The sequence below is a fragment of the Mytilus edulis genome, chromosome 2 (genome assembly GCF_963676685.1).
Source record: "Mytilus edulis chromosome 2, xbMytEdul2.2, whole genome shotgun sequence".
In the NCBI taxonomy this organism is placed as follows: domain Eukaryota; kingdom Metazoa; phylum Mollusca; class Bivalvia; order Mytilida; family Mytilidae; genus Mytilus; species Mytilus edulis.
In genome coordinates, this window is record NC_092345.1 from 52,421,749 (window position 1) to 52,710,106 (window position 288,358).

Genomic DNA, 288,358 nt, shown 5'->3' on the forward strand with positions numbered 1-288,358 from the left:
AAAAGTTTTAAACACATGGAACGAGAATAATGTTGATGCTGACAAAAAGTTTTGAACACATGGAACGATAATATTGCTGAAGCTGACATAAGTTTGAAACACATGGATCGAGAATAATGTGGATGTTGACAAAAAGTTTTAAACACATGGAACGAGAATAAAGTGGATGTTGACAAAAAGTTTGAAACACATGGAAAGAAAATAAAGTTGAAGCTGACAAATAGTTTTAAACACATGGAACGAAAATAAGATGAAATCTGACAATAGTGTTGGCTACGCATATATATGATAAACACCGTTGAAAAAGGATGGCAGCTTAAATGTATGCACCAGAGGTAAATCAAACACGCTCTTACTGTGAGATCTTTATATATATACAGGAATGCTATTACAGAGTCATTCACCAAAAAATGATTTAAATTGCAAATAATAGCAGTCTGTTAGTAAACAAAGACTATATACCTTCATCCATGCCTCAGATCCATGCATACAACCATAACAAAATATAAATCATATCTTATCATTTGATAAAGTTGTGCATTTCTTTCAAAAATGACATATTTGAAAATGCACAATATGTTTAGTCTGTCTCGGGTTTATTATATAATAAGACTTTCTGGTTTTGTGTATTATTCGGGTCGACCCAATATCATTATTAATTGTTTTCATTTTTGCAAGTTAAGCCATTATATGACCCTTAACATTCTCCTTACTCCTACATTCATAATTTTGTTACATCATGTAATTGGTGTGCCGGTTTCTAGTGTCATTTCCGACAACAACAATTCAAAATTGATTATTCTGAAATTGTAAACAAACCTGTCGTCATCAATTTGTTATTGTTTTATATGAGCACGATAAAGTGCAAAACAAATTAACGAGCGGTAGTAAAGGTTTTTTTTAATGGAAGAAATTAAATAGCTAATTTTATACTATTTAGTTTCCTTTTGTGGTCCATGTAATCTTTAAACAACCTATCCTTGAACACGATAGCAGCAGGACAGGATCGGTTGTTTTATTACTTTTTTTTATGTTAAAACAATGTTTTATCAATCAAGATGAAATGAAAAAAATCTTTGAACGGTTCCTGGAAACGCTATCTTACTTTAATATCGAACAGGAAGTTTGCATGCGATATGTATATTTAAAAGTCAATTTTACCAGTCATATTCTTGATAAAGTCCGAATGATTTATTTACAAACGTGACAGAGGACCGTACACCTATTGATTTAAGAAAAAAACCGAAATCACTTGAATTCCGAAACAGATACGCGTAGTAGATAAAATACCGAACTCAAAGGAAAATTCAAAACGAACAGTCCCTCGATCATCAAATAGCAAAATCAAAAGCTCAAACACACCAAACGAATTGGAAATAAATGTCATATTCCTGACTTGGTACAGGTATTTCCTTATGTATAAAATGGTGGATTAAAAATTACGACCAGGATCATTACAAAACGGAAAATATCAGATAGACCTTGAAGCTGATTCATTTATGTGGGATCGGACATAAACAATGTGTGCACTTGCCTTCATAACACATATTTGAAGCAAGGATTAAAGTTCAAACATGCCATTAATTCAAATGCGACTTAAATGCTGTCCCTTACCATTGTCAATTTCAAAACTACGCGATTGCTCATTTTTAGCTGACCTTGCACATAGAGCAACATGAGCGGTTATCTCATCACTTGGCGTCATTGTCTGTTATCTTTTACAAAATCCTTCACCTTGAAACTACAAGACCACATTGAACACAATTTGGTTATGTATCTAGTTTTAAGATTGTTCGATAACCCCACCTGCCAACCAAAATGGCGGACATGGCTAACATTACAATAGAACATAACGGTATAATACAAGTCGAACATCTAATAATAGAGAAAATCAAATTTGAATTCTATATATTTTTTTGCTTATTATCATGATTATCTCCAAAATGATAAAGGATAGACGAAAACTTTAATTAGCACAACGGATTAGCAAGACAAGGTCTTCAAATAAGTTCATTTCATTTTGAAAACCGCTATAAATAGAGAAAATCTGACAAAAAAGTTTAGAATGCCGAGTTCTAACAATGGTGCGTTTCCGTCAAAACTGCCAGACGACTTCTTATATGAGATATTGCCCTTAAATGACAAAATTTGAATTCTATGTTTTTTTGCTTATTATCATGATAATCTCCAAAATAATAAAGGGTAGACGAAAACTTTAATCAGCAACACGGATTAGGAACACAAGGTCTTCAATAAGTCGTCATGACAAAAATCGTCAGACGACTTCTAATAAGACATGTGAGAGAAAAATTGAAAACAAAACGTTTTATAATTTCATGCGTCTGAAGCGCTTTTCTGGATTTACCTTCATCAGGAACTCTCAAAGCCAAACATTTGAAATACGAAGATGTATAAGTACCGAAATCGTTTAAGAGCTATATGTCGAAAATACGTATACAAAACTTGTATTGCCTTTATATCACGATGTTTACCAATTATTTGCATTATTGCCTAATATCTTAAAAACTTAGTTACATGATCTTCGAATAATTCAAAATAGCTGAAACCTTAAGTTGACTGTATGGTTATGGTCTAAAAATAAGCAAAAATGTCAACAAGTTTCAGCCGACTACTTATTGGAGTTGTTGCCCTTTAATGATGATTTTAAACATTTCTGTTGCGTTTTTTTGCCTATTATCTTATAATACATAAATAAAATCTCCAAAAGGAAAAAATATCAGCAGGATAAGATCTAAAAGTATATTAAAATAAATAACAGTTCACTCTTAATAGAGTTAAATAGTTATCAGAGGTACCAGGATTATTGAATTTGATACGCCAGACGCGCGTTTCGTCTTCATTAGACTCATCAGTGACGCTCAAATCTAAATAGTTATAAAGCCAAACAAGTACAAAGTTGAAGCGCATTGAGGACCAAATATATTCCATATCAATGGTGATATTATTAAAACGTGGTCAGTGTTAAAGAGAAGGTGAGCGAAACAGACTCTTTCGAGCCTCTTATTTATTTACACTATAATAACTGGATCCCCTTAACACAAACTTTGTTTCTTGTGTTAAATTTTCTGCTTTTTCAGACTCATTTATCTTAAAAGTGCAAAATGAATTATATTTTAATAGAACTTAAACACGTTATGTTTTAATATCCTTTTTTTCTGCAATTGCATATAACAATGCAGAGAGGATGTAGAGTTTAGTTTTAATGCCGTTGTGTTTTTTTTTTTTTATTATATTTGACGTTTTGTTTATCTGTTCCTGACAACGATAACTAACTAAATTTTTCAATTAAACGTGATACTATTTATACATATTCAGCTCCAACAATTTGATATGTACTCCCACAAGTGTACTCAAGTAGCAGGTCTATAACATAAATGTTTCTATTAATATTTATTAATGATTGTTCTTTAACATCGTTGAAATAAGTACAAACAACACAAATTCAATAATACGCATTCATATGAATTATATGAGAAACAGTTACAATCCTATTTAAGTTACAATATCAGAATTCAATTGCGTAAAAATTTATAAAAATTACAAACATAATTTTGAATCCGTGTTATCTACATAAGTTATATCCGGAGTGCCTTTAAAAGTACAAATGCCCATCGTTCTAATAATAGATTTTATGTCTGTTGATATACAGAACAGACCAAAATGTCAAATTAAAAGAACAAGCGAAACTCATTTTTATAATTTCGAGTGTCATTTCCGACAAAAACAATTCAAAATTGATTATAGTGAAATTGTAAACAAACCTGCCGTCATCGATTTGTTATCGTTTTAAATCTGTAGGGTGAAGTGCAAAACAAATTAACCAGCGGTAATAAAGTTTTTTTTAATGAAAAAAAAAATAAACAGCTAATTTTAAACTGTTTAATTAAGATCCATGTCTTCACTTAATAACATATCATTTTGCAGGACAAGAACAATGGTTTTATTACTTTTTTACGACAAAACAATGTTCATCAATCAAGATAATATGAACACAAATATTTGAACGGTTCCTGGAAACGTTATCTTACTTACAGGAAGTTTGCATGCGTTATGTAAAGTAGATTTTTCCAGTCACATATTTGATATAGTCCGAATGATCTAATTACAAACAGACCAAAGGATTGTACCGAACACCCAGTCATTTAAGGAAATTTTGAATCACTTGAATTCAGATTCAGGTACACGTTCACTGGCACTTCTGTCTATCCATGGGTAGACCCACTATCAACGTACATTTACGAGAAGGTACCCAACTACTTTTTTCACCTCTCTGCTTAAAACACTTATTTCTCTGTCAATTCAGTCTCAAATTTCTTGTCCCATACACCATTCGATTCATAAAAAGTTTTTCTTTCAGATGATATGCATTGTATTTACCCTTAGATTACTCCTTTAACCCCAATACACAAGATTTGTCAATAAATTTTCATGTAATCGTTTTTAGTCCTCCTACAAAATACAACAACTTCTGTTTTAGATAATTTGCATAAAACAGTGAAGGATAAGTCTAAAGAGTCACAAATGATTAATGTAAAATCTAGTGAGTGAATGACCTATGAACTATGAACCGATCAATCACAAGTGGTATTGATTTTTTTTGCTTCAAACCGGCTTCAAAATGGTGTATGAGACAAGAATTTTGAGACTGAATTGACAGAGAAATGAGGGTTTTAATCAGAGAGGTGAAAAAAGTAGTTGGGTACCCTCTCGTAAATGAACGATGATAGTGGGTTTTACCATGGATAGAAACAAGTGACTGTGTACACGTTGTAGATTAACAAAAATACCGAACTTCAATGAAAATTCAAAACCATCAACAAATGGCAAAATGAGAAGCTCAAATACATTAGGCGAATGGCAAACAAATGCTATATTCCTGACTTGGTGCAGGCATTTCCTGGTGTAGAAAATGTTGGATTAAATGTCAAAACTAGGATCTTAACAAAAGGGAAAATATCAGACACACCTTGAAGCTGATTCGTTCATGTGTGTTCGGACATAAACAGGGGGTGCAATTGTCTTCATAAAACATATTTAAACAAGGACGAAAGCTCGAACATGCAATTAATTCAAGTATGACTTAAGTGGCGACAGTTAAATTTTAAATATTTAAAATGCTCGGCGAGCTTCGCGTTTTAAATTTGACAATTTCATTGTCTCGAGTAGATAAATATCATATCACACTCGACGTATTTGTAGAATCTATATTAATCGATTATAACGAAAATTTTAAAAGATTTCATATCGAGTAAGAGTATGCGGGTTTAAACTTTACTAGAACGAACTAATTGAGAGAAAAAAAATATGCAATACAAAGACAAGATGCACACTGTTAACAGAATAATACAGAACAAAGAAATATGTTTTATCAAATGTCACTGATAAAGTGCAACACACACGAAGAGCACTGATTCTTTTTTTAAATCGTTTGCAAAGAAAATTTGTTTATTCTCAAAACCGTTTTCTTTTTACGTGCTTTAATAACATTTATTTAACGGTACCAATTTTCCTGCACCAGATGCGCATTTCGACAATACAGGTCTCTTCAGTGATGCTCGTGGCCAAAATATTTAAAATCCAAAGCTTATATAAAAGATGAAGAGCTATAATCCAAAAGATCTAAAAAAAGTATAGCCAAATCCGTGAAAGGAATCAGAGCTTTGCATGAGGGAGATACATTCCTTAATTTATGATAATTTCTAACATTTTGTTACAGCAAATTATTATAACAAAAAATCCGTATTTTCATGCCAGTACCGAAGTACTGGCTACTGAGCTGGTGATACCCTCAGGGACTTAGAGTCCACCAGCAGAGGCATCGACTGAGTGGTCGTTATAACATTAACGGTACCAATTTTCCTGCACCAGATACGCATTTCGACAATACATGTCTCTTCAGTGATGCTCGTGGCCAAAATATTTGAAATCCAAAGCTTATATAAAAGATGAAGAGCTATAATCCAAAAGGTCCCAAAAAGTATAGCCAAATCCGTGACAGGAATAGGAGCTTTGCACAAGGGAGATACATTCCTTAATTTATAATAATTTCTAACATTTTGTAACAGCAAATTTTAATAACAAAAAATCCGTAATTAATGTGCTTAAATATGTTACTGGTAAAGTAATTAAGTCAGGAGTTTCGTTCCCATACATTACTTATTACTTTTACTAAATTCGTCATATATACACTAGCTGAAGCACGCCTCCGGGTGCTGTAGTTTCTCATTTCATTGAAAACCCATTGGTGGCCCTTGGCTTTTGTATGCTGTTTGTCGGGTTGTTGACTCTTTAACATTTCCCCCATTTCTATTCTCAATTTTATAAAATTCTCATAAATGCAGATTTCAAATCCCAATTTGTTACAGTTGATAAAGCTTGTATATTTGATTAAGATCGATCACTTGAATAATATTATTCATAAAGGATATCCTTCTAGTACCGTAGTAAGATCTGTGAATATGATTAACATTATAATGATATTGATATTGATCTTGTTATTGGTGAACTAAAAAATAACTAAATATTTATTGCTGAACATTATGAACATTTGAAGTCCGACACACTGTCAATAGTATGTACTTTTATTTTAGCAATACGCAAGGTCATGTTTTTCTTAGTTGACGTCTTTGCACTAGATTATATTAACTACGAGTACTCTTATATCGATAATTTGTGTCTTCCGTCACTTTTGTTAATTTGTTTTTTACGGTTCGTGCCGAGTTGATGAGTTAATACATTTCCAACTAATTTTTACAGTTTGGTCTTATGTTGTGATGTTACACCATTGTTCTTGGCAAGAGAATGTCCTAAGCACTCACACACTTGTTTAACACCGCCACCACATTATGTGTGTGACGGTCCAACGTCAAGAATTTGTAATTCAGTGGTCGTTGTTGCAATTGGTTGTTGTTTGTTATATCTTTTTTGCGATATAACAAAATAATAATACATTATACAACTTAGATAATAGACAGCATTTTTAGTATTTAAAAAAAGTCATGCTTTGTCACACATGAGTGATTTGCTGTCTTCTATCGTGTATTTTTAAAAGCAGGTCCCCTTAATTTATTCTTTATGTCTTTTGATCCTTTATTTTAAGCAACCGATCTTTTTTTTTTCAATGGTTTACTTTTTACAAATTGGCACTCATCTTACATCTGGTTAAATCTATTTCCGCAGAAAAACAATATGAAACTTAAGTGACACTATTAATATTTGAGTGATATTTTAATTAATTAAGTTGAAAAATGCATGTTTTAAAACCCTTTTTTTTTATTGTAACATAACAATATACATTATTTTCTTTAAAATGCGATTTTTTAAAACTACATTATCTTATTCTTACAGGATATTATTCTAAAATCGTCATACTATCTATGAGTATGATTTAAAATTATCTGAATAACAATTTTGGTAGCCATAAAAGTTGTTAACAAATGTTCTTCCAAATTCCAAATAGAAAAAATTATCAATGTTCAGCTATTTTTTAATAAAACGTTCCTCAAGAACATTATATTTCTACATTATTTTTTTTTCAAATTCAGTAAACACTTGACCTAATTATCATTTGCGATTAAACAAAGTGAAATGCCCCCCCCCCCCCCTTCCCCATACATCCTCAATTTAGGTCACAACGATATGAAGGAACATGAACATAAATTAATTTAAACATTATGTAGTTCATTTTATTTTACCATTGCGCATATGCCTCTTAATTTACTTCTAAAAGATCATTGAAATTACGACAAGGTTAATACGTTTGTCTAATTAAATCATAAATACAGCTGTAACTTTGTAGTTTATTTCTGGAAAGAAACCTTGGTGCAAAAGTATAAAGCTGACAGTTTCTTGTATATAGTTAACATCATGATTTTATATTCACAGTGGCATACTGGATATGAAAAAAAAAATCTCATCAAAGATACCAAGCTTATAATTTGATATGAAGGACACTGATTGAATCATAGTCTTGTACCTGATGAGAATAGAGAGTGCATACCTACACTGCTTAAAATAAAGCCAAGAAATTATCTTTTTTCATTGTAACATACTGTGAGTAACATTAATTTCATTTAGTAAACGCCAAACTAAAACCTGTATTTGGCAAAACCTTTCGGGAGTTTGGGTTCGCAATACTCTAAACATTTGACGTTTATTTTACCTTTTAAACCTTTTTGATACAAGCTCCACCGTTGAGTCTTTTGTAGACAAAAAATGCGCCTGAGTTACAAAATTTGAATCCTTGAATCAATGATGAGTGTTTGATGGTGTTCTTAGTATTCGTGAAAAAAAGAAAGGTTTTATGATTTTTTTTTTATGTATTATATTTTTGTGACAATTGTATGTACACCCTGCGCTTTTACAAAACAATGTACAGAACAGTGATCATTGTATATGTGCCTGACTCGCTCAAAGACGTATACGTTACTATATATTTTTTTTGATTTTAACAATGATTGATGTCTCTACTGATATGTATATATCTTCAACTATGTGAAAAAAGTCAGCTAGTCTTTTTATATAATAATTGAATCTTATTCAATTTTAATTTTTGAAAGTGGAGCAAGCAAGATTTTGTTTTGAGTTATCTGTCTATTGCGTCGATAAAAAAACGAGGTTTACCATGTGAGACTACTTTATTTTTGTTTTACTTTTACATTGTCAGTTTTTGCCATAATTGTTATTTTTTGTGAACTTAGGATATGCAATGTCCTCGTGGCGAAGGTGCAACACATTGGACAGTTTAAATTATGAGTGTTTGCAAGGAAGATACATATTTGCCACTTTATTCTCTAGTGTGTGCTACAATAATCATTTACATAACATTTTCATTAATTATTGTTACAATGAAGAGACAACCTTTTACAGTCAAGTTAGCAACATGAATGATAAAGGAAACCACATGTTCGAATAAAGATTTTAATTTATCCATTGTAAGGGCATACAGATAAGTGTTAGATCGTCATGGTGGTCACAATATCTGCTGGCACCAACGTTACCTAGAATTGACCCTATCAAATTGTATCGTTCGTGTTCAATATATTGTATGCGTGGAAATTATCAACCCTAACAGGTTCATTCAAATTATTATCTGCTAAAAAAAAGTAACACATTTATTATCTTCTAAAAAAAAGTAACACATTTTTATTGCTTTCAAATTAAATACTGCGATGCATAAGTATATCCTGACGAAAGTTCACACACGAATGTCACAAAGGATACTGATAAAAAGAAAATGAAGAAGAACACACAAAAACAACAGATGATTAATACATGATAGCTAGAACTTCTTCTTACATTTAATTTGATGTATATTTACACTGTGCATTATCAGCAGTGTTGATCAAAACAAATAACATCTGTTGCCTCACCAAAATACAATAGTAAAGAATTTTTAGATGTCCAATTGTTGTTGATAATTTTTATGCCCCACCTACGATAGCAGAGGGGCATTATGTTTTCTGGTCAGTGCCTCCGTTCGTCCGTCCGGTTAAAGTTTTTGGTCGAGGTAGTTTTTGATGAAGCTGAAGTCCAATCAACTTGAAACTTAATTCACATGTTCCCCATGATATGATCTTTCTCATTTTAATGCCAAATTATAGTTTTGACCCCAATTTCATGGTCCACTGAACATAGAAAATGATAGTGCAAAGTTCAGGTTAAAGTTTTTGATCAAGGTAGTTTTTGATGAAGTTAAAGTTACATCAACTTGAAACTTAGTACACATGTTCCCTATAATATGATCTTTCTAATTTTAATTCCAAATTAAAGTTTTGACCCTAATTTCACGGTCCACTGAACATAGAAAATGATAGTGGGAGTGGGGCATCCGTGTACTATGGACACATTCTTGTTCTAGCCACAAAAAAATGTCTTAAGGTAAATTGTTATTTCATAGCATTTGTCTAGTCTGCCGTTATAATAAGGATTGCACCAGGATACATATTACCTTACCTTACTTATGCACGCCAGGCCATGTACTATAGGGAAAACGGTACTATTTATTCTGCCATAGGCGACAATAATTCTCTAGAAAATATTTCAAAAAATTTTCAAATTTATATTATAAATATACACACTGCAGTTATTCATAGATAAATAAAAAAATATATTGTACCCTTACATCCAATCACAGTGCTCCTAAGTTGACTTCCTTCACCTGTCTTGGGTACACAAAAGGCCAACCTAATGCAGGGAAAATGTAATACTACCGTTTTCCCTATATTGTGAGTCAGTGGCTTTATATACAATTTATATACATTTGTAAGTGTGATGTAATATCATATGGCGAACATTAAGTTAGAGCTGCAAATTTGTTTAAGGTCTTTAAAAGAGAGGGAAAAACCTCCATCAGAATAGACATAACACAAATCTAAAAATACTAGCGAAAATAGGAAATACATTTACCTCAATAAGATTGTACCTAACATTAAATATAATTCAACTTATCTACTGTAATATTGTGACTCGAATAAGGGAACGACCATTGGACTTGAAAAGAGGGAGGTTGGTTATGGTTTTTTTTGGTAAACAAGTATTCTGATCCCCAATTTGATAAAAAAAAATGTGGTAAAGCAGATGAAAACAAAATATTTTGATTTCCCTTTTCTTATAGTATTGAATTATCAAAAAATGATTGATAGCGTGACGTCAATAAACTAAAATTAAATCTGACTTAGACAAACACACTTTTTGAAGATAAATGGTTGCTCCTGTAACATCAAATATACTGTACTACAAGAATATTGTGACTGTAATTATTATTAACCAAATCTCAAATTAAACAGATTTGTTCGTTTCATGTTGTTACCGTTATGAATCGATGCAAATTAATCAAACACAGAAAAAGAAAAACCTATTAAAACCTAGTATTACTCATCAAAAATAAAAATAACATGAGCCGATGATCCTGCAATCTTATCACCATGATAACAAATTGTTAACTTGAAAGAAGATTAAATGAACCCCTCCCTCATTATAATCACCTGAAATTATCAGGTTTTATCTGTTGAAGCCAATTACTGATGATCTTCACAGCGTATAACGTACTGATTTGCAAATGAATTGAAACGAAGTGTATAATATTTTTTTCCATTTTCCCATGGATATCACAATAGGATGGTTTTAGATAACGTAAGCAAACGGTGATCGTGACTTTTCTATCAATCGAAGTAATGCACGAGGAAACAGCTGCAGCATTTCATTACACTTTGTCAAGATGTGTCTGATCAAGACCAAGTTATAGCTAAAACAATGTTTCTATACATAAAGATAGATACACTTCAAACAATATCGTGCAATTTTAAGTTAGTTCAGAATCTTTGTTAAAATACATGTTAAATTTAACATATATTTTGTAAATGGTATGACCCCAAGTATTTTATTTAGTACAGAAATAGATATGTATGTTTAAGATATTTGGAGATTATATGATTAATTTTAAATCTACACAGCTTTTCAAATGTCATGACATTATCAATACTACACGATTAAGTGTATATAGGTTTCAAAGTAAATAAATATGAAATGAAGCTGCAATAAAATAAGAATCTAGAAGTAAATATCTCCTTTATGTTGTTTTAACGATTTTGTCTATACTTGATCTTTCTTTTTTATGCATTTATTTTTGAACCAATGCTTGTCGAATGTTAATCTTTTTTTCAGATTTTAATCTTGAAAAATTATTCATTAAATGATTTGAGTTTTTCTTGGTTTAAACTAACAATTTAATTTACGACAATATATTTTTGAGGTGAAAATCAGTTTTTACTACAAATAAACCCTATTGTGCTTGGATAACTTAAGAGCACAGATGAACATACGTAAAAAATCTCTTCATTAAAAAGAATGATCATCACAAAATTGTAATTGTCATTTCATACCAAGTCAGGGATATACCAGTTATTATTCATTCGTTTGATGTGTTTTGAAACTTTGATTTTGCCATTCAATTATGGTATTTCCGTTTTGAAATTTTCCTAGAAGTTCCATATTTTGTTATCTTACTTGTTCCGATATTGGATATTTGAGGTTTTTCAGTCAGGTTGGCATGGGAAAAAACGAAGCAGAGACACGATTTGAATGTTTCTCTTGTATTCTGTGTCCCTCTTTTGTTAAATTTTCCCTTGATGAGAAAGTGTAGAAGACATCAATCTAAGAAATAAATTTCATTATCGCTTTTTTACGAAACTTTCCTTTGATCTTACTGATTGATAATTTCCTTTTCTCAGCACAGTAGGGTGACATGATAAATTATCGTTAGAAACTAAGGGCGCGCGTGCTCGTTGTCAATGAAATTAACAACGTCGTCATCGGTAAAATAGCGATAAACAGATTATCATTGGTTTATCCCAACTCGATTACTTTTTCTCAATTTCGCCGTACCGACTCAAGAGAGAAAAAACAATCTCGTTGAGATGATAAACGATAATCTATACTTATAAATCAGTCAAATCTAAGATATTGGACTTATAAGTTGTTCCAATCACCCTCTTTACCTATATAACTACAAATGCCTATTGATACTATAACTTCAAACTTGTGTTGCGGCCGGATCTCTTGTACTATGGTACTGGCCAAGTTATTATCTTACAATTATTATCAACACATCTTTAACAAACATATAAGCCAAAAGATCGAAACAACATCAGCTTAATTCTTTAACTGAAAACAAGTTTGAATACAAAATAATTCAGTCGCAGATTATTTGCAAGAATGGACACAACATGAAAAAGAAGACTTCATCTCATGAAGATATGATATTTCGATCAGTTCAATTGAGGTGTGGAACTCGCATGTCAGTAACTGCTAGTTTATTTATGTAGCATTGACATTTTTCTTAGTTCTTTCTGCAACCTATTCTGACATCAGACGACTTGGACTTCTTTTAAACTGAATTTTACTTTGTCTATTGCTGTGTGTTTGTATATTCTACATTAGCTACAAATATAGGAGTGTTATTCGACATTGGCTACAGATTGAGGGAGAGGGTTGTGAATTCACAAAACATGTTAAAAGGCGCTGCGTTTATTGGCATGTCCTAATTCGGGAGGTTCTGATCGTTGATACTCTCGTATATTTAAAAAAAAGTTGGATCACTTATATGGATCGGAGTTAAGTGTGACGTCCCTTTTCGATGAACTAGTACATATTTTGTTTAGGACCCGGCTAAAGCCCGCATCTGGGTAAGGGATTTTCTCGCTGGCTGTGTTAACTACCCTGTGGTGGACTTGGGCTGCTTTCTGTTCATTGTCGGATTGGTGTCTCTGACATATTCCCCATTTCTATTTCATTAGATAACAATTCCGAAAAGGTTAAAGCTGTGTGGTCGTTGAAATACATCAAAATAAAATAACTTTATGTGTTTTTCAAAACTCTTACTACATCAATTATTGGTGATCATTTGATCTGCCTCCACAACAATATGTTTTCCGCGCAAATAACCCCCACACAATTGCGTGTTTGTTTATAAAACACATTACAAAATATTTTTAAAAGGAAATAATTTACTCCGACAAGACTTATAACAGAGATAGAATGTCTGTTTTATGTTACGATTATTTAAGGATTTAATCAAATATATGAAGAACTTAAACTTCACTGCTTACGGGATATCCTTTTTGCACAAGTTTACAAACAGAGTTAAATGGCTGGATCTGCCAAATGCTCTTTCCAAATCATATACTTCTACTTTATCAGCAATCAAATATAAAAGAGAAGATGTGCCAATGTGACAACTCTTCACCATAGACTAAATGACACGGAAATTAATCACTATAGGTCACTGTACGGCTTTCAATAATGCACACAACCCATACCGCTTTTTAAGCTATGAAATGCCCGAACTGACAAATGTAAATCAATTTTTGAGAAAACTAACGATAACCTAGTTTCAAAATAACTGTGAAAACTCTTTCATCTTCGTTGTTTTTTTATGTGGTCAAAGTGATGCCTGTTTTTCTCATCTTTTCAATTCCCTATTTGTAAACGTTTTCCCCCTTAGCACAAGTGAAACTATACAATTTAATAGCGTGTCTAGTAATGCTCACACTTTAGTAATGTAACCTCAAAGTATTTAATCTGGTGATATAAAAACCATGATATTTTATTCTGATTTTGCATGGTTTATCGAAGTACATTTAAAATATCAGTTTTAAAGTACATACAACTTTCTTTGTCCAGACAGAATTTAAATTCATTTAAGATATTAAATGATACGTCTAAACATCAACCCAACAATGTTAGATCTGTAAATTTGCTTTCGCAAATTTTTGGTTCTTCCCTCGCCGGGATTCGAACCCATACTACTGTGATATCGTGACACCAAATCGCCTGCACTGCAGCCGTCCCGCCAGACCACGTCTTATTTTCTGTGACTGTATCTTACATTAATTTGTAGGATCCTTTACTATAGATAATTTAGCTGATCTGTAACAATAACATCTTCATGCCTTATATATCATGTACTGCAGTACGCCGCTAGATTAAAATTGACGTGGAAAGGTAACACACGGCCAGGGAAAGCTCTATTTTTAAGAGCCCAGGTGGTCGTGTGGTCTAACGGGACGGCTGCAGTGCAGGCGATTAGGTGTCACGATATCACAGTAGCATGGGTTCGAATCCCGGCGAGGGAAGAACCAAAAATTTGCGAAAGCAAATTTACAGATCTAACATTGTTGGGTTGATGTTTAGACGAGTTGTATATATATATATATATATATAAACGCCTAAAAAAGTCTACACAACAACTCCAAATACAAAAAAAGGTAACTATAAATGTAATTATTTAGAAATATTTCGGATAACAGATATCCTTCGTCAGTCAGATTCTGATGTTAAATGAATCTCAAGTCTTCTTAGATTAAACTTTTACTAAATCATATATATATATATACTTTTATCAATAATCCATCAAGGAAAAATGATGACTTGCAGTACAGATTTTATTTTTGCGCAATTAAAACATAATATAAATATTAAAATTGGTACTGAATACCACTCATGTCATAAAAGGAGTAGGTTCAGTAAGACGCCTTTTGGCCCAAAATGAAAGTGGTCGCATTTGTGTTCATTCTTAATATTGAAATGTAAGTTATTGTTGATGATAATACATAACATATATAAAGGTTTGGGATGAACACGGATGCGTCCACTATCATTTTTGACAAAAACCTTCTGAAAAGTGACAATTTTTGGCATATTTAATAGATTTTTCATATATAAGCTTGAATCAGAGGATGTTTAATGATTAAATCAGTTGAAATATTTCACATAAACTGTTTGAATCAACTGAAATAGACGCTTTAGTGTTTAAAAAGTGTCCAAAATTATTCTTCAGATGAACCTGAAATTTGAGGCCCTTACCGGACCTACTCCTTTCTGAAAGTTGAATCAGTTGTAGTAAAGGAATATAGTTTTTTGATACTAGTCAAAGACGTCAGACTTATACAATATTCCCACAGTACCCATATCGTCTACATAAAACATAAAGAGGGATGAAAGATGCCAGAGGGACAATGAAACTCATAGATACAAAATAAACTGACAACGCCATGGCTAAAAATGATAAAAGACAAACAGACAAATAATAGTACACATGACACAACATATAAAACTAATGACTTAGTAACACGAACCCCACCAAAAACTGGGGGTGTTCTCAGGTGCTCCGGAAGAGTAGGTATATTCTGCTCCACATGTGGCACCCGTTGTGTTGCTCATTTTATAACACAAGTCTTACCGGTTGCACCAGAATCACAACTGCTGTAAGGCCGAATCTAGAATGAAGTTTAACATCATTATGACATAACAAAGTTATCTTTACCAAGAGCTATAGGCTGTTATGTATTTCAAAATGGTTTGTTTTTGCAAAACATGAACTCAAAGATACATGATAAAGATTATTAAAGATACAAGTGTCATGAGCTCGAAACACTGGTATCATATTTTCTATAATCTACCGGTGGATTGTCATTACAGAAAAATACCTTCCGCAACTGTACCAATGCGTCAATATCAACATGATCTGAACGATGTACTTTGATGATAAATTTCTAGGCAAGGATATTTAAGGTACATTAATAGGTTTACCCCTGTTAGGCAAAGTGTCACACGAACGGAACAGTAGTATACCGGGGTTCAAAAGTCATCAGTCGATTGAGAAAAAACAAATTAACATACTTTTAATCGTGATAAGCTTGATAAATAATCTTTCTTTGAAAGCAACTTAGCAAGGAAAGAAGATTTGCTTAAATATTTTCTTAAATGTGGAACTGACGTTGATCAGTTTGAAACGAAATTATCAGGTTCATTGTGTCGTCTATTTTGTTTTTGTCTGTCTTTCTTCGACTTCCGGTTCTTTTAATTCTCTATGGTATTTTCTTTCTTTAAAACAATAACCTTTATTATCTCACCATAGATACCAGATTTCAAATTGTGTACGCCAGGCTCGAATTTAGTCTATACAAGATCCACACATGAGTGTTAGTCGACTTAAAAAAGTAAAAGGCCAAATAAAGTACAAAGTTGAAGACCATTGATATATAAGTTAAATATCACTATGTGACCTTATCTGAGTTTGTCCAAATATTGCTTGTCTAGATCTTTGGCGACATTTTGTACTATCACATACAACAGTTTCCAATAATCATACATGGATGTTTAGAAAAAAAAAAAGGTGTCAGACTATCATAATCTTTATAGCATTTTATACTATAGGGGTTTGACTGACATATTACGTAAAGCCGTACACTCAGATGTAGTGCAAACATGCACGTCATTTGCAATCTGATGGAAAGTTGTTTCATTTGTAATCATACGACATCTCTTTATTTCTATTTAAAATAAAGTTAGTTGTTTCTAACAAAAGTAAAATCACAAAAGTATTGAACTCCGAGGAAAATTCAAAACGGAAAGTCCATAATCAAAAAACAAAATCAAAAGACAAACACATCAAACGAATTCGAATCGATACCAATTATTATATTCCTGACTTTGTACAGACATGTTCTTATGTAGACCTCCTAAACCTAAATAATGCAAAAATATCGAGGCGACCGAGCCAAATTAGAATTCCAGAAAATGTTTATTATAAAAACCTACATAGAAATAATCTGTTCATAGATAATTCTAGATCTATGGTCTTCGTTTCATACATTAATGTAAAGGTATAGAACCAAGGCTCCAGATTTGTCTCAAGGGGGTACAGAAAACATAGTGAGTTTACTATTTAAAAATCAAGCTGAACGTTTTGAACCCGGATTTGTTTTTTCTCTATCGATTTATGAATTTTGAAAAGCGGTATACTACTTTTGCCTTTTTTAATCACATGATATTAGTAAGGAGAAATCAAGTTTCTAAATGATCAAAATTAGTGTAGGTCAGACAGATATATATGCAACCAGAATTAATCTTGTAAATTATGTAGTTAAAATTTCAAGAAGTTGTCATATTTTTGTCAACAGGTCATAGTTAATTAAATATTTTGTAAAAATAGTATGGAAATTAAACGAGCCAAATTTATTTAAATCAAGGTGTTGGGTATCCCCTTACTTTTGAAACGTCACTTATTTTTTAGTTACCCAAAAATGTCACAATGATACTGATATAAGTTTCTGAATAGTGTTCCCGTTTTGCAATATTCGGTGACTTTTATGTATTAGCTTATGCAGTGCGTTTTCAGAAACAAAAATATGAAAGTAAGAATATGTGGTTTGTTTGCCAATGAGGCAATTCTCCACAAGAGACAATATGACACAAACAATTTAACAATATAAACCATCGTGCGACCTTCAACAATGAATAAACCCATACCACTCAGTCAGCTATAAAAGGAATCGAAATGACCAATGTAAAACAATTCAAACAAAATAACTAACTACCTGATTCATGTACATTGTATGTTTACAATAATTAGTCTTCCTTTTTCTTTATTTCATCCATTTCAAATACTCATAAATTGCTCAAATGATTAATGCTTTTTGACTTCAAATACGTTGTAAGACCACGCCTTAATAACTTTGTCCCACAAAAATAATGATCAAGTTATACATAATTATATTCAATTGTTTCGGTTCTTGTGCATCATTGACTTTTAAATATTCTGTTCTTAGAGTTCATAATATGGGTAAATTTTGAAAAGAGCATCGATATTTAGTCTCACTGACGTTTGTAAGTTTTACAAACCAAATTATCAAGTCTTTTCCCGGTCGCTGAAGAAACAAATAAAAAAAATTGTATTATAAATAATGCTCATACTATTATTCCTCAGATTGTCATCCTGCGGATATTCTCAAAAATCAATTGTACGACACTGTATGATATTTTTTGAACTCTTTCTCGTAAAAAAACTTCGTATAGTAACTCGTAGCTTATGTCTTACAGTATCTATATTCGCGCTTTTTTTTCGGGCGGAGGTAGTTGATGATATTGTTTAGTTTTCTGTCTAAAAATTGTAAGGCTGTCCCTTTTGTTGTTTCGACTTCCGGTTTGTATCTTAAATTCCCTTAGATATCTCCTTTCTTTAAAAAAAACCTTAATTGCTATATGAGTTATATATCCAAATGTAACCTTATCTGAGTGTTTTTGGATGTGTTTTGTCTAGATCTGTAGGTATTGCAGACAGCTGTTTTCAATAACTTTCATAGATGTTTTAAAATAAAAGGTGTCAGACCGTGATAATCGTTTACAGCCTTTTATTATGATTTGATCTTTCCAACTTTTGAAGGCCGTATGCTGATATATTGTTTCTTACTTCCACGTGACACGGAATCTGATGGATAGTTGAATTGGTAATCATTCGACATCTTATTATTTTTTTTATGAACTTAAAATTATATTTTGTCAAGAGAAGAGCTCATGACAGTGAAATTGATAAGAATATAGAGGTGACATAGTCAAATTAAAATTGCAGAAATGATCAACATAAAAGACGTCATTGAACAGTCTATTCACAAATAATCGTATATTCAGGTTTTCATATATTACTGTTAAGGTATAGAGCCACATGTCACAAAAACATACAAGAAAGTTTAACATATTTAAACAAAATTGTTCCTTCGCATAGCTGTTGCTTTGTTAATAAGTAAAAAGTATAGTAACAAGAATACCAAACTCGAGAAGTCAAAATAGCAAAATCAAAAGCTCTAACAAATTGAACGAAAGGAAAACAATTAAATATCTGTGTTATTTTGTATCAAATGAAAGCGTAAGTGATTGCTGTTTGGAAAAAAAGGAAATAAAATTGGGATGACATATTTGGCATGTTGGTCAGTTGAGAAGTAACTGTGTTTGTACTACCAAACTCTGGAAGCTTAAAATTGCAGAATTTGATATCGAGGCTACGAATTAGTGGTTTTATTCCTAAAGAGCAGTTTTGACAATAAGATTTAAAAAAAAAATACTTTTCCATAGCGCAACGCTAACATCTAATAATGCATCAAATTAGTTGTAAGACCGCTTAACAATAAGAAAAGGATGAAATGCGTATCTGGCGTACAACAATATAAGCCTTATGGGGTTTATCTCCATAATTTTCTTCTGTGAAATTTTATAAATAATGTTCATCATTCATTCAAAAATGAATTAATCCGTACAGGTTAATTTTCTTTGAAGTTCGGTATTTTTATTATTTTACATTTTATAAAAATACGATTGATACCTCATCTTAATAACGTCCTACCTATACTTTTCCTATATACTCAGCAATGACTTTGGCACGACCCCATTTTCTCTGTTGCTTTAAAAAAAACAGTAAAATCACAAAATTACTGAACTTTGAGGAAAGTCCCTAATCAAATCGCAAAATTAAACAACTGTCATATTCCTGACTTGGAGCAGGTTTTTTCAAATGTAGAAAATGGTGGATTAAACCTGGTGTTGAAGCTAGCTAAACCTCTCACTTAAAAGGCGATATTTCGATTGTTGTCAGTATTTATTTATGCCAAATTTTTTGAATAAAAACGGTATTCTATGCAACAATCCCAATGTCTGAACTTCCCCAAACTTTGTTATGTAGCAAAAAACAATTTAAAATGCTAAACCGTATAAATAACATATAACAAAAATTTACTGCTAATTTTTAAGAAGATAACGTAATGATAACAAATCTGTATTACGTCTTAATTTACCTCCTGTATACAACCATTACTTTTTACCCTTATCCAGGTGACAATTTGCTTCCTTTTTGATATTTCAAAAGCATCATGAAAAGAATATGTTGATAATTGATGTTGCGTGTTTGTCAAACTGTCAACCGGAGTGCAGATGACATGGATTTAAGCAATTCAAGTTTAGCCCCTTGTATCTATATTTAATGATTGATTGATTGGGGTTTGCTAAACGTCGCATCAACACCATAAGGTAAATGATACAAATTGATACCATGTATCAAATTATGTGTATATCAACAAAAGAAAAGAAAAGGCAAAGCGCAAAGGTAGTATACCGCTGTTCGAAAGTCATAAATCGATTGAGAAAAAACAAATCCGGGTTACAAATTTAAATCAGGGAAACACATCAATTACTAGAGGAAAACAACGAAACAATAGAAACACTAAATTGCAACAAAAACAAAACGACAGTGCAACACACGCAGAAACGAACTATAAGACAACAATTGCTAAAAGTTACAAAGAAAAACCAGTTGACATGTCGTAGCTAAGAGGGACCCGTCATCTCGTTTTGCTTGGATAAAACAAATGTTCGTTTGCTACAATGGCATCGAAAATAAAACAACACATACCTCAATAGTGCCGATTTAATGTGATTCAAATTGAAGTTTTACGGAATTTATTTTTTTAAATTATAATTTTTTAAGCTCTATCGTGTTATTTCTATTTGTAATGCATTTTTAAAACAATCGAAATAACAGTACTGTAGTTGAAGGGTTGCCACTGCCAGTTTAATTTTGTCATATAACAGATCACAATGTAACCTAAGTTGTGTGTGTTTAAAAAGGTGTGTTTTTAGAGGGATGCCAACTTTTTGCATTATCTCATCAACTACTAGTAGTATTTAATAAATATACATAAATGTTAAGAAACAAAAGGTGTCAGACCTTGGCAATATTTTAAAAGGCTTGCAATTTTAAGTTATTTGTTTCAAGCGACAAGCTTATGTCAGCTAATTCTGGAATAATGGCGCGGAGACTTATATAAAAATAAGAAAACGAGGTATTTAAAAGACAAAAAAAAAAAAATAACATTAGAGTCTTTGTTGAGATGCCCGTTTACAACTGATCAATTAGTTTTTGAGTTATTCAGTTAAATATGAACAAGGCGTATGAAATAAAGTTATCAAACTCATTTCACTTTCGTACACAAATAATTACTCCATATAATTCCTCAAGTTGCAGCATTCATTGCATTTATCTGTGTTCAAATCCGTTACTTTGTTATATCTAATGATAAAGCGTAAGAACATATGGGCATATGATACATGGGTTAGTGACTTTTTATTGAAGGAAAATCGTCAAAGATGATCATTTATGATATAACCTCATCAGGCTTATAATTTTGTTCGCCTGACGCGACTTTCTTCTGCACAAGATTCATGAATACTGTCACACATAATGCTAAACAATAGACAATTAAGTGTCTTTACGATAGGTCATGCTTTTAATCCTCCCGAATCAAAGTTAATAGACTTAAACATCGATCGATTCACACTACTTATATTGTTTCATGTTTCAGGGAAATAAGTATACAATGTTTATAACATGCAACTCCTGTTCGAGATATTAGAGTTTTAGAAAATGGCGGGAAAAGGCTGACTCGGACTTTTACCTTAATATATTTGCACTGTTTTTTTTGGGGGGTCTCAAATCTAAAGAAAATAAATATCTAAAATATGCTTAAATTTTGGTATTTTTTTTAATGATCTACTGAAGTTTTCGATGAAAAGAAAAATGGGTGTTATGAGTCATAGTATTTTATCCTGTATCATTGGGGAAAAACAAGGAGTCCGAACATCTGCCACAAATCCGAAATCTCACCTTAGTACATCCTTAAATAGAACTGTTAAAATACTCTCTGTCTTTATTTTCTGAATGACGTAATGATCATGATGATAATATGTGTTATGTCTTATCTGGACTTTTCGTTACCATACCCACATTCATTTATTTTCCTAATAGAGACAACATTTAATTATTTTGGTATTTTAAACAATCAAAACAAATGAATATCTTGATTATTGACGTGAAGTGATGTGACTCAGAAATGAATATGCAATAACTCAGTTTATGCATTTTGCAAATTAATTCAATATTCAATTATCAACGAAAATTCTGAAAGCTCTTTTCACCTTTTTTTTATTAAGATTAAAATACAATTTGCAAAAAAAATGAAAAACCACTCGTTTAATAACTTTATGCGTCCGAAGTTCTTTTTTGGATTTACTTCCATCAAGATTATATCATTGATTGGATGCTACGTATGTAACACAACCATCTTATGAAAGCATTTTGATTAACTGTGTTTCTACATACAAGAAACTCGCAATACTTTATTTGAAAATCATAAGACATTTACAATTAACATTTGAATTTCCAAATATTATCTCGATTTAAATAACGCCATTCTACTAAATTTTAAATCTGTCATTGATAACCTCGTATTGAAATATGATTAAAATCTTTAAACTTATTGTATTAAATTTCATCTGTTGTAATCTGTTTCAAAAGTGTATTTCTTACAACTTCGTATAATGTCTCCCTGTTTTAGAAATGCTTATTACATTTTCTAACATTGTCTTATACACCAAATCACGAAAACCTCTTTATTTCTGAAAATTTATAACGATTTTTATGTTTAAACTTTGCTTTTATGAATTTCACTACACATAAACTTATTTTGTTCCATTCTTTTGAAGATTTAAAATTCCACTGAAAAGCATGGAAAAATCCTTGATTAGCGGTCAATTTATCATATGAAAAATTCTATTCAATAAAATATCATATTTAACACGTTATGTCAAACATTCTATTATTTGAATGTAACAACTCAGTTTGATGAAAATGATACTGTGTGTGGGATTCTTAGATATTAAAATTCGTTTTTTAAGGAATGAATCATTTTAAATTTGAAATGTGTCCATACTTGGTAACCATATTATATTTCACATTTGATAATATAAATGTCTTGGAATGAATTTTACCGGTTACAGATAATGCGTTTATTTGGTTGTTGTTGTTTTTTTTTATTGACAAATGCTTTCGTTCCAATGTTTTTGATACATCAAAAATATGACTCATCAACATACTAAGAGTAACGAACAGAATTATCACACATAACGAGTGCAATAAACTCATCTCAAAATGATATTATTAAAATAAAAAAATAATAATTTTGGAAAGTCTTTTGTAGAAGTAAAACGCGTTATAGGTAAACAGCAATCCTGGTATCTAAAATGAGTTTACCTACGCAATTTACACTGAATTCAAATCTAAAATGTACTTAGTCTCTGATTATAATTATTAATTGTTTTAGGCTTTTTAAAACTAGCTTTCAGTAACTGTGAGTACTTTCAAATCGTACTTTATAGTTAATTCTAATATGACGTGCTTCTTTCGCTTTGAGAATAAACCCATGCTCTACATCCAATAAAATTTGTTTGTACATGCGTATATTGACTAATGCAGAATAATTAAATTTAGCAAATTGACATGCATTTAATATATTTCATAAATTTAAAACACTTCCAAACTCTTAAATGATGCACATGTTGTTACTATTTCATTTATTATCACTGTAATGTGTTGCAATTCTAAATTGAAGTATTTGACCTAATTACGACGACCGTTCATGCTGTCTGTTCAAAACTCCTCCCTCTGAAAAATCACATTGTCGTTTGCTTGTTTAAAACAAAAACGGGATGTTTATGGAAGAGCCTACACAAACGCTCTACACGTATACAAATCGGTCATAGAAATTACATTAATTGTCCTAATCAGAATCGAAATAAGTGATGCAAGTTATACTCAATTGTAATTTTAAGATGGGTTTGCATAAAAATTCGTGTTAATTTAGGCCTCACTATCGCTCGGGCAAAAAAAATCACGAATATAATGCCAACCCATGTTAAAACTACAATAAAGTATAGCTTGCATCAATTATTTCTTAAATAGACCTTTTGATACAATTTGTTCTGCTTTTTTGTCATTTGATGTTTGGTTAATTTGGTTTATGTCTCGTCTGGTGTGACTATTAATTTTCACTTCTGTTCTATGAACTATGAACAACAAAATTATTTAGTTTTAATTTTTTTATCATTCTCCATTTAAACTGTATACTTTACAACAAAATTATTTCCATTAACCTGTGTACTTTATTCTATTTGGCGAACATATCACCGCTTATTCTATTGATTTTGTATTTACATTGTTTCATAGATCAAATCATTTATATTAATGTATTTTTTTTTTATTGATTTAAGCCATTTCAATTGATATTAATAGTGTGTCTTTTTTATGTTGTGATGTTACACAATTGTTTCAGATAAGGGCGAAGGTTAGTACCTATTAAACGTTTAAATCCGCTGCATTTGTTTGCACCCATCCTAAGTCAGGCATCTGATGTTCAGTAGTTGTCATTTGTTGATGTGGTTCATAAGTATTTTTCGTTTCTCGTTTTTTATATAGATTAGACCGTTGTCTTTCCCGCTTGAATGGTTTTAAACATATAATATTTGAAGGGCTCTTTATAGCCTGTGTTCGATGTAAGCCAAGGCTCCGTGGTAAAGACCGTACTTTGGTTTTCTTTTACAAATTGTGACTTGGATGAGAGAGTTGTCTCAATGGCACTCATATCACTTCTAATATCTATTAATTTTGGGTAATATCGAGATGCATTGCTTCTTAAATATTTTATACCCATTTGGTGATGAAATGATTAAAAACACCGTAATGATATAACGCTTATTTCATCGACGGTTATTAAACAACAAGAAAAAATAATTACAAAAATTGTGCAAACAGATTTTTATAGAACCATAAAGATGAATAAATAATTTAATTCTAAATTTCTATAAATGAAAAGAAATACAATAAGACAGATAGAAAGAATTCTTAAGAATATACTTTTTTCTAACTCCACTAATGGGAAGGAAGATTTCTTAGTTTTCATTTTTTCCAGTATTAGATAAATTGTGAAACTTTAATCGATGTTAATTCAATTAATAATTTCAAAAATATTGCTGATAATTTAGTAAAGATCAAGGACAGACATTTTTAATATGATGTATTCAATACACTTTAAATAAAACAGCAGTAGTTAAAAATGTGTGTAGTCTTTCCTATTAAGATTTCTATAAAAACTCTGAATTTAATTATATTTGTGATTTCTAAATATTACAAACAGTGACTGGCTTGGTTCAAGAGATGTCAATTTAGCTGATACATGATGGAAAACACGATCTCAAGAAAAAAATATATGTAATCAAATTGTATTCCTTGTCACCAACTCAATAAAATATTAAATTAATTCTTATTTCTGTAGCATGACATTTAGAAATTTGAACTACGATCTTATAAACCATATTTCAGAAACAATTTCCTTTTTGTTTGTTTTACTATATTTATTTTCTATTTTCAACAGGAAAATCCAATATAAAATAATTTACTCCCACACAACAAGAATTTGAAAAAGTTTATTAATCTTCAACGTCATTAGGAAAAGTTCACACCACAACTAATTTAGGGCTTGTATCCTCTAGCTGTCTATATGCCATTTATGTGTATATTAACATATAGAAAGGAAATGTGTAATACGTCAACGAGGCAGCAACCCGTTAACAAGACATTTCGGCACCCAAGTTAGCAGACATTTCGGCATCCATTTTGAACATTTCGAGATTCGGACATTTCGGAACCAAGACAATTCGGCACCTCATTTTAAAGAAATTATTTATCAGGATAAATTAAAATATTGTTGCAGTAATACCGGTATTATAATTCGAAGATAAAATATGCATTATATGCAGACGATTTGTCTGGGTATCGAACTGTCTTGAATTGCAGCAACCCACGAGGCAATCATAAATATTTTAATTAAGACATTCTAGGAGAAGAACGCATAAACAAAATGGTTGTGGATTCAGGTACATCGAATAGAAAATTACCAGTTGTGCTGTATCTAGTTACGCCAGTTGTGGTACTCTTATTAGCATTCAGTGTCATCATATAATTTGTCTATTAACATTTGCATTTCTAAAAATGGTCAGTATATTGTAAACCAATTTAAAAAACTTAGAAAAGATTCTTACTTCTGTTAAAATGCTGTTCCAGAAGTGTACAATTTCGTTTTAATGCAAATGATCACGTAGTTCGTGCAATGTAAAAATATAACACGAATGATATGATTTGTAAGAACTTTCTATCCAGACAATATATCTACATATGATGATAATTGAATGATTAATAACTTGCCAGCAGTATCTATAGACAATGGGTCACATTCAATTACTGTCAAATATTTCTCTAGAGTGCGATCAGAAATGCACGATTTGAAGGACGTATGGGTTCATATCACAAGTTTGGGCAGGACATGTAATTCGCAATTAAACAATGCTACATTTCAGATGAAGTTCAGAAAGAAAGTGTTTCATATTTGAAACTATAATATGCTATGATCTTTTTTATCTGTTGAACATTGCAATGCCTTGAAACTGTGAACATTTTTCATATATTGTTTATAGAAATTGTATTGTAGAATATAATAAGAAGCACTATAATGTGTGATCAGTACTCACCTGAACTCAAATATTATTGTTGTCTTAAAATTCTTAAATTTTCAATGTCATAATTCACAAATTGAAAAACAGTATGATTAAATTCTTAAGACTAACCTTGACTAAACAACAGTTACCTAGTACAAGTACAAGAAGATAACTCTGCTGAGAATCTATAGTTCAATGCCCTATCTTCTATTGGATAGGTGGTTTTGTTTGAGTTACCTTGATCAGAACATAATATGTAATGAATCTCTTTTAGTACTATTAGAACCTCATCAGATTGACGAAAGCACGAAAAAAATATAAATGATTTCCCAAAAACCTTGTATCATGCATATCAAAACAAGCTTAAACAAAAACACACATATAAGCTAATGTGCACACTCACAAAGTAGATGCTTTTGTATTTGATTAAGAAACGTTATTAGTCCATGGCGTACTCTAACTAAAAGTTATGTCAAGTAACACTGTATCTTTTAAGGTACGATTTCTCAAAGGTTATGTTAGCTCATAGTGTTAAATATTTTCAAACAAAAGATTAACCCTTGAAAACAATGCATTTCTTTTTCCAATTGGGTTCAATACTAAAAGGTATTATGATAAATGTTGCTAATTCAATATATCTAATATTAGGTTTGCTTTTGTATTGCATGGACCATACTCTAAGTTTCATTCCATTTATTTTCATTTGATGGACTTTTATGCGACTGTTATATAAGTGAGAGGTGTAACTAGATATGAAACCAGGTTTAATCCACCATTTTCTACATCAAATGTCTGTACCAAGTCAGCCATTCGTTTGATGTTATTGAGCTTTTGATTTTGCTATTTGATTACTGATTACGGATTTTCCGTTTTGGATTTTCCTATGAGTTCGGTATTTTAGTGTTTTTAGTTTTTTCATCAGTCTCAACTTTGAGATCCCTTGATTGTGTTTTGTAAACTCGAAATATTAGTGTTTTGTCTTTTATTAATTTGGCCATAGGTTATTCGTCTTTATCCGATTTGCTTTATTGATTTGTCTCTTTTATATTTTCCCATTTTCTTTTTTGATATTTCCCTTAATTTTCATTTTATAAAAAATATATTGGTTAATGGCTGATCTTGAATTAGCTACCAAAGGGCACAATATGTCATATCACTTGATATTACCAGTACCTCATTAGTGTGATAATGTTATGTCATTTGGTGCGATCTGAACCTCATCAGACTGACAAAAAGTACTGATTAGAAATAAATACTTAATTAAATCTTCCATATAATCCAAAAAACTTGTTTTTACATCATGCATTTCGAAATTGTTGTATTATTGATTTTGGAACAATTCACATTTATATACACCACACAAAGTGTGTGAGATCGTAAAGTCGCTCAAAAACTTGTTAATCTAAATAATCAAGATAACATGATTGACAATTGAATGCTTGACTTTCAACGGCAAATGCTAAATCTATTTTGGAGCAGATCATTTGGCACTTTTTTACGAAATTCTAAATCCGCCTAGACAAGTAACATTAAACAAAGATTTTGAAGATGCTCACACTTACAAAACGACTCTTTTCTGCATGATGGACTTATATATAATTTTGATATTTTGCTTAAGAATATATCTTTATTTAAAAAATTTGAAAGCAAATAAAAAGGCACAAAAAATCAAATTGACATAATTTGTGAGTAGAGAAAAGTTCACAAACATAAGGACTTTGTTTGTCAGCAAAGACCGTCACTGTTATGACACTTTCAATACACACCAACGTAAATTGAAACAAATATATGTTCTTTACATCATTCCAATTTGATAATCACATGTAGTCTAAAACACTTTCACTATACATTGAACACGGCTTTTACTGAACATTTTAAGATTAGTTTATTCTAATCTCCGAACAGCGCTCGATTCGATTCCGTATACTCATGTGACCTACCGAATTCAAATATCTACCTGGTTTGTAATAACATGAGCAACACAACGGGTGCTACATGTGGACCAGGATCTGATAACCCTTCTGGAGCACCTGCGATCAACCCTAGTTTTTGGTGGAATTAGTGTTGCATGGTTTATGGTTTTCTATGTTGTGTCTTTTGTACTATTGTTTGTCTGTTTTTTTTTTTTTTGTTTTTTTTTTTTGTTTTTTTAAGCCATGGCGTTTCATTTTGTCTACGATCTACGAGTTTTACTGTCTCTAAAGTAACTTTCACCCCTCTTTTAGTAAGTAAGTGTATAATTTTTTATACGATAACTATAATTGTAGTTTTTTTTTGCATTCGTAGAAATTGATAAGTTTGCTTCATGATTTGTGTTGTCGCTTAATCACAAAATACGTTAACTTTTGAAAGTTCTAATTTAACGAAAAAAAAAAACATATGTACTTATGTATTTGTGAGTTGCATCATTTACTGACAACGTTTGTGTTTACTGTCTAAGAAAGATAATCCATTTACACATAACTATACTAAACATCATACTACTATGCAATGCTTATTGTTCAGATGGATTTTATTTTGAAGCAGTAAAGTACAATATCGTTATTAAATATTAAAAAGAATAAAAAATCTAAATAATATTCTTCATATATTGAGATGCATATAGACGAAATATTTTATATGTGTTCGTAATAAAGCCTGCTTTAATTTGTGTGTTCAATACGATTCCTTTACAAATTTATAAACCCATTACCATTATAATTCTGACTAGCATTAATTTGTAGGAATTTGTATTATTACAATTTTATTTATAAGCATGTAGCCAGTGTTGAACAATTTTGTCTGATAACACATTATACAGGTGTACTAAAAGAACTTTAACCCATTCGAGCAGCACTATATTGCAGAAAACAAAACAGAAACAAAAATTGTATTCTTAATAAACAACAAAACATATATTCACTTTCATTTTAAAATTATTTGAAGAAAAAAAGTGTTCTATGTTTTGAAAAAAAAGTATTTTCTTCCTTTATTGTGTATGTTAAATCAGTGGTCGTCTTTGTAGATGACCCAATTTGTCCTGTAAATGCATTTAACGAGTTTATGAAAAGAAGGCCTGTTGATACATTGACACCAGAAAGTATGATGTATATGTCAACACTCCAAAATACTACCACTGACAGCACTCAACCACCTACGAGATCATTGTGGGTCAGTAACAACCACAAGGAAAAACAAGGTTGGTGACTTGGCGAAAACTTAAAGATGGTCTCACAGGCCGAATAGTTAAACACAGTTACTTCATAATCACATTCTAAAGTTGAAGCCACCTAGATAAAGCAGTAATGTTTAATCGATAAAAAATATAGCTATGCTTCTCTTGAACAGCAAGAAAAAAAAATTCAAACATTTTTTGAGTAACATCTATTCTGATAACCGATGATCTATAACAACTAAACATTAAAATGGTTCTAATCAGCGAGGTACATCCACTCAAAAAAAAAAAAAAATAACAATTTACATACATGTATGATGATTTACCAAATGTAATGTTGATGTAATGGTTGCCTGTATTGAAAGTTTTGTGGATAAATCTGCTATAATGGCAACTAGTAACCCTGTACAACTGATTGCTATCAATTAAGCCATAGATATGCCAAATTCTCGTGTTTGTGTTTTACCATATTAAAAACAAATGGAAATGTTTTTGAAATAAATGGTAAAAATCAAATTTGAAACTGTTATAAAACTTTTGTGATATAGTTTTGAGATCTTTCCGTTATGTAACATGATGTGTCATTAAATATATCTTCATTTGTAATTGAACTTTATTCTCCTTTCTGCAGAACTTACATATGTGATACAAAGATTACGCAGCAAACAAAATCATAAGATCTACATACAAGTCGAATTGGTATAAAATGACGACTAGCTTTTTGATGATGATTTTTATCTATTTTGGCATTTTGACATAAACTATTGTAGATCAAGAAAATAAAAATAATCCACCATAACAAGATCTCAAGAAATATCACGACAATGCAAAAATTGTCAGTTCAGATTGACTCGTTATAAAATATATTGCTCTTAAATCACGATGCTTACTCTTCATTGTGTTTGGAAAAAATATAGAAGGAATGAGAAACTGATAACAACTAAAACAATCAACAAGACAACAAATAGTTTATCAAAGCCTAAATTGTAAGTCCATTTTCTAAAAAGTTATTGTACTTGAATGACGATTTTTACCCACTTCTTTTTTTAAGTTTGGGCAAAATCATAGGATATAGAGAGCTTAAGCAGGGAAAAAATCATCAATATAACAAGATCGATAATATTAAGAGATTTAAAAAATAACCTTTTTTAAAACTTGGAAAAATATCGTCCTACTTTTAACAACGATTTAACCTGATATTGTAAAATTGATGTAAACGGGATAACTCTTGTTCAAAAATATCTTAGATTATTTATTGTTTAAATGTATGAATTTTGTGGATATTCGAATATCTTTTTTTGAATTCTTCTACAAAAAACTAAACGTTACATGATACGCAAACTCCTAGAAGACGATATTCAGCAAGACTACAAATTTCAAGTACTCGCAATACGGTTTGTATTTGTACTGGCCGACTTATAAGTCTACAATGTGGTAGATTTCATGCAGCATAGCCAGAACTAGCAGAGGAAGGCGCGACTCGGCAATATCCTTTACACAGACATGTACAGATCTTCAATGCAGTAAAACAAAAATCGAAGCGAGACCTATAAACTATTGAACCTTCAACTTATTGAAACAGATGCCACAGCAAAAATCAACAATACTATAAATAATTTATTTGCAAAAACAAATAATCCGTAAAGATGAAGGGTAAGCTAATAATGTATGCTGATTATAAACAAATTACGTCTTTTTTAAACCATATTAATTGAGTAAAAAGTACTATAAATAGTAACTGTACCTATAAAACGTATTAATCATGACAGCGTGTAGCTTAGTTCTTGGTTTATATTAAAATAAAATTGAGCTGTTTTACAATATAAAACTAAGTTTATTTATTGAATGATATCACTTCTAAAGGTAACCGTTAGGAGAGTAGTTCAGTAGTTCTTTAAAATGTAACAAATGGGGCAGATGATGATTATCCTTTTTGAGTATCTGAGCCTATACCTGGATGTTGGTAAGGTTTTGTTACTTAATGTTTGGTTACCGTGCATTTTTTGTTTTGCTGAACGTTTTTGTTTTCTTTTTCTCGATTTTTATTTGTTTATCTTCTTATCTTATATTGAAGACTGCCCAGAAACACAAAAAATGTACAGTAAATAAATAAATAAATAAAGGCATACTTGTTTAACTTTCGATTTCGAGTATACTTTATTTAGATTTTACCAGGAAAAAAAGAGTCGTAAACATTAAATGTATTCATAATCCTAATAAAATAACATATATATCACTGAAAAAAAATTGTTTCTATTTTCTTTACACGAAAACACATAATATAATGGCATGGATGCATTTACACTACAATGAATCTTAAAATAAATATCTTTAAAAAGCAAGTTTTTATTTTATAGAACTTTTCATTCAAATTGCTAGTTCTTTCAAATTGATTATTCAACATATCAGGTATTTTATATATCGTCAACAGTGTGTTAACATTGTAGATAACATACACGTATATCTGGACAAATAAAGTCTAACGATCCAATTATCGTCATAAAACTGATGAACAGTCCACTGAAAAATAAAAACACGTATCAATGAGTGATTTAACATGGTCTATACAAGCATTGTACACATCTATATGTTTGTAATCTGTCTTATCTAAATTAGCTCCATGCATAATACAATACAGTTAATTTATTCCATCCTACAAAAATCTACCCCAAAAATATATATATTAACTGTCACATGACCTACAATATTTTATATTTTTTCTATTAATCATTAATATAGTCACAATGGTTCCCCGATAGACTCATGATTTACATGTGTCATTATTTCATGGCCTGTTAAACCTGACTATGCAGTATAGGGTTTGATAATAATTGTTGTGGCTACATCTTATTATTTTCGTATCAAGGTAAAAAAAAAGTTAAATGAAAAAACAAATTACTTTAAAAAATGCTTCCTCTGTATTTGACATGTTTTGAAACTTAGCTTCCAGATTGTTTGCTCATCAAATGTAAATATTAGATGTTTTAATAAAACATTGAATGCTTCTTTTTGTGATTTGTTTTGGTGTAGAAACGTTGACTTAGACATATATGTATGAATCGTGATAATGGAAGTGCATTATAATCATAACGTGTGTACATTGCACGTTATTACATCCCTTCACAATTACAAAACAAAATATTCAATATTAATAAGACCGAAATATAATTTGGTAAACAATTAAATCTCCAGCTGTATCAAAGTTAGTACACATGTTCCCTATGATATGATCTTTTTAACTGTAATGCCAAATTGAGGATTGGACAACAATTGCACGGTCCACAAAACATAGAAAAAAAAGATAGTTCAAGTGGATCATCTGTGTACCATGGACACATTCCTGTTTAGTTTGTTGGCTTTTTTACTTTCAACAAGTGAAACTGCGAGCTACTGCTCATTGATGATACCCCGCCGCAAGTGGATAATTTTAATAGTGTAAAAATATGCAAGTGTTCGGTAAACAGGAAGTTGTTGAGTGATGAATCTGAAAAGGCATCACACGGTATAGCTGACATATATAAACCTTGAAACCAAATTTCAGAAATCCTTGTATTGTAGTTCCTGTGAAAAATGTGACGAAAAATATTCATCGGACGGACGGACTGACGGGCTGATGGAATGATGGACTGGTGGACTGATGAACTGAAGGACTGATGGACTGATGGACAGACTGATGGACAGACTGATGGACAGACAGAGGTCAAACAGTATACCCTCCCCCTTTTTGAAAGCGGAGGTATAAATATATTTGCAACATTTTTTCTGTTTCTTGGAATTCTTGTGCAAAGTGGACGTTGATTGTTTCAAATACAATATTCGACAAATGACAAAAATAATCTAGTCCTTAAAATTCATTGTACCATAGGACAGTATGTTTTTGTAATATGTTATACTGACCTTCGTGTTTTACTTCAATCATGACATTTCTGTCTACACATGCTAGGTCCACAAATCTTAAAACACTAGCTTTAGTCTCAGGTGTCATAGATTGAGTTCTTGATAGAATTGACAGACGTTTTCCTTTTTCACTACATTGGCCATCCTCTTCAATATCTGTACATATGTATGTTACCATGGTATTATCGTAGTCAGTAAACAGTATTTTAAATGGATCTAAAATATAATAATTTGTCTTGATTACGGACTATTATTATTTTTTTTCATTCCTTACCTTTATTCTAGTTACTCTTTGACATACTTGTCGCGATACAGGCTTTTTGAACTGACACCAGGTCAATCAATCAATCAACCAATCAATCAACCAATCAATCAATCAATCAATCAATCAATCAATAACTCTTTAACATTGCTAGTCCTTTCCTGCTAGAGTTCTTGTCTTGAAGTATAGTTATACTCAATTGTTTCTTGTTAGTTTTTTTTATATATATATATATATATATGTATTTACCCTACTGTTACTTAATAATAGCAATATTAAGTGGTATGACGCTAAAGACCGATATTTTACCTACTTTATTATTTTGAAAAAAACATACTTTTATCTAGAAATTTTGGACATGCGTAGAGGCAATGAAAATCGAAATATGAAAGAAACTGATAACGTCTGTATTTGGAATAATCGAGTCCATCTATAAATTATATCAGTATTTAAGGACATACGATAGATCAATGTGTATTTTCTTAAAAATTTTCACATAAAGTCGATTAAACATGCAATTTCCTATCGTTAATTATCCATTTTTAGATGGTGACGTTCCATTGTCACCATCTTACGGTGTTTATATATCTCAACTTGTACGATTCGCTCGTGTATGTAACAATGTTTTAGATTTTAACGAGAGAAATTTATGTATTACTGAAAAATTATTACACCAGGGTTTTCGATATCACAAACTAGTCAAAACATTTACTAAATTTTATCATCGGTATAAGGAGATCATTCGTAAATATAGCTCAACATGCAGCCTTCTTATGTCCCAAGTCAATAGCCTCTGGCATTTGTTAGTCTTGTATTATTTTAACTTTTAGTTTCTTGTGTACAATTTGGAGTTTAGTATGGTGTTCATTATCACTGAACTAGTATATATTTGTTTAGGGGCCAGCTAAAGGACGCCTCCTGGTGCGAGAATTTCTCGTTGCACTGAAGACCTGTTGGTGACCTTCTGCTGTTGTCTGCTCTATGGTCGGGTTGTTGTCTCTTTGACACATTCCCCATTTCCATTTTCAATTTCAACATTACAAAAAACCTTTCCCTTTGCAATTCCTATCACAAACATTACTGAATATATAATAATAAAAACTTACGGAATCCTGGTTTACTGAACTTAGAAAGCACTGTGGCTAAGAAATCACCATGACTATTTCGTCTCTTCATGTTAGTATAATATGGTGGCTGAACGCATGTTCCATCTGACCTTTTATTAATAATTGCTTGCAGTTAAGTATTGCAGTTCAAACTTTATACCATGCCCATATTGTCGAAAAGCTTTCTTATTTCTTTGAATGCAGGACAAATACAAATAACATATTAAAGAGCATTCCTGATTCTCAGCCTTGTGTCTTTTTTTTCTTTATCAAACCCATTTTGTAAAATAACATTATGTATTAAAACCTTAAAATTGTCACTAAGCAACCAAGAAATTTTCAACATTATACCCGAAGAATCTCTTTATTTAAAAGAAACAGTATACTAGTGATTGGATTACACTATGTTTCTGACTTTATATTTCCATTTGTTGTATTATAGTTATCAAAGGTACCAGGCTTATAATATGCACATTGTCTATTTGGGATGCTATTTTGTGAAGAGATATAACTTTACTCGAATAAAACTTACTGCAATTTAGTAATCCTAAGATTGATATGTCCATCTTCATCTAAGCTGAACTTTAATGTAGCGGAATCACTAGTATTAAACTTGTTCATATTCCTAATATCATACCATAAACCTAAAATCTAAAGAAGCAATTGTCCTCATTTAATCAGTACAATTTGTAAAATGATAAACCTTTGCTACTCAGAATAAACCACTCCTAAATCAAAAATAGTGTTATTTAAATCTATTAAATGTAACATGTTTAAAAGCACGTTAAAATTTTTTGTCTATATACACTAAAAAAAATGAAAAAGGGAGATTTCTCGACGTATGGCTACTTCAATAATGAGATGTTAGTTTTAAATGTATTCTATTTTTTTCATAAGATTTTCCAGTGAGATTAGCAAAACTTTTTCAAATATGATTATGGAACTTACGATGCACCTTTTAATAAGTATGATTTGTCGATTTCAAATTAACATTTCTATAAGGATATACTTAACGATGGTAAGGAACTTATGTTTATTCTTAATCCTAGGCAAAAACTAAATATACTGATCAGCTTTATTTCTACCTTTCGAATATCAATATTTTCCACTGCGGGTATGTCATCAATTAGACAACTTTGGTCCTTTTCACAATGATCTAAAATAAAGAATTACAAGTAAAATTCATAATATGTTTTAATATACCGGTATTCAAATACGTCTTTTAAACGTTTGAATGTGTCGGAGTGTTAATTTTATTTCATGATTGCATTATCCATTACTTTAAACCTGTACATGTACCAAGATGAGTAATCTATTCATAAGACAGACCTTATTATTGGGAAGCTATTCTTACATCTTTTATTCGTCAATTTAAAATCAAGTCTTCCTGAGGTAAATCGTGAATAAAAACAAAAAAGATATTATCGCCTTTTTTGTATCTTAATGTAAAGAAAAAGAACTGCATTCACTTTGAAGACATACATTTCAACTTTATCGACATCACACCATATGTTAATGTGCAACAAAGATATCAAGCTTCATTAATTAAATATAACATTATAAAAAACATTCAAAACGTTTTTAGGCGGACACTTTTCTATGGGGATGTAGAATTGAAAAAAGATTTTTTTATATATCATGAAAATACAGAATATTTTATACTAATCAAGGAATACTCCCGGTTACCAGCGGACTACCAACATCGGTATCGACATAATGCTAAATTACAAATAACAATTAATAAATTGGGTGCGTAATAAGGGCTTTTCTAGATTTATCTTTTTTTCAGGTACGTGTTCAGAAGTTATTAATCAGACATGACATGCACATACAGACAGAGAGACATACGGACTGATGGAAATACAGAGTTATTCCCGTAATGTTCAATTGTTTACTTTGTTTCCTTGTATCTTTTTTAAGAACACCTTTCCATGGGTGATTTATATAAACTACCTACAAATAAGATCGTATTGTTTTAACAATGTCTTTGAAACTGAGATGCTATGCTAATACGTTTGATAAAGTGATCTAGTGATGATAGATATCCCTGCTATCCCTGCTCGTGGCGTAGTTTTTGAACGACAAAATATCAATGTTAAAATCAAACTTAAACTCTATATTCAGGATATTATGATGAGAAGAATACAAGCTTATCCATCATGTCCATAGCAAGAATAGTTAATGATAATTTAGGTATTTTCAGATTATTTAAATCAATTAATAGAAACAGTAAAACATATTAATTACAATAATTAAAGGCTTGTCAATATGGTAATAATATTCGTACTTACCTGTAATTTGTGTTAGGTTCGTGGATAGATCTCCACATGGTAATTTGAGTTTTGCTTCTAATAACGAACGTCCCATTGAATCAAGAGTTTGTGTTCTACTGAGTATACTGACTCTGTACTGCAAACATTCACCCTGTATAGTCTCATCTGCACACAGGTATAACACTGCCACTTGGTAATCGGTGTAAATTATTTTACCTGTAACTGTAAAAAAACATGTTGTACTTAAACTATTTTTGAAAAAAAAACTCACTAGTGTTCGTAATGTTTTTCATGGTAGGCCAGCCGCGAATTCGATTACATAAAATTCATTTGTTAGAATTATAATCAAAACAGATTGAAGCCTTAATCAAACATTGTAATTTAAGAGCCTTGAAAAAATAAACAAAAAAAAAATAAAATTATTATCATCTATTACTGGAGGTAGAAAAACATTCGTGTACAGAAAATGACTGTTAATAATATTTCATGTCAACATGAGTGCTGACAATAAGACTCCCTGAAATGTGTAACTTTTGAAAAATTGTTTTCGTTTCCCCTTAATACATTGAAAAGAACTGTTTAACATCATATACGAGAAAAAAACAAAATGAATGCAATTAATCATCTACGTACCAATATATAATGCATATCGCGGACGTTTTTGCCTTGATGTTTAATTATAGTATATTCAACATCACATTTTACAAATATAGATTTTACATTTTTACGAGTAGCATACGAGTTTTTATTCTAGAAATATAAACGTATGTCATACTATCAGACTAATCTAAAATTCAAAAGAAAAAGTCAGAAATTATTTGGAGTTTTTTTTTAAATGCGAATGATAATTCACATTACCCCAACTGCATTTGGCAAAACATTTTGGAATTTTTGGTCCTTAATGCTCTTCAACTTCGTACTTTGTTTGGCCTCTTATTTTTTTTTATTCGGGCGTCACTGGTGAGTCATAAATCAGGAATATGACAGTTGTTGTCAAATGGTTTGATGTGTTCAATATTTTTGTGATTTTACTTTTTTGTAGACGAAATGCGCGTCTGACGCAATTACAAAATTTCTATCGTAGTATCTATGATGAGTTAATCGTCGTCAGAATTTGCTTTAAAAAATTCCTTAATTAATCACTATTTTACACGGTCTTTTTAAAAACAAACAATAATAAATGCCACCAATAAATTCTGAATTTACACTACTCTCAGTGTTTTTAAATTCAATCAATATATTTTGCATCTTCTTTAGATTTTAAAACAAGTACTTATTTAAACATAATACTTATCTTGAAACTTCTAGTTTCCAATCCTATATTCTATATATAAAAAAGAAGATGTGGTATGATTGCCAATGAGACAAATCTCAACAAGAGACATAATGACACAGACATGAACAACTATAAGTAGTATATATGTTATATATGTATTATTCTATAATAAGTGTTAAACAATGTAAATGTCTACTTACAGTATCCTCTATTGTTGTGGTTTTGAAATGAGATTAAAATCTCCCCATTATTGTTATGCAAAACACCAGTTCCAGTGTTTGTGAAAAGCGAGGTGCATAATCTGCCAAAAAAATAAACATTTATTTTATTACTTATGTTATGTTTGTAAACTGTTATCCATCGTAATAAACTATGAATATGAATTGTTTTATTAACAACCTTTTTAAACATATTTTATATATATTTGATCAATATGATATAATTTTTAACAAAACAATAATTTGCCAGTATTTACAGGTTCAAAAATCAAGATTGGACCGTGTTATTTGCAATATTGTTGACAAAACATATGAGTGTGGTCCGATTTGTTTGGATTTGATAAAGAAATATTCCATGCCTTCTGTACTGTCGGTTGATATATATTTGCACTATTAAGTTCCTCGAATAACATGGGTATTATGATAATTTACACAATGTGCTGTATTAAATGTTTGGTGTACTTAATGCTCAGATATATTAATCGAAACATTGCGCAAAAAAACTTAAAGATTGAAATGCTTCATTTACTGGATCATTTTCAACTCTTCACGTTTTATTCAGAGTTCGGAGTAAAAGTTTGAAGTGGTCCTATTATCATTTGAATGTATTTCGATTTTGATCAGAATGCAACTTCTGTAGTCTATGGTGTTTGTGCAAGAACCAAACAAATGCAAATTACACTTCAAGAATATGGCACGTTCGAAGCTTTTCTTGATTTACCTTAATCAAGAACGCTCAAACGTAATATTTTTCAAACCAGGAATGTATAAAACCTTTAAAATGTAGAAAGTCAATAGAGGCCTAGGTTAAATTTGACCTAGAGAGTTTGAACCTTAGTTTCTAATTATTCTGAATTCATCAAAGGAGAATTTTTAAAAACGTTACTTTATAAATAATGTTAGCATTGAAGCGATGATCAGATAATACCCCGAAAACTAGCAGTCATTCTAAAGGAGTATCAGATTAGTATTAATAAATAAAAACAAAACTTGATAAATTTGGTACGGCCTAAACGATTCTCTGTATTTATCTTCTTCGATGTCTTTTTAGAATGTAGTCAAAGCTATCTTAGATAAAATTGAATAATACATTTACAACAATGTCGATATATTAAATGTTAAATGTCACCGTATAATCCAAAGTATTTCGACATGTCTGTGTTCTCGAGAGATTTGCAAGAAACGTGACCATATGGAATTTTGACGACCACCCTAATCGTATGCTCTAGAAGTGTTTCTTTCAATTGATACCAAAATTAGCTGTGTGTTAAATAGGTGCATTAAGAGTTTTTTTCTCAAATCGGCGCTCGCCTAATAAGTATGTTTGAATACATTTTGATGTCAAAACAAGATTTTACCCGTCCTTTCGTCCAAAGCCTTCCGTTATGAGAATATCTTCATGTAGCCTCATATCAAATCGATGAAGCATAGGGTTTGTACCAGCAATCACATACCAGCTACCTGCCATCTTAAACACAATCATACAAAATAAATGTGGTTCAATCGTATTTTGTAAAATATATCGAATTGATGACAAACGAACTCTGTCATTACGTTATAACCAAATAGATTAAAATCAGCGCAGCTACTCATCACATGAATCTTAAGATGGGTTTTCAAGGTATATAAAAAAGTCTTTTTCTTTTTTATTACTTATTTTTTCTTTCAAAATTCCCAAATTCGCTTATTGATCGTGGCTACTTTCAGAGTCTATCAAAGAATGTGTTGAATGATTGAAATTGTTTTTCTGACAAGTTTTGGAATATCATTGTTATCAGGTCATTGTCTACAGCTTATTTTCTACTTCATTTAAACAATGTCAGGTTGTTGTCAATGATAGGTACAAATTATTCAAGATACCAGTTTTATAAATTTCTACTCAAGACGTGCGATTTGTCTGTACAATTTTCTCAGTGACGCTCAAAAACACAAACTCATAGAAAACCAATGTACAAGTAAATGCAGTAACAGTAGTATACCGCTCTTCAAAAGTCATAAATCGATTGAAAGAACACAAATCCGGGTTACAAACTAAAAACGAGGGAAAACATCAACTATAAGACTATAACAAGAAAATAACAGGACACAGAAGTGTAACAAAAAACAAACAACGATGCAACATGCATAGAAACGAACTATTAGCTAACAAATGTCATATTCCTGACTAGGTACAGTACACCTAAAGAAAAAAGGGTGGGTTGAACCTGATTTTGTGGTAAACACCATCTTACTGACTGTATAATTCAACCCTCACAAACAGACACTTAACACTCAACAAAATATTTCCTTTCATGTAAGTACTGATGCACTTTCCACTCACCTACAGGTATTGATATATGGCGTCAACCCATTAAATGAAACTAAACAATTGATAAATAACTGGTTTAAACACAATTCTGAGTTTTGACCAGAGTTTACATTATCCTTACCTGTTTAAAACTGACAACTTTCTGTGCAGGAATGTCCTTTACATTGCAGTACCCAGGATTTATTCCATGATCTAGACGTCACATTTAATATATAAATCATATATAAATAACTTCACAAAATTACTTTGATTACACACTTCTTTGTTACTTTGAATTCATAACTTACTATCTTGTTCGACGTTCATAAGAAACTAAATATCCAAGCTACTATCAAATATTTGCAACATAATATAAGCACATTCTTTCGTTTTATAAATGTTTCTTGATTTGTTTTTCGTTGGCGTTATAATGCCGTAACACTGACATTAGTAGTCTGTAATATTCACATACCCCTTAAAAAAAATACAAATGTCGAATTCAAATAGTTCTGCCAAATGAACCTCAGGACATACATGAATGACCATTATATCATAGTAATACAGGGATTTAACTACGGTAATTATTGTATTTGTGCGTCTCCTTAGAGTTATACTATTTGTATTATAAGTCAAATTTTAGTAATTTATTTTGTGTAGTCAATGAATGTATCTGTGTCGGTGTTAAAATGTCTTAACATGAAGCTTCATTTGTCATGTTTGTCATCTTATAACATTAATACAACTCAAATTTACCTGTCTGTGGTATAACCCAATCACTACAGTCAACTGTAAAAGATTAATAACAGTAGATTTAATTATAAGTAATTATTGCGTTTTATACAAATTACAGTTGCAAGTGACGTTAACGTATTAAACTGACATAAGGTTTAAACAATATAAGAAATTTTCTTATTTTTACCAATTGGATACTTATGTTCTTTTCCATAAAATGTACAAATTGTCTTCTCCTAAAATTAGGTTAAGCAATGTAATTGCAAATAAAATGGTAGTCTTCTTTTAAGCAATTAATACTTAATGAAATAAGTTCTTATGTTTACAATAGAAAACTTGAATGTGTTGTATTTGCAGAAATGTAAGAACTACAATGGTGTTTTTTTTAAAAAAAAAAGAAAGGTTGTCATCGATTATCAGTCGAAATAATCATTTACCATTGTGTACTGTGTCTTGTAGGAAGTCAGTTGATAAACACAAAGAGGGAAATAGTGACAAGATTCTCTCCCTTGTTGCTTCATCTATCGTACGCTTTCTACCATACAAACTTGCCTCTGCATGCTTACAGTTACCATTTTCATCAGCTCCAAAGCAACCATAGTGTACAGAGTATGTACCATCATAATATATTATTTTGTAATCCACTAAAGAATTTAAACAAAAAGTTTGTTAAAGGACATGTTTATCTTTACTGTCTCTAGTGTATCTTGTCCGTCTAATTCGTGTTAACATAATTGCATCAACATTCATTTTTTGTTTAGTATATTTTGATATTTTTTTTCAATTTTGTCAAATCGATTAAGTGTTTTATCAATTCGTTTGATGTGTTTGGGCTTTTGATTTTGCAATTTGATTAGGGATTTTCCGTTTTGAATTTTCCTCGGAGGTCAGTATTTTTTGTGATTTTACTTTTTAGTATGAGTGATTCTACTGTTACTTAATTAATAGTGTTTCAAATGGCAAGATCTATGTTTTTCAGATGTTTTTGTAGACTTGAATTTCAATAGTATAAGAACATATATATTGTGGATGAGGAAGACATACCAAAATAAAGAATACAAATTACTTGATTTCTTTTTTTTTTAATCTTGCAGTGAAGTTGCTATATAATTGACGTTAAATTAAAACCTCGTCTGCGGTTTATTCATTAACAAATATATTTTATGATAACGTATGATTTAAATAATTACTTACTCCAAATAAACACCTCGTCCGGTCCATGTAATTTTGCCATCATTTCTGCATCGTGTGAACTGCCTTTTAAATGCTTGGTATGGCTTGAAATTGCAGGACTGCATTTGTTGTTACTAAAATATTTTTGTTTTAAATGTTGATGCAAGAAACTTTACATCTATGCATTACTAATAGATTGCAGATTATCACAAACTTTCTTGTCGAAAACAGGACATTTAGTTTATCTTTTTTTATCGCAAAATACTTTAAGATACAATAATTGATTACTTTTTCATGTTTTTATCGATTTTATTTTGGTAACTTCCATATTTTGTGAAGAAAAAAAACATTAAAAGTGATGTTGAACTAACTGAAATGAGATGAAACTAAGCTTTTAGTTTTCATAAGTTATATGTTCGTGTTTTATTTGCACTATACCGAAGAAACAAAAACGTATTTAGTTTAACATTTCACTTACATTGCTCCTGAATATGCACTGTGTAATGTACCATCATCTTGATATTGGAAATAAACCACAGCAGACTCAAATTGGTTTGCAACATTCATTGGTCTCGCTAGTTCATACCAAAGTCCCGATAGCTACAATTCGTATATGAATTTAAACGATAATTAGTTTGAATAATTATTTTGTGTTCATTGTCATAGTGGTGTGTATAAAAATGACCAAACTTTTTTATTACTATTCTTTGTTAGATTCCATTTACATGTCCGTTTTTTGTATGTTGGCCTTTACTTATGTTGTTGGTCAGTGTTTCTGTTGTTCCGTCTTTTTCCTTTCATAGTTGATATTTTTTCGTCGGTTTTATTTTGTTATCCGGATTTGTTTTTGCTTATTTGAATTATGAAAATTGAACAGCGGTATACTACTGTTGTCTTTATTTACATACATTTCTATATAATTTAATTTTGGATGTAACGCGTCTTCTGATTGGCTGACGTTATTTTGTTATGAGCCCATAGACATAATTTAGTCATGTGACCGTGACGTCATCAACGTTTCTTCATGGTTTTCTACGGTTTAAAATGGAATTTAGAATTAAATTATAAGAAATGACTGTAATATTTTTTCTGTCTATTCGAAATAACATAAAAAATGTGGTGCACACTGTTAAATGACCCGCTACGCGCGTTATTCAGTGTGCACCAATTTTTTTATGTTATTTCTTCATAGACATAAAAAATATTACAGTCATTCCTTAAGTAACTTCGGACTATGATATTTTTTAGTTCTAGTTTTGAATCTAATACTAGTTATTATATCAACCACTGACCTCCGATATTGCCCAATTTGCAAACGTTCATTTGCATGAAAGTACGTCCAGAGTACCTTGAATCATGAGTAGAGTAAAACGTTTATTCTCTTTTAAAACTATTTTGTACTTCGTGTTTAAAATCGGATATGGATATTATTTTATTTTTGGAAAGCATTTCCTTGTTTTGGTGCATGTTTTGACTCGTATCTGATAAATTTGGATCGTCAAGGCTAGCATACGAAATCTCGAGAAAACGAAGTTGATATGTTGTCTTTCTATAACATGTTACATAAACGGTATCTCATAAACCCTATTTGTCTTCGAACGCTTTCCCAATAATAGATGACATAAAATGTAGATATAAGTACCTGTGATAATTGTAGAGACTCCTCAACCGGTATACTACTTAGTTGACATGATCCAATTTGCATTCTAGCTAGTCTTGATGTAATATGGTGAGGTATAGCTAAACAAATTAAAAAGGTTACATAGAAGAGGTGTAAATATTTATTGAGATACAGTATTCACGTGTAGAATGATTTTCCCATTTTTATTCCAACTTTCTGGTCCTATTTATTATTTGTTAATTTACTTCATATTTAATTACTATAAAAGTTTGTTTTTTTATGTCCTCTATTTCACATTTAAAATTATATCCCGAAGGGGGTCCGTAGGTGGCCTGTAGCAAGGCAAAATGTCTGTCTCTATCCAATATACATGTACCCTCATTTTCAAGTGGCAGTCCAAATTTTCCCGACCATCATCCTCTATTATAACAACCTACCTATTGTATTTATTGTAAATTTGTTCTCGTCCTGAATATGCATGAAATATTTGCCACTGGACGTTAAGCAACCAACAATCAATCAAAATATCCCGAAGATTTGTTTTCTTGATACAAAAGAAAATGGATGTATAAATTTGGAAGGAAACAAAATAAGAAGGTTATCATGATGTATAAAAATAAAGAAAAACATATATCACAATTATTTATGTGTGTGGTCTTTTTTTAGTAATGATTTTCTGATTTCTATGTTTTAATGACAAATTAACAAAAAAAACAAATCAAAAACGAATAACCTGACGCAGTTACATTTTATAATATAATTGAAAAAAGTTTAATTGTGCATACTTGCAGATAATTAAGGCATCACTATGGGTTATCTTAAAAAGCTTTTCCTTTTTGGTCTGTTATCAATCAAGAGCAACGTTTATATGAAGATTAGTTTGCTTTTTACTTAGAAAGGAGTGTTAGAATTAAAAATATACTCACATTCTTTGGTATAAAGCATGGTGTCACTGAACGAGATGATACTGTTGATAAGATCTGGAACTCTGCATAGCTCTAAAATATTTCAATATTTTATTTTTTTCATATATGAAAATTACACCTTTGTTTTAGACAAAATTGTATATTAAGAGGATCTTAAATTTCATGCCTGGGTATGTCCAATAGATTTCTTTTATCCAAATAAACTAAAAACCCTTATTTGATCTAAAATAACTGGTATGAGAAACCCGCCTGGGTTCTCTGTTTACGATTATGTGTCCATTATACAGATATACAGAGTACATGAATAAGAGAATGTGTATGTACAATTTAGAAGATGTGGTACGATTACCAAAGAGCCAATTATCAACCAGAACCAAATGACGTCTGTACATAGTGGACGTCACCATTGCAATTTGTTCTATACAGTATCATTACAAAAGGGATCATGTCATATTTGGTAGTCGAAAAATAATTCCAAAAACTTACAAAAACGTTTCTTTTTAGGTATAAAAGGTTTATTTATGAATCAATATATTGATACCTCCTGTCAAAAAAAATAATGATAAGTTTGTGTTAAACAGTAGCGTGACTTGAATAACTTGTATGACAGGCTCAACAATATTTGGGACCATGCGCACATTTTCATAGTTTCTCCGAATATGTTGTTTTGATAGATTTTTAATTATATTAGAAAAAAGCGCTGAAGAGCAATGAAAAATAACAGAAAAGGAAGAAAAATAAAAGAAAAAAATGAAAAAGAAAATAAAAAAGATGGAAAGAAAAACTTTTTCAATTTGAATTTCAAGTAAATTATAAACAGGATTTTAAAGAACGACTGTGGGTCGGTTGGTAATCCTTATAATTGATCAATTCATATATATTTTTCAACTGGAAGGTATCAATATCAAAGTAAAAATAGTTTATATATCTATTAAGAAAAGTAGACTATAACAATTCATTGTTTTTATTCTCTATAATGCTGTATACATCTCGGTTCCTTATATGAGGTGTTAACCATAACGAACGAAGTTTATATAACACTTTTAATTGTTGCACACTGACATATATATCATACAATTATAACAAATCAGTTCACAGTTATAATTATTAGATCGAAACCCTTTGAATAACTAATTAAAAAATGTTATACCTGCCGTTTGACCAACGCATATATCATATTTCGTGCAAAAGTGATCAGCAAGCCTGCCTTCTAATTTCTTTAGAACATCCAAAGTAAAAGGTTTGATGTCTTGAAAAAGACGTTGTACTCGACTTTTTGTACATTGTCCCCCTTTTCTCTCATAGCATATGAACAACCCAATGACATCTTTTTCGATTTCGGCTATCCAAATTTCCCCTATAAAATAAAGAAAAACAACAGCAGAAGGTCACCAACAGGTCTTCAATGTAGCGAGAAATTCCCGCACCCGGAGGCGTCATTCAGCTGGCCCCTAAACAAATATATACTAGTTCAGTGATAATGAACGCCATACTAATTTCCAAATTGTACACAAGACACTAAATTAAAATAATACAAGACTAACAAAGGCCAGAGACTCCTGACTTGGGACAGGCGCAAAAATGCGGAGGGGTTCAAAACTGTTTTGATTAAATCTTCCACCGTTTTTTATTTGACAAGTCGACGAGTAGTATGTAAATAGTTATCAAAGGTACCAGGGTTATAATTTAGAACGACGGACTCGCGTTTCGTCTACATAAGACTCATGAGTGCCGCTCAGATCAAAATAGTTATGAAGCCAAACAAATACAAAATTGAAGAGCATTGAGGACCCAATTCCAAAAAGTTGTTCCAAATACGGCTAATGTAATCTATTCCTGGGATAAGAAAATCCTTATTTGTCGAAACGAAACCTGCTTCTTACATCCTAAATTGTAAGCTTGGTAACTTTTATGAGTGTCTGTTTTCAGTTTGATGGAAACGAAACACGAGGATATTCCAGGATTTAAGTAATGACATTGACGGTATTTTTTTCTGAAGTAAAATCCAAATGCAATAAATTATTAAATTTCTGATTTTCGTCCTAAAGACGAGTTTTAATTGAATCACGTTTTTGTTTGTCTTTCTGTCTGGTCTTATAACCATCATTTAAAACTAATTTACTATTAATATTATCTTATTGATTCTGTAATAGTGACATTTTCAACGACACATTGGTTATTATCAGTCTTAAAAACATATTAATCGCAACTACACATTTTTATTTGTATACAGACACAGTTTAACCAGAGAATACACAAGAACAGAAAATTGACCAGAAAGCAAAAAACAGCCCGAAAACATCAATGGGTTTCCAAAACAGCAGGAAAATCCAGCACCCGGAGGCTTAGATTTTTTGGTATTTTTCAACAAAAATATTCTTGATTACGTATTTTGAAGGGTCTCAGTTTTACATTTTCCTTCAAATTCGGAGTTTTTGTTATTCTAATTTATACAAAACAAATTAAAAGGTATTTATATCATACGCAGATAATATGGAAAGACAACTTACTTGGAATAGAACTGCCTATCTGCAAAAAATGGCCTTCTGAAATTTTAAAATATTTCCCCAACTCTATTTCTGAGCAAACGTTATCCCTGAAAAATAATATTTCCATCTGTGTTAGATTGTATTACAAATGAATTATGTCATTGTTCGTATATAACATTTGCCATAAACATCTGACCATTTTTTCTAGTTTAACATTTAGGAGATAACTGTATTGTATTTTAAGCTCCAACAGCATCTGTTGGGATTTGATGGTTGCAAATTAAGTTTACTGGCGACGTTAGCGGAGACAGTAAACGGGTATTTGTGACCATCAAATCCCCAATTGATGGCGTCGGAGCTTAAAATACAATACAGTTATCTCTATTCTAATGACACTGACAGAAAACAACGTTAAAACATGTATTTAAAATCTGTCATATGCCGTCTGCACTTGCGCGAACGTCCCATAGCATCAATTGTCAATTGATGCCATGCAAATAAGTGACGTTATCCAATCAAAAGGAACGTTACAAACGTTGTTGCATTAGAATTCGAGGAGGTTGAACTGGCGGATAAAATTTAAGAGATGATTAAAATGATGAATATTTTTGTAAATGTTACCTGCATGTCGGTCACATAAAAGAAAGGTAATCAAAACTTATTATATATGAACATACCATGATTCGATTTGAATACGCAAGACGCGTGTTTTGTATTAAAACTCAAACCAACCACTTTAAAAAAAAGTCAAAACAAATACGTAAGAAAAAAAACAATCCTACACGTTTGGTAAAACACATTACAAGTAACTGATTCCATGGGTTCGAAAACCGTAAAACATTGTTGTATGCCCTAATGAGTAAGAGAGAGAACGAACAATATATTTAAATGAATTGAGACACTTACCTTCGAGTGGAGCTCGTTACATACAAGATATTATCGTTTTGGCTTTCAGTGAATTTATAAGCAGACATCATAGAATCTTCCCCTTCAGCTGCAGCAACATACATAGAGTAAAAGTCACCAGTTGGCTACCAATAGAAAACAAAATTTTTAAAACAGGGGTTTTAGTAATTATTTGGTCCTTGGGATCTAATATTTTTTTAGTATTCCTTTTAAAATTATGTTACATATATAATCAAAGGAGAGACAAAATATACCAAGGGCATGACAAGGCTCATAAGTCGGAAATGACAATGAAAAAAAAGTAAAAACGACTAAAAGACAAACAACCGTATACAAAAAAAAAGACACCACATACCTAACTAATGAATGAGCAAACTCCTGATACACCAGTTTTGTTGCTAAGTATATATCTTATCAAAGATCCTTTAAATGAAATGGTTGACTTCTTTATTTTACACAAAACAATTTGACGCCTTACTTTTTGGTTTGTAGGTCTTTAGCCAAGAGTTTACATGAATATTAAACAGAGTACTTTCGACCTCTACTTTGAAATGAGCTTAAATTGTTCATCGGTTATGCAGTTTGATGGAACAAATGCTCACTAACACTCCATAAAGTAATCCATTCTTTCGAATCATAAAAGGTAAAAATCAAATGCAGTGTCATGCATGCATTTTGTTACTTTTGCATTATTTTACAGGACAGTAGCAACTGTCAAAAGATTTCAGAACATTTATGGGTATATCGTTTTAAATTGCATTTTATAACTTATAAAACAAACTTATAAACAGTTAAACAACTTGTTGTACTAGCTCTAAAGTATTTGATTTTTTACCCGTTTCTTAGCCAGAGCAACGTGTTGTTCATTAGGAGCGAAATAACAACCACCTACAATGTGTAAAAAAAGAAACATAAATGATACAACACAAATAATGGTATTTTTATTTATCAAGCTGATTTTTGAACAATTTAGCTCTTTAAAATTTTTAAAGGATTCTCTTCCATATGTTATTGTAATTACAAAAGGTTAACTCGATATATGGAAAGGAAATTATAACAATAACATCACCTATTTTGATGCAGCAGACTTATACTATGTTCTATGTCTCCTAGTTAAACAAAAAACATTTTTTTTTTCATTTGTGATTAAAGAAATCTTTTTTTGTTCAATGCATATATAGTTTATTGTTATAAATATACCTCCTGGTTTAACTGGTTCCGACGATGAAGGAGTTTCACAGTGACCTGAAACGTATATAATTGACATTGATGAATTTATTTATCAATATCAGTTGAGGTTTTTTCTACTGGAGCTTTGCAAAAACACTACATGTCACATCAAGGGCAGATAACCACATCCTCAATATTAGTTTTTTAATATTTTATTACAATTTGGATGTTAGAAGTTGCTTGTACTTTTAATCTGTTTTACACTTTAGACTTTAATAATAATTATAAAAATTGCGTCTCCTGAAGGTATTAATAAAACATGAAAAAGTAAGCAAGAAATATTTTTTTCCATTCTCTACGTCACAATTTTATTATTAATTTCAATAAAAAAAAGTGTACGATTCATGGTATTGATTTTTCATGTCAAAATGCCATATTTTGATTGCTAAATACGAGGAAAATAATTTCTTATATCCCATGCAAATACTCTCTTAACCTTCAGAGAGACGTTTGCTCTAGTGTGTGTTTCAATACATACGGATGAATGTTATGAAGACTGAGATGTCATAGTGTTTGACTAAAACTGGAAATTTAATCTACAGTAATGAGAAAAAATTAAATAACACAACCTCTAAGATATGTGTTCTTTAAATAATGTGTGAAATTGATACGAACACAACATTTTCGTATACCTCTTCGTTTGTTGTTTTTGTGTTGATGGTGATACCGTTAATTCTATCTATGTGCTGTTTTTTTTTTTTTTTTTTTTTTTTTTTTAGAATAAAACAAAGTTCTAATATTTCCTAAATACGTCACTCGAGGAATCTTAGTATACCATTTTTCTCGAGAGAAAAAAATCAAAAAACGAATCCCCCCGCCGGCCTAATAAAGTCATTATATGTCAAAACCATTTGGGAACGGCCGTAACTTAGCTTTACCATTTACGACTGCCTCTACGAAAGGTAACGGGAAATTGAGATCCATGAAATATAAATTCGTGAAATAAAATTTCAGTCACGAGACCATGAACCCACTAATAAGCTTAGTCGACAGGGATTCGTGGAAATTCTTTAATTTCAAACGTGTTAAAATCAACTAAATATTATATTTTTATTTTATTTTTCGACACTGTCATCGGCTTTTGGAATATACAATTATGAGTGAGTATAATGGAAATTATTAATCGGTAAACTATTCACTAAATCGAATACACAATCAACAAACTAAGAGGTAAAACATTTTAGACGTTGCTGTAGATTCTTCTGCAATATTTCGACAACGATCCAATAAAGGCAATAGAGTAAACCACTGTCCACAGTTAAAACAAGTCAGTGACACGTACATTCAACGAGAACATTTAAATTTATTCAGGTATACTGAATACAATTGACTACACATTTGTTCACACAATAGTCTACTTCTAGAATCTAAAATTTTGGTAAATTGTTCTGTTTCTGAGCTCTTAAAAGAAATTTCTTCGACAACTAGAGTTACCTACCTTTTACCGTAACTTTGATGTCTTTCACGTCAGTACATTTAATTCCTCCAAAATATGAAATCAGATTGTTCATAATATCTGTTGTCATCTCATCTGTTGAGCGTGACCAAATTTCAATTTGTTCCTTTTCATGTGCACATGTGCCATCAGCTTGGACATCAAAACAGAAAAACATGGCTGCAGAACTGTAGTCAGTAAACATAATTTTATATTTCACTGTAATGAGATAAAGATATGTAAAGGTTTATATTACTGAATTATAATAATTTGATATATAATATTTAGAGACTGAGGTATTTAAGTTTTGATTGGAGTGAAAGTATGTGCCTGTCGTATTGGCAGTGCTGAAACATTTATTATACTTCAACAATATTGCTTTGGGTGCACCATATTAATGAAAAGCCGGTTTACTAACATTCAAACGTATTTCTAAATTAACAAATGCTATCATACGTCTGAAATTAAATGAAGAATTATCAATTTGGCATATTATAAATAGCACTAACCATAACGAATTCCTTACCAAATAATAATTTTGATATCGTTAGATTTCTTAAATAAACATCTACGTGTAGATTCATCCTATATAATTTATTTCCCAGTGTAAATTTGACGTTTACATATCACTAAATAGCAAATGATTTTTTTTTATAGAATCTCTTTGCAAGCATAGGTCATCATCTTCCAAATTTTGTAATCGTTGTTTAAGACTCTTAATCGACATAAGTCAGGTGAACGTTTGAATTAATTTAAAAAGGACAACAAAAACAACAAACAAAAACATCTGATTCTTAAAAAAACGGTGTTCTATTACAACGGCTTATAATTACATCACATGTATATTTCATTCTAATACGTTATTTTGGTAGGCTAACAGGATTCTCGCGTCATTCTGCAATTAACATTCATTTCAAAATGAATTGTAACATGAAGTGCACAGGTAAATACAAGAAAAACTGGATAAAAATCGTGTTTCTATGATCCTACCAAAAAATTGTAATTAGAAATATTAAATGCTTCTTTCAGTAATTTCATAGGGTTGTAAAAGCGTTCAAATAATTACAAAAAGAAGCACTCAATTGTTAAATTAAGTGATGAAAAATACAACTATCTTTTTTATAAAGTCCTTAATACAGAAGGCAAATATTAATCAGCCGAAATAAATAAATCATCAATATTGGTTGAAAATTAACTTTTCTTTTTTTTTAAAACAAAAATAAATATTCTTTATTCTTCAAATTGCTTGTTACAACTTTACTTCATTGTCCAAGCTTCAATAAAGTATCCCTGTGAAATACTTTCTGAGTATCCAGGAAAATACACAGAATATAAATTAACTTACTTGTCCCCTGCATCAAAACTCCGGAATATTCTGCTGTGTCATCTTTTGTCATAACGCCAGGATGTACGACACATTTGTCATAATTTTTTCTGTAAGAAACTTGCAAATTAGTTTGTTGAATATATCAATACAAATTTTTCGAATTAAATCTTCTATCAATATCGAAGATATGTATTGCATTGGAATTCTAGAGTATTCTTGTTAAACGACAGACAGGGTTTTCTTTATATATGAATAAGCACGATAGATAATGTACATACTTTTGAAACATCTATATGTAAATTAATATGACATCGAGTACAACAATGTGTAAAAAAGCTCATGTGTTGAAATATGAAATATCAAGAAGAAGCATCATGCTTTGAACTATCTTACGTTAGAAACACGGATTTGATAGTATGATGAAAAAAAAGATAATAAGATTTCTCGAATACATTATATACTACAAATAACACAATTGTAGAGTTTTAAAAAAAAGGCAGAATATTTCTAAGGGATAATTTTGAAATCGAAATATGAAGAAAAATTGTCAAAATCAGGGAAAAAGAAAAGAAAAGGACAACAATCAACAAAACCTTAAAAAAATCTAACGACTGAGGAACACAAACTCCAATAGATGCTGTGAGCTATATCAGGTGCTCCAGAAGAACTAGCAGATTCTATTTCACGTTTGACACTCTATCAGATTGCTCATGACAACTTCCCTTTCGCTGATAAGTAATTTTTGCAAGACTTGTTACGAAAAAGAATAATCTATTATAACTTTATATAACTTTTTAACATTATTCACCAAAAGGGATTTTATAATTTTAATTTGTCAATTGAGTTTATGCAGTGTCATATATGAGGTTGCTTAAAAAAACAATTTTTTAAAGAAGATACAAATCAAGCTATTAACATAATTTGAGGGAATTATATGAACTGAAAAATGAACAAGATCGATTGAGTCGTTAAGTAAGTAAACGACGGGTGCCACATGTGGAGTAAGATCTGCTTACCCTTCCGGAGCACCTGAGATCACCACTAATTTTTTTATGGGGTTCGTGTTGCTTATTCTTTGGTTTTCTATGTTGTGTGTGCTATCTGTTTTTTTTTCATGTTTGGCCATGGCGTTGTCTGTTTATTTTTTGATTTATGAGTTTGACTGTCCCTTTGGTATCTTTCGTCCCTCTTTTAATGTTATATATCATCGTTCATTGTGTATTGTTATTTCAGATTAAACAAAGTGGCAAAAATTTAAATTATTACACTGTATAAGTGTTCTTCTTCTCTTACATTCAATTGGCATACAATGATAAAACAAAGCCAAGGGTGTTAAATTGTCTAAACTCATGAGGAGCTATTCATCCTAGTTTTATAAAAAAAATATATATATACATACGAATGTCCTGAAATGACCCTTGTGATGGACCCATCTTCATGGGCATAGATGATATTTATCATGGAATCCCACGTGTTATCTCCATACACATACGTGGTACCTGAGTAGGTATACCATACTCCAGCGAACTGTAATGAGAAAATCATAAGCTCATATTCAGGTCGCAGTACCAACATAATATTATATAATGTCACCAATAAATAATATACGTATCAAATTATCATTTTTTTTTTTTTTATATAAAAGCAGCGATGAAGTATATATGTTCATGTTCCTTTGGAAAGTTTGCAATGAAGTAAACACATTTATTTAAAACCAGAAGATATCAAGATAAGATATGATGTTTGGGGCGTCTGCTTTGTGTAAGGAAACTTTAAAAATTGGTACATAGTATGGATATATGATGGACTATTCCTTACCTGACAGTACGTAAATAAGAAGGTGGTGAACGAGTGCCAATGAGACAACCCAAGCCATCTAGAACGCTTCAGAATTCATGACATGAAAAATGTTAAACAATTTAAAAGAAAAAAAAACTAACAGTCTGATTTATGTACAAAACAATCGATCTAAGACAAATATTACATACAAGAACACACCAACACCACCGAATAACAAGATCAAGGCTTGTTATAGGCACACACATAATGTGGCTGGGTTTATCATGTTTTAGGAGCGTTCGACCCTTCCCCTCACCTGCGACATTAGTACAACATCACAACACAATAACAAATCAAACAAAACAATAAACGAAAAATAAATAATATATATAGTAACCAACAATAACTATTTTACTACAAGAACATGCACTTATACAATATGGTTGGTATAAATAGCTTGTGCGAAGAAACAGTGGAGCCACATCATAACATATAAGAATAAACAATAAAAATCAGATGAAATAGAATTAACAAAAAAGATTAATTCAATGTACAAAGCACACAATATAATACAAATGACAAAAAGTGAAATAACAAAAATACCGAACTCCAAGTCTCAAATCAAATGACAAAAACAAAACCTCAAACACATTAAACAAACGAAAAACAACTGTCATATTCCTGATTAGGTACAGCAATTTCTTATCCTAAAAAATGGCGGATTGAACCTAGTTTTATAGCTAGATAAGCCTCTCACTTATCTGACAGTTGCATTGAATTCCATTATATTGTCAACAATATGTGAACAAAATAAACAAACATAATAGGTTAAAATATCAATCAATTCTGCAAACACAAAGTACTGAGCTGAAACTACGTGCAGTAATCGAAAACTAGTTTAAATGTCAATATCCTTTTAAAGTAAGTTTCTTAACTTTACAGGCTTCATTAACATAATTGCAACCAAACATTAACAAGCAAAGCAAACTATTTTCAATTGCATATTTGTTTAAATAAAATTAATCGTTCGTGTAAATATTTCATAGGCAATGACATATATTAATAATAGATGTTGAAAAATAGAATTGAAGGCATTTCCTTTACTTGTGGCATTTAAATGAATGTGTAGGAAAATTTTACTGCAGTATTTTAGTTATACAAAGATATAAAAAAAAGTTGATTTGTACACAATCTTTATGTTTAGCTTTATCAGATTGATACAAGGTTCAACTGGCAAATATACTTATGTTTATGTAATTTATACGTGTTTCTCGTTTCTCGTTTTTTAAATTTTATATAGATAAGACCGTTGGTTTTCCCTTTTGAAAGGTTTTACACTAGTTATTTTGGGGCCCTTTATAGCTTGTTGTTCGGTGTGAGCCAAGGCTCCGTGTTGAAGGCCGTACATTGGCCTATGATGGTTTACTTTTTTAAACGGTTATTTGGATGGAGAGTTGTCTCATTGGCACTCACACCACATCTTCCTATATCTATTAGCCTGTGGCAACTAAAATTTAGATTTCACCCATTGCAATAAGATTCTGCATTTGACGTACTTGACTTTATCATCATTCAGGTTTGTCGAAATTTAGTTTACCCACGCCATTGTCATGAGGTAATGTAGTTCTTTTTTAATTGGTAGACGGCGAAAAAATTGGTCCATCATAAAATATCGTCTACGATAATACAATCGACATTTGTCACATTCAATTCTGACTTATTTGTTTACGTAAATAATTGATAATGATTTTAAAACCTACACTTGTCCTCTTATCTTAAATGATGCAAAGAAGCCTGATGTTTTTAAAATTGATGCATTTATTTCTTTACGTGAGCATCGTTTAAATTTTTACTTACTATGTTACGGCCTGATAATAAAATTTCTGATAATAAAATTTAACAATATTTATTATACAAAAGTTTACAAGAAGTAATACACAAATATTACTGTCAACCTAACTGTCAAAATATGAGTCCAATCTTTTATCTTTATCTGTATCCGGATATCTTTCGGAATCCAATCTGAATATTACGGTCACAATCCAGTATGATGTTGTTTGTAGAATAAAAGTGTCAATCCAAATGCTATGAATACTAATGTCTATCGATGTCTAAGTCTAAGTCCAAGAGTGAGAGTTTAACTTTAGTGTCTGTATATATATAGTTGTCATGGAAGATTCTAGAACAGTCTATAATGGAACATCCTAGAAAGTTACAACAGAAGTGTCTAGTAAAATGTAGAAGTTTCTATAATGCATCTTTTATTAGGATCATTCTGGAAAGTTCCAATCATTCTGTAATTGTTCCAGTGATTTCTAAACTGCACAGTTCTAAGACTATTCTGTGAACAACGATCAGGCCACACAACACAAATCAGGCCAACAAAAATAATTACAATAATTACAATATCATTTATATAACATAATTACAATATCATAACACCTCCCCCCTTAAAAGAAGTTTTAGTGTAACAAAAACTTATCATAATTAATATGAACAAATATACATAGTATATACAAAGTGATTTAGTAAGCTCTAGATAAAGCATCAGCTATTACATTATCTTTACCCTTAATATGTTTTACAATTACATCATATTCCTGTAACAATAAACTCCACCTAGTCAACCTCTGATTCTTGTTTCTCATTTTATGTATGAAGGTGAGAGGATTATGATCAGTACAAACAAGAATATGATATACAGTGGGATTCAAATATACATCAAAATGTTGAAGTGCCGACAACATTGCAAAACACTCTTTTTCAATAGTTGAATAATTTTTCTGATGTTTATCTAATTTCTTGGAAAAATATGATATAGGTTTCTCAACATTATCATCTGTCTCTTGATATAAAACAGCTCCAATTCCTACATCGCTTGCATCAACAGCAATTTTAAATTGTTTTTCAAAGTCTGGAGTAATCAGAACCGGACTATTAATTAAAAGTGATTTGCTATTTTCAAAAGCGTTTTGACAATTTTCACTCCAGATAAATTTAGAATCTTTTCGTAAAAGATGAGTCAGTGGTTGAACCACAGTAGCAAAATTTGAACAAAATTTTCTATAAAATCCAATCATGCCTAAATATCTCATAAGTTGTTTTCTATTTGTAGGAGGAGGAAATTTGGAAATAGCTTCCACTTTAGCCATAATAGGTTTCACTTGACCTTGGCAAACTGTATGCCCTAAATAATCAACAGTGGCCTGACAAAATTCACTTTTACCAAGATTAACAGTCAAATTTGATTGTGACAATCTATCAAAAGTATCATACAAATGTGTTAAATGTTGTTCCCAGCTATCACTACATACAATTAGATCATCAATATAAGCATAACAACAGTTTAAATCTTTTATAACATTATTGATCATTCTTTGAAATGTAGCTGGTGCACTTTTCATGCCAAATGGCATTACAGTATATTGAAATAAGGCATCTGGTGTAACAAAAGCTGATATTTCACGAACTCTCTGTGTCAATGGAACTTGCCAATAACCTTTCAACAAATCAAATTTGCTCACAAATTTTGCTTGACCAATGTTGTCAATACAATCGTCTATCCTTGGAATCGAATAGGAATCAGATTTTGAGACTGAATTTACTTTTCTGAAATCAGTCACGAAACGAAAGGTTTTATCTGGTTTTGGCACAAGGAGACAAGGAGAGCTCCATTCACTGTTACTCGGCTCAATAATATTATTGTCAAGCATATATTTAATTTCTTTTCTCATAGCTTCAAGTTTGAGTGGATTGAGCCGGTAAGGATGTTGCCTTATTGGAGAAGCATCTCCTATATCAACATCATGACAAACAGCAGTGGTTTTGTTTGACACATCTGGAAAAATTTTTTTAAAAGAAAATACCAAAGTTTTATTTCTTCTTTACGATCAAAAGACAGATGTGCAAGTTTTGAGTCTAAATTGACAAAATTTCTGAATTTTTCAATCTAACTGTCTCTTCCATAGTTTTAGAACTAAAAGGTGGTTCAATTACATCTGGTTTGTCATGATTGTTCTCAAATTTAACCATGCCTAAAGTGGCAACTGGTTTACTCTCACATTCATTAGTACGCTCAAAATATGGTTTTAACATATTAGTATGACACACTCTGTTTTGTTTGCGCCGACCCTGAGTTTTTACAATATAATTCTAATCATTGATTTTACTGTCTATTGTATAAGGACCACAATATTTAGCCTGTAAAGGATGTCCAGGGACTGGCAAAAATACAAGTACCTTATCACCAGGCTCAAAAACTCTATCCCTGGCATCTTTATCATACCATATTTTCATCTTGTTCTGTACATTTTTTAAGTTTTTCTGAGCAATTTGACAAACAGTTGTAATTTTTCTTTAAATCTAGATACATAGTCTAAAAGATTCAAGTCAGTATGTTCAGTAAGCCACTTTTCCTTAATCAATTTTAACGGTCCCCTTACAGTATGGCCAAATACCAACTCAAAGGGACTAAATCCAAGGGATTCTTGAACAAAAAAAGTAGAAAGTGAACTCCATCATCCCAGTCTCTGTCAAATTGAAGACAAAAAGTTCTAATCATATTCTTCAATGTTTGATGAAAACGTTCTAAGGCACCTTGAGATTCTGGATGGTACGCACTTGATCTATACTGAGCAATCCCTAACTGGTACACGACTTGCTGAAATAAACCTGACATGAAATTTGATCCCTGGTCGGACTGTATAGACTTAGGAAGTCCTACTAATGTGAAAAATTTGATAAGTGCTTTGACAATAGTAGGTGTCTTGATATTTCTTAGCGGAATAGCCTCAGGAAAGCGAGTGGATGTACACATGATTGTCAATAAATACGCATTTCCAGTTTTGGTCTTTGGTAAAGGTCCAACGCAGTCAATTAGAACTCTGCTGAAAGGTTCGTCAAAGGCTGGAATAGGCAGAAGTGGTGCTGGTGGTATTTTCTGGTTAGACTTACCAACAACCTGGCATATATGACATGATTTGCAGTATTCTGCAACATCATTTCTAAGTCTTGGCCAGTAGAAATGCTGCAAGGTCTTAAGGCAAGTCTTCCTTATACCTAAGTGTCCAGCCAAGGGGGTGTCATGGGCAAGACCAATAATTTCTTGCCTATAAACTTTAGGCACCACCACTTGGTATACCACTCTCCATTCCTCCTCTGGGGTAGCATCAGGAGGCCTCCACTTCCTCATTAAAATGCCTTCCTGATGGAAATAGCATTCAACCACTTTGTCTGCTTCCTCCTGTGGTTGAGCCCTCTTGCGGAGCTGAAGAACTTCAGGGTCTTTATTTTGTTCGTCGAAAAGGTTCTTTCTGTTTAATGAATGGCTGTTTACGTCTGGCCATGGCATAATTACATTCTTGTTAACATTAGGTGGTCTAATTATGGCCTTTTCTGAGCTACCAGGACCTTCAATGTCGGCTAGGAAAGTGTCAGAAAGGTCCATGTAATCAAACTGGTTTTCTTGCAAATCCTCATCTTGTTGTTTTCTAGCCAACGCCCTAGTGACAACACAAGCTGGATACAATTCAGCATCATCATCAGGTAATTTAACATCCACCACCGGTTCACTGGTAACAATTGGTTCAGCAACCACTTTGTTCCTAGCTAGATCATTTTCTAGCAATAACGTAACACCCTCAACAGGGAGATTAGGACGAACACCCTCAATAACTGGTCCAGTTATCAAATCTGACTTCAGATAAATACGATGGAGAGGAACATCTATACAACCTAACTCTACACCTTAAACAAAACGGAGGCACCAACAGAAGTCTTCTCGGACAAAGGCAACACACCTTCTAACAATAAAGACTGAGAAGCTCCAGTGTCCCGTAAAATCTTAATAGGCTGAAGAGTGGTATCATCAACAATAGAAATAAACCCATCAGACATAAAGGGTTTATATTCCTCCATGTAATCACAAAAACTGGACTTAAAAGCCTGACTCGCAGGACATTCCAATGTACTGGTAACAACGGGTGTCGTACAAGCACTTGACTTTGGCTTATTATCTCGTTCATTCTTCTTCTGGAGTCTAAAACAATCAGCCATAAGGTGACCATTTTTCTTACAATAAGCACAAATCAGTGACTTCTTCTCAAAAGTATCAAATTTTGGACTAGACATATTATAACTGGACTGACTCTTATTCTGTGCAACAGGCTCACTATCAGTACGCTCAGTACTTTGATTTTTGTAATTTCCACTGGAAGTATTAACATTTTGACCCTTGAAATTTCTTTTATGTGAAAGGGTATAATTATCTGAAATTACAGCTGCATCATGTATTGTCCCAACAGTTTTGTCGTCTAAATGTGTTTTTAAGTCTAAATGAACACATTGTTTGAACTCTTCTATTAACATCAATTGTCTTAGGTTATCAAAATTGTTATCTGTTTTCTTTGAAGTAAGCCATTTGTCAAATAGATCTTCTTTTTCCCGAGCAAATTCCACATAGGTTTGCGAATCAAACTTTTTATAAGATCTAAATGTCTGTCTATATGCTTCTGGTACTAGCTCATAAGCTTTCAAAACTTCCTGTTTCACCGTGTCATAATCGGAACTTTTTTCTGATGGAAGTGCGGAGTATATTTCAGCGGCCTTACCCTCAAAAACACTTTGTAGCATTGTAGTCCAATATGGCTTTGGCCAATTCAAATTATGAGCAATTTTCTCAAACTGTGGAAAATATTTATCGACTGTTTTTTCACAAAATCTGGGAACCAAACGTATATTTTTTGCTGCATCAAAATATTCTGATTTCGACTGGACTTTAGTGTTGCTTTCTTCTTTGACCATTTCAAGTTTTAGTTTCTCCATCTCTAACCTTTCCCTCATTTCAAGTTCTTTTAATTTTAAATCATCTTCTTTTTCCTTTTTATCCATTTCCAACCTTTCCTTCATTTCCAGTTCTGCCTGTTTTAATTTAAGTTCATCTTGTTTAAATTTAAGTTCATCTTGTTTTAATTTAAGTTCATCTTCTTTTCTTATCTCCAGTTCTTTTAATTTGAGTTCTTGTTCTAATTCAAGCTGTTTTAATTTAAAGGCGTCAATTTGTTTTCTCATAGATACTTTAAAATCTAATTTCAGATGTTTAGCAAGCAACACTAATTCCTCTTTCTTTAAATTATCAAACCCTCCAGGTCTGGCGTTTTCAAAAATTTACCGGCATCAAATGCCATTTTGTAGAATTTTGTTGGCTAGTTATAATAAAAATATTGAATAAATTTTGAATAAGATATTTTCCGTCTCCCGGACGAGCCCCCAATTTCTGTTACGGCCTGATAATAAAATTTCTGATAATAAAATTTAACAATATTTATTATACAAACGTTTACAAGAAGTAATACATAAATATTACTGTCAACTTAACTGTCAAAATATGAGTCCAATCTTTTATCTTTATCTGTATCCCGATATCTTTCGGAATCCAATCTGAATATTACGGTCACAATCCAGTATGATGTTGTTTGTAGAATAAAAGTGTCAATCCAAATGCTATGAATACTAATGTCTATCGATGTCTAAGTCTAAGTCCAAGAGTGAGAGTTTAACTTTAGTGTCTGTATATATATAGTTGTCATGGAAGATTCTAGAACAGTCTATAATGGAACATCCTAGAAAGTTACAACAGAAGTTTCTCACTAGTAAAATGTAGAAGTTTATATAATGCATCTTTTATTAGGATCATTCTGGAAAGTTCCAATCATTCTGTAATTGTTCAAGTGATTTCTAAACTGCACAGTTCTAAGATTATTCTGTGAACAACGATCAGGCCACACAACACAAATCAGGCCAACATAAATAAATACAATAATTACAATATCATTTATATAACATAATTACAATATCATAACAACTAATTTAGGTTTTTTTTAACTACCTTGACTACACATTAAAGTCTTGCTCGGTCGGCTTTCTTTTGGGAGAAGGGAGGAGGGGGCGTCAGAAGTCCAAAAGTAAAAAGGGTTTTAATGAATTCAGTATATATTTTGCTGCATTCATACATCCAGAGCTTTGAATACAAAATGATCCTGAGTAAATGTAACATTGTTAAGTTACTTTAAGAATTATTAACAATAACCTAAATAAATTACCTGTTTAATGTCAAAATTTGTCTGTGGAATCACGTCATCCAAATGTGTTACGCATTGATTGACTTCCACCGAAGCAGAAAAACAATATCCAAACAGAGCAACAAACCCTAGTGCAAAGATGGCCATCCTTTGAGAGACCATGATTTCAATGAAGTTATCCGTTGTTTAAATAATAAGATACTCTTCAACAGTTGGCGTGATTTTTAAGTGTTTTATAATAGTACACTTAAGCGTTTTATGCTTATGTAAACTGGATTAATTAGTTTCAAGGACTTATAATCTAACCTATTTACAACTTTTTTTCTATTTGTCTGATCCCAATTACTTTCCTACTCTTTTAGTACTTTAAGACAAAAATCTTCTAGCTGAACGTTTTTTAGCTATACTTTAGAAGTCGTTAAAATATGTAAATACATTACTGTAGAATCCTAGAATTATCTCCTCAGCTTAAACTTGTATTATTTGATCTAAGCGCGGTTAACTTAAGCTTTCATTCTGTTATATTAAACTCGTTACACAATATCGCACCAGTTGATTACAAATGAATCGATCTCAAATTATCCTCGTTTTACTCTGTCTAATTTACGAAATGTAATAACGGGTTCACTAAATTAAGACTAATTATAAGAACAAGGGGGTATCTATCTTAATCTATATAACCCTTGATAAGTAAATGATTATCCCACAATGAATTGGACAAAACAGTTTTCCCCAAAAAACATCGTGCTCGTACAGCATAATTGATGGTTTATCTTATAAGCTTTTTGCACAGAGAAATTATTGTCAGTATCATATTTAAGCTGTTTTAGACGTATGATCCAAACATATGTCATGTTATAAGTACCTGAATTACTAATTAGTATCAATGAAAGATATAGTTTTCATGCCATGCAATTATAAATGTATTGTAATATGAGAAACTGCATGTATCTGAATGCTTCTTAGTACGGTTCTTATAAATCATTGGGTTTCAAATATTCGACATTAAAAGAGGGACGAAAAGATATCAGAGGGACAGCCAAACTCATTAAGCGTTCCTAATGTAGAAAATTCAAGGGAAAGCGCTTCCAACTCATGAAATTAATAAAGTGTTGTTTTCATTTTTACACCACTGAGTCGATGTCGCTGCTGGTGGACTATCAGTCTATCATCAGGTCGGAAGTCAGCACTTCGGTTCTAACATGATGTATTACAAGCGTCCGTTTATAGAATTACAAATTATAAAGAAACTAAGTTTTCGACTTCTTCTGGCAAAGTTGATCTCAGATAGATTTTGTTATGATTTTAAAGTCCGTTTATATAGTTCGGATCATTTACATTGGCTTTCTAATATTCAGCTTTCAGCGTTCCGGATGCATGAAATTTATGTTTACTCCTTGGTTTTGATTGTTATTGTCTTATAAAGTGTTGTTTTATTCTTTTAAGGTATAAAACAAAAGAATTATTGCATATTGTATTTCAGAGACAGGTTTTATGTTAATAACTATTGTATTTTTGAATGCATTATTTTACAAATACATGCAGAATTTCCTATATTGTATTAAAAAGACTGTGTTTACCATAGATTTCAAGTTTTGAATAAATTTATCAATGAAATTCTTGTATATATACTATTAAACATTCAAACGTCAGTAAATATAAACAACACGTTCCGATATGACCTTAATACCCCCTTCACATACACGAATGTTTCTTACGAATGCTAACGAATCACCAAAATTTACAAGATTCGTTAAACTTTAACGAATCTTTTGCGAATAAACCACTTTTACGAGTGATTTGCGAGTGCTTTACGATTGGTTACGATTTACTAAGAATGAATGCGATGCTTTTACGATAACAGTAGACGATTCATTGCGAATAGATACGAGCAATTAACGAATGCATACGAGTGTTTTGCGAGCACAATACGAATGGTAACGATCTGATCCAAGTTTTTACGATTGGTTAACGAATAGTTTACGATAGCCCACGAACATTTGCGATTGAGTTACGAGTGTTTTACGAATGTTTATTTTTTTTGCAATGGGAAATGCATGCACTCATATAGATAGTAGGCCATACAGTCTCATTTATTATCCATGTAAACATTCGGAGTAGCAAGACATGTCTTACGAGAGAAAAAATTATTACTCTTCCATAACTTCCTTCGACTTCTTCTTCCACTGGCACAGAGGGCAGAGGAAGAAAATCAACAACTGTTTCCTCTTTGTTTTAGGAGGAGGAGGAGGCGGACTCAACGTAGATTTTGGTGCAGGCCATGGCTCATCAGAAGAACTTTGTTTGGACAATATGACCAACTCCTGCATGAGCTTAACCGGGAAGATGCGTCTGGTTACAGAAACTTTTTAAGAGTTGATGCCGACTTGTTTGGGGAGATACTTGACAGAATTACCCCTGCAATCAGAAAAAGCTCTACCTCTTTCAGGTAAGTACTTCAATTTTCAAGCAAAATAAAACAGAAATGTACATTAAGAATAATAGTTAGTTTTATTTTGTATGCTGACTATATCATATGAATATCCGACGGTGCCGAAGGACGAGGCTTGGATTTTCCGCATGATATAGTCAGTTTAGAAAACCATACTAACTGTTTTTTTCAGAAATTCATATCTAAGTAAAAAGGTCAGCAAAACAATCTTTTAAAAAATTTTCCTTAAGCACTTTGCTTCTAAATAATTCAATTTAATACAAAGTGAACAAAGTACGTGTTAGTAACGCCCCAAATAACGTTCGTATTCATATGGAAGTGGGTATATTAAACTGTCTTGTCTTTTGTTATTCTAATGTATGACACATTTCCAGTTTACCTTTTATGCGACAAAAAATATTCTTTTAATTGCATTGTAAGTTTAGATAAATATTTCTCGTTACAGGGAACCACTTGAACCAGGACTGAAGTTAGCCGTTACACTCAGACATTTGGCTACCGGTTCCACGTATGCTGATCTTATGTATGCCTTTCGTGTTGCCCGGAACTCCATATCACTCTTTGTGCCTAAAGTCTGCGAAGCAATTTACTTAGCATACAAAGATGAAGTCATGCCGGATGAGATTACGACGGAAGATTGGATGCGTATAGCATCTGACTTTGAAAGAATATGGAACCTCCCACACGCTTGTGGTGCTTTGGATGGGAAGCACATTAGAATAAGAAAACCGCCTAACTCGGGGTCGTTATTTTTTAACTACAAACATTTCTTCTCTACAGTGATGATGGCTCTAGTTGATGCAGATTATAAGTTTATTTGGCTGAGTGTGGGCTCATACGGAAGTGCATCTGATAGCCAGATATTTAGGGACTCGGAACTACGACCAATGTTAGAAGATGAAACTTTGGATCTTCCGCCTCCCTCCCCTCTTCCAAATGGTGAAACAGATATTCCTTATTTTCTTATTGGCGATGACGCATTTCCTCTCCGATCATGGATGATGAAACCCTATTCAAGAAAACGTTTAGACCACGATGAGCGCATCTTTAACTATAGGTTGTCCCGTCCACGTAGAATTGTGGAGAATGCTTTTGGCATTCTTGCCATGAGATTTCAGATTTTGATTGGAACTATGCAACAACTGCCAGAAACAGTAGATTTAATCGTACTGTCTTGTACTACTCTTCATAACTTACTTCGGATAAGGAAACGTGCTGATCTACAACTGTTTGCTGACGAAGAAGACAACAATCATAATTTAATAGAGGGACAATGGCGACAAGGTGCGCAACTTACCGACGGAGACCCAGGGTATCAGAGAAATTTTGGTAACGCTGCTGGAATTGATCAAAGGAACTATCTTAAAAATTACTTCAACTCGGAAGCAGGCGCCGTAGATTGGCAAGAGAACATGATTTGACTGGTTCAGAAACATTGATTGTTTTGAATGCATCAGTATTGTGTTAATTGATGTAATGTTTAAAAATAAAAATTTAGATATAGATAGGACTATAAAAAATCTCAGAATGAGGTTCTATCATAATGAATAATTCACTCCAACTTTGTTTGACATACACTTTATAATACAAATTTGTTGCAATACTAGTACTTGGAATGGTATTTAAGGGATAGAATATGAGTGAAGACGGGGAATGTGTCAAAGAGGCAACGACCCAACACGCGCAAAAAAGAATAGGTTGAGTTTAAACACAAACTTTGATAAGCATCAATAAATGAGTTTCAGAATGATTTTGACATTTAAGCTAAACGACGGTTGTCACACTTGAAGCAGGAGCTGCTAACCCTTCCAGGGTACTTGAGTTCACCACATTTTGTTTTTGTTTGGGGTCCATGTTGCTTTGTTTTTAGTTTTTGTTATGTTGTTATTTGTGTTGCCTGTTGTGTATTTGCCATGGCATTGTCTTCTTTGTGGTTTATGATTATTGATTGCTCCTTAGTGTGTTCGAATTTGATTTACAACTAAATGTACATTGAAAAGGGCACAGGCGCCAAGTAATGGCAAAAGATTCCGTTTGCATATTACACTTTTCAGCGATGTCATTTTTTATTGGTTTTGTTTAAAAATTTTGGTTCCTAAAATAAACAACATAAACAAATGTGGATTAACCTATTTCTTTTCATTCTCAAAAAAAGCTACAAATTTTCTACAATCTACAAATAGTTATACATTTAAAGGTTCTCTATTCAAGATTTTCCTAAATCTTTTCTAAATGAAAATAAACAGTCATTCACGTCGAAGATCTATATGAAAGGTGTTTCTGGGTTTATTGTCTCATAAGCATCCGTCAGTACTGATGTTGTATCTGTCGCAGTTGATTCAATAGCACTTGGTGTCTGACTTGTAGTGTGAGTTGAGTATACTGTCTGTTGCTGTTGACCCATTAAGATAGGTTGCAAGTTAGTCGGTTGCAGTTCTGCCCATTGGTATCGACCATATTGTTGAAGGACGTCAGCTGGCGGATTCGAAGCTGCTAAGTTGCGTGCAATGATATAGTCGCGATCAGTAGACATTTGTTGCGGCTATTAGAATAAAAACAAAACCCCAATTTTATCGTCAAATCATTTGTTAAATATTCCTATTTGTAAAACATTCGCAAAGCACTCGCAAAGCAGACGCAAAGTATTCGTATACATTCGTAAAGCAATCGGATATATTCGTAAAGCACTCGCGTGAATTCGTATCAATTCGTTAATCCATCGCAAAGCGATCGTAAACTGCTCGCAACTATTCGTAAATGAATCGTTAAACATTCTTAAATCAAACTGTTCACGATTTCTTGCGAATGATTTACGAGTTGTTGCGATCGGTTAACGATGCATTAACGAATTGTTGCGAGTGATTTGCGAGCTCTTTACGAATGAAATGATTCGTGGACATTCGTGTAAAATTTTTGGCATGTCCAAAAATTTCCAAATAGTTTTACGAATCGATACGATTGTCTGCGAATGTCTACGATTTGTTTAAGAGTGGTTTACGATTGCTTGCGAGTGATTTACGATTGCTTGCGAGTGGTTTACGATTGCTTGCGAATGCTTGCATTTGACTAATATATATATATATTTATTAAAACAAACAACATTCGTAAGGAATCGTAAGACACATTCGTGTATGTGAAGGGGGTATTAAGGGAAAACAAATACACAGAAATTGGTCACACTTCTTGCCTACCCTTTATCTTATTAGAGATATTGCATAATCTGTTCACTCTCTTAACATACAAATATATTTATACAGGTATACAGTGCGAAAACCGTTAGCAGTTTTTGCCAAACTGAAAAGAAAATAGCCCAACTGTTGAAGGGCGTTTCTTAATCCTTCACGTGTATTTATGCCCATTAACTTATGTTTCTAGTATTGCCAATGATTTTGCAAACAAATAGTACTACTTTGCTTTTCTCTTGTTCCACTGTATGGTTTGATATATGATTTTGTAACAAACATTGTCGTTCTTGTTCCTTTTTGGAGGGGTTGTAATTTTCATTAAGAGATTATGTTTGTGGCGCTTCCCGTTTCTCTGGATTTATATATGTTTAATGAATATTGCAGCAAGATTTTGTCAGTGTCATTTGAGGTGGATGTAACCCTAATGTCAACTGTGTATTTCGATAGTGGTCTGTTAATGAAAGAGGGACGAAATTTACCAGAGGGACAGTCAAACTCACAAACCGGATATGCATGCCAACTTGTTTCACTGTTGGGGCTTTACTAAGTATTTTGCTGATGAGGCTGGGTATTACACACGGGATGTTAATTTTTAAATCATATTGTTATTAAACGTGTGACAATGTTCTCATATGATCTGAGTTTTTCGTCATTAACAAGGTCAATGCTTTAACAATCGTACAACTTTCTAACCTCTGTTTAATTTCATCAAGTGTCCAATATCAAATAAGTACTTACACATAACTACGTCTATGAACTTGTGTACGACTGAATCATCTTAAATATGTACTAAAATGTTATTGGACTTTACGTTGTAATTAATATACTATGACCAAATGTTATTCCTTTTCTGTCATAGACAAAATATTACATTGTCTCATCGGTTTCATCATTCAAGATACCAATGCATTATGTTTAGTCTGAAACTAAAAAAAAAACTTTTTCTTCGAACCACACCTTCACACTTCATGTATTATTGTTTTCTACTTTTATTTATTTACCGTTATTATTTTTTTCTTCTGTTCTAACTAATACATAGAATTGCGACTATTTCTTTAGAATCTTGATTGTTTAATATACACACGCTGGTGTTTCTTTACTTTCTTAAAAAATATTAGTGAATTGTAAAAATGATAGACTACTGGAGAAATATATAATTTGTTAAGATCTTTTCACTTATAAAATTTCTCATCGCCTATCTGAATGATCTCCTTAGCTGTACTCGACCTTGTTACGCGAGACTACGGAAACAAAGTGTGTATTTCTCTTCATTATATTAACAGAAATTGATGTCTTTACGAAACTTGTCGATAAAGTAGAAAATTTCATCTTCAGTAACGTATACTTATTGCCTAACTAGCAATATTACAAGCCCAACAGTCAGCACTTCGAATTCTGTGTTGACATGAATATCAATTGTATGGTTATTTCTTTACATGTTATGTTTACAAAACTTAGAATTTTTCGAAAAACTAAGGATTTTCTTTATACAGGCATAGATAAACTTAGCCGTATTTGGACAACTTTTTTGAAATTTTGGGTCCTCAATGATCTTCAACTTTGTACTTGTTTGGCTTTATAACTATTTTGATCTGAGCGTGACTGATTAGTCTTGTGTAGACGAAACGCGCGTCTGGCGTATTAAGTTATGATTTTGGTACCTTTGATAACTATTTGTACATAATATAAGAATGCAATAAAATTACGTTGTAGTATCTTGATAGTCCCATGAGATCTGGAAAGCTTTCCAATACCATTTTAACCAATTTTTACGATATTAATATGGCTTCCACATTGATTTGCAAGTTTGATATTCAATAATATGCAACAAAAGCATTTTTACTGAAATTGATTTGATTATGAATAACCACAAAATGGTACAAATGTCGGATTTTCAGTGATAGTTTCTTCACTATTTTACTTATATTTTAAATTTAATGATATTTTTTTATTTCATTTAACATGATTAATATAATGTATACACAATTATGTAAACAGTATACCAGATGTAAGGATAATTACGATGTGCTCCTTGTAATTGATGTATAGGAATACATACATTTTTTTGTACATGTTATTGATATGGAAAACTCACTTACTGAATATGAAGGATTTTACGTAAAGTTTGTGAGTCAGTGTAAAGACGGGGCAAGAGGGGACCAAGGTCTAATTTCAACATAAATTACATTAAGAATACCACGTTTTAAATCTGTTTAATTCTTTTCTTAACTAAAACATTTGTTATTTTTCTATTTTAATTTCAATTGTCCTGGAACCTTGAATGTTCATTCATATGTATTGTACTTGGGTATATCAGTGAAATAGACACATGTTTGCATACAATGTACATTACGCAAGTAGTTCCGAGAACATTGTCTATCAAAGTGTGAACAGAGAAAAACAAATCAAAGTATTTAATGATTGCTCATTAGTATTATGTGTTAATTCTTTTTATAAGTATTAGTCAAACGATGGACGAATGAATTAATAAGTGTACCTATGTATTATCATCTAAAGATATATTTAAGATCAAGGTCATGACAGTACGAGATGATTTTTTTCCCTTTTCTCTTTGTTGTACCATGGAGGTATCATGTGTAGTACTTGTGTCATTGTATTAAACCATCTTCCAGCTAGTTGTTAATACTTTTACATGTAATGCGAAAAGTATCCAGATTTCATTTCAATTTTGTTAATCACATCATATTGTAACATATAAACGTGATTGTAACATATAAGTGTGAACTTCACATGACATTCTATTGCGTGTCCCCTATATAACAGGTTAAACCCTGATCACAAAGAATTACTCCAGATTAGATATATAATAATACTTTGTGTCTTTAGTGTTAAATTTGTAATATATGTTGATATGATGAGTAAATATAGAAATAAGTAGATATGGTATAATTTGAAACGAGAGACTCTCTACCACCGATCAAATAAAGTAGATTCTAAAAATTTATTTTTATGTTTGTGTTTATTTGTGTTGCAGAACAATCCAAAGTCAATGAGAGGGTTCTACATCAGCAAAACAAATGAAACATTGCAACATTTGTATATGTCTGTCACAAATCAAGAGCCTTTAATTGAGTGATTGTCGTTTGTTGCTTTTAATAATATCGTATAATTCTTCATTTATTGATATTTACTGTTTGTACCTGTATTATTCTGTTGCACCACTGTCCCATGTTAGGGGAGGGTTGGGTGCCCACTAACCTGTTTGAATCTGCCACATTATGTATGTTGCGACCCGAGGTAAGGTGTATATAATTGTCGTTTGTTACTGTTACTCAAATGTGTTTAGCGTTTTTTTGTTTTGCCCATAAATCAGACCATTAGTTTTCTAGTTTAAATTGTTTTACATTTGTTATTTTGGGGCTTTGTATAGCTTTTTGTCGCTTTTTAGAATTAGTATTGTTCAATACTGAAGGCTGTTCGCAGATCTAACTTCTAGGTCATTTGTTTCATTTGCAATCATTTATGATCTGATTTTTATATTATTTTTCTTGAAGAGCGAATTTTGTTTTATACATTAAGGACGACATCAAAAGATCAATGTAAGATAAAAAAAAAAACTTAATTCAAATAGTCTGGGGTGAGGGTTGAACTGCAGCAAGATTTGGTTATCCGACATTGATTTTTACATATATCCATATGGGTCAATCAATTTTCCCCAAATTAAGTTAAGAGGGGGGTGGGGGTCAGTGAAAAAACTATGTGAATTAAGTTTTTTATCCTTCATTGAACTTTTGATGTCGTCCCTTAGACAAACAATAAAAGTATTTTGTCTTAATACTTATATTCTTACTTACTGTTCGGTATGCAATTGGCATGTACGGCAGCAAAAAGTATGTTTTTCTTAATATTTAGGTCAAAAATCGATTTTGAATATAAGACATGATGTTCGTGTTTGGGGTAAATTGTCAATGTTTACATTGGAAATCCATCGGGAAATAACACCAAATGACCAATCAAAGGATAATAACCGTTTGATTTGATTTATTTTTTTTCACGCGTCAGACGATCTTTGAAAATCAATTGTAAGTTCCATCAAATGTACAAATTGCTAAATTAAAGTTGGTTTAGGAGTGAGAAAATTATATTAGAATACAATTTAAATATTTATTGATTTTAAGAGAGAATTTAAAAGTCTTCTTTTCTCCTAAATTCTGAGAAATACAGACGTATATTATATCTTCCTCTTTTTTTATTTTCTGTTTAGTGATCCCTAGGTGCGATAAACCGATGAAAATTTGATAATTGTCACACCTCAACAAATTGTAATAACCATATCACAAATAATTAAACAATAACATGCATTTATTTCACAATTTATCCACATTAGAGCGTTTTCAATTAGATCAAGTTTTATCAAAACTAGAATGCGTTTTATCGATTGACTTTCAACGAATGTAATTGAAAATTCCCAAAGGATAGATCATAACAAATAACCAGACAAATGCCTGGAAATCCATCATTATATAATAATATATACTTGAAAGGTTGCCTTCTCAAATATTTATCAATGTTTCATTTCTGCAATCTTCGATTTCACTATAAATAAAACAACTTTAGGGTGGTACCCAACACTTTCACAAAAATTAATTGGGCTCGTTTAATTTTCATAAAATTTTGTCAAAGTGTTTACTTTGATCCTTTAACAAAAATATAAAAATTTCAAAAATTTTGAACAAAACCGTTTTGTCAGAAAAAAATACACTGGTTATATTGCAGTTTGACAAACACCAATTTTGATCATTGAGAAGCTTAATATTCCTTTTACAAGACAACGTAATTAAAACGTTTAGCTGACTTTACAGAGTTATCTCCCTGAAGTGTTAGGTACCACCTTAAGTTATATTTTATATACATCATTAGACTGATTTAGAAATTAAAAATTTTCAAGTATCCTTCCACTGTTTTAAAAGTAACACTTCAAAAGATTGATATAAAAATGGAAAAAAAGACAATTATAATCAGCATTAATTCATCTGAGTGTTTATCATGTTTATCAACATCTAAAAAAAAGATTTTTTAAAAAAGGAGACATGTTTTTGAAAATCTTCAAAGAAAAGATCGATGCCAATAGTCAGACAACTGCATGATCATTCATCATTACAGAATAATAATATACTTGGAAGATTGTCTTCAAACTTTTCTACGATTACAATATGCATAAGATACTATTAAGGTATAGTGCATCAATTTAACACATGTAGAATACAAAAATGTTTACTGTTTCATAAGTAAGAAATAGATAAATGGAAACAAACCAAATGTTATTGAATTCATAACAGAACGGAGACAATTTCTTGGCGCGCTCAGGTCATCAATTGACTAAGTCAGATTAGGTAAACATTTGTCTGTAACGCCCACTTATCACGTTGTATTTATATTGAAATTTAAAAAAGGGTCGCAACACCTAAAAATAATAATTCGAAAAACAAGTACAGGAATGAAACTTGTGTTTTAATTATTTTGAAAACTAAACATTTTTTACTGGTATGTTTGTTAAGTTTCAATATACATTTTATTTATGCACGTACGTGCTTTAAAGGGTTCATTAGCTGCCAAAGTGATGTTAACCGATTTGAATTAAGTTCTCATATCTGAGTTATAATACACTAAACCATAATATATCTTAATTATAAAAAGTTTTAAATATAAATGTGATAATGCATGAAATCGATAATATATATTATCATTTCGTGTGCATTTCAGTTTGATTGCAATCTATTCAACCATCGATGTGACTTTCGAAGACTGCCGACGGTCATTTAAACCGATATAAACCTAAATAAAGATATAAATAGACAGCGAACACGTGCAACTTGTTTTTTCTTGTTCTGTTTGAATCTATATCATCGGTAAAACAAATAGGTAAATCATCGTTTTCATCTGTATAAGCATGTATGCTATTTGTGGATAGCATTAGTCAACCGAATGGTTTCCCATTATTTCACTTTGAATGTTTACATTATTTTCCTTTTTAAAGCTTAAAATGTTAAGTGCAAGCGTTATTCATCTCTAGCTTATGTTTTCTATTGGAGATCACAAACATACGGATTCAATTCAGGTCGCATTATTCACTTGTAAGTACATGTGTTAGCTAATATCTATTTCGAACTTCATAACGATTCAACAATTGGAGTGGGCATATTTTTTTACCAAGTTCCTGTCAACTGTAGTCTTGTTTTAAATTATTTGAGAACGAATTTATGATAAACGTTCAATCGTTTTGAAATTACAAAAAAATAACTAAATATACTTTATATGTAATGTCTATGATCAGCATTTATTCATCTGAACATTTACCTAGCATCCAACTTAATTAAAAAGAGACAAAATATTAATGATAACAAACTTTAAAAGATACATATACCAAGCTTATAATTCGGTGCGCCGGACGTGCGTTTCGTCTACGCAAGACTCGCCAATGGTGCGGATTCAAATCAGGCCGAGTCAAATAAAAAGTTAAGATTATCAAAACTCTAAAATGTCAAAACGTAATGCAAAATATTGCAAAAAGTAAAAATCACAAAAATTCGAAACTTATGGTCCCAAATGGCAAATTCAAAAGCTCAAGAACATCAAACGAATGGGATAACAACTGACGTCGTACTGGCATTTTCAAATGTAGATAATGGCGGATTAAACCTAGTTTTACAGCTAGCTAAACCTCTAACTTGTATGTCAGTCGCATAAATTTCCATTATATTGACGTCGACGTGTGAACAAAACAAACAGACATGAAAGGTAAAAATGTCAAAAATAGGATTACAGCAGTCAAACAGGCACATATGTTAACAAAATCAAACATTAAGGCATATAATAGACAAATCACATTAGCAATAAATTATAACGTAAGACAAGAATACAAAAATTTACAATCTAAACATCAACCCAACAATGTTAGATCTGTAAATTTGCTTTCGCAAATGTTTTGTTTTTCCCTCGCTGGGATTCGAACCCATGCTACTGAGATATCCTGACACCAAATCGCCTGCACTGTAGCCGTCCCGCTAGACCACACGACCACCTGGGCTTCACAAAAATGAGGCTTTCGGTGGTCGGGTGTTACCTTTCCTCGTCAGTTTTAATCTAGCGTCGTACTACAGTACATGCTACATAAGGCATGGAGATGTTATTGTTACAGATCAGCTCAATTATCTATAGTAAAGGATCCTACAAATTAATGCAAGATACAGTCACAGAAAATAATTATATTTATAAGTACGTCTGAGTCAGTGACAACTCTACAACAGATTTATCCATCGGATCACCAGCAATGATGGTGATACATGGCTGTGTACATTATGTATATACAACTCGTCTAAACATCAACCCAACAATGTTAGATCTGTAAATTTGCTTTCGCAAATTTTTTTGTTCTTCCCTCGCTGGGATTCGAACCCATGCTACTGAGATATCGTGACACCAAATCGCCTGCACTGTAGCCGTCCCGCTAGACCACACGACTACCTGGGCTTCACAAAAATAAAGTTTTCGGTGGCAGAAATTTTATGTTATTGCTATAAATATTTCAATTTAATGTTTGGGTTGATTCGATGTTCACTCGATTCCATCAGTTATTGTTTTATACTTTTATTTGTATCTTTTTTATGAATTGATGAGACTTGAATATCGTTTAAGTACTGTTGTCTCTAACTTATTATGCCTCGGTGAAAACTTTTATTTTATTGGGGGGAAATAAATATCATAAAATGCATTTTTTATAAACTAATTATTAATCTTTAATATATTTTATAATGAAATGGCTGGATGATACAGGTATACTCAAAAATCTATTTTTGTGATACAAAAGTGATGACGCGTCTATCTAAACGCATAGTCTCTATTGCCCTTTCCCTAATAGTCATACATACGTTGATGTAGCTGATACATTTTTCATGTTTCATTAGTTTATGCAGCTCTCACCGCTTTCTTTTAAATAGATACATTAAAAACTACAGGTGTCAGGACATTGCTTTTGCATTGAAATTTAATCCTTAGACATTTGATTACAGTTTATATGTTATTGCTGTAAATATTCCAATTTAATGTTTGTGTTGATTCGAATAGTAGATATCGCATGCATAAACGGAGCCGCTTATCCTGTCAGTATAACATATCTCGCTCCTTTTGATGTTCATTCAATTCCACCAAGTTTTTGTTCTAAACCTTTATTTGTATCTCTTTTTTGTACTTATGAGATTCGAATATCGGTAAAATACTGTTGCCTCTAATTTATTATCCCTCGGTTAAAACTACTTTTTTTAATGAAAAAAAAACAAATCAAATCTGTAAAATGTTGGGTGTTTTTTTATTAATCTTCAATATATTTTGGAATTAAATTGCTAGATGGTACAGTTTAACATCAAGAATCTATTTTTGTGATATAAAAGTGATGACGCGTCTATCTTAACGCATACTCTCTATTGCCTTTTCCCTAATGGTCATACATACGTTGACGTAGCTGATACATTTTTCATGTTTCATTAGTCTGTGCAGCTCTCGCCGCTTTCTTTAAAATAGATACATTAACTACAGGTGTCACTGTTTGGTGTCAGGACATTGCTTTTGCTTAGATTAATCAATAAATATTTCATTTGCTTGAGCTGTTAGTGATAGTGCTATTAGCTTGCTCTGTGTTCTAATTAGATAAAATGTCAACGTTGTGTAAGAAGGATCGATACTGTGTGTGTGTTGGTATTTACTAAGAATGGAGGAAGATGAGATAACATTGAATGTTGGAGGGACATTATTTGTTACATTTCGTGAAACTTTAAGTAAATATCCTACTACTAAACTTGGTTCTCTGAATGACAGCTCTCCATATTATCGGAAACGTAAAAATTACTATTTCTTTGATCGTAATCCAGATTTATTTAATACAATCTTAGATTTTTATCGAAATGACATACTTCATTTTCCAAGTCATGTTTGTAGTGGATTGTGGCATCAAGAGTTACGTTACTGGGGACTCTCAGTCAGTGCTATCTCAGAATGTTGTTACTCTACTTATGTTAAATATAGCAATGATGACATAGTTATACAAAATCTTCGTCGAACTTTAGATGAGGGGAGTGAATTCACTCAGGGACATATATCACTGAATATTAGCGATAGCAAAAGTGATTTGGATGTTAGCAATCCTTCCGATCAGTCGCTAAACCTGCGAAGTAAATTCTGGAGATGTCTATCCAATCCACGGTCTTCCACAATAGCACAGGTAATTTTCAATTTAGCAACAAATCAATTGCTTATTCCATTTTGAGCATTATAGTACAAATTACTAAAGATCAAACGATTTGTTAATCATGAGAGACAACGTGTTTTTGTCAGATTAATCATTATTTACTGTTGGTCATACTTAATATTAAGTCAAATATCAAAAATGAAGCTTAGTTGGAAATTTAGCAAACGTAGTTATTAATTTCCAAAGCATTCTAAATTGAAAGTTATTTTTAGACTTGTCTAGAAAAAGCTAAATACGAAATAAGATTCTTCGATTTAAATATCTATTTGAAAAAGTTTAATTTTTTAAGGAAATCTGTCTCTATTTTCCCGCGACTTTAAGTAAAGAAATGTTGGCTATAAACAAATATAAATATTAATGCAACGATGTGTGTATGTCTAATGGTTGCCTGATTTCCTACTTGTATGATTATTTTGCAATGGTAATATATAAAGAGTAGGGGTATTTAGAACTTTGTGTTGCCCCAAAAATGGTTCAAATAGAACTTTTACATTTCCTAAATGTATCAAACTCTTTTCATCATTCCGCTACGAAAAATATTAATCATACTGTATTTTTTCATTTAGAATTGTTTCTAAAACGTGTAGAGATAAATGTTTAAAAATGAAAAATTACCAACGCGCTTTTCTTGATTTGCCTTCTATTAGAATGCTCATATATGAACATTTGCTAGCCAGGAATTTATAAATACGTAGAAACACAAAGGAGCTAGATATGACCAAAATGGAACAAAAAAAAATAGCAAAATTCATCTAAAGATTTGTAACCTGAGTTTCTTAGTAATTTCGAATTTTTTTAAAGGCGATTTAAAAAAAAAAATCTGTTAAAGTCATGTTAGTACCGAATTACTGACTACTGAGCTGATGATACCCCTAAGTACTAACAGCCAACTTGCAGTGATATCTAATAATTTCTAGTAAATAAAATCAATTTAACAAATAACTTTTGTTACAACGCTTTCTAGACGATGAGTGCGCAGAGCAAAAGAATAATAAGGAGATAAGTTAAACTGCCATTGGAAAAAGAGGTCGGACCAAAACCCCGTCTCTTTTTCTCGACTGCGACAGAACGTAATGAGACTAATCACCAAGTGTGGACTTACTATAAACAACATCACGGTTGTGCCTAGTGAAACATCTGATATCCCCTCGTTATTGGTGGGGTTCTTGTTGCACAGTCTTAAAATTTTTACGTAGTGTTTAGTCTTTTCGGCGTGTTTTGTTTTTGCGATGGCGTCGTCAAAAAGTAAAATTATAACAAAAATAACGAACTCCAAGGAAAATGTATCTTTAACGTATGGGTTTCACTTTGAAATCTTAAAGCAATAGGTTATGTCACTTTGCATAATACTATTTCTAAGTGGAAACTATTCACCTCTAAAAGAAGGCAAGTAACATGGATTTAAAGATTTTTGAAGTAATCCTAAATATTAAAGGTATGGTGTAAATGTGCATTATCCTATATCACGATCAAAAAGAATCAATAGGAGCTATAATTTACTGTTTCGACGTGTTGTATGATTTGAATTGGGTTATAAACAGAGTACTGGAGCATGGATAAGACGTGAAAAATGAAGGGCAAAACATTTATAATAGAAAAAAAATACTAGTAGAAAAAATTTCGCAAAGGTAAAAACGTGTAAACCCGCTGCATACGATTGTACCTGTCCTGAGTCAGAAACATGTTTTTCAGTGGTTATCGTTAAAAGTAAACGAAGACGGTTCATGAATAAACACATGAAGTGATGAATGGAACTTTCTTAAAAGTACGAACGTTAGTTGTGAAGCAAGTTCCACTGATTTATTTAACTTTAAACAATGCATTGCAATATTTACTTGGTGTTATCAAGCTGAAAGTAAGAGAGCCGTGATGTAGTGGTTAGTGCATCGGACTACTAACACAAAGGTTCCTGATCGATCCCCGTTTCGGGGGGGGGGGATTTCAGGGGGTGAATTTTTCGGCTCTCCCTTGACACCATTTGCAAGTATGGTCTTGAGAAACGATGTTAACCCGTCGGAAGGGGAGATAAATAGCAGGCCCATGTTAAGAGATAGCCATATATTTTACATGTAAAAGAAACTCTTGTAGATTTCGAAAAAGAGCAGGCTAATGCTGCTACAAGGTAGCACTCGCACCCGCAAAGTGGAAAGGGATTAATATAAGTTTCAATAACTTGTTTCCCAATCCACTATAATTAATATGTTTAAATTAAGATGAAAGTACTAAATCATGTACAAGGAAAGTTTAAAGTACATATATTTATAATTGAAGCTATGTAACGACTAAAATAATGTCTATCTCGCGTTAATATAATATAACTAAAAGCTTACTGTGATAATTCTCGTCATTAAGAAAAAACAACATAACTGTGATATAATACACTAGAAATGTACATAATACTCGAAAACACTTAACATTACTCAACATCTGCAACATCCAAGGGTTAACTAGAGAGGAAATAAGAAAGAAAGGAATGTTGGTTAACAGTACATAAGCAATCTATCGTAAAAGAAAAACCAACAATACCATGGAAAAAAATGAAAACGACTAAAAGATCATCACCGGGCGGTCCACAAAATACTAAATATTGAGCAACACAAATCCAACCATTGATGCTACCGTTCCACATATTACACCCATCTGGTTACTCTTAGCAAGTACAATTTCAGTGAAAAATCTACCTCTAGCTCTGTGATAACATAATCGAATAAAAGATGCGTGAATTAAGAGAGTCGTATTGTAGTGTTTAGTGCATCGGACTACTAACACAAACGTTCCTGGTTCGATCCCCGATCCGGGGAGAATATTCCAAGGACTGAATTTTCGGCTCTAGCTTGACACCATTTGCGAGTATATATGGGTTGCATTAACGTGTTCCCCAATCCACTATAAATAAATATGTTTAAACTAAATTGTTGCATCATCCGTGGGTATCTGCGACACAGATAATTAGTAACGTTCATCTTAATCTTGATGGCGTTGTCTTTGGACTTTAAATTTAACATTAGATTTAGAAACTTACTCGAGAATATCCATCCTGTATCAAGTAAAATAAGATATGTAAAAACGCAAGTTCATTCAAATCGTATAAAGTTATATTCCATTACTGCAACACGTGTGAAATATCGTAATAAACGAGTCATAGTAGTGGAATCTGTTTCTCTAATGATTTTATTCTTCACTAATCTTTCAAAGATTTGCAGAAGATTGTGTTCTTAATATGTGACGTCAGCAGGCATGGTCGCCTTTTGTCAGATTGTCAGAACGTAACAATAGGTCTAACCAATAAATTTGACGTCATATTAACATTTCGACCAAACATTTGCTGAAAACAGATATCTAACTTAAACTGTTAAAAGAGGAGCATTTTTTTTCTCACATCGATCAAGAAATGTGAAAATAGCAAAGACATTAGAGAAATGTAATAAAATATTTAAAAGTCGATTTATGCGATCAAATCGTGCGTCGTGCCTTTTTATAACTTTTACAGAAAATACCGCAATTCAAAATGCTTTATTTTGAAATTTCCTCTTTAATTATATAAAAATGGCGATAAGGCTGATCTTTAATGTACGGTAAAATTTGTCATTTATGACATATTTATGTACTTCATAGTAACATAAGATATGACAATATTCTGCTGTCTAAAGATTTACAAGAATATAATTAGTTGCTCGAAGTCACGGGAAGATTGTAAATGTAAAATGCACGTTGTGTGAAAGAGTTATAGTCTTTACTTTGAACTAAACGACGTTTTTTGTTAAATGTACAAAGTTAATAGTAGTATATGTATCAAATAGTCGGTATAATATATACATAATACATAGCTCGTCTCACCGAGGATTTGTATATCTTACTATTCAAATCCTTTGTCTCACCCATATAACGTTGACCGACCTTGTATTGACAATAATAAGTCAATGAAGGCCTGTTTATTATGTATCAGTAAAATTAGACGACACTCTATTCATGTATTGAAAAAGTAACAGTTTAAATCAAACTAAACTAAAGACCGAATAATGACGTTGATAATATCAAACAATATCTCAGGACATTATTGCGTGGAATGTAAAAAGAACTTTAATTATAGAAAAAAATGTCATCGTTGTCCTTTATTGCAAAAGATTGACTATCAAGCATCGATCACATATCAAATGCAAGAAGTATGAACGAGTAACACCCTATATTCAAATATCGGCAATAAAAACCTCATGAATTTTGAATCAAATGTCATTATAGCGCCTGTCATTGGAGATTATACGCTTCACAAACAATTCAACACCAGTTCTAATAATCACTGAATAAATTAACGAATATCAACTAACTCGAAATACCACAATTATAAATTGTCATACAAAGCTTTAATAAATAGTGCCCTTCGTGAAACATAACTTGCTATATTTCCCTCATGCATTTATTATTTATGATATTGTTATAAACCCCAAACTAACATTTTCTATGAAAGTCGATTACTATTTCTAAGTATTACTTTTAATCAGTTACAATCTGTTTATGATTCAGGGATGTTCGGTGTCATCAAAATTAGGATTATAGTTGATATCGAACAAAGATGTAAAAATCCAATACTCCAAGAAAATTTAAAGAAAACTTCGACTTACTTAATTAACATCCTTGCAATACTAGTCAAATGATCAATAATATTGACACATATAAACACAATAAATAATTCAATCTTAAATGTCTGCAAAACAAATCGCATTTATTGGTGTTTTGAGTTTCTATCTATTTCTTAGAGCAAATGGTTCAATGTACTTCAAACATACTCAATACCATCACAGTTGCACATGTACCAAGATTACAGTTTTGCATTTTCGCCAGACGTGCGGTTTGTCTATCAAAGACACATCGGTGACGCTCGAATAAAAGTTAAAAAGACCATATAAAGTACTCTAAAATGTTTACTTCAAATACTTCAAATAACCACATGAGAGAATGGACGATTTCGATCTTTGTTGATATGAATAATTGATAATTTCTGTTCATAAGAACAATGAATGGTGTCTATAATTGCTTTTTTTTTTCATTAAAATTCAAAAATACGTTAGTGGAACTTTATCATGAATAGTCACATGGGAATATTTATACAATATATAACTATTTATATGTATTTATATTATTCTTAGATAAACCTGAATAATTGGGTTATTACAAAACCAGTTTAAACCATCCAAGGTAATGATTGGGTTCTTGCAAAACCAGTTTAAACCAACCATAATGGAAGATTGGGATCTTGCAGAACTATTTTAGACCTATCAGAAATCAATATGTCATCAAAGATCTGGAATATAGTCAACGGATTGTCGTAGCTATTAAAAGAATTTATTCGCATGGGAATATGTTTATTGTTGATAAAGTATTAAATCTAGGGGATTATTAGTGCTTGTCAAAGGATGAAAACACTCACATGTATCTTATATTCAAAGCTATAGGTGTTCCTATTAATTCAATCATGTCTTTTGATGGCTACATTTTTGTACCTCTCTATCTATAACCCACATATACTTTTTTTTCATATTTATAAACTAAAATTGATATGGATTTGGTGGTCATAAAAGAATTGTACTTTATCTAACACTTAGTTTGTTTATTTTTTTAGTGATTAGGATTATAGAACAATGCTCACTGCTGTATTTTTGACATTTTTACGTATTATGTCTGTCTGTTTTGTTCACGCATCGCTGTCTATAATATGGAAAATGATGCGACTGTCATAAATGTGAGAGGTTTAAATAGCTATAAAACCAGGTTCAGTCCACTATTTTCTACATAAGAAAATGTCAGTACCAAGTCAGGAATATGGCAGTTGTTAATCATTCGTTTGATGTTTGATCTTTTGATTTTGCCTTTTTGATAGGGACTTTCCGTTTTGAACTTTCCTCAGAGTTCAGTATTTTTGTGATTTTACTTTTTACAGAAAACACGAATTTTTCAGTGTTTGTGTACGAAAGTTACTGTCACTGTAAGTTCTCCAAAAATTAAAAAGTCTACGTTTGTATCATGCAGGTATCCAAGATCCACGCTAATACTTGCATTACATATGTGTAACAATAGGGTACGATTGCTAAAATGAAAACTATCCTTCATGAACCAAATACCGCTTTCATTTTTCAAAATTCTATTTCAGTAAAAGATAATTTTCTAAAAGAAAAATTGTCATACCATCGAATGCACTAAGTATAACCTTCGAGAAGAATTGAAATGTAACATATTATTCGTATTTTGAAAAAAAACGAAAAATTACGGTTGTTAATGGTTGAATTGAAACTTTATACCTACCTAACAATTTCATGCACATATATTACAATTTAAAACAAAATACAATCTTTGCTTCATAGATATCTACTTTAATTTAACTTTTCTGCCTCCAAAACATTGATTCGGCAGTTAAGAGAAAGTTCATTTTTTTCATTTTTTGCACAGTGGCAGATATGAGTCTTTGACGTCGCAATCCCACATAGTCCCTACGATGGTCGTAGATGCAAAAGTTAGGCGTAAGATCTCAGGGGTACATGCAAACTCAAAAGTCGGAAATAAACTGAAAACGCCATGGATAAAAAAGGGGAAAGATCACAAAGATAAAAAGTACAAAAAACACAACATAGAAAACTAAATAACATGGCATTTAAGGGAAAAGACCAAAAGACAAACAGTACACAACACACAACATAGAAAACTTTAAAGACTGAGCAACACGAACGCCATCAAAGACTGGGAGTTAACTCAGGTGCTCCGGAAGGATGAGCAAATCCAGCTCAACATGTTGCACCCGTAGTGTTTCATGCTCATGTAAATACAAACCCGTAATAAATATAATTTGGTAGGTCATATTCAAGGGTATTAGAACCGTCGTTATCGGTGAAAGAGATATTTCATAACGCTCAACCAACTCGTGTGATGGCGTCTGTAAAATTGCGAAGGGATCATTTTAACTTCATCATTTGGAACTCTTGGTTTTATAGCTTCCGAGTGAGCAGAATATAATTTATCAAGGAAATCATGATAGGACATACAAGCCCAGGAATATCGTATCAACTTGGAGATTACTTCATATAAAGGCGCTGACAGAATGTAAATGGACCGCAACTATAGCCTAGGTCACCGTATTACCAATGAGCAACACTCATTCCATGTACATTGTAGTTAGCTATAAAAGGTCCCAACATGATAAAATATTAAATACATCAAACAAACAAGCTAACGGCTAGATTTATGTTGAAAACAATGAACGAAAACAAATATATAATGTATACCTTAAATCAGTAGAATACTACTACTTAATTAGGTAATTAATTTCTGCAAAAGTAAACCTCAAACATTTCATCTATGATCATCTATAATTGTTAAAATTGTGTGAAAGAAAAAAAGACCGATAAAATTACAGTATTTTTATCATGTCTATGAAGACTGTAAACAACCATATTTCATATTTTCAAAAACAGTCATTACAGCAAACTGAACACATAGATCAAAATTGTTGGGCAGAAAAACGTAGAGTTTTAGACATTGTTTTCCTTCCGATTTACGTTTTCAAGATCAGCGTTACATATTTGATAACCTGTTCATTTTGCTTTTGGTCCAATGTTATTTGATGGTTTTCTAAGATTAGAAAAAACTTATAGAATTATGATGTACAATCTACAATCGATTGAACAATTTTGTACCTCTTTATCAAATGTTGTTTTCTCTTTTTCTGAAGTATATCATTAAACATTTATCATCAAACATTCAGAACCATCCATTCGGAAGACAACATTGAATATTTATCATCAAATCAAACATTCGGAACCATCAGTTCGGAAGATTTGCGTGACGACTCTCGTTAGATCTGCTGTGTAATCGATTTCAATTTTCTGATGTTAGAACAACAAATAAAACGGTAGCAGTTAAATGTTTTCTGTAATAAAAATGTTCATCAAAATAATCAAGCTATAATCATCATCTAAATTGCTAGAGTAAATAATGGAAAAATGTAATAGAAGATGTCCTTGGGTATTTCCTTTATCGATCTTATATAAAAAGATATTTTATATCTGTGTGCCATAATAAAATATTACCATTTGACACAATTGTTTGACTTTATGTACGTCGTTTTTATTCGGATGAGTCGGTTAGTTTAAACATAATTTATTTATTTATTGTGGATTGGGAAACAAGTTATTGCAACTTATATCAATCCCTTTCCACTCTGCAGGTGCGAGTGCTGCCTTGTATCGGCTTTAGCCTACCCTTTATCAAAATCTACAAAGGTGTCTTTTACGTGCAAGAAATATGGCTCTCTCTCTCTTAAAATGTGTCAGCCATTTATCGTCCCCTCCCGACGGACTATCATTGTTTCTCAAGACCATACTCGCAAATGGTGTCGAGGGAGAGCCGAAAATTCAGTTCCTGAAATTTTCTCTCCGTAACGGGGATCAAACCAGAAACATATGTGGTAGTAGTCCGATGCGCTAACCACTACACCACGGCTCTCCCTATGATGAGTCGGTTGATGGTGGGTGATGCGATCACTGGTATACGATTCAAGATATTTATTATCATTTCTGGTATCCTTAATATACAGTCATGATTGTCAATTAACAGAGCATGTTAACTAGCGGTCAATACTCGTGACTTTTAACTGCAGTTTTCAACCATTTCATTGACTAGCAAAGTCCAATAAAGGTCACGTTGAAAAAGTTAACTATAAAACATGGATCTTTAATACATTAAAAAAAAAAGTAAAGCGAAAACGAAACATATAAAGTGTATATATTTTTTAAACGAACGTATTGTTTTCAGGATTAAGACTTTTTTCAAAACTCCCCAAAAGTATCAAAAACAAATCTGATTGCGTTCTTAGAGAAAAGAAAGAACGTGATCAGGAAAACAAACAGGTTAAGAAACTAGGTCGGTTGGAAAAACTTGCAATGGTGGCAAAATACATAAGAAAATGCATCAGAGGACATAAATTACCTGTTAAAAAATCATACATTTAAGAAATTATGCCATATTTGTTGAAAACATTAGTATAATTTTGGCCTTTTTTGTATTTCAGATTTACAACTGTCTATATTTCCTGATGGTATTTTTATCTGCTTTGCTTGCCATATTTCATACGATTCCGGAGCTGCGATCAGGTGATCGGGACTTTAACACAGATTTGAATAGAACGGAAATATATGCTGTTCTTCGTATCAATACAAACAACCGGAAGGAGGTAGATATGGGTACCAAGGAATTTCCATTATGGATGATAATTTTAGATTTGCTACTGGCAGGGTTTTTCTCCGTTGAACTATTTGTACGTATTTTGATTTGTCCAAACAAAAAAGAATTCTTTAGAGATTGGTTAAACATAATGGATGTGATTCTGTTTGTAGCTATTTGTATACGTTTTACAATCGAACAAAATCCTGAGTGGTTTTTATTATCATATGACATCGTCATACTATATGGAGTTACATACAGCGTGACAGTCTTTCGTCTCTTCCGATTTTTTCGATTAGCAAGACAATTTAGTGGTCTTTACGTTTTGTTGTTAGCTTTAAGGTCAAGTTGGAAAGAATTTATTCTTCTTTTCTGTACCGTTTTATTATTTGCTCTTTTATTTGCCAGTTGTATATTCTATGCAGAATATAGAGAACCAACAACTTTCCCACATATGCTCAGTGGTCTTTGGTGGGCCATTATCACCTTGACAACCGTTGGTTACGGGGATCACGTGCCAAAGTCAGCTGGTGGTCAGCTCATTGGATCCATGTGCGCAACTTGTGGAATTATAGTTCTCGCAATGCCGGTTGCCATGATTGTTGCTAACTTTAACGACTATTACCAAAAGAATAAAGACCGTGAAAAATTCAAGGAGCTTTATGATTTTGAACAAAAACGAAAACTTGTAACGCTGGACATGTAGTAAAGCTCCAAATGGACATGTTTTATTCAATGTAGATCAAAAATAGATTTTGAATTTAGACTCTAAAAAGCTTCAATGATAAGGAATTGAATTCGATGCTCACGACATGTGTCGAGAATTTCATATTAAGAATACACGATTTTTGTATTTTATCTCATTTAGACAAATTACCAATCTAATAAAAACCGATCTCTCATCGCTCCCGTTTTCTGATATGTCGCGTGGGAGATCTAACGAAACCCGCTTTGAGGTCACATATGAGCTAGAAGGGAAATAAAGGGTTTATGTATTAATGGAATGATTAAATACCACAATTCGATTAAAACGCAATACCCTTACTAAAAGAACAAAAGGGTTCATATTTTTTGTTTCACTATAGTGATTTTCGCCGATTATATGGAGTGTTTAAGCAAATGGGAATACTTGAAAACACTTGAAAACACTCTCATACAATTTTACACCCATTTTTTACGAGATTAAGAATTCTTTTATGAATATAAATTGTTTGAAAGATCACCGCTTATGATTAATGATGTGCTAAATATTACATTTTTTGTTTGAATCTTTAATGTGTTGAAACGAAATTACAATATATCAGATGCAAATGCTGTGTCGAGTAGATTTCGAGTATATTAATCTATATACAGTGCTTTATTACCATTACTTCCAATATCATGACATTTACATGTAAATAATTATCAATATTTTTTTGTTTCATCTTAATATGTCGGGATGAAAGTAACATTTTCTACTCTTGTTATAGTTATATAATATACACTAATTGATTTATAATATGTATAAACCTTGTGCATAAAAATGTGTATTCTTATTCTAATACTAAAAATAACATAACTAATACAGTGTATATGTGTAACTATGTGATTTCAATGTGATATGTTTGTACTAACCATGTATTATAACTCAAGAGATATTCTTGATTTTCAAGGGCGTAATAATTTTTTATTTCCACCACCTTTTTTTACTTCTCCGGCATACTCTGTATATATTTAACATAAGAAGATGTAAAAAATATCAATTGCCAATGAAATTAGTAATACCCGTCTGAACGAGTAAAGAAGACAGTATGACCTTCAACAATGATCAACATCCGTACCACATAGTAAGATAAGGAGGGCTGCGGCATGGCAAAATGTAAAACAATTTAAAATAAAAAAAAAAAATAAACAATCATAAATCATTTAAACAAATAAAATTATGAAACATAAAGGCCAACAACTACCGACACTAGAATAGAGGTGTCGGACTGAGGACAAACACATACTGAAAATGGCGGGTTCGAAATAATTTAATCTTAGTTTGTATCATTACATGTATAACCTCGTTTGAAAGAGAGCCATATAGCAAAATACTTCGACGAAAAGACTCATTTAATTTATTGTCTTTAAACATTCGACCTCACTTGGACATTAATCATTGTTTTCCTTTGGTATCCCCCACCAAAGAAATCTATTAGAGTAAATATTTTATTTCTATTTGTTTGGCCTGCAGATTTTTTATCCATTCAAAATAACATTGAGTTGTCTTTCTTGGTGCTCCAATATTTCCAAATGCATGGTTACCTATTTCAAAACGTTAGAATAGTGGTGCTAGGTTGTAAGGATTCAAGATATTTTTATGATTACAAGAATTATCCTAAAATATCACTGGTTTTTTTAATCACACTTACGTTTAAATGAAAATAAGGTTTAATGTAGGATACCACATACATAGGTAGTCAAGGTCGTTAAAAAAACCTCAATAATAAGAGTCCAAAACAAAAAAAAAGATAATAATGCATTAGTAAAATTTTTATAACAAAACTTATATATCCGAAGAATAATAATGACAAACCCGTATTATTGCCTTAGTGGGTTTTTTTTTATACATTTAATACTTAATATATATATATATATATATGCGTCTCTATGTCGCTATGGCTCCATATAAATGTATAATATTGATAAAATGCTTGAATTTCAAGTGTTTGTTTCACACTGTTTGTTTACTGTTGAATTTTTAAAGTTAATAATATCATGCATGTTAGTACTTTTAAATTGTTTGTTAATGTTACATTTTATACTTTGATAAAGAACACAATTAACTAAGATGCACTTTTTATGTTAAAGTTGTACCTCATTAAATAGTTAAACTGGATGGTTTCCTTTTTACTTATTTAAAAATAAAGGAATTGGAGAATGGTTAACAATGAGACAACACTATCCACAAAAGGATGTGAGCAATTACAGGCAACCGTTCGGCCTTCAACAATGAGAGAAACACCTATACCGTCAGCTATAAAAGGTCCCGATAATTTATATAAATATACATATATATAGGAAAATGTGGTATGAGTGCCAATGAGACAACTCTCCTTCCAAGTCACAATTTAAAAAAGTAAACCATTGTAGGTTAAGGTACAGTCTTCAACACAGAGCCTTGTCACACACCGAACAAAACGCTATAAAGGGCCCCCAAAAAAATACTAGTGTAAATCCAAACCATTGAAACGGGCTAACCAACGGTCTAATCTATATAAAATAACAAGAAATGAGAAAACACAATTTCATACAATAATATAATTGTCTGTGAACAGTCTTTATCTATTTTAAGGTTAAAATAAAGCAAAAGCAAAATTTGTATTCAACAATATTCATTCAGTCAAATTAATATTTGATTAGTTACTGGCATGTCAGTTAACTGCTAGTAGTCTGTTGTTATTTATGTATTATTGTCATTTTGTTTATTTTCTTTGGTTACATCTTCTGACATCAGACTCGGATTTCTCTTGAACTGAATTTTAATGTGCGTATTGTTATGCGTTTACTTTACTACATTGGTTAGAGGTATAGGGGGAGGGTTGAGATCTCACAAACATGTTTAACCCCGCCGCATTTTTGCGCCTGTCCCAAGTCAGGAGCCTCTGGCCTTTGTTAGTTGTGTATTATTTTAATTTTAGTTTCTTGTGTACAATTTGGAAATTAGTATGGTGTTCATTATCACTGGACTAGTATATATTTGTTTAGGGGCCAGCTGAAGGACGCCTCCGGGTGCGGGTATTTTTCGCTACATTGAAGACCTGTTGGTGACCCTCTGCTGTTGTTTTTTACTTGGGCGGGTTGTTGTCTCTTTGACACATTCCCCATTTCCATTCTCAATTTTATTTACTTGTATATTATATTAAAACTTTAAATTTCAGATTGACCATTTTCGCCCTCCCGAACAAACAGATGAAACAAAGCGGTAAAGGATCAATACATATAACAAGAGGCTGTCACAACGACAGCAAACCGGATTTATTAATATTTATCTGTGTCCTGGCAATATCACAAGAACCATTACTGATGAATGGTGAAAGTGAAAATCGTCAATATCAAATTTGACCTCCATTTTGTCATCAGTATCAACATCTTAAAATTTAAAAAGCTTATAATATTAGATTGAATGGTTCATGAGTAAATGCAACAACGTGAATGGAAACGCCATTTCACAAACTTTCAAGAACCATAACTCCTGAACGGTAAAAGTCAAAATCGAGATTATTGAACTTGACCTCTAATTTGCCATCAGTAACAACATATAAAAATTTCAAAAGCTTTGGTTGAATGGTTCATGAGAAAATGCAGGGACACGACTGGAAACACCATTTTTCAATCTTTCAAGAACCATAACTCCTGAACGGTAAAAGTCAAAATCGTCATTATTGAACTTGACCTCTATTTTGTCATCAGTAACAACATATTAAAATTTGGGAAGCTTTGGTAAAACAGTTCATGCGTAAATGCACGGACACGACTGGAAACACCATTTTTCAATCTTTCAAGAACAATAACTCCTGAACGGTAAAAGTCAAAATCGTCATTATTGAACTTGACCTCCATTTTGTCATCAGTAACAACATATTAAAATTTGGGAAGCTTAGGTAGAACAGTTCATGCGTAAATGCACGGACACGACTGGAAACTCCATTTTTCAATCTTTCAAGAACCATAACTCCTGAACGGTAAAAGTCAAAATCGCCATTATTGAACTTGACCTCCATTTTGTCATCAGTAACAACATATTAAAATTTGGGAAGCTTAGGTAGAACAGTTCATGCGTAAATGCACGGACACGACTGGAAACTCCATTTTTCAATCTTTCAAGAACCATAACTCCTGAACGGTAAAAGTCAAAATCGCCATTATTGAACTTGACCTTCATTTAGTTGTCAGTAACAACATATTAAAATTTTAAAAGCTTTGGTTGAACGGTTCATGAGTTAATGCACGGACAACATTTGATTGCCGCCCGCCCGCCCGCCCGCCAGCCGTACATCCCCAAATCAATAACCGACATTTTTGTCACAAAAATCCGGTTAAAAACACATCATTAACTTTCACTAAAAGTTTTAGTTGCAGCGAGTATACTTTGCAAACTAATGAAAAAATAACCACCTAAGAATTGTCTAATTGTAAATCGGACTAGTACACAATATCTTATTTATGCGTAAATGATTTCCCTAGCAACCTAAATAAACTGCTAGTTTTTTCCACTATTAGTCACGTGATATGCCACTTTCTCAAGACGTTATACGGGATAGCCGAGTTGTTTATAAACATTTCTGCACGATATGTCAATAATTTTCCTGTCTTTCTTTGACAGTTCTTTTCTCCATTTTACTGCTGTCGCATACCCATCTGATCGGAAAGCGGAATTCCATATTTTATCCTCCTTTTCACTTCTATTTCCCATCTTAGAAATAAAATTTTGATATTCTTTTGATACGTTGACATCTAAAAATTTGAATAAATGTCTTGCGCTTTTCAGTGGATATTTGGCTACAGCTTCGTATGCTACAGTGAATATTCTTTCAGGGTATTTTTCCTTTAAATCAAATATGTTTTTCGAATCAATATCCATTTTTTTACAAACGGCAAAAGCTATATCTTCAGTTGTATTAAAATCTTTCCACGCCCCCGCAGATGCGTGAACAGGGACTTTTATTCTTGAATTAATAATGCCCCTTGGATCCCTGTATAAATATATCACTTTAAGCTTTGAGTTCTTAACTAATAAATGTTCCACTAAGTCTCCTGCAATACGCAAAACTTTGGCTAATCGAAGTTGCGACCGGAGACAATGCATTTGACGAGTCTCTTTCCGGTTCCATTTCTTACCTCCGAAAATTCGCTGCCACTGCCTGGTTCCATTCAATACACTATCTGCACACTGATACACTAATGTTATTTGATCTAAATATTCAGGGGCGTAGCTAGGCAATTTTGATGTGTACGCAATGCCGGAGAAGGAAGTCTTGCGACAGGGGGTCTGGGGGCCACTCAAGAAGCTCTGGGGGTAAATGGTGCAAAATCCTGCATTCTCGCAATTTCCGAGGACTTAAAATGACCTCATAGAAATCTTACTTTTAGGAGAAACAAGTCAAACTTTGAAATAAATAATCAGAGAAAAACAAAGAAACCCGTACTGTTGGCTTAACAATTTGTTTTTTTCCCTTATGTGTAGTGGGTTAAAATGGCTTGATTAGGTATATTTTATTTGTTACCTAATCATGCTGAACCCACTTTACATTAGAAAACAAACTAATTTCTAAGCCAACACTGTGCAACTTAAATGGTATTTTTTTTTATTGAGAAAATACATAAATAACAAGAATGTGTCCCCAGTACACGAATGCCCCACTCGCTCTATCATTTTCTATGTTCAGTGGACCGTTAAATTGGGGTAAACCCTCTAATTTGGCATTAAAATTAAAAAGATCATATCATAGGGAACATGTATACTAAGTTTGAAGTCGATTGGACTTCAACTTCATCAAAAACTACCTTGACCAAAAACTTTAACCTGAAGCGGGACAGACGGACGAACGAACGGACGGACGAACGAACGGACGGACGAACGAATGGACGGACGAACGAACGGACGCACAGACCAGAAAACATAATGCCCCTCTACTATCGTAGGTGGGGCATAAAAATTCGAATCACATATATCTTTATGTTTTATTTTATGAGTGAACAAGCAGTGTTTTTCAGCTTTTGTTTTTCTCTCAAAGTTAATTCTGAAAAATCAATGCCCATTTCCTTTCTTTTTTTCTACTAAAGATGTCCAAAACCGTGCCTGCTTTAAAAAAAATTCTCGGTATATGTTCAAAAGACCGAGTTCAGATAAACGATTCGTTTTCATTGTATTTCTCAAGTAGGTCTTCACTCTTCTCATGGTACTAAAAGACCGTTCTGCCGTTGCAATCGAGACCGGCATACGACGGACGGACAGACGGATGCACAGACCAGAAAGCACAATGCCAATCTATTGTCGTAGGTAGGGCATAACAAAATCAAATCATTTTTTTTTGTCTGCCTACTTCCCGAAAAAAAAGTGTTTTTTTATTCAAATTAGGATTACGGAAAACCAAAACTTTAATACTGAAAGCATGGAAATACGCACATTTATTTAAATTTATTATCGTAGGTAGGGCATAACAAAATCAAATCATTTTTTTTTTGTTCAACAATATTAAATAAAATTTAAGATAAAATTCAAAAAATTTGCTAGTTAGTAAAGGTTAAAAAGGGTAGTAAAGGGTGGGGTTGGGATGGTGGATCAGCCTACTTCGCGATTTCTTTTATTCAAATTAGGATTACGGAAAACCAAAACTTTAAAACTGAAAGCATGGAAAATACGCACTTTTATTTAAATTTGGGAACATGTAACTTGTTGAACGAAAAAGGCACCCGTCTTGCACTAAAATTAAAAAAAGTGAAAACACGTTGAACGTCAAATGAAAAAAAAGGTGAATACAGTTGCACGAAAATTACCCTTTACCACCCCCGTTAAACTTAAGTTGGACTAGACTGTTTAAGACTTATACATACCTCATAGGAAATTCATAAGAATGAATTGATGTCCATGGTCTCTTAAGAATGTCATATTTTATTTCATCAGTTATTTTGGAATCTTCAGAAAAGATGTCAGGGTAAGGAGGCATAGAAGACGTAACAATTGTGTTTTGACACACGGAGGACTTAGCCATTTTAATTTTTTTGCATCAGCAACATAATTACGATGCTGGTTTCGTAAATGAAAAGGGAAGACTAGTTTTCGGAACGGAATATAGCTACAAAGTGATCATTAACATATTTGTGTATTTTTTTATTAACTTCATCACTTTAGTTTTGTTCTTACTAGATTTACCATATTTTTATTTTTGTGAAATTTTCGATGTGTACGCAACTGCGTTTTTGCGTACGGGTTGCTACGCGCCTGATATTTATTCATAATATTCGTGTTAACCGGCCTGAAAAAAATATAGAAAACGTGTTTATGACATTCGAAAAAAAAGGGAAATTATAAAAGCACAAGCTTTGCCCGAAATTAAATTGATTTCAACAGGAAGATATTAATCTCAAATTACACAGTTAAAGTTAAATTGTTTTGAGCGAATTTTTCGCTAACGCTCAGGATAAAATTCGAATATCACGGCCCAGGCCATGTGTAAATTTCCAACAATATATGGCTTCCATGAATTATTTCTTAATTTATAATATTTACCACACCACATTCTTTTGACAAGATAAAAGTGTTTGTATTTTTCTTAGCAATCTCTACCTTTGTTTTTTTTTGTAACTGAAAGCGTTAATAACCAACACTGTTATTAACTTAAAAAATACCACAAATAGGTCTAACAGTGTAACTTTGTCTTTCCTACCTGCAAGAGGGGGTATTGAATTCACACACCGATCCATTTCTGCAGTATTGGTGACGTGTTTCTTCGTCGAACAGAGGTTCGTAGAAATAAAACGAATTCTTATGATGTCCAAGCATGTGACCTACGTACGTTGATCCTCCTCGTGCATATGCTAATAACATCACGTCACTTTTCTCATCTAAATTCTTTTCTATGAAAGGTGTTTCGTATATTCTTTTTTCTGGCATTCCAACTTTCTGGAAATTCTTGAATGCTATAACGCTTTTTGTCCTTGATGAATTGTATGAAATGACGTCTACATATAAATTGAAAATATTATCTGAAATATAACAGCTTGACACTTAGTATGAGGAATATAGAACTTACTACATATACATGTCAATCTAATTAAAAACCGATCTCTCATCGCTCCCGTTTTCTGATAAATTAAATCACAAAAATTAGTTGGGAACGTGCTACGAAAAAAATGCTACTATCGATAAGACTTCGAGGTTCAACATTGAATGCAGATAATATGTAGCTACGATGTCTTATATCATACATTATTTATAATAGCTAGGGTTTATTACATTCATTATTAAAACAAAGTAAAGAAGTGTGAATAAAACAATCAAAGTACTGAAGTACTGAACATCGAATGATCTCAAGCTCTGGTGGATGTCGCAAGTACTCGTTTAAGAAAATAAACATAATATCTCTATACCTGGTAGTAAGGTTGAAGTACATAGACATATGTTTTATGAGACTAATTCCTGCGTGGATGATGTTAAATGAGAGGAAAGTATACCTCACCGTATAACTATAACTTTAATATTGTAGTGGTATAATCATTTGTTATTTATCCTTATTTATTTAGTAAATTACTACACAACATACGACAAGGAAAGATATTTTGCACTCGATTATATCCGCGAAATTATACAAAATACGTTATATGTAATCAGACAAAAGCTCAAGGGACCTGCGCTGAATTTTCTGTGGCAACATAAAACCAATATGACCTCTCAAGGCCACATCTGATGAAAAAAGGATAAACGCTATGTGTCCAACAGATATTATTTAAAAACAATTGTGGAAACATTAAAATTTTGTGCATGTACAAAGGGATCTTAGTGACAGTTTGATTTACAAAACATATAGCAAATGAATACCGGATGCCACTTACATGACAGTGAATTCATCTATATACAGTCTAGGAATAATATTTAGATTGAAAGAAGAAATATTTACAAGGTGTACCGTAGTAGCATTGATACTAACCAGATTCCATGAGTATAAACAGTAAAATGAAAAAAATCCTAAAAATATACTTGTGCCGCATCCATGGCGTCATTTCTGAAAGGAAATAAATTTGTATTAAAAAATTAAGTATAATTTACAAGCCGGTCTGTTTTTTAATATTTTTATGGTCCGCTGAACTAAAATAAACTAACACATGTTCATTTGATGATGCAGGTCACAGATGTGACACTTTATGTTTCAAAATCAATCATAAAAATATACATCTATAACTATAATTAAATGTACATACATTACATTATAAGTACCATAGATGATACATATAAGAAATGAATTTTGTTTAAGTTATGCGTTTTTAGGATCCACCAGAAAAGCTTGTCGTCAAGTACTTTTATTAAACATGATTTGTATTCGAACACACCTACTCTGTTGTTATGACTCATTAGAACGGTATTTCACTTGACCCAATTAATCTTTTAGTGTTATTTTTTTTTTTAATGTTATTGCTTCAACCAGCAGTCTGAATATATATATATATATAAACAAAAATATAATCTTAAGAGTGATGATGTAGCAAATAGTTTTCTTTTATACGTTTTCACATCAAAATAGTCTGCTCAAACACGCCTGAATCTAGAAATATAAAAGTGTACTCGACTTTCTCTTTTCGGTTAATTTATTGACATTTTGCCGGAGGCAGAGTGCAAAAGATAATTCTGTTATCACGGGTAGTAAGGTCGTCATATCGAGGAGCGTTTAGTACAGTGATTTTGTCATAATTTGGTTAAGTTGGTCATGGATAAGTTATGTTATTTCCCAAAACAATTGCCTCAGTTCTTCTCAAATGAGCAAATAAAAAGCAAATTAAATGTTTGAATCTATATTGTAAGTCAAACTATCTGAATTGAAATTGTTGTTTTTAAGAACTTAACGCAGGATAAGCAAAATATCTAAATTGGTATTGTTTGGTTAAGCGATTGACATGGTTCAGTTATGGTTCTAGAAATTCGTCATGGTTTTGGTTACATTTGTCATGGTTTGGATCCAAATGAATACATATGTGTGGCACCTTAATTTTGAAAGATTGTTTGAAGGCGATTATTAAAAATTAAAGTAACACAATTAACTAATTAACTAAAGAGGAAAAAAAGTCTTTTGACCAAATTTGGTGGGCATAAACGGTAAATCGTACATTTATATATTTGTGTACCCCGCGTAACGCATTGCGGGGTTAAGTAAAATATCAGGCGGGCGTCCGTTCTTCCGTCTGTCCGTCTGTGCGTCCGTTCGTCCATCCATCTGTCCGTCCGTCTGTCCACCTTCTGGTTAAAGTTTTTGGTCGAGGTAGTTTTTGATGAAGTTGAAGTCCAACCAACTTAAAACTTAGTACACATGTTCCCTATGAAAATTAATGATCTTTTCAATTCTAATGCCAAATTTGAGATTTTACCCCATTTTCACGGTCCACTGAATATAGAAAATGATACTGCGGATGGAGCATCTGTGTACTATGGACACATTCTTGTTTAGTTATAGTTTTGGCTAGTTCGACACTAAGGGAGATAACAACGTTTTACTGATGTTGAGGCCGTGTCCAGAGCATTTTGTCCATACCATATCGTAGTAGCTGCACATGTAACCTGCATATCATACATGTGTAACAGCGTAGAACCAAATTTTATGAAAATTAAATCATATGTTGATATTATCAATGTTTTGGACTGATTTGAAAATTAGTACCGAAAGATTATTTTTTACTATCTAACGAATATGCAAGTTTTCAGCAATACACTAATATTGATACTTAATAAAATAAATGAATCCACAGTATTCTGTATGACATTGTATAAAGTCTGTGATGCACTGGCTGTCGTTTTTATACGACCGCCAAAAAAATTTGGGATCGTATAATGGTTTGATGTTGTCTGCATCGTCGTCCGAAGACATACTTGGTTTCCGGACTATAACTTTAGTTTACGTGAATGGATTTCTTTGAAATTTAATAAGAAGGTTCACTCACGAAAGGAAGGTTGGGATTGATTTTGGGGATGATGGTTCCAATTGTTTAGGAATTAGGGGCTCAAAACAAGCATTTTTTTACTTTCAGGATACGAACTTGTGTATATTAAGTATTCCAATTGATCTGAAATTGTACAACAATCTCAAATACCAAAAGTATAAGGTTTTTTATTCATTTAAGGGGTTATGGTGCAAACAGTTTTGGTATTAAGGGCCAGAAAACAAGCATTTTTGTAGTTTCTGGACAATTACTTGTGTTTAAATGTATGGATCTCTCTGACATTGTCCACAAGGTTCCATATTACAAAAGGAAGGCTGTGATTGATATCATCAGATTATTACATGGCATTTTTCATATCGCATGTATTATCAGCCCTAGGTTCAATATCAGCCCAAGAGCCGCATGGTTCGAGTGCTGATATTGACCGAGGGCTGATATAACATGCGATATGAAAAATGGCATGTTATGATCTTTTTATCATATATGCTTCAACAGTAGAGAAAAAGAAGTTCAAAGAGTAAAAAAGATCACGGACGTCAGACCCAAAATTTGATACATTCAATATGAAATCGTTCTATCATATGCCTCAACAGAGAAAAAAAAACATTTTAATACGGACGAATCGACAAAACAATAATTCAACAATATACACAATGAACATTGTTTGGAAAAGTCAACTTCTGTTAAAGTAACTTTCTAAATTATGTTTCAGAAAAACTTAAAAAATGCATTTATTTAATAATTTGTTTGTTTTTTTTTTTAATTTTTTTAAATTTTATTATTTTACACAATATACTTTCCAGTATTTAATAACTGTTGTGTACACTACTTTGTAATGTTTTTCACTTAAAACGTAGCTTTGAGGTGTATTTTCCGGAATTTGCCGAGTATCACCGAAATGCCATGTGATAACGTTACGGAAAGACATGTGATAACAATCGAAGCATGTGATAAACTTTTCATATCAGCCCGCTAAGCACCAATTCGAAAAATACCTTTAATAATGTAATGATATTATCATACGGTAAAAATCATATGTTATTTAGTCTAAGTATATGATAATGGGAGTTATTGCCCCATTCATGCGGGAATAAGTGGCCAAAAAAGGGCCAAAACAACCATTTTTAAGTTAAGTGTATGGATCTCTTTGAAATTGTACTACAAGGTTCCATACTCAAAGGAAAGGCTGGGAATTAGTGTGGGGGTAATTGATCCAAGGGTTTTTGGAATTTGCTATATTTGTAATTCATTAATATATTACTCAAGTCATTTCTTTATACGTGCTTGTTTTATAATAATGATAATTAAAACGATAATATCTGAGCTTAACTGTAGTCGACTCATTTTTTCGAGCGGTGCATTTTTTCGAATAGAAGATTATTGTTAATATGTTAAAACTCAGTTCTACTCATCTGGGAACAAAACAACAACTAAGAATATAGCGACACTATATTGACTCAAAATAGGATAGAATGGGCTTAACGCAAAAAAAAAATGTTTAACAGTATTTTAATAGTTGTACGCCTGTTTATTTTGATCGTAACACTTCCATCATTCACGACAGGAATCACATTACTGAACCATGCCGAACATGAACTAAACCATGACACTAATGAACCAAACCATGACATTCTGTAATCTTTAATTGTGTGCAAATGTAGGTTTCTTGAGGAATAATTGACGGCTGATTTATACCATAACGAAATATCGATGTAATAGACAGTAAAGAAATAACTGTACTTTATGCATTATAAACGAACAACAACTTATAATTTTTGACATACGCAAGCATTATTCTGTGTCAAATTATAACTATATGATGAAAAATTCAATATACCAACATATTAGCAATAAACAAACTTTTAAGATACTTACCAGCTGGAATTTATGTTCAAAGGTTCCTTTAGCGAAAAATCCGAATGTTTATATTGTGTCATTGATTGTCATTAAAACTCTTAACACAACCATGTCTACATTGTAACTTAACCAAACTATGACAAAATCACTGTACAGCCTTCGATATGACGACCTTACTACCCGTGGTTATCCTTCTTTGGAAATATTTTTCGGCGGAATTTATGCTTAATATGCACAAAAAGATCCACGTGAATTTGCACCTTCCACAATTGACTCTTTTTGTGAAAATGTGTCCATAATTAAGAACTGTACAAATATCTCGAAACTTTATTCAAATTTGTTCTGTTGTTTGTGTCATCCGAGAGACTCCGAAATTCGAAAAAATAACAAGTTCTAACTTAGATGGAAAGTTTGATGAACTCAAGTTATAGTACATGAAGTTTCTGCTTCAAAATTTAGTAACTAACATGCTACATGTAAATATGAACCAATCAAATACTAAAACTAAGGATATATGCATCCGAACACTTTCCTTACAATGGTGGAGCTCCGATTAAATCACAAAAAAACATTGAAAAAAAAAAAAACAAATTAATCGTTGCAGTTGCTACCACAATTTACAGTCATGTTTCTTTTCTGATGTATAGTCCTACCTGTCTGAAAGTTTTGAATCCGTTATCCTAGTAGACATTCAGATAAATTCATAATATCAATGTCTGATATTTTATTGACTGTATATCGCTAGTTTACTGTAGAATCATTTAAGTTCAAACACGCCTAAACCTAAAAAGGTGTACTCGACTTTCTCTTTTCTATTAGATTATTGACAATTTTGGGGATTTAAAAAAAAAACTGTAACGGGGCAGAAATGCTAATGTATGCTTTAAAAAGGCAAATTTATGCACAAAAAAGATCCACGTGAATTTGCATCAACCACAATCGACTGTTTTGTAAAACTTTGTCTATAAATTTGAATTAAATAAATATTTCGAAGCTCAATTCAATAATTTGAGTAAAAACACACATATAAGATGCATAAAATCCTAAATAAGGCACACTCATTCAACTTTTAAAGCCCATTGAAACAGATGGTAACACTTAAAATTTACCAACTTCGCCTATTTACCTTCTCTGACATAGAGTTCAGTGGTTGTCGTTTGTTGATGTGTTACATATTTGATTCACTCATAGGGTGTTTGCATCGGAAGTAAAACATTTATTCTAAAAAACAGTTGTTAGCATGATACGGGTTATGTTCTTCTCATATATTTTATGATGGTAGGATGCTAAACATCAAACGGGTGGAATTGCGCTTGATTTTCATATGATGAAGACATAATCTTTCAATCAGTTTTCTTTTGTTATCTTTTCTGACATCAGACTGGAACTTCTTTTAAACTAAGTTTTACTGTGCGTTATGTTGTGTTACTAAATATTCCACATTGGCTAGAGGTATAAGGGGAGTGCTGATCGAGATCTCACAAATTATGTTTAACCACACCGCATGTTGGCGCTTGTCCGAAGTCAGGAGCCTCTGACCTCTTCTTCAACTAGTCAGGAATAGATAGAGAATACTACTAGAATCATTTTCATAATAGCGTGAACAACCGCAATACTAAGTCGGTAATTATACATGTACTGAATCAGTTACCTTGAACTTGTTTGTCATCGGCTATCGATAATATTAATTGTACGGTCACTCAGTCTGTCAGGGGCCTTCTAATGGCGATTTAAATAGGAGAAAAGAGTAAAGTACATGCAGGTGCACGAAAAGAAAAAAAAGAAAATTCAAGTATTAAAGATTTAAATCAACACACTAGGTTTATTCCTCTGCTAGTAATTCGTATTGATTGATTCAGACATTTAGAACCTTGGACGCCACACAGTTAGCATGTCTTTAACACGCACAATATGACAAATAGGTGTTACAGACGAACTAATCTGACCCAGTCAATTATTGATAACCTGAGCACGCCCAGAAATGGTCTTGTCCACGCTGTAATGAAAATGAAATCTGTCTGGTACCAGAAGAAGAGGCACCAATAACTTCAGATATTTTAGATCAAGAAATGTACCTAATTTAATTCTTATAATGAAAGAATATGTTTTCTTATATTTTCAAATATTATAATTATATTATAACTTTGAATACACAAGATCATAGTGTAGCTGACGAGGTTATGAACGAATCTGTTAATTACAAGTAGTTATTTCATTTATTAAAACGATTTCACATTTGGCTACATAATATAGGATTGTTTCCTATTGTAAAAATGATAATAACAAAAACCATAACATGTAAGTACATTTTACATAAAAATTTTGATTTTAAAAATTTTCTCGGAAGTTCTTATGACAAATGCTGATAAACGCTGCATCTTTCTACTATTAAGATTCCAATTAATTAAACATTGATTTGGAGTATAGCATATTTCCAAGTGAATTATAGTACGGGTCATTTCCAAGTGAATTATAGAACTGAGTATTTCCAAAGGAATTATAGTAAGGGTCATAAGCGTCAGGATGGACAACATTTCTATCAAAATAATGCTTGATGACAGGCGACTTTTGTGGTGCTATTCCAGCTGTCATTTGTGGTGCTATACCAGCGGCCATTTGTCGTGCTATACCAGCTGCCATTTGTTGTGCTTCACTAGCTGTCATTTGTGGTGCTATTCCAGCTGTCATTTGGGGTGATATTCCAGCTGTCATTTGTGGTGCTATACCAACTCCCATTTGTGGTGCTATACCAACTCCCATTTGTGGTGCTATTCCAGCTGTCATTTGTGGTGCTATACCAACTCCCATTTGTGGTGCTATACCAACTCCCATTTGTGGTGCTATTCCAGCTGTCATGTGTGGTGCTATTCCAGCTGTCATTTGTCGTGCTATTCCAGCTGTCATTTGGGGTGCTATACGAGCGTCCACTTTGGAGTTATTAGCCCGGATCATGTTTCCTGCGATCATGTGTCCTGTGCCTGCATTGCTCCCGCTGAATTGTTGCGGTGCAATATTTGCCATTTGTGTTCCTTGATTCATATTATTTGTTGCCATATACTGTTGTGCCATATCATACATGTTTTGTAAACTATACAGTGGATGACTGGGAAGAAGAATACTTTTCCCCGTGAAACAATCCCGCGTTTCATCGGCTTTTAAAACCATGATGTCTTCGCAGCCATCACGGATAGTTTTGCAATGCTTTGGTGGTGTCGGACCTACACCTGCTAACGCACCAACTCTGAAAGAAATTACAGCATAACTTTCTTTATGTTAAAAATAAAAATAAAAAATAACTGTTACATTTTATCCCAAAACAAAAAAAAAAACACTCATGATATTTAAGAACAGTAAATCAGATTTATTCCCTATAGATTCTTACAAGTTATAACATAAACGGTACCAATTTTTCTGCACCAGATATCGTTTCGATAAACAATGTCTTTTCGGTGGTGCTCAAGGCCAAAATATTTAAAAATCCAAAGCTTAGTAAAAAGATGAAGAGCTATAAATGAATACGTAAACTTGTCGCTCCTTTAAAAAACTTATTCTAAAAGGTTACCTATTCAACACCGTAATAAGATCATTGAATATTGTTTTTATTGGAATAAATATTGATTTTGTTATCAGTAGATTAAAAGCTAACTAAATTTTACTAGTATATTATATATATAGATATTCATGGATCTACAATCTGTCGATACCTGTAATTTGGCATTGCACAAGGTCATGTTTTTCTATGGCTGTTTATGATGTCTTTACACTAAATCCATTGGATGTTGGATGTGTACGGATTGATAGTTTAGTCTTAGATGCATGATTTTTTTATTAGTTGTTAGTGGCTTTGAACTAGCTGTCAGATAACTGCGAGTACTCTCAGATCTGTTCATTGTGTCTTTTTGTGTCGGGATGTATAAGTACCCGGCCACGTCCACTTATATTTTTGTCCATCTGATGAGTTAAGCCTTTTTTCAACTGATTTTTATAGTTCGTTCTTATGTTGTACTGTCCCAGGTTAGGGGGAGGGTTGGGATCCCGCTAACATGTCTAACCCCGCCACATTATTTATGTATGTGCCTGTACCAAGTCAGGAGCCTGTATATTCAGTGGTTGTCGTTTGTTTATGTGTTACATATTTGTTTTTCGTTCATTTTTTTTTTACATAAATAAGGCCGTTAGTTTTCTCGTTTGAATTGTTTTACATTGTCTTATCGGGGTCTTTTATAGCTGACTATGCGGTATGGGCTTTGCTCATTGTTGAAGGCCGTACGGTGAACTATAGTTGTTAATGTCTGTGTCATTTTAGTCTTTTGTGGATAGTTGTCTCATTGGCAATCATACCACATCTTCTTTTTTATATAAGGACTAAAATATAGCAGAAGCCGTGCAAGGAATCAGAGCTTTGCATGTTAGAAGATTCCATGGCCGGATAATGATCTTTAAACACTGCGCAAAAATCGGACTGCAACCGTTTATAAAGTTTAAATGAAAAAAAGCATGAGGATGTTGTAAAGAAAAAAAATAATCACGTTAACAATTTTTTATATATTGTCATGATGTACTTTCTTAGAAATAATGGTAACAAAGGTGTCAGTATATGTACATGTAAAAAAACTTCTAATGACAAAGAATAACTACCCGCAACATGAAAGTTCCTTCTCTCCGCATGAACATGTTTCACAACTGGCTAGATTAACAGTAGACCCGTTTAAGATTTCCAGTCCATTTGAAAGCGTACAAACAGTAATATTACGTCCAGATGCTGAAAACATACAAGTAACATGTACTGAATTTTAGGATATTTTCTAAAAATAAAAAAAAAAACATATTTATGTATTAGGTTGTTTTTAGAAAGAAGAGGTAGTGTCTTCAAATGATCTACATGTAAACTCTTTGTTGATTTTTGGGTGTAAAGGTTCCTGGAAGAAGAAAAAATCAAGAAAAGTGCTACTAGTAAAAGGACTTTCTAGCATTTGAGCGATACAGCTGTTGAGTGCCTGTTCAGCCCAGTCAGTAGTCGGTTCCTCTGTCCTGACAGGGTTTGTTTCTGACATTCATTTGAAAGTTTATAAACTATAATGAATAAAAGGTTCCAACTGCCTCAGTCAAATTTGGCTGTAGACGCGGACTTTGTTATAAAAATCCCTTTCGATCATATAGCTTCTTATATCTTCAAGTATTTGTCCTTCCCGTGTTTAAGCATTCCTGAGGAAGGTGAATGCAGAGAAGTACGACGAACGCACCAAACTTAAAAGTGTCTTACTTATTTGATTTCATTAGGCCTACACCATATACATTTGTATTTCATATCTATTAAACGGAAATCCTCATGGTGCTCTATTATTGTGTACTGAAAACATATTTGATAGAATGTTTTTCAACAGAGCGTCCATGCTTTCGTGAAACGAACACATTCTGTTCTTGCTTTGTTCCATTTCACCACTGACGCAGGTTGTAAGGGATGGTTAGCGCCTCCAAACTAGCATATTAAACTCGCCAGATTATGTATGTGGATTTCCTAAGTCAGGAACTTGTTATTCAGTGGTGTCGTTCGTTGCTATATATCATATTTGTTTTTCGTTCATTGTTTTGTACATAACTCATGACGGGGATAATCTTATTTGAATTGTTATAATAACTGACTATGAGATATGGGTTTTGTTCATTGTTGAAGGTTATACGGTGACCAATAGTAGTTAACAACTATGCCATCAGGCCTTGAAGACATAAAACTTTGCTCAGTTCTCGGAGCACGAAATCATGCTCGAAACATGAAATCCAGCAATTTGATTGGTTGATTTTCGAGTCTGAGTACAAAAATCATGCTCGAAAGTTTTATGACCGTGAGGCCTGGTGTCTTTGGGAGAGTAGTCCCATTGACAGTCATTCCACATCTTAATACTTGTATATCATGTGTACGCAAATGGTCACAATATTATCAGAAAACTGTTAATGTCGACTAGACCATCTGCAGAGTATTATAGGGTTATTGCATGAATATTGGGGAATATTGTCCCGAGTAGAATTTTATATTGCACGAGCTTGCGAGTGCAATATATGTTCTACGAGGGACAATATTCCCCAATATTCATGCAATAACCCTTTTATTGTATAGCAATATAATATTTAAAAGTAAAAATTGGTTTAAACTAAGATTTTGTCGTTGATGACGTCATGAATTTTGAAGATTTATTGCACTAGTGCAATATTAGAATTTATTGCACGCTAACTTTTGGTTACGTTCTGTGGGAAATATTATATTGCTATACAATAATATAAGATTACTGCATAAGAAGAGTAAATTTGTAACATAATTATGTATAATACATTTATTATATTGATATTGTAAAAAAGAGAGATAATTATCCACGAATTTTGTTTTGCCGCAAAATTTTAAAGGTTTAACAAGGATTTGCTTTCATCGTATGATACCAGCCCATCCATATCAAAATCAAAAACATTGTTCATCGACACAGAGAAGTTATATTTGTATTCACTAGATTTAAATTTAGTTTTTGATGAATCCCCGTTAGTTACAACAACGTACAGCTAAATGAACATTTGGAAAAGTTGATACAAAAATTAACAATTATTATAAACATTTTTTTTTTTAAATATTACTTTTACATATTCCATTAAAAATAATCCGTCCATTAGATATAAGGAGATGTGGCATTAGTGCCAATGAGACAATTATTCTCCATCCAAGTCACAACTTGTAAAAGTAAAACATTATAGGTCAAGGTATGGTCTTCAACACGGAACCTTAGCTCACAACGAATAGCATGTTATAAAAGACTTAATGCCAATTTCATCAGATTTTTTTTCCCAAAAATGCATTTATATATCTCAACTTGTACGATTCGCTCGTGTATGTAACAATATTTTAGATTTTAACGATTGAAATTTATGTATTATTTAGTGAAAAATTATTACACCAGGGTTTTCGATATCATAAGCTAGTCAAAACATTTACTAAATTTTATCATCGGTATAAGGACATTATTCGTAAATATAGCTCAACATGCAGACTTCTTATACGTTCAGTTATTTCACATCCTATATTTTATGGAAATATTTTTTTAAAAGCACAAAAATGGCAGTTTTCGACTCAGAAGCTAACACAACCTTGAAACTCCTACGTCGTTCGGGTTATTGGGTCATCTCGTGTTGTGCAGATTAAATGGCATATACCGACTTGTTTGGTCAATAACTATAACTTATTAAGAAGGGATATAGTTACGATACTGTTGTCAGGTCATTAAAGATTGCATATTTTGGCGTTAATATTGAATCACTTATAGGGTCTTTGCATCGGAACTAATTCATTTCAAAACCAGTTGTTGGCATGACACGGGTTATGTTCTTCTCATACATGTTATGATGGTATGATACTAAACCCCTAACGGGAAGGATTGTGCCTGATATTCATATGATGAAGACATAATCTTTCAATTAGTTTAATTGAAGTCTGGAGCTGGCATGTCAGTTAACTGCTAGTAGTCTGTTGTTATTTATGTATTATTGTCATTTTGTTATTTTCTTTAGTTACATCTTCTGACATATTTAGACTCGGACTTCTCTTGAACTGAATTTTTATGTGCGTATTGTTATGCGTTTACTTTTCCACATTGGCTAGAGGTTTAGGGGGAGAGTTGAGATCTCATAAACATGTTTAATCCCGCCGCATTTTTGCGCCTGTCCCAAGTCAGGAGCCTTTGGCCTTTGTTAGTCTTGTATTATTTTTAATTTTAGTTTCTTGTGTACAATTTGTAGTTTAGTATGGCGTTCATTATCACTGAACTAGTATATATATTTGTTTAGGGGCCAGCTGAAGGACGCCTCCGGGTGCGGGAATTTCTCTCTGCATTGAAGACCTGTTGGTGACCCTCTTAATCTGCTGTTGTCTATTCTATGGTCGGGTTGCTGTCTCTTTGACACATTCCTTATTTTAATTCTCAATTTTACATTCAGTTTATCAGACTTAGGACGGTTTTATGAATAATACTAAACTAATGATAAGAAGGGCAGAAAAAAATGATCAAATTCAACAAAATGAGTTTAAGGTAAACCGAGCAGGCGTTTTTTTTTTTTTACATTTTTAAGTTCTTGTTATAGAAAAATAAAATTTGTTATAAAACGTGATCCTTCATTATATTGACTGGTATTGAACAAATCCAAACAATTATATGCCCATAAAATACAATGTAAAATTAAAACGTTAACATAAGCTATTAGTCATTATATACCAGTATATTGTTTTATTTTGTACAATTTCAATGTTGAGTCCAAATTTCGTCAATTAAAAAAAAACTAATATCGTGAATACTGAAATATTAATATACTTTACCTAATTGTCGAGTTTTCACTTTAGCTGAGTGGCAAGATCCTTCAACAAGAGGAAGAAAAACAACCAAACAGAATATCAGTAACATTTTCGAAGAACTGTATAAAACGTTACAACCGTCGAAATGTCAAGGAAAGTCCACAATCGTTAATTTAAGCATGTCTAATTAATTGATAAAAATTTAGTTAAACTGTAGAAAACCCTCATAGCAGTTTATGTGGTAATTTATCTTTTATCTTTTATGTGGACTCATTTGATTTATTTGAAGTATTACAGTACAAGCCTACTAGTTGTTGATAATCATTCTTTTTCTATATGACCATAGCTCACGTTATTAGCTGTAAGCATGATTGTGTTTATTTAATGCGTATTTTTTCTGTGTAGATGTAAAATAAAAGGGGGAGTTATGTAAGGTACTTTAAGTAAGAAGTTTTATGAATGTACAAAGGCTTGGATCTTAACTAGAGGCACAGCGAACAAAGCTAAATAAAATGATACCACCGACTTGCAAAGTTCAAAAGTTCACGACATAATATTTAGGACCAAAAACAAAATAGGAAGCGCACAATTGCATTATATGGCCAAGATTCTAAAAAGGTCACATCATACGAGTAAAAAAAGGTGGTTTGAAGTATTCGAAAACTTAGGAATTTCTACCCCATGTATCGATTACCTCATGGATTTGGCAAAACATTAATAAAGAATTTGAGTTATCGATGCTCTTTAGTTTTGTATTTCCCACCAAATGTGTTTCAGTTCGAGGACATATAATTTATTTGTTTTCACAAGACGAACTTGTTTTTTTTTTTCTAAATAATTCTTTCGGTCATCAAAAAGCTATGTCGTCCAAGATAAAGCATTTCTTTGTATCAAAAAAGTTTTTGGAATTAAAAGACTATTTCGCTTCTTCGAAATATTTTCAGTTATTGCCTTTTCAGTCTATAGTTTGTAATCTGTTGTTCAAAGTAAGGAACGTCGTCATTGCTGTCTTGTCATATCTTAATATAAGAATAAGAATAAGAATAAGAATACTTTATTAATCCAATTATGGACCCTTGCGGGTTTTAAATTTCATACAATGATTACAATGATTTGTTATAACAATGAAATAATAAAATGAAATACATGACAATAGAACTCTGAACAGTTATTGCATGCACATGGAATAGAAAGTAATATGGGAGACAATCAATCAATTTCTGTAAGGATTATTCCCCTTTAAACAGATATGGTGTTTTGAGTTGCATACAAATGATATGCAGCCTCAACTGATTAGATATAAGGGTATTTTTCTCCCATGTACACACAGCAACCAATTACTAGATATTTATGTATATAATTATATTTTTTGACAATTGCAGGAATATGATAAGCACCTTAGAGTTTTACTGCAGTTTGTTTATAAGCATTTACATAATAATAGAAGAAATATGCATACACATAGAGAAATGTGCACTTAAATTAAATTTTTGAATTTAAAATATATATACAGTGAAACCTGTCCAAACCGAACACCCACGGGACTTTGCGTTTTGTTCGGTTTTCACAGGTGTTCGGATTGTAGAGGTAAACGGAAGTTGACACCAAATAATTTTGGCATATACTGACAAGGGATAATAGGTGAAACAACAGACGACAGTTTATTTTTGTGTTGATTTAGATGTAAATGTAAAAATAAAAGAAGATGAAGATAGACGTTTTGCTACATTTTTGTTTATAAATCAAACGCCTCTCCGTCAATCACGCTCGTCGTTGGGAGATGTCCGACGTGGAGCGATTTAGCTTTTTATAATTATTTTCTCATCCGTTAATTCACTGACCAATTCAGATTCACAGTCAATGTCAAATGACGTTTCCGTAGTTGAATCGGGAACATCATTGTACACACGAGTTCTCGAACTTAACTGGTCACCCGCTGATTGATACCTCGGTACACGATAACAGTGAAACAACAGCAGGGGTCCAGTTTATTCTCGGACTTTATCGTTGCCAAATAGCTTACGGAAGTCTTCGGGGGCATTCGAATCAAATATATAGGGCCTATAAAGGGAATCCAGCAATCGAAATCCATTGACCTTGTTGTGTTGCACGACTTCTTAATCCGGTGAAAGGCTTTAAAACTATTATTTAATTAAACAGTTTAGCTACAGAATGGTAGTTTCGATTTTGTGGCCGTAATTATTTGAGTAAGGTGCATTTAATTGATCTGAGGGAAAGTTCTTTTCTCGTCATTATCGGCGATGGGGGTAGCTGACCAGTTTAACGTTTCTGTACAAAAAATCACTTTATACATGGACACAGACATGCTAATTAGTTTGTAATAACAACTCACAAGTTCATTTAACCTCAAATACCTTCGGGGATATTCTGCCGTCCCGTGTTTGTTTAATTAAATCATGCAAATAATTAATAATATTTTATTGTTTTGATTGGTATTGATCGATTTTGACAGGTAATTTTTAGATAATAATTTACTAACGAGCCTTCAAAAAGCGTTCGGAATTCGGTGTCGACAGGGTTCTGATTTTTCAGGTTAGATTAACGTTAATTGATAGGGAAATTTTGTGGGACTTTGAAAATTGTTCGGTTTAAACTGAAATTCGGTTTTATCAGGGTTCGGTTTACCCAGGTTTCACTGTATATAGATAAACTAAAAGAGATTTAGCCATTAACAGAATTTGTGGATCTCAATTGAAAACTCTGGATAAGAAAAATGCATAACTTTTTCAGTATATGTTGATCTTCAGTGGTCATTAACCATAAAAATTTTGATTTGCAGTCCAAGTTATTGAAATTTTGACAGTGTTCATGAGCTTGTGCAAACAGTGATTCTCTACATTGATTATACAATGGACAGTTAATTAAAAAATGAAACTCATCTTCAATATCATTATGAGAACAAAAATTACAAGTCCTCTGTGACCTTTCTATAGGTTTGTTCTTATGTCGCTCTTTTTCTACTCTTAATTGGTGAGCACTTATGCGAAATTTACATAAAATTTGTCTTGATTGAAAACTTTGAATATCAAGATATTTTTCCATTTGGAAATTACTTTTATGAGAAAAATATGTATCTAGCTTTCCATTAACATTATCTTTATCATTGAACCATGCTTTTAAAAATAATGTCTTTAACTTTTTCATAATAAGTTGTTTTAATCTATTAATTGAAAAATCAATACAATATGTTTCTTTCAATTCAAGCTTTTGTAAAATAAATTTAACAGAGGAATACCATGTTATAGTGTTATTTTCATGCATATCTTTGTTACATAAAAACGCTTCTTTCAATAAATTTGAGTTACAATGATGTAATCTATGCAGATAGCTTATCATAGATATAACAATATTAAAATATATAGGAAATCTACCTAATTCTGATTGTACAGCAACATTTGTACTTTTATTATTTAAGCCTAGAATATGCTTACAGAACTTTAAGTTCATTTTATCAGCAACATTATTCTGGTATATTTTTTCAAGCACATTTGTAGCATCTTTTTTACAGGAAGCAGAGTTGGTTTTAAACATTCCCCATATCTCTGAGCCATACAAAATAATAGGTTTAATGGTATGGTCAAACAGATGTAAATTTGTTTTAATACTAGCATCTGAGCCAGATAAACATCTATTAAGTTTATATGAAGCTTTTAAAGATTTATTAAATAAGTCTTCTTTTGCATAATTAAATAGGCCACTTGACTGGAATATAACTCCAAGGTATTTATATTTGAAAACAGTTTCAATTAATTCACTTTTAAAATAAAATGGTTCTTTTATGTGGCGTCCACTTTTATTAAAGATTAATACTTTAGTTTTTTTTAAGTTTACATTAAGGCACCAGGTATCACAGTATGATTCCAATGCCTTCAAGCGCTTTTGAAGTCCATCTGCAGAATCAGAAAATACAATGACATCATCTGCATACATAAGACAGTCTATGCGACTAGTGCTGAGTTTTACACTATCAGGACAATTTAGTAAACAGTTAGGTAGATCATTTATGAATAGATTAAAAAGGGCAGGGCTTAAAACATCCCCTTGTCTAACCCCAATATAAGAGTTAAAACATGGACCTAGTTTGTTATCAACTTTTACTCTTAAATTATTAAGTGTATACATGTGTTTAATTAACTGGTAAAATTTTCCCCCAATGTCTGACTTGAGCATTTTGATAAGAATACCTGGGTGTATCACAGTATCAAAAGCTCTTTTAAAGTCAATAAAACAAGCATAAAATTTACTTCCCTTACAGTTAGTATATTTATCAATTAAGCATTTGAGGATAAACATGTGATCTGTTGTCCTTGATTTATTTCTGAAGCCAGCTTGGCAATCAGTCAAAATATTTCTCTCATCTAAATGTTTAGAAAGTCTTGTATTTAACACAACATTAAATAACTTTCCAATACAAGAATTTATAGCTATACCTCTGTAATTTTCAGGGTTATTTATATCTCCTGATTTATGTATAGGTATACAGTATCCTTCACACCATAGCTTTGGATATGTACTATGAGCAAATATTAAATTAAAAAGTTTATTAATGCAGCCTATAAGGGCTGTTTGTCCAGCTTTAAGCATGTCGTTTAGTATCAGGTCCAGACCACATGCCTTTCCAGGTTTTAAGTTGGTAATTGCTTTAAATATTTCTTGATTAGTCACTTTATAGTCTAATACATTTGACATGTTCTCTTTTTCTAAATCAACAAGCATGTTATTTAATAGGTTTATTTTTGATTTATTGGTATCAGATAGAGAATTTAAATCTTGGAAGTATTTTGTCCATGTGGAGTTATTTATAGAAGTTTCTGGGGTGTCCCTAGTTTCTTCTGTTTCCCCCTTTAGTTTATTTACAAGGTTCCAGTATTCCTTTGGATTCTTAGTTAGTAGATTATCAAGCTGTTTAACAATTTTTGATTTAAACTCCTTTCTTTTATATTTTTTTAACTTTTTGAATTCTCTATAATGTTTAAAATAGTTATTTCTAATATTAATATTATATGGATTTTCAGACATATGCTTAGCCTTAATGTTTAATTCTCTCCTTTTATTGTAAAGATCTTGATCATACCATTTTTTCTTATTAATAGTTTTCTTTTTATATTTATTAGATTTGAATTTGAGTGACATTTTTGCTGCTTTAATAATAATATTCTGCAGGTCAGTAGCAGCAGAGTTTATGTTTGATTTATCTTGATAATTGTTAGTTAGAAAAGCATTAATATCAAGTTTACAAGATGGGTGACATAGAGCATCCTGAAATTTTTCCTTTGAGCAGTCGGTCCATTTAAATTTACCTGGAAAATTTTGAGTACTTTCATTCTTATTTATAAAAACAGGACAATATGAGGCAAGCAGCATACATGATACCTTACAATGGCAATCTGAAAAACAGGGCATAAAATTTGATACTTTACAATTCAAAGTATGTTGAATCAAATCTTCCGACATAATAATATAATCTACCACACTTGTGCCATTAGGTTTAAAACAAGTAAAATTACCATTTGAATCACCCAACATACGGCCATTCAGTATTCTGAGTTTTAAAGTAATACATAGTTGAAGTAATTGCTTGCCTCTAGCATCAACTTTATTATCACAACTATTCCTTTTCTGTAACCCAATATCATATTCATATTCTTCATCGTCCATTGCAAATGGATCATATGTATCATTTTCTATAAAATCTAATTCTGACCCAGTCCTTGCATTTAAGTCTCCACATAGAACTATGTGACCCCTCTCAGCATAATAATTTGTTATATCTTTTTCTATAGTTTCTAATGGGTCATCATCTGACTGAAATATATAACTAGATGATGCTGGGATAATGTATGCCAAACACAAGAAAATATTTTTGGCGAAATTAAAGAATTTTTTATCCAATTTGACCCATTGATAGTCTAAGCTTGTATTTTTCAATATCTCAACACCAGGTAAAATGGTATTTTTAACAAAAATGCCAAGACCACCAAAAAATCTATTGTTTGCTGATTTTGGTCTGCAAACAGGAAAATACTTATATCCTGGAAGGACTATATTTACACCTTTGCCAATATGTGTCTCAGTTAACAGTACTATATCATAAGCTGTTATATCATTTAAGAAATTAGAATCTGTTAATTTATTCAGATTTGCTGAGATGAGGCCACCGATATTCCATGTACAAAATGTTATGTTAGATATAAATGTTCTATTTGTAATACCTTTAATAAGGTTAGTACTTTTATTCTGTACTTTAGTCATTGGAACATATAGAAATGTTACTATTATTTTTTTATTCTAATATTTAAATGGAAAAAAAAAAAAAAAATAATAAACTAGCAAACAAATACAGTCAAGTGGATAACTACAAGAATTTACAAAATAACAATATGTCAATAAATGTTATTCAGTAAATATGTTTATTTTCTTGGTCGTCTGTAGGGTGGACGGTCTCTATGGTTGGAATTGCCTTGTTCTCTTCCATTATCATGTTTATAAAAACTACTACGCCTTGATTGCTTAATGTCCAATAACGAGTCAATGGTCCATCTAAGATTACTGGCTAGGACAGCAATGCCATCTTTAGATAAGTGATACTGATCCCTTGCTAAGAACTTGGGAACTGGTTTCCCTAAACGTGACAAGTTACCATTATCACAGAGGGTAACAGTATCATCCTCCATATATTCACATTTTAGCATTGCATTGACAAGTTCAACATTAGTTTGGTATTTTTTGTTATCTGCCCTTGGAGTAGCTAATGAAACTACAACTGAAGTGCTGGGCATTGACTCATGAATATGAGAAATTAAGTTTTTCATATGGCTTACACATACTGGTGCAGATTCCTTTAGGTCATTGGTTAGTGAATGCAGCACCAGCACATTTGGTGGATCTTTAATCTGGCTTATTGTTTTTTCAGTATCAGCCAATGTCATAGCCTCTCTTTTTTGCAGAGTGTAAGAGCTGGAGAATTTTTCCGGCTGGATACCTTTTGTGTTAGAGGTGCCTATAAGTAGGACTTGAGGTTTGTTCTGAGAAGCCTTTGTTTCAGTAGTGGAGTTGGAATTTTTAGGTTGAACTTGTGTCCAATTTTCATCTTTGTTATTGTGGATTTCATGATTGTTGTGTTGTTTAAATGAATATATAATTTCATCTTTCTTATCAAGATCAGTTTTGTGTTTTCGTACATCAGCCTCGAGTGCTTCAATTTGTTGATCTCTCGCTTGTATTCTACTGACCATACTCTCATTGGATTTACGTAAGCTTTCCACTACAATAGAGCTTGAATTTTCAATATCAATCATGCTACCTTTTAAAACGTTGATAACAGATTTTAAACTTTCAATTTCAGTCATACTTTCATATCTAAGTTGCTGTAATGTGAATTTCAATTCTGCATTTTCTTTTTCTGTTATACTTAATTTACCACTTAAATCCTGGCTTTTGGAAAAAACTTGTTGAGTTGATGAGGCATCAGATTTCAAAAGAAGGTCTTTAATCTGTACATATGTATCATTTTGAGTTCTCATTGTGTCATTAACTGCTGTTAAATGTTCATTCAAAGAATGAGCGTGCTGTATATATAACTTTTCTATTGCAATAGTTACTTGATTTTCGAGATCATTAGTTGCGGTCTTCAACATGGATTCAAAGCTTTCACAAGAGTATTCATGTGATTCTTTTACATTTTTTCCCTGTGGGTAGGATGTTTTAGAATTTGAGTCAAGTTTTGCCACATTCATCATGTTCGTATCATTTGTATTAATTGCTGACTGAACCACAAATATATATATTTGGGGTATTTGGAGAATTTGGTGGTTTTGATTGAACCGTGGTTTCTCTGTTGGTTTGTTTGCCTTGTTTTTACTCGATGTGAATTAGAGAAGGATTTTTACCTTAATAATATGACAATACTTTCCACTTTTGAAAAGTTTAATGATCCATCACTGCTGGTAAGTGTAGCTACAGTTTAATTTTCGCTATTTTCGCGGTAAGAATAGAAAAGCGAAAATAAAACGACCGCGAAAGAATCGGGGAAACTCTTTTATTACATTTACTTTTACAAGTTGTGAATTGGATGGAGAAGTATCTCTTTGACACTCATACCACATCTTCATATATCTACGCATATGAATAAAACATATATAGGACTACTGTGTAACACTGATTTTATAGACGACACATATATAACTGAAATCATAACTGTATCTCTTAATGAAAAGCAGTGTTAGAAGTTATGAATTTAATTTGAATCTACTACACATATTAATCAGATCGATTAATTATCATTAATCCTGGGAGCATTTTATCTAATTCAATCCTAATTAGGTCTACTTTTCTGTATTGTGTATGTGTTTTTACTAGCAAACATGACAAACTTGTAATCTACTTTAACATTAATGAACCGAAAACAAGAGATTTCTGATTGATTTTATCACTTGATTTAAGATATCACTTTCCAAATCATTTATGAAAATATATATATGGGCCAGGGAAATCGCGAATTGAAAACGGCGCGAAATTGGATTGTGTTAGTAAATCGCGAAATAAAGACGACGCGAAAATTTCCCGGTTTACAGTATCAAATCGGCAATTGTTAATTACCTCTTCATTCAAAACTATTCATTCTTACCACGAGAACAACTAAGCTTATGCACTGAAAATGTTGTAAAAATGTATGACAATGCTAAAGAACCGGCTGCTTGGCGAACGGTAACATAAAGCTATGGTGAAAGTCTACAAGAAGTGGCACCCCTCGATTGATGGTTGTGCTTAGATGTGTTATTCTAAGCAAATTGATGAACGACTTGATATAAATTATCCTGTTGATCAACAATACTAGCCATTTTTTTAACACCTGAACTTTTACTTTTGTTTATGACCATGTGAAAGACCAGTGAAACAGGAGTGTAATTATAACCTCAAGGCAATATAAATGAATTAGTATGACTTTAGATATAGAATTGAAAAGTTTTTATAGTGGGTATCAAGACTTTTTTATCACAATATCCATATGATAAATTAGTGTACAAATTATAAGTGAAATTATGCTTTATTTTGTACAAATTGTAATTTGTACAAGGCTTAGCACTTTTTGTACAAATTATAATTTGTACAAAGTCAAAATACAAAATTTAATTTGTACAATTTTTTTTAACTGATATGATAATGATAACATGTACACAACATATACATCCCTAGCTTAAACCAAAGGAGACACAAAATGCAGATTTGAGATATAAATTATAAAAAAAGAAGATGTGGTATGATTGCCAATGAGACAACTATCCACAAAAGACCAACATGACACAGACATTAACAACTACAGTTCACCGTACGGCCTTCAACAATGAGCAAAGCCCATACCGCATAGTCGGTAATAAAAGGCCCCGATAAGACAATGTAAAACAATTCAAACGAGAAAACTAACGACCTTATTTATGTAAAACAAATGAACGAAAAAAACAAATATGTAACACATAAACAAACGACAACCACTGAATTACAGGATCCTGACTTGGGACAGGCTCATACATAAATGTTGTGGCGGGGTTAAACATGTTAGCGGGATCCCAACCCTCCCCCTAACCTGGGACAGTACAACATAAGAACGAACTATAAAAATCAGTTGAAAAAGGCTTAACTCATCAGATGGACAAAAATACAAGTGGACGTGGCCCGGTACTTATACATCCCGACACCAAAAGACACAATGAACAGATCTGAGAGTACTCACAGTTATCTGACAGCTAGTTCAAAGCCACTAACAACTAATAAAAAATCATGCAACTAAGACTAAACTATCAATCCGTACACATCCAGTATTCGCAGTTACTGTCAGATTTTTCAAAGTCAATACCAACTAATAAAAACATATACCGGGGTATCTAAGACTAAAATATCATACATGTACCATGTCATTTCAAAGTAAATACCCCCCTCCCCCCAAATAAACATTCAGTTGGTTATAGACATAGGAAGTGTACACGTACATCACGTGAATAAGGTTCTGCTAGAGTTGCATTCAGTTCTGACAAAACAACCGTGGCACAGAAGAAAGAACGGACAAACAAACAGAGGGACGGATGAATGAACGTCTTTTTTAAAAATCAGGTGGTATTTCATGTATAATGTACAGTATACATACCATACATGTATGTCATGTTCTTTCCGTTTTTAGATGGTGACGTTCCCTTGTCACCATCTTACGGTGTTTATATATCTCAACTTGTACGATTCGCTCGTGTATGTAACAATGTTTTAGATTTTAACGAGAGAAATTTATGTATTACTGAAAAATTATTACACCAGGGTTTTCGATATCACAAACTAGTCAAAACATTTACTAAATTTTATCATAGGTATAAAGACATCATTCGTAAATATAGCTCAACATGCATACTTCTAATACGTTCAGATATTTCACATCCAATTTTTTATGGTAATATTCTTTATAAAGCACAAAGGTGTCAGTATTCACCTCAGAAACTTACAAAACCTTTGAATAGACTTATTAAGAAGGGATATAATTACGATACTGTTGTCAAGTCATTAAAGATTGCATATTTTGGCGTTAATATTGAGTCACTGATAAGGTCTTTGCATCGGAACTAAACACATTATTTTTTAAAAACAGTTGTTGGCATGACACGGGTTATGTTCTACTCATATATGTTATGATGGTATGATACTAAACCCCTAACGGGAAGGATTGTGCCTGATGTTCATATGATGAAATCATAATCTTTCAGTCAGTTTAATTGAAGTCTGGAGCTGGCATGTCAGTTAACTGCTAGTAGTCTGTTGTTATTTATGTATTGTTGTCATTTTGTTTATTTTCTTTGGTTACATCTTCTAACATCAGACTCGGATTTCTCTTGAACTGAATTTTAATGTGCGTATTGTTATGCGTTTACTTTACTACATTGGTTAGAGGTATAGGGGGAGGGTTGAGATCTCACAAACATGTTTAACCCCGCCGCATTTTTGCGCCTGTCCCAAGTCAGGAGCCTCTGGTGTTTGTTAGTCTTGTATTATTTTAATTTTAGTTTCTTGTGTACAATTTGGAAATTAGTATGGCGTTCATTATCACTGGACTAGTATATATTTGTTTAGGGGCCAGCTGAAGGACGCCTCCGGGTGCGGCAATTTCTCGCTACATTGAAGACCTGTTGGTGACCCTCTGCTGTTGTTTTTTATTTGGTCGGATTGTTGTCTCTTTGACACATTCCCCATTTCCATTCTCAATTTCATGTTCTTTTGTGAAGAAAAATTGTGAATGAATTGAATAGTGACAACGATTCAATACCAAATTACTTAATTGACATATAATAGTAAGATAGAGGCATTCTTGCCCTCTGATATGTTTAAACCCGCCACATTCTGTATGTATGTTCCTGTCCCAAGTCAGGAGCCCTGTTATTCAGTGGTATGTTGCTGTGTTACATATTTTTTATGCCACATTTATGCCACATTTATGCCACATTTATGTTGTCTGGTATGTGCGTCTGTTCGTCCGTTTTCCGTCTGTCCCTTTTTAGGTTAAAATTTTGATTAAAGTTTTTGGTCGAGGTAATTTTTGATGAAATCCGACCAACTTGAAACTTAGTAAACATGTTACCTATGATGTGATCTTTCTAATTTTAATGCCAAATTAGAGATTTTATCCCATTTTTACGGTCCACTGACCATATAGAAAATGATAGTGCAGATGGGGCATCTGTGTACTTGGGACACATTCTTGTTTGTACATAAATTAGGCCGCTAGTTTTCTCGTTTGTATTGTTTTATATTTATCATTTCGGAAACTTTTATAGCTATGCGATATGAGTTTTGTTCTTTGTTGAAGGTCGTAAAGGGATCTATAGTAGTTGATTTCTGTGGTCTCTTGTGAAGTGTTGTCCCATTGGGAATCACACCACATCTTCTTGATATGCTTCAGGCACTTTTTTGTGATTCCACTGTTTATTCATTTGTGAGCACATACGAGAATTTATTCAGTGTTATTTTGAGTGGGTGTGGATCTTTAATCTAACAAGCCAATATATGCTTTCAGTTAAAGTATAGTTCTTTGCTTGTTTGATTTATTTGCAAAAAGGTACTTGACAAATGCCTTTAACCGGCACCTTCAAATAAAAAAAAACCCATTACAATCTTGCTAGATTCGTTCTAGAAAAATCCTTAGTTTTAACTATATCTTGCGAGTTATTCATTGTACTATGCTTTCGAATTTTCACTCTGCATGATTGATCATAAATGAAAGCAATTGGGTAATAACAAATTAAATAGTTGAAGAACAGAAATTATAGTGATTGAAAGATAAGAAAACAAAAACGGAATTACAAATTAAATAAATCAACGGCTTACAACAGAACATACACATCTAGAGATTTTCCAGATTGGTGAACAAGCAGCTGCTGCTCGGTATTTGGACAGTGTATTTTGCTCCGGACACGTAAAACTGTTGACGAGACGTATTTTTTATATGTACATGTAGTGAACTACAACCGGAAAGCTGGAAAGGGACCACGACCAATTGAACATATCAGTAGTTGTATGTGACATTGGTGCGCCTTATATTATAACAGGTTTATGAGCCGTTCATAATCATTTCAATGTTGTGGTCCACATCGACACGGTATATCGACACGGTATATTTGCAATATGTCATCAAAACATATACTTAGTATATGAATGTCTAGAAGACGAAAAAAGAAGACTACTGAGCAATGTAAAGAAATACTTTTATTACAATTTAAAAAAGATAATGATAGTTATATAGCTTTTCTTAAACAATTTCTTTCATAAATGTTGTTATAAATACGTTCAGTTTAGTTTTTATTAGACAAAGAGGCCATTATTAAACATAAAATCTCTTAATGAATTTCCAGTGGTATCTTCACCAACAAACGGGTTAACATTTTTACTACTATGATAGTTGTACTGATAATTCATTCCCTTTCTCAGCATGTCCCTTAAATCTGGCAGCCTCGTGTTTGGAAACATATTACTAGGATACATTCCGGGAAAAGATGGTTGAATTATTTCTGGCTTCAAAGTCAAATCTATCTTTTTACCAGTTTTACAGTCACGTGTTTCGTCCGACTGTAGGACAAAAATTGGATCGCAACCGTCAGCAATTACTTTGCAGCCGACAGGTGCTAGATAAACTCCTGAGTTGATGCCGTATCTGCAAAATATAAAAATTGTCGTTAGAACTAATAGGTGTTGGATGTGTTTGAGGGATTGATAAGCACCCTGCCACGTCCGGTCCGTGTTTTTGGTAGACGTTTTTCTGCTTTGAATCGATCTGTGTTCTTATGTCGTGCAGTTTCATCACTTACTAAACGGTTCAATGGCAAAGATTGTTAACACAAGCAAATCCCCCCTTTTTTGCTCCCTTATAAAAAGCAAATAATTAGTCTACGTGTGTCATTTTGAGATAAGAAATGTCAATTCAAAAGCAATACAACTGTTTACGAAAAATACTTACCACTTAATGATTTTATATTGTATATGTGATTTCGGAATGGCACTTGGATGGACATTGAAAGCACTATTTTTTATGTAAATTTTAATGTCGTCATTATACTGGTGTTATTACATGTAATTGCCATGCCTTTGACCCTCTTATGGGTGTAATTCGTGCTTTAATAAAGAACTATTTGCCCCGACCACTGGCACTGGATGACTTGGGTATAAAATGTCCAGATAAAAGTAAAAAGTAATTAAACTTGCCCACAACAAGATAGTTGTCCGCTGTTTCTACATTTACAGTCCATACAATCTGCTGTTCTAAAACTGGATCCATCCAATATATCAAGTCCTTTGTATGAACATACCGGTATCAATCGTCCAGTCACTGGAAAAATAATAGTAACTCTTATTGAAATATGAAACAAAAATCTGAATAAACAATGCAGTTCTAAAGGAAATTTATCTTGTACTTTTTAAACAATAATTTTAAACATTCGTTGATAGTTGCGGTATTTTTAAGAAGAGTTTAAAAAGCAGAAAAAAAATCTAAATTGAACTCTACCTGTTTTATCAACTCGACCAGAACTCTGATGGCAGAAACCATTGACCAGTGGTAAAATCACGACCAGGAATATGAACGACTGCATGTTTACACTATTTTCCTATGTATGAAAGCTACACACAATATGACAGTTTATCATATATCTCGGATAGAGTGTAATATTTATAGCTTTGTCGTGTTCTTTATGAAGATCATCATTTGTATGTTACTGAAATTGATTTGAAATAAACATAATTAATCTTAAGTGTTCATAACAACAACATGCTGTTGGGTATACAAAATGTTTATTTTGATGATGACACAGCGAAGAAATGACGTTGCCTCTGGTCAGATAAACGCCTTAGTTGGAAGATATAACTACTGAACAAAAATATGACGAATGTTTTTGTCCAATAATTTAATAACACTATTTCACATATGCATTTGTCGCAATATACAAGAGAGGACAAAGGACATGAATAGATTCGTCAATTTCAACAAAGAAAAGTGATGAAAAATGCTTGTTTTCCATTTTCTCAAAAGTATATATAATTTCTTCTAGGCCTACACAAAAATGTTTTAAAAATTCTAAATAATTATATTATCTGGTATTCATGATGAGTTTAATATCATTCTCTTAAAAACATGAATAAATGTTTGCAACTTGGTAATCACACTTTGAATTACAAAATTGAAGAACTATCCAATGGTACAAGTTTTCAAGGTAAAACTACTTCAACTTAAATAAACTCGGAGTATCCTTAACATTAATGAAGACAAAATTTGGACTCCTTACTCTATACCCACATCATATCTAATAAAGGTCCCATGTCTTAAGATATCAGTAAACCGATTTTAGCAATCATGGAATATTCAATCCCTCTTAATTTCCATTGTACAGTAAAGAAGGTATGGAACAATCATATTTCTTGCTATTGACAAAAACTCACGAAACAACATATTGTTAGAAATGTTTGAAAAATTGAATATTCTATCAAACATTATGCCTACAGAAAAATGTATAACTGAAAAAAATGTGAATGAATTCAGTATCTTAACAGTCTGAGGATTTTTGAAAATGCAAGAACTATAAAAAAAAAAGTTAAAATTAAAATTGATAAAATAAACCAACGCAAAGTTTGCTGCAAGGGCTATTAGAAGAAGGAAAAAACATGAAAATAATTTGGTTACAAAAGCAAAAATGATACAAATGTTGCATCAATGGTAATGTCAACATAAATTTAATGTATAACATGTAATTTGATATTTTTTTAACAGGAATTACATTGCTCATGTAGCTATTACAAAATACAATGATTACCTATTATATATAATAGATGATTTGATATATAATTTCTCGTTTTTTGGTAAGTTCAACCAATCATGAATTGATTTTTTTTGCTCTAAATCCAAAGGCAAATGTGTAATCCATATTCAGGACGAGAACAAATGAACAATAGATTATATATATATCATGAAGGGTTTCTTCAAAGTGGTAGAGCTTAATAGGACAGCCATTTAGACTGACAATCAAAAATAATGTTGAAACGGGTAGATATTTTACCTTCCATAACGCAACCTACAAAAATCTCATAGGGTCTTGGCAATGTTCCTTATCGTGCAGAGATAGGAACACTCTCCTTTCGCGTGATATCGGATTTGTGGTCCCGATCCCGACCATGCGTGGCTAAATATGTTGCATCCGACACAGCTTAACAGTAACCCTCTTCAGCATGCTGCCATTGCATGTCTTATAAAACTTCATATCATCTAAATAAAAAGAACCAGCTTTTCAATTAAAAGAACACAGCAATTACAACGGGTTTTTTTTTAGTATTTACAATTATCTAGATGCAATTCCATATATCCAATTTAATGGGTAAATCCTCAGTGTAAAATTATCCGTACCTAGTAGATGGAAGATTGAGTTATTTCCCTTAAAACGTATAATTGCAATGAAAGTTAGGTGTAGCTATCAATACTCAATATAAAAAGAGCCCCCTCCGACTCCCCTACAACCCCAAATCAAAAATATGGAGCTTCATACATGTATATTGTCAGTAGTAAGGCATAGAATTTTCATAAGCCTCACCTTTAACTTTGGTTGGTGCCCCCTCCCCTCCAAAATAAATAAATAAAATAGAATGGAATGGAATGGAATGGAATGGTATATAGACAATATACTTACTTTAAATTGAGAAATCTTACCAAAAAAATATTTTTGATAATTGTGGTATGTCCAATATATGGAATGCACAGTTTTCTGATAAATGGGTGTCAAAATGTATTGAGCAAAAATTCAAAGATCAGTTTCAACAAGAATGCTTTGCATTTGTTGCAGAATCACCTAAAACTTTATGCTATCGTATTTTTAAAAATAATTTTCAATTGGAAAAATATTTTTCTGTTTTACCTTACAAATTCATTTATACATTATGCAAATATAGATGTGGTAGTCACCACTTGCCGATTGAGTCTGAAAGGTGGCAGGGTTTACAGAGAGAAGACAGAATCTGCCGTCTCTGTGACTCAAACGACATTGGTGACGAGTACCATTATATTATGAATTGTGGATCTTTTATGTTTGAAAGAAAGAAATTTTTACCTACATACTGCTGGTCTAACCCTAATATCTATAAGTTTGATCAACTGTTTAATTCATGTAATATTGTAATATTAGAAAAACTATGTAAATTTATCAAAGTTATAAATGTGAAAGTCAGTCCTCCAAGTTAATTTTATTGTATTGTTCACACATGCTTGTAAAAATTGTACCTTATCGTTATATTTATGTATGTTCTCTATAACTATGTAATTGTAGTTTTATAAGAAATAAAGTATATGTATATATATGCATGTACAATACTAATTTGTCATGTAAAAAAAATTTACATAATTCTATAATATTAACATACATTTCACTTGGAAAATGATTGATTTAATATAATAGAAAAAGAAGATTTGGTATGAATGCCAACGTGAAAATTCTTCATCAGAAACCAGATGACGTAGAAATTGCAACTATAAGTAAACGTACGGCCTTATATTGATGCATACTCGAAAACAATCAACAACAAAAATTGGAATACACATTAAATGAACTTTGTCTATTATTCGGAAGTGTATTTGCTTTTGAAAATTGAGGAATTGTAAAGTTTGGTATACTTAAATAGAAATGATCAGCTCGATTGTGTTCATTTGGAACAGATAGGTGAAAATAATTTGGCATTAAGTATTGTAACAGAAATCATTAAAACTAGACTAAATGTTTCACTTACTGATTTGCATTGTGAATAAACATGACATACGTGACCAATTCTTTTTTGAAGAATCATATCAAATTTCATATTTGTCTTTGGCAAATCACATTTAGTCATTTCATGTCTTAGTGCACACAGATATTTAATTGTTTTAACAACGATATAATAAATAAAAAAAAAATCTTTCCGCTAACTAATTTCCATTGTTTTCTGCTCTTGCAATATTTCAAATAATATGAGATATAATTAACACTAAGCATAAAAAGGGAATATCATTTTATTATTGGTTTATGGAATAAAGTCTAATATGCGATGTTTTCTATATAACATATAGCAGGAAAGGAGAAATATGGGAATATATTTTTACATTCTAATTTATGTTGGATGTTTATCTATTCTTCCTAATAGGATAGGTAAGTATAAATATACAAATTGCATATGTTAGATACCACAGTCCAAATGAATAAGGAATATGACACATCAAATCTCTTAATTTTTTATTTTTTTTTTATTTATATGAATGGTGTGTATCATTCAAGGTTAATTAACAAATGGTGTATGAAAAAAGATAATATATATTTGTCTCGAGCATGTAAAAAAATATAAAGATAAGATGATGCGGTATAATTGCCATGAGACAACTCTCCAAGAGAGACCGAATGACGTATTAGTTTAATATAACAACTATAGGTTATCAGACTGTTTTAGAAATAGTACTGAATCCCTTTACTATTCTTTAGGTTTTTTGACATACTAAGCCCAACAAAAAAGCAAAACACTTTGATGAAAAGGTGGTTATATAGTATGTGATAGACAAGATGACGAAAGTGGGCAACACAAAGGTTCCTAGTATGTTTCTCATTCTAAAAATAAAAAAGAAATAGTGAGAGGCGTTCCTTAGCTTGGTACGAAACATGTTTAGGGTAGCGTTTTAAGTGCCAGCAAAACACAGTTAAGACAAGACAGATACTGAGTGTGTTTAAGTCGCACCCATTTTTACAAAAAAATAAAATAAACATCATACTAAAAGTATGAGTTACATCAAGAGCCATTTGAAGATAGTTATGAGAAACAATGAGAAACCAAAGTCAGTTATTACCCCTGATAAGAATTCCAGGTGGCAGCACACTATAATACGGTCCTAGAGATTCTCTACTGATAAACAAATTATAAGAAAATTAAATATAGATATAAACAATGCCATCAACTTGCTGTTGTGTTCCAAATTGTTCCAATAGAGGAGGTCATGTTTTTCCAAAAAATGAAAAAATAAAGAAGAAATGGATCAAAAAGTTCTTCTACTGACTTGTTTTGCTTTATACTTCAGAAGAATCATGTTATAAATAATACGTTTATTACGACAAAACATTCTACGTGTATTACAAATATCACACCGAAGCAGAGTTATTTCAAACGATGATTTAAAAAAATTTCTATAACTTATGCACTACTATATGTTACAAAACTTCTCTAAAATGAATCGTCAAAATAATTAGATTGAAGCTTTTTAATCATGAATTTAATTATATATGTAGATGGAGATTGTACGTTCCCATCATATATGACAGGAACTTGGTATGACAACAAGTTTTTAGAGGTGGAATTTTCCAGTTCTTTGGTAATGTATTTCAACCAATATTCCATTACTCGATCAGGATCAACATCAAACTTTACATGTTATTTGAATAGCGGAGACAGATATATTGTCAAGTAAGAAAGTATTCAGTGTAATTTCGTAGTGATTTGGACTTACAATATAAGTTTTCTGTAGTTCTTTGGAAAAATCTGTTTGTTAACATATTCAGAAGCAACATATATGTGACTGTTAATTCAAAGTCAATTCAAATTTAAAACTGCATTGTCACTTAAATCATTAGGTATATATGACAAAATAAATAATACATAGCATACCAAACAAGAAAGAATGCAATGTATAATGAAACGAACTTTAAATACAGTGATATAGTCCATATTTAAATTACTAAACTAGACCCTAACCTTTGATCTCAGCGGTCAGATTTGAGAATTTCATGATAAAATTCTATAAAATTTAAATGTTAATGCTAATCTTATCTAAGTATTTTTACAATCAAAATAGAATTATATGGCAATTTTGTCATTCCACATATATGGGGGGGGGGGGGGGAGGCAATATATCATATTATAATATGTTACTATTATATGATAAATATGTGCAACAGCACTACATAAGAACAAACTTAATATCAACACAAACGGCTTAAGTCACCAGATCCAATACAAAGCACACACAAAAAAAACCAATAAACTACAGCATTAGTTCTGCGTTCAATGAAATGCGTTGGTGTCAAAGCCGTGTATGCGAGATATTTAGAATTTGATGAAATTTGTTTTAATACTCTGTGAGGTTTTTTTCAACAGGAGCCTTCACATCTTTCAACGAATACAAATAATGTTGGAGAATTGGATACATTTATCTCAGTGTACTGTAGAATCGGACACATCATTACACAAACAAATATTAAGCTTATGCTCTCAATCTGAACATTAAAAGCACGTCGTATTCATAATTTCGGGGGTTAGAACCAATAAAAGTTTTTAACACATGACATGGGCAAAATCTCTTTGTTCTTACTGTACTATAATCTGGATAATGCACAGCAAAGGTGTGCATTAACTACCTCAGATATACTGCACAGTTCAAATCTATTTTTACCTTTAGGGGCGGTTCCTAGATGTTGACAGGGGCGTTATTCTATCAAATTAAAAAAATATATCACCGAGTGTAGCGAGACTAAAACAATATTGACGATTTTAAGGCAAAACACGATACTTTGTTCAATCCTAGGGTGAACGACATGTTCGTCCCCACCCCCGAATCCGACTTCTGCCTTGAAATTGCGACAAAATTTAACTTTGTACAAACATCGTAGTTTCAAAATAGGAAAAAAGAAAGGTTTCTCATTCCTTTTTTTTCATCTTAGCTTGAACATAAAATTTTTATTATATTTTGCGTACAACATAAATCTTAAATCAGTGTTTTAAAGTCAGAAAGAGAGTTAAAACAATGTTTGGTCATTTCCGCCAAAAAAGAAATGTATCTAAGAATATCCGAATAAAAGAAATCTGATTCGGATTAGTTTTAGACTCAATGGAATTTAATATAACGACTTTTTCAATATCTATTCCCCATATTTTTGGATCGAATTTAAAGGGGTCATATTTAAGTTTGTTTTAAAACAAGGAGATTAGCTGGAGATCAATCAGACTTCATTTAGATGGACGTGTCTTAAAAATTAATACAGTAGATACAAAGAAATTTGGGGGAGGGGGAGGAAAAGATTGGAAAGAGAAACGTATTTTCTGTTTATTCAACATTTAAAATTTAGGTAATATAACATCTTCCTCGGTTTATCTTTCTCTATAAAGCACATCATTGATGGAAAGATATTCAAAAGCAATTAATCTAAACTCAATAACCCTTTCATTTATGATTTTTTTTCATACAACGATTTGAAGGTACTCAAATTGTCAAAGTCTTAATCGTCACTTATTAAATAAAAAAAATGGGAATAGATTAAACAGAAACATTAAGAAAAAATCTACCATTAAATCGCAATTTTACAAAAAGTCTAAACCCCAAAAAAGTTGTCAATTTAAAACTCACCAATGAAAGTCGTATTTCCCCCTTTCTTAGGATCCGTGGATTGCGGAAAATCGTCCACATCTAAAACGTTCACGTAAATTAATGACGTCATGTGTTAAAACAGTTATTGGCCAATCAAATCGGTATATAGAATTTAATCTGCACGCGCTCAGGATGACCCTTTAACCCGAACTCCTACGTCGTTCGGGTTAATAAGGGTCACCTGAGCTGTGCAGATTAAATTCTATATACCGACTTGCTTGGTCAATAACTATAACATATGCAAGGCGATAAATATTATAACTATTATGAACATATTTCATTTTGCATTGATATATTAAAAAGCCTGTTTTGCATCCATAAATACAAGTATACCACTTTGTTTAAAATCACAACTCCTTCTTACTTAAAAATTAAAAACATGTTAAAGGGTAGATAATAGTCGTTCGATTAGGTTATTATATTGATATGTTGATTCCTATTTGCTTTGTCCACAGAACAACTGAAACAGTAGTGGCAAGCCTATCAGGAGGTACAGGGAACTACTACTATTACTTATGTATGGCAATAACCCAGATAACATCACATTCATTTTATTACTACATCCAAGCAGGTATGTATGTATAAACGCCCTTCATTTCCCAATACCACTGAATTGTTTTGATGATTTTTAAATATTTTTTAAGAAAATTTAGTATGATTATCAATATATGGTTGAAATAATTGTGTCTAAACCATGCAAATTTTAATATATTTGTCAACAATTTTATCGACTGTATCCTGCATTTAAACACTTCTCATGCTCTACTTACAATTAAAATATTTTTGAGTCATTGGCGATTTTTGTTTGTAGCACATTTCCATCGTATTAAGTAGGTTCTTGCAAGGATTTTGATAAACAAACTGAGTCTGTCTTTCAAAACAAAACTATGTTTGAAAGCAGAACACGATGACTCTCCTTCATATCTCCACTGAGCAAAAAAGCAGATATAAAACCATCTTACTATTTAATATGTATAGGCATTAAGAACCAAATTGCAGGAAAATAATGCACACTAGTTAGATAAAATTATCTTTTACAGATGTAGATACTAATGGAGAAAGGACGATAGCCAAGCTAAGTTCGGAAACACCAGGTGTAAACGACATATGTACAACAACTACAGTGCCAACAGAAATTTTTCAAGTTATGGTTCATAAAGGTATAAAGTATTCATCTTTTCGATTTTCATATTTTCAGCCATCTTTGAGTATGACTTTTGTGCTCAAAATATTCCTTCATTAGATATGATTTAAATCGTGATATTTTACCTCAATTAATTTGTGTAATGCTGATTTTTTTGTTTGACAAGATTTATTTTTATTTTTGACTTATTACTAGTCACTAAATTGATAACACTTAGTGAATTTTGTGCATCAAAAGTTTAAATTGAAAATCCAAATGGGGAATGAATCAAAGAGACAAAAACCCGATCAAAGAGCAATCAACAGCCGAAAACGGGCATCAGCTGGCTCTTAAACAAATGTTTGTAATAGTTTATACGCCATACTTACCGGTATGCCTTGTTTTAAGTATTATATCTCTAAACTAGTTTATATTAACTATATACAACACTAACGATATTCATACAGAAATCTACACTAATTCGTAATTCTAACTTGGAAATCATCCATAATAAACTTCTTTTAGATTATACAAGTAGTGCGGTGCAACAGTGTGCCACTCCTTTCCTTGGTAATTTCAAGTTCACGTTCGAAGATACGTTAGGCGATACAAGTACAGGAAACATTACGGCATGTGATACTCTCAATACAGCCAACATATCATATGCAACAGGAGCATCAAACGAGCTTAAAGTAGCTTTTTCTGGTAAGTATGATTATTCAAATCACTAAAGACATTACCTGTTTCAGCGATTAAACCAAACATGTATTGCTGAATAGCTTTATCAAGTTCTGATATGTTTTTATATTGCTTATTTTTTTAACAAATAAGCCTTTGTTATGAGATCTTTGGTGGATCCTTTCGTTTCTCATTGTTCTTAAAATAAATTGAAAGGCAGTTTAACCGCACGTCAGTTCTTTCCGTTGTACGACCAGCCTCTATTATTTTGACCTCTAGCTAGTTCATACACAAACAAAGCCGATACAATGAACACTATTTCTGTAGGTTCAGCGATATTACTAGTATTTCGGTTTGATAGAACGATCAAATATTAACAAAGTGTTGACAAATAATGGCCAATCTTCAGCTACAAACTCATATTTATGAAATATTATGATGTAAACAATATCACACCTTTAGCGAATCACAATTTAACAAAAAGACTAAGTAAATATTTTTTGGATTCGTTGATGTTACATTGTCTCACAATTGAATCCATTTGACGGAAGTATTTGGTCTTTTCAAGATAGAAATTTAATTTTCAAATTAAAAGAGGAAAGAGGGCGGTCAATTCAACCGTTTTTAACAAAACAGATACATGTATATTTATATTCATACGCTAAAGGTACAGTGAAACAGACAATAAATGAAGTACCTTTTAAAAATATAACTAACGCCAATTCCACAGACATAAGTTTTTATTATATACTTAGTAGTAAATACAGATAAATTGTATGTGTAATACAATCATTGGCAAGCGTGCTGTATCAGCCACCCGTGATGATATCAATATCAGCACGGTTGCAAAAGCTTTATCACACCTTTAATATGTATGACGTCACGTCATCGATTGCAGTCACTGTTGCAAAGGCTTTATCAAATACCTAATCTGTATGACGTCATGTCAAACCTATAATATGTATGACGTCATTTCAAACCTCCTTATCTGTATGACGTCATGTTACATAAAAAAACATCTACATGAGGTATACGTATATAATAAAGTGTATATGATATGGCTTTTTCAATATCACACACCATATCAACCCTCAACCAATATAATCCCTCGAGCAGAGTTCTTGGGATTATATTGGTGTCTCGGATTGATACGGATGCGATATTGAAAAAGCCATATGATATTCTCTATATATCATTTTCTACGTAATTGTAAGTCTAACCTGTCGCCGTGCATGAACGTCAGCAATATCACACTGCCGCAGTTTAAATTTGATTGAGCACTCGTTTAGTCGTTCGGCCACAGGTTGTCATATTTGGGCGTTTTTCAATAAAAACGTATTTTCTTGTCCCAGCCACTTTAAAAAAAATGTGTTTGATCTTTGCAAGTAATTTTTTTGTGCAGTCAGTACATTGAATTAGATTTAACATTTTTAAGCAAAGAAACAGTTTATTTTTAGAGGGATTGATAGATATTGACTCCTGAATGGTCCAAAAACAACCAAAATGGCATGTCCCTAGACCACCTGTTCAACATTCATACTCTAAAATATCGTAAAAAAATGAAGAAATAAATCTTATTTTTACTTTACATAAGTTCTTTAATAATTCAAAAGTATGTTCAGAGACAAAATATTTTAATAAACAGCTTTCAATATAGGATTTTTAATTTCAGAAGGTGTGTCCCTCACAAAATGTCCACTACGAAACGAAGTCATTAAAATTTGCCAATAAACAGTTTTATAAAATCAATGTAATTTTTGTTTGCAAGATATATACACATTAGGGTCTTACAAAAGAAGTGATGCTTTTATAACGGCAATTAAATTGTTGATAAAAAATATTGAGCACATCAAATGGACCAGAGTGATACCGTATTTTTGTTAATGTCCACTACGAAACGGGTCAAATCTCCTTCAGTATCTGGTTTTAAAATTATGAAAAAAATATCAGTGTACAGCTTAATAAATGCTTTGATGAATACAATCAGTCTTGTTACTATTGCAATATAGGGATTGTGGGGGAAAAAAATAAAACATGCGAATATGTCCCCTACGAAACGGTCCCCTACGAAACAAGTACGGGAGAAAAACGTTTCGTAGTGGACACTACCACTACCATGCAGTCTTTTTTAATCTTTTTTTTCAATTATATTCGTGCTAAACAAATAACAAGGGTTAGTTTCATGCAATTTTTATTATGTTTTTATTAACATATAATAGGGTTGATGTCAACTACGAAACTTTTTGTCCACTACGAAACGGTTTTGTCCACTACGAAACGCATCAAAATGTCCACTACGTAACATGAGTTGTACCTTCATATGTGAAGTACTGTCTAATCTTTATTGATAAAAATGATTTTCCAATTCAGAAAAAAATGAGATTTTTCTAGTATTTAAAGTAAACAAACTGGAATGTCTAAAAGAAACATTTAAAATTGCAAAAAATATGTGTGTTTAGAAGAAACTTGTAAATTATGAAAATAATATCATTTTAAAGAATATTTAAGATTGCACTTTTTGTTTACAAACAGGTCTATAATAGAGGTATTCAAAATAACTCTTGAAATTAAATTTTAGACATGTTGATATTCCATTTTATTTAGGTCTGAAAGTTACGCTTTTATTGAAGTTCGCCCATTTATGATTTTCAAATATGTCGATTAGTTTTACTATTGTTATTACATGTATATATAAAACATGCAAATTCAAAAGAATCACGTAATTTATTTTTATTTAATCATTTTCTCCAACATTCAGACAGTAATTATTTTGGATGTGTTGTGAATATAGAATCTGGTTCTACATACTATTCAGCATGGTATAACTTTGATTCAAACCCATCCAATGATTTCCACCCTCGATTTGCATGCGTGGTAAGGTTAAAACAGTTATAAAAATACATAGTCTCTTCATTACACTTCTATGCAATACTTCAACCATCATAACCAGATAGGAAAGTAAAGTTTAACTTTGTTACATTAAAACAATAGAATGAACAGTTGAATTTACACATTGCGCTTAATTATATATCGAAATAATTACATATTCATGATTGAAATCCAATTTTGCGTTAACTTGTGATATCGAGAATTTTGAGGATTTTATTTTCCAGTTTTGTATGATTTATCTCTCATGACGAGATCATCTTAGCGTGTTTCAAATATATGATTTTAAGCAATAAAGGTATTCCAGATTTTGATAAGCTTACGGGTGTTTTGTAATGTACCAATGTTACTCTGCATTAAAAATGAAAAACCACAAAAATTAGCCTGACCTATTTTGCAATGCATTAAAGCAAAAGATACTATGTATGTATGTTAGCCTTGTAATGTTTTTTTTTTATTTTTCATATTTACTCAGGTTTAGTTGTAGTAACGACACGTCAATACTAGCAATTTCGAATAAAAAAACTTCCATCAAGAGTCCGCAGGTTTTTTTTATTTCTTCATTTCAGTGTTGCGATTATCCAAAGAATCAATCTTATAATGAAAATTATTCCATTAGTTTATATAACAAATTAATTCTCGTAGACGTAATTTATGGAAAAAAAAAACTTTAATATTCTTTCTTGCGAAACAAACAAAAAAATCACATTCAACTGATTTTGTTAATTGTATATCATTCTAACATCAATATTCCAGTTACTGTATTCTATTTAATTTTTCTGTTACATATATATATATATATATATATATATATATATATATATAGATAGCACAATATGACAGTACAAACGTAACAGCGTCACAGAGAATTCGTATGTGCCATGAAGGTCAGACAGCTACCTCAAAACCATCAGACTCTACCAAATTGTATCCTGAATCAGCAATTACATCAGGCGGACTTCTCCATCTAACGCCTTATCGTAAGTAATAAGTAATAGATTTTCTTTTATGATTCATATGTGTTTATAGCAATCCATTGACACAACAAAAATACCCACATAAAAATGCTATGTCGGATAATCAGATCAAAACACTGTCTTTGATAATGGTGTAAAATTGTGCTTCAACGATCATGCCAAGGTAAATTTAGTGTATATATATATATATATATATATATATATATATTGGAGTGCTGTATATAATTTCTTGTTGTGTGTTTACAAGTTGTAAAAACTATTTCTAATTGATTTGATTGATCAGCATCCAATGCAAAATATGTAATCCTTATTCTGGACGATAACAGTAACGAATCAATTCACATGAAAAATTCATAGATATGTACCAAACTTCAGTGTTGCCAAACATTTTCTGAATTTCTGAGAAAACTGTCTTTGTGTTTGACTTTAACAGTTACTTTGTCTTGAACCTAACAAGCATATGGCAGTTTGTTATTCTGCCTTTCCATTATGTAGTTTGTACTATCTGAGGAACAGTCTGTAAAAAAAATTGATTTCAAAATGCCATTTTTGTCATTCGATTCGGACTTGTGTTAATACTTCAATTTCTCATGTAGAGAGACTGCATAATGCAATAGTTCTTACATTTTCTGAATTTCAATCATTTTTAAATGGAAAAAATAGACCGATGAGGATATCACTGCCATGCTGGACTTTTTAATTGACAACATATTTGTTGAATTTGGAGGTTTGGTCTTCCAACAGACTATTGGAATCCAAATGGGTACCAATTGCGCTCCTCTACTTGCAGATTTGTTTTTTTATTCATATAAAGCAGAATTTATCCAAGGGCTAGTACAGAAAGGAGAAAAGAAATTAGCCCAGTCTTTTAATTTCTCCTTTCGGTATATTGATCATGTACTGTCTCTAAATAATAATTGATTCAGTGATAACTTACATTTAAAATATCCAAGTGAACTTGAAATTAAAGATACTACCGACACAGATAAATCTGCTTCATATTTAGTCTTTTTTTCTCGAAATGACTACTGATGGTAGGTGGAATACCAAAATTTATGACAAACGCGCTGATTTTAATTTTCCTATAGTCAACTTTCCATTTCTGTGTAACAACATCCCAGCGGCACCAGCATATGAGATATATGTGTCTCAATTAATACGTTACTCTAGAGCTAGCTCAAAGAACGTTGATTTTGTTGAACGAGAAATACTACTTTCTCAAAAGTTGCTAAGACAGGGCTATAAATCAGTAAAAAAAACTCAAGTAATTTTACGGTCGCCATCCTGAGCTGATTGGCCATTATGTCAAAAGTGTGTCAGAAATCATATCTGATATTCTTCCTCAGTCATAATTACGTTCCATCATTACCGAACTGAACAAAGAAATAACACGATGGGTGCCGTATACGGTGCAGGAAATGCTTACCCTTCCGGGGCACCTGATTTCACTACCGGTTATTAGTGGAGTTCGTGTTGTTTCTTAATTATTATATATAACTGTTGACGTAAATGTCCTTTGGTTTTGTCAGTCTTTGTTTACTCCTTGGTTTTGATTGTTATTGTCTTTAAGATCAAGACAAGAAAGTTTGATTGGATTATTTTAATAATGAAAATTAAAGTCAAATGGTGACATGAATAAAGGCAACATTAGTATACTGCTGTTCGAAATTCATAAATCGATTGAGAAAAAAAACAAATCAGGGTTACAAACTAAAACTGAGGGAAACACATAAATATAAGAGGAGAAATACGACACAACAGAAACACAACATTAAAATGTACATCTTTATAATGTATTTTCTTATAGTATTTATAGCAACGACAATTTTTAATCAAATACAAAAAAAAATCTTTTTAAAAAAAACTATTAAATCCATTTCATTCATATTTTGTAACCATAAATCTAACTACTGTTTTTCATATATTGAAATGTAGCCTGGACCTAAAATCAAAGCGATTTTACGTGCTTTATATTCAGTTATTGACTTGATAAACGTCATGATCTTGTGTGGTTTTGTACAAAGGTTTTCCCTTTTTTTAAATCATGTAGTTATATTTCAGAAAAAATTAATTATTTTTCCGATTTACAGTTACTTTTCAATGAGTCAGAGTTTTTACCAAAATCTGTGACATATAAAAATAAGAGGTTGATTACCTTGACACAGCTCTTGAACAAAGACCAAATGAGACTTGAGACAGGTGCATACAGACTGTGGTGGTGTTAACATTTATAGCGGGTGGAAAACCCTCCTTTAACTAGGACAATGGTGAAGTTCACTTACTGAACCATGACCTGAGCCACCCATCAATTGAACATTCAAAAGTATTTTTTTTCTTCATATTTCATACTTAATATATAATATATATATAATACATAAAATATATGTAGGCACTCAATACATACCATATTTGTATAAAATATATCCAAGGTCAACAAATGTGTCTTTACCTATTACCCTTAGATCTTGAAGTTTAGTTTTGCTGATACTATATAAGCTATATTTATGCTCATATGTATTTTTAAAATATTGCAAGTAATAATCATAATTCTTTTTTCTCTCTCTTTTGCAGTGACATGTGGTAAGTAATCTATAGAAGAAAACTATTATGAAGTAGCCATCTGACATGAACTACGTGTACTAGTAGTTGATGTCGAGCAGCGACGGTGTGTTTAGTAGAAGTCGGTGCGTGTAAACATGGTACGCTAGGCTTTACATCTGCAAATCGGAAGATCTCCGTTCGAGAGTGGTCTTTTTGTAGCCAACTCAAATAAAAAAACAAAATGGAACACTCCTAGTTTTGATATAGAGCTAGCTTGAAATTAAATTCCTAGCAAAGAAATAGGCTTGTATTGGTATTATAATTTCATTGAAAAAGTATAATATTCTCATTCAAATGAAGAAAAACACAAATTCTAGATTTTGTGTAACAACTTCAGGTACTAGTAACTAGATAACAAATATGCAAACAACAAATGTCAATCGTTTATACAAATATGATTCAGAACGATAATAACCGTTTAAAACGCTACATGCAGATGGAGTGTTGCATAGCTATGTGTGACACGGGTTTAATGGTTGGTTGGGTCGAAGCATAGAAAAATACGATGAAGTCAAGCAGGGAAATGGTTTTAATATTACGTTCTTATGGAATTCTAAATTGCATAGATAGTACCACTAACTTTTCAATCAAGCTAGACGTAACTAGTTGCCCTTTTTCGCAAACATTTCTCCACAGTTTTCAAGTCAAAGATTTAAGACTTGGATGCAACTTTCTGGATAAATTTCATTCCGTGGACCAGATTTCGAATATATTTTATAGAAATTATCTCATGAGATCTCTGTCCGCAATGGTGTCATGTTACGGTAGAATATTTCTCTGTATGCATTTCTAAAATTAAAAATTCTTCGTAACCTGGAATATGAAAATCAAATGGTAAAGGAATCCAAAAAAAGAATGTATACGTATGCTGTATGAGTAATACAAGAACGTCCCAATACAAATTTACAACTGATACGAATACATTTGCCATCTAATAAATGTTGTTGCCTTAAAATGTTAACTATATTACAATCTAGAAACAGAAGCAGAAGATAACAAGGAGACAGTCTTAACTGCAACTCGAAGAAACATACTAAATACCATGGCAAGAAATATAACAACAAAAATAAAATATTACTCTACAAATATTACACACCAAAATTTAAAGTGGATATTGGGTTCTCCAAGAGAATAATAAGATCCTGCATATCTATCTATATCCGTTGACACTTTCGAAGTAATGACCAACTTGCCTTTCTGAACCCCCTGCTCTATAACAGCCTTGTAAGCAGCAAGTATTTTTCGTGAAAATCGCGATAAAATATAGAAGCTCTGATGGAGATATGTACTCCATTTGAAAGAGCTGCAAGAATGTTGCAAAACAGAAATTGAAATTTCGTGATTAATCGTGATTAAAGGCTGAAACATATATGCTGTCCAAGTTAATACCCCGAATAGTCGGTTTTAGTCAAATATGAAGATGAAATAACTGTGGATGCAATATCCTTTAGAAGCAATCAACATACAGTAGTTAATAAAGGAATAAATATTTAGTGAAATGAAATTGCCCCTATAGTGGTACGTGAAGGTACAAAATAATCCTAGCTACTTTTAATTCTTCTTGAGAAAATACTGTATATGGACACTAGACACTTTAAAGAGATACATATAGAAAAGTGAGCACAGTGAAAACAGGGTAAAATATGTATTCGAACTGTTTATTATTATACTATCACATTTTTCTTTGTTTTTCAAGTTCCCACTACTGATTCTAGTGACTCATCTAATACTGGAGTCATCATTGCTATTGTGGTTATACTGTTACTGCTTATAATTGCTGTTGTAGCAGGAATCTTGTTCTATAAGTTTTATTATAAACCAAAACAAGATGAAAAGAAGAGACTCATTGAAGGTAAATTAATTAAACTAAGATTATGAAATGAAAATTTTCCTCTTTTCATGTTTTCTTTTTCCGAATCCGTCCGCCAGTTATATAGTTCTGTAAAATTAGTACCTTTTAACGTTTTTTGATAGCATATCTCATGTGGAAATCAAATGGGGAAATCAAAGAAACAAACTTACATTTCGAACGAAAATTATCAAGAAGATTATCGGTTTTTAACGTACAAATATAATAATAAATTAAAAACCAATTCTTCAGAGAACAATTGAAGGTCTTTCCACCTCGATAATAAGAATGAAATTTAAAAAAACGATGTTAGAAAATGTCACTCCTTGTTGATGTAATTTGATGCTTCAAATTGATATAAAAAAATAAGATTAATAGGTATATGCAGAAGACTTAATTGTTTTATTATGAACAGAAAATAATTTTTAGCAGAGGTCAAAATCTAGAACGTCAAATTGACCTTTGACTTTGACCTCAATTTCAAGGTCATAGGTCAGTGATCTCAAATCAAAAGACCCCAAGTCATTCATCTGTATAGTTGTGGAGTAATACTGATTTCAAATACATAAGGGGAGAAAACCCCCATAAGGGTTAACCAAAACACTTCCACTGAAATAGGTTGAAGTTGCGCCTTTTTGTAAACAGTAATTTGACAAACAAATCATATCATTAACTGTAACAGTTTCTTTTGAATAACGATAACAAGCAAAATTCAAAAATTTATAACATGACATTGACCTTCGACTTTGATCTTAATGTCAGGGTCATAGGTCAGTGAACTCAAAACGGAAGACCGGAGGTCAATCACTTGTGTGGTTGTGGAGAAATACTGATTTGAAATACATAAGGGGAGAAAACTCCAATAAGGGTTAACAAAAACACTTTGACTGAAATAGGTTGAAGTGCCTTATTGTAAACAGTTATTTGGCAAACACATCATATCATTTACTGTCACAGTTTCTGTAGAATAACGATAACAAGCAAAATTTAAAATTTAGAACATGACCTTGACCTTTGAGCTTGACCTCAATTTCCTTCAAATTGACCAAGGACTTCATATCAAAGGACTGTAGGCCTCTACGACTTATAACGTATGAATTTATCCAACAAATCGCCTATCTTAAATTTTCAAAGGGAAATAACCCCCACAAGATGTCTTCTGATTACTCAAGTCAAAATAAACCAAATCATTCTCAAGAGTAGACGAACAATTTGGTAAAAACAGTTTGCTAAAATCTTTTAGAGATATAGCGATAACAAGAAAAAGGGGACGCCGGGAGATAACTCCTGTAAGAAAAAGTGTTCGGTCACACAGGGTGAGTTTTGTAACCCCCATTACTGTACAACATCATTAGCCTAAAAATCCATTCGATATGTTGTAAGACAAAAAAGCATCTCAGACGGCAGAAGAAGAAGAAAAAAATAATCAGAAGAAAAACAAAAGGTCTTTCCACGAAAAGTGGAAAGACCTAAATGTTACCGCCGACACTATGTAAAGCGTTTTTGCTCATCGTACATCTTTCGTAGTTTGATATCTATTATTCTTGCCTATCTCTGTAATCAAATTTGATATTTATATAAATTTAAAATTTCTTTCAGAGCAAAAAAAACCTAGGAGCCATATTGGAATGATGAGGAAAGCAGTGGATTCTGGCATTGGTGGAGGAATTCATAAAGAGAAAGAGAAGATCGATATGATAAATATGGTAGACATAGATGATGATGATGGGATAGAGGGTAGCATAACTGGTATAAATCCCGATAAATTCCGGGAACATAACAATAATATGAAGCTTAGTGCAAGTTTTATTGGCACTTCCACCCCTGCAACGCCCAGTGGTGTCGATGCAGATTTTTCAGATCCTAATTCCGTACCAGAAAATGGTAACTCGAAAGAAAAACCAAAGCTAACTTCTGGATTCTCGGCAAATATGCAAGGAACAACTTCGAATGAAACGCCAAGAACAGCTGCGGATTTGAACGGTCATATCCCAAATGGGCATTTATCAGGAGAAATGGCGAAACAACCAGTTAACAAAGGGAATGAGCAAAACGGACAAATTCCAAATGGAAATACACCAGGAGATAAGACAAATCAAGCCGTCAATGCTGGACAGCCAACAGCAGTGACGAATGCAGTCGTGCATAATAGTACAAGTGGAATCCGGAGAGAAAAATCTATCATGAAGCCTGCGACTAAAGACGGTGAAGCGTTGAATGACAAGCCTGTTTTTAATGTACCTACGGAGAAAAAGACGACAATTGCTACAATTAACCCATACACAGAGGAAAAGCCCACAATTCCTCAACCAACAGAGGACGATAAGCGGGAAGATAAATTAAGAAAATCTGTATCTTTTGCGCCTGATAAACCCGCCATAACTTCAAATTCGTCCTCAAATTCAAACAATGCTCCACCTGGCATTTTAAACATATCAAAGGAAAAAACAAGTTTACCTGGTGCCATTCAAGACGTTCCTGATACCCTTATTACGCTTCCACGTGAACGGTCTAACCTTCTTGGTCCTAGGGATACAACATTACCGGAAATAGACTTAAAGAAAAACACAGCACCAGATATGTCAAACTTTTAAAAGTGTATAAATGATCATGAGGATACAATACATTTACATTTAATTTATGTTTGTATGATTATAACCATGTCTCTTGTCATTTGACGTATAAATCAGCTTGGATTTTAAATATTTTGGCCGCGAGCATCACTGAAGAGACATGTATTGTCGAAATGCGCATCTGATGCAGGAAAATTGGTACCGTTAATGGTATTATACAATATTTATAATTTCCAGACTTTTTTAATTATTCAAATTTGTCAAGTAGAAAACTTTTTTTTTGTAATATAAGGTAAAAAATATTGTTAAGGCATCAAGTCTTAGTTGTGAATTTTTTTTTTAACAAAAAGTGAACTTCTGATACCAACCTACTCTTTCTTGTTACGAAAAGATGAAATTAAATTCAAAAACGTCCTAGTTTTGGTAAAAACAAATAAAACGGAAAGCAATACTGTGTCAATAAATCTCATATTCAAGCTTTTTGAATACACTGCTTTAAAAAAGTGTAACTATGCCTTTTAACAACCAAGTACAGCATACTTGCCAATTGAGTTTGAAACGATCAACAACATGCGAAGATCAATGGCAGAAGATAAAACAATATCACTTCAATTATTTAGATATATTAAATTTTAATGGCAAGACATATGATTCCTTTCGATTTTATTCAAACATGTTGCTGTATAAGTTTATTTTTATATGTACCAATGATTAAAATGCGAAAAGATAAAAGGATTCGTGAATCTTAAAATCACAATTATGTGTTTTGCAATAGTTCACGATTTCCGACAATAAGACGGAAACACTTCATTCTGAACCCTCTCATAGACCGGATAAGCATACACATACATCAAGAGTGGTTCGAAAGGAACTGTGGCCAACAAAACCTTAAAATAAAAACGTATCATTCTAATCAATAATTTTTATATTCACAGACTTGAACAAGAAAAGGGAATTGTTAATAATAGTATGCATACTGTATTTTGAAACTTGTTAAATCTTACTAAATACTGCAGAGCATATTATTTATGTGTATAATTTTCTAATGTAATTTTTAAAAAACTATGTTCGTGGTTTTGAATTTTCTAAAAAATATATTCGATATAAATTAATCATGACTTATTTTTTCAATCTATGAGTGTGACTGTCCTTCTGGTATCTTTCGTCCCTCTTTTATAAATTTCTTTAAAGTATTATGGTGTGTTATGCTTTCTATGTCTCTAAAATACTGAACATGTAATGCATATAAGTCAAACTGTGTACCTTTTTACCGAGGATAACCTAGAGTCAACATGCTACAGGAACTCTCAAATGAATATTGCGACATGATAACTCGAACATAAAATTTATTTTATTACAAAATAGAACATACAAAAACAGATTAGTTTGAAAGAAGATATTTGTCTCACATGATAATTATGAACGTAAACTGGAATATAAAAAAATGAAATGAAAAAAGACAACAACAAAAGAATAAATGCGTTTGAAAAGGTGAATAAAAAGTGGTCTTACAACAAAAAGTAAATTAACAAAACCACCAAACTCCAAGGTAAATTTAAAACGGTAAGTCCTCAATGAAATTGCAAAATCAAAAATTCAAACACATCAAATAAATGGAAAAGTACTGTCAGATTCATAACTTGGTGAAAGCATTTTCTAATGTAGAAAACACCAATTACAAAATTCATATTGAAAAGTTTGAACTTTTACAGTTATGCAGCTGAGAAATTAAAAAAAAAACTTTTCTAAATGTCGCTTTTTGAAAGATTTTCTTTGTAATGTATTGTAATATTCATCATCGATAAACCGAGTTATCAGACTTTGACTACATAAACGATATGATACATTTTGCAGGGCCATATTATACTGTGTCAGTATTAAAAAAATATAAAAAGAAAAATTTAGAAAACGTTGATACCATCTCTGTTATATATATTTTGCTAATTTCTGATATGAATTTGCCCAGTATTATATATTATTGTGTGAATAAAAGTTCTATAAAATAGTTTTCTTAAAATTAAATTGACCAAACACTACAATTTGCTTTCATTATTTGTAACATGCAAAACTTGATTTATTTTTCTGTTCATAGGCAAAAAGTAAAATAACAAAAAACACGAATTCTGAGCAATATTCTAAACGGAAAGTACCTAAGCAAATGTAAAATCACAAGCTCAAACGCATCAAACAAATGAATAACAGATGTCATATTCCTGACTTGGTACAGACATTTTCTTATGTAAAAATGGGGGATTAAACCTGGTTTTAAATCTAGCTAAACCTCTCACGTGTATAACAGACGCCTAAAATTCCATTATATTCACAATGATGTGTGAAAAAAACAAACAGACATAGTAGGTAAAAATGTCAAAAATAGGGGTACAGCAGTCAACATTGAGTTATAACTCTTCTCTTTACGTTATATCTTTCAAATTTATTAACACAAGTCTATTCACCTGGAATCATCATATGTTTCAACCACTTATCATTTTAATATTGTTTCTTGGAATCTTGTCAAATAATAAAAATCCTGCTGCCCTTTCGATCGATTCTAGAGGTACTAGGTATTTCTTCAATTTAACATCTTTTGGTAGCGGTTGATTCGGCAATACAAAAGGCATAAGTTCATACTGTCCTTGGTTATTTTCTATCAACATAACCTTGAAGAAATGTGTTGGAACGGCTACGTTATTTTTACCAATTACTTCATACTTTACATACACTTTGCCATCGTTTTCACGTCTGCAAAAATAAAATAACATACATGTATTTAAGTGATCTACTTCATCTGAATAACTATCCAATTCCATGTAAACATACTACCAAACGACATAATTGTAACCCATGAAGCGACACCGTCAGATGTCTTTTGTTTTGGGGGTGTTTTTTTCGGTGGCAGAGTTGTTTATGTAGTTAACGTACTAGCCTGTCAACACTAAGGTTGTGAGTTCGAATCCGGCAAGTGGCAGGATAGTTCGACTCCAATCTTAGTTGACTTGGATTGTCAGTTTTCCTATCGAAAGTCTGTGGTTCTTTCTGAGAACTCTAGCTTCCTTCATCATAAAGACTGACCCCCATGAAATAGCACAATAATGCTGAATGTGGCGTAAACATCAATCTGGGGTTTTTATGTTGCTGGGTTGCTGTCTCTTGTTTGTACTAAATGTCTTTTTTTTTGTTATTTCAATAAGCTTTCAGAAAAAAATATATAGTGTATGGTTATGTTTATGTTCTGCTCTATTGACTTTGTGAATTTAACAAATGAAGATCTCAGACGGAAAAGTAGCAGATATCTACTGGGTTTTTTTTTTAAGTCTATCTTTGTCAACTTCGTGAAAAAAGAAACATTTTGAGCAGATTTCAAAAGTTTACACCAAAATTCCTCTCCATTATGCTCAATTCGTGCGAATGAAGATCTCAGTGACAGAAAAGCACCAAGTTCTCTACTGGTTTTTACTTGGTTTAATAGTTTTATCATCTTCGTAAACACATTCAAAAAATTGAGTAGTCAAACCAAAGATGAAACAAATTTATAACAAAAACTCCACTCTGTACATATATGGTAAATGTCATTATTATGTACTATGAAAAACTAAACCAAAATCATTTGAACGAAGAAACACATGTTTTTCCACATATCACCGAAATCAAAGACAAAAAGATACCCATCCTTTTATTTTTTATTTATTTATGCATCATTTAAAAAATTGTAAATTCAATACATTTTTCACTTTACCAGTTTTATGTAGGCATACATGTACGAAAACACATGTGCTTCAAAGAAACGAGAAAAACACATTTCATTATTGTAATTCAAACGAAACAATTATGTTGCAAAAACGGGTCTATTGACTATTGTTCTGATTTTTTTTTATAGTTTACGGAAAATGTATGAGTTTTCAGTATAGATATGATGGTGTTCATATGTACTCAATATTCCTTACAGACTGCTTGTAGAGGCGGATTTAGGGGGAGCAGGGGGCATCGGCCCCTTTCTTCTGGGAGAAAATGGTTGATTATAAAGGGAATCATTGAAGCATCACTGGAGCGGGCCCCCTCTAAGCAGTCAGTGGGTCCCCACTTAAAAAAATCTGGATCCGCCACTGGCTTGCTGCTTCTTTTTGTGCATGATAATTTAACTTCTACAGCTATCTATAATAGACATTCTTGGAAAATTACAACGGCAATGATCGACCACTTGCCATCTAAATTTTATAACTGGACACATATAAAGAGTTGACAAAAGGCAACCGAAACTCTTTTCATACAATTTCTAAAAGGTTAAAAGATATAGCATAGACAAAGGAAGGATTAAATTACCAATACTTGTTTTCTTTCTTCCTATATCCATTTAGTATTTCGAAAACATGAATTTAACTAATATAAAACTCTTCATTAATAGAAATTCAAAAATAAAGTATTGCATGTTACCTTGGGAGATAGAGAGGCCCTGTACAACAGTACACATTTCTGCTTTGTCTGGCTTTCGCCCGGACATACTTTTCCAAATCATTCCAGGCATCTCTATTGAACCCCTCTCCGACCTATTCGAAAAAAGTTGACAAAATTAATGAAAATAAATTAGAATGAAAATTCATGTCCAACAACATGCTAGACGTATTTGACAAAGCAAATAGACATTTGCAACTCATATTTACTAAAAAAAAATTGTATGATTTTAGCATTTAGTACTTTAATACCTGTAGCTACGTTTCAGTGTATGACCTGGCTTCAACTGAAAATACCTATTTCTATATTGATGATATTACACACTTTGTATATATGGATAAAAAATGGTGTGCGGGGTAAACATTCATGAGAAGGCAACAGTCGATTTACACTATACCGTCATGCATATATAGTTCCTTAACTTTAATTTTATAACTCTGGCAAAAGTTAGTCAGATATGAATTATATTAAAACTATACTGTAAACCTGGAATAATTTATTTTCAGTTGCATTTCGAGAGCAAATAGCGTGTCCTTGTAGTTTTATAGCCATTGGCCATACCTATCACCCATCAGTTTTCATTTGCCAAAAATTATCAAAAACTTTATCAAAATATCTTGAAATTATAGCTTTTTGTTTAATTCTTATATATAGATTAGATGTTAGCTTACATTTGTGTGTACTTGTATATCTTGTAAATTAACAGCTTCCAATCTGTATTTATTGGGTAGTACAGGCAATAATATTAGAGTGTAGGACCGCATGATTGTATATTAGCAGGATGAATATTTTAGTTACTGTTAGGATCATTTTTAATTATTAAAGATAATTAATCTTTTCATTAAAATTTGGATGAAATGCAAAATTATTGTAAGTAAAACAAACACGAAATATTATTGTCATATTTAAATGTTTTAGTTTCATAATATAAATGATATAGCTTATGTTGGAGATGATAGGTCGTTTAGGCTGGTTTTTTTTTTTTTTTTTTTTTTTTTCTTGATAAACAAAATGTTTTAGAACAAAGCGAATTTACAAAATATCTGTTTACATGGTTTAATTCCATTAAAAATTTGGGGGAAATATATACAATATTGGGTTTTCTAATAAAATCCTCCCTGTATATCATTGAAAAATAAGTTGACATATATGTTATAATTCGGTTAAGTTTCACCTCTAATATCTTATCTATTTGTCAGTGTTCTTTTCATGTATTTATATCTTTTTATTCTTCATTCTTCAAGTCAGATTTTTTTTTAATAAAGATTGTTTTATCTTTTCGGCAAAAATCCCTGTTAACTTTAAATATACAGACTTGTAAAACATAGTTATACATGTAATATATGCAGAAATGTACGTGTATGCTTTTATCTAAAATACATCAAGCTATGATAAATTTAGAAAGAATTTTGCTTGATGACCTCTATACATTTTGAACATGCATGTAATTACATGGAAGATACTTTTTTAGTCTACCGAAATAGCTTGTCAAGATTATTTCTTTTATTGTATATTACAACAGAACCCTGTAGGGACTTCCAAAAACCTGCATATATGTGTACGCAAAATACTAAAGAACCAAAACTAATAAAACTACCTGAGGTGATACATTGCTGAGAGTAAAAGTCTGGTCCATAGCTTTCTGTGTGTGGCGATGGTTAGCTGCCGCTGCAAGATGTCCTTTGTCATAGCCACTGTTTTTGAAGTCATTTTTTGTAGCCCGGAAGAAATTGTGGATGATGTTGTCTTCCAGAAATTCTGATTTACCTCTCTTGATGTTTTCATTCTTCATAACATGCTCTGGTTTAATGTGTTCAAATACCCATTGGGCATTCCTATTTCTTCTGTCATAGGACAGTACAAAATTGTCAAATGATCGAACTTGATCCAGACTAGGAAAGCCAAACTTCATGATTTCTGAAACGCGATTTACTGGTTGTGGAAAAGCTGCAGGCATACTTGTACTTGTAGTGGCAGGAATAGACGACGAGGCAAAAACTGACGGAACGAATAATGCTTTGGTGTCAGTCAAGGGTAACAAATGAGTTAGAGGGTCTTTATTTTCCTTCTTCAGTTTTTCATATTTGGTACCAAAGAATAAACCAATTCCCATAGATGCTCCACAAAGGCTGGCAGTTGTGATAAAACGAACTCTTGACATGTTCGTGAATAATCCAATGTCAACACTGACAACGTGCTAGATAATGAACCGGATGTTCAATAAAATCCAAAGTAAATAATGATGATTAACATACGGAATATTTATTTCATTAGTTAAATCTGTTTGTACATTTATCTTTAATGGACGTTCTTAATTCTTTCTTATTTAACAGTTTTTGCATGGATTTTTTTTCTCGTAATTTTTTTTTATATAAAGAGGACTTCAGCTTAACAAAGCTTTTAAAAAGTATATTTAGACCTATTAAACTGTGGAAGTAAAAAAAGAACATGACAAAAAACAACAAAATCCAACTTGCAATTACAAGCTAACGGTCAGTCTTTTTTTAAGATGTTTGGTTTCGGTTGCGTGAATTGTTTATTCATCGGTAGTTGTTTATTATATTTAGCATAAATTTTGCAAGATTGATTAGCATTATCTATAATACTAAAATTACGAGGTCCAATTTGTCAGCCGTCATCACGTAAAAACGATGAATCAAAGAATTCAACTTTATATACAACTAATATAGTACAAAGGTGTAGATTAAAAATTACACCACTCCAGTCCCTTTTGTTTTCCACGTAATTAATATTGCCAATAATTAGGAAGTTCCGGGTCGAGTCCAATACCGATACCAATAGTATAATCACCTGTTACCTATTACCTTATCTGTACGTTCCGCATCTGACAGGCGCACCACCAAACGGTGTATTGAGGATTAATATGCTAAATACACGGGTCATAATCACAGGGTTGACACTACTAAATTGTCAAATTGTTACCTATTGTAGTATTTTAATCCGTAAGACTTTCTAAGATAACAATACGAATACTAAAAATCTGGACTAAAAATATTAAAGTTTCAATTTGTTAGCGGGCATGACGTAAAACAGCGAATCAAAGAATTCAACTTTATTTATAACTAATATAGGACAATGCTGTTGATTAAAAAATACTCCATTCCAGGACCTTTTGTTTTCCAAATAATTAATATTACCAATAATTGATAAGTTCCAGTTCGACGGGTTCAAACAGAAAGATTTGAAAGCAGAGAAAATTGTGTATCTTATAATCGGCATGACTTTATCAGATGACAGTACTAATACTAAAATAAGGCTTGCGCATAGTTATATACTTTAATTCAGTCACGGACCCGCGATATCACGGGTGTGTTCTAGTATATAAAAAAAATACTTTTGACGGTTGCTTGCTTAATGTCTAGTGGCAAGTATTTCATGCATATTTACAGCGAACAAATTAAAAGTACTGAAGTGCTGAACATCGTATGACTGCAAGTTCTTGTGGATGGTCACGTACTTTTTCAAGAAAAAAAATCACATCTCTATGCCTGAAAGTCACATTACGTCCAGTGGCAAACAAAACATATGCGTTATCAGGACAACCATACATTAACAATTAATACTATAAATAAGTTCTATAATAAGAGGCGAAAAAAATCCGGAACTTTGGAATTGTACTTTTATTTTTTCCTGAACTGTGGAATTGTACCTTTATTATTTCGGGAATTTGGGATTGTGCCTTATTTTGTACGGTTATTAGGAATTAACACTTATCAGGGCTAGAAATTCAAAAAAATATTCTTGGAAAGCGGGCAAAGACTTTTTTTTTCATTTTTTCGGGACTTCAGTATGGCATTGTTCATTCCCTTTACATAATAGAGCCCGTTTGAAATTAAAATCTGATGAAATCCAACTGCCACAAGATGATAAGAGAACATGTACAGGGACAAGTGTGTTGCCTTTCAGCATTCCACCGACGGCGCACTGAAAGAGTTGTTACAAGGATTTTAATGTGCCGAGGAGGTATTTGATTTTATATCCACATTATAACATACATAACACTGCTGCGTACTTTTACATCCCGCACAGCCGAACGGAGCCCCAACTTTGGAAAGGGTGATACTCTTATTCTTATAAAGACCTAAAAGACTATATATTTCAATTTGCAATTAAATAGTAAAAGGAGTTTACGTCAATGAAAGAGCAATAGCCAAATAACGGGGGAAAATTTGACGTTTTTATAAAAATGAACCCGATTGGGTGTTTATAAAAATGACACGCTTTAGTTGCCTTCTACAACTTTACATATTTTGGAGTTTATGCAGTGACGTTATATGGACACGTTTAGCGGAATCGGACACTGTGGGGGATGGACACATTTCTGGGTGCTTCACGGTTTGATAATTTCTCTCCATATATTCATTGTAATGTCGTTAATGAAACTATAAAACCGGACAAATATCGTTCTGGAGTTATAATGTACATTTCTTTATTTTGGAGAACAGGATGGAAAGTAAAGGGTACGACAGAGTAAATGTGTGACCCCTGATGTTGGGTAATGCAAAAGTAATTCTATCAAATAACAGTCTTACGAATCTTATTTTGTTTTCTTTCATTTAATACAAAAATATATAAACTTGGTCGGCTGAATCATGGCCATAAATGTTAAGAAATCTCTGGGATTTCTTTTTTCTGTTGGATTTTTTTATAGTAAACATTTTAACCCCGAAAACTGCAATAATAGTAGATTAAAATTTACGTGTTGTTTACTTTGACAACACATGCACCTGTCTCAGAATTTTTTTTCTTATATACCTTAATTTAACACAAGGTACTTAACTTGCATTTTAGAAAAAATGTCAGGCGGTGACGAAATTCCGTTATATGCCCCTTTCTAGGCTGTCAACCATACTAAAACTTGTTATATCGTTAATCTAAATTGATTTATCTTTACAATGGTGTATAACACGCCTACATTTGTTGTCGGAATTATTCGTAGCAATCCTACCCAAGTATGTCAATCGTAATAATTTTGCCAACCGCTGAAAATTTGGAAAGAAACGTCTCGCAATATATTAAGGTATATGAGACGTTTTTTTTCTGAGACAAGTGTCTGTAAATTATAAAAATATGAGAACATAAAAACTTGAGAATAATTGCTATCTTATCTATTCACTTGCAGAACAAGGATTGTGAAAGAAGATACACGATCAATTTGTCTACGTTTCGTGCAGGCTGTACCAAAATGCACTTATTTATTTTGATTATTTTGCTCATTGCAGATTTTGTATATGTTAACAGGTCAGTACATGTATGTAATATATATTCACTTTGACTCACCCAAAAAGAAAAAAAGACAAAATGAATTTGGTATGCACCAATAGGGAGGTAATAAAGTTAGCATTGATATAATATTAATAGGGTTGCAGGAGCGGTTTTATGTTTCAATTTAAAACATTAAAATGCATCAAAACAAAATCTGGCAATAAAACTAGCCTTTATACAAACAAGTATCTGGTAATCGATCCATCTTGATAAAATTGGAAAAGATTGACTTTTCTCCGAAAGAAGGAATATCTGATTCATGGAAGAGACGCATTAAAAAAAGTAAATATGGAGGTTTGAACAATATTTAAGCGGTTTTCACGTATTCATGAATTGCCAAGAAATTTGAAATCAGAATATGGAAAAGTTTATATTGTCTTAAGCAAAAGATAAAAGCGTGCCTTTTTAGTGTTCTCGGTGTCTTAGGTGGCTGAGGTTATATTTGATAGATTTGTTTTTTTTTAAACCAGAATCAGAGATTATAGACTCCATGCTGAAGCATATGTCGCCTGCCAAAAGTTGAAATGTTCGAAAATTAAGATGTATAGAAGATCTGTTGCTTAGAATTATCACCAAACACAATTTTTATTTTAAAAAATACATTAATTTCAGTCAGGTATAAGAAGTGCAATATTTAATTTTAGTCAAACGACACCAGGGTATAATTTGAAAGCTTTGGGAGTCAAGGAATTTTTACGTTTTGATGCCAACCATGATGGAACCATTACTTTAAGCGAATGGGAAACTGTTCTTCGAGGAGATGATGATGATGGTAAGTCCAATAAATGTTCAATGAAAACAGCGATGTTGGAAGGTACGGTATGTGCTCAAAGGAACCGGCGATGTTGGAAGGCACGTTATGTGCTTAAAGGAACCGGCGATAATGGAAGGCACGGTATGTGCTCAAAGGAACCGGTGATGTTGGAAGGTACGTTATGTGCTCAAAGAAACCGGCGATGTTGGAAGGTACGGTATTTGCTCAAAGGAACCGGCGATGTTGGAAGGCACGTTATGTGCTTAAAGGAACCGGCGATGTTGGAAGGCACGGTATATGCTCAAAGAAACCGGCGATTTTGGAAGGTACGTTATGTGCTCAAAGAAACAGGCGATGTTGGAAGGTACGTTATGTGCTCAAAGGAACCGGTGATGTTGGAAGGTACTTTATGTGCTTAAATGAACCGGCGATGTTGGAAGGCACGGTATGTGCTCAAAGGAACCGGCGATGTTGGAAGGTACGTTATGTGCTCAAAGAAACCGGCGATGTTGGAAGGTACGTTATGTGCTCAAAGGAACCGTCGATGTTGGAAGGCACGGTATGTGCTCAAAGGAACCGGCGATGTTGGAAGGTACGGTATGTGCTCAAGGGAATCGGCGATGTTGGAAGGCACGGTGTGTGCTCAAAAGAACCAGTGATGATGGAAGGTACGTTATGTGCTCAAAGGAACCGGTGATGTTGGAAGGTACGTTATGTGCTCAAAGGAACCGACGATGTTGGAAGGTACGGTATGTGCTCAAAGGAACCGGCAATGTTGGAAAGCACGGTATGTGTTCAAAGGAACCGGCGATGTTGGAAGGCATGGTACGTGCTCAAAGGAACCGGCGATATTGGAAGGCACGGGATGTGCTCAAAGGAACAGGCGATATTGGAAGGCACGGGATGTGCTCAAAGGAACAGGCGATATTGGAAGGCACGGGATGTGCTCAAAGAAGACGATGATGATGGTAGGTACAATGTATGCCTAATGAAAACGACGACATCGGAAGGTACAACAAATGCTCAGAGAAGACGACGAGGTCTGAAGGTACAGTATGTACTCGGAGGAGACGACGAGGTCTGAAGGTACAGTATGTACTCGGAGGAGACGACGAGGTCTGAAGGTACAGTATGTACTCAGAGGAGACGAGGTGTGAAGGTACAGTCTGTACTCAGAGGAGACAACGAGGTCTGAAGGTACAGTATGTACTCGGAGGAGACGACGAGGTCTGAAGGTACAGTTTTTACTCAGAGGAGACGAGGTCTGAAGGTACAGTATGTACTCAGAGGAGACGGCTAGGTCTGAAGGTACAGTATGTACTCGGAGGAGACGAGGTCTGAAGGTACAGTATTTGGTAAGAGGAGATGATGATGACGGTAGGTACAGTATTTGCTCAGAGGAGACGATGATGACGGTAGGTACAGAGTTTGCTCAGTAAAGATGATGACAATAGGAACGATGTACATGCATGCTCAGAAGAGACGACGAAATTTGACAATGATGACGGTAGGTGCACATTTTGCAAAGTAAAGTTGACGTTGACAGTAATTTTTAGGGACGATGAGAAGGTGAGATTGACACGATTAGCGAAACATGATCTTTATAGCTCAAAAATATTGGATTACAAGAAAAATCATTGTCAATGTTTATGTCATTTCCAATTTAATTTATCCATCTGCTAGTTGCTAGTATAAATCTTTGTCACTGTCTAAGTAAATTTTAATGTTTTTAGTTTTGATATTGACGACTTAATTTCTGTGATAGGTTATATTTTTGATACACACTGTACATCATTTTATTAATTACTCATTAATTTTGTTATTCTAGAGAGATTAAATCTTAAAAATATTCCCAAATAGTAAAATAATTTGAATATGTACTTGTCTATATTACTTATTTTCTGGTTTTGTAAAAAAATGCCCTGAAAGACATCATTTTGGTAAGATGTTTGATTTTATCGCCAGCAAAATTGTATTTTTTTCCAATAGGTGACGGAATCATAACTTGTGACGAGTATGTTCGTCATTCGTCATCACCACATGACATTGCTTTAGGAGTACTGAACCAATTCAATGGCGGCGATTGTAAGTTAACGCACGATGAAGGAATGGTTCCATATCACCACATGGACGGAAACGGTAAATGTTTACTTATATTATTTGTGATAGCCAAGTAGTGAAATATAAGTATCTATTTAACCTTTTTTCGTTAGAGTACACTTACCTTTTATTTCAGTTCGTATAAAATTTACAAATGTATTATGAAAAAAGAAGAAAAGTGAGGATAATTAATGTAAAATAACTCTTTAATACTTCTCTGCGCTCGAAGCGCTTTTATTGGTTACCATTCATCAGGAACTCCCAGAGTAAAATATTTAAAAGCCAAAAAAGTACAGAAACAAGAGATGAGTTCCATGGCCCAACACAATTCTAAGGGTGACATCCAAATAACATAAGTTGAAGGAAAACACGCCATGGGGAAAACAGATATACGAAAATTCCACAAAATACCACATAGGATATATACTATTACAAAATATAGGCAATTCGAGTCCAACATAATACCGGTGACAGATACTTGACTGGTCCATAAGCTCCTGCTCTACTAATGACACCCATTGTGTTGTTCATGGCCGGTAAAAATACTATGATAAATTATCTTCTGTGATGTCGCAATCAGTGAACAGCACAGAATAAATGCTACGCCAAATTAAAAAACATATGTATGGTACTCTGTGAAATTCATTAACCATCAACCAAGTCGTACATTTTTGTAATTACTGTAACTTACTATTAAGAGCCTCTGGTGCAAACGTTTCCTTGTAGTAAATGGAAACTATTGGAAACACAAGTCTTGTATAATGTTTCTACTTAGGAAATGAATGTTGACTTCATTTGTTTGTTAGAACTAGTGTGTTGATGCAAAGACATTAAAAATTCATAATAGAATAATTAAAATCGTCTTTCTTGACTGAAAGTTATGTAAAGTCATTACCACAGCTGGGATTATCCGTTGCTATAAATTAAGAAAACATATTTCTTTTTTTTTCATTGTTTTAATTGTTTAAAGAGCCTTTAAGAATAGATTTAATAACTGTTCGTTATTTATTTCAGGTGATGGAATTCTTCAAGAGATTGAGTTTATAAATTTCTACATTCAGGTAAATGTCCTTGAGAACTTGCATGACTTTTGTTCATAATTTTATTGCACATACGGCATATGAATTAATGTGTTTCTATTTCATTCTTTTTATAAAATTTTAATGAATGTTTTGTTATTTATTATTAACATCTTTAAAAAAAAAACATGGATCGTCACTTTGAAGTTTCATAATGCAGTTTTGTTTGTATTATAGGGTTCATCTCCATCTTTATACTGTTTGTTGGATACCAATTTTCGTAGATTTCGTTGGTATAGGTGAACCTCAGATTTGAATGTTCAACGAAGTACAAATTACCCATAGGCTTGAACTATATATTTGTTTAGGGGCCAGCTGAGGGACGCCACCGGATGCGGGAATGTCTCGCTACATTGAAGACCTGTTGGTGACCTTCTGCTGTTGTTTTTTCTTTAGTCGGGTTGTTGTCTCTTTGACACATTCCCCATTTCCATTCTCAATTTTAGACTTTGACAAAAACTCGAAATCAAATACAAACTACAAAATGACATTTTTTCCTTAAACCACGAAAGTTGGTTCCCATAAAAAATAAATAAATTGAAAGTGAACACGTTGTGTAGACATTTTTCTTTTGTTCAAATTGACCTCTTGTAACTTTGAATATTTGCGTGATTGGGTTACCTTTTCATTGGAGTAAATATTACATTTTTTTTTATTTCAGGTTTTGAAAAATCTTGGTCTTACTGATCATGGCCATACAACAAAGAGCACTTGAATAAAAGATATATTGACTTAACCTTGTCATTGTTAAAGGTCACTGGTTTTACTATCATATATGAAGGAAGATGTGGTATGATTGCCAATGAGACAAATCTCAACGAGAGACCAAATGACACAGAAATTAACAACTATAGGTCACCGTACAGCCTATAGTTGTTAATTTCGATATACTAATAGTTAATGCTATAAAGGTTTACCACTCTCAGCTAGGTTGACGATAAATTCACTGCCGCAACCTGTACGTTATATGCTATGTTCGCACTATTTCATATTGTAATAATTATCCATAGCAAGAGTAACTCGCCGGATGCCACTAATGGAACAGAGACAGCTAAAAATAATAGAGCACATGAACTTACCCGTAGTTTTGATAGAGGTTCATGTTGCTCATTTTTTAATTTTCTGCTTAATTTTGAGTTTTTGCTATTTTCTTTTTGGTCATGGTGTTGTTTTCTATTATATGTCTTTTTATTTACATCATGGGAATCTTTTCTTTATCTCTTCTCTATCATACAGGTATTACTTAAAATATCACTATCTGGTTGATATCTAGTTTTTTTAAGTATTCAATTTGGATTCTTTTATTGTGATACTGTTAAACCGCTGTTTACTAGAACTAATGACCATTTGTATTGAATTGTTGAATCGTCCACATAAATGTTTTAGTCAAAGTACCTACAAATAAATGTATAACAAAAAATACAGTGCAACGCCTAATTGACATGAATTATTGAACAAATAAACTATATAAAAAATGTGAAGATGTGGGCGGTTGTTTTTTGTTTCTTCCTTTCTATTCTTTGGTCATCGACTACCCCTTTGCATCACGGCTTTCTATGTATAACTCTTATAAGAATCCAGAGCTTATAGAAGGAAGCATAACACCCAAAACTTACTTGAAAATATTTGTCATACTTATTCTTTTTTTTAGATGAGAAAGGTAGGTGTGGAGGTGTCAGGTAACAATTACATGATCTATGGTAGGAACACACATTACCTTTTTGGCTTAAATAATACGGTGATGCTAAAAAGTTGGACCAATTAGATCATTTTGCCCACATTAATTAGTGTAAAAAATCGAAGTTTTACCGAGAGTGGAAATATATTGACGACTGAAGATTATCTAAATCTACTAGCTTGTCGTTTGCGTCATAAAGCATACGATTGCGCCAATTAGAAGAAAAATTACTTCCCAACTCCTTTATTCGGACTTGGAACCGGCAATTTGCACAACAAATGTTGCCTTTTCTGAAACATATATATCTTCCTCTTACTGCTGCTGCATGGGTACTTCCAAATTTAATGTATTTATATAGCTTTTAACTTCATTTTATTGTCCAAAAAGACAAACATTGAAGGATGAAATGGATAAAACATTTCATAATAATTCCTTATAATTGTAACGGAGATGCTGTGGAATAATCTCCCTTTGTTTAATGCGGAATGACGCAAAATGAACTTTTTCACTATCAGAGAAAGGAATAACACAGTGTATATTAGATAAATTATATGGTAGTGATTTGGTTGACGTTTCATCCAATTTACTGGATATTTAAGAGAAAACTTGGCCATTCTCATGGAGGAATTATACCGTTTTAAATGGACCTGTGAAAAGTATACACTCATTAAAGAAATATATGGTATTGGGCTTTAAACAGACCACTTGGATTTATCACTAATCCGGCTCCGACCAAAGATTTGAGCTTTACGGAATCAAATTAATGATTTGGCTTCACTGTTCACATGTACATTATGTGGAACAATTTAATAATGTATCTGAACATCTGTCTTTGGTCTCATTTGCCAGACCTCAGTCATACCAAGAACGAACCATTAATCGACAAGAGGGAACGGTGACGCATAGTCACCCGACCCTCCTGTTACATAATAATAAAGCCCATGCGCATGGTGGGAACAAAGCACTGTGTCATCTACATATGTGGCTAAAACATAATCAGCAAAAGCTTCTATTTTCTTCTCTATTGGCATATCTTTATTAAATATTCAGCAAAGCAATAAGTTTTATTCTCTCTCTGCACATTGACTGTCTAATGCATGCTAAGTAATCATTAATATTTATAATAGTTATGTGTACAGGTAAATTGACGCAAATGAGTTCCGAATATTGGCCCAACTGATACATTTGGAAAACACAATTTGTCGTAAATGATACCCATGAAAAACAGTAATTGGCGCAAAAGGACTGCTGCCCTTAGATTTATATTGTTAGCAATTATTGCAGTCATATTGATTTTGAATGCAAATGCATTAATTCGATGTAAATAATTCATAAGTTTTCAAAGTAAAAATAAAGTATATATACAGTCAGATAAAAAATGTTATTTTTCATTTTGTTACTTTCAAAATGTTTAAATTAAATGAAGTAGAATAATTGCTCTACTTTGGAACAACAAACATTTGGGATCATAGTATTAATAGGTGTGGGTGCTTATACAGGTACATGTATGCCATTGTCACACGTTGACCTTGACATACATGTATGATCTTTTGTGTCAGAGTAAGCCTTTAATTATTGAAACATTTTCTTGCAGAGAATATTATTAGGGCATAGTACATAGATATTTCGTAATGAATAGACTTACGTTGTTCCAATGGCGATTGTCGTGCCTTATCAACATATGCATGTATTATTGTCATGTTTAATTCAATGTTTTTCTTGTTCCAACTGTATTTACTTTTGACCAACATCTGCAAAGGCGGGAAAAACGAAAATGGCGTCATAGAAGAAACTTAAAAAGTATTTATCAGTCACTGTAACGAAAACATTGCTGCATTAGTTAAACCTCATGACTTATTGTCTTTGTTTTCATATTTACAACAATTTACATCTTATAGTTTTGCGCTTTATTGCATGAACCTTCATGCATATATTGGCGAGTTTTGGATGTGTCTATGGGCCACTCGATATCTCTCGGCCGGAAGTCAGAATAAAATTCTCGGAACGTCTCTAAAGTTTTCGGTCATTTATACAGGTCTTAACAGGTTGTTATCTACGTCTTTGATATGGTCCCTTGATGGGCCTTGACAACGCAATTATATTTGTTTTAAAACGACCACTGTACACAGACCACTGTATCTGGGTCAATTATAACGTGGTATTGTCTGTTGTCTCGATAACATGTAAACTAATTATGTTTGAAGATTTAACCACGGAATTACTGTGTATTTCATCATAGACTTACGTTAGAGAATATTCTGGTTAAAATATTAATATTTAGATCGGAAAACAGAAAGATAATATTCTTATCAAAAGTATTTAATACAATCGGAATCAAAGAAATATATACAAAATATATACTGTATTTATGTTTCTGAAGAAACTAACAATGATTGAAATCAGAATATTTTCAGAGTTGAAATTAAGAAATTTTAAAGTACATGTATTTCATATGACAAGATACTCAGTCTGCTTTGGTATTTTTAAATATTTATTTGTAAAGGAAACATAACAATTAAATCTAAATAAATTCTTGCATCCTACAAAAAATGTGTATAAACAATATAATCATTATACTTCTACGTTTAAATATTTCATACCATTTTAGTATTTAGGTTTTATGAGTAATTATTATTCATTTTTGTGCATTGTATTATATCCATAAAACGGAAAGCCAGTAAGATCAATTTATTAAATATTTAAATTTTAAACGGTCGTGAATAAAACTTGTGTGTTTTCAATTCTTAAAGCATGATTTTAAATCCTTGCAGCTCACAACAACCGTTAAAATAATTTACAATAATCACAACTAAATTTAATTTCAACCATAACGTTGATTATTTTTATTTTATACTGTTAGTATGGATTTAGAAGTCTAAGTTTGCTTATATTTTGTATAGTAATATATTCACATAGTCACTGGGGTAAAGCTGATGACCGTAAATGCATTCACGGTCATCCCAAGATGTCGGATGAAAAAATAGCTCAGTATCTGTATTGTCTGTCACAGTGTTTCTATATCATTTTCTTTACAAAGGAGACATTAATACGATGTAAATTTATAAAAGATTCACACGGAAATCACAAATTAGCTCCGAGAAATGTGCATGAAACAGGAAATTCGATTTAAAAAAATCGCTAAGATGACCGTAAATCACAATCGAGATGACCGTAACAGAATCAGCAATTCATAACAAGGGTGACCGTAATTGGTTAAAAGATGACCGTAATTTGTAAAGGATGACCGTAATTTCTAAATGATGACCGTAACTTTTAAAGGATGATCGTCAATTCTAAGAAATATCCGTATTTGTATAACTATTTTTTTTTTGTATCAAATGATTAATGGTGTTGATATAACACGTATTTATATGAGCGTATTATCCTATAGGTAGGAGAAAATAAGACGTGCTTTAAATACAAAGTTCACCATATATATCTTTTTTTACGGTAGAGGGTACAATTTTTAAAATGAACATACAACGAAATATGCACATGAAAAAGTGGGGAAAACATGCAACAAAAGCGCGATTAAATGACACCTTACAAGTATAATAAATAAAAAAATTGTGCTGCACAGCCTCCAACTAAAAGCCAAAAGATTTGTTTTTATTTCTGGAATTCCTTGTAATGACATATAATAAATGCACTTTTTTAAAAACGCCAATGGATGTACACCCTTTGATATTATATCGTCTTTGATTTGTCTTCTATTTTGTCTTGCAAGTAAAATAACAGAACCTGCTTTAAAATACTACGACCAAACCAGTAAAGGCGAGCTCCAGCAAAATTGATCCTTAAAATAGTCTTGTGCGTATAGCGTATCACAAGGGGCAAGGGCGGATCAAGCCATTTTCAAAAAAAGGGGGTTCCAACCCAGGGAAAAGGGGGTTCAAACTATGTGTCCCCATTCAAATGCACTGATCGGTAAATAAAAAGGGGGTTCCAACCCCCGGACCCCCCTCCCTTGGATCCACGACTGAGGGGAACCTTGTCAATTTGTATATACAGCAATGTTATTCATATATAAAGACAAACTAAGATTTTAATCTGCTTCCTCTGGAACCATACACACAGGCTCGATTACCGGATATTCATATGTTTGATTAGTGTTTTTTATGCTCCATTCATGGGCATTTTGTTTTCTGGTCTGTGCGTCCATTCGTCTGTTCGTCCGTTTGTCTGCTCGTTCGTCCGTCTGTCCCGACTCAGGTTAAAGTTTTTGGTCGAGGAGGTTTTGATGACGTTGAAGTCCAATCAACTTGAAACTTAGTACACATGTTTTCTATGATATGATCTTTCTAATCATAATGCCAAATTACCGGTTTTTTTCCCCCCATTTTAACGGTCCACTGAACATAGAAAATTATAACGTAGATGAGGCATTTAATAGAGACACCTCAGGGGGACACATTCTTGTTTCTTCAACTTTTCGTCGTATCTCTGTCAATTTGTATTGGAATTTTTAAGTCGTTATCAATAAATATTTCATTGTTTACTCAAAATACGGAAAATAGTTAAAAATAAATTGATGAAACATGTTTATATCCTCTAACTAAGCCCCTATTGAGACAAACACAACAAAAAGCTATGAATACAAATACGGATATTCTTAGAATTGAGGGTCATCATTTAAAAGTTACGATCATCCTTTATAAATTACAGTCAATCTTTACAAATCACGTTCATCTTTTACAAGTTACGGTCATCTGTTTACCAATCACGGTCATCCTTGTTTTATGTAACGGTCATCTTGAAAATATTTTGATAATGATTTACGGACATCTTAGCAATTTTTTCAAATTGAATTTCGCGTTTCCTGAACATTTTTCGGTAGTAATTTGTGATTTCTGTGCGAATCTTTTATAAATTTACATCGTATCAATGTATACTTTGTAAAGAAAATGATATAGAAACACTGTAACAGACAATACAAATACTGACCTAATTTTTCATCCGACATCTTGGGATGACCGTGAATGCAGTTACGGTCATCAGCTTTACCCCAGTGATAGTGGAATGTTAGAATTTAAAAATAGATTCATTCGATAAATAAAATGTCCATCCGTAAATACTTGACGTTAGTGTTTATTGATATTATATATATTATTCAAAAGAATTTGAAAAAAATACTAACAGGAACGTTAATTTATTATAAAATTTTAATTCAATTTTTGTTTGTTTATTTTAATAGTTTAACCTTATAGCATCTACATATTTGTACTATCATGGTACGGTATTGAAAATTGTATTCATTGTATTGATTGTGTGTCCAACTATCCTACACGTCTTGATTCATTCAAATTATAGATCACATTTCAAAAGCACACTAACGGTTTGCGTTCTCAAAAATTACGGATAAAATGTCAATGAATCCGGAATCAAAACATTTAATGTAGGCTGTTTGACATTCGAATTCAATATTAAATTAAGATATGTGATGACGCAAATGCGTATTCTTTTCCTGAGTAGCAGTGAGATGCTTTCTATTTACTATTTCGTGCGCTAAAATACTACTTGCTTGCATGTAATACTATTAAATTCACTCGTGAAAGCTAATTTTCGTTTTTGTTATCTAAATTAAGGACACGGCAGAAAGAGGTTTACATGTGACTTTCAAGCACGGTCATCATTATTAACGGTATTCTGACCTCGAATTGTTTCTTTTTTAAGTCACTGTCCTATTATAACCTTTGACCTTTTCGAAAAGCTAAGGATTATCTACCCAAGGAATAGATTCCTCAACTTTGTAATGTAGTTAGCCTTTTAACTTTTTTTATTCGAGCGTCACTGATGGTTTTTTTTTTTAGACTTAACTCGTTTCTGGCGTTTTTTATATCTACATACCTTTTTATATACATTGGTTATTTTGAAAGTGTGTACAGGTATTCCTAAACTTCTGAATTAAGAAATTCTTCGGCAAAACTAAGTTTCCCTGTAGAATGTTTAAATTGATTTAAGTAAAATCAGGAAATCCTTAAAATTTGAGATGTTTTATGAATCAAAAATAAGTCTCTTCATAAGAGGTCCCAATCAATTGCATGCCAAGACAGCTTCAAATATGAGTTGAGAAAATAAAGGCATTCATGTAGGAAGCAAAATATAAAGATATGATAGATGAAATAAATGCATCCAGAATTCCAGATTATAAAGCAAACTGAGTGCATAATTTATATTGCGATAGGTTTGTTCAATTTGCATAAGTCATCCGGTTAGTAGAAATTAGGATTTGCCAAAGGGTTATAATCGGAAAAATTATGTTTATTCTCAAGTAATAAATAAAATAGTCCAGCTTTAAAACAAATATTCAAAAAGAAGCTGTAAATATATACTTTTAACTGGCTTCTTCTATTCACAGTCAATTATTTCAATTCAAAAGCAAACACAAATTCAGCAACAATCTTTTGGTGACCCGGCATTGAGCGGTCTTAGGTTCATGTATTGCTTTTCTTTTTTTTTTTAAAGAAAGCAACTTGTTTTTAGATCGTTACGTCCAGCAGTGACGGATCCAGAAATTTTCATAAGTGGGGCCACTGGCTGCCTAAGAGGGGCCCGATCTCGTCACGCTTCAGTGATTCCCTATATAAGCAACCAAATTTTTTTCTCAAAATGGGGGCGGGCTCCCTTCACCCCCCTAAATCCGCCTCTGTCCAGGTTAAGAATATGTTTAGGATAGGTATAGCACGAATCATTGACAGGGTCAAAAAGATGTTTTTTGTATAAACAAAGGTTCCGTGCCATATATCACTATTAATGTATGTATGCCAATGATACAACTCTAATAGTAAAATGAAACAAGTTTGTTAACTTTATATTAAAGTCAATTATTGAACCAATGTATTCATATGTACTAAACGAAGTCTTCTATGCGCGCTTTATAATTACATTTATTACGAATCCATAAAGTATGTTCGACATAAATATTTCATTCAACGAATGATGATCGAAAACATTGGCTGCTAAGTAAATTTCTTGTTTTGCCAAAGTTCTAACGATGATTTTGATAATGTTTAGGATTTTAAGTTAAAAGTCAGTCCTTGTACGTGTATTTTATAGTTAATAAAAATCCTGTCAAGTATCACACGGCTTCAAGTATAAACCAAAGACTAAATACTCTATAATGACAGTAGTATGATGCTTTCAATATAGTCGGTCAGTCTCTAGATGTTTTCCCACCGAATGTATCCATCTTTCCGTTGAACGAAACATAATTAACTGTTGACAATGACCTGTGATTGAACTGGTAAACACAAAAATTCCCCATATGCACTGATCACTAATTTTCACTCACTTAAACGTGTATATGGTTTATACAAATTGAAAGCATTGATGATAATATAATAGAGATTATTTGTATCAATTATAATTCCAGATAGATAAATAAGACTATCATTTAAAGAATATTTGTGATGCATAGAAAATAATTGTGTTGTAAAATTAGTGTTCTGTCCAATTGTCTGTCCGCAGTCTGACTGGACTCCTGTTCGAATTTCGCATTATGCTATTTTGCCTTTGCTAGTTGTGTTCTTCAAAAGCAGTTATGATGATTTCTGGTTGATAAACGCACTGTTAGCTTCTGAAAATATAACTATTAGATAATTAACAATTGTTATAACGGTTGATATTTTCGTATTATTGGTATGTATTCTCTTTAATCTCCCATTTGATTGACCATTAAAAAGATAATGCATGCAATTTTACGTGTAATGTTTTTCGTTCCAGCAACCAAGATTAATATGGTGAGACAAAACATATTACAACACAAATAGCATCAACGCTATAATGACTTGAAATAATGAGGACTATTTCTAACTATGGAAAGTGTAACTAAGGTCAGCCAAACTAAGGAAAACGTGATCTGTCATAACGTCAGTGAAAGATAAAGGACTAATGTAGTCTATCTAGTCTTTGTAAGTCTTCTCTTTGGATCAAGGTGAGTTCTAAATTTATATCGTTCTAGATACCTTCAAATTTATAGTAAAACTTACACTGCCATATATGTGTATTCAAATTTTGCTGTTTCTTTGAGATATTAATGTAATCAAATTTTTAAATTTTTATATGATATGATTTTTTAGCTGTTTTTCTTTCTTTCTACAAAACGTAGAAAGTTACTAAAGAATGCTTCTGAATGGGGTCCAACTTAGTTCAGTCTAAATTAAGATATTTGTAAATCAATTTTCCTTTCTGGAAGAGAAAAATAAGTGAATAAAATTAAAATTAAAAAAATATAGTAAAAGACGACGGTAATAAGTTTATATATGTATTCCCTGACCCAAGGATAAAAAAAGATTACAAATTCTCTCAATAACTCCTGAAATGCACGAACACATGTGCAATCAACAACTGGAACATGAGCACACTAGTTCAATATGCATACGAACTGTTTGTTCATTTGTAATAGGCATAAAGACAACATCGACTTGGAAATAATTGAAGTACAGAGAATGTCCATTTATTTTTTGAATACACCCTTTAAGACAAAGAAATACGTCATTGTAGTCTCACAAAAAATTCATGTAGACTTAGAAAGAAGTATATTCCAACTTAGAAATAACTATAAGTTCCTGTAGACTTGGAAATACGACGTTCATGTCGACTTAGAAATACGTTCATGTAGACGTAGATATACGTTCATGTACTTATAAATACTTCCATGTAGACTAAGGACATACCCACAAAAATATGGACTACGTCTATGTAGACTTGAACATACGTCCACATAAACTTGAGAACACACTCAACAATCAAAACAAATATTGACCCTTTGGTGGCCTTTGGCTGTTTTCTGCTATCTGTTCGGGTTGTTGTCTCTGGAACATATTCCCCGTCTCAATTTAATGTTGTCAGAAAAACATTCAAGCACTAAAGATTTATTTGAAATTTGTTTTAGATCACCATGCAGTTGCTCGTTGTATTATCCTTACTTTTTGGATATGCTTATTGGTAAGTCATAATTGTATTTTTTTATACTGTCATCAATTCTCGAAAAACAAAAACTCGTTATATATTCTGCAGTTTGTAATCTCCCTAATTTTATCTACTTAAATGATTATAAATTTGACAATGAATTATTCATTATTTACTAAGTAGTTGTTTAGGTATATATACAAAATGAATTTTCTATCTTATGTCTCGTGAAAATGTATAATATTAAGATCATATATAATGAAATACCTTATAAAGTTGTTTTTTTTTTTAAATTTGTTGATTTCAAATTAGTTATCTGATGTTCGGGGTCCGTTGTTTTCCTCTTATAGTAGATGTGTTTTCTTCGGTTATAATTTGTGACCCGGATTTGTTTTCGCTTGATCGATTCATAACTATTGAACAGTGGTATACAACTGTTGCCTTTATTGAAATCAGAGAAACTAACCCATGAAAAAAACCCATGTTCTTGCAAATGCATTGCGTTTTTTTACAGTCAGATTCATGTCCATGGACATGAATTGAATGTATTGGTAGCTAAAGGGTTTGCTCGTCTTGACACGAATAAAGACGGAATCTTGGAAACCAACGAATACGAGGCTGTTTTAAAGGTTGACGACACTGATGGTTTGTAATAATATATAATACATACTTCAATAGGACTCCCAAATCGATGGCCGATTTTATGGCCCTCTAATCAAAGTTTTTTTTTCAAATCACAAATTGACGTCTAAATCTTTGACTCACGACCTTAAAAATAAAATGTGAAACAAACAGGATAGAATGTTAAGCCCCAGTCCCACTAGACTACGATCGCACCACGCTCACCGCGATCTAAAATAAATTCAGATCGTGGTGAGGTCGCGGCATGAAAATGAAAATTTCCGTTGCTTTCACGATGCTACTACGTCATCAATACGCTTCTACAACGATCCCGCTGCGATTATACCACGTTCTCACCGCGCTTATTCTGCGACCTCACTACGCTTATTAAAATCTTTCTACGCTCATCACGTTCTCACAACGACCATACCACGAGTTATCCGATTGCAACACGATCTTACCACGCTTCTACTGCGATTATAGCACGTTCTTACCACGATTATACTACGCTCATACCGCGATCTTACTACGTTCTCAGCAATAACGTCAACGTCGTGTTCTATATCAATACAGTTCCATTCCTTCTATTTCTGATTAATACGTAAATTTCGCGAAAACAATACAGTCATGCCACCAAAATCTACTAGAACACGTGGGCGTGGTGGTAGGGGTTGATGAAGAGGCAGAGGGAGATCAGATAGTAATGAAGCCGACCAATCCAACCTAAATTACAACCTTTTGTTGGTCCATAAAGCTCAAATGACGATATTTCAGTGAACGATAGCAGAGATGACACAGATGTGTCAATAGATATAGGAATATGTGGTATGAGTGCTAATGAGACAACCCTCCATCCAAGTAACAACTTATAAAAGTAAACCATTATAAGCCAAGGTACGGCCTTCAACACGGAGCATTGTTTCACACCGAACAGCAAGCTATAAAGGGTCCCAAAAATACTAGTGTAATACCATTGAAACGGGAAAATCAACGGTCTAATCTATATATTTAAACGAGAGGCATGGTTGAGCCGTTAGAGAAAATAGACAAGAAGTCATAATAACATTCAGACAAACAAAACCTGGAGAGATTTAATATATCTTATGTGAAAACGACAATGAGAATGATGGTCGTAGTATAAACGTAGTCAGGTCGTAAGAAGAGCGTGATGAGGACGACAAGGGCGTGCTAGAATCGTACTATGGTCTTGAACAGCGTGGTGTAAACGTGGTATAGTCGTAGTGGAAGCGTAGTTGGGTCGCGGGGAGAACGTGGTGGTCGTAGTAAGATCGTAATAACGTCGCTGTGAGATCGTAGCGCAGTCTCTTCGAATAGAATCCCGCTTTCGCTACGCTCTCTCTACGATGGTACAGCGACCTTTGCGATCTTACTACGACCTTAGTGCGCTCTCACTACGCTTTTTCTACGACCTGATTTCACCACGACCGCACCACGATTGTTTTGAACATGTTCAAAGTTGGCCACGCTCATCACGATCTTGAAGACCTCACCACGACCGTGATACGACCGTGATACGATCTACACGATCGTACTACGATCATCAAAATTTGCATATTTTTCACAGATCGTAGTGCGATCGTGGCCTAGTGGGACTGCGGTATTATTTAATGCGGGGTTCACACATTGCCGATTATTGCTCCCGTTTGAGATCAGACAGCGATACGACGCGAAAAGTGAAAAAGACGGATTACTATCCTCAATTATCTGGAATGTCCTATCATTGTCTGAAAGCAGTCATTTAAGTTCGTAATAGATTCCTACGGGTCGGGAAGGGTCCGAATAGTTCGCCGAAGTACCCCGACAGTTATGTGCGTCCCGTAACATTCGGGGAAACTCAGCCGATTTTGTCTAGTCGGATTACAATCGTGCCTATGTCGTGACAGATTCTGCTGTATCGGATCAAAATCCTAACAATGTTCTGTGTATTCTGGACGGTGTCCTGTGGAACGGGAATGATCTGGAGAAAATTTTCATTGCTGTTTTTCTACCGATTGAATCCAGATTGCATCCAAATCTTGTCGATTGCATACCGTTTTTGCCGAAACCGTTCCGGAACAGTCCCGTTATTAATACGAAATTCGTCAATGATACCCACGTCAGAGTACCGACAATTACAGAATACAATACGACTAAGACCAGACAAAGCCGTTTGCAATGCGATAGAGCGGACCGTGATAAGATTACATTACGACAGTACCTGATCCTCCCGAGTATGCAGACAGTTTTCGAACGGATAACTTCCGTCAGCGTCGGTTCACTGTCTTGTCACAGTATGATCTCTGTCGGATTACATTCGGTAAAATCGGGACCCAGTCATGACAGACTCGGTCGAATTTTACCAGGCGAAAGATACAACTTGGATTAGAAGCGGATTATCGGGATAAATTCGCTTGGAAACGGTTGAATATCGACGCTTCCTGAACAATATCTGATTGTTGTCGTGATTAAATTATTTGTTTTACATATTTTAATTAAAGTTTGAACTACCATCCACGATTCACAGGATCTTGATCCGACTTTTGACAAATTTTAATCGGGAATGGTCCTGTCAAGGACGGCAGTAAAAATCGTATATGTGTGACCCCAGCTTAATCAAATTAATTGTATGTTGTCATTGATTGTCTTGTTGTCGTTTACAGAACCCACGTTTGTTCTTTTATCTTGTTTAAAGAAGTTCGCTTGTCATGTTTTGGAATTTTTGTCAGATTTTCGAAATCCTCTGGTTTTATCTATTCAAATGCCTTAAAACAATTTGTCCATTGACCTCCATATTTCTTTTTATAAATCTTTTACATGTAAAGTCTTATAAGCCATCTGTAAAAAATCTTATAACATTTTTGATATTTTTAATAGTTTTTGAGAACTTAAACTTGTCAATGATAAAGCTATGAAAAATCAAGAGAGAACATTTTCCCACAAAAATTTCAATGGCTAATATCTCGAAAACAAGCACATTAACCTATATTTTATTTTCGCTCTTTCGATTTCTTTATTAATCCACTATCAATATATACTGGTACTGTGAAAAGCTTGTTATTTTGAAATTGAGTAGCGAACTTCCTTAAGGTGACTCTTTGGGACGGGAATCTGTTCTGTGTTGTTAATTTTCATAAGTCAACTACGTCAGTATGATTTGTATATATATGCCTCTTTCGGCGACACAACTGCAAAACCAAAACAATGAATACATGGAATACAGAAGAAATAAGTAAAGTCTAAACTGGGAATAAAACGAATCATTATACCATATATTATTCGTCGATTAGAGGAGAGAACCCATTCTAACATGACGTCCTTCAAACGCTTTGAGTACACACCCGTGGTAAAATATGAATATATTGGTTGGGCTGTTCTGATTGTACTCCCACGTCATATGATTGTTTATGGATGGAGTACACGACGTCATAGAATGATAACGTAATAGTTTAAGCATTTTTCGGGAAAATACACGCTTCTGATACCGGAAATCATCACCAGAATGAAACGTAAACAAACAATACTAAAATGTGGTATAAGCCCTTTTTTATATACATAGAAGATATATAAGTAAATTATCATTAAAATTCATCCAAATCTATCTAAATATATTATTGTAAATAGTTTGAGCATGTCACTAAATCTGTTTGCTCCGTTCTTTACCGCCAATCTTAAAGTGGGTTAATTTATGGGAACGGCAAATATTTGCCTCCATCTAGTGCGCTTTGAACCAAAACAATTGCTATATTTGTCTTATCAGAATCGAAATAATTCATGGTGTCTTGAATATATCTAAATTTTACCACGGGTTGTCCCTTTATGCCGATATTTTACCCCTCGCTATCGCTCAGGGTAAAATATTTGTCATAAAGGGCCAACCCGTGGTAAAATAACGATATATTCAAGCCCCCATGAATTATTTCTTAAATAGTCTATAACAGATCGGACATCTTTTTGTAATTGTAATACATGACGTCATAGTTGATTTTGATTAGAAGATGAACAATATTTATTGCCATTGATTTACAATTGTACGTATATTTTGAGACCGGTTGTCGATCTGAGTTTAAGATATATATTCCATATACCATACCAATCTCCCAAGAGAGAGAAAGGACCGATAACTTTGCATGGGAGATTGATACCATACGTCTGTTTTCTAGGTGGTCAAAACGTTTTTTAAATACAACATATTATTTTAAGACATCGTTACATTCTATTTGTACTGTTATAATGTTTCTATGATTAAAGGTGACGGAACGATTACCTGTGATGAATACGTAGCTCACTCGTCTGCGCCAAAGGCACTTGCTTTACAAATATTTACCGCAGTTGACCCTGATCATGACTGTTCTCTTACTCATGCAGAAGCTTTGAGCTTACTTACAAAAATGGACCAAACAGGTATTTTTTTTTTTACTTACAAATCATAGAAAAATCGAATACAAGTGTCGAAGGCCGTACCTTAACCTTTTATGGTTTACTTTTATAAATTGTTACTTAGATGGAAATTGTCTCATTGGCACTCATACCACATCTTCCTATATCTATTGAATAATCTGGGAGATGCATACTATGACCTTTTTTGTCATATACTTCATGTATGTCTCACATCTAACGGTTCGAAATGTTGTTTATTTGTACTCTTTAGTTTGAGAAATGAATATCAAAGATGTCCACATACATTTCGATAAATGAACAGCAGAAGCACAACTGAAATCATAAAAAGAAACGTTATTTATCTCACGCATTTGGAAGTTCAATGATTTTTTATTCCAGACAAAAGTTACACGAATTAAAGCAACATATTTATAATGAATTTTATACAGAAAAGAAATATATAGTAGATGAAACAAAAGACCAAACAAAGGCAAAACTGACACCTACATTACATAGGGACCAGTTATCAACGCCATCACTGATCAGGGGGTTTCTATACCTAATATGTTTAAGAAAATAACTATGGTAACCGAATGTGCTTGTTGATTTGCTGTATTTATTTTCATGTATACATTTCATTTTTACAGGAGATGGACAGGTCAGCGAACATGAGTTTGAACATTATTACGTTCAGGTAAGACTATAATGGCAACTTCCAGTGCTCAAGATACTGGCCATGTATGCATTTTTTTTTAATTGAAAAAATTCCCAAAAGCAACAGATTGATTCGATTATGTATCTCATTAATAACAAGAATGTGTCCCAAGTACACGGATACCCCATCCGCATTATCATTTTCTATGTTCCGTGGACCTTGAAAATGGGGTAAAAACTCTAATTTGGCATTAAAATTAGAAAGATCATATTATAGGGAACAGGTGTCAAGTTGATTGGACTTCAAATTCATCAAAAACTACATCGACCAAAAACTATAACCTGACCTCGACCAAAAACTTTAAACTGAAGCGGGACAGACGGAGGAACAGACGGACGCACAGACCAGAAAACATAATGCCCATAAATGGAACATAAACATTGAATATCTCTTTTAAATACGTCTGTAAATTGCTTTTTGATACCTCTATAAATTGCTTTTTATGGTTGCTTTTGTATGAGACTATATACCTTGCCTACTACAAAGTGGTGTTGTCCTCTTGACATCGATCTGTGTGGTTATCTTTGTCATGGGGTGGCTTACTCATTGACGTTGAACCCAAAATATACTGTTATGTACAGTTGTATTTGTTTATGTCTGTCATATGTTAACAGTCATATGTTAACAGTTTAACATATGACAGACATAAACAAATACAACTGTACATAACAGTTTATATTGGGTACAACATCAATGAACTAGCCGCCTAATGACAAAGATAACAAACAGATGTTAATTTGATAGATGCTTTTGTGATTTTTGTAAAATTGTTTGTTTTAAGATTTTAACACAGTGATGACTGCCGTACCCATATTTTGACTATTTTATTTATTATGTCCGTTTTGCTCACGCATCGTTGTAAATATAACGGAATTTGATGAAACTGTCGTACAAGTGAAAGGTTTAGCTCTATAAAACCAGGTTCAATCCACCATTTTCTACATTTGAAAATGCCTGTACCAAGTCAGGAATATGACAGTTGTTGTCCATTTGTTTGAGGTGTTTTGTCATTTGATTTTGCCATGTGATTAGGGACCTTTCGATTGAATTTCCCTCGGAGTTCAGTATTTTTGTGATTTTACTTTTTTGTGTGGCAGAGACATCAGCATTAATCTTTAAAATAACTAATTTATACAAATAAAACAGATTTGACGACAATAGACTTCTCCCAATGTTTGAGTATTTTTAATCATGCTTATACGTAAAACAGGACAGGAGTTTTGAGTAATGAAAAAAATCAGGACAGGAGTTTTGAGTAAAAAAAAAAGGCAAAAGGAGCAACTTTGCCAAAAAACGGCAGGATGACAATTTATGTAAAAAGTCAGAATGAACATAGGCGGGACCGACTAGAGCAACACATATAAAGGCAGGACAGAAATTACAATTTAAAAAAGACAGGGCAGAAATTTTCATCCTAGACCACCCCCTCCCTCTCACAAAAAATCAAAAAAATGAAATTGTAGCTCCCTTATGAAAATATCATTTTTTAGTACAATAATGTCATGACTTTTGTTTGTTATTGGAAATGTTTTGTTTGTCATCGGCTATCTATAACAGTGATTTTACGCTCATTCAGTGTGTCAGAAGCCTTCAAATAGTGATTAAAATAGAATAAAAGAGTAAAGTACATGCAGGTGCACGAGAAAAAAAAATGAAAGTTTAAGGATGCAACATTTAAATCAACACACAAGGTTTAGTCCTTTGCACGTTATTCGTATTATTTGATTTAGGCGTTTGGAACCTTTAGCAACCTCACAGTTTAAATGTCTGTAACACGTTCGATATGACAAGTGGGTGTTACAGACGAATGTTCACCCAATCTGACCCAGTCAATTGATAACCGGAGCGCGCCAAAAAAAATTCTTGTCCACGTAATTATGAAAATGATTCTGTTTACATATGGCCTGACGAAGGCTATTTGTTCAGCTAAATTATTTGTCAACACGATTTTATAACATTATCTTCATATATTATCATTTATATGAATACCGTTGCGCAAATCTTCAAACTTTGTAACATTTTCCTTATTTGCGCAGCATCGTCCTGTACATATTAAATTTGCTGGTCGGTTATTTTCTATAGACCTAGATGTTTCATCTCAAATTTAACCAAACATGGTAAGATCGCTTAATTTGTGTTAGCAAAGTTTTGTTTTCCCTCAGTGGGGTTCGAACATTTCCGTCTGTGACATCGTTGCAACATCGACTGGACCGTGATCAACACCCTACACCACTGGACCACTTTGGCTACATAACAAAAATATAGCTTTCGGGGGTAGATTTACACGTAATGACTTTGTTCGTTGATTTAATCCAGGGTTGTATATATTTGTTCAAGATCGAAACAAAATTATATTATGTATTTTTCAGATCTTGAAACACCTCGGTCACGTGGACCATGGTCACCAAGTAGTAGGTTGATCTGTAAGTTCTATGTTGATTATGATTATTAACATTATGCAATGTTGTTTTCTTGTAATCTATTTATTTCTAAACACAAAAATATACTATAACCATAATAACTGTATCACACAGAATGTATAAGATATTGTCCTACTTCAAGCGTGCGTAGACTTTTTATCCCCTTTAAACATTTATTTGTAATGCACAAAAGACGGAAAGTCGGCCTCATCAAATACCTATATCAATCTAAAGGCAACTTTGACTGAGGGAGTTGAAACCTTAGTTACTAATAATTTAAAAACTTATTAACGAAAAATTTTTAAACGTTTTGTTGTAAATCATATAAGTACCGAAGTTTTGACTTCTGGGCTGATGATAGCTCGGGAACTGATAGTCCAGTAATAAATGAATCTACACGATACAAAATTCATGCATTTGAAAAAAGCCAATTATATATATGTAAGAACCTAAGCAGTTGGAAAGCTATATAACCAAACATGACATCAACAAATAGCCATATCAATCTAAGTTAAACTTTGCTTGAGGGAGTTGAAACCTTTGTTTGTTGTTTGAACTACTGAAAGACAAAACAAGGAGAATATTTACCAAAAGAACCGTAGTATAACATAGTCAAAGTCATTCGAGAAATAGCTGTGCTATATGAGGAACATAAATAAGATAATTAAACTTCAATAATATAACAGAAGCTTATAATAGTTATCAAAAGTACCAGGATTATAATTTAGCACGCCAGACGCGCGTTTCGTCTACATAAGACTCATCAGTAACGCTCATATCAAAATATTTATAAAGCCAAACAAGAACAAAGTTGAAGAGCATTAAGGATCCAAAATTCCAAAAAGTTGTGCCAAATACGGCTGAGGTAATCTAGGCCTGGGATAAGAAAATCCTTAGTTTTAAGAAAAAAATCAAAGTTTTGTAAACAGGAAATTTATAAAAATGACCACATTATTGATATTCATGTCAACACCGAAGTATTAACTACTGGGCTGGTGATACCCTCGGGGATGAAACGTCCACCAGCAGTGGCATAGACCCAGTGGTGTAAATAGTTATCAACAGAAACCAGGATTATAATTTAGTACGCCAGACGCGCGTTTCGTCTACATAAGACTCATCAGTGACGTATAAAATAGCGGTAAATTGGAATAAGAAGCAACAGTAGCAGTACCAGAGAAGTGGTAACAGTTGCAGTACTAGTAGAAGCTACATTCGTTGTAGAAGCAATATGCCTACCTTTTCTTCCTCTATTCCTCTAGATCTGTGTGGTGTTTCTCTTTCGTCCACTTATTAGAATTTCATTTTTCAATGTTGTAAAAGTGTATATAAACATAAAATGGACGATTTTATTTGTTTTGCTTGTCAAATTGTATTTCATATCAGCCTTTTTCAAAATTAAACTAAAACACACATTTTTGCTGAAATGTGCAAAGAATTTCATATTTCGTTGTTCTAGAAAGAAACTTAAACGATATGCGTAAGCTCATTTCAAAAACTTTCAAAATAGTATGATCACTTTATAAGAAAGAAGAATCGGAATGATTGCCAATGAGACAAATATCCATACAAAAAAGAGCAAAAATATATATATTAACAATTATAGATCTCGATTCTAGCTTCACAAACAACATGTAATTTAAAAGTACAAATAAAAGTCATTGAACATATAATTAACATTGATAATACTTTTCTGATGATATAATAGTTAAAAACTCACGATAATCAACATTTCATATTTCAGCTCTCCTTACTAAAGTGACATGATACCAAATACAAATGTAGGAGTTAGACCAAGTTTTAATAAAGGACTATACTTTTATCCTTAGATTTGTTTTTTCGATTTTAATAGCATGATGGCTTAAAAAAAAAGAGGGGCGAACGATACCATAGTCAAACTCATAGATCGAAAACAAACTGACAACGCCTTTGCTTAAATGAAAAAGACACAAAGACAAATAATTATTAGTACATATGATACAAGAGGAAAAATGGATTCGAGAATTAGTAAAAAGTTGTTATCTGTAATTGAAAAATGAACTACAATATTGATGGTTCAGATATTTTATCAAATGTGATATCACAAACAGTGACGGCCATTAATACACATCACCTGAGTCTCATATTGTGTAATGGATAATATCACAAGCGGCCACGGCTATTACTACACGTCACCCGAGTCTCATACCGTGTAATGGATAATCTATTGTCCAGTGTTTATAAACATTTTCATTTCAAATTGATTTCCTTCAATTATTAAAAAATGTAAAATTACAAAAACTCAGAGGAAAATTAAAAAAAAATCCTTAAGCAAATGGCAAAATCAAAAGTTCGTTCACATCAAACGAATGGATTACAAGTGGCATATTCCTGACTTGGTTTAGGCATTTTCTTATGTAGAAAATTGTGGATTAAACCTGGTTTTATAGCTAGCTAAATCTCTCACTTGTATGACAGTCGCATAAAATTTCGTTATATTGACAACGATGTGTAAACAAAACAAAAAGAAGATAATAGATAAAAATGTAGGGGTGCAGCAGTAAACATTGTGTTATAATCTTAATCACTCTAAAACAAACAAATATATTAACAAACATTAACCTTGTCAATTAACACAATGACAGTATGTATAAGTACAGAGTGTCATATGTAAAGTTATCAAAGCTCAATTAACTATTTTGAGAGGCAAACAAAAACTCTTTTTGATACAGAATTTTGCTAATAGATTTTTCTAATCGCAGACTATTCAAATCCGTCACTCTACTTCCAAAGATGACGAAAACCTATTTATGTTTAAAGTAGAATTCACTGATTAGTGTGAGGATAAATATAAGCAATATGTTTTACCGAAGTATGTACAAGTAATACATAATGTCTTCAAAGATCAAACTTCACCCGTCATTTGTTATATCAACACCAAACCCACTGTATCCTAGACATTTCAACGCAAAAGGTATAAAAGACGGACGAAAGATACCAGAGAAAGAATCAAACTCATAGATAGAAAATAAACGGACAATGCCATGACTAAAAATAAAAAGACTAACAGACAAATAATAGTACAGAAGACACAACATACAAGACTGAAGACTAAGCAACATGAACCCCACCAAAAAACTTGGGGTGATCTCAGGTGCTCCGGAAGGATAAGCAGAATTTAACCTATGGGATGTATACAAAATAAAAATCTATCTATATATCTTATTTATCAATTCTTATCGGTATCACAAAATTCGCCACATCTTATGGCGCTTAGATATCTAAATTGATATACAGTACGATTGGGTATGTTCACACTATATGGAGTTCATTACCAAGGCTGTGCTTCTTATCTAACATACGTGTAACAACGATTTAAATCGACACGACATAAATTTACGGTCACTAGCAAAAATCGGTTATTCAATACGATATTCTGTGTAGCAACTCACTAGCGACATGACATGTGTTCGCGAGCTTAGATATTTAGATAAAAGGATAGTGGTCTGCTCTGTTATCTCACCGATTGTCTCCTATACCCAATTGGATGTGCAATCGCTTGGCAGGTTATGCATGCTTATCAGGAGAGGCTAACCCTGTCGATGTAATTGGTCTCCTTTTGGCGAAGAGAGTGGCGAAAGTTCCCAGAGCCACAATCACCGTGTAGAACGCGGAGATGCAAAATCTGACACCCCGAGCGACACTTCATATTTTGACGAAAAACTAGTTTTAAAACCAATTAATTTTAAGTAAATAGCTGGTATTTGGTTAAATTCCATGATAGGAATTCAATTCTATATAAATGATACGGGAGAAAGTCGTCTAAAGTAGTTTTTTATCCAGAAATTTGCATATGAAGCCTCAAAATCTGCAACACGGAAAACTAGGAAGAGGTGTTTGAGGAAACAGAGCACTGAAAACGACTGCTTATGCTTGCCGGAAATAGATTGTGTTTCAGTTCATTCCGTGCAATACGTTATATAGTACTAATAATTCTAAAAAAAATATTTGATACTTGAACTTACTTTGATAGTTTTTTTCCACTTCGAAATTGCCACCCCGTGTCAAACATAGCCGACATGTGGCGTTCTACGCGGTGACATTCAAACTCATACATAAAATAATCCTGACAATGCTAAAAACGAAAAGAACAAATGAAAAAGACAAACAGACAAATAATTATAGTACACAAGACAAAACATAGAAACTTCAGACTTAACAACATGAACCCCATCAAAAACTGGTGGTGATCTCGGGTGCTCCGGAAGGGGTAAGTTCATGCGATTCCCTCCGTTTTATTACGATTTTGAGTGTGTATACTCGATTCATGAGATTCATCAGCTGCTTCAAGAGATTTGAAGAACGGTAAACTACTGTTGCCCTAAGTCCTTCCCATACAAGTGTTTTTATACTTGTCATGTTATTATCCGGGTACCTTGCCATCGTAAACAAGAATACAACTGTAGAAGTTGTCAATCAAAGACTAAAGCTGCTACATTCCCCAGCCTATCAAGATGACAAATAAATTTACTGATTGGTGCAACCGAGGAATATGTCAGAAACGTCTGAACGCGAGCAAAATGGGAATAAACCAAACACCTGAATATATAAAAGTTGTTCGGGTTTGCATTTCAAACTGCAGTCTAAACTCTCTCACTGTATTTTAAAACGATTGGGATTAAATATGCGTTATCTCTGTTATAACAATTATTTTTCTATTCCATAAGGCAAATGAAGAATCCTGTTTTTAGATAGATAAACAAAATAAATTGGGATTCATTTCTATTATTATATGAGAATCCTACTTTTAAAACACTTACATTATTCATTTTAGTGGAAATGTGAAATAAATCACAACTCTTTTTCTATCCTTTTTTTGTATTTTATAACAAGCGGTCTCAACCAAAAGTGGATTATTAAGAAGGCAACAGTAGTATACCGCTGTTCGAAACTCATAAATTGATCAATAAAAAAAAAATCGGGTTACAAACTAAAACTGAGGGAAACGCATTAAATATAAGATAAGAACAACGACACAACAGAAACACAACATTAAAATGTAACACGCATAGAAACGAACTAAGCATTAAACAAAATCCGATGAGACATGTTCAATTACGATCATTGCATATCAAAATATTATTTACACAACACTTCCATTCCTTATGCTTAATTGAACAATTTAAGGGTGATTTTTCTGCAAAAAAAAACGGCAATCGCAAGTTCTAATATATTGTTTTATATCTTGCAAAATATTATTCTGTATTAAGGGGCCGTACAATATTTATCAGATGGATGGGTCGGTGCATTCTTAATATTGTTTCATTAAAAAAGTTATTGCCCATCCTTTTAAATTCTGAAAAAAAGTCCTTGCCCATCTAAAAAAAGTCTATAAAAAAGTCCTTGTCCCTCTAAAACTCTATAAAGACAATCAAAAATGATTTAGGTTCTTTTTCTATTTTTAAGTTTTTAAATTTTTATGTCTTGAAATCAAAGAATAGACTTTATACACAATTTAAAATGTGCTAGTTAATTCTATATGTATATATCTATGTGTGTATCAGAACCATACATTTTATTGATTTTCAAAACCAGTATAAATATACATGTACAGATTTGATTTTATATGTACAGCCTCAAATACAATATTGATTTGAAATAAAGGAAATAATTTAAATTAAGGGACAATAACTCTTGGACTAGTAAACATATTATCATATACTGAATTACTAATTATTGTCCTAATAACAGAACATGTTTATAGTTCAAATATCAATGTCCCTTTATCTATTCTACTTTTCAAAAAAGAAATTTAATATGGTCTTTTTTAGCAAATATAGGCAGACATGTTTTTGACTTTAATGATGCACCCTTTTTCGCCTATTAATTAATTCCCTAAATTTGACAGCTTAACACAAAACTATAAAACAACCTGGCATTCTTTAAGATCAATATATAAATGAGATAGCTGTATAGTTATATGAAAATCTAAGTTGATTTGAAAAAGTTATAAAAAAAATGAAAGGTGACCAACTGAACTTAGTCTAAACTTAAAATTGTAGCTTTTTTTCAACCTATTAACTAAATCCATTAAATGACAGCAAAAAACCAAAGTACTAAACAGCCTGGCATTCAGTAAGATCAATATAAAAATGATATAGCAGTAGAGTTTTATGAAAATGCAAGTTGATTTGAAAAAGTTATGAACAAAATTAAAGATGACTATCTTGAAATAACCAAAAACTGAAAATTTAAGCTTTTTCTTAAACCTTTTTATTAAATCTATAAGAATGACAGCAACACACCAAACTACCAAACATTTAGGCATTCTATAAGATCAATATATAAATGAAATAGCTGTAAAGTTTTATGAAAATCCATGTTGATTTGAAAAAGTTATAAAAAAAATTTAAGATGACTATCTGGATTTAGCCTAAACTGAAAATTTGAGCTTTTTTTTTAACCTTTTTATTAAATCCATAAGAATGACAGCAATACACCAACCTACCAAACAACCTGGCATTCTGTAAGATCAATATATGAATGAAATAGCTGTAGAGTTTTATAAAAGTCCATGTTGATTTAAAAAAGTTATAAAAAAAATCAAAGATGACTATCTAGATTCAGCCTAAACTTAAAATTTGATCTTTTTTTTTACCTATTAATTAAATCTATAAATTTAACAGCATAGCACCTAACTACCAAGCAACCTGGCTTTCTATAAGATTAATATATAAATGAAATAACTGTAGAGTTTTAGGAAAATCTAAGTTGATTTGAAAAAGTTAGAAAAAAAATTAAAGTTCACTATCTGAATTTAGCCGTATCTAAAAATTTGAGCTTTTTTTTCTTACCTATTACTGAAATCCATAAATGTTACCGCAAAACACCAAACTATTAAACAATTTGGTATTCTATAAGGTCAAAATAATTTAAAAGATAGTCTGAACAGAAAATTCTAGCTTTTTATTCCTTAATTAAATCCTTAAAATTGACAGAAATGAGCCAAGCTACCAGTTTGTTTACACATGTTTTGAGTGTCCGCAAAGGAAATTTCCTACAAAATTTTTCCTATAAAATATGTTCTGGCCCATCCACTAAATATTTTATAAAAAGTTCTTGCCCATCCAAATATTTCCACAAAAAAAGTGCTTGCCCCGCCCCATTTTGCACCGGCCCATCCATCTGATAAATTTTGAACGGTCCCTAATTTACACTGATTTTAACCCTGAAGACGATTTTACTAGCAATCTTTTATTGAAACAGGATAAGCGCAACGCAGTTGTTGCTCAGAATAAACCTCCTCCTATTTGATAGTAACACCTGCAGTTGTTGATCCAGATAAATAGACCAAAGTATTTTGGATTTTTCAATCCATTGGAAAGATATGGCTTTTATTCTACAGTGATATTATAACAAGCGGTCTCAATCAGATGTGAATTATTAAGAATCATATATAAATCTTCAAATACGATAATTGTCGGTTTTCAATGATACCAAAACATTGTTTACATAACACTACAGTTCCTCAGACTCAATTGATCAATCTTTGCATTTAACAGTGATTTTTCTACAAAAAAAACGGAAATCGCAGATTCGAAAATACTGTTGTATATCTTGTAAAATATTATTCTGTATTAATTTACACGGATATCAACCCGGCAGACGATTTTCAGTTTCGTTCAGCAACATAGTTGTCGGTTTTAGAGATTTCATCCAATGAATACGCTTTGTACATCCTTATTGGGCGACTAACATACTTTTGCTTTATAAAGTATATCCCAGTGAAAAATGAATTCGCAACGTGAGTGCACTATACGTATTTCATCATCATGTTTGCAAATAGATTTGCGAAAAAAATCTTCAAAATTCCCCATTTATTTATAATTCAGGTGTTTACAAGCATTCTTTTTTTGAAGCAGGATAAGCGCAACGGGGTTTTGCTCAGAATACATTTAAGAAAATTTCACAACCATTTCCTTTAAACCTCCTCCAATTTGATTGTAACACCTACAAGTGTTGATCTAGATGAATAAACCAAAGTATTTTGGATTAATAATCTTATGGCTTTTCTACCTCAAGAATAGATTACCTTAGCTGTATTCGGCAAAACTTTTAGGAATTTTAGGTCCTCAATGCTCTTCAACTTCGTAATTTATTTGGCATATTAAACATTTTTTTACGAGTCTTTTGTAGACGAAACGCGCGTCTGGCGTAAGTGTAAAATATTGGTCCTGGTATCTATGATGAATTTATTTATGGATAAACATGGCTTTTATTCTATTGTGATATTTTGTTTTTTTCATATTAATGCTATTTCAGCTCGACATGTAAGATAGTTTTACAGCATAATGCAAGTAGCAATGTACATACGTACCTTAAAATAGCTGACTATATTTTAACCGAGAAGATTAATTTTGCAATGCATTGTTCACTTTAGCAAAAAATCAATTTCTGCATTGGGAAATCAACAGCCTGTACTAGAATTGTCACGTTCAAATTAGATAACGGCGAGGAGTGATATGTAGGTTGAGTTCAGGGACGTTGACACATATTTAGAAATAATACATGTATTGGTACAGAATTAAAAGTTGCATTTCTCTAACCAGGTGATAATATAGAGAGAATATTTATAGTTTATCCCATTTAAAATTCCAGCTGGCGAAACCATGTGTCTATGTACATGTATAATGATAATATAGAATCAGGAGCCGATACGAATTTGCCAATATAAAACTATTAATCGAACCTAGACAACACTGCACATAAATGCTACATTGAAAATGGGACGGAGCAACACCAATCAAATATTATGATGGTTGTTTGTTAACAATTTTCACTTGACGTTCATTTCGAAATATTGTGGTTCTTTTTTTACAATTTTTTTATGGCAAGAGATTGTTTGCCTACAAAGTAGTCAGTAAAATGAATCTTTGGCAAAAATATGTACCACTTCAAAGATAAAACTAGTTGTCCCAGTATTAAGTACAGGTTCCGCTACCATGGAACCAGTTATACATGTATGCATCTTATTTTTTAAATTGCTTTTGTACAATATACAAAAAAATATACCACCCAAGCAACTCTCTTGAGTTCATTGGGATCAAGCCAAAGTCATAGAAGGAATCAAAGCTATGCACTTCTAGGAATGCATTCCTGAATTGAAGACATTTTTTATTTTTACAGCACATTTTTTTTAGCATTATTCGTTTCGCACCCGTACCAATGCACTTTCTATCATGCTGGTGAAACCATAGGAAACTCACAGTTCACTATATGTATAGACCCAGTGGTAGTGGTACGATAAACGTTACGAACTGTATTGCAGTAGATACGTATTTCCACAAGTAATGTCTCTTCGGTGATACTCGAGGGTAAAAATATTTGAAAACCCTCAATTTTGTACAAACATAACAAAAGTTAACCAAAACAAACGATGGTTTACAGTATAGATATACGACTCTGAACCTCGATGGTATTCCAAAACGCGATTGAAATACCACTGGCGATGGTCATGAAATAAGATGGTTTGACGCTGATGTGCGCTTAAGAAAAGAAAAGAAGGGCGTTGTTGGGATTGTGATGCTATCTTATTGATAGCTACACCGAATTGCGTCAGTGATCATGTTGAGATGTGTTGTTTGTTAGGAGCAGATTTTCACATTATCATTACTTGTATGGTAAATTGTTGCAATTCTTTTTACGAGTCATTATTGTAACCATAAACATATATATAATCGCTATCGAAATGCCTTAAAATTTTTATGGACAATAATGAATACAAACTTATATGCGAACAAAAATAAAAATATATACTTCCCATAATGATTGCAAATCTGTAAATTTAAAACTAGCCATAACGCGTCATATGATCCATTGCACTTCAGCGAAAGAACCATCACACTTTGGTGCAGGTCATTGCACTGCAGCATCCCTTTCATGTCATTAACATGTACTGTAGTATCCTCTTATTTTTCTAAAGAAAAGTACAATAGTTGTAATCAATATAATCACATATATAAATTTTGCCAATCTAGTGACAGGACATAAATGTTAATACATGCTTTTTGTATTCTTTTGAGAAGCAAATGGTTAATGTTTACGGCATATGCGTAGAAAAACAAGTCAGTGAGAAGAAGAGCCCAGTAAGTTCCTATAGGAATGCCGACTATCTTTTGGTAAACACATGATCCAGCTCGAATAACAGATTTGGTGTTAATAGAATCTTAGCCATCATGATAAGATCAAATGAAATCACTTTGGTATTCTTAGAGTTCAGCACTAAAGCCACAGAGTGTTCAAAACGCGCCGATCACTTATGCTACTATGGTAATTGTGCATGGGATCTAATTTCTATTTACAGTCAAAGTGCGATTTGCCCTTTGCAATAAGATATGTGTATCTTGATTTGTAGAACCAAAGTTTGAATACATTTTTCTTTTAAGTTCAATAAGGAATACTGAATTAAAAAAATGAAGACGACCTTATAGATTGAACAATTTTGAAATGGTAAAGCAATTATCAAACTTACAATTGTCAAACAGATATTTATACCAAATCGGTACTAGCTTTTTACTAAGCTTATAATTGCAACACATGTTTTATTATTTATTATATACTAAAGTAAAGAAAAAATATATAATTCAGAGTGCAGTTATCTATGCAGGATCTATTCAAAAGAAAATTGAGTTAAATCGACATGGCGTACGTTTGTAACATTCACTGATGTTGTTGAACAAATCGATTGACATGATATTGATATGTTATACAATTCTTTGTGGTTAAAATAGTGGGAGATATTATGGACATAATTGTGCAAATCGTGATACAAACATGAAATTTGTTATATAGGTTGACTAAATGATGATTAAAAGAAATCCGCTGCTGGCCATCAAATTTTTTCATTTTTTCAAAATGGCCACCACCCATTTGTAAATGCCGTCATATCCAATTGGCTACATTTCGTAAATCCTTTTAAAGTTGTTTTATATGTATAATCCAATGTAAGTTTTGATAAAACTTCAATTAAAGTTTGTAAAGTGCGATAAAACAATACATACATGAAGAAAAAAGTGACTTCCGGTTCCAAAATGGCGGCAACAACGTGGAAAATGTCAATTTTATTATTTCTATCAACTTAACAAGAGATATCACGGTCTTTGTCCGGTTCAAATGCATAAATACAGGTTGACTATCTTATAACTATCTGACAGTGACCAATACACACACTTGTACAAGGAAGACCAGAATGGTAGCATATACAGTTACCCACACAGCTTGGTTTCTTGCATTTGCATTTTTTAAAAATCCTGACACGAGGATGCAACGGTAGCCAAAGAAATCCATTTTGGTTTCCAACTGTCATTGTTTTATTTTCTTTCATCCAACTCTAGTGTTCATGACTTGGTACATGAACCTGTCGAATGAATAAATCCGGATGAGCACAAATATGTTCACTTGATATGCTTCTCTTTTGATGTCATCCGGATGAGAACCTCTTGTAGGCAGAATAGCATCATAAAGCCGCTGCTTCCTTGCAAACGATTCAAATCGTGCCTTCTTAACAGCAAATGTTGATGCTGCAATACATGATGCAAACAAATGCTTCTATGTTGTCAATGTCTGTGTTTTTATACAAAAGCGGGGTAAAACAGTCGGTTACATCAGAGAATACTTTTATGTGTGCAAAGTTGACGTCTTCACTTTACCATGAAGTGCCGACACCGTGTCACACCCATTAAATGCATGGCAGAGAAGAAGAGCGGCTACACGAGGACCAAACGATTTGCTATGACCTGTAGAGGAAGCCATAGAAAGCCTATATTCCTTCAAAAACCTATTCACAATTTGTCCACAACTTATCTTGCGAGTGCTGCAATTTGTAATGCTACTACATCTGTGTTAGTACTACTTTTAACAATCATTTTCAGCAGCATGCTTATCATGGAGAATCATCCGTATATTTGTTTCTTCATGGTAAGGGGATAGCTGGGAATTATCCGTATTGAAATTGCAAAGAATATTTTCACCTTGAGTAGTATAAGCATTTTTATAAATCACTAAAGAATTATATCGGCAAGAAACTTGAACAAATCCGTTTTGTTGTCATCTTCACAGTGAAAACTACTCCAAATCCTTAGCGTGTTACCAGTACCACCAACTTTCCGTTTAGCACCAAAACCTTGCCTTTTTTCTCGTCCAAGCCTTTAAATCATTCATTTAATAAACATCAAATACAATGTCTACTCTTGGATACTTATCGTTGCAAGATTTTAGGCTATAAGGCAGTATTACATCATTTGCATAATCATCAGATATTTGTGCCCTACATGGTGGCCTAGAATAAACCATTGCTGCTCCACCAACGACAAATGCGTCAGAACTTGGATCAGTTGATGGGAAATTGCAAAATGTTTCAAGTATACCTATTTGCTGCGATTTAATACCACTGTTTAAAGTGACATTCTGAGACAAAGACGGAGGAGCATTTTGGTTTTCATGGATAAAGAAATCTTCAAAGTTAAACTGTCTACTTTGACAAGAAATTAAAGTAAAATAAAGAGATCGCAATTACTTTTCAGGTTCTCTAGCGCTTTTTTTTTTTGACAAAGACGTTTCCAGTTTCATTTTACTCCTTTTATAGGGAATTGTTCTTTTTTATCTGGTTATAAAAAGCAGATTCTCTTTCGTTTTGCATTTGCTTAAAAAGATATCCGTATTGTTTGGACCCAATATCTTGGAGTTTATATACATATCTTACCTGCTTCCGAATCCAAAACTTCCATAAATGAGCCAATTGTGTAAAAATCTGACGACTCTTCTAGAAATGAATTTTCAAATTAGTTCATCACTTTGGAAAGCCTATGACAGGTTTTTGAAGAAATACTTTTGTGTACCGTAGAGTCTTCATGATGTCGTTTATCTGTTATAGAATGACTCAAACCACTAGATATTTAAAATTCATATACCAGTCTACTGACTTCTGGTCCAGCTACCATCTATCGTCCTAAAGGGATATTCGGTTTAACGTATGCACCAACATCGCCCTTCACAATTGCATTATTCTGTGCTTGTGCCTGATCAGTTGTGATATAAGAAAACAACTATCTGGTCTTACGCAAAGTAAAATTACCACTTGCAAATTCCATTGCCACCATCGAGCATAATTAACATGATCAAGACAAACAAAATACGTATCTTGCATAGTATGGACTGTTTGTAAAGTACGATATCTGACTTGTGAAACGGGCGTACTACCGAAAGCACAAGAAGTTCTTAATTCATAATTGAACACCAGAAATTAAACTGTGGTTGAGATGACTCTCTTTCCTTACATCAGTTCATCAAATACTTAAACGTAACAGAGTCATGGCTAATATGTTCTGCGTTTACGCGTTTATAAGCTGACATTATCAATTCAAGCAAAACACATGCTGTCATCGATGTGCGTGTTTAGTTCTTATTACATTTGAACATATATGAAAATAATCAGCCATTCTAGGTGTTGCAATAACGGCTTCAGTGAGGGCACATGTCCATCCACTATCACTCAATATTTCACTCAAACTTTAAGAACAAGTCATTGTAATGTACAATCCACCAAACATGACGATAAACTTATCTTCTCCGTACAAATCTGGCCATGCCCACTGAAATTGCTTAGCCAATACCAAAGTGGTTGATCTGCAGCTATAATTATGGTTGCCCGGGATTTAGAAAGTTAACCACCTTTTTCACCTTATTCAATGAATGCTTGATCATTGCACCTGAAAGGACGTGTTTTCAAACAGTGGCATCATAAAAGTTACACGAACTTTAACAGAAGAGCCTAGATGTTTAGAGGAATGAAATGATGACAAAGATGTTTACAACATCCAAATCCTCATCTGTAAGATGAACTACGATTTACATCATTGTGCCCTTATAGTGCGGGCAAATCTCTCTTTATGTTTTTAAATAGTCTGCTCATGCGCGAAATTGTTAAACGCATGTGTATCATAACCTTAAAAATGGTATCAAACAAATGCATAACCTCATTAAAAATCCAAAAGCGCTAAGTATATAATGAATAGTTCAAATGTTTTTGTGTGAATTTTGCTCATGCGCAAACCCTAAACATGTAAAATATTCATTTCTAGTATATATGTCTCATGAAAAGAAGGTAGCCACCAAATTTGATAATATTTTATTCTAAAAGAAGGTCAAAGAAAATGATTTCCAGAAAATAGGTATTTTAAACCTGGAAAAAACAGCCATTTTAGAAAAGGTGGTAGCCATCTTAAAAAAATGATTTTTTTTATGGCCAGCAGTTTTTTCTTAAAAAGTATATAATCATGATGCCTCGTGCTAATTTTCATGCTTGTATCATCATTTGCACAATTCCCTCCATTTTGCTTGCTAATATCTTCCACTATAAGTCTTATTATTTAGTTGTTGATGTGGTTGCTTAGGCTTCAATGATTGGTTTTATGCAGTAAGTGTTGACATTGATGCCTCAGTCGTATTTGAAAAGTCCTTTTTTGGGTCGGCTGAAGTCATGTTTAAAATGTTTTATGTATCTAGTTTTGATATGTTTTGGTTAATAAGTTCAGGTGTAAGTAAAATATACTTAGAACTTATTGTTACTACCGTATTCGGATTTCTTCCAGAGAAAATTTCCTTGTAATGTTTAAATTTACCTTAAATAAAAGCACGATATTGACGTACTTTAGCGGACCTTTTGAGATTGAAGGTTAAAGGTGTCCACGATCAGAGTATATATACACCTTCGACCATCTTGACATTAATCATTTGTGATCAATATTTTAAGGAAAACGGAGAATATTGTAAAGTAAGAATATATTTATTTTTTATAAAGGCAACAGTAGTATACCGCTGTTCAAACTCAAAAAACAAAATCGGGGTAACAAACTAAAACTGAGGAAAACGCATTAAATATAAGAGGAGAACAACGACACAACACTACAATGTAACACACACAGATGCTTCCTTTAGATCGTTTTTGCAGAAACTTTTCAAATTACTTTCAAAATTAGTGTATGATGTTGATTTAATTTAAGAAATGCCAAATAGGATGTGTGGCTACTCGTCATGCTGTTTGATATCGGCTTTGAGCTATCATCCTATCAGCATTGCGAAGACATGCAAAAGGTCAATACAAAAAAAGCGTGTCGTGTAGATGAGCACCGATATCACACAAAGCTTATACGAGAGTCATACTGCCAAAAACCATTAATCATGTGGACATTTGCTAGTCCTAATTTGCGGACTTGCTTCTTAGATTATATCATTGTCAAAAACAAATGTCGGCCACAACTGGTCGTTTTACTGGTAAAAGAAATTCAATTAAAATCTAATAACTAGTGACACTAGTTATAAAGACGAATTTTAATTTTGAAAAGGATATGGCTCTCTTTGTTCAAGTACAGTGTGTGCGTATTTTTTTATGTTTATATAATGGTTGATGAATAAAGTGATACCTGGTTTTAAAAAAGCTATGACCTAATTCATCTATCCGTGAATGAGAATATTTTAGCATTGTTGTTAATATTTTCTAATCGATGTTGATAAGTTGTTGCATATAACATGTTAGTAAAATGCGTACCAAAATGTTATGCTTTGTTCAGTTTGAGGAATAATTTACGTTTTACCAGATACAATCATTTTATCAAGTCGATGAAAGATATTAGGCTAATAATTTATTAAGTTAGACGCGCATTTTCTGCTTTGTACTAGAATAGCAACTCGAATACGAAGTTGAAGAGCATTGAAGAAAAAAAAAATTCTAAAAGACGTGCCCAATACGGCTAGGACAATATCTGTCTTGTGTCGAAAATCTGGAGTGTTTCGAATAATAAATAATGATATACAGAAAGTTTACTAATAACTACCTTGTCACTGATTTAACCGAAGATTATGTACTTTTATATTCACAGATCAGAATGAAACTGATACTTGCTTTGTCTCTGTTCCTTGGATATGTCACTTGGTATGTATGATGACAAAATTATACATTATAAATTGTATACGTCCAAAGTACTTTTTGAGACTAACCTTAACCAAGAACGCTCAAACCAGAACATTTGAAAGTCAATTATGTATAAAGGCAGAGACATATTGGAAGCTTATAACATATAGGACATTAAAAGAAGAGTGCTAAATTCATTTACTTTGTTTATGGACGACTGAATCTTAGATTCTCAGTTATTTCTTAATTTTTTAACGGAGCATTGTAGGGATTATGTGTTATAAATCGTGTCCGTACCCAGGCACTGACTACTGTGCTTGTTATAAATTCAGAGATTAACAGATCAAGTATTAGTAAATGGAAGTCACAAATAAAAGGCATACATTTATATCATTTTTGCTAAATTCTGCTATTGTATCTAGATAACATGTTAAATGCATGTAAAATATGTCAAGTTGTTACAATTGATTTCAACAAAGAAGCACAGAAGAATTGATTACGATGCATGTTTAATTGTCGAGAGCCTCGATATATTTTATAATCGTAATGTGTCCAAATTACATTTAACTATATTACTTCTGTTAATTTAAAACTATTGCAAGGTTTATATTAATCCGAATAATGCGACTGGGTAAAAAGTAAAATCACAACAAATCTCCATGCAAATGACAAAATCAAACGCTCAAACACACCAAACGAATGGATAACAACTGTCATATTTCTGTCTGGATACAGGCATATTCTTAGGTAGAAAATGGTAAACTTAGCCAGATTTCATAGGTAGCTAAACCTCTTACTTGTATGATTGTCGCATACTTGTAAATATTAAAATAATAAGAATTCGCATTTTGATATCTGATACTTAGAACTGTAAATAGATTTTTCTTAAATCACAATCAGTTATCTCGCATTTTTACTCATTTTTTTTATATCGCAATAGCACACAATAAGTTTGAAATCTAAAGTTAATGAAGGAATTAATGTGGGGTTTTTTTCTCTGCGTTTTATTAGTAGTTTAACTAAGTCTAATCCTTTTAGTCCAAGCCTGGCAGTTTGTTAAATTATGTTTGTCCGAATTTGTTTCAAAGGATTTACAATAAATTCGTACAAGTCAAGGAAGATATTTAGCGCTATAAAACCAGGTTCAATCCACCATTTTCTACATTTGAAAATGCTTGTACCAAGTCAGAAATATGACAGTTGTTGTCCGTTCGTTTCATATGTGTTATCATTTATTTTGCCATTTGATTAGGGACTTTCCGTTTTGAATTTTCCGTGGAGTTTGGTATTTTTGTGATTTTACTTCTTCTTTTTTTTTGTATTGCAGTCAGCATATCCATGGTCATGAACTGAAAGTATTGGCCCAGAATGAGTTCAATGGCTATGATCACAATCATAATGGTGTTCTAGAGATGGCCGAATTTGAAGCTTCTGTTCAAGGCACTGACACCAATGGTTTGTATCCTTATATCATTTATGGAATATTGTCTCTTGAATTTTGAAATGAGAAGATACTATAGGTTCGTAAAAAAAAGAACACTTGAAATGTTGACATGACATTGGTCATTGATCTACATGTATGGTCATATAAATTGGTACTATTCATGCTCTTTTCAATGAAAATCGTGACGTCCCAATGCATTCATAAAAGCACGACAATCTATGAGACGAGGAGGATAATTCTTAACAATCGTGGGCCGCACATTTTCTCGAAGTAAGACTTTCAAACTTCAAACTTCTTATATTAGAGGATATCGAGCTTTAAAAATTTCAGGAAATAATCGACTACCGCTTATCATCAAAAAGTACACGTAAAAGGAAAATATAAATTCATCATAGATACCAGGATTATATGTTTGTACAAAAAAAAACGAAAACAAAATATGAACAAGACAAATTACGAAATTTAAATACCATTGACAATACTAATGTTTATCATATTCGTACTTTATTTGGTCTTTTTAACTTTATTTTATTCGCGCGACACCGATGAGTCTTTTGTAGCCAAAACACGGGTCTGGCATGGATACAAAGTTTAAGTCTTGTTATCAATGATAAGTTTATTTTCATGAATGTGTTGCAAAATAATACTACATATAAATGTTTTGATTTATCAGAAACATAATCAATGTAAGCACTTACAAACAATTTAAACTCAAATATCTTGATATTGTGTTGAATCGGTATCCATTAAGAACAAGTTTAATGAAAGAATATGACCTTTCAGTCCTAATATGCCTAGTATCACTGTATTCTTATATCTTTAAATTTGCATCGTTTTGAAAGGTTTGAAGACTTTTTTTTCAGTTTTAATTGTCTAAAGACGAACCTTTTACAGCTTAATTAAGCTAGATTTTGCTATTCTCGTTGTTACCTATTGTATCTCCTTCATATTTTTTGGGAATCTGAACATCGTTTAAGAACAACTCATGCTTTTTAAGCTTAGATTTTTTTTTAAAGTACCTTGAATTATGATGATAATTGCACATCAAACTCAAATTAAATCTAAAATTAATTCACAGGTGATGGACACGTTACTTGCGCTGAATATGCCGCTGCAAGTTCACAGCCACATGCTCTAGCACTTGAGATATTCCACCATTATGATCAAGATGGAGATTGTATCATGAGTCATGCAGATGCAGTGGCTACACTTCATCAAATCGACTCAAACGGTATGTAGGAATCTGATGTTCAGTGGTTGTCGTCTGTTTATGAGGATGATACGTGATTCTCGTTTCTCTTTTTTTTTTATAGATTAGACCGCTGGCTTTTTCCGATTGTATGGTTTTACACTAGTAATGTTTGGAGCCCTTTATAGCTTCCTGTTCGGTGTAAGCCTAGGCTCCGTGTTGAAGACCTTGACCTGTAATGGTTTACTTTTATAAATTGTGACTTGGATATAAAGTTGTTTCATTGGCACTCATACCACATCTTCCTATATCTATATATATTTGAAATTAGTTTAAGTAAACCGCTATTCGCAATCGTCTTGGTTTTTTTAAATTGATTAGTTATCATTATATATTTGATATTTATCCTCACGCATAGAGAACACGGATACATATTTATGTAGTTATAACCGTTACATATGCGTTGCGTTAAAGTTTTGGACTAAATGTGGTATAGACACAATTTATTTCTATTCCGTTATATTTGGAATTTCCCTATTCTATTTCTATCTTTAGACTTGTGGTACAAGTTTGGCTAGTATGTAAATCAGAAGTGGTCTGATGTTACTGTTGTTTTCTGCACGAATATTTCGAGGGCGGTAGTACGGGTGGGGTTTTATAGGCATATATAAGTCCTGATTACGTTTGATTATTATCGATGTGCTCGAGTAACTTTGATAGACGAAGTTAACGTTAAGCTCTGCATAATATGTCCGAGGAAGGCTCCGACCATGATGAACGCCGTGCTACTACTCAACATGCTGAAAATAGTAACGAAACAGAGTTAAGTACGGACGGGGCTATTTCGCTTTTCACTTCAGCTTTAAACAATGCTTTAGAGAAGCAAAAACATTCCTTGATTAATCATTTCGAAGCTCGTTTAGGAAAAAGTGTTAAAGCAACCGGTGTCGATCAACCAGAATTTGTATTCCATAGTGAGGGAATTAAAGTGCAACATTCGTTTAATACCGAGCGTCTGGAGAGGCTTGCTGCCGTTGAAAGTTGTATAAAGCTTGGAAATGCTTCCGAAGTTAGTGAAATCATTTCCCAGGAAAAGGAAATCATCCGTAAGCGTAACAAAATTATAAAGATAGCCGACAAGCATGGATGGGACACGGTTAAAGAATACTTGGATAGTCCGTTGGCCGACAATAAAGAAGATGCTAGTGATTTGCGTGCTGCTATTTCCAGGGCTTCTCGTAAAAGAAGTTCCAAGCCGTACAGTAAACCAGAATCTTCCAATAGTGGTTCCGGAAAAGGAGAATTCAATTCTAGGAGTTTTTTTCGTGGCCTTGGCCAAGTCAGTGATACCGAGTTCTCCAAAGCAGGCAAGTCAGAAAGTTACAAGTGTTTCTATTGTAACCAGCCCGGGCACTTTGCAAGGAACTGCCCCGAAAAAAGGATTCCTACAGCGACAGTTGGTGCAACAAAGTTCCAGGAACAGAACACAGGAAAGACCCAGTAACAAAACAGATACAGACATAGATGAAGTTGAGTATTGTTTTCAATTCGTTAACAAGTATGAGAAAAAATCTGGTCAAAATCTTATCAATGTGAAAGGAAATTTAAGAAAACATGCATTGTTTTGGAAAAATGTACTTAACGCTAATGATTTTATAATGAATGTTATTAATTTTGGTTATAGAATTCCTTTTCTGAGTGAACCACCGACTATTTTTAAGTAATAATAGATCCGCGTTAAAACACTCAAAATTTGTGGAAAATTCTATTGAAGAACTTTTAACTAAAGAATGTATAAAAGAAGTAAATCGACCATTTGTCGTTAATCCACTTACTGTGTCGGTAAATAGTACGGGTAAAGAAAGATTAGTCTTAGATTTGAGACATGTTAATAAATTTGTCGAGAAACAAAAAGTTAAATTTGAAGGGGTTAAAGAAGCTATGACATTTGTAAATTTTAGCGGTTTTGGGTTTAAATTTGATTTAAAGTCTGGTTATCAACATATAGAAATTCACCCTGATCATCAAAAATATTTAGGATTTTCTTGGCAATATGGTGATACAGTGCGTTATTTTACTTTTTCGGTTTTGCCTTTTGGACTTTCATCAGCTGGTCATATATTTACCAAGACAGTACGTGTGTTAGTTAAATACTGGAGATCTTTAGGATTTCCCATGGTGGTTTATTTAGATGATGGTATGGGTACAGCAGAAAATTTTGATACATGTTTTGAATTATCGAAAACAGTAAAAAATGATTTACTGCTTTCCGGTTTTATTGCTAATACAGAAAAGAGTGTCTGGGAACCAGTACAAAATATTGATTGGTTAGGTTTTGTTTGGAACTTTAAAGATTGTACTTTAGAAATATCGCTTAAAAAATTATTTGCTTTAAAGCTGGTAATATCGAGCGTAGTAGATGGCAAAACTATTTTGACTTATAGATGTATTGCTAAAATATGTGGAAAAATCATTTCTATGATTCCTGCTCTTGGTAACGTTTGTCAAATGATGACGAAGCATATGCATATGCTAGTCTGTTGTAGATCTGCATGGGACGATGTCATCCCTATAAATGACAACATTTTGAAGGAACTAAAATTTTGGTATTTTGAATGCGAGTCATTATCTTTCCAACGCATTGTACCTATAAATAGAATACCACAGCGTGTAATTTTCACTGACGCTAGTCAGTATGCCGGAGCAGGGTTTATAATGAATGATAACAAAATTGTACATTTTATGTTTGATGGTCATGAAAGAAGCAAAAGTTCTACATGGAGAGAATTGAAAACTGTAGAAAAGAATATTTCTTCTTTTAAATCTGATTTAACAGGAAAATTTGTTAAACTTTATACAGATAACCAAAATGTAGTACAGATTGTTAAAAAGGGTAGCATGAAAGTAGAATTACAAGACATTGCTTTAAGCTTATTTCATATTTGTTTGTCACATAATATTTTCTTGGATGTTGAATGGATACCTAGAGATAAAAATACTTATGCAGATTATCTGAGCAAAATTTTTGATTATGACGATTGGGGTGTTTCCTATCAAATTTTTATATATTTTGATAAATTATGGGGACCATTCACATGCGATCGTTTTGCAGATTCGAAAAACAAAAAAGTAGACTATTTTAACTCTAGATATTATTCACCGGATACTTCCGGGGTTGATGCTTTCGCATATAATTGGTCTGCTCATAATAACTGGTTAGTTCCACCAGTTTGTTTAGTTAGCAAGTGTTTAAATCACATGCGATTATGTAAAGCTAAAGGCACTTTAGTTGTACCTAAATGGCCATCAGCGTTATTTTGGCCTATCTTAGTGAATAGGTTTTCAGACAGATTTAAATCTTTTGTTATAGACTTTAGAGAGTATGTAAAACCTATGAACTTTTTTACAAAAGGTTCACAAGAAAAGAGTATATTTGCACAGAGACCTTTTAACAGTAATGTATATGTTTTGTTGTTGGATTTCTCGAAGTATTGAGATTTATGCATTGAATGTTGTATACAGACTGTAGTTGATTTAGTTTTCTGCGATGGTTATTTGCCGCAGTTATCAGATATGAGACTATATTCGAAAGAACGTTAAATTTAACATTGTGATGTTTTAACTGCAACAATTAGATATGTCATTGTTAACATTGTTGATTAATTGTTTATGAATACAGTGAGGGTTAATGCCACTGTATATATATAAGTATATGACTTTTTTAAATACTGTGAGGTTGAATGCCACAGTAAGTGTGCGAGGAAAATGCCGCATTCATTTGTTTGCGAGGAAAATGCCGCATTCATTTGTTTGCGAGGGAAATGCCGCATTCATTTGTTTGCGAGGGAAATGCCGCATTCATTTGTTTGCGAGGGAAATGCCGCACTGGGTTGTTTGCGAGGGAAATGCCGCATTCATTTATAGTAGTAATGTTAATTATATTTACTTTGTTTATAGTTATTACTTGGTATTCATTATTATATTTATTTTACAGATCAATGGAAACAATTTGAGTGTTATGCCAATGATTCAAGATTTGCCAGTATCATACGAGATTTACCCTCTTTTGTCGAATCGTCTAGATCAAATTCTACAATTAAGAAATACAAGTGCTATTTTAAAAAGTTTGAAAAATGGTGTGTTTCATGTTCACTTGAGTGTTTACCAGCGACAACTACTTCGATTTCTATGTATATAGGTGGACTCATTCAACAGGGATCCAGTGTTGCGATTTTAGATGCAAGTTTTTATTCAATAAAATGGTTTCATGACTTTAATTTCAAACATAATCCTTGTTCAGACAAATTCCTTGGTCTTATTTATGAAGGAGGAAGGAGATTGCTAAGTAAACCTATAGACAAAAAAGATCCTATTACGCCAGATATATTAAGGAAAATTGTTTTGAAGTTCGGAGATCATAATAATCTCAAAAAATTGCGTGTAGTAGTATTATTTCTGTTAGGATTTTCTGGATTTTTGAGGTATAGTGAATTGGCTAACATTAAGATGAATAATATTGAGTTTCAAGTCAGTCATGTTAAAATTCGCATTGATAAAAGCAAAACTGATTTATACAGAAGGGGTAATTCTGTTGTTATAGCTGCAACAGGTACAGATTTATGTCCAGTTTTTTGGTTAAATAAGTATATCAATTTAGCTGAATTGAGTAAAAATTCTGATAGCTATATTTTCAGAGCACTGTCTTTTATGAAATCGAAAGATGTTTATAAATTATGTAATGTAAATAGTCCATTGTCCTATACCAGAGCGAGAGAAATTTTGTTAGAGAGTTTATCAGATATTGGTTTAGATAAGCTTAAGTTTGGGCTTCATAGTTTGAGAAGTGGTGGCGCTTCTACGGGGCTAATAGAGGAGTCTCTGATAGGTTACTTAAAGTCCACGGTAGATGGGCTTCTGATAAAGCCAAAGATGGGTATATTAAAGACAATTTAAAATCTCAAATGGCTGTTTCCTTGAATCTTGGCATATAGTTCTCAAATTATTTATTCCTTTGTTTTATCGAAGTTACTGCGAGCAAACAAACCTAAATTATGACTTGTCTCTTATTTAGCCATGTATTTAGTATAGAAATGTTTTAAATTCGGACGAATTCATGAGGGAGAATTTAAATTTATTTCTATTCCGTTATATTTGGAATTTCCCTATTCTATTTCTATCTTTAGACTTGTGGTACAAGTTTGGCTAGTATGTAAATCAGAAGTGGTCTGATGTTACTGTTGTTTTCTGCACGAATATTTCGAGGGCGGTAGTACAGGTGGGGTTTTATAGGCATATATAAGTCCTGATTACGTTTGATTATTATCGATGTGCTCGAGTAACTTTGATAGACGAAGTTAACGTTAAGCTCTGCATAATATATTACAGTTATGTTTGTATTGATATGTATTTAGAGGACATTGTGAATGTATATAGATGGAATTGTGGTATATTTTTGTAAATTGTAAAATGTTCACAAGATATTAAATGTTGTTTCGCTGAGAAAATAAGAAAGTTACTGCGAGCAAACAAACCTAAATTATGACTTGTCTCTTATTTAGCCATGTATTTAGTATAGAAATGTTTTAAATTCGGACGAATTCATGAGGGAGAATTTAAAGAAAAGGTAACCAAAATGTATTTGCCGTTAAGCCATCTATGCTCGGTAACAAATTATTTCTTTAATTGCAAGATTGGAACGAAGAAACAAATCTATGCATAGATGACCAAACTGCAAACAAATACTTCAACAAATAAAACTAAAACAAAATCTTTTTTTTAAACAGGCGATGGAACTGTGAATGAACACGAGTTTGAACATTATTACACACAGGTAAAGTATAAATAATTTACATGGTGCAACACACATTGTTCAATACTAAATTTATTTCTATTAATTGCACATTTATCTAACTTTGAATTTCAGTGAATTAAAACATTTGGAATTAAATTTGAGAACTTTTATTCGCGTTTAAAGTAAAAGATGTGTTTAATCAATTGATTTTGCCATTTGATTAGGGACTTTCCGTTTTGAATTTTTCTCGGAGTTTAGTATTTTTGTGATTTTGCTTTACTAAATGGTATTGATTTGACTTTTTATTAGCTTGATACATCTACCGGTATGTGTTTTACTTATCTATTTCTCGTCATCTGTAGATAATGAAGCATCTTGGACACATTCCACACGGCCATAATGGAAGATAAGGTAAATTTAGTGTTCGTTTTTCCAATTATTATATTATTAAAAACATGATATGTCTTCGACTTTAGAATTTTCAATTAAAAAGGTCTTGTCTACAAAAGTCGTAATGTTATCAAACACAAATTCACTACAGTTGATGTCTTTAACTGTTGATCTGGTTCTTTAAAGGTATGTTTTCTTACCTTTGAACATTGTCGATTGTTATCATGCAGTTGCAATTTTGATCAATCAATAATCATCTAAATAAAAGCAACAGTAGTATACCGCTGTTCGAAATTCATCAATCGATGGAGAAAAAACAAATCCTGGTCACAAACTAAAACCGAGGGAAACACATCAAAGATAAGAAGAAAAACAACGACACAACATAAACACTAAAATGCAACACACACGAATTAAACGATAACAATAGCCATTCTCCTGACTTGGTACACAACAAATTAAGAAAAACGGTTTCTATTAATTCAGATGTTAAATCTACGAATAATTTTTCTATTCACAAAATTTTATTTTCTATCATTTTGAATATGCGGGAAAATATAGCTGTACCATTTTGGGTATCGGGCGGTTATATTCTCAGTCTGCTTAAAAGTGTGAATAGCTTCTGTTCATTCTCATTTTAAGAGCTAAGAAAAAACGAATGTCTACTTGTAATCAACGAATTATTCTGTACTTTTTGTTTTTGCAGGTTGGAGGATTCGAGTCTACCTCTGTATATAATTTTTAGTTATTAAATATGTTTTGGTTGATCTTTATTTTACAATGTAAATGTATGAAAAAGAGTTTATGTTGCTCCACACTTGTTTGGGTAGTCTTATCCGTAAGACGATTAAAACCATAAAATGTAACGAAAATCAGCTTAAACCACATATGTCAGGTCATGTAGAATAACTAAAACCGTTAAATGTTACTAAATAGTTAATACAGAACAGCTAAATCCGCCTTATGTCAATATATATAGAACATATCAGACAGTCTAAGGTCAGTTAATGCTATACGCCTAACCCGTCCAGGTCAGTAATGCAGAACACATAAAATCATCGAACTTCAAGGTTATAAATTCAGAACACCTACATTCGTCAATGGTCAGTTCATGCAGAACAACTAAAAACGGTCTATGGTCAGTTAATTCAGAAACCTAAAAACGTCTAAGGTCAGTTAATACTGAACACATAAAACCGTCTAGGATCAGTTAATTCAGAACACCTAAAATTGTCTGTGGTCGGTTAATGCAGAACACCTAAATCGTATAATGTCATTTACATCAAAACATATAAACGATCAATAATAAATTCACTACTGTTTTTTTTCATATGAACACAACCTTATATTCTACTGAATTTACTTGATTTGTAATTTCAAAAGGTATCATAAGAGATAAGAGTGACACACGTTGGGACAAACCAGGTCTTGAGTATACGTGATGAAATGCGGGTTGAGTCAACAGAAAATGTATCTATCATCATAGATACAATGTATCTGGATTAAAAACTGTGAACATCAAACGCGCGTACCTTTACAAAAGACCAATCAGTGACGATCGACTCAAGAAAGATAAAAGGCTAAATAAGTTACGAAGTGAACGCATTGCTACTTGTGAATTATCAGTCCTGGAGATTAGTATGTCATTGATTCGGTATCGGTTTAATTTAAATGATATGATTTTCCATAGATTATAAAAATTGTTATAAACTTAAGATTACCAAAATTCCAGGAAAGTTGACATCACCTAGTGTTTGGCTGTATTATTTCTGTCCTTAACATTTATCTACAATTATAAGTGGTGTGTGCAAGATATTATAGCATATGCCTTTTTTACTTTCACTGAGTTTCTTCCACTGCTGCTTGACAATCAGTTCTTGAGATCATTACAAAAGCTTCGGTATTCATATGATTAAAATGAATAAGTTTGTCTGTCAATATGCTTTTGCTGTTTGCTGTCTATCATCGCTTTTAAAAAGGTTCTGTTGGCAAAGTTATATGAATGATGTAATTGTTATGTAAAACAAAATTTCCCCAGGCAAATTTAACCGACTGTCTCATTATTTTGAATACTTTTGGATTCAATTGTCTCAAAAGTTGTATAATTCAGGCTTTGAATACTGCTGGTCTCTTGCGCACAACACATCATATATTGTTTGACAAGCACTCAGAGATGTCGACAAAGCAAATCTTTTTATATGTTTATTGTAATGCATGGTTTGTAACTTTATTTGAAGTTGTTTACATGCATTCAAACCTAGTTCACGCACATGAAATATCAAACTTTCGCACACATTTCAAAAATATTTCATACATTTTTCTTAACATTTTCTCAATTTCTCTAACTCTCAAATACTTCATTTCAACCTCTTTCATATCTAATATGGACTTATGTTGTGTGAACGCTTTTTCTTATATCGATAATAAAGACAATATAGCGCAAGAAGAAAAATCGACAGAAATGAATATCTAAATATCTTCGTGTTAGAAGGAAGTTTGAGTTCTTCCGTTATCTCTTGATTTTGAATCCAGGGAACCCAATATCCCTCATGGTATTTCGGATCGGCCATGAAGTCATTTTCAGGATAAAAGCAAGGTACCGAGGTCAATAAGAATTTTGCCAACATCTCAAGTAAATCTGTCACAACCTCTGGTTTTTTTGTAGATAAATCATGCTTTTCATATGGGTCATTTTCAATGTTGAAAAGCCAAACGTTTTTATCATCTGGCCTTCTATACAGTTTATTCTGGTTCTGTCCTCAAATTGAAGTATATATCCACGATCCATTTCCTACAATATATCGAGAAATTTTTAGAATTTTGCTTTTTTATTCAGACTTTGGTGTCAATTTCTTTGGCTTCGTTATTAGATTACACAAATGTTCCCTTGACCATAATTTTGTTTTACTGGTATTAGGAGACAGTAGCTTGCCCCGAATTTATTACATATAATTAAAAGCATGGTCTTCAACAATTGAATAAAGGAAGTTATTGAAACATGTAATGAACAAATAAAAAACTATGCAGTCAATATATGCTGTCGAAACAACAATAGACAGAAGAGAAAGACTAAGCATATAGTTCATAGAAAATGTTATCTCCTCGAATTCATGACTATATCATTTGTAAGACAACTAAATTGCCCATCGAACTCTGGACAGTGGTTACATAGAAAGGTGAATCCGATGGACACCACTTTTGATTTCCTTCGACTTTGGTGGAATTTTGCCTTTTTATCATTGTGTTTGTACATTGCCAATGATAATAAATCCATAAAAACTGGCTACTGTCGAAAATTGTGGTAAATTGTTTACTTAATCAATACATTTAACTTTTTGACGTTCATACCTGGATCGCCTGTAATAATTTTCCATTCATTATGTCGAAGTGCTGCTCTTTTTCTTGTATCAAACTTATTATTAGATTTTCGTTTTACAGCATGAGAAAACAATGGATCAATGTTGTGTAGAATAGTCTTTCGTTGACTCTGTTCGCCGTAACTAGTTAAAAAAACATATGCACTAAGTTATTGCATTCTGCATACCAATACACCATTTTTAAAGTATGACAAAAGAAGACCAATTGCATTACAATTTTAATCCAATTGTAACGATGTTAATTTAAAATATATGCATCTATTTTTATCTGTTGGTCATCATTTTTTAGAATAAGAATTAATTTCCTAGTCTGTCTTTCAGTTTTTAACATTAAATGGTACTAATTTGACTGAAAAATATAGTGCATCTTTATTCAGTCATGATAGGAAAATATTTTAAAATTCAAACCATAAAACTAACATTGACAATCGAATAAAACAAAAGTGGACAAAACTATAGCCGAATAGTAATCAAAGGTACCAGGATTATAAATTTATATACCAGACGCGCGTTTCGTCTACATAAGACTCATCAGTGACGCTCAGAACACAATAGTTTTAAAGCCAAAAAGTTCAAAGTTGAAGTGCATTAAGGACCCAAAAATTTCAAAAAGTTGTGTCAAATACGGCTACGGTAATCTATGCCTGGGATAAGAAATTCCTTAGTTTTTTGAAAAATTCAAAGTTTTTTAACAGGAGATCAACCTAGACAAAAATCAAAGGGAATTTTTAACTTTTGGTAAAGATTGATAAAGCGAATAGTATGTTTATTTGATTTCAAACTTCTTTTGAATTTGAAAAGTTCTTTCAATTTTGATTTGATATAACATTTTACGATCTGAAGCACAATAAAAAAAAACTTTCACGACTCAATTATATCAATCATAAGCTTGGATAAAGACATGTAAAAATTTGCGCATGTTGTGACCAACATTTAATCGATAAGAACAAATTTATTTATTAGGTTTATAGAAAAAGAATGGAAACGGGAATGTTTCAAAGAAACAACAACCCTATCAAAGAGCAGAACAGTTAGACAACTAAGAGTAACTATCCAGTAAATCATGCTCTTAATCCTCCTAAATTACTAACAGTTGTGAAGAAATCAATCAGAGACAGACAAATTGCTGAACAAAGCGGTTTCAAGCACATATAGATAATATGTTGAGTGATTAGAGAAAAAATCCGACAAGCCCTAAAGAAAAAACAAGATGGACGATCTTAAACAGTTTTATAACTATCGCCAAAAGTATTTTCGCAAATGATGATTTTTTTTTTGGCCAAAATTTTATTTTTTTACGACAGCGGAAACCCTGTCAATAGGTATGGGTTTTAATCATTGTCGAAGGCCCTACGGCGAACTTTGATTGTTAACTACTGTGTTATTTGATATCTGGCGGAAAGTTGTCACATTGCAATCATACCACTTATACATAGGATGTCAATATGTATTGGTTTCGCTCATTGTTGAAGGTTGTACGGTGACCTTAGTTGTTAAATTCCATGTCAATTGGTCTCTGGCAAACAAACCAAACATTTTTATGATAGTTGACTCCTTGTCAATCATACCACAGCTTTTTATTTAATGTTGTTCAAATGTCGTTTACTAACATATCAAAGTAGTGGGTAACATTTCACATTTGAAAGATTGTATGCCTGCTGCCATAATTGACAAACTTTATTTGACTGAAACCGAAGAATGTATCGTAAGAATATGATATCGTGTCACAATGAAGTTGTAAGCAGGGTTTGCCTTTTAAAAGACAAACAAATTTCATTCAGAGATTTTAATCTCATTTCAGTGATTTTGATCAAGTACATTAACACGCGTTGGTTAGGTACAAGCGTTATATGTTAAGAGAATGTCCACATTAACAAACACTCCATACCTTATTGTTCTCCACTGGTCCACACCGTCAAGCGGATTCGTTCTTTTTAATGATCCATTTGCAAGATTAATTAAAATTGGAAACCAATCAGAAATATGGATTAGTTCTTTTGAAATAGCGCCTTTCTTTTGTATCATTTGACCATGAACAAATCCAACCGCTTTGACACCTCCTTCCAACAGGGAACCTTTCCGGCCCCTTAATGGCCAGTTGTCTCCACCGTACAACACTTGTCCTCCATTGTCTGTGAAACATAAAATTATATCATGTGCAACAAAACAAAATTAATTCTGTACAAGTCTGAAGATTTCTTTTGAAAAGGATTGTGGGATGTATGTGCGTGTGGCTATTTTTTGGTGATTATTGTATTTCCGAACGTTTTGAATAATCTTATATACCACTAGATATATATATTTGTATTAATAGTCTATTCTCGCATATGTACCAGAAATAGGTAACCGGAATCTCCAAACCAAATACTGGACTATGCAACATTTCACACAAACCACCACAAGTTGGACTTTCTCTTTGTCTGATTTATATCAATTCCCTGTAACAACCAACCGAGTTGCGGCACGCATAATCTCAGATTTCCTGAAATTTGGTTTGTTGGAAGCTACTCTTGGATTTTGCCTAAAAATGCATATTTTGACGAACAAATATGATATGTTTAGAAATGAGTTAGATGAAAGATAAAAAAAATCATTTCTGGCAAAAGGGGAAGAAGGGAACAGCACTGATTCAAAGAGTGGAGTTTTCAATGAATTCGAGACAGCAAATTATAGGCATTTTGCATGACATTTTACACTTTTGCATCTACAACAAATGATACTAGGATAATAAATGTAAATTATCACTGTTGCCTAGGTATAATTTATCAATAAAGGTATGGGAAATCGGTTGATAGGGTGGTTGCTATGGGAACATAAAGCGTCATTTTTTGTATTTTGTAATAGAATTTTGACATTGTTATTAAAATAGCTTTAAAACAGTGACATATACAAAATACAAAATCACTTAGGACATGTTGTGCATTCAATGACCTTTTCTATTTAAAAAATTAGTAAAATCCAGATACCTTGAAAAAATATTATCCAAAAAATAAGTCATATTAAAGTCGAAAATAAACTGACAACGCCATGGCTAAAAAGAAAAACCAAAAGACAAACAGTAGTACACAACACACAACATATAAGACTAAAGACACCAACTCCGGACAGGTCAGCGAACATGAGTTTGAACATTTTTACGTTCAGGTAAGACTATAATGGCAACTTCTAGTGCTCAAGATACTGGCCATGTATGCATTTCTTTAAAATTGAAAAAATTCCCAAAAGCAACAGATTGATTCGATTATGTATCTCATTAATAACAAGAATGTGTCCCAACTACACGGATGCCCCATCCGCATTATCATTTTCTATGTTCCATGGACCTTGAAAATGGAGTAAAAACTCTAACTTGGCATTAAAATTAGAAGGATCATATCATACGGAACAGGTGTACTAAGTGTAAAGTTGATTGGACTTCAAATTCATCAAAAACTACATCGACCAAAATCTATAACCTGACTTCGACCAAAAACTTTAAACTGAAGCGGGACAGACGGATGAACAGACGAACGAACGAACAGACGGACACACAGACCAGAAAACATAATGCCCATAAATGGAACGTAAACATTGAATATCTCTTTTAAATACGTCTGTAAATTGCTTTTTGATACCTCTGTAAATTGCTTTTTATGGTTGCTTTTGTATACGACTATATACCTTGCCTACTACAAAGTGGTGTCGTCCTCTTGACATCTGTGTGGTTATCTTTGTCATGGGGCGGCTTACTCATTGACGTTGTACCCAAAATATACTGTTATGTACAGTTGCATTTGTTTATGTCTGTCATATGTTAACAGTTTAACATATGACAGACATAAACAAATACATCTGTACATAACAGTATATTTTGGGTACAACGTCAATGAACTAGCCGCCTAATGACAAAGATAACCAGCAGATGTTAATTTGATAGATTCTTTTGTGATTTTTGTAAAATTGTTTGTTTTAAGATTTTAACACAGTGATGACTTGTAAATATAACGGAATTTGATGAAACTGTCGTACAAGTAGGAGGTTTAGCTCTATAAAACCAGGTTCAATCCACCATTTTCTACATTTGAAAATGCCTTTACCAAGTCAGGGAAATGACAGTTGTTGTCCATTTGTTTGATGTGTTTTGTCATTTGATTTTGCCATGTGATTATGGACTTTTCGATTGAATTTTACTTTTTTTGTATGGCAGAGACATCAGCATTAATCTTTAAAATAACTAATTTAGACATATAAAACAGATTTGACGACAATAGACTTCTCCCAATTAGCATTTGATCAAAAAGTTTTATAGATGACCTACAAGTCAACCAATGTTGGAGTATTTTTAATCATGCTTATACGTAAAACAGGACAGGAGTTTTGAGTAATGAAAAATACCAGGACAGTAGTTTTGAGTAATGAAAAAAAACAGGATAGGAGTTTTGAGTAAACAAAAAGCAGAAGGAGCAACTTTGCCAAAAAACGGCAGGATGACAATGTATGGTAAAAGTCAGAATGAACATAGGCGGGACCGACTAGAGCAACACATATAAAGGCAGGATAGAGATTACAATTTAAAAAAGACGGGGCAGAAATTTTCATCCTAGTTGCTCACCCCCTCCCCCTCACAAAAAATTAAAAAAATGAAATTGTAGCTCCTTTATGAAAATATCATTTTTTTAGTATTATAATGTCATGACTTTTCTTTGTTAATGGAAATGATTTTAAGGATGTCTGTGGGTTCGTGGGGAAAAAAATCAAGAAAACTGCACCACCGGACATACTTTATAACGTCTTCTTTCAGATTTTAAAGTCCCAGTAGTTAATACATATTGTTAATATTAAACTAGTATGCTTATCGAAATACTTTCCTTTAACACGCGCACACACACACACATATATACTCACAATTATATATATAATCGATTTCATTACAGCGCGGACAACTGCATAATCATTATTTTTTTTTATAATGATACTGAATCATTTTACCTTTAACTTGTTCATCATCTGCTATCTATAACAGTGATTTTACGCTCACTCAATGTGTCAGAGGCCTTCAAATAGTGATTAAAATAGAATAAAAGAGTAAAGTACATGCAGGTGCATGAGAAAAATAGAAAGTTTAAGGCTGCAACATTTAAATAAACACACAAGATTTAGTCCTCTGCACGTTATTCGTATTATTTGATTTATGCGTTTAAACCTTTAGCGACCCCACAGTTTAGATATCTGTAACATGTGCGATATGACAAGTGGGTGTTACAGACGAATGTTCACCTAATATGACCCAGTCAATTGATAACCGGAGCGCGCCAAAAAATGGTCTTGTCCACATTGTTATGAAAATGATTCTGTTTACATATGACACTGACTAGGGCTATTGGTTCAGCTGAATTATTTGTCAACACGATTTTACAAAATTATCTTCGTATATCATCATTTTATATCAATACCGTTGCGCAAATCTTTAAAACATTTTCCTTATTTGCGCAGTATCGTCCGTTACATATAAAAATTGCTGCCTTGTTGGTTATTTTTTATAGACCTATATGTTTCGTCTCAAATTTAGCCAATCATTGTTGTTGGATCACTTAATTTGTGTTAGCAAAGTTTTGTTTTTCCCTCAGCGAAGTCGGAACTTTTGCGTCTTAGACATCGTTGCAATATCGCCTGCTCCATGATCAGCGCCCTACACCACTGGACCACTTTGGCTACATAAATATATAGCTTTCGGTGGTAGATGTACATGTAATGTCTTTGTTCGTCGATTTTATCTAGGGTTATATATATTTGTTTAAGATCGAAACAAAGTTATCTATTTTTTCTTTCAGCTCTTGAAACACCTCGGCCACGTGGAACATGGTCACCAAGTAGTGGGTTGATCTGTAAGTTCTATGTTGATTATGATTATTAACGTTATGCAATGTTCTATTCTTGTATCATATTTATTTCTGAACACAACAAGATAATATAACTGTATCACACAGAATGTAGAAGATACTGCCCTAATTATGGCGTGCGTAGACTTTTAAGCCCCTTAAACATTTGTTTGAAATGCACCAAACATGGAAAATCAGCATCACCAAATACCTATATCAATCTCAAAACATCTTTGGCTGAGGGAGTTAGTAATAATTTCAAAATTTATTAACGAACAATGTTTAAACGTTTTGTTATATATCATATAAGTAGCGAAGTTTTGACTTCTGAACTGATGATATCTCGGGAACTGATAGTCCTGTAATAAATGAAACTACACGACATAACTTTCATGCATCCGAGTAATCATCATTAACCTTCATCGGGACCACTCAAAGCCCAAACTTCGAAACTGGAAACGTTGCTTCGCTTAACTATAATATGTATCGTTAAAGTCAACGTAGCGTAGTAAAGAGGACGTAACCGCTGTTTCGGAGTTTGCACAAAGCCGAACATTTGAAAGCCAAGTATATGTAAGAACCTAAATAGTTGGAGAGCTATATTACCAAACATGACATAAACAAATAGACATATCAATCTAAGGTAAACTTTGCTTGAGGGAGTTGAAACCTTTGTTTGTTGTTTGAACAACTCAAATACTAATATATTCTATAAAGACAAAATAAGGAGAATATATGTAATAGTAATAAATAGTGGAAGTCATTCGAGAAAAAAACGCGTGTGGCGTAAATATAAAATTTTAAACCTGGTATCTATGATGAGTTTATTTTATTATAAAATTATGGATATTTATGCTCCATTTAATTTACCAGATTAAGAGATTAGTTATTTAGAGAAATTTTTCAAAAAATCAAATAATTTATAAATGTACATCGAAATATCACTGTCTTAGACTTTAAAGTGAGGTCCTTCATATAAGCAGCAAACATTGTAACAACACTTACACTGCTAACATGGCTAACAAAAACATGAATAAGATAAGTCATCAGCAATATAGCAGAAGAATCATTCAGTACTAAAAAGTAAAATAACAAAAAAAAAAACTCCGATGAAAATTCAAAGCGACCAGTCACTTATCAAATCGAACGAATAAAAACTTACTGTCATATTTCTGACTTGAACCAGACATATTTTTTATATGGAAAAAAAGCTTAGATAATTGGAGTAAATCGCAAAGAGAAGCAACGATAGTAGTACCAGAGAAGTGGTAACATTTGTAGTAGCTACATTCGTTGTAAAAGCAGAAGATCTGCTATTTCTTCCTCTGATCCTTGTGCTACTTTTAAGTCGTTTTATTAGAATGCATTAAAAAAATTGTAGTAAAATTGTTTGGAAATCTAAAGACAGACGATTTTATTTGTTTTACTTGTCAAAGTCTATTTCATATCAAGCTATTTCCTAAATCATACTAAAAAGTATACAAATTTAGCTACGCAATGTCCAAAATTTTCATATTTCGTTATTCTAGAAAGAAATGTAAACGATATTCATTAGCTCATGTCAAAACCTTTTAAAATATTTTAATCACATTATTAGAAAGGAAACAAGAAATGATTGTCATTGAGACAACTATCCATACAAAAAGAAGCAACAAATATGTATCAACAATTATAAATCTCGATTTTAGCTAAAAAAAAAACAACATTTTTAAAAGTACAAATGAACGTAATTGAACAGCTTAGGGACGCCTCCGGATGCGGGAGTTTTTCGCTACATTGAAGACCCATTGGTAGCCTTCGGCTGTTGTCTGCTCTATGGTTGTTTCGCTTAGACACATTCCCCATTTCCATTCTTAATTTTATATAATTAACATCGATAATACTTTTCTGACGATATAGTGGTTAAAACTCACAATAATCATCGTTTCAAATTTCAGCGACATGGTACCAAAAAGGAGTCAGACCAAGTTTTAATAAAGGACAAGAATAATTAGGCTTGGATTTGTTTCTTTCCATTTTAACAGCTTATTGACTTAATAAAAGAGGGGCAAAAGATACCAAAGGGACAGTCAAATTCATAGATCGAAAACCAACTGACAACGCCATGGCTATAAATGAAAAGACAAAAAGACAAATAATAGTACACATGACACAACGTCGACAAATAAAGACTAAGCAATACGAACCCCACCAAAAACTGGGGATGATCTCAGGTTCTTCGGAAGGTTAAGCAGATCCGGTGCCACATGTGGCACCCGTCGTAAAAATAATCGCTTCGTGGTAGTGTTTCCATATTAAGTAACCTGCTACCAAAAGAGAAAATGGATTCGAGAATTAGTAAAAAGTTGTTATCTGTAATTATGAAATGAACTACAAAATTGATGGCTCTGATATTTTGTCAAATGTAGTGATATCATAAACAGTGATGACCATTAATACACATCACCTGAGTCTCATACCGTGTTATGGATAATCTATTATCCAGTGTTTAAAAACCTTTGTTAACGACTATTTCATTCCAAATTGTTTTCCTTCAATTATCAAAAAATGTAAATTACAAAAATACTGAACTCAGAGGAATATTCAACTAGAGGCTCTCAAGAGCCTGTGTCGCTCACCTTGGTCTATGTGCATATTAACAATGGTCACAGATAAATTCATGACAAAATGGTGTTTTGGTGATGGTAATGTGTTTGTAGATCTTTCTTTACTGAACATTCTTGTTGCTACAATTATCTCTATCTATAATGAACTTGGCGCAGTAATTACAGTGGAAAATATTTCCTAAAAATTTACAAAAATTTACAAAAATTTATGAAAATTGTTAACAATTGACTATAAAGGGCAATAACTCCTTAAGGGGTCAATTGAAAATTTTGGTCATGTTGACTTATTTGTAGATCTTATTTTGCTGAACATTATTGCTGTTTACAGTTTATCTCTATCTATAATAATATTCAAGATAATAACCAAAATCTGCAAAATTTCCTTAAAATTACTAATTCGGGGGCAGCAACCCAACAACTGGTTGTCTGATTTGTCTGAAAATTTCAGGGCAGATAGATCTTGACCTCATAAACAATTTAAGCCCGTGTCAGATTTGCTCTAAATGCTTTGGTTTCAGAGATATAAGCCAAAATCTACATTTTACCCCTATGTTCCATTTTTAGCCATGGCGGCCATCTTGGTTGGTTGGCCGAGTCACGCCACACATTTTTTAAACTAGATACCCCAATGATGATTGTAGCCAAGTTTGGTTTAATTTGGTCCAGTAGTTTCAGAGGAGAAGATTTTTGTAAAAGCTAACGACGACGGACGACGACGACGGACGATGACGACGGACGACGGACACAAAGTGATGGGAAAAGCTCACTTGGCCCTTTGGGCCAGGTGAGCTAAAACTGAAAGTCCTTAAGCTAATGGCAAAATCAAAAGCTCATACACATCAAACGAATGAATACCAACTGGCATATTCCTGACTTGGTTCAGGCATTTTCTTATGTAGAAAATGGTGGATTTAACCTGGTTTAATAGCTAGCTAAATCTGTCACTTGTATGACAGTCGCATAAAATTCCATTATATTGACAACAATGTGTGAACAAAACAAACAGACATAATAGATAAAAATGTTAACAACAGGGGTGCAGCAGTCAACATTGTGCTATTATCTTAATCACTCTAAAAACAAACAAATATATTAACAAACATTAACCATGGCTAAATAACACAATGACGGTATGTATAAGTACAGAGTCACGTCATATGTAAAGTTATCAAAGCTCAATTAACTATTTCCAGAGGCAAACAAAAACTCTTTTTGATACAGAAGTTTGCTTATAAATTTTGTTAATCGCAGACTATTCAAACCCGCAACTACAATTTTCAAAGATGACTAAAACCTATCTATGATTAAAGTATAATTCCATAATTAATGTGAGGATAAATATAATCAATATGTTTTACCAAAGTATGTACAAGTAAGACATAATTTCTTCAAAGATAAAACTTCACCCGTCATTTTTTTATATCAACACCAAACCCACTGTATCCATATTTCAACGCAAAAGTTATAAGAGACATTCAACCTATGGGATGTATACAAAATAAAAATATATCTATATATCTGGTTTATCAATCCATTTCTTATCGGTATCACAAAATTTGCCCCATCTTATGGCGCTTAACGTGAGGTTACCCAAATTGCACCTATATTGACAGTTTCATATATGCTTCAGACGAAAGTTTTCATTGCGTGTTTATTTTGTAGATGTATCGTTATTTACTATATAGTTTCACCAATTTAGTTTTGAATCCATATGGAATCATAGAAAAATTGGTCTGAACTAGCATTCAAACCATCAATGATTCTGTAATGAGGAGTACCCAAATTGCATCCATGCTTAGATTCACATCGTCAAAAGTCAAATAATAGAGCGTTTGTTTAATTTCTTCAAATATTTTGACCATTGGATAATAGTGCATGCTTACTCTTTATTCATTAAGAAATGGATACTTGTAACATATCGTATTGCTAATTTTAAAAAAAGATGACGTTTTGATGACGTCGCATGGCCACGTTTCCGTACATTTTGCATTTTCAGTAAACTGTTGATAAATACTGTAATCGTTTTGTGTATATCTTAATATTTTTACCTATGTTGAAAGATGAATATAGTATCAAATCATAAAAATACAAATTGTGTAGTCTCTATGAATTCTTGTTAGATTTCCGCTGCTGTTTTTGCTAAATAGGTGCAATTTGGGTACTCGGTGCTACCTAAGCTTAGATACTTAGATACTGTGATTTCATTTAGTTTTTTGGTTACTAATTTTCGTGGTTTCAGGAAAACTTGCATATTCGTGGACATTTAATTTCGTGTTTTTTTTAAGTCTGCATACATTCCATTAAAAAATAGCAATTCGTTGAATATTTAAATTAGTGGTTCCCTTGCACCCACGAAATCCACGAAAAATGGTATCCAACGAATATTAATGAATCCATAATAAAAGGATAGTGGTCTGCTCTGTTATTTCATCGATTGTCTCCTATACCCGATTCGATTTGCAATCGCTTGGCGGGTTATGCATGCTTATCAGGAGATGTTAACCCTGTCGATGTTATTGGTCTCCCTTTGGGGAAGAGAGTATCGAAAGATCCCAGAGGCACATTTAAACTCATAAATAAAAAAATACTGAAAATGGCATGACTAAAAACGAAAAAAAACAAACGAAAAAGTCAAAAAGACAAATTATAGTACACAAGACACAACATAGAAAACTAAATACTTAACAACACGAACCCAATCAAAAACTGGAGGTGATCTCATGTTTTCCGGAAGGGGTAAGTTCATGCGATTCCCTCCGGGTTTTTTTGCGATTTTGAGTGTGTGTATTCGATTCATGAGATTCGTGAGCTTAAACAAGAGATTTGAAGAACGGTAAACTACTGTTGTCCTAAGTCAGCCCCATACAATTTTTTTTTTATACTGGCCATGTTATTATCCGGGTACCTTGGCTTCGTTAACAAGAAAACAACTGTAGAAGTTGTCATTCAAAGACTAAACGTGCTGCATTCTCCAGCCTATCAAGTGGAAAATTGAAGTATTGCTTGATGCAACCGAGGAATATGTCAGAAACGTCTGAACGCGAGCAAAATGGGAAAAACAAAACACCTGAATATATCAAAGTTGTTCGGGTTTGCATTTCAAACTGCAGTCTAAACTTACTCACTAGCTTCTTACACTTATCTAAAACGATTTAGAATCTCTATTATAACAATTTTTTTGTTATTCCATAAGGCAAATGAAAAATCCTGTTTTTAGATTGATGAACAAAACAAATTGGGATTCATTTCTATTATTAGAATGCTACTTAAACACTTACATTATTCATTTTAAAGGAAATGAGAAATAAATCACAAATCTGTCTTAACCTTTTGGTATTTTATAACAAGCGGTCTCAACCAGATGTGGATTATTAAGAATCATAAAGACTTAAACATCTTCAATTACGATCATTGCAAGCTTGCAAAGATATCAAATCATTGTTTACACAAAACTTATGCTCAATGGAAAAATATTTGCACAAAACGGTGATTTTCCTACAAAATGGAAATCGCAGCTTCCAATTTGTTGTTGTATATCTTGCAAAATATTACTCTGTATTAGTTTACACTGTTTTAACCCCGAAGACGATTTTCGTTTTCGTTCAGTAAAACATGGTTTTGGGGTTTAATGAATTGATCCAATGAATACTACTTGTATATCCTTACTGGCCAACCCAACTTTTAACATATCTCTGCTCCATCATATGACGCTTATCAAGTATATCTCTATGTACAATGAAACTCAACGTGCGTGCATTATACGTATTTCATCAGCAAAAATGAAGTCATGTATTCAATGTTTGCAAAGAGCTTTGCGAAAAAAAATCTTCGAAATTCTCATACTTAATCTATAATTCAGGTCTTTACTAGCATATAAAAAAGAAGATGTGGTATGATTGCCAATGAGACAACTATCAACAAAAGACCAAAATGACACAGACAATAACAACTATAGATCACCGTACGGCCTTCAACAATGAGCAAAGCCCATACCGCATAGTCAGCTAAAATAGGCCCCGATAAGACAATGTAAAACAATTCAAGCGAGAAAACTAACGGCCTTATTTATGTAAAAAAATGAACGAAAAACAAATATGTTACACATAAACAAACGACAACCACTGAATTACAGGCTCCTGTAATCTTCTTTTGAAACAGGATAAGCGCATCGCGGTTGTTGCTCAGAATATACCTCCACCTATTTGATAGTAACACCTGCAATTGTTGATCTAGATAAATAGACCAAAGTATTTTTGATCTTTTAGTCCATTGGAAAGATATGGCTTTTATTCTATAGTGAAATTATAACAAGCGGTCTCAATCAGATGTGGATTATTAATAATCATATATACATCTTTAATTACGATAATTTGTAGGTTTGCAATGATATCAAAACATTGTTTACATACCACTACCATTCCTCATGCTCAATTGAACAATCTTTGCATTTAACAGTGATTTTTCTACCAAAAAACGGAAATCGCAAATTTTAAAATACTGTTGTATACCTTCAAAAATATTATTCTGTATTAATTTACACGGATATCAACCCGGCAGACGTTTTTTTCGGTTTTGTTCAGCAACAAAGTTGTCGGTTTTAGAAATTTGATCCAATGGATACGCTTTGTACATCCTTTTTGGTCTGTACGCAACGGGTTTGTTGTTCATGATACATTAAAACTTTGATTGTAACATCTGCAAATATTGATCTAGATAAATAGACCAAAGCATTTTGGATTGATAATCTTCTGGACAGATATGGTTTATATTCTATTAATGTATATTTTTTTCTTCATATTTATGCTATTTCAGCTCGACATGTAAGTTTTACAGCATAATGCAAGTAGCAATGAACATACGTACCTTAAAATAGCTGACTAGATTTTAACTGAGAAGATTAATTTTGCTATGCATTGTTCACTTTAGCAAAAGATCAATTTCTGCATTGGAAAATCAACAGACTGTACTAGAACTGTCACGTTCAAATTAGATAACGGCTAGGATTGATATGTAGGCTGAGTTCAGGGACGTTGACACATATTTGAAAATATTACATATATATTGGTACAAAATGACATGGTGTAAACTATGAATATTCTGACCAATATTATCACCTGGTTAGAGAAATGCAACTTTTTTTTAAATTCCAGCTGACGAAATCACATTTCTAGGTACATGTTGAAAGATAATGAAAATAACAGGAGGTGATACGAGGTTTTCAATATAAAACCATGAGTAGAAGCTAGACAAACTGCACATAAATAAAGACAACAGTAGTATACCGCTGTTTGAAAGTCATAAATCGATTGAGAGAAACGCTACATTGAAAATTGGACGAAGCAACACCAATCCAATATTATAGAGTTTGAAAACTATTTTTACGTCACTTTCATACCGAATTATGGTGGTTCTTTTTGTTTATATTTTTTTTGATGACAAGAGATCGTTGGCATGCACAGTAGTCATTACAATAAATCTTCGGCAAAAAATATGTAGTACATCGAAGATAAAATTAGTTGTTCCAATATTAAGTACAGGTTTCTCTACCACGGAACTAGTTATACATGTATGCATTTTTTTTCCGACGTAGTCGGTATAGTTTCGGTTTGTGCCCTTTGAACTTAAGGACGCTTAACTATGGCAACAGAATACGCATGCTCGAAAATCTTTTCTGTGATTGCACAAAATGCTGTCATGGTGGGTGATTTGGTTGAGTTTGAAAAAACGTCTCGTTAATTATATCGTGATGGAAAGCAAGTGAAAAACTATAAATATTTGACTAGATCTTACAAAGATTTATATTTTTATTAAAATAATTGTTTCTCCAATAGCTCTTTGCATCCGTGACAGCTGTTTATTCGGGACAATTATATAATTTTTAATGTAAACTTTGTTGTACGAACGTACATGACTTTTAGAACGCACCTACGCATGTGAGATTTCCGCGGGGTTTTGGTCAATGTAAACAGAAAGGTACGAGGACCGAGAATACTGAACACAAACAGAGAAAACGTTATTTAAATGGTATCTTTGTACTTCTGAAGGTTATCGAAATGATAGTTTTAAACATATACTCAAATTTAAATACGTCGGATATCTTTTTTAAAGATAGTTCTTGTTTTTTTATTATTTTCCGTTTCGCGCCCGTACCAAGGTACTTGCTAAAATGCTGGTAAAACCCTAAGGAAATCATAATCCACTATAGGCAAAGACTTAGTGGTAGTGATACGGTAAACGTTATCGAAATGCCTATATTTTTTATTGACAATGATGAATGCAAATTTATATTTCAGATCATTGCACTGCAGCATCCCTTTCATGTAATTCACATGTACTGTAGTATCTTTTTTTTTAAAGAAAAATACAATAGTTGTAATCAATATAATCACATATAAAAACTTTTGTCAATCTAGTGACAGGACATAAAGGTTAATACATGCTTGTTGTTATTGGTTTTGGTAGGCGGCTTACTTAATACATGCTTTTTTTATATTCTGTTGAGAAGCAAATGGTTAATATTTACGTCATATGCGTAGAAAAACAAGACAGTGAGAAGAAGAGCCCAGTTGGTTCCAATAGGAATGCCGACTATCTTTTGGTAAACACAAGCTCCAACTCGAATAACAGATTTGGTGTTAATAAAATCTTAGCCATCATGATCAAATGAGAACACTTTGGTATTTTTATAGTTCAGCACTCCGGCCACATACTGTTCAAAACGCGCCGAGCACTGATGCTACTATGGCAATTGTGCATGGGATCTAATTTCTATTTACAGTCAAAGTGCGATTTGCCCTTTGCAATAAGATATTTGTATCTTCATTTGTAGAATCAAAGTTTGAATACATTTTCTTTTAAGTTCAATGAGGAATACCGATATAAAAAATTGAAGACGACCTTATAGATTGAACAATTTTGAAAGGGTAAAGCAATTATCAAACTTACAATTGTCAAAAAGATATTTATACCAAATCGGTACTAGCTATTTACTAAGCTTATAATTGCAACACATGTTTTATTATTTATTATATACTAAAGTAAAGAAAAAATATATAATTCAGAGTGTAGTTATCCATGCAGGATCTATTCAAAAGAGAATTGAGTTAAATCGACATGGCATACGTTTGTAACATTCACTGATGTTGCTGAACAAATCGATTGACATTGATATTGATATGTTATAAATTTCTTTGTGGTTAAAAGTCTTATCATTTAGTTGTTGATGTGGTTGCTTAGGCTTAAATGATTGGTATTATGCAGTAAGTGTTGACATTGATGCCTCAGTCGTATTTGAAAAGTCCGTGTTTGGGTCGGCTGAAGTCATGTTTAAAATGTCCAAGTTTTATGTATCTAGTTTTGATATGTTTTGGTTAATAAGTTCAGGTGTAAGTAAAATATACTGATAACTTATTGTTACTATCGTATTCGGATTTCTTCCAGAGAGATTTTCCTTGTAATGTTTAAATTTACCTTAAATAAAAGCACGATGTTGACGTACTTTAGCGGACTTTTTGAGATTGAGGTTAAAGGTGTCCACGATCAGAGTATATATACACCTTCGACCATCTTGACATTAACCATTTGTGATCAATATTTTAAGGAAAAAGGAGAATATTGTAAAGTAAGAATATATTTATTTTCTATGCTTCCTTTAGATCGTTTTTGGTCACGAGCATCACTGAAGAGACATGTATTGTCGAAATACGCATCTGGTGCAAGAAAATTGGTACCGTTAATTTTATTGCAGAAACTTTTCAAATTATTTTCAAAATTAGTGTATGATGTTGATTTAAATAAGAAATTCCAAATAGTATGTGTGGCTACTCGTCATGCTGTTTGATATCGACTTTGAGCTATCATCCTATCAGCCTTGAGAAGACATACAGAAGGTCAATACAAAAAAGCGTGTCGTGTAGATGAACACCGATATCACACAAAGCTTATGCGAGAGCCATACTGCCACAAACCATTAAACATGTGGACATTTGCTAGTCTTAATCTCAGGACTTGCTTCTTAGATTATATCATTGTCAAAAACAAATTTCGGGCACAACTGGTCATTTTACAGGTAAACGAAATTCAATTAAATCTAATAACTAGTGACACTATATAGCTAGTTATAAAGATGAATCTTAATTTTGAAACGGATATGGTTCTCTTTGTCCAAGTATAATGTGTGCGTATTTTTTTAATGTTTATAAAATGGTAGATGAATAAAGTGAAACCGGGTTTTAAAAAAGTTATGACCTAATTCATCTTTCCGTAAATGAGCATATTTTAGCATTGTTGTTGATATTTTACAATCGATGTTGGTAAGTTGTTGCATATAACATAGTAGTAAAATGCGTACCAAAATGTTATATTTTGTTCAGTTTGAGGAATATTTTACGTTGTACCAGATACATTCATTTTATCTCTTTTATTACTCATGAAAGATATTAAGCTAATAATTTATTAAGTTAGAGGCGCATTTTCTGCTTTGTACTAGAATAGCAATTCGAATACGATGATGAAGAGCACTGACAAAAATTTTAAAAAATCGAAAAGACGGGCCAATACGGCTAGGACCGTCTCTTTCTCAAGTCGAAAATCTGGAGTATTTCGAATAATAAATAATGATAAACAGCAAATTTACTTATAACTACCTTTTCATTAATTTAAATGAAGATTATGTACTTTTATATTCACAGATCAGAATGAAACTGATACTTGCTTTGTCTCTGTTTCTTGGATATGTCACTTGGTATGTACAAAATGTATAATAAAAAAAAATATATACATTATAAATTGTGTACGTCCAAAGTACTTTTAGAGACTAACCTTAACCAAGAACGCTCAAACCAGAACATTTAAAAGCCAATTATGTATAAAGGCGGACACATATTAGAGCTTAAAACATATAGGACATTAAAAGAAGAGAGCCAAATTCATTTACTTTGTCTAAGGACGACTGAATCTTAGATTCTCAGTAATTTCTTAATTTTTTAACAGGGAATTTTGAAAAACGTATGTTATAAATCGTGTCCGTACCCCAGCAATGACTATTGCGCTAGTTATAAATTCAGAGACTAACAGATCTAGTACGGCGTACATTTATATTATCTTTTTCTAAATTTTGCTATTAAATCTAGATAACATGTCAAATGCATGTAAAAAAATGTTAGGTTGTTACAATTTATTTCAACAAAGAAGCACAGAAGAATTGATTACGATGCATATATGCAACATGTGTCATCTATAATTGACGAGAGCATCTATATTTTTTATAATCATGTTTCCCTATTACATTAAACTGAATAATACTGTAAATTTAAAATCATTGCAAGGCTTTTATTAATCCGAATAAGGCGACTTGGTAAAAAGTAAAATCACAAAACTTCTGACCCCGAGATAAATTCAAAACGAGAAATTCCCTAATCAAATGGCACAATCAAAAGCTTAAACACACCAAACGAATGGATAACAACTGTCATATTCCTGACTTGGTACAGGCATTTTCTTATGTAGAAAATGGTGGACTAAACTTGATTTTATAGCTAGATGAACCTGTTACTTGTATGACAGTTGTATGCTAGTAAATATTAAAATAATATGAACCTGTATTTTGATATATGATACTGAGTTGTATGTAGATTTCTCTGAAATCACAATAAGTTATCTCGAATCTTTATTCATTTTTTAATCGCAATAATAATAGCACACAATAAGTTTGAAATCTAAAGTAAATGAATGAACTAATGTGGGTTGTTTATCTCCGTTTTATTAGTAGTTTAACTAAGTCTTACCCTTTGAGTCCAAGCCTGGCAGTTCGCTAAATTATGTGTTTCCAAACTTGTTTCAAAGCATTTACAATCAGTTCGTACAAGTCAAGTGAGAGGTTTAGCGCTGTAAAATTTACCGATTTTCTACATTTGAAAATGCCTGTACCAAAGTCAGGAATATCACAGCTGTTTTCCGTTCTTTTGATGTGTTTGATCACTTATTTTGCCATTTGATTAGGGACTTCGCGTTTTAAATTTTCCGCGGAGTTCGGTATTTTTGTGATTTTACTTCTTACTTTGTATTGCAGTCAGACCATCCATGGTCATGAACTGAAAGTATTGGCTCAGAGTCAGTTTAATGGCTTTGATCACGATCACAATGGTATTCTAGAGATGGCCGAATTTGAAGCTTCTGTTCATGGCACTGACACCAATGGTTTGTATTCTTACATCATTTATGGAATATTGTGTCGTGAATTTTGAAATGACAACATGCTATAAATTCATAAAAAAAAATTCACCATTGAAATGCTAACATGACAGTGGTCATTGAGGTACAAGTAATAATTCTTTTAACTCTTGTGTTACACATTTGCTCTGGCACACTTTTAAACTTCTTATGTTAGAGAATATCGAGCTTTAAAAATTTCAGGAAATAATTGACTTCTGATTATTATCATCAAAAAGTACACGTAAAAGAAAAACATAAATTTATCATAGATACCACGATTACAAGTTTGTACAAAAGACCCGAACAAAATACAAACCTGAAAAATTTCGAAATTTAAATAAAGTATATTGAATTGGTAAGTTGGTTGAAAATGAATATATAAACTTTGAAAATAATAGAAAATTTAACTCCTTTTTACAATTCGTTCATTAAACACACGAAGACAGGCAGTTTCTTATTGTTAAAAAAATTGCCGAGCATGTAATAATTTGTTATATACAAGACTCCAATATCATTTAGTACACAGTAAAGGGTTTAATTTATGACGTACTCAACAAGTTTGGCAAAAACATGACATTGTTCAAAGCCAAAATATCATTACATTATATATATTGACAGGATGTAAGACCACGAGTTTTCAACTTCGTACTTTATTTGGTCTATTTAACTTAATTTTATTCGAGCGTCACTATTGAGTCTTTTGTAAACGAAAAACGCGTTTGGCGCGGATACAAAGTTTAAGTCCTCTTATTTATGATGAGTTTATTTTCATAAATGTATGGCAAACATTATACAATATATTTATGTTTTGCTTTATCAAAATCAAAATCAATGTAAGCACTTACAAAAAATATTACTCAAATATCTTGATATTGTGCTGAATTGGTATCCTTTAAGAACATGTTTGTTGAAAGAATATGACGCTTCAGTCCAAATATGCCTGGTATCACTTTACTTGTCTATTCTTAAATCTCGTCTATCTTTAAATTTGATTGTTTTAAAAAGATTGAAGACCTTTTTTTCAGTTTTAATTGTCAAATACATCAGTCGTAAGACGAAAGTTTTACATAATCCTATTCCCCTATAATTTGTTATTCTCGCTTGTTACCTATTGTATCTCCTTAAATATTTTTTTGGATTTAAACATCGTTTAAAAACAACTCATGCTTTTTAAGCTTAGATTTTCTAAAGTACCTTGATACAAAATGTACAATAAAGCTTCTAAAATGGTAGTACTAAATGTAATTATTTTGGTCAACGCTAGCACTTTAATCAAAACTAATTTATTAAACTGTTAACTCCTGCTGGTGTGACCACGATAATCAAGTCATAATCAACTTATATTCGTACTCATTCTTTAATATTGTTATTTTATAAAGATATATATATTATGTTTGAATTATGATTGATGATGATCATTGCATATCCAAATCAAATTAAGTTTGAAATTAATTCACAGGTGATGGAAATGTAACTTGTGCTGAATATGCAGCTGCAACGTCACAACCACATGCTCTAGCACTTGAAATTTTCCACCATTATGATCAAGATGGAGATTGTATCATGAGTCATGCAGATGCATTGGCTACACTTCGTCAAATCGACCAAAACGGTATTTATGTATTAATAATTTAATTTTGGATGTAACGCGTCTTCTGATTGGCTGACGTTATTTTGTTATGAGCCCATAAACATAATTTAGACATGTGACCGTGACGTCATCAACGTTTTTTCATGGTTTTCTACGGTTTAAAATTTAGAATTAAATCATAAGAAATTACTGTAATATTTTTTCTGTCTATTCGAAATAACATAAAAAATGTGGTGCACACTGTTAAATAACCCGCTATGCGCGTTATTCAGTGTGCACCAAATTTTTTATGCTATTTTTTCATAGACAGAAAAAATATTAGAGTCATTCCTTAAATGACACCTTAGATAAGAAAGCCAGATTTTGATTGGTTGATAGCCAGTGTATTTTTCGCATATTCTAATATTTTTTCCTCATTTCAAACAAATTTGCCTGTTTTTCACCACTGCCGGTGAATATGCCTCAAATGCATGGCAGTGGTGAACCAGGTGCTCCGCAGGGCGCAGCTTTATACGACCGCAGAGGTCGAACCCTGAACAGTTGGGGCAAGTATGGACAAAACATTCAAGCGTGATACAGCTCTGAATTTGGATTGTGATCAAATTTTTGACATTACATGGGTTTCTTTTACACAAAAGTCAAAACAAATGTCAAGATTTTACAAATCAATTAAAGATTTCTTCTTCAAACTTTTTAAATCTAAAATTAAATAGTTGACACAGCATAGGTTTCTGACACAGAATGAATGTGGTCTAATGAACTTAAAAGTTTTTTTTTGCCTTTGAGCAATTCACTATGCTGTTGAATATTAATCCTCTCAAAAAAATGTTTGAAGAAATTTTCTTTTTATTTATGAAATCTGAAATGAGAAAAATTTAACCCCCCCCCCTTTTTTCACATCCCCGTTTCCCTTTTTCCAAAACTGATATCAATTCAAATTTCTAATGGAGTTTGCAACAATAACTACTCTTTTAAATACATCATAAAATATTAAAATGTAAAATAAAGTGCTTGTTATCACTGAATGGTAAAGATTGGTTGGTAGTAAAAGTGAATATACATTGTTTATTGTATAAAACAATAAAAAAAACTTCATCAGCAACATTTTATATTGGCAAATTTCCAATGAAGTTATTTACATAAAGTTATTGGCAAATAAAAATAGAAAATGACATCATAGTCATGTCTGGCAAATTTCCAACATATATTATCAACTACTATTCTATACAAAGAAAGATAACTCCAATTGAAAATTAATTGCTATTGCACAATATTGTGCAATTAGATATTTCTTGCTATTGTGCAATACTGTGCAATTGAAAATTTCTTGCTATTGCACAATACTTGATATGGAATCCTGATTTGGACCAACTTGAAAACTGGGCCCATAATCAAAAATCAAAGTACATATTTAGATAAAGCATATCAAATAAGCCCAAGAATTTAATTTTTGTTAAAATCAAACTTAGTTTAATTTTGGACCCTTTGGACCTTAATGTAGACCAATTTGAAAACTTAAGAATTAAGAATCTACATACACAGTTAGATTTGGCATATCAAAGAACCCATTTATTCAATTTTTGATGAAATCAAACAAAGTTTAATTTTGGACCCCCATTTGGACCAACTTGAAAACTAGGCCAATAATTAAAAATCTAAGTAGATTTTTAAATTCAGCATATCAAAGAACCCCAAGGATTCAATTTTTGTTAAAATCAAACTAAGTTTAATTTTGGACCCTTTGGACCTTAATGTAGACCAATTTGAAAACGGGACCAATAATTAAGAATCTACATACATAGTTAGATTCGGCATATCAAAGAACCCCAATTATTCAATTTTTGATGAAATCACACAAAGTTCAATTTTGGACCCTTTGGGCCCCTTATTCCTAAACTGTTAGGACCAAAACTCCCAAAATCAAACCCAACCTTCCTTTTATGGTCATAAACCTTGTGTTTAAATTTCATAGATTTCTATTTACTTATACTAAAGTTATGGTGCAAAAACCAAAAATAACGCTTATTTGGGCCCCTTTTTGGCCCCTAATTCATAAACTGTTGTGACCTCAACTCCAAAAATCAATCCCAACCTTCCTTTTGTGGTCATAAACCTTGTGTTAAAATTTCATTGATTTCTATTTACTTATACTAAAGTTATTGTGCGAAAACCAAGAATAATGCTTATTTGGGCCCTTTTTTGGCCCTTAATTCCTAAACTGTTGTGACCTCAACTCCAAAAATCAATCCCAACCTTCCTTTTGTGGTCATAAACCTTGTGTTAAAATTTCATTGATTTCTATTTACTTATACTAAAGTTATTGTGCGAAAACCAAGAATAATGCTTTTTTGGGCCCTTTTTTGGCCCTTAATTCCTAAACTGTTGGAACCAAAACTCCCAAAATCAATCCCAACCTTCCTTTTGTGGTCATAAACCTTGTGTCAAAATTTCATAGATTTCTATTCACTTAAACTAAAGTTATAGTGCGAAAACCAAGAAAATGCTTATTTGGGCCCTTTTTGGCCCCTATTTCCTAAAATGTTGGGACCAAAACTCCCAAAATCAATCCCAACCTTCCTTTTGTGGTCATAAACCTTGTGTTAAAATTTCATTGATTTCTATTCACTTTTACTAAAGTTAGAGTGCGAAAACTGAAAGTATTCGGACGACGACGACGACGACGACGCAGGACGACGACGCCAACGTGATAGCAATATACGACCAAAAAATTAAAATTTTTGCGGTCGTATAAAAACACTAGCGGCTTGGGAAATTTTACAGTCCCTTGACTGGTATTTTTCGCAAATGCCCCTCTTTAACATAATATATCTGTTCAATATACGAAATTATTTTAAGTAAAACGCTATTTGCACTCGTGTCGTTATATTTTAAATTGATTTGTAATCGTTTTATAACGCCATATTTGTTTTTTTTTGTTTTTTTTTCAATTTCTTCAACTTTCTTTGTCTGCAAATCAAATTTTTGATATTAATTCTCACGGACAGAGAACACGGATACATATATCTGTAGTTATGAACTTTATAAATAAAATATTCTCCCATATGTTGAGTTTAAGTTTTGGACCAAATGGAATATAGACACTAGAAAAGGTTACGAAAATGTATTTGCCGTTGAGCCATCTAAGCTCGGTCACAAATTATTTCTTTAATTGCAAAATTGGAACGAGAAACCAAATCTATGCTTAGATGACTAAACTGCAAACAAATACTTCAACAAATGAAACTTAAAAAAAATCTTTTTTTAAACAGGTGATGGAACTGTGAATGAACACGAGTTTGAACATTATTACACACAGGTAAAGTATAAATAATTTACGTGGTGTAGAACACATTGTTCAATACCAAACTTATTTCTATTAATTACACATGTATCTAATTTGTAATAATTTTGAATATCAGTGAATTAAAACATTTGGAATTACATGTGAGAACTTTTATTCGCGTTTAAATTAAAAGATGTGTTTAATTATTTGATTTTGCCATTTGATTAGGGACTTTCCGTTTTGAATTTCCTCGGAGTTCAGTATTTTGTGATTTTACTTTACTGAAGGGTATTGATTTGACTTTTTATTTGTTTGATACATCTTCGGTATGAGATTATACTTGTTTATTTCTTGTCATCTGTAGATAATGAAGCATCTTGGACATATTCCACACGGTCATAATGGAAGATAAGGTAATTTTAGTGTCCCTTTTTTCTATTGATATATTATTAAAAACATGACATGTCTTCGACTTTAAAATTTTCAATTAAAAAGGACTTGTCTACAAAAGTCGTTATGTTATCAAAAGCAAATAGCACTTAACCTGAGGGAAACACATCAAATATATAAGAGGAAAACAACGACACAACAGAAACACTAAAATGCAACACACAGGAACACACTATAAGATAGCAACTGCCATTTCCTGACTGTACAGAATAAAGGCAACAGTTTATATCAATTCAGTTGTTAAATCTACGAATAATTTTCTATTCATATAATTTCATTTTCTATCATTTTGAGTATGCGGAAACATATAGCTGTACCATTTTGGGTATCTGGCGGTTCTATTCTCAGTCTGCTTAAAAGTGTGAATAGCTTCTGTTCATTTTCATTTTAAGGGCTAAGAAAAAACGAATGTCTACTTGTAATCAACAAATTAATCTGTACTTTTTGTTTTTGCAGGTGGGAGGATCCGAGTCTACTTCTGTATAAAAGTTTTAGTTACTAAATATGTTTTGGTTGATCTTTATTTTACAATGTAAATGTATGAAAAAGAGTTTATGTTGCTCCACAGTTGTTTAGGTAGTCTTATCCGTAAAACGATTAAAACCATAAAAAAATGAAAATCAGCTCAAACCACATAAGTCAAGTCAGGTTATACAGAACAACTAAAATCGTCAAAAGTTACTTAATACAGTACAGCTAAATCCGCCTTATGTCAATATATATATATACCAGAACCATTATCAGACCGTCTGATGTCAGTTAATGCAGTACGCGTAACCCGTACAGGTCAGTAATGCAGAACATCTAAAATCATCAAACTTCAAGGTTAGTTAATTCAGAACACCTAAATTCATGTATGGTCAGTTAATGCAGTACAACTAAAAACGGTCTATGGTCAATTAATTTAGCACACCTAAATTCGTATATGGTCAGTTAAAGCAGAACAACTAAAAACCGTCTAAGGTCAGTTAATTCAGAACACCTAAACGTGTTTAAGGTGATCAGTTAATTCAGAACAACTAAAATCGTCTGTGATTAGTTAATGCAGACGCCTAAAATCGTATAAGGTCATTTACAGCAAAACATATAAACGCACAGTACTAAATTCACTACTGCTTTTTTTTATGAACACAACCTTATATATAACTAAATTTTACTTGATTTGTAAATCTAAAGGGTGTCATAAGAGATAAGAGCGACACACGTTGGGACATAGCAGGTCTCCGCGATGATTTACGGTTGAGTAAACAGAAAACATATAAAAAAAAGTATCTATCATCATAGATACAATGTATCTGGATTAAAAATTAAATTATGTACGTCAAACGCGCGTTTGTATATGAAAGACTCAGCAGTGACGATCGACTTTAGAAGGATAAAAGGCCAATGAGGCACCACGAAATTAACGCATTTCTGCTTGTAAATTGTCAGTCTTGGAGATCAATATCCCTCGGTAGTCATTGCTTCGGTATTGTTTGAATTTAAAAGATACATTTTTGATGCAAACTTCCATAGTTTAATTTAAACATATTTTATTGTCCAAAACAAATGGATTAGATTCAAGTTTTTCAACTTAGTTCCGTCTTCTTCCATAGATTATTTTAAAATAGATTATTAAAATCTAAAGATTGCAAAAATTCCAACCAAAGTTTATATCATCTTGTGTTTGGCTATTTCATTTCTGTCCTCAACGTTCATCTACCTTTACAAGTGTTGTGTGCTAATTATTCATATGCTTGAAATGAGTAAGTGTGTCTGTCAATTTGCTTTTGCTGATGGCTGACTATCATCGCTTTGAAAAAGGTTCGTTCAACCATTGATGTATTTTTTTATATGCAAAACAAAATTTCCTCAGACAAAGTTAACCGACTGTCTCTTTATTTTGAATACTTTTGGATTCTATTGTCCTAAAAGTTGCATAATCCAGGCTTTAAATACACGTCATATTTTGAATGACAATGCACTCATAAATGGTTACATAGCACATTTTTTTATTGTAATGGTTTTTAAAATAGGGACAAAATATACCAGAGGAACAGTCAAACTCATAGATTAAAAACAAACTGACAATGCAATGGCTAAAAATAAAAAGACAAACAGACAAATAATAGTACAGAAGACACAACATAGAAAACTGAAGACTAAGCAACACGAATCCCACCAAAATCTGTAACGTTATTTATAATTTGAAGTTGTTTACATGCATTCAAACCTTGAAAACTATAGTATCCACACATGAAAAATCAAACTTTCGCACTCATTTTCAAAAATATTTCATACATATTTATTACATTTCTAATTTCTCTCTCTCACAAATTCTTCATTTCATCTTCCATATCCACTTTTATATCTAATATGGACTTATTTTGTTTGGATGCTTTTTCTTATATCGATAATAAAGACAATATAGCGCAAGAATAAAAATCGACAGAAATGAATATCTAAATATCTTTGTGTTAGAAGAAAGTTCGATTTCTTCCGTTATCTCTTGATTTTGAATCCATGGACCCCAATATCCCTCATGGTATTTCGGATCGGCCATGAAGTCATTTTCAGGATAAAAGCAAGGTACCGAAGTCAATGCAAATTTTGCCAACATATCAAGTAAATCTGTAACAACTTCTGGTCTTTTTGTAGATAAATCATGTTTTTCATATGGGTCAATTTCAATGTTAAAAAGCCAAACGTTTTTATCATCTGGCCTTTCATACAGTTTATTCTGGTTCTGTCCTCGAATTGAAGTATATATCCACGATCCATTTCCTACAATATATCGAGAAGGTTTATAATCTTGCTTTTTTATTCAGACTTTGCTGTCAATTTCTCTGGCTTCGTTATTAAATTACACAAATGTTCCCTTGACCATAATTTTGTTTTGTTGGTATGAGGAGACAGAAGCTTGCCCCGAATTTATTACATATAATTAAAAGCATCAATGAACAAATACAAAACTATGCAGTCAACATATGCAGTCGAAACAACAATAGACAGAAGAGAAAGACTAAGCATATAGCTCATAAAAAATCTCGAATCCTCGAATTCATGACTATATCATTTGTAAGACAACTAAATTGCCCATCGAACTCTGGACAGTGGTTACATAGAAAGGTGAATCCGATGGACACCACTTTTGATTTCCTTCGACATTAGTGGAATTTTGTCCTTTTGTCATTGTGTTTGTACATTGCCAATGATAATAAATACATAAAAACTGGCTACTGACGAAAATTTTGGTAAATTGTTTACTTAATCAATAAATAGAACTTTTTTAGGTTCATACCTGGATCGCCTGTAATAATTTTCCATTCATTATGTCGAAGTGCAGCTCTTTCTCTAGTATCAAACTGATTATCAGATGTTCGTTCTCCAGCATGGGAAAATAATGGATCAATGTTGTGTAGAATAGTATTTCGTTGACTCTGTTCACCGTAACTAGTTAAAAACATATGCACTACGTTATTGCATTCTGCATACCAATACACCATTTTTAAAGTATGACAAAACTAGACCAATTTAATCCAATTTTATTCCAATTGTAACGATTTTGATTTAAAATAAATGCATCTATGTTTATCTGTTGGTCATCATTGTTTAGATTAAAAATTCATTTACTAGTTTTTCTTTCAGTTTTTAGCATTACATTGTAAATGGTAATAATTTTACTGCAAAAGATAATGCATATTTATTCAGTTATGATAGAAAAATATTTGAAAATTCAAACCATAAAACTAACATTGACAATCGGATGAAACAAAAATGGACAAAACTATAGCCAAACCTAGACAAAAACCAAAGAGAATTTTAACTGTCGGTAAAGATTGATAAAGCGAATAGTATGTTTATTTGATTCCCAACTTATTTTCTTTGTATTTAAAAAGGTCTTTCAATTTTGATTTGATATAACATTTTACAATGTGAAGCACAATCAAAACATCTTTCATAACTCAATTATATCAAACATAATCTTGGATAAAGACCTACAAAAATCTGTACATGTTGTGACCAAAAATAAATCGATTAGAACAAATTCATTTACTAGTTTTATGGAATAGAGAATGAGAACGGGGAATGTTTCAAAGAGACAACAACCCTGTCATAGAGCAGGAATCAGCCCAAAGCCACCAACTGGTATTCAACGCAGAGAGGAAAATTCATGCATTTAATTAAAAAAAGGCTTGATTGTAACTTCACTTAGACTCAGGCATGAATGAAAATTCACCTGGTATCGAAACCATTCTATGATTGATTTCAAAGGGACAGATATTGTTGACATTACAAGTTGTGAGAAACAATGAGCAACTTAGACAAGTTAGAATAACTATCCAGTATATCATGCTCTAAATCCTAATTATTAAAAGTTGTGAAGAAATATAACAGAGACATATCAATTCCTAAACAAAGCGGTGTTAAAGCACATATAGATAGGATATCTATAAGTAATTGTTTTGCAAATTTGGGAAGGCCGTACGGTGACCTTTAGTTGTTAACTTTTATGTCATTTGAGTTCTGGTGGAGAGTTGTTCATTTGTATACCCTACCACTTGTAAATAGGATGTCAATAGGTATTTGTTTTTCTCATTGTTGAAGGTTTAATGGTGACCTTAATTGTTAACTTCTATATCATTTGGTCTCTGGTAAAGAATTGTGTTTATTGGTTAATCATATCAAATTTTCTCATGATATAAAATAGAAGGTGTGATATGACTGCCAATGAGACAACTCACCACAAGAGACCAAAATGACACAGAAATTACAAACTTTAGATCACCGTACGGCCTTAAACAAGAGCAAAGTCCATACCTTATAGTCAGCTATAAAAGGACACGAAATGACAATGTAAAACAATTCAAACGAGAAAACTAAAGGCCTTATTTATCTACAAAACATGAACTATACACAAAAAGTTAACACATAAACATACGACAACCACTGAATTACAGACTCCTGACTTGGGACGGACACTTACGTATCAATCATACATTAGCTTTTTATCTTAAATTGTTCAAATGTCGTTTACGAACATATCAGATTATGGGTAACATTTCACATTTGAAAGATTGTATGCCTGCTGCCATGATTTACAAGCTTTTTTTGACTGAAACAGATGAATGTTTCGTAAGAATATGATATCGTGACTCAATTAAGTTGTAAGCAGAGTTTTTGCCTTTTAAAAGACAAACAAATTTCATTTAGAGATTTTAATCTCACTTCGGTGATTTTGATAAAGTATATTAACACGCGTTGGTGAAGTACAAGCGTTATATGTTAAGATAATGGCCACATTAACAAACACTCCATACCTTATTGTTCTCCACTGGTCCACACCGTCAAGCGGATTCGTTCTTGTCAATGATCCATTTGCAAGATTAATTAATGTTGGAAACCAATCAGAAATATGGATTAGTTCTTTTGAAATGGCGCCTTTCTTTTGTATCATTTGACCATGAACAAATCCAACAGCTTTGACACCTCCTTCCCACAGGGAACCTTTCCAGCCCCTTAATGGCCAGTTGTCTCCACCGTACAACACTTGTCCTCCATTGTCTGTGAAACATAAAATTATATCATGTGCAAGTCTGAACATTTCTTTTGAAAAGGAGGTGGGGAGTTTTTGGGGATAATTGTATTTCCGAACGTTATGAATAATCTTTTATACCACTAGATGTATATATTTGTACTAATAGTCTATTCTCGCATATGTACCAGAAATAGGTAACCGGAATCTCAAAAAAAAAAATAGTGGACTATACAACATATCACACCAACCACCACAAGTTGGACTTTCTCTTTGTCTTATTAATATCAATGCTCTGTAACCACCAACCAAGTTGCGGCACGCATAGTCTCAGATTTTCTTGAAATTTGGTTTGTTGATCGATAAACAGAAAAGAAATATGTGGACAAACAATTTGTTTACGCCCCCGTTTCCATGGTAACGGGTCCCCTTGGATTTTGACCCAAAAATGCATATTTTGACGAACAAAAATGGTATATTTAGAGCAGTTATCATGCAAACATGTCAAGTTTTAAAAACATTTTGACTTTTGTTCATTAAAAATAACACTTTATGAGTAAGATGAAAGATAAAAATCATTTTTGGCAAAATTGGAAGAAGGAAACAGCACTGATTTAAAGAGTGGAGTTTTCGATGTATTCAAGAAAGCAAATTATAGGCATTTTGCATGACATAATTTTAAATTTTTGCATCCACAACAAATGATACTAGGGTAATAAATGTAAACTATCACTGTTGCCTAGGTATAATTTATCAATAAAGGTTTGGGAAATCGGTTGATAGGGTGGTTGCTATTGGAATATAAAAGCGTCATTTTTGGTATTTTGTAATAGAATTTTCACATTGTTATTAAAATAGCTTTAAAACAGTGACAGATACAAAATAAAAATCACTTGGGACATGTTGTACATTCAATGACCTGAAAGTTGACCTAAAGGTCAAAGGTTATTGATTACACTCATATGCGTCAAAGCTTAGCGAAAGGTAGTGCGACGTAATCAGTCAAACAAACTTTATTAGATTAACTCGTAAAGGAACGGTCGTTTTCATTGGTCAATTCAAACCTTCGACCTCACACCTGTGAAAATAGAACACGCGTACTATAAGTTAAATGGACTGATCAGTATTCACGTAGCCGGTCAAGGTTGTTATAACCTTTCATCGTCGTATTCACGTACGTGATTGTGTTCTTGATTATCCCATAGCAATTCTATCTTTTATACATGTGCATGTAAAATTCATTGAATTCATAATTTAGTGCAATAGTAAAATTTTAAAACTTATTAGTATCAGGTTTCACATGGAAATATTTAACTATTCAACTGTGTTCTAATTTGGTTCTGAATTAAGAGATCTTCCGTTTTATTTTGATGGGAGGGGGACTTGGATGAAACATTTTGTTCCTTTTTTTTGGTTGTAATCTCTGTCGTGTCTTTTTATTTTTCGGTCTATTTGGTCCTGCCTTATTTTATTTGTCCGGATTGTTTTTTACATAAATCGTCATCCGGTCTTTTTTTGCCAAGTTGCTCATCCTGCCTTTTCATATCTTTCGCAAGTTTTAGGTATTCGACTAAGAAAAGTGTGATTTTTTTTCTTGAGAAAAAAATCCGGAATTCTAAGTAAATTCAGAACATGTAACCAACCATACTTTTTTTGTTTAGAGAAAAATGGAGGTGGCAAACCATGGCCCAGTGGAAGGAATATACTTTATAAACTCCAGCAATATAATTTATGAAATTAATAATTAACTGTTTTGCTATTCTCGGTTGAAAAACGAACGTAAATTATATATTGTAAATATTTAAATAGTTACATAGAAAACAATCAGTTTTTAAAAGCGTGTTTATTTATTAAATGTATTGATAAAAAGCCGGTGGGTCTCTACTTGGACATGCATTCAGTCATCCTCCTTAGTAGGTTCATAATATTTCGATTCTCAGTTTATCTTACATATATGATTTTGTATTTCATTTTAAATACGCATGCATACTACACGTCACTTTGGGGGATAGTTCAACTATTTTTTCGGTATGAAATTAAAAGATAAGTTTTCAGCCAATTGAAATCGAAAAAAGTACATTTACATTGTTCCTTATAAACTAGTCTACGATATTTCTTAAAACTATTTATTATTTTAATTAGTTCCACACATACAAAAGAAAAACCTTCACCGATGTAACAAATCAATCCTTTTTACACCAACATGCCTTCACTGACTTCATTTGAATTTCGTGGTGACCATGATAGTACATTGCATACTACGTCTTCATTCATGTGCACAAATGATACGATTATTGTTGCTTTGTTTCTATTTTTCGGGGATAATTTGCTCCGTAAATGATACGTAATTTCTGAATGAACAAACGTTTAGGCTACTGCAAGTGTAACGTTCTACCGCAGTACCGGTGTGTTCGTTTTATGGCATGAAAACACTATAAGAGGAATGTGAAAACCATCATAAATTATTTTAATCATTGTAATGGATCAGTATTATGAGATACTTATTATAAGTAACTACAACATTGGAAGAAATTAAAGTGGTCCGTATAAAAACGGCACATGTTTATCCATATATTTTTCATAATGTGGTACAAGATAATTATGTTGCTGCGGTATAATATTTCGACACAACTATTTGAAATTCACAACTCATTTATTTAATTCTTTTGATCATAGATTTGTAAACTATGCATTGTCAAATCCTTGTTTTTACATTCGTAGTAACATAGTACATTCCATAGTCAGTCACCTGTATCAATTCACGTACACACTACGATTGTGGATTGTATTTGAATCTTTCGGCCAATGAAATGAGACGTTACAAGTTGTTTGTTTGTGGTACGCCAGAATGTCATCAATGAACTATCAAACGCTAAACTTGACTGCATTTCACTGTATTTTGACTTTGACCTTCAATCTTTTTTATTTAAAAAATTAGTAAAATTCAGATACCTTGAAAAAATATTATCCAAAAGATAAGTCATATTAAAGTCAAAAATACACTGACAACGCCATGGTTTAAAAAAGATAAAGACCAAAAGACAAACAGTAGTACACAACACACAGCATATAAAACTAAAGACACGAACCCCACCGTCTGCGATATCACATTTAACTTTTTGCCGTTATGTGTACCTGTTGTGAAGACCACCAATGTGTCTTGCCATAACCCTTTGGACTGGAAAGACTTCACAACATCGCCTATTCCCTCGTCCATTGCCGATGTCATACCTATAACGAAAGAGACAGATTTTTGATGAGAAGACGTATTTCAGGGATTTTGATGTGTTGCTGTATCATGGCATAAAACTATACAATTCGCCCCTTTCATATACAATCTGTATTAAAATTAAAATAAAATATCCAATATACTAGTAAAAGATTTTATTTTGATTGTTATTACACCAATTCTTTAATTTAGCCATGACCATCTAAAACCAGCTTGATTTGACGGACTATAACTGCAAAATGGTACAGCTGCATGAAACATATTAAATATTGAATCTTCTTTTTTTATAACTTCAATTGCAATGAAAACACAAAAAGATGTTTCCCTCATCGGGATTCTTTTTTATAACTTCAATTGCAATGAAAACACAAAAAGATGTTTCCCTCATCGGGATTCTTTTTTATAACTTCAATTGCAAAGAAAACACAAAAAGATGTTTCCCTCATCGGATTTCGACGAATACATCTGAACTATCAGGGCAACCTCGCCTGCTCTGTATCCATCCTGCTACCAATCGAACAACTAGGCTATACAAATATAGCGTTCGTTAGCCGAGTAATGCTTTTATTTGTCGGCTTTGTCTGTATGGTGACAGAGCTAAATGGCTAACTTTTGTAGACCACCTGTGTTTTGTTTGTCGTAAATTCAGTTAATTTTACTTACCACGACTTCACATCAAATTACAATTTTATTATATACATATAAATTACACCATGTATAAAATATATTAAAAAAGGTCAAATGAAATACAGCAAAAGATTCTGAGTATTGCAGTCTTGTGCACGTACGATAAATTAAATCAACCAAAAGCTATATTTACAAGTTTGTATGTGGAATTTTGAAATAAAAGGGCCAACAAGCATGTAAAACAACAATTATCTCCAGTATCAGTTTTTACCTGCATAGATTTTTCTGTCCATATCTTTGATATGTCCGTACTGTTTAAGATACTTGTCTGGAACTTGTAATGGTAAATGAACTGCTTGATAGGACAGGTACATAAATAACGGCTGGCAAAAATGATATTAACATGATAAAAACTAAATGAATAATTGTTTTATAATTGTTTTACATGTTCACATGAACTAAGAACACTTCAATATCATTATATGAAAGGATACAGTACACCTTAATTTCATACAAAGTTAAAACTTTTAATTGAAAAATCTTAAAACCAACCCAATTCACAATAGTCTCTATAAGGTGAATTTTCAATGATTTACAGATTATTTTGTTTTATTTCCCCATAAAATCAATCATTTCAATTTGCTGAATAGCTTTTCCAAATACAGGGTTGAATATGTGTTAAGTGAAACGAACTTTTAAGTATTTATTAAATACAATTGTAGAACATCTGAGTGCTTTAACATCATGTTATTGCTATTTATCAAAAAAAAAAACCTGGAGAATAATTCAAAATTATTTTATGTAACACGATAGTAGAAAGATTGCCCTTATTAACAGATCAAAAACTGAATGAATACTGTTACTTTTTGTTTTCCATGGTTACAATGAAAATTACATGTATTTTATTTTTCATTGTTTTGAACACATAAAGATCAGACAAAACGCATGTTTGCTAGCCTAGGATTGCGAATAGTCCCTACGTGGAGAGGAGTAGACTAGTAAAGAGGAACAATACGTACTTTCTCTGAATCATGTTTTTCCACAATTTCCACAGCTTTCTTGGTGTATAAATTAGTAGAATATTGTCCTCTATATTCATTATTAACTCTCTGAATTCCATCCCTTAGATCAAGTCCATTTATTCCCATTGCAGAGTCATTGTACAGGTAGTGATCGGCTTTTCCATTAAGAATACCTTCAATTGGAAAAATCTTGTTAAACAGTAACACAGAAAGAAATCATGTGTATGACTTTCTTCTTTGATAGAGATAGTTTACATACAATGTTCAATGAGGTGTCTTCCCGATTGTTCCACTTTATGATGTTACAGGAAAAAAGTAAAGACATTTTGTGGGACAATTGGGAAGTTAAAATGTGGGAAAAGTAGGAATTATTTTGATAGTGATTAATTTTTTTTATAGTGTGTTGCAGTTAATTTCAGGTTAATAATCAATGTTACTATATCAAATATAAAAACAAATGAACAAATGATAACATTTACATATTATATCATGAATGACATGAAATATAATATGAAGTCATAAAATTTTAGTCTAAGATGCATGTTTTTTATGGACGTCAAGTTGGTTACTTATTCCCTATTACCTATTCGTTACCTATTCCCTATTCCCTATTCGTTACCTATTCGTTACCTATTCCCTATTCCCTATTCGTTACCTATTCGTTACCTATTCCCTATTCCCTATTCGTTACCTATTCGTTACCTATTCCCTATTCCCTATTCGTTACCTATTCGTTACCTATTCCCTATTCCCTATTCGTTACCTATTCCCTATTCCCTATTCGTTACCTATTCGTTACCTATTCCCTATTCCCTATTCGTTACCTATTCCCTATTCCCTATTCGTTACCTATTCGTTACCTATTCCCTATTCCCTATTCGTTATCTATTCCCTATTCCCTATTCGTTACCTATTCGTTACCTATTCGTTACCTATTCCCTATTCCCTATTCGTTACCTATTCCCTATTCCCTATTCGTTACCTATTCCCTATTCCCTATTCGTTACCTATTCCCTATTCCCTATTCGTTACCTATTCGTTACCTATTCCCTATTCATTACCCCTTCCCTATTCCATATTCGTTACCTATTCGTTACTTATTCCCTATTCCTTATTCGTTACTTATTCGATTTTTAATATCTTTCCCCCTTTTTAATTGTTTATACTCTTATATCTGGTAATAGTTCTAAATTTGTTGAGGTAAAATGATCTTTTTATGACCTATTTATATGTGTTTGTGCTCAACCGATCCTTTTACTTTATGTTCGATACTCATTTGTTCCTTATTTGATTTTTATACGTTCTACCTTTTAACTGCTTTATGTCCGTATGTTTGAAGATGGATCTTGGTTCGAAGGGATGAAATCACCGTGTTAGCGTTTGCACATCGTTTCGGAGCATGCTATTACCTTGTTTAATTCGTTCCATCACTCGCTTATAATTCGCTTATAATACGTGTATCATACGTTGCACCTTTTAAAACATGATTTTCAATTGTTTTGTTGTCTCTGGTGGTAGATTTGGGTTCTTAGAGGTGATATAACTCTATAAGCGCATATGTACCTGTTCCAGCGCTCGAATAATACCCTGTTAAATATTCGTTACTTATTCGCTTTTAATACGTTTGTTGTACGTTGCACCTTTTAGAAAAGGATTTTCAATTGTGTTCATATCTCTGGTGGTAACAATGTGTTCGTATAGATTAAATGACCCTATTAGCGTGCATGTACCCGTTCCAGCGCTCGGTTAATACCCTGTTACCTATTCATTACCTATTCGTTACTTATTCGCTTTTAATACGTTTGTTGTACGTTGCACCTTTTAGAAAAGGATTTTCAATTGTGTCCATGTCTCTGGTGAAATACCCCTATTAGCGCGTATGTACCCGTTCCAGCGCTCGGATAATACCCTGTTACTTATTCGTTCCTTATTCCTAATGCGCGGGGTAAGTATACGTTGCACCTTGAAATAAATCGTTTTTTAATTGTGTTCATGTCTCTGGTGGTAACAATGTGTTCTTAGAGACGAAATGACCCTATTAGAGCGCATGTAACCGTTCCAGCGCTCGGTTAATACCCTGTTACCTATTCGTTACCTATTCGTTACCTATTCACTTATAATACGTTTGTTGTACGTTGCACCTTTTAGAAAAGGATTTTCAATTGTGTCCATGTCTCTGGTGGTAACAATGTGTTCTTAGAGATTAAATGACCCTATTAGCGTGCATGTACCCGTTCCAGCGCTCGGTTAATACCCTGTTACCTATTCATTACCTATTCGTTACTTATTCGCTTTTAATACGTTTGTTGTACGTTGCACCTTTTAGAAAAGGATTTTCAATTGTGTCCATGTCTCTGGTGGTAACAATGTGTTTTTAGAGATGAAATAACCCTATTAGCGCGCATGTACCCGTTCCAGCGCTCAGTTAATACCCTGTTACCTATTCGTTACCTATTCGTTACCTATTCACTTATAATACGTTTGTTGTACGTTGCACCTTTTAGAAAAGGATTTTCAATTGTGTCCATGTCTCTGGTGGTAACAATGTGTTCTTAGAGATGAAATGACCCTATTAGCGTGCATGTAACCGTTCCAGCGCTCGGTTAATACCCTGTTACCTATTCGTTACCTAATCGTTAACTATTCGTTACCTATTCACTTATAATACGTTTGTTGTACGTTGCACCTTTTAGAAAAGGATTTTCAATTGTGTTCATGTCTCTGGTGGCAACAATGTGTTCTTAGAGATGAAATGACCCTATTAGCGCGTATGTACCCGTTCCAGCGCCCAGTTAATACCCTGCTACTTATTCGTTACTTATTCGGCTATAATACGTTTGTTATAAGTTGCAACTTTTAGAAAAGGATTTTCAATTGTGTCCATGTCTCTGGTGGTAACAATGTGTTCTTAGAGATGAAATGACCCTATTAGCGCGTATGTAACCGTTCCAGCGCTCGGTTAATACCCTGTTACTTATTCGTTATTTATTCGCTGATAATACGTTTGTTGTACGTTGCACCTTTTAGAAAAGGATTTTCAATTGTGTTTATGTCTCTGGTGGTAAGAATGTGTTTAGAGATAAAATGACCCTATTAGCGCGCATGTACCCGTTCCAGCGCTCGGTTAATACCCTGTTACTTATTTGTTACCTATTCGTTACTTATTCCCTATTCCCTATGCGTTACCTATTCGTAACTTATTCGATTTTTGATATCCTCACCCTTTTTAATTTTTGTCGAGCCTGCAACTTTAATTGCAGAAAGCTCGACATAAGGATAGTAATGCGGCGGCGGCGGCTACGGCGGCTACGGCGGCGGCGGTGTTAGCTAACTTTTTAAAAACTTTATATTTTAGAAGGTGGAAGAACTGGATGCTTCATACTTTGTATATGGATGCCTCATGTTACGAAGTTTCTGTCAGTCACATGTCAAATGTCCTTGACCTCATTTTCATGGTTCAGTGACCACTTGAAAAAAAGTTAAGATTTTTTGTAATGTTGAATTCTCTCTTATTTTAAGTAATAGGATAGTTATATTTGGTATGTGCGTACCTTGTAAGGTCCTCATGCCCGTCAGACAGTTTTCACTAAACCTCGACCTCATTTCATGGATCAGTGAACAAGGTTAAGTTTTGGTGGTTAAGTCCATATCTCAGATACTATAAGCAATAGGGCAAGTATATTCGGTGTATGGAAGGACTGTAAGGTGTCCATGTCCAACTGGCAGGTGTCATCTGACCTTGACCTTATTTTCATGGTTCAGTGGTTATAGTTAAGTTTTTGTGTTTTGGTCTCTTTTTCTCATACTTTACACAATAGATCTACAATATTTGTTGTATGGAATGATTGTAAGGTGTACATGTCTAGCGTGCAGATGTCATCTGACCTTGACCTCATTTTCATGGTTCAGTGGTCAAAGTTAAGTTTTTGAGTTTTGGTCTTTTTATCTAATACTATATGCTATAAGTCAACTATATTTGGTGTATGGAAATATTATATGATCTGTATGTCAGTCGCGCAGGTTTTATTTGACCTCGACCTCATTTTCACGGTTCATTGCTCAGTGTTAAGTTTTTGTGTTTTGGTCTATTTTTCTTTAACTATAAGTAAGAGGTCAACTATATTTGTTGTATGAAAGCATTGTTAGCTGTACATGTCTGTCTGGCATGTTTCATCTGACCTTGACCTCATTTTCATTGTTCATTGGTCTTTGTTATCTTGGTTAATGTTAAGTTATGTGACAGTTGTTATAACGCTTTATACTTAAGACTATCAACATAATATCAATGATTAGTAAAGAAGGCGAGACATTTCAGCGTGTGCACTCTTGTTTATATTCTTATCTCTTGTTATAGATCTAAATTTGTTGAGGTAAAATGACCTTTTTATGACCTATTTATATGTGTTTGTGCTCAACCGATCCTGTTGCTTTATGTTAGATACTTATTTGTTTATTATTTGATTTTTATACGTTCTACCTTTTAAATGTTTTATATTCGTATGTTTGAAGATCTGGTTCTTGGTTCGAAGAGGTGAAATCACCTTTTAAAACTTTACGACAAAAGAGATGATTTCAGCTTTCCAATTGTGAACTTTCAAGTAGCAACATTCCAGCAGCATCTGCATACGGGGTATATATCTCCCAATTGATACGATATTCCCGTGCTTGCATTTCCTATCATGATTTTCTTGATAGAGGGTTGCTGCTCACAAGGAAGCTATTAAACCAAGAGTTCCAAATGGTGAAGTTGAAATCATCCTTTCGTAAATTTTACGGACGCCATCACGAGTTGGTTGACCGTTATGGAATAACCGTTTCACAAATGATATCGGATATGTTCCTTACGTCGTAACTACAATTCCCTTCCCTTTCATGAATGTGACCTATCGAATTAGACTATTTACCGGATTAAAATTTTGTAATCACATAAGCAACACGACGGGTGCCACATGTGGAACAGGATCTGCTTACCCTTCCGGAGCACCTGAGATCACCCCTAGTTTTTGGTGGGGTTCGTGTTGTTTATTCTTTAGTTTTCTATGTTGTGTCATGTTTACTATTGTTTTTCTGTTTGTCTTTTTCATTTTTAGCCATGGCGTTGTCAGTTTGTTTTAGATTTATGAGTTTGACTGTCCCTTTGGTATCTTTCGTCCCTCTTTTAGCGCTTGTATAAAAATGAAAATTTTAGAAAATGATTTTCAATTGTGTTCTTGTCTCTGGCGGTAACTATGTGTTCTTAGAGATGAATTAACCCTATTAGCGTGTATGTACCCGTTCCAGCGCTCGGTTTATACCCTGTAACTTATTCGTTCCTTAATCGCTTTTAATACGCGTGGTATACGTTGCACCTTGGAATAAGAAGTAACGAATAAGTAACAAGGTATAAGCCGAGCGCTGGAACGGGTACATACGCGCTAAAAGGGTTATTTCATCTCTAAGAACACATTGTTACCACCTGAGACATCAACACAAATGAAAATCTTTTTCTAAAAGGTGCAACGTACAACAAACGTATTATAAGCGAATAAGTAACGAATAGGTAACAGGGTACTAACCGAGCGCTGGAACGGGTACATGCGCGCTAATAGGGTCATTTCATCTCTAAGAACACATTGTTACCACCAGAGACATGAACACAATTGAAAAACAATTTATTTCAAGGTGCAACGTATACCCTGCGCATTAAAAGCGAATAAGTAACGAATAAGTAACCGGGTATTATCCGAGCGCTGGAACGGGTACATACGCGCTAATAGGGGTATTTCATCTATAAGAACACATTATTATCACCAGAGATATGAACACAATTGAAAATCCTTTTCTGAAAGGTGCAACGTACAACAAACGTATTAAAAGCGAATAAGTAACGAATAGGTAACGAATAGGTAACAGGGTATTAACCGAGTGCTGGAACGGGTACATGCACGCTAATAGGGTCATTTAATCTCTAAGAACACATTGTTACCACCAGAGACATGGACACAATTGAAAATCCTTTTCTAAAAGGTGCAACGTACAACAAACGTATTATAAGTGAATAGGTAACGAATAGGTAACGAATAGGTAACAGGGTACTAACCGAGCGCTGGAACGGGTACATGCGCTCTAATAGGGTCATTTCATCTTTAAGAACACATTGTTACCACCAGAAACATGAACACAATTAAAAAACGATTTATTTCAAGGTGCAACGTATACTTACCCCGCGCATTAAAAGCGAATAAGGAACGAATAAGTAACAGGGTATTATCCAAGCGCTGGAACGGGTACATACGCGCTAATAGGGTCATTATATCTCTAAGAACACATTGTTACCACCAGAGACATGGACACAATTGAAAATCCTTTTCTAAAAGGTGCAACGTAAAACAAACGTACCAAAAGCGAAAAAGTAACGAATTGATAACGAATAGGTAACAGGGTATTAACCGAGCGCTGGAACGGGTACATGCGCGCTAATAGGGTCATTTCATCTCTAAGAACACATTGTTACCACCAGAGACATGGACACAATTGAAAATCCTTTTCTAAAAGGTGCAACGTACAAAAAACGTTTTATAAGTCAATAGGTAACGAATAGGTAAGAGGGTATTAACCGAGCGCTGGAACGGGTACATGCACGCTAATAGGGTCATTTCATCTCTAAGAACACATTGTTACCACCAGAGACATGGACACAATTGAAAATCCTTTTCTAAAAGGTGCAACGTACAACAAACGTATCATAAGTGAATAGGTAACGAATAGGTAACGAATAGGTAACAGGGTATTAACCGAGCGCTGGAACGGATACATGCGCTCTTATAGGGTCATTTCATCTCTAAGAACACATTGTTACCACCAGAGACATGGACACAATTGAAAATCCTTTTCTAAAAGGTGCAACGTACAACAAACGTATTATAAGTGAATAGGTAACGAATATGTAACGAATAGGTAACAGGGTATTAACCGAGCGCTGGAACGGGTACATGCACGCTAATAGGGTCATTTAATCTCTAAGAACACATTGTTACCACCAGAGACATGGACACAATTGAAAATCCTTTTCTAAAAGGTGCAACGTACAACAAACGTATTATAAGTGAATAGGTAACGAATAGGTAACAGGGTATTAACCGAGTGCTGGAACGGGTACATGCGCTCTAATAGGGTCATTTCATCTTTAAGAACACATTGTTACCACCAGAAACATGAACACAATTAAAAAACGATTTATTTCAAGGTGCAACGTATACTTACCCCGCGCATTAAAAGCGAATAAGGAACGAATAAGTAACAGGGTATTATCCAAGCGCTGGAACGGGTACATACGCGCTAATAGGGTCATTATATCTCTAAGAACACATTGTTACCACCAGAGACATGGACACAATTGAAAATCCTTTTCTAAAAGGTGCAACGTACAACAAACGTATCAAAAGCGAAAAAGTAACGAATTGATAACGAATAGGTAACAGGGTATTAACCGAGCGCTGGAACGGGTACATGCACGCTAATAGGGTCATTTCATCTCTAAGAACACATTGTTACCACCAGAGACATAACACAATTGAAAATCCTTTTCTAAAAGGTGCAACGTACAACAAACGTATCATAAGTGAATAGGTAATGAATAGGTAACGAATAGGTAACAGGGTATTAACCGAGCGCTGGAACGGGTACATGCGCTCTTATAGGGTCATTTCATCTCTAAGAACACATTGTTACCACCAGAGACATGGACACAATTGAAAATCCTTTTCTAAAAGGTGCAACGTACAACAAACGTATTATAAGTGAATAGGTAACGAATAGGTAACAGGGTATAAACCGAGCGCTGGAACGGGTACATGCGCGCTAATAGGGTCATTTCATCTCTAAGAACACATTGTTACCACCAGAGACATGGACACAATTGAAAATCCTTTTCTAAAAGGTGCAACATACAACAAACGTATTATAAGTGAATAGGTAACGAATAGGTAACGAATAGGTAACAGGGTATTAACCGAGCGCTGGAACGGGTACATGCGCGCTAACAGGGTCATTTCATCTCTAAGAACACATTGTTACCACCAGAGACATGGACACAATTGAAAATCCTTTTCTAAAAGGTGCAACGTACAACAAACGTATTAAAAGCGAATAAGTAACGAATAGGTAACGAATAGGTAACAGGGTATTAACCGAGCGCTGGAACGGGTACATGCACGCTAATAGGGTCATTTAATCTCTAAGAACACATTGTTACCACCAGAGACATGGACACAATTGAAAATCCTTTTCTAAAAGGTGCAACGTACAACAAACGTATTATAAGTGAATAGGTAACGAATAGGTAACGAATAGGTAACAGGGTATTAACCGAGCGCTGGAACGGGTACATGCGCTCTAATAGGGTCATTTCGTCTCTAAGAACACACTGTTACCACCAGAGACATGAACACAATTAAAAAACGATTTATTTCAAGGTGCAACGTATACTTACCCCGCGCATTAAAAGCGAATAAGGAACGAATAAGTACCAGGGTATTATCCGAGCGCTGGAACGGGTACATACGCGCTAATAGGGGTATTTCATCTATAAGAACACATTATTACCACCAGAGATATGAACGAACGAATTAAACAAGGTAATAGCATGCTCCGAAACGATGTACACCCTGCTAACATGTTTAACCCCACCACATTATGTTAGTATGTGCCTGTCCCTAGACAAGAGCCTGAAATTAAGTAGTTATCGTTTGTTTTTGTGTTACATATTTGTTTTCCGTTTATTTTTTTGTATATGAAATACGGCCGTTAGTTTTGTTGTTTAAATTGTTTGAAATTGTCATGTCTGGGCCTTTTATAGGTGACTACACGGTTTGAGCTATGCTCATTGTTGAAGGCCGTACATTGACCTATAGTTGATAGTTTCTGTGTCATTTTGGTCTATTGTGGGGTGTTGTCTCATTGGCAATCATACTACATCTTTTTTTTATGCAAGCGCTAACACGGTGATTTCATCCCTTCGAACCAAGATCCATCTTCAAACATACGGACATAAAGCAGTTAAAAGGTAGAACGTATAAAAATCAAATAAGGAACAAATGAGTATCGAACATAAAGTAAAAGGATCGGTTGAGCACAAACACATATAAATAGGTCATAAAAAGATCATTTACCTCAACAAATTTAGAACTATTACCAGATATAAGAGTATAAACAATTAAAAAGGGGGAAAGATATTAAAAATCGAATAAGTAACGAATAAGGAATAGGGAATAAGTAACGAATAGGTAACGATAGGGAATAGGGAATAAGTAACGAATAGGTAACGAATAGGGAATAGGGAATAGGCAACAAATAGGGAATAGGGAATAGGTAACGAATAGGTAACGAATAGGAAATAGGGAATAGGTAACGAATAGGTAACGAATAGGGAATAGGGAATAAGTAATCAACTTGACGTCCATATGTTTTTTTTAATAACTGACTGGTATAGTGTATTCTTATGGTGTACTGTTACAACTCTGTCCCTGGTTAGGGGGAGGGTTGACGACTTTAAATAAGTTTAAGCCCCATACATTCTGTATATATGTTACTGTCCCAACTCAGGAGCCTGTAATTTAGTGGTTGTCGTTTGTTGTTGTATAACATTTGTTTTTCGTCCATTATTTTGTCCATAACTTAGGTCTCTAGTGTTTTTTGTTGTATTTGATTTTCATTTTTCATGCACCTCTAATTATGATTTTTTTTTATCCGTTTGTAGTCTTCTATGTTATCAATTATAAATACTCAGCATATCTTCGACCGTTCATAATTTATGTACTCAAAAGTTGTTACGTGTATATATCTTCTTTGGCAAATTTGAATAGTTTTGTATAGACTGTAAACTATTAATAGTGTGACACCCACGTGACACCATGATCATGAGCGCACTGTAACTTAAATTTCGCGACATAAAAAACAGAAAATGCTAATGATTTAACACCAATTCCTCCGATTGAAGAAATGAAGACAAAAGAATTAAAAGTCGACATCTAATTGTGATTATCTAAAAATCTTAAAAAAGGAGGGGTTACTTAGTTTGCTCACGAAGCAGTTTCCTGTTAAATACAAACTTCTTTTGTCATGTTTGTCGTATGCATTATGCCATATCTATGATAAATCATGATCTGGAAAAAGTCATGAACGAGGAAGGAAGGAGTGAAATATGACAAATGAAGTGACACAGATATTTCATAATGGTAAAAAAAGACAAAACATGTTTGAATTGATGGTTTAAGTTTTACCATTTAAAACTTTTGCTTCTTGGCAGCTTACCACAATAAGAAAATGTTCAAAGGAAACGACAGATATGCAGTTACTCATAGAATTTTGTTGCATATAAATGCATGCGAACTTCATAATTAGAATACTTATATTACCCTTTTCTACGTAAAGCTTATTTTCCTTACCATTCGGGGAGGGGGGAACCTAACAATGAATTATTATTAAAAGTACTTACCAAAAAAAGTGTCAAAGCCTCTGTTTGTTGGTAAATACTCCTTTTTGAAGAATCCAAGATGCCATTTACCTACAGCGTGAGTGGAATAGCCAGCTTCCCTCAATTTATCTGCCAAGGTTGGATCTTTAAGCGGAAGCCCGTTTGGCTGCAAAGGCCAAAATATGCCATGTTGAATACCTGTATGTATCTGAAAAAAAGGATTAGTTGCTTATAGTATATGGATGAAGCAACGCTAATAAATTGCGTAAAATGTTGAAATATTTTAAAATGCTATTATGAAATATGTGGAATTAGAGTCGAAGTAGTTCTCTTTTTTCTTCTGTGTAAACTTTGTTCCATTTATTTTCTAGTTAGTTAGTTAGTTAGTTAAGTTAGTTCGGAATGTTTAACGTCTTACAACGCAAAGAAATTCTCTAAGACGGACAGATATAATATATAACTTCCTCCTGAGATTTTCAATATGATAATATGAAGTCAAAAAATGTAGAAACTGTTTTTCGTTCAGTCCTGATGTTGTCTTTTCTGACTTATGTTTTCTATGTCCCTTTGCTAATTTCTTAAAGTATGTTTGTATTTTCGGTCAGTAGTATATGGTTATGCTAACATTTATTTCAATGATCAGTTTCGAATTATTTCACATTTGTTCATACCTGGGCCTAGTATAGCTTACAATGCGGTGGAAAACCCCATTGTGTAAGGATCTTTAAGGTCGAACGGTGACTTTCAGAACTGTTGTCCTTTGGTCTATCGATATTTGTTCAATATCATAAAATAGGCATTCTGATGTTCAGTAGTTGTCGTTTGTTGATGTGGTTTATAAGTGTTTCTCGTTTCTCGTTTTTTTTTTAATATAGATTCGACCGTTGGTTTTCTTGTTTGAATGGTTTTACATTAGTAATTTTTGGGGACCTTTTGTAGCTTGCTGTTCGGTGTGAGCCAAGGTGTTGCAGAATGTAATTTGACCTATAATTGTTTAATTTTATAAATTGTGACTTGGATAGAGAGTTGTCTCATTGGCACTCATACCACATCTTACTATACCTATTCACACTCTGAAATAAACTTATTATATATCATCAAAAACCCATTACTATAGAGCTAAAATATTCAAACTTGCCTTGCATTTATAAATGCAAATGTTAATCAATCGCTTTTATTTTCTTTATTATAAATTGCTCGTTTGTAAACATAAGGTATTTATGGATTTGATTTAATAAATCAAATTACTGTCGATTGTCAAGTTATTTTGCATTGAAAGGAAAATTACTTGCAAATATATTACCATTGATTACCAAAAAAGAATATTTATTTCTCCAAACATTTTGATTTTAACAATATATAGACTGGACGTTATATTTAACATACTTTTTTATAATTAACTAGTTCTGCATATGTATGTTAAGAATACACACTTAATATAGTAATATTGACAAGTAGTGTGTACTGTAATGTTTTGTTATAAAAAAAAAACACAGGTAAATTAACACGTGGCTAAGGTAGTCATAACATCTTACCTGGTATCTACCTGTCATCAATTGTGACCTTGAAGGTGAACAAATCGGCTGGACATAGTAATTCTCTAGTTTGACTCCACCTGCAGCCAGTCTATCTAGAACTGGTGTTTTAATTTCTGATCCATGATATCCAATGTCATTATATCCATAATCGTCGGCAATTATAAACAAAATATGTGGTTGTCGTTTTGTCCTGACTATAGTTGTAAAGCACAATATAGCAAAAGCTATTCGTATCATAATTTAACTTTTTCATTTCGTTGACACGGCATTATTTCTCTGTATTTATAAAAATAGTATCTGACGATGTGCACATATGTCAACGCGTAATGTTTAGTTATGGTTCAATAACCCACACATATAATTGTAAATGTTTGACTTATAATTATGATCAATTATACCAAGTACGTGTTGTATTATGTACACTTATTGGAAGGTGTGTAGAAACAGGGTGCTACATTCATTTATCCTGATCTATCCTGATTTCGGTTGATATCACCAGTTGGTCGATAGTGTATCCAATGTTTCCTTTTGCCTATGTTGACCCGAACAAAATTTTACAAAATGTCGCTTTAACAACTAGGCTTTCTGTGAGCACTTTTATCGTAGCAAAACGGTACAGCCTAGAACTTTTGTTTTAAATTGTAAAATAAAAAAAAAACTCTGAAGAAAATTCTAAATGGAAAGTGCATAAACATTTCCTCTGTCTGTTATACTACACCATTTGTTTCAATTGCCCAAGAACGAAATTGTCCTCGCCAGGAAAGTAAAATATTGCGGTCAAGACATTTGTTTTTTGAGAAAAAAAATGGTGCATGTTTTAAAGGATGTCATGCCCATTTATTTATGTTAATTTTTAACTTTTTAAATGTATGGGTGCATGATGAAGATCGTAGATCTTTTGGTGTTCTTATTTATAATATGTTACTACATTCCTCAATTTCTAGCATTAATGGCTCTTCCGTCTTATGTTCAAATAGAGTGGCATTCATGTCATGTCAAAGCGCTACATTAACTTATTATGATTCCACAATGTGTGGTCGACAAAACAAACATTCATTCTGTGGGTGTTGATCAGGGGTACTAGCCGCCAATTTACTTTCGGATATTGAGTCCGACGTATAACAATTGATATTCGGATAAGATATTATGTTGTATGATAACATATTTAGCATTTATTCTTCATTTTGCGTGTAGAAAAAAAGACTATACCAAAGGGACTTTATTTGCATTCGATCTGACAGCAGCATTAACATAAGTCGTATCACAGTAAATGTATATGTTTTCATAACCACGGCCCCCAATAGTCGCCATGTTTACTTGGGTTGCTCCTGGGATCCGAGGCTGGAAATCGACAGGGTACCGCAGTATTATTAAAGGTTTGCAGCATATCTAACAATGTTTTAACCATTTCTGGATATTTCATGGATAAGTCCAAGGATTCGGTAGGATCGTTGGTGATATTGAATAACCAAACTGTTTTGTTTGAATTTTCATGTGGATGTATTGCAGTACGTGCAGATTTTGGGTCAGCCTCCCAGATTCCTCTTCCTACATACAAAAATTAAAACAACATTTAAAATTTACATCGATTTTTAAAAGAACTGTAAGTACTAATATCAGTATCTATTAAATTCCAGCACCAATAAAATTATCATTTTTAACAAAGTACATTAGTTGTCTGCACATATGTTCATAGGGAAAGAATTTAATCAAGGGTTGCGATGGACTAAAACAGGTTTCTATGGTTTTTACCAGAATTTTTTGTTCATTTGTTTATTTTCATTTCTTTCTCAATTTTTGTTATATTCAATTGAGTTGGGTTGTATTTTCACAATATTACAACAATTGTATAATCAATCTTCAAACTGGATCTGGTTGTTGCAATCATGGTTGGTTTGAAGTAGTTACTTGTTCAAATATTAGCATATTCCCTTTTGAATGTTTGTTTTTGACAAAATTAATGTATTGTATGTTAAGTATTTAATATGTATTTAAATACCGAATGCTACTCTACATAATTATTTCAATTAGTTTTATTTTACTTCATCAGACATTATGCAATGCAGCTGAAAACCGTTTGTGTTTGATTATGAATGAAATTATTAATGGCAATATCAAACAAAATTGAATATTATCAAAAGTATAATAATGCAACTGAAGGAAATTATGTTATCTTCCATAAAAAAAATGCAATGCATAGATACATTATACCAGTATCCAGTTCTCCCATACTACAATAAAACAGATATACAACTTTATAGAAATTAGTAGTTCGTTGAACATTCCAATTCGTGGTTAACCTGTTCCCACGAAACCCACGACACCCACGAAAATTGGTATCCAATGAATAATAATGAGTCTACAGTAATGATAATGATTAAGAAACTTTAAATGTTATCCAATATTTTCTAAGTTCAACCCCAAGTTTATGGTATGGTGTGTTCCTCAATCATCTTTTGATGTAAGTAAATAAACTCATCATAGATACAATGTACCAGGATTAAAATTTTATTACGCCAGACGCGCGTTTTGTCTACAAAAGACTCATCAGTGATGCTCGAATAAAAAAATGTTAAAAAGGCCAAAAAGGTACGAAGTTGAAGAGCATTGAGGACAAAACATTCCTAAAAGTTTTGCCAAATACAGCTAAGGTAACTGTTTTGTTATTGTTTTTTTATTTTTATTTGGCCATGGAGTTGACTAATTTTAAATTCTTAAACAAATTCGAACTAGTATATCAAGGAGTTTTCATCTCTTAATGTATTAAGAAGTCAAATTATAACATTATATACGGAGTTTAGTATGACTATAAAAAAGAAGATGTGGTGTGATTGTCAATGAGACAACCGTCCACAAGAGACCAAAATGACACAAAAATTAACAACTATAGGTCACCGTATGGCCTTCAACAATGAGCAAAGCCCATATGTAACACATAAACAAACGACGTCCATTATCACTGAGCTAGTATACATAATTGTTTAGAGGCCAGCTGAAGGACTCCTCCAGGTGCGGGAGTTTATCGCTGCGTTGAATACCCATTGGTGGCCTTAGGCTGTTGTCTTTTCTATGGGCGGGTAGTTGTCTCTTGACGCATTCCCAATTCCATTCTCAATTTTATTATAAAGTTCCGTTTGTCAATATTATCATAGATTACAAATGAATATATTGATTATAAGAGTGTTAGTATACGCCCTAACAGAAAAGAAAGACAGGAAGATACATATTTGAGTTGGATAATATGAAATAGATATGATAAATAAAGTTTACTAGTAATTTGAATGAGATGAGACTTCAAAAGGAACGATGATTGGCCGCCAAAAATAAATACATCTTTTTAAGATTTTGATACGGTCGAAATGTATATATTATATCATTGTTTTTAATTGTGTTTATTGTTTTAAATATTTCATATATATGTTTTAAACACTTTTTCTTGTTTAACAATTTGTTTTAATGATTGATTACAGATGTATATGTCCTTTTTATAGCATTAAACTAGTATGTTTTAAATGAATCCATTTTATAGAAATTGCCTGTTTATATTAAGTAAGTGCCCTAAAATTGTTGTCCATCGCGCTTAATGTGCCCTCTGAGCTAACAATTACCCTGCCCTTTTTAAAAGCTGCAGGAAACACTGATAACCTTATGATCCCGATTGAGCTATTCATATCAACAATGACAATATTATATTACAGAGGTATGTGTCCTGCACAGAAGGTCTCTCTTTAATTAGACCATAAAGGCCGATACCAAGGATTTATTACGTCTTTGATAAATTTAATAACCTTGCATGGTGATTTGTATTCGTGAGCAGGAAGACTTTTGTCACATTCCTATCCCCAAGGGTTTCCTCACGGGTGTTAAAGATTGATACAGTTTTAAGCCGTCAGATTGTATTGAAAATTCGAGTATTACTATTTGGAATCCGATAAATAAAAACACATAGTTCATTTATTTTCGTTGGTATCAATTTTCGTGGATTGCTGAAAACTTTCATATTCGTGGATATTTGATTTCGTGGTATTGCATATCGCTGTATACAAAGCCTATTGAAAAGATGTTATTCGTTGAACATTTGAATTCGTGGTTCACCTGTATCCACGAAATCCACAAAAATTGGTATCCAACGAATAATAATGAATCTACAGTTAATATACTAATATCATTATGCGCAAACCATAAAATGTATCAAAGCCTCTGTTGGTAGGCAAATACTCTTCTTTGTGAAATCCAAGATGACGTTTGCCAACTGCATGAGTTGCATAACCTGCAGACTTCATCTTATCAGCTATAGTTGGAATTTCAAGTGGTAGGCCATTTGCTTGTCTAGGACGGATAACACCGTGTTGCAGTCCAGTATGAATCAAAAACGTGAAGCTGTTATAATAAATGTTGGTGCATTAACTGTATTAATATGCCATTGGCAAGACACTTTGGCAAAACCTTCAACAGTGTTTCTGTTGTTCCTTTGTTTCCTTCAGTTTTACGGCTTGTAACTCAGATTTGTTTTCTCTCAAGCGATTTATGACATTTGAACAGCGGTCTACAACTGCTGCCTTTATTATCGCATGGAGTTTAGGAAAATAATGTAAACAATGACAGAGAAAAACATAGGTAGATAAGATAAAAGTATATTACAACATGTAAACCACAGAACAACAGTAGACATCTCATGCATTTTCGACAGTACGTCAGTTCATAACAATAGAAAACGCGAATGTATCAACGCCACAAAAAGTGACCTTTTATGTTAATTTAATCACCGGTAAATTCAACATACAATTGGAAATAATGGTGTTATTTTATGTATTTGAACCAAAACAAGAATATCAATATAGAATTGTGTTTATTATGGTGTAATTATTTGTTTATTCTAACCATCTCGGATTTTTTTCTTAATTCAAACTTTGTAAAAACAAATAAACATATAGTTGTTTTAAACTAAAAATCATCATCATTAATTAGCTGATAAATTATCATGATTTTTACATTACATACAAAAATATAACTAGATTTCAAACCCCATACGATAAGAAAAAACACAATCTCCTTGTCAAACTTAAAAAAGAAACATCATTACTAAATATTTTATATGAATGTTTGGCGTATAAATACTGAGACACACCAAATAGCAATGTGAATTTTCGGAAATAGGTCACGTTTCAGACTAGCAGACCAGACGATGTAGATAACAAATCATGATCTAAGATATGATAAAGATGTCGATAGTCAGTCAAGACACAGACACATCGATTAGATCAACCAATTGGTGGTGGTTTCTATAAAACTAATGGAGTGTCATTTTTGGTCTTTCCTTCTCATAACTCTCTTGGAGGAAATTCTGCGTAAGAAGCACACTCTTGTATATGTAGTTCGTATGATTAAAATGCACGAGCATAACGTATCAATTGGTAAACCATTTGATTGACTGATGATTCTATCAACAAAAATCCTTACTTATTCAGGTTATAACGATGATAAACAGTATGTGTAACCTATAATATGAAATCAAACAGACAAAGACAAATCTAATTGCACGAGTTCGCTATCTATTTTTATCTATATTTATATATCGCTTATATGACCATCTGCAGTCTTCGGAGGTCAGCTCGAAATTTATTAAGATGGCGTCAAACTAAAAACAATGGCTTTTTTTTAAGAGGGTATAGTCTAGCAACTCCCCATTAAAGAATGAGACAAACATTATATTAATGTAGTTAGTTCTCATTTATTAAACTTTAAAAAGATGGGCGAAACTTGTATAAATATATATTTCGACCAAATTTTTAGGTGTTTTCATGTGACTTTTAGTTTGTAGTCCGTATAGACTATCCATTATATTCAGTGCAACATTATTTACAACTGCATATGTCTTTGCATCTGAGTATCTAGTATTGACATATGTAATGTCACAGACTTCCAAATATTCCACTGTTGAAATACTTTGGCATTCAATAGTGCAAACGAAATGCATTTGAAAATATGTGCATGTATGTGCATATGATAACAAATGTAAATAATATATTTTCAGTTTTAGCTGAGACTTAAACAGGATACAAGGTTTAGATAACGTTTTTCATGAAAATCAGCTAATGTTTTCATTAAGAATGTTACAAAAAAAAAGTAAAATCACAAAAATAATGAACTTAGAGGAAAATCAATTCGGAAAGTCCATAATCACATGGCAAAATCAAATAACAAAACGCATCAAAAACGAATGGACAAGAACTGTCATATTCCTGACTTGGTACAGGCATTTTCAAATGTAGAAAATGGTAATTTTCAAATGTAGAAAATAGGTGGATTAAACCTGGTTTTATAGCGCTAACCCTCTCACTTTGATGATAGTCTCATCAAATTCCGTTATATTTACATTGATGCGTTAACTAAACAGACACAATAAATAAAATAGTCAAAATATGGGTACATCAGTCATCATCGTATAACAATTTTAAAAGGAACAATTTGACAGAACACAAAAACATCTATCTACAGACACATTCATTGATTTGTGTGTCTGGCGTCAGAAAACTTTATACGTCACATAAATTTGTCGTTCAATGTGCATGCAAACAATTTTAAAATTTACATAGGCAATGTTAGCATATAGGGTTAAAAAATCAAACGTATAGCTTTTAGCTTACGGCAAAATGCTCACCTAGTACCTGCCAGACAAGAGCTGCGATCTCGTAGGTGAACAGATTGGTTGAACATTGTAATTTTCTAACTTTACACCTTCACTTGCAAGTTGATCCAAATTTGGTGTTTTTATTTCTGATCCATGATAACCAATGTCATTGAAACCATAGTCATCAGCTAAAATTAGAATAATGTTCGGTTGTGTTTCAGCACTATCTGCTGCACGGCAGAATAGTGAACCATTGAAAATAATTAGCAGTAACTGTAGCATAGTAATTCATACAACAGTAGACTAGATAGTATTGGCAATGATGTCACATTTCTTTATGTGTATATATATCTGTGCATTTATATATACTAGACATGGTTTATAAGATACTTTGATGTGTAAAATGAGTACCAATGAGTATTGTTTATTTAGTTGACAAGTATATTACAAAGTGATGTCATATCTCAAGGTACATTCAAACTTAAATAGCTTCAGATAAGTTGCTGTCAACAGCTGTGAAATTTACAGTTACACAGATTTTGTTAGTTCAATTAAGAGGTCGGTTTCTATTTTGTTCGTTCAATTAAAAGGTCGTTTTTTTATTTTGTTCGTTCAATTAAAAGGTCGTTTTTTATTTTGTTCTGAATTTAAAGTCCTCAAGTGTCAAGCTACTACATGTATAAACAGATTTAAGACTGTCGAGTAATGGCTCGCAAATAAAGAAAAACCGTCTTCACTGTAATACAGAGGATCGTATAATGACATTGATTACCCATTGGCGACTTCGTGGTTAGTCAGAACCACCATTATGAAAAAACAAAACAAAAATACCATCCACTAATTGTAAAATCTCAGTATCAAAATTGCATCAACTAGTTTACGAGTGCCACATGTGGAGCAGGATCTGCTTACCCTTCCGAAGCACCTGAGATCACTCTAAGTTTTTGGTGGGGTTCGTGTTGCTTAGTCTTTAGTTTTCTATGTTTTGTCTTCTGTACTATTATTTGTCTGTTTGTCTTTTTATTTTTAGCAATGGCTTTGTCAGTTTATTTTTAACCTATGAGTTTGACTATCCCTCTGGTATCTTTCGTCCCTCTTTTACAACATATGACAACAAAGACTAGCGTTTGATCTACAAAAGACTCATCAGTCAAGTTCGAATTTTTATAAGTGAGTCATATAGAAAATGAATATTAAGTAAGTCATAATATAGTAAAATATTCATATTTGAATACGTTGAGGATACCAATACTGGCTTTAATACAACGGCCGACGGAACGCCATTGAGTAATTGACGGTACGCAAGAGCAGTGTCCTAAATGTGGGTTTACTCAATCACTGTTTTTACGAAGAATAAGTTGGAATATTGCTCGCTGTAATATCAAAACACTTTGAGTTGTTCTTGACTTATTTTTCCACAATATTCATTATATGGTGATTGACAAATTTCTTGGCAGTTATAGTTCTTTTTGGACGTGCTTTTCTAAATAGTGGCCTCGTTCTATAGCAGGAACCAGCACCTTTATCTCTTTGTACAGAAACATTATCTTCTGACTTTAATAGCGTTTTGTCTGTAAATCTTGCAATTCCAGTTTGGCGAGCATATTTGAGACGCAACCATTTTCTCTGGATTTGTAGTCTCCTGTTATTAATCTCACAGCTTGATGATGTTCGAGATGTAAAGGGGTCACATACTATTGCTCCATACTCCATTGTTGACCTGACCAGTGAAATATATTCTGTTTTCTTGCATTCTGGTTGATAATATCTCAAATTCCTACCCAGGAAGCGGAGTGCTTAGTTTGTCGTCTTCCCTACGTTGGAAATATGGGTAGTCCATATTAGGCCTTCTGAAATTTTTAGTCCCAAGAATGGTTTATTTTAGACTTGTTGTAGAATATGTCCGTTTAAACTATGGAATTTTTGGCTCTTGTTTTTTCATGCTTAGAATGTAGCAATTCTTTGCGTTGAACCTCATACCTCTGTTATTTGCTCATACTTCTAAGATTCCACTGTCACTTCTCCAGATTGTTCTATTTCTCCTTTCATTTCTCTGTTTGTAAAGAACATATTCGGACAGTTGTGTATTTATCTTCCTATTTCATATTTTCGCCCGTTTTTGAAAGTGTTTCTTATGGGGTACTGTGTCGAAGCCTTTGGTGAAGTCAAAGATGGCATTATCAGTGTGCAGACCGGCGTCGTATGCTTTCATGAAGTCGTTTAGTGTGAATAGTAATTAGGTTTCGAATGAGTAGCCAGATCTGAAACCACAGTTTTATGATTTAAAAAAAACTTCCTGTCTTTCCAGATTTTTCATTATGTGCCTGCACATAATGTATTCAACACTACTTTACAAGGAAGTTAGCTTTTAAGCGCTGCTGTAGTACAGTATAAGATGGTACAAATAAACTAATCATAGATACCAGAGTTGAAATTTAATTTTTGTGTCAGACACACGTGACGTATTGTCTACAAAAGACTCATTAGTGAAGCTTGAATCAAAAGATTGTTAAAGGCCAAATAAAGTACGAAGTTGAAGAGCATTGAGGACCAAATATACCTAAAAGGTAATTTATTACTCAGGTAAAAAAGCCTTAGTGTTTCAAAAATTTAATGTTCTGTAAACAGTAAATTTATAAATTAAATTATGAACATATCAATAACTCAGGTCAACACTGAAGTGCTGACTACTGGGCTGGTGAAACAATCGGGGAACACTTTTAACACTATGTTTAAACAAACTTTTTTGAATGTAGTAGAAAAAACATTTCTCTCTCTCTCTATTGGTAGAACATCTGATATTGTTTGAAGAGATGAATGGTGTTTTACATTTCAAGGATGACATCTGTTGCACCTCTCATTATAGGCTAAAATGTTGGTCAACATAACAAAATGAGTAAAAACAGGATTAATATATATGTGTCTGTTATACTAAACATGAGTTATATAAGGTGGATTATATATATTAATCCTGTTTTAGTCCCTACTTGCATGGTAAAACACTCAATTTTCCATAATGGTGGGACTTAAACTGGATGTCTTATATATTAAAACAGCATTAAACAGGAGTAATAAATATCGTATATATTTAATTAATGAATATCAAAACATAGAAAAAATACCTTAACTTTGACATTGAAAGACAGACGTTTGCACAATTTAAAAAACATTTTGAAAATGACCTTGAACTTTGACCTTGAAGGACAGTTGCACACACGATTCATAAAAGACAGAAAAATGACCTTGAAATTTCACTTTGAATGGCACGTATACACGATTCAACAAAGACTTTAAAAAATGACCTTGAACTTTGACCTTTCATAAATCATAATCTATGGTATCCTCTTACGATCACACCTACTAACATAAGTAGCAATCGAATCAGCATTTATGGTAGAACTATGAATACACTCCTACAGTTCCACCTCTTAAACACTAGTAGGGATCTAATCAGGACTTATGTTATCCTCCTACAGTCCCTCCTAATAAACACATTTGATTTAAATCATGACATAAATAGTATCCTTCTGCCTTTTGAAATTTCAATTAAGTTCCGTACCTTTAAAGAATATTAAGTCTCTGGTTAATAGTTGTTTCTTATGCAATGATACCAATACTTGATTATTCTATACCTTTTGCGATTAACAATATAGTATAAAAAAAATTAACTAGGAATTAAGTAGATTTTGCTATCTTTAACCATGAAAGAAGAAATGGGCATAATAATTTGCTTTATTCCGTATATAATTTTGATTTCGATCCCTACTGGTGTTTAATAGGTGGGGCTGTATAAGGATACTAAAGGTCCTGATTCGATCTCTACTTGTGCTGAATAGGTGGGACTGTATAAGGATACTTAAGGTCCTGATTCGAATCCTACTTGTGCTGAAAAGGTGGGACTGTATAAGAATACTAAAGGTACTGATTCGATCCCTACTTATGTTTAATAGGTGGAGCTGCATTATGATACTAAATGTCCTAATTCGATCCCTACTTATGTTTAATAGGTGGAACTGTATTAGGATACTAAAGGTCCTGATTAGGTTATACTTATATTTAAAAGTGGGACTGTATGTAATGACTTGGCCAAGCGAAATTCCTTGGAAAACGTGTATTTTCATTCAAGCACTTGTTATCGGCTATGATTCGATTTTGGGCTATTTTAAAGTTTGACACCGGTTCTCACCTTTTTAATTCAATTCATTATGCTTTCAGTGTTCTATGTAATCCGTTTTCCAAGTGTAAAACCATTTTTATTGTTGTATAATTGAGATAACTTATGTAGTTAACTTTCACTTTCACTTCAGTCGCCATTACCGGCACAATGATTTTTGTGTATTGATTATGCAAATGAGGTGAACTGTGTGAAACCTCAGGTGAACTTTATGTCCCACAAGCGTAAAACAGTGTATGAATACTATAGCGGTTGTAGATCGATTATTACAAGATTATTGTATTAAAACTATTTTAATTGTGATTGTAAATTGTACTAAGATGATTTTTATGTTCCGTAAACATGTTGTTTACGTTTTTATGTACTTAATTCTAGCTATCGGGGATTCTTTTCGTACTTGTCAGGCCCGTTCCCAGTTACCCGTTCGTTCCCCCGTTAAGAACCGTTTGTTACCCCGATAGCTTCATCGGGGTATAAAAAGCTTGCACCTGTTTGTCAGGGGCTCTTCCTCCTTAGTCAGACCTACAGAGATGTTGCCAGATTTTCGGTCAGTTGATACCGTCGATAGCTGAAGTTTATCATGTTTCTATCATGATTTTCATGAGATTCTAAGCAGTTTTACTGCAGTTTAGAACTTTTTGGACGTTTTCTGTTCACTATAAGTCTAGTATTCTAGTACTTAGATCAGAATCAAAAATGGATTTAATATAATTGTACATGTACATATATAAATAGCTGGTCTATTTATTCAGGCTAGCTTTCATTTGCTAACCTGTTTCTTTGAGGTAAACGGATTAAAGTTACATGCCTTCCCCATTCCCCTTTTTCCTCCCATTTTGTTAAGGACATTTTGTTAAGTATCCTGTTTGTTGAGATTTTCCAGCATTCAGAGAGAATATTTGTAAATTCTGTATATTTGTTAGGCTAAGAATTGTAAGAAGCTAGAATAATTACTGTTTAACTACTCTCAATCTCAGTGATTGAAGTTTGTCTTCCTGTGCTTACTCCAGGAGGCTGAAGTCTATTAGATAATATAACAAAGTACTGTTATTTTTAAAGTATAATTTATTAGAAGATGGCATAGATATAATATATGTTAATGTTATAGCATATTTAATAGTTGATTGAACACTGTAGCAAATAATTTAGATAAAAACTGTGTAATATTGTTTACTGAACAATTCGTGAATTAACTGATAAAACATCTTTATGCTCACAATTATCTTACTTTTCCTTGCTGAAAACACATAATACACCATAGTTGTCCAACTGGTCTCTGATTGTTGTCATTACACTGTCTCGTGAGAGAATAGATCTTCTTGTTAGACCGAGACAAGAGACTATTCGATTGTCAGATAGATAATATTCATTTGTGGAATAATCTGATGGTACTGCCCTGGAAGTTTCCACTTCTTGAGTGTTAGTTTATATGCGATTCCAGGTTATAGAGGTGCAGCCTCTATTTTACAGTGTAAATGCTGTTCTATAAACTACACGATAGAAAGTGCGTTTAGATACACAGACTATTACATATTTGAATATTCTTTACCCCTATTGTTCTCGCAATTCGAGTTTCTTGTTAAATATAAAGTGAAGTTAATGTGTCAGAAGTATTTTAACCCTGTTGGTCTGGTAATATAAAGAACACCCGTGTTTAAACCATCCTCTGTTTTAGACTAGTTATTCTAGTCTATTGAGGTTCCCTGTGTACCTGTAAACACAGGTGGTGGCAGCAAAGTAAAAGACACCCGTTTGGCCAGTTATTACATGTATTAGGATACTAAAGGTCCTGATTAAATTATACTTATATTAAAATGATGGGACTGTATAAGGATACTAAAGGTCCTGATTAGATTATACTTATATTTAAATGATGGGACTGTATTAGGATACTAAGGTCCTGATTAGATCCTACTTATATTTAAAAGGTGGGACTGTATTAGGATACTAAAGGTCCTGATTAGATCCTACTTATATTTAAATGATGGGACTGTATAAGAATACTAAAGGTCCTGATTAGATTATACTTATATTTAAATGATGGGACTGTATTAGGATACTAAAGGTCCTGGTTAGATCCTACTTATATTTAAAAGGTGGGACTGTATAAGGATACTTAAGGTCCTGCTTAGATCCTACTTATATTTAAAAGGTGGGACTGTATAAGGATACTAAAGGTCCTGCTTAGATCCTACTTATATTTAAAAGGTGGGACTGTATAAGGATACTTAAGGTCCTGCTTAGATCCTACTTATATTCAAATGATGGGACTGTTTTAGGATACTAAATGTCCTGATTAGATCCCACTTATATTTAATGATGGGACTGTATAAGGATAATAAAGTCCTGATAAGATCCTACTTATATTTAAATGATGGGACTGTATTAGGATACTACAGGTCCTGATTAGATCCTACTTATATTTAAATGATAGGACTGTATTAGGATACTAAAGGTCCTGATTAGGTATCGAATTAGAAGCTATGGTATCCTGCTAAAATAGAGAAGAGACTTTACATAAAGTATATCTACTAAATGATAGTGATTTGAATTTTCTTCTTTATCAATTTCATAAACGGAATAATGCAAATGATTATACCCTGTTCTTCTTGAAAAATCAAAAATAACAAAATGTAGGACATATCTAATTCCTAGGTATTTTTTTATACCATACTTTTACTCGAAATAGGTTTAGAATAAGCAAGTGTTGGTATAATTGAAAATGAGTCAACTATCGATCAGAGACTATATGTACCTTAAATGAAAGGATCTTAATTAAAATGCTACTAAAGGTCTTGATGTATAGGGGTATATCATAGTTCATGATTTGATCCTTACTTATGTCAAATAGTTTGAACTTTAGTTGGATAACATAGGTGCTGATTCAATCCCTTCTGATGTTAAATAGGCAGAACTGTACGTATAGAGAATACTAAAGGTCCTGATTCGACCCCTCCTGATGTTTAATTGGTGGGAATATAGGAGGATACTATAGGTCATGATTTGATTCCTGCATATGTTAAATAGGTGGGACGACAAGGATGACATCTGTTGCACCAATCTCTCATTATAGGCTAAAATGTTGGTCAACATAACAAATGAGTATATAACTTTTTTAATCTAACATATGATATAGAAATTGTAAAGTAACATAAAAAAATATTTTAATAAAAAATAATTGAAAAATATTATATTAAGCTCCGTCTACAAAATGCATAGTTATATATGTGGAATGTATTTTAAAAACAATACAAGTGAGATTCATTTAGAGGAGAGACAAAATATTCAAAAATCATACCATCACCTCATTGAAGTAAACCACCTATAAAATAACAACAAGATTTTCATTCCTCTGTCATACAATGAGCACACAAAAAGTATTCTACAAAATATAAGGTTAAGTAGTTTAGAATAGCAAACATCATTACAGTCAATTAGAATTGCAAACTATATTAGTCAATATAAACTTTGTTTTGAGAAAATGCAACATATTGCACAAGTCCTGGTACTTTTAATACACAATATTTAGGCTATGGTATTACATCCATGGTCCCCAGTAGCCGCCAAGAAGTTCAGGATTGCCTCTATTATCTTCCTTAGGATAATAGCATGGGACGGAAGTATGGTTAAAACCTTGTAACAAGGCTAACATTGTTTTTACAATATCTGGATATTTATTGGATAAATCTGTATGTTCAGTTGGGTCTTCAGCTATATTAAACAGCCAGAGATTTTTCTTTTCACTTTCATACTGGTATATGGCAGAGAGATGTGAGGTTGGTTCAGGTATCCAACTACCATTTCCTGAAAAGATAAAGGTAGCATGTATTTAATATAGTTTTTGTCATTCTGCTTGTGTATGTATGTAAAACAAAAAATAAAATGTTTTTGGGGTTATTTTTTTAATTCAATAATGTTTAAGAATTCAATACAATGAAGTTCCAAGGAACATCCAATGTAAACTTGTGTAATTAAAAACCTTTCATGTTCAGCACCAGCTATTTATCTTTCTCCTAACATTTTTGCAATAGTAGAAGTAATGAGTTTGGGTTTCTTTTTATTACTTAATGTTTGATTCTTAATTTCTGGAGAGAAAAATCATATTTTTCAGAGGAGAAGTGAAAAGAGAAGTTTGTTTTAATTAAAAATTAGTTAGAAAAAAAAGAGATGACTTTGACTTTAAAAACATTTTTGTTCCTGTATATAATTAATAAAAGTTTATTCTTTATATAACTAAAATCACAAGAATAAGTTGTCATTAGAAAAAAATCCCATGCCTTCATGTATCAGAGCTCCAGATAAGAATTCAGAAATTGGGTTTTTTACCCACCATTTTCTTATATAATTGGGTGATAAAGTTTTATAATTGCATTATCAATTCCAATTCACCCCTCATGTTAATATCAAATTGGGTTTTTCACCACCAAGCTCCTGAATGTATTGGGTTTTTTCATCAACACAATATTGAATATTTAGGCAATATCAACCCCAGATTTTTTTCCATCTTAAATATGTTTCTTTTTTTGTTTAGCTGTTTTATTTGGTTTATTCACTGAGGAGCAATTGTACGTTTAATTTGTGTCCCGTTCCAAACCTTCTGCCAGTTTTGTATTTTCTCACAAAAATGGATATGTGTATTCACAGGCACTCGTCTTGCACCTTTATATAATAAATTCTGAGACCAGTGCCTATGTGTGTATTCATTAATTAACCGTAAAATGAAAAAAAAAATACTACATAAACTCTAATTATACTTGAATGATTTTGGTTTATTCAATTTATATAAATCTGGGTTTAGTTGTCTTTTATTAGAACTTTTGGTTTCTCATGCTTTATCATATCATAATTGATTTGGCCGTTCACTTTTTCCAACTGATTTCGTTTTTGACGAAACCCCGTGTTTATAAGCAATGTTCTCGTTAGAAGGTACGCACACACGCCCGTGCTTTCGATGGACGCTTCCTAAAACACTGGCTGAGTCTTGTTATCATAACTTTCCCTCAGCTTTTCAAAAGAAGCAGAAAACATGCTTCTATTTAATATTTTTACCGGACATTCACTTTCGTTTTAATTCAATGTATGTTATGATAAATCTCGAGCACTGCAAAAAAAATTATGACTAAATGACACACGCTAATTGGATAAACGCAGAGAAGACCGAAATGTTTTCAAAAACACGTGTACCTATTGAGCAACGGAAAACTCCAACAGGGACCCATTTCAGCTACTTGATGCAGGGATCTATTTTTAGAACGAAAGGAAATTTCCAATTTTAAATATTATAAACATAGATTTACGCGACGACTGTAAACAGATAAGGGTAAATAACGCAAAAAGTAGTCAATCAAAGGGTTGAGAACTCATGGTTTGGGCATATAATTGGGTTTTCTTTTGAATTAATTGGGTTATTGAACCCTGCAATGGGCAATTGCATTGGGTTTTTTATTATTTGTATTGCGTGATCACGCAAATACGCAGCTTATCTGGAGCTCTGAATGTATGATGAAAAGACAGTGCCTTAGCTTTACCGTTTATCAGGTGAAAGAAGATAAACACAAATTTGAAATTAAAGTACAGTTATTGACTATTTAAAAATATTATTTTCCCAAAAACTGATAAATACTTTCATATTCATATGTAAGACTCGAAGGTGCAATGGGGACACAGAAGTACGATGGTCACGCTGAAGTGCCATGGTCCACGTCAAAGTACAATGGTTTTGCATGATGTTTGAGTATTGTATTATATAACGTTTAAATACAACATTGATTTGCAAATAGAAGGATAGGGTTTTGTAGATGAAGATTTCATGCTCGAAAAGGATTATTGAAGGGAAAAAAACAATCGATGACAGAAACGAACAATTCAAGTCCCTAACAGAATATTTTTAACCATTCAAGCAGCAAATTAGAGAGAGCAACTAGGCTGCAACTTGATGAACTTGGTCAGAAAATAGGCTATACAGTGTTCTGAATTATGCCGCAAACTAATGGCACTGAAATAAGGTATACTAATATAATTTAAAATAGTAATATTGATTTATCTTTAAGTAAGCTTCACCTGATTTTATGTGGACAATTTAAAATAATAATTGAGAGTATTAGCAATGTTTTTGCTAATCAAGTTAATACAGTTGTTTAACCCTGAGATAAATACTGATTCGTAAGAACATCTAACTCTAGTCTTATTTTATTGTGGTTAACTGTTTGCAACATAGTAGGTCGAAATTAACCTGACTGCTCCCTACGTGTACTTCCTAAAATAGTAGAATAATTGTTTTTATCAATTTCTAAGTTTTGTCAAAACTTTGATAAACTGAAATGCACCCTGCTTAGTTTTATCCTATAGATATAAACGCTAAATATTTGTTTTCATTTTGCCCTTGAACGCCCTAGCGTAGATATCAACAAGTTAATGTCACAATGTCACCATCGCACTTCAGGGTGTTAACTATCGCACTTCAGCGTGGACCATTGCACTTCAGAGTGACCATCGCAGTTCGGAGTACCATAGCGGTTCTGAGTCCTACTCATATAATTTTGATGGCTTTAGATTGGGTACTGTAAACACTGGAGCAAAAACAGTTGAATCAAAAAAATTGTCAAACATCTCTGCATAGTGAAATTTTTAAGGTTGATTTTGTTTTATTATGAAAACCATATTCTAAACCTTTTAACAATATCACAGTTAAAAATTGAAGTTAAATAAGCTTTTCAAAGAGAACCCCAACCACCCTTCCCCCCACACACACACACAAAATTATCAATCTCTGACCTTAGTAAAGATTATGAATTTTCAAAATATTTTCAATCATTTTTTTTACCAGGAAAATTAACAAATTTTATTTAACAGGAAAATTAACAATTTCTGAAAATTAAATGACTTGATCCAGAATCTCTGAGGTATTTTACCCCTAAAAATGTAGTTTGATTAGTAATTCAAGTCTAAACTGTATATAATTTACCTGGATTCCCTGTAATTAACTTCCAATCTTTGTATCTTATGGCAGCTCTTACTCGACTATCAAATGTGTCATTGTATGCCGGTTCACCAACTGTTTTAAATAATGGGTCTATATTATGGAGAAGAACCTTTCTAGGACCTTCCACCCCTTCACTGAAATAAATATTTACATAATATATTATTTTGTGAAAGTAGATTTCTGGTGGATTAATATTGTTAGTATCTAAATATGTCAACAAGATGTGTTTAAAAAATTGTAGCAATATTAATATATCCATTAAAGAATCTTGAACTTTTGTATATGTTGTGTACATGTTATTATTTTGTACATGTTATTACTTGTACAAACATATTGTACATGATGGCTTCATACAAGTTATTACTTGTACAAATACAATTGTACAAGTAATTACTTGTCCAATTTTTATTGAGAAAAAGATAATAACTTGTACAAATCATTATTCTTCCTTGGCCTATTTCCTGTATACTACAAAACTTTCACTTTAAACAAATAATTTATAATAAGCACATCAGTATAAACTTGTAACATGTTAGTAATTTGTATTTGATAAATATGGTGGCCATTTAGTACAGTTTAGTAGGGTATTAAAGGATGAAAATGGAAAACATCATAGAAAAGAAAGTTCATGGTGAAATTTAGTAATGTAAAGGAAGCCAATACCCCGTCCACACTATGCCTTTTTAAACTGGGTTCAACCAGAATGAGTTAATCCGGGTTAAATTTAGGAAGGGGGGACGCCATAAACCAGGGCGAACCCAGTGCAGATTTTTATAGTGTGGACACGGTACAAATTAAGTTCCAAAAAGACAGCACTTCAAAAATAATTCTTAAGATGGCATGATGTTTTGAATGTAGCAGGAATTAATAAACTCATTTGCAAAGGAGACGAAATTATTTATTATTGTTTAGTTGATCAACTTTACCCTCTGATTAGAACAGCACACTTTAAAACCACAAATTTGCCAATATAAGCAAAGAAATTAATAGGATTTTCACTCATATATGTGAATATTTTAAAAAGGTCGCTCCTTCTATCATTACTACAGTCTTTAATGCTTGTTGTCAGGTCAAAGTCAAAGATTATACTGTCAGGTAGACCATTTTGATTATCAATCATGTACCGTCAGGATCACTGTACAAAATTCAGTAGACTGCGCCCGTAAATGGCAAAGAGAGCACCTGAAGTGGCTTACCAACTCACTGACATTGTTTTTACTTTTGGAAGCTCCACATAACCTGCATAGTGTTAATTGAAGGGAATATCTTCTTTGGCTAGAGCTTTAATTTATGTATGATAGACCACTTCCACCTCAAAGACACATGTCCGTAAAAATATAGAATGCTCACATTATGAGTATGATGATTTCATGAACAACTGACACTGGTCTGAATGATTAAGAATTGTGCAATTCCATAAACAAAAACAAGAATGTAAATGATTATAACTAAAATACAACTGTCAGAGAACAATCTAATATTTCAATTGTTTGACAAAATAATAATTCAAAATAATTGGAAGAAGAGTTTCATTTTATTCATTCCTTTCAATGACTTTGTCACTTTGTACCAGAAGTCAGTATTTTAGTGGCACCTGGTTGTTTAGCCCAATATGCTCAAAGTGTCATGTTTGCTGAAGATATTACTTAAAAAGCAGATGGAAGGGAAAAACAAATAAAACTAGAAGATACCGAGTTGTACAAGTTATATTTTTCTCAACAAAAACTGTACAGGTAATTACTCGTACAATTATATTTGTACAAGTAATTACTTGTATGATGGCATCATATAAGTAATTACTCTAACTTACAAAGTTTTTGTACAGGTAATAACCTGTACAAAATAACAACATGTACACGACATATGCACAATTCACCAAAGTTTCATACATATTGGTTGAAGCTTTTTTGAGTTAATGTCTGACATGTTGACGACAGACAGACAGACGGTCAATGATATACCATAATATCTCTTGCACATAAAAGACACCCTTGTAGATTTAAAAAAAGAGCAGGCTAATGCCGCTACAAGGCAGTACTCGCACCCGTAAAGTGGAAAGTAATATAAGTTGCAATAACTTGTTTCCCAATCCACTATAAATATGTTTAAAATAACTAACTAACTAACTACCATAATATGTCCCGTAAAGGGGAATATAAAAGTTTAGAAGAAATCAAGAAAATTTCATTTGCTGAGAACGGACATTTCACTAGTGATAAGAAATATTTTTCCCACACACCTCAATAAATGTGAAAATATCACATAAATTAGAGAAATGCTGTGGAGATTCAATAAGTTTGGTACTTTTCAATTTCTTACATACCGTATAGTGGGTTATTTTCGCGGGTGTAAAATTTTGTGATCTTTATTGAATAAGGTATTAGAATATTTTGATGGTTATTATTTTGCCAGATTCAAAACTGTTGTCAATACCTTTGCATGTGCCGGTTTAAATAAGCGAAATTTATTTTGGCGATTTTGTCTTATCAGCAAAAACGAGCGAAATTTCCCGCTATACCCTATGTCCATGGTAACAGTGGTCCTTTTTAAAAGGCAAATGTTTAGGAAGTTCATGTGTTTTTTTTGGAATGGGAAATTTTGTTTTGAAATTAATTCTTTTACTAACCTGATCGTTTTCCACTGGTCATAGCCATCTAGAGGTTTTGTTCCATTGAGATCTCCCCCAGCAAGACCAACCAGTGTAGGGAACCAGTCTGTCACATGCATCAATTCTTTTGTACTGGTTCCTTTATTTTTCAGCATATTACCATGAACGAATCCAACCCCTCTCATTCCACCCTCCCATAGAGAGTGTTTCCATCCTCTCAATGGCCAATTATTTCCTCCAGAAAGAATTTGTCCACCATTGTCTAATCATAATTAAAAAGGAGTATTAAATATGAAATAAAAACAAATTAAAGTAAATACACTTTTTTATACTCGCTGCATTTGCTTGCACCTGTCCTATGTCTGTAACCTGATGTTCAGTGGTTATCATTTATTGATGTGGTTCATACGTGTTTTTTGTTTAATGTATTTTTTTATATATATTAGAATTAGACTTTTAGTTTCCTGTTTGAATGGTTTTACACATGTAATATGTTGGGGCCCTTTATAGCTTGCTGTTAGGTGTGAGCCAATGGTCTGTGTTGAAGTCCGTACTCTGACCTATAATGGTTTTCTTTTACAAATTGTGACTTGCATTGGATGCAAAGGACTTAAACACAAATTGTGACTTGCATTGGATGCAAAGGACTTAAACACAAATTAATGAAGTGACCTTTGAAACTCGATAGGCATTGCTGATCTTCAATGTCTGCATTTTGTAAGTTGCAGGCAGATTTTGAAAGTGCCCATTTTAAAATTGTATGCAAATTTTGAGAGTGAACAGGCATGTTGTTAAAAACATTAAGCATTTTTACCAAAGTTTATGTATGTTTATATTAAAGTTTACAGACTGACAGACTTCACAACAGGATATATAACCACTACAAATAAGAGTTGCTAGTCCCTAATAATTTATTTGCGATATTAATTAGAAAATTTGAATATTCATTTTTGAGAACACATAGGTATTGGTGTTTTTATTATGAACCCGTAGGTAATGATGTATTTTCATGAACATATGCTTGGATGTTTTTTTTTGTGAACACATATTTATTGAATGGGTCATAAATTGAATGGGGAAATGTAACCTGTTGAAAATCTTATGACTTCACAGGTAGCCTTTCTATATGTGCTATTCCTACCAACTTATAAGTAGCGTAAAGGAATTTTCAAAAAGACTTCAATGAAAAAATCAAAGCAGTGATGCAAATTATTTTGGAATTTCAATTGAAGAAACTCAGATTGATTTGTTTATATCTTTTTTTTTTTTTTTTAGAAATATTTGCAATTTAATAATTTGACAAGAAAGTCAAAGGAAATCTTCAAACATGTAGCATATTTTATATGCCATCTATAAATGATGATTATCTTAATCATTTCCAGACAGGGACATTGAAAATGTCTTTTCTCAACAACAACAAAAATTAATAACTACACAAGTTATATACCAGTAGAAAAAACAAGTAGTGTGTTGTTCCATATTCCTTTCTGTTTAAATGTCTCAGTTATATTACCGACAGCTTCATCCATTGCTGATACCATACCTATAAAATTATAAACCAGATGCTCCGCAGGGCGCAGCTTTATACGACCGCAGAGGTTGAACCCTGAACGGTTGGGGCAAGTATGGACACAACATTCAAGCTGGATTCAGCTCTAAATTTGGATTGTGATTAAATAGTTGACACAGCATAGGTTTCTGACACAGAATGAATGTGGTCTAATGAACTTAAAAAAAAATGTTTGCCTTTGAGCAATTCACTATGCTGTTGAATATTAATCCTCTCAAAAAAATGTTTGAAGAAATTTTCTTTTTATTTATGAAATCTGAAATGAAAAAAATTGACCCTCCAATTTTTTTTTCACATCCCCCTTTCCCTTATTTCAAAACTGATCTCAATTCAAATTTCTAATGAAGTTTGCAACAATAACTACTCATTTAAATACATCTATAAAATATTAAAATGTAAAAAAAGTGCTTGTTATCACTGAATGGTAAAGATTGTTTTAATCTATCAGTTGGTAGTAAAAGTGAATATACATTGTATATTGTATAAAACAATGATTTAAGTTGATTCAACTACTATTCTGGACAAAGAAAGATAACTCCAATTGAAATCCAATTGGAATTTCTTGCTATTGCACAATATTGTGCAATTAGATATTTCTTGCTATTGTGGAATACTGTGCAATTGAAAATATTTGCTATTGCACAATACTGTGCAATTGAAGATTTCTTGCTATTGCACAATACTGTGCAATTGAAGATTTCTTGCTATTGCTGAATACTGTGCAATTAAAAATTTCTTGCTATTGCACAATACTTAATATAATAATTTTGGATCCTGATTTGGACCAACTTGAAAACTGGGCCCATAATCAAAAATCTAAGTACATGTTTAGATTCAGCATATCACAGAGGCCCAATAATTCAATTTTTGTTAAAATCAAACTTAGTTTAATTTTGGACCCTTTGGACGTTAATGTAAACCAATTTTAAAACGGGACCAAAAATTAAGAATCTACATACACAGTTAGATTTGGCATACCAAAGAACCCCAATTATTCAATTTTTGATGAAATCAAACAAAGTTTAATTTTGGACCCCGATTTGGACCAACTTGAAAACTGGGCCAATAATAAAAAATCTAAGTACATTTTTAGATTCAGCATATCAAAGAACCCCAAGGATTCAATTTTTGTTAAAATCAAACTAAGTTTAATTTTGGACCCTTTGGACCTTAATGTAGACCAATTTGAAAACGGGACCAAAAATTAAGAATCTACATACACAGTTAGATTCGGCATATCAAAGAACCCCAATTATTCAATTTTTGATAAAATCAAACAAAGTTTAAATCTGGACCCTTTGGGCCCTTTATTCCTAAACTGTTGGGACCAAAACTCCCAAAATCAATACCAACCTTCCTTTTATGGTCATAAACCTTGTGTTTAAATTTCATAGATTTCTATTTACTTATACTAAAGTTATGGTGCGAAAACCAAAAAAAATGCTTATTTGGGTCCCTTTTTGGCCCCTAATTCCTAAACTGTTGGGACCTAAACTCCCAAAATCAATACCAACCTTCCTTTTGTGGTCATAAACATTGTGTTTAAATTTCATTGATTTCTATTTACTTAAACTAAAGTTATTGTGCGAAAACCAAGAATAATGCTTATTTGGGCCCTTTTTTGGCCCCTAATTCCTAAACTGTTGGAACCAAAACTCCCAAAATCAATCCCAACCTTTCTTTTGTGGTCATAAACCTTATGTCAAAATTTCATAGATTTCTATTTACTTAAACTAAAGTTATAGTGCGAAAACCAAGAAAATGCTTATTTGGGCCCTTTTTGGCACCTAATTCCTAAAATGTTGGGACTAAAACTCCCAAAATCAATCCCAACCTTCCTTTTGTGGTCATAAACCTTGTGTTAAAATTTCATAGATTTCTATTCACTTTTACTAAAGTTAGAGTGCGAAAACTAAAAGTATTCGGACGACGACGACGACGCAGACGACGACGCCAACGTGATAGCAATATACGACGAAAAATTTTTCAAATTTTGCGGTCGTATAAAAACATAATAGAAGTTATCTCCCCTTATTTTACATCATTAACAAGAAGATTATGTATCATCAACAAATAGTTTTTTAAGAAAAATCAAAAATTCACAATTTTTGAACGAACACAATCAGTAATATTTCAGAAAATAAAAGAGATATATGCACTAACTTTTCATAGTTCAATTAGTTGTAGTATGGAAAATTTCACAAAAATCTGTGACATAATCCAACTACTGTCCCTTGACTTTATCATAAGCTACTCAATTTTATGACACTGTGATAACATGATTTCATCTTAATTTTTTCTTATTTTGACTTTTTAACAAAGAAAAACAAATACTGGTACACTTGAATTTCTCAAAAAAAACTTTGTGTTTTAAATTAATTCAGTCTACTTTTATGTTGACAAGATACTAATTTCTTCAAGAGACATATATTCATATTGCATAAATTGGAAAATATTTTGACCTAGACCTTATCACTTGACACAATTCAAACATCTTTTAGCCCAAAAAATCAAATGTAAATCTGGGAATATAAAACACATTTTTTTCTTGACTAAAAGTAATTACCAGAAAATGTAATTATGTTGAATAACTGTAAATTCAGAAATTATTATGTGCATTTATTATTGCTATTTTGTTAGTTTAGACTAAAATGACATTTTAATTTTCGTAATATTGAGAAAAATCCTGTTTAATTATATAAAAAAATTCATCAAAATGCAAGTTTAAACTATTTGGATTATTACCCTGTCACATTTTTTGCAATACTAAATACATTGTAATAATTTCTGCATTTACAGTACCTGCATATGATCTCCTGTTTCTGTTCTTAATGTCATCGTAGGGTGTAACATACTCTTCTGGTACTTGTAATGGAGAATGTACTGCTTGGAACGGAAGGTAAATAAACAATGGCTGAAATATTTTATAGAATAATAAAAGCTTAAATATAGATAGCATTTTTACTTAAGACATCTGATTTTCTGTATTGTTTTGTACAACACATACCAGAATTTATAATTTTTTTGTATGTATTATAACAAATAATTCATAATTGGTTTGAGCCATACCCCACCAAAGTCAATCCTAACCATCCCCAATCTAATTAAAAACCGATCTCTCATCGCTCCTGTTTCTGATATGTCGTGTGGGAGATCTAACGAAACCCGCTTTGAGGTCACATGTGAGTGACCTTGTAGGTGTGTCTTTTTCGACCAATGAAATTGAGTCTTCCACGATCTTGAAAGTTTATCATAAGGCAAAGGGATGTAACTCATTTTATTTACCACGAAATCGTCAGTCAAAATAATTCATAAACTCTTTTGATTGGCTTATTAATAGGTCATCAACTCATTTGCATATCATTATAAATTCATAACTTCTAGTTCACTCACATGTGACCTCAAAGTGGGTTTCGTTAGATCTCCCTCGCGACATATCAGAAAACGGGAGCGATGAGAGATCGGTTTTTAATTAGATTGAACCATCCCTTGGTAGTATGGAATCGTGTGGTATAATTTCAGAAAGATTCATACACTTTTACACAAGTTTTGTCTTGAAACTACAAAAATGCTTCTTTTTGGCTCTCTTTTTCTAGATTGTTTGCCCCATAACCCTTAAAATAAATCCCAAACTTCTACTGATGGTAATTAACATTGTGGTATAATTTCAGAGTAATTGAAATACTTATACACAACTCATTGTCCTGAAACTAGATGCTTGTTCTGGGCCCCTTGGGCCCCTAATTCATAAACCTTAGGGACCATAACTCCAAAAATCAATCCAAAGCTTCCTTTTGTGGTTATAAACATTGGGTTTAAAATTTTATTCATTTCTATTAACTTATACTAAAGTTATTATCCGGAAACCATCCGTCTTCCGATGATGCTGACGAGGACACCGACGACGTGATACCAAAAAAATGTAATTCTTTGTTTAAAAAATGACAATTAAGTATTATAAGGTCAATCCTATTTGAAATCTCTCCTTGTGTAAAGATATGAAACTTCTTTATTATGATGCTGATAAAGCCCTTTAAAAACAAATATATATAAGGAATTTCCTCTGCCTCAATTATAAATTAACATTACTTTTTCTGTTACCTTCTCAGAATTATGATTGTTCACTATATCTATGACTTTCTCACTGAATAAGTGTGTTGAATATTTCCCATCAGCACTTGTAGGTTCTGTGTTGTCACGGAGATCCATTCCACAAAATCCACCATAACATCTTGAGTGCTTAAAATAATCTTCTGAACCAGTGAGATAGCCTGGAAAAGATTAGAACAAACTTCTATCATTACATATGAAATTAAGAGATGTGGGTAATATGTAAATTAGACAGCATCCCAGGAATACAAAATATCAAAAGATGTCTAGATGATTATTGTCTGTCCTATATTAACAGCCTCATAATTTAATATTATGGTCACTTTTTTCTTCATTTACAGACTGTTTTTTTTTTACCCAGTTCTTGAATTTTTTAGCGTTTAATATATATCTAAAATAACATCAGGTCTTGACTTAAAAATATATAATAAACACTTTTCAATTGATTATGGCATATGTCCACTGGATAAGGGATTGTAATGTCCAGGTACATGTGTACATGTATCTTTAAATAGATGTTTTAAATACAAATTTGTTTTGAGGTTGTTTTTTAATTGCTGTTTACCTTACAACTGAAATCAAACTTTCCAGATATGTTCCTGTGAAAAGATTCTTAATAAATATTGTTACTTGAAGTTGAATCCCAATATTAAATTCAAAATGGGTCTCTAGTTTATGTAAAGGTTTACTGTTAAACAAAATGGGAAATTATATTATGTTTTTCTTTTTAAGAACAAGTGTATTTTTATGAAACAAACAATGCAGAAAAATTCCTTATAGGGATCAGCCAGAGGTTATTTTTCAAGTGTTTTCATTTGTCCTGATGAAAAGTCTAATACGGCATCAAGGAGACAAAAAGGGGGACAAGTTGTCAAATTTTCATAGTTGTTCTTCTAGAGACCAATTGAACTGATTAAATCTATTTTCACTTTCCATTTATGTTTCAGGGGTTCAAATTAACATTTGATACTGAAAGGTTCAGAACTTTTGACACTCCAAACTGAAAGGTCCATAACCTAAATCCAAGGTCCTACTTTTACATGAAATATTTCATAACTCATTAAGGTTCAAAATTGAATTGGCTTTTGGTGTAATTTTAGCATGTGATATAATATTTGAACTGCAATGTAATGTTTAGTTTAAGATAACAAATACATTGCCAGGCAACCCTATAGCACCGAATGTCATAGTCACTTTGGTCAAGTTCAACATTTATGAGTGCTTCAAAAAGTTGCCTTTAAAATTCTATCATCATTAGCTGATTCTATGGCTCATAACTAGGTAATGTAAACTTTTTATGTTTAATTGATCTTTTTGTGGGGTCCACAACAATTAAATTTCTTATAACTGCAAAAACAAACAAAAACATTTATCCTTACCTGAAATAGTAAAGCATTCTAAAATAGTCTATGAGATCTTTTTAAGTACTGATCATATACTCATTCAAACTTCCTATTGGTAGGTAGTCTGGTCAAGCAGATACATGTATGAACTAAAAACTTATAGTAAGATCTCACCGTAATATGAATCGAACCCTCTGCTTGTAGGCAAATATTCCTTCTTATAAAATCCAAGATGCCATTTTCCAACTGCATGAGTAGAGTAACCAGCTTGTTTCATTTTATCAGCTATGGTTGGACTGTCTAAAGGTAAGCCACTTGGTTGTAGTGGCCATATAATTCCATGCTGCAATCCAGTATGAATCTGAAGAAGGAAAAAAACATTCAATGAATTTCCTGGTACTTAACTTCATGAACTTTCGCCTTTTTATTTGTCACATAATCTTCAAGCATGCATGTGTATTCAGTGGCGGATGCAGGAATTTTCGAAAGGGGGTGTGCTAGCCCAGGACAAAGGGGGGTGCAGGGGGGGTGCAAAACATGTCCCGATTCAAATGCATTGATCGGCCAAAATAAAAGGGGGGTGCGGACCCCCGGAACCCCCCCCTCTGGATCCGCCACTGGTATTCATTTTCACAGATTCATTTTATCATTACTGGTACATGTATATATATGTATATGTATTTTAAAACAAATGTAAAATTTGGAGATACTGTATGATTTGAAAATGAGACAACTAGAGATCAAATGCTATAGATGTTAGCCAATATAGGTTGTTGTACAACCTTTAACGATAGGTGAGCCGCCGCATAGGGATTTTGATTATGTGATTACTTGACCGTTTTTATAGTGATTATTTGATTACCAGACCAAATATTTTATGATTAAATGATTATTTAAAAATCATGGACTGTATTATATTGTTTGAAATAAATGGGGAACGTGTCCATGGGACACAGATGATGCCCCTGTTTGCATATCATTAAAGTTTTAAATGGACATAACTGAAGAACAGTAAAAGTGATGCTACCCAAATTTGTACTTGATCTGAGTTTTGTGGTAATAAGTATTACATGTATATAAGTGTCATAAAATTTGGTTGAGGCAAAATTAAGTAGAGAACAGAACAAAAAATTCAGCAATTTTTCCATTTGTAAAGGAACATAACTCTAAAATAGTTATAGTGACACCACCCAAATTCCAACTTGATCTGTTTGTTGTGGTACATTGTAATAAGCATTGTGTATAGGTTACATACTATTTGGTTGAGGCAAACTAAAGTTAGAGAACGGAAACGAAAAGTTCAGCATTTTTTTCCCTTTGCAAAGGGGCATAACTCTAAAACAGTTAAATCTAAAACAAAAATTGAAACTTTATAAAACAGAAATTAATCAACTGTAATTATAATCCACTTTTTCTACATTTTGTTTTTGTTTTAATATTATAGTATTTAAAGTTTTAAACTATTTTGTCGCTCAATTTGTCTTCTTGTCATTATTTTTTCTGCTTCAGTGCTTGTCACTCTCAACGCTTCTTGGCACTATATAATTCTTCTTGTCTTTAAATTCTGAAAAGCTATTTCAATATTTTGATGTGACTGATATTTGTAATATCTTAGATTATTCCGGGAAAACACCATACAAACCTTCGGGATATTGATTATTGTCGAGGCTAACTTCTAATATCGTATACAGAAAACAATACAACCATACAGTTTGACGTTTACTTCATTATATCATAACTGCTAAGGCGACGTCGCACACTGACGTCAACCCTAGATACATAACGGTAAATTACGACGTCTTGACTCCCGCTGTATTCTCGACATTCTCCGCGCGGCGAAAAGTCATAATTTACCCGTCAATACTACCGTTTTTCAAGCTAGTAACATTACTCCCTCTGATACACCCATGCATACCTTGATTTCACCTACAGCAAATAGTGTACCCGCAAGCGACTCCTCTCAATTGAACCCGCACGCCAATTGTTTCATGTCGACATCTCATGTTTCCATCGAATGCAGCCTCGTTTTATACAAGTAACCCCGCTATATCATAGATTATTCCTACTACGAACCCGTCTATGCATATTCCAAGTTTACATTCGTCTTCTAGCACAAATAATCAATACCACAAATTACCAAAGTTGAACTTGCCTACTTTTAAAGGGAATATTCTAGATTGGCAATCCTTTTGGGATTCATATGAGACATCTATTCACACAAATCCAACACTCAGCGACGTACAGAAGTTTAACTACTTAAAGTCACTTCTACAGGGAGAAGCGTTTCAGACCATATCAGGTTTTGCTATGACAAACACTAACTACGGCAAAGCTATTTCATTGTTACAAGAGAGGTATGGACAGATACATAAAACAATACAACCCTACAGTTTGACATTTACTTCATTATATCATAACTGCTAAGGCAACGTCGCACACTGACGTCAACCCTAGATACATAACGGTAAATTGCGACGTCTTGACTCCCGCGGTATTCTCGACATTCTCCAGGCGGCGAAAAGTAAATATCAAAATTAAATTACAATCAAGAAAAAAAAAATTAAAATTACTGTCTCTTAAATTCAAAACTTAAACTTAAAACTTTAGCACAGTCACAAGCTTCCAGACTAGTTATCTTTCCGTTTACAATGAGTCTATTTCGATAATTAACAGTGTCTATATTTTCCGCGCACCTGTTCACATAGTCAAATAATTGGTTTTGCACTTAGCTAATTAAATCAAGCATATTCGTAAAAGTCCATAATAAATCTGAACAGTTAATAGGTTACGCATTATTTAGTCCATTTTTTAATATTTTCCCTGGCTCTTGTGGCTGCTTCTCGGTTTGGCAATATCCGGCTTGTGGTCGCACTTGGTTCTTTCTTCTGTCGAGCTTCTTCGTCCTTTGATGTTTCGATGTCTGTACAAAGTTCAAGGGGATACAACTTGACGATCGGACGTGATGTGGTTCCAGTTTTGGTTCGAATAATAGCGGAACAAACTAGTCCATCATTTCCATCCTGGTCACGGCACAATAAATGTCGAGGCTAACTTCTAATATCGTATACAGAAAACAATACAACCATACAGTTTGACGTTTACTTCATTATATCATAACTGCTAAGGCGACGTCGCACACTGACGTCAACCCTAGATACATAACGGTAAATTGCGACGTCTTGACTCCCGCGGTATTCTCGACATTTATTACGTTACGTTGCTACGGCCATATCACTTGTATATTTGTCAGCCATTATTAAATTACTATCTGAACAATCAAGTCTTACTCCGATCTTTCAATATTGATAGTAAAAAAAAAATCCAATAAAAATCGTTGAATGTACACGATTAGTCCAAATAATTGACGTCTGGCAAGGCTATTTTAATTTTTTTCTGGGACGCCTTCCTACGCCAGATGTCATAATTACTTGGACTAGTACATGATATGAACCTGCATAGTCTTATATTATAGGACATATACATGACATAGAAGGCTTCACAGCAACAACAAAAAACATTTCAATTCATCATAATGTTTTGGACTAGAATAGTTCTAGCTTAATTCCTTTTGGTATTCCATGTTCAGAGTGAGTTTCTGATTTAGCCACCATCAGGACACAAAATCACAAAAGGAAATACATGAAATAGTTCTGAAATGCATTACAAATAAAGACTATAATGTACTTTCCCAAGGTACCTTGGGGCTAGAAAAATCTCACCTGATACCTTCCAGATAGAAGCTGGGATCTAGTGGGTGTACATATTGGCTGCACGTAATAATTTTCTAACTTTACACCCTCACTGGCCAGTTTATCAAGATTTGGTGTTTTGATTTCTGACCCATGATAACCAACATCGTTGAAGCCATAGTCGTCAGCCAATATGAAAATGATGTTTGGGCGTGAATCAACTTTGTCTGTTGCTTGACAAAGCGAAATTCCAATGTAAACCGCTAGTATTTGAAGTAGCATCCTGAGATCGGTTGGCAACATGTTGTTGGAATCATGTGATTATGAAAAACCGGATGTAAACAATGGAAAGATTTGATTATTTACCGAACATACAACACACAAAATGGTAAACTGGAAAGATCGTTTTTGCGAAGATTTTTTTTTTAATTTCGAAGTTTATCTAAAAAAATTCAGTCTTATCCACCCAGTGACAGAAACAACCAAAAAGACATGTGCTCAGTTTGGCGGTAAACCAGATATATGCAAGGCAGCCTCACGGGAGAAAGGTAGAAAGACCATTCACAATTTGCCTTACATTTTTTTTTCTTTTTTTTTTTAAATAAACAAGTGTGGACACAGATGAGTGTGGATAGTATGTATGGATGTTTGACAGTGTCTTATGACAAAATGAGTTCTATGTTTTTTCTATATGGTGTTATTAACTATGTTGCACGATGACAACCAATCTGAGCATTATGAGTGTTATTTATTAAATTTTTTATGCCCCCACCTACAATAGTAGATAGGCATTATGTTTTCTGGTCTGTGGGTCCGTTCGTTCGTTTGTCCCGCTTTAGGTTAAAGGTTTTGGTCAAGGTAGTTTTTGATGAAGCTGAAGTCCAATCAACTCGAAACTTAGTACACATGTTCATTATGACATGATCTTTCTAATTTTAAAGCCAAATTAGACTTTTGACCCCAATTTCACGGTCCATTGAACATAGAAAATGGAAGTGGGAGTTTCAGGTTAAAGTTTTTGGTCAAAGTAGTTTTTGATGAAGCTGAATTCCAATCAACTTGAAACTTACTACACTTGTTGCATATGATATGATCTTTCTAATTTCAAAACTCATAACTGCTCCAAAAGTAATCTGATAGAATTTCAAGCATTTTAAGCCAATATTATCAACATCTACTAATGAGTCTTAAAATGTCTACATATCTAAAAAGTCATAGTATTCAAAAGGTAATGCAAAATTATTCCTTTTCATTTTTTTTGTTATATGGATACACATTTGAGTGATACATGTACCAATACAATATATGTTGTGGTATGAAAGTGCAGTAATTAGCATTTACTGTAACTATGTTAATTCACACAAATTGAAAAATAAACAAATGAATGGACCAGATGCTCCGCAGAGCCCAGCTTTATACGACTGCAGAGGTCGAAGCCTGAACAGTTGGGGCTAGTATTGACACAACATTCAAGCTGGAAACAGCTCTGAGTTTGAATTGTGATTAAATAGATGACACAGCTTAGGTTTCTGACACAGAATGAATGTGGTCTAATGAACTTAAATATTTGTTTTGCTTTTGTGTTAGGAGCAATTCACTATGCTGCTGAATATTAATCCTTTCAAACAAAAATATCTAAAGAAATTTTCTTTTTAATTTCTGAAATGAGAAACATTTAGAGGAGACAAACTTCAGTTAAGAGATCAGAAACTAAAAAAATGTATAATTTTTCCATTTGTAAAAGGGCATACCCTAGAAAGTGCTTGCAATCACTGAATGGTTATTAATGACTGCTTTAATTTATCAGTTGGTAATAAAGTGAATATTGCATTGTATATTGTATAATTGATTTAAGTTGACTGAACAAAGAAAGATAACTCCAATTTTCAAAGAAGATTTGATAAAGCATTGGTATTAGGTAATTCAAGAACCATTCTGGACAAACTCCAATTAAGGGTCTTGAATTTACAAAAATGTTTGTTTTTGGTCCGTAATTATTAGACTGTTTGTCCCATAACCCACACAATATATCCGAACCTTCTACTTATGGTATTAAACATTGTGGTACAATTTCAGAACAATTGAAATACTTATACACAACTTTTTAAACCGACACTAGATTAAAGCTTGTTTTGGGCACCTTTGTACCCCTTATTCCTAAACCTTAGGGACCATAACCCCCAAAATCAATCCCAAGCTTCCTTTTGTGGTTATAAACGTTGTGTTATAATTTTGTTGATTTCTGTTGACTTATAATAAAGTTATTATCCAGAAACCATCTTTCGGACAGGATACCAATTTACGACCCCACATTTTTTGTGGTTGTATAAAAATGTTGAACATGTGCAATGAAGTATAGTTTTAGAAATCGATTAGGGAGCTACCATTTGATTTTTATGGGGGGGGGGGGGGGGGGGGGCTAGGATGAAAAATTTTGTCCTGCCTTTTTTTTCAGTTGTAATCTCGGTCCTGCCTTTTTATTTTTCAGTCTATTCGGTCCTGCCTCTTTTTTTCTTAGCTTATCCTGACTTTTTTACAACAATTGTCATCCTGCCTTTTTTTTTTTTGCCAAGTTACTCATCCTGCCTTTTTTTTTTACTCAAAATCCTGTCCTGCCTTTTTTTCAAATTTCATCCTAGCTCCCCCCATAAAAATCAAATGGTAGCTCCCTTAGACTGGATAGGCCTTATAATTTTTTTCCCTCCTAATTGAAGGACCGTTTACACTCAGGGCCGAGTCATCAGCAGGCAATACAGATGTATTAAAACAACCTAGCATCATATTGCTAGTAGTGGGAGTAGCATTGTCCGGTAAATTTGTTCCCACTTTTTTTTATAAAATGTATGGTTCAAATCAAAATAGAATGCTTTTATCTCCTGAATACTTACATTGTACATGTATAGAGATGATACTACTTTGACAAATCCTTGTCCATTAGAGTTGTCTGTCAAATCTTAATTTCACAAAGAATGAATTGCATAACAATGAACTGAGCTCAAAGCAAAGTACTTTAATAATACACTTAGACAAAGAGCTAAATCCAGTGATATACTTTGTACTACAGGTCCTTCATGACCATCCATCCACCCAAACCATATCTCAATAACATTCCATACTACATGATTGGATTCAGAAGTCCTGAAAAAGACATGACTTTTTTTATCTTGTTTTAAGTATATATGCACAGGTTAAACCTTTATTGTGGATATAATCATTCAGTATCTAGCAACTATCAATTTGCTTCATGCACATATTGATATAGGTTGATTGCTCCTCTGTTGGAAATTAGAACACACCTCCATCTAATTTTAGTCAACTGACGAAGAAAAATTCAAAACTATATAAAATGTTATCTAAGACTTGTCAGTGTCTATTTCCTTTGCCACTGAATAAGATTCCATATTTACAACCAATGAAAATCAAATATCCCTCTAATAGACTTAGCATTGAAATCGTTTTCTAAAATGGTAGTTATGTGGAACCTAGAACTAAAAAAATTGAAACAATATATCTTAAATATTTCAAATGCATGTACATTTAATAATTCTCCAAAATTCACTTTATTTTTCCTTTTTTGGTTTTCTGTTGGAGACTGTATATTGACCTCTATGTAGCCTTTTCAACTTATAAAAGGGGGGATACATTTCCATAGAATTAAACTTTTCTGAAAGAATTGATTCCATTTATTTTCAATAAACAATAAATATTGAAGTCTATAACAGGCATCTAGGAACAGGCTCAACATTATTTCTAAACATGTATTAATATATACCAAAATGTGGACAAACCTACATTAAATATTCTACTTCAACGACTTTAATTAGTGGAGTAGATCAAATTAAAAAGTCACAATGGTTAAAAACTCCAATGGCAGCCTTTCCTGCTAAAATCTTGATGTGTAGAATGTGATATACCATTTTTGGGTCTATATACTGTCCTTTAAATTTAGGTCATTTTGACACGGCAAAATATGAAAAAAAATGTAAACTATGGTCTGGAAAGCACACAGTTTGTGATATTTTAAGGTATCTTTACTAAGAAAACCTGCAAATCTCAGTGGCAGATCCAGAACTTTTCAAAAAGGTGTGGGGGCTCTGATGGACCAGAGGGTTGCCCACTCCCATCAAGCTTCAATCATTTCTTACATATATGTCATAAGCTAAATTTCCCCCACCCCCTTGGTCTGTCTATGCATCTGTTTATCGTTCTGCGAAATAGTACTAATACTAATTTTTCCCCTCCCTTACCTGGCCCTAGACAGTTGCTTACCTTTGTAAACATTTTATAATTATAGTCAGGTATATATTGATTGAGAGTAACTTACATAGTAGTTAATGGGACTCTTTTTCACACGGTTCTGTGAAATATAATACGGCAAATATATACCCGTACATACTATCCGCATAACACAGAAATCTGATAGATTTTCACTCCTCTGGAAAAAATCAACCTGTGAAATGAAATACCATGCCTGGAAAAAAATTACCGGGACAAATTATCCTCAGGATAAAATATCACAGAGGACGAAATAAACCGTTACATTACATGAGAAGCCGGTTTGGTTACAAATAATTATGTCACGTGAAGGCGCACTGACGTCACAATTTGCATTAATTTTGCAATACACTACAGTTCACTCATACAGAACCCATTATCATGCAAACATGCAACGTGAATGTGATTGGTTATCAAATAATACAGAATTTATGCACGTACAGTTAATATAGAAGAAATTAGTTCATCAAATGTGAGTTCGTGATCTTGTGGTTAAGACCGATGGCTACAGTGCTGAAAGTCCTGAGTTAGATTCTCACTTGGGGTGCTAAAAATATCAGTACATCAGAAGGGTAATTTTCACCCTCTCACACACATCTTTGTTAATGTTCCGGGATTGTTGAAAACTTGCATATTCATCAATATTTGATTTTGTGGTTTTAACAATCCAGACAGACAAATAGCAATAAGGTGTTTAGGAAAACATGACCTAAAACCTCCTTCATATATGACAAAAAAACATGGGAACTCATATTGAATGGTCAAATGTGTTCAATATGAAAATTGAAATTAAGATGGTAAAATCAAATATTAGCCGTTACTGTAAATGGACTTAAAGTATGACTTTTCAGCAAATTTAAAGGGAAATGTCACGGAAGGGGCCAAATAGTGTTCAAGGGGAGCAAATGCTATTTAAATTAGTATGCAGGTTTTAAATATAGAGGGAAGTTGAGTCATCTTTTTGGGTGAAGTTAAATACTGACTAGTGTGTGGTTCTCATTGGGTCTAAGCGTGACCAATATTGACATTTTTTCGCAAGCGTGAAACGTGAAAGTCAAATTATTGTGTCATGAAAACGGGAAATGAGGTCTGTCGTGAAAACGGGAAATGGGGTTCTGCAGGACCCCGGAAATGACAAAAAAATGAAAATTGCTCATGTACATAGTGTAAGCGGGATATGGGAATCTGACAAAACAGTAAGTGGGATCTGGGATCAGAACACCACCCCCCCCCCCCCCCAATGAGACCCCCTTATGTAGATTTACCTTCTAATTCTATATAAAAAAAAACACAACTAAGAACTACGTTTAATTCACTTTGACTACTGATATGCAAACCTAGAAATATTTCATAAAATAGTGATTGAAAGATTCATAACACTTTGAAAGGATAATTCAGACACGTGTTACGCGGGGAGCATGTTTTAAATTTGTTTACAAATAATAATGTCACGTGTTCGCGCACTGACCTCAAGTTGCATCGCCCTTACAATTCACTAATACATGACCATTTTCATGCAAACATGCAACGTGAATGTGATTGGTTATCATATAATACAGAAATAATGCATGCACAGTTTAAGAAGAAATTAGTTCAATAAATCGATGCGATTTTCACTTTTGACACGAATAGGTCGGGTTGACATTACTGTCATCGGAGATAATATTGAGATAAATGGGATAAAACGGACCGTCAAAGAGGTCTAGAGGAGCACATCAGTAGAACCTTAACATTAATAAGTAATACTTACCAAAATTTCTCTAATTTACTTGTAATGAAGTTAAAAAGGGTATCACTAGACTTAAATCTGGTAAGTCTGGTGGTCCTGATTTGATATTGAATGAGTTTATTAAATGTAGTGCCTCATCCATGGTACTAGTTATAGTAAAACTTTTTAATAAAATACTTCAATGTGGAAAATTTCCAAAATCATGGAATCTGTCATATATTTCTTCAATTTTTAAATCAGGTGATCCTAGTGATTGCAATAACTATAGAGGTATATGTGTCTCTAGCTGTTTAGGTAAATTATTTACTTCATTACTGCAAAACAGATTAACCGTGTTCATAGAGTCTAAAGACTTGTTGAGTGCCAATCAGGGTGGCTTTCGTGAAGGATATAGAACAAGTGACCATATATTCATAATTAAAACTTTAATTAATAAATATCTAAATAAGTGTAAGAAAAATCTTTACATTTGTTTTGTGGACTTTAAAAAGGCGTTCGACAGTGTTGTAAGAAAGGCATTACTACATAAATTGCTCAAAAAGGGAATAGGTGGGAAATTTTATGACTTGTTAAAACATATGTATAGTAATACATTATATTGTTGTAAAACAGATGGATTTATTAGTGAATCATTCCATGCTAATTTAGGGGTGAAACAGGGGGACAGTCTTAGCCCCACCCTTTTTAATATTTTTGTCGATGACATAGATTCCTATTTCAACCCTGTTTTGTCTGATCCAGTTAATTTAAATCAGAATAACTTTAGTCATCTTCTTTATGCAGATGATTTAATCTTAATCTCAGAAACACCTAATGGCTTGCAACACTGTGTGGATGCCTTACAATCCTTTTGTATTGATTGGGGCCTAAATGTGAACACCAAGAAAACACAAACTATGATTTTATCAAATAGTAAAAATAGATCTTTATTAGATAAACATTATTTTTATTTTGGTCCCCAACCATTAGAATCTGCTACGGAATATAAATACTTAGGTATAGTCTTCAACAATAGAGGTAAACTTAATATAGCAGCTGAAAATCTTGCTGATAAAGCACGTAAGGCATATTTCGCCTTGAAATCAAAATTACCATATTCTAATTGTATTGCAGTGGAAAAATGGGTAGGACTTTTCAACTCATTAATTTCACCAATTATGACTTATGGATCTGAAATTTGGATCTCAGATTTTAATATAAATCTTGACACTGCTGATAAACTACCATTTGAAAAGGTTCAGAATATGATTATGAAAAATGTTCTTGGTGTTCATGGTAAGGCTTCCAATTTAGCTTTACGTACAGAACTTGAGCTATATCCAGTGTGTTTTATATCATATAAACTAATGTTTAAATACTATGCTAGATTAACTGACATTGAAGTTGGAAACAACCCAAAATTTGTTCTATTAAAATCTGCATTCATTGAAGATAAAAAACTGTATACACAAAAGAGCGCTTGCTGGGTACAGTCCTTACATAAACTAAAAAAGTTAATCAACTTTGATTCACTTCAAATATCACATAACATGTTTGAGGACTCACTGAAAAACTTTTATAAATGCAAGATTTTGGGTCAACTTGAGAATATTAAATCTAATAACACAGGTAAACTAAGATTTTATAGTAAAATGTGCTCATCATTTGACTTGAAAGCTTACTTAAGATTTGATATTAAAAAATATGATAGGTCACTGCTTACAAAAATTAGAATAAGTGCACATTCACTTGCAATTGAAACTGGGAGGTATAGCAAACCAAAAATTTTAGCAAGTGAAAGATACTGCAAACTTTGTAAAGATAAAGTGGAAGATGAAGTTCATTTTCTTT

At 32.6% G+C, this 288,358-nt stretch overlaps 17 protein-coding genes and 1 long non-coding RNA gene across 18 annotated transcripts; 9 read left to right on the plus strand and 9 right to left on the minus strand.

The window, feature by feature from the left end:
- Positions 1–32,213: 32,213 nt before the first annotated feature.
- LOC139512420 (uncharacterized) lies at positions 32,214–63,104 on the minus strand. The gene is made up of 24 exons (XM_071300034.1): positions 62,924–63,104; positions 54,445–54,572; positions 53,064–53,152; positions 51,722–51,937; positions 50,254–50,298; positions 49,889–49,941; positions 49,054–49,178; positions 48,169–48,254; positions 46,809–47,015; positions 45,659–45,730; positions 44,754–44,851; positions 43,590–43,711; positions 43,133–43,245; positions 42,376–42,582; positions 41,960–41,992; positions 41,349–41,419; positions 40,278–40,387; positions 38,902–39,002; positions 37,444–37,647; positions 36,238–36,308; positions 35,685–35,803; positions 35,153–35,262; positions 33,785–34,000; positions 32,214–32,407 (listed from the first exon to the last, which is right to left on the minus strand). The coding sequence occupies exons 1-24, from the start codon at positions 63,062–63,064 to the stop codon at positions 32,385–32,387; spliced, it is 2,760 nt and encodes a 919-aa protein (XP_071156135.1). The 5' UTR covers positions 63,065–63,104; the 3' UTR covers positions 32,214–32,384.
- Positions 63,105–63,823: 719 nt separating this feature from the next.
- Positions 63,824–66,857, plus strand: LOC139510905 (putative nuclease HARBI1). Its single transcript, XM_071297453.1, has 3 exons — positions 63,824–63,830; positions 65,024–65,351; positions 65,800–66,857. Exons 1-3 carry the CDS (start codon positions 63,824–63,826, stop codon positions 66,773–66,775), a joined length of 1,311 nt encoding a protein of 436 aa, XP_071153554.1. The 3' UTR covers positions 66,776–66,857.
- A 10,176-nt stretch (positions 66,858–77,033) lies between these two features.
- On the plus strand, positions 77,034–88,774 carry LOC139512421 (potassium voltage-gated channel protein Shaw-like). The gene is made up of 2 exons (XM_071300035.1): positions 77,034–77,774; positions 86,857–88,774. The coding sequence occupies exons 1-2, from the start codon at positions 77,265–77,267 to the stop codon at positions 87,712–87,714; spliced, it is 1,368 nt and encodes a 455-aa protein (XP_071156136.1). The 5' UTR covers positions 77,034–77,264; the 3' UTR covers positions 87,715–88,774.
- A 3,303-nt stretch (positions 88,775–92,077) lies between these two features.
- On the minus strand, positions 92,078–96,758 carry LOC139512422 (carbohydrate sulfotransferase 1-like). The gene is made up of 4 exons (XM_071300036.1): positions 96,680–96,758; positions 95,420–95,738; positions 94,978–95,008; positions 92,078–92,949 (listed from the first exon to the last, which is right to left on the minus strand). The coding sequence occupies exons 1-4, from the start codon at positions 96,750–96,752 to the stop codon at positions 92,281–92,283; spliced, it is 1,092 nt and encodes a 363-aa protein (XP_071156137.1). The 5' UTR covers positions 96,753–96,758; the 3' UTR covers positions 92,078–92,280.
- Positions 96,759–102,732: 5,974 nt separating this feature from the next.
- Positions 102,733–109,000, minus strand: LOC139510594 (uncharacterized). Its single transcript, XM_071297152.1, has 3 exons — positions 108,886–109,000; positions 105,174–105,297; positions 102,733–103,776 (listed from the first exon to the last, which is right to left on the minus strand). The coding sequence occupies exons 1-3, from the start codon at positions 108,968–108,970 to the stop codon at positions 102,936–102,938; spliced, it is 1,050 nt and encodes a 349-aa protein (XP_071153253.1). The 5' UTR covers positions 108,971–109,000; the 3' UTR covers positions 102,733–102,935.
- Positions 109,001–115,292: 6,292 nt separating this feature from the next.
- On the minus strand, positions 115,293–116,621 carry LOC139510906 (uncharacterized). The gene has a single exon (XM_071297454.1). It carries the CDS (start codon positions 116,619–116,621, stop codon positions 115,293–115,295), a length of 1,329 nt encoding a protein of 442 aa, XP_071153555.1.
- A 4,982-nt stretch (positions 116,622–121,603) lies between these two features.
- Positions 121,604–123,123, minus strand: LOC139510595 (uncharacterized). The gene is made up of 3 exons (XM_071297153.1): positions 122,915–123,123; positions 122,614–122,737; positions 121,604–122,065 (listed from the first exon to the last, which is right to left on the minus strand). The coding sequence occupies exons 1-3, from the start codon at positions 122,997–122,999 to the stop codon at positions 121,717–121,719; spliced, it is 558 nt and encodes a 185-aa protein (XP_071153254.1). The 5' UTR covers positions 123,000–123,123; the 3' UTR covers positions 121,604–121,716.
- A 7,123-nt stretch (positions 123,124–130,246) lies between these two features.
- LOC139510907 (uncharacterized) lies at positions 130,247–143,619 on the plus strand. Its single transcript, XM_071297455.1, has 8 exons — positions 130,247–130,391; positions 130,861–130,980; positions 131,469–131,648; positions 134,380–134,495; positions 135,334–135,487; positions 138,056–138,064; positions 139,782–139,937; positions 141,534–143,619. Exons 1-8 carry the CDS (start codon positions 130,247–130,249, stop codon positions 142,526–142,528), a joined length of 1,875 nt encoding a protein of 624 aa, XP_071153556.1. The 3' UTR covers positions 142,529–143,619.
- A 927-nt stretch (positions 143,620–144,546) lies between these two features.
- LOC139512423 (endonuclease G, mitochondrial-like) lies at positions 144,547–149,156 on the minus strand. Its single transcript, XM_071300038.1, has 3 exons — positions 148,554–149,156; positions 146,939–147,051; positions 144,547–145,249 (listed from the first exon to the last, which is right to left on the minus strand). Exons 1-3 carry the CDS (start codon positions 149,115–149,117, stop codon positions 144,982–144,984), a joined length of 945 nt encoding a protein of 314 aa, XP_071156139.1. The 5' UTR covers positions 149,118–149,156; the 3' UTR covers positions 144,547–144,981.
- A 3,374-nt stretch (positions 149,157–152,530) lies between these two features.
- Positions 152,531–156,911, plus strand: LOC139510908 (uncharacterized). The gene is made up of 5 exons (XM_071297456.1): positions 152,531–152,536; positions 152,855–153,014; positions 154,986–155,135; positions 156,111–156,157; positions 156,837–156,911. Exons 1-5 carry the CDS (start codon positions 152,531–152,533, stop codon positions 156,888–156,890), a joined length of 417 nt encoding a protein of 138 aa, XP_071153557.1. The 3' UTR covers positions 156,891–156,911.
- An 8,834-nt stretch (positions 156,912–165,745) lies between these two features.
- Positions 165,746–176,718, plus strand: LOC139512424 (uncharacterized). Its single transcript, XM_071300039.1, has 7 exons — positions 165,746–165,786; positions 166,747–166,799; positions 167,278–167,408; positions 171,633–171,785; positions 172,409–172,455; positions 174,846–174,899; positions 176,641–176,718. Exons 2-6 carry the CDS (start codon positions 166,753–166,755, stop codon positions 174,894–174,896), a joined length of 429 nt encoding a protein of 142 aa, XP_071156140.1. The 5' UTR covers positions 165,746–165,786; positions 166,747–166,752; the 3' UTR covers positions 174,897–174,899; positions 176,641–176,718.
- Positions 176,719–189,623: 12,905 nt separating this feature from the next.
- LOC139512426 (uncharacterized) lies at positions 189,624–200,423 on the plus strand. The gene is made up of 7 exons (XM_071300041.1): positions 189,624–189,705; positions 190,811–190,863; positions 192,170–192,297; positions 193,365–193,517; positions 199,259–199,305; positions 199,629–199,677; positions 200,363–200,423. Exons 2-6 carry the CDS (start codon positions 190,817–190,819, stop codon positions 199,674–199,676), a joined length of 423 nt encoding a protein of 140 aa, XP_071156142.1. The 5' UTR covers positions 189,624–189,705; positions 190,811–190,816; the 3' UTR covers position 199,677; positions 200,363–200,423.
- Positions 193,973–199,011, plus strand: LOC139512425 (uncharacterized). Its single transcript, XM_071300040.1, has 2 exons — positions 193,973–195,004; positions 197,470–199,011. Exon 1 carries the CDS (start codon positions 194,224–194,226, stop codon positions 194,977–194,979), a length of 756 nt encoding a protein of 251 aa, XP_071156141.1. The 5' UTR covers positions 193,973–194,223; the 3' UTR covers positions 194,980–195,004; positions 197,470–199,011.
- A 1,504-nt stretch (positions 200,424–201,927) lies between the features above and the next one.
- On the minus strand, positions 201,928–206,766 carry LOC139510909 (arylsulfatase B-like). The gene is made up of 4 exons (XM_071297457.1): positions 206,694–206,766; positions 204,922–205,165; positions 203,005–203,156; positions 201,928–202,447 (listed from the first exon to the last, which is right to left on the minus strand). Exons 1-4 carry the CDS (start codon positions 206,764–206,766, stop codon positions 202,416–202,418), a joined length of 501 nt encoding a protein of 166 aa, XP_071153558.1. The 3' UTR covers positions 201,928–202,415.
- A 2,063-nt stretch (positions 206,767–208,829) lies between these two features.
- On the plus strand, positions 208,830–210,884 carry LOC139512428 (uncharacterized). The gene is made up of 2 exons (XR_011662259.1): positions 208,830–208,897; positions 210,829–210,884. It is a non-coding gene; the product is annotated as an uncharacterized lncRNA (long non-coding RNA).
- Positions 210,885–218,983: 8,099 nt separating this feature from the next.
- On the plus strand, positions 218,984–227,536 carry LOC139510910 (uncharacterized). Its single transcript, XM_071297459.1, has 7 exons — positions 218,984–219,118; positions 220,188–220,240; positions 221,567–221,694; positions 223,169–223,321; positions 226,570–226,616; positions 226,948–226,996; positions 227,490–227,536. Exons 1-6 carry the CDS (start codon positions 218,984–218,986, stop codon positions 226,993–226,995), a joined length of 564 nt encoding a protein of 187 aa, XP_071153560.1. The 3' UTR covers position 226,996; positions 227,490–227,536.
- Positions 227,537–229,004: 1,468 nt separating this feature from the next.
- Positions 229,005–249,911, minus strand: LOC139512427 (arylsulfatase I-like). The gene is made up of 8 exons (XM_071300042.1): positions 249,415–249,911; positions 247,901–248,087; positions 237,424–237,599; positions 236,676–236,787; positions 235,684–235,779; positions 232,334–232,577; positions 230,314–230,465; positions 229,005–229,796 (listed from the first exon to the last, which is right to left on the minus strand). The coding sequence occupies exons 1-8, from the start codon at positions 249,652–249,654 to the stop codon at positions 229,384–229,386; spliced, it is 1,620 nt and encodes a 539-aa protein (XP_071156143.1). The 5' UTR covers positions 249,655–249,911; the 3' UTR covers positions 229,005–229,383.
- Positions 249,912–263,321: 13,410 nt separating this feature from the next.
- On the minus strand, positions 263,322–280,920 carry LOC139510231 (arylsulfatase B-like). The gene is made up of 8 exons (XM_071296712.1): positions 280,555–280,920; positions 277,010–277,196; positions 275,484–275,653; positions 274,185–274,296; positions 271,260–271,355; positions 269,831–270,074; positions 267,187–267,338; positions 263,322–264,026 (listed from the first exon to the last, which is right to left on the minus strand). The coding sequence occupies exons 1-8, from the start codon at positions 280,825–280,827 to the stop codon at positions 263,761–263,763; spliced, it is 1,500 nt and encodes a 499-aa protein (XP_071152813.1). The 5' UTR covers positions 280,828–280,920; the 3' UTR covers positions 263,322–263,760.
- Between the last annotated feature and the right edge of the window lie 7,438 nt (positions 280,921–288,358).

What these genes read in the sequence shown, in the direction of transcription:
- LOC139512425 (XM_071300040.1), top strand. Translation starts at nt 194,224, where the DNA reads ATGTCCGAGGAAGGCTCCGACCATGATGAACGCCGTGCTACTACTCAA.
- LOC139512420 (XM_071300034.1), bottom strand. Translation starts at nt 63,064, where the DNA reads ATGGTCTCTCAAAGGATGGCCATCTTTGCACTAGGGTTTGTTGCTCTG. An exon ending in AGTCTCTACAATTATCACAG is followed by an intron (nt 43,712 to 44,753) that starts GTACTTATATCT and finishes TACGAATTGTAG; the next exon opens with CTATCGGGACTTTGGTATGA. An exon ending in AAGTTGTCAGTTTTAAACAG is followed by an intron (nt 40,388 to 41,348) that starts GTAAGGATAATG and finishes ATTGTGTTTAAG; the next exon opens with ATGGCAGGTAGCTGGTATGT.
- LOC139512424 (XM_071300039.1), top strand. Translation starts at nt 166,753, where the DNA reads ATGCAGTTGCTCGTTGTATTATCCTTACTTTTTGGATATGCTTATTG. An exon ending in CTTTTTGGATATGCTTATTG is followed by an intron (nt 166,800 to 167,277) that starts GTAAGTCATAAT and finishes GTTTTTTTACAG; the next exon opens with TCAGATTCATGTCCATGGAC. An exon ending in TTGAACATTATTACGTTCAG is followed by an intron (nt 172,456 to 174,845) that starts GTAAGACTATAA and finishes TGTATTTTTCAG; the next exon opens with ATCTTGAAACACCTCGGTCA.
- LOC139510905 (XM_071297453.1), top strand. An exon ending in AAAAGCTCTACCTCTTTCAG is followed by an intron (nt 65,352 to 65,799) that starts GTAAGTACTTCA and finishes TTCTCGTTACAG; the next exon opens with GGAACCACTTGAACCAGGAC.
- LOC139510910 (XM_071297459.1), top strand. Translation starts at nt 218,984, where the DNA reads ATGTTGACGTACTTTAGCGGACTTTTTGAGATTGAGGTTAAAGGTGTC. An exon ending in TTTCTTGGATATGTCACTTG is followed by an intron (nt 220,241 to 221,566) that starts GTATGTACAAAA and finishes TTTGTATTGCAG; the next exon opens with TCAGACCATCCATGGTCATG. An exon ending in TTGAACATTATTACACACAG is followed by an intron (nt 226,617 to 226,947) that starts GTAAAGTATAAA and finishes TGTCATCTGTAG; the next exon opens with ATAATGAAGCATCTTGGACA.
- LOC139512423 (XM_071300038.1), bottom strand. Translation starts at nt 149,117, where the DNA reads ATGTCAAGAGTTCGTTTTATCACAACTGCCAGCCTTTGTGGAGCATCT. An exon ending in TCAGCAATGTATCACCTCAG is followed by an intron (nt 147,052 to 148,553) that starts GTAGTTTTATTA and finishes TTTTTCGAATAG; the next exon opens with GTCGGAGAGGGGTTCAATAG. An exon ending in GGGCCTCTCTATCTCCCAAG is followed by an intron (nt 145,250 to 146,938) that starts GTAACATGCAAT and finishes TTATTTTTGCAG; the next exon opens with ACGTGAAAACGATGGCAAAG.
- LOC139512422 (XM_071300036.1), bottom strand. Translation starts at nt 96,752, where the DNA reads ATGACGCCATGGATGCGGCACAAGTATATTTTTAGGATTTTTTTCATT. An exon ending in GTTTATACTCATGGAATCTG is followed by an intron (nt 95,739 to 96,679) that starts GTTAGTATCAAT and finishes GTTATATTTCAG; the next exon opens with ATAATATTTTCAATTTATAT. An exon ending in CGAATATTATGAATAAATAT is followed by an intron (nt 92,950 to 94,977) that starts CAGGCGCGTAGC and finishes GCCCCTGAATAT; the next exon opens with TTAGATCAAATAACATTAGT.
- LOC139510595 (XM_071297153.1), bottom strand. Translation starts at nt 122,999, where the DNA reads ATGCAGTCGTTCATATTCCTGGTCGTGATTTTACCACTGGTCAATGGT. An exon ending in TGGTCGAGTTGATAAAACAG is followed by an intron (nt 122,738 to 122,914) that starts GTAGAGTTCAAT and finishes TTATTTTTCCAG; the next exon opens with TGACTGGACGATTGATACCG. An exon ending in GGACAACTATCTTGTTGTGG is followed by an intron (nt 122,066 to 122,613) that starts GCAAGTTTAATT and finishes TATATTTTGCAG; the next exon opens with ATACGGCATCAACTCAGGAG.
- LOC139510231 (XM_071296712.1), bottom strand. Translation starts at nt 280,827, where the DNA reads ATGTTGCCAACCGATCTCAGGATGCTACTTCAAATACTAGCGGTTTAC. An exon ending in ACTACTTGTTTTTTCTACTG is followed by an intron (nt 270,075 to 271,259) that starts GTATATAACTTG and finishes AATTATGATTAG; the next exon opens with ACAATGGTGGACAAATTCTT. An exon ending in GACCAGTGGAAAACGATCAG is followed by an intron (nt 267,339 to 269,830) that starts GTTAGTAAAAGA and finishes TATTTATTTCAG; the next exon opens with TGAAGGGGTGGAAGGTCCTA.
- LOC139510907 (XM_071297455.1), top strand. Translation starts at nt 130,247, where the DNA reads ATGTTGATTCCTATTTGCTTTGTCCACAGAACAACTGAAACAGTAGTG. An exon ending in TCAAGTTATGGTTCATAAAG is followed by an intron (nt 130,981 to 131,468) that starts GTATAAAGTATT and finishes AACTTCTTTTAG; the next exon opens with ATTATACAAGTAGTGCGGTG. An exon ending in AAAGAAGAGACTCATTGAAG is followed by an intron (nt 139,938 to 141,533) that starts GTAAATTAATTA and finishes AATTTCTTTCAG; the next exon opens with AGCAAAAAAAACCTAGGAGC.
- LOC139512426 (XM_071300041.1), top strand. Translation starts at nt 190,817, where the DNA reads ATGAAACTGATACTTGCTTTGTCTCTGTTCCTTGGATATGTCACTTG. An exon ending in TCAAGGCACTGACACCAATG is followed by an intron (nt 192,298 to 193,364) that starts GTTTGTATCCTT and finishes ATTAATTCACAG; the next exon opens with GTGATGGACACGTTACTTGC. An exon ending in TCATCAAATCGACTCAAACG is followed by an intron (nt 193,518 to 199,258) that starts GTATGTAGGAAT and finishes TTTTTTAAACAG; the next exon opens with GCGATGGAACTGTGAATGAA.
- LOC139512421 (XM_071300035.1), top strand. Translation starts at nt 77,265, where the DNA reads ATGGAGGAAGATGAGATAACATTGAATGTTGGAGGGACATTATTTGTT. An exon ending in GGTCTTCCACAATAGCACAG is followed by an intron (nt 77,775 to 86,856) that starts GTAATTTTCAAT and finishes TTTGTATTTCAG; the next exon opens with ATTTACAACTGTCTATATTT.
- LOC139510906 (XM_071297454.1), bottom strand. Translation starts at nt 116,621, where the DNA reads ATGATGAATGTGGCAAAACTTGACTCAAATTCTAAAACATCCTACCCA.
- LOC139510908 (XM_071297456.1), top strand. An exon ending in TCGAGGAGATGATGATGATG is followed by an intron (nt 153,015 to 154,985) that starts GTAAGTCCAATA and finishes TTTTTCCAATAG; the next exon opens with GTGACGGAATCATAACTTGT. An exon ending in TTATAAATTTCTACATTCAG is followed by an intron (nt 156,158 to 156,836) that starts GTAAATGTCCTT and finishes TTTTTATTTCAG; the next exon opens with GTTTTGAAAAATCTTGGTCT.
- LOC139512427 (XM_071300042.1), bottom strand. Translation starts at nt 249,654, where the DNA reads ATGATACGAATAGCTTTTGCTATATTGTGCTTTACAACTATAGTCAGG. An exon ending in TGATGACAGGTAGATACCAG is followed by an intron (nt 248,088 to 249,414) that starts GTAAGATGTTAT and finishes CCTTTTTTTCAG; the next exon opens with ATACATACAGGTATTCAACA. An exon ending in AATTATTACAGGCGATCCAG is followed by an intron (nt 229,797 to 230,313) that starts GTATGAACCTAA and finishes GATATATTGTAG; the next exon opens with GAAATGGATCGTGGATATAT.
- LOC139510909 (XM_071297457.1), bottom strand. Translation starts at nt 206,766, where the DNA reads ATGAGTAAGCCGCCCCATGACAAAGATAACCACACAGATGTCAAGAGG. An exon ending in ACCACTTTGTAGTAGGCAAG is followed by an intron (nt 205,166 to 206,693) that starts GTATATAGTCGT and finishes TATGTTTCACAG; the next exon opens with ACAATGGAGGACAAGTGTTG. An exon ending in GACCAGTGGAGAACAATAAG is followed by an intron (nt 203,157 to 204,921) that starts GTATGGAGTGTT and finishes TTTTTTAACTAG; the next exon opens with TTACGGCGAACAGAGTCAAC.
- LOC139510594 (XM_071297152.1), bottom strand. Translation starts at nt 108,970, where the DNA reads ATGTTACTGATATTCTGTTTGGTTGTTTTTCTTCCTCTTGTTGAAGGA. An exon ending in AGTGAAAACTCGACAATTAG is followed by an intron (nt 105,298 to 108,885) that starts GTAAAGTATATT and finishes GTATGTTTTCAG; the next exon opens with CATCTGGACGTAATATTACT. An exon ending in AAGGAACTTTCATGTTGCGG is followed by an intron (nt 103,777 to 105,173) that starts GTAGTTATTCTT and finishes AATTTCTTTCAG; the next exon opens with AGTTGGTGCGTTAGCAGGTG.